Source organism: Colletotrichum costaricense (assembly GCF_030867565.1).
Source record: "Colletotrichum costaricense strain IMI 309622 chromosome Unknown Scaffold_29.1, whole genome shotgun sequence".
NCBI lineage: Eukaryota > Fungi > Ascomycota > Sordariomycetes > Glomerellales > Glomerellaceae > Colletotrichum > Colletotrichum costaricense.
This window is the reverse complement of record NW_026848258.1, coordinates 4,025-272,550: the sequence shown is the minus strand read 5'-3', so window position 1 is coordinate 272,550 and position 268,526 is coordinate 4,025. Positions and strand designations below refer to the sequence as shown.

At 51.5% G+C, this 268,526-nt stretch overlaps 89 protein-coding genes across 89 annotated transcripts in view; 41 read left to right on the top strand and 48 right to left on the bottom strand.

Annotated features, from left to right (window-relative positions):
* The window catches only part of CCOS01_16363 (acetyltransferase), a gene marked incomplete at both ends in the record, with an annotated part of 632 nt that extends 609 nt beyond the window's left edge, over positions 1-23 (bottom strand). The window contains one exon of the mRNA XM_060464499.1: positions 1-23. This exon is cut by the window's left edge and continues 394 nt beyond it. Within this exon, the coding sequence (XP_060304995.1) occupies positions 1-23 (23 nt within the window).
* Positions 24-911: 888 nt separating this feature from the next.
* On the top strand, positions 912-1,181 carry CCOS01_16362 (uncharacterized protein; the record flags this gene model as incomplete). Its single annotated transcript, XM_060464498.1, has 1 exon — positions 912-1,181. The coding sequence occupies one exon, from the start codon at positions 912-914 to the stop codon at positions 1,179-1,181; it is 270 nt and encodes an 89-aa protein (XP_060304994.1).
* A 909-nt stretch (positions 1,182-2,090) lies between these two features.
* On the top strand, positions 2,091-5,242 carry CCOS01_16361 (uncharacterized protein; the record flags this gene model as incomplete). The annotated part of the gene is made up of 10 exons (XM_060464497.1): positions 2,091-2,307; positions 2,379-2,552; positions 2,614-2,624; positions 2,703-2,973; positions 3,022-3,045; positions 3,098-3,217; positions 3,267-3,366; positions 3,424-3,705; positions 3,761-3,863; positions 3,929-5,242. 10 exons carry the CDS (start codon positions 2,091-2,093, stop codon positions 5,240-5,242), a joined length of 2,616 nt encoding a protein of 871 aa, XP_060304993.1.
* Positions 5,243-6,150: 908 nt separating this feature from the next.
* On the bottom strand, positions 6,151-8,556 carry CCOS01_16360 (thioredoxin; the record flags this gene model as incomplete). The annotated part of the gene is made up of 3 exons (XM_060464496.1): positions 6,151-6,498; positions 6,555-8,304; positions 8,363-8,556. The coding sequence occupies 3 exons, from the start codon at positions 8,554-8,556 to the stop codon at positions 6,151-6,153; spliced, it is 2,292 nt and encodes a 763-aa protein (XP_060304992.1).
* Positions 8,557-9,161: 605 nt separating this feature from the next.
* CCOS01_16359 (uncharacterized protein) lies at positions 9,162-9,317 on the bottom strand (the record flags this gene model as incomplete). Its single annotated transcript, XM_060464495.1, has 1 exon — positions 9,162-9,317. The coding sequence occupies one exon, from the start codon at positions 9,315-9,317 to the stop codon at positions 9,162-9,164; it is 156 nt and encodes a 51-aa protein (XP_060304991.1).
* Positions 9,318-9,679: 362 nt separating this feature from the next.
* On the bottom strand, positions 9,680-12,209 carry CCOS01_16358 (uncharacterized protein; the record flags this gene model as incomplete). Its single annotated transcript, XM_060464494.1, has 4 exons — positions 9,680-10,802; positions 10,865-10,950; positions 11,017-11,701; positions 11,761-12,209. The coding sequence occupies 4 exons, from the start codon at positions 12,207-12,209 to the stop codon at positions 9,680-9,682; spliced, it is 2,343 nt and encodes a 780-aa protein (XP_060304990.1).
* Positions 12,210-13,021: 812 nt separating this feature from the next.
* CCOS01_16357 (tyrosyl-DNA phosphodiesterase) lies at positions 13,022-14,700 on the top strand (the record flags this gene model as incomplete). Its single annotated transcript, XM_060464493.1, has 3 exons — positions 13,022-13,396; positions 13,456-14,233; positions 14,282-14,700. The coding sequence occupies 3 exons, from the start codon at positions 13,022-13,024 to the stop codon at positions 14,698-14,700; spliced, it is 1,572 nt and encodes a 523-aa protein (XP_060304989.1).
* A 175-nt stretch (positions 14,701-14,875) lies between these two features.
* On the bottom strand, positions 14,876-15,361 carry CCOS01_16356 (acyl CoA binding protein; the record flags this gene model as incomplete). The annotated part of the gene is made up of 3 exons (XM_060464492.1): positions 14,876-15,025; positions 15,120-15,187; positions 15,265-15,361. 3 exons carry the CDS (start codon positions 15,359-15,361, stop codon positions 14,876-14,878), a joined length of 315 nt encoding a protein of 104 aa, XP_060304988.1.
* A 1,850-nt stretch (positions 15,362-17,211) lies between these two features.
* On the top strand, positions 17,212-18,718 carry CCOS01_16355 (uncharacterized protein; the record flags this gene model as incomplete). Its single annotated transcript, XM_060464491.1, has 3 exons — positions 17,212-17,328; positions 17,627-18,403; positions 18,497-18,718. The coding sequence occupies 3 exons, from the start codon at positions 17,212-17,214 to the stop codon at positions 18,716-18,718; spliced, it is 1,116 nt and encodes a 371-aa protein (XP_060304987.1).
* A 657-nt stretch (positions 18,719-19,375) lies between these two features.
* CCOS01_16354 (uncharacterized protein) lies at positions 19,376-20,714 on the bottom strand (the record flags this gene model as incomplete). The annotated part of the gene is made up of 3 exons (XM_060464490.1): positions 19,376-20,100; positions 20,165-20,399; positions 20,475-20,714. 3 exons carry the CDS (start codon positions 20,712-20,714, stop codon positions 19,376-19,378), a joined length of 1,200 nt encoding a protein of 399 aa, XP_060304986.1.
* A 1,087-nt stretch (positions 20,715-21,801) lies between these two features.
* Positions 21,802-26,018, bottom strand: CCOS01_16353 (uncharacterized protein; the record flags this gene model as incomplete). Its single annotated transcript, XM_060464489.1, has 3 exons — positions 21,802-24,717; positions 24,841-25,688; positions 25,739-26,018. The coding sequence occupies 3 exons, from the start codon at positions 26,016-26,018 to the stop codon at positions 21,802-21,804; spliced, it is 4,044 nt and encodes a 1,347-aa protein (XP_060304985.1).
* Positions 26,019-27,044: 1,026 nt separating this feature from the next.
* CCOS01_16352 (dual specificity phosphatase) lies at positions 27,045-28,019 on the bottom strand (the record flags this gene model as incomplete). The annotated part of the gene is made up of 1 exon (XM_060464488.1): positions 27,045-28,019. The coding sequence occupies one exon, from the start codon at positions 28,017-28,019 to the stop codon at positions 27,045-27,047; it is 975 nt and encodes a 324-aa protein (XP_060304984.1).
* Positions 28,020-29,437: 1,418 nt separating this feature from the next.
* CCOS01_16351 (peptidase family M28) lies at positions 29,438-30,761 on the bottom strand (the record flags this gene model as incomplete). The annotated part of the gene is made up of 3 exons (XM_060464487.1): positions 29,438-29,710; positions 29,768-30,511; positions 30,573-30,761. 3 exons carry the CDS (start codon positions 30,759-30,761, stop codon positions 29,438-29,440), a joined length of 1,206 nt encoding a protein of 401 aa, XP_060304983.1.
* A 1,577-nt stretch (positions 30,762-32,338) lies between these two features.
* CCOS01_16350 (uncharacterized protein) lies at positions 32,339-33,157 on the top strand (the record flags this gene model as incomplete). Its single annotated transcript, XM_060464486.1, has 1 exon — positions 32,339-33,157. The coding sequence occupies one exon, from the start codon at positions 32,339-32,341 to the stop codon at positions 33,155-33,157; it is 819 nt and encodes a 272-aa protein (XP_060304982.1).
* Positions 33,158-33,605: 448 nt separating this feature from the next.
* On the bottom strand, positions 33,606-35,474 carry CCOS01_16349 (AFG1-like ATPase; the record flags this gene model as incomplete). Its single annotated transcript, XM_060464485.1, has 3 exons — positions 33,606-34,491; positions 34,560-34,997; positions 35,071-35,474. The coding sequence occupies 3 exons, from the start codon at positions 35,472-35,474 to the stop codon at positions 33,606-33,608; spliced, it is 1,728 nt and encodes a 575-aa protein (XP_060304981.1).
* Positions 35,475-37,788: 2,314 nt separating this feature from the next.
* CCOS01_16348 (uncharacterized protein) lies at positions 37,789-38,352 on the top strand (the record flags this gene model as incomplete). The annotated part of the gene is made up of 1 exon (XM_060464484.1): positions 37,789-38,352. One exon carries the CDS (start codon positions 37,789-37,791, stop codon positions 38,350-38,352), a length of 564 nt encoding a protein of 187 aa, XP_060304980.1.
* A 5,112-nt stretch (positions 38,353-43,464) lies between these two features.
* On the top strand, positions 43,465-43,920 carry CCOS01_16347 (uncharacterized protein; the record flags this gene model as incomplete). Its single annotated transcript, XM_060464483.1, has 1 exon — positions 43,465-43,920. The coding sequence occupies one exon, from the start codon at positions 43,465-43,467 to the stop codon at positions 43,918-43,920; it is 456 nt and encodes a 151-aa protein (XP_060304979.1).
* Positions 43,921-44,250: 330 nt separating this feature from the next.
* On the top strand, positions 44,251-45,311 carry CCOS01_16346 (uncharacterized protein; the record flags this gene model as incomplete). The annotated part of the gene is made up of 2 exons (XM_060464482.1): positions 44,251-44,259; positions 44,358-45,311. The coding sequence occupies 2 exons, from the start codon at positions 44,251-44,253 to the stop codon at positions 45,309-45,311; spliced, it is 963 nt and encodes a 320-aa protein (XP_060304978.1).
* Positions 45,312-46,049: 738 nt separating this feature from the next.
* CCOS01_16345 (uncharacterized protein) lies at positions 46,050-47,882 on the top strand (the record flags this gene model as incomplete). Its single annotated transcript, XM_060464481.1, has 1 exon — positions 46,050-47,882. The coding sequence occupies one exon, from the start codon at positions 46,050-46,052 to the stop codon at positions 47,880-47,882; it is 1,833 nt and encodes a 610-aa protein (XP_060304977.1).
* A 406-nt stretch (positions 47,883-48,288) lies between these two features.
* On the bottom strand, positions 48,289-49,721 carry CCOS01_16344 (calcineurin-like phosphoesterase; the record flags this gene model as incomplete). Its single annotated transcript, XM_060464480.1, has 4 exons — positions 48,289-49,301; positions 49,369-49,459; positions 49,518-49,641; positions 49,705-49,721. The coding sequence occupies 4 exons, from the start codon at positions 49,719-49,721 to the stop codon at positions 48,289-48,291; spliced, it is 1,245 nt and encodes a 414-aa protein (XP_060304976.1).
* A 787-nt stretch (positions 49,722-50,508) lies between these two features.
* On the top strand, positions 50,509-50,880 carry CCOS01_16343 (uncharacterized protein; the record flags this gene model as incomplete). Its single annotated transcript, XM_060464479.1, has 1 exon — positions 50,509-50,880. The coding sequence occupies one exon, from the start codon at positions 50,509-50,511 to the stop codon at positions 50,878-50,880; it is 372 nt and encodes a 123-aa protein (XP_060304975.1).
* A 1,844-nt stretch (positions 50,881-52,724) lies between these two features.
* Positions 52,725-54,318, top strand: CCOS01_16342 (uncharacterized protein; the record flags this gene model as incomplete). Its single annotated transcript, XM_060464478.1, has 2 exons — positions 52,725-52,853; positions 53,713-54,318. 2 exons carry the CDS (start codon positions 52,725-52,727, stop codon positions 54,316-54,318), a joined length of 735 nt encoding a protein of 244 aa, XP_060304974.1.
* A 1,707-nt stretch (positions 54,319-56,025) lies between these two features.
* CCOS01_16341 (uncharacterized protein) lies at positions 56,026-56,466 on the top strand (the record flags this gene model as incomplete). The annotated part of the gene is made up of 1 exon (XM_060464477.1): positions 56,026-56,466. One exon carries the CDS (start codon positions 56,026-56,028, stop codon positions 56,464-56,466), a length of 441 nt encoding a protein of 146 aa, XP_060304973.1.
* An 848-nt stretch (positions 56,467-57,314) lies between these two features.
* On the top strand, positions 57,315-57,836 carry CCOS01_16340 (uncharacterized protein; the record flags this gene model as incomplete). Its single annotated transcript, XM_060464476.1, has 1 exon — positions 57,315-57,836. One exon carries the CDS (start codon positions 57,315-57,317, stop codon positions 57,834-57,836), a length of 522 nt encoding a protein of 173 aa, XP_060304972.1.
* Positions 57,837-60,426: 2,590 nt separating this feature from the next.
* CCOS01_16339 (uncharacterized protein) lies at positions 60,427-60,618 on the top strand (the record flags this gene model as incomplete). Its single annotated transcript, XM_060464475.1, has 1 exon — positions 60,427-60,618. The coding sequence occupies one exon, from the start codon at positions 60,427-60,429 to the stop codon at positions 60,616-60,618; it is 192 nt and encodes a 63-aa protein (XP_060304971.1).
* A 466-nt stretch (positions 60,619-61,084) lies between these two features.
* CCOS01_16337 (uncharacterized protein) lies at positions 61,085-62,102 on the bottom strand (the record flags this gene model as incomplete). The annotated part of the gene is made up of 2 exons (XM_060464473.1): positions 61,085-61,658; positions 61,951-62,102. 2 exons carry the CDS (start codon positions 62,100-62,102, stop codon positions 61,085-61,087), a joined length of 726 nt encoding a protein of 241 aa, XP_060304969.1.
* Positions 61,539-62,072, top strand: CCOS01_16338 (uncharacterized protein; the record flags this gene model as incomplete). The annotated part of the gene is made up of 2 exons (XM_060464474.1): positions 61,539-61,634; positions 61,887-62,072. The coding sequence occupies 2 exons, from the start codon at positions 61,539-61,541 to the stop codon at positions 62,070-62,072; spliced, it is 282 nt and encodes a 93-aa protein (XP_060304970.1).
* Positions 62,103-62,875: 773 nt separating the features above from the next.
* Positions 62,876-63,058, bottom strand: CCOS01_16336 (uncharacterized protein; the record flags this gene model as incomplete). The annotated part of the gene is made up of 1 exon (XM_060464472.1): positions 62,876-63,058. One exon carries the CDS (start codon positions 63,056-63,058, stop codon positions 62,876-62,878), a length of 183 nt encoding a protein of 60 aa, XP_060304968.1.
* Positions 63,059-64,892: 1,834 nt separating this feature from the next.
* Positions 64,893-65,267, bottom strand: CCOS01_16335 (uncharacterized protein; the record flags this gene model as incomplete). The annotated part of the gene is made up of 1 exon (XM_060464471.1): positions 64,893-65,267. One exon carries the CDS (start codon positions 65,265-65,267, stop codon positions 64,893-64,895), a length of 375 nt encoding a protein of 124 aa, XP_060304967.1.
* A 1,015-nt stretch (positions 65,268-66,282) lies between these two features.
* Positions 66,283-66,552, bottom strand: CCOS01_16334 (uncharacterized protein; the record flags this gene model as incomplete). The annotated part of the gene is made up of 1 exon (XM_060464470.1): positions 66,283-66,552. The coding sequence occupies one exon, from the start codon at positions 66,550-66,552 to the stop codon at positions 66,283-66,285; it is 270 nt and encodes an 89-aa protein (XP_060304966.1).
* A 908-nt stretch (positions 66,553-67,460) lies between these two features.
* Positions 67,461-68,579, top strand: CCOS01_16333 (uncharacterized protein; the record flags this gene model as incomplete). The annotated part of the gene is made up of 2 exons (XM_060464469.1): positions 67,461-67,653; positions 67,813-68,579. 2 exons carry the CDS (start codon positions 67,461-67,463, stop codon positions 68,577-68,579), a joined length of 960 nt encoding a protein of 319 aa, XP_060304965.1.
* Positions 68,580-69,099: 520 nt separating this feature from the next.
* On the bottom strand, positions 69,100-70,114 carry CCOS01_16332 (pyridoxamine 5'-phosphate oxidase; the record flags this gene model as incomplete). The annotated part of the gene is made up of 2 exons (XM_060464468.1): positions 69,100-69,818; positions 70,033-70,114. The coding sequence occupies 2 exons, from the start codon at positions 70,112-70,114 to the stop codon at positions 69,100-69,102; spliced, it is 801 nt and encodes a 266-aa protein (XP_060304964.1).
* Positions 70,115-71,225: 1,111 nt separating this feature from the next.
* CCOS01_16331 (carbamoyl-phosphate synthase) lies at positions 71,226-78,032 on the bottom strand (the record flags this gene model as incomplete). Its single annotated transcript, XM_060464467.1, has 3 exons — positions 71,226-71,282; positions 71,334-77,362; positions 77,417-78,032. 3 exons carry the CDS (start codon positions 78,030-78,032, stop codon positions 71,226-71,228), a joined length of 6,702 nt encoding a protein of 2,233 aa, XP_060304963.1.
* Positions 78,033-82,849: 4,817 nt separating this feature from the next.
* On the top strand, positions 82,850-83,407 carry CCOS01_16330 (uncharacterized protein; the record flags this gene model as incomplete). The annotated part of the gene is made up of 1 exon (XM_060464466.1): positions 82,850-83,407. The coding sequence occupies one exon, from the start codon at positions 82,850-82,852 to the stop codon at positions 83,405-83,407; it is 558 nt and encodes a 185-aa protein (XP_060304962.1).
* Positions 83,408-83,667: 260 nt separating this feature from the next.
* Positions 83,668-87,359, top strand: CCOS01_16329 (integral membrane channel protein; the record flags this gene model as incomplete). Its single annotated transcript, XM_060464465.1, has 4 exons — positions 83,668-83,962; positions 84,037-85,384; positions 85,432-85,500; positions 85,553-87,359. 4 exons carry the CDS (start codon positions 83,668-83,670, stop codon positions 87,357-87,359), a joined length of 3,519 nt encoding a protein of 1,172 aa, XP_060304961.1.
* A 661-nt stretch (positions 87,360-88,020) lies between these two features.
* Positions 88,021-88,345, bottom strand: CCOS01_16328 (uncharacterized protein; the record flags this gene model as incomplete). The annotated part of the gene is made up of 2 exons (XM_060464464.1): positions 88,021-88,174; positions 88,299-88,345. The coding sequence occupies 2 exons, from the start codon at positions 88,343-88,345 to the stop codon at positions 88,021-88,023; spliced, it is 201 nt and encodes a 66-aa protein (XP_060304960.1).
* Positions 88,346-90,642: 2,297 nt separating this feature from the next.
* On the bottom strand, positions 90,643-92,661 carry CCOS01_16327 (uncharacterized protein; the record flags this gene model as incomplete). Its single annotated transcript, XM_060464463.1, has 5 exons — positions 90,643-90,971; positions 91,089-91,321; positions 91,382-91,921; positions 92,039-92,465; positions 92,523-92,661. 5 exons carry the CDS (start codon positions 92,659-92,661, stop codon positions 90,643-90,645), a joined length of 1,668 nt encoding a protein of 555 aa, XP_060304959.1.
* Positions 92,662-94,845: 2,184 nt separating this feature from the next.
* CCOS01_16326 (uncharacterized protein) lies at positions 94,846-97,785 on the top strand (the record flags this gene model as incomplete). Its single annotated transcript, XM_060464462.1, has 2 exons — positions 94,846-96,075; positions 96,130-97,785. The coding sequence occupies 2 exons, from the start codon at positions 94,846-94,848 to the stop codon at positions 97,783-97,785; spliced, it is 2,886 nt and encodes a 961-aa protein (XP_060304958.1).
* A 433-nt stretch (positions 97,786-98,218) lies between these two features.
* On the bottom strand, positions 98,219-99,316 carry CCOS01_16325 (TAP42-like family protein; the record flags this gene model as incomplete). The annotated part of the gene is made up of 1 exon (XM_060464461.1): positions 98,219-99,316. One exon carries the CDS (start codon positions 99,314-99,316, stop codon positions 98,219-98,221), a length of 1,098 nt encoding a protein of 365 aa, XP_060304957.1.
* Positions 99,317-101,011: 1,695 nt separating this feature from the next.
* On the top strand, positions 101,012-105,936 carry CCOS01_16324 (RNase3 domain-containing protein; the record flags this gene model as incomplete). The annotated part of the gene is made up of 3 exons (XM_060464460.1): positions 101,012-101,665; positions 101,723-104,236; positions 104,284-105,936. 3 exons carry the CDS (start codon positions 101,012-101,014, stop codon positions 105,934-105,936), a joined length of 4,821 nt encoding a protein of 1,606 aa, XP_060304956.1.
* A 1,100-nt stretch (positions 105,937-107,036) lies between these two features.
* CCOS01_16323 (methylenetetrahydrofolate reductase) lies at positions 107,037-108,951 on the bottom strand (the record flags this gene model as incomplete). The annotated part of the gene is made up of 2 exons (XM_060464459.1): positions 107,037-107,197; positions 107,253-108,951. The coding sequence occupies 2 exons, from the start codon at positions 108,949-108,951 to the stop codon at positions 107,037-107,039; spliced, it is 1,860 nt and encodes a 619-aa protein (XP_060304955.1).
* A 3,557-nt stretch (positions 108,952-112,508) lies between these two features.
* Positions 112,509-113,755, bottom strand: CCOS01_16322 (uncharacterized protein; the record flags this gene model as incomplete). Its single annotated transcript, XM_060464458.1, has 2 exons — positions 112,509-113,467; positions 113,605-113,755. The coding sequence occupies 2 exons, from the start codon at positions 113,753-113,755 to the stop codon at positions 112,509-112,511; spliced, it is 1,110 nt and encodes a 369-aa protein (XP_060304954.1).
* An 846-nt stretch (positions 113,756-114,601) lies between these two features.
* Positions 114,602-118,579, bottom strand: CCOS01_16321 (uncharacterized protein; the record flags this gene model as incomplete). The annotated part of the gene is made up of 4 exons (XM_060464457.1): positions 114,602-115,364; positions 115,428-116,607; positions 116,672-117,436; positions 117,493-118,579. 4 exons carry the CDS (start codon positions 118,577-118,579, stop codon positions 114,602-114,604), a joined length of 3,795 nt encoding a protein of 1,264 aa, XP_060304953.1.
* Positions 118,580-119,035: 456 nt separating this feature from the next.
* On the bottom strand, positions 119,036-119,314 carry CCOS01_16320 (uncharacterized protein; the record flags this gene model as incomplete). The annotated part of the gene is made up of 1 exon (XM_060464456.1): positions 119,036-119,314. The coding sequence occupies one exon, from the start codon at positions 119,312-119,314 to the stop codon at positions 119,036-119,038; it is 279 nt and encodes a 92-aa protein (XP_060304952.1).
* Positions 119,315-120,996: 1,682 nt separating this feature from the next.
* CCOS01_16319 (uncharacterized protein) lies at positions 120,997-122,209 on the bottom strand (the record flags this gene model as incomplete). The annotated part of the gene is made up of 2 exons (XM_060464455.1): positions 120,997-121,654; positions 121,719-122,209. The coding sequence occupies 2 exons, from the start codon at positions 122,207-122,209 to the stop codon at positions 120,997-120,999; spliced, it is 1,149 nt and encodes a 382-aa protein (XP_060304951.1).
* Positions 122,210-124,068: 1,859 nt separating this feature from the next.
* Positions 124,069-124,977, bottom strand: CCOS01_16318 (uncharacterized protein; the record flags this gene model as incomplete). Its single annotated transcript, XM_060464454.1, has 2 exons — positions 124,069-124,346; positions 124,410-124,977. The coding sequence occupies 2 exons, from the start codon at positions 124,975-124,977 to the stop codon at positions 124,069-124,071; spliced, it is 846 nt and encodes a 281-aa protein (XP_060304950.1).
* Positions 124,978-126,657: 1,680 nt separating this feature from the next.
* CCOS01_16317 (uncharacterized protein) lies at positions 126,658-126,963 on the bottom strand (the record flags this gene model as incomplete). Its single annotated transcript, XM_060464453.1, has 1 exon — positions 126,658-126,963. The coding sequence occupies one exon, from the start codon at positions 126,961-126,963 to the stop codon at positions 126,658-126,660; it is 306 nt and encodes a 101-aa protein (XP_060304949.1).
* A 1,611-nt stretch (positions 126,964-128,574) lies between these two features.
* Positions 128,575-129,863, top strand: CCOS01_16316 (uncharacterized protein; the record flags this gene model as incomplete). Its single annotated transcript, XM_060464452.1, has 3 exons — positions 128,575-129,113; positions 129,168-129,409; positions 129,550-129,863. The coding sequence occupies 3 exons, from the start codon at positions 128,575-128,577 to the stop codon at positions 129,861-129,863; spliced, it is 1,095 nt and encodes a 364-aa protein (XP_060304948.1).
* A 1,997-nt stretch (positions 129,864-131,860) lies between these two features.
* Positions 131,861-132,850, top strand: CCOS01_16315 (uncharacterized protein; the record flags this gene model as incomplete). The annotated part of the gene is made up of 1 exon (XM_060464451.1): positions 131,861-132,850. The coding sequence occupies one exon, from the start codon at positions 131,861-131,863 to the stop codon at positions 132,848-132,850; it is 990 nt and encodes a 329-aa protein (XP_060304947.1).
* A 756-nt stretch (positions 132,851-133,606) lies between these two features.
* Positions 133,607-135,453, top strand: CCOS01_16314 (major facilitator superfamily transporter; the record flags this gene model as incomplete). Its single annotated transcript, XM_060464450.1, has 3 exons — positions 133,607-134,009; positions 134,074-134,421; positions 134,474-135,453. 3 exons carry the CDS (start codon positions 133,607-133,609, stop codon positions 135,451-135,453), a joined length of 1,731 nt encoding a protein of 576 aa, XP_060304946.1.
* Positions 135,454-136,036: 583 nt separating this feature from the next.
* Positions 136,037-136,648, top strand: CCOS01_16313 (thioesterase superfamily protein; the record flags this gene model as incomplete). The annotated part of the gene is made up of 1 exon (XM_060464449.1): positions 136,037-136,648. The coding sequence occupies one exon, from the start codon at positions 136,037-136,039 to the stop codon at positions 136,646-136,648; it is 612 nt and encodes a 203-aa protein (XP_060304945.1).
* A 1,669-nt stretch (positions 136,649-138,317) lies between these two features.
* Positions 138,318-139,252, top strand: CCOS01_16312 (uncharacterized protein; the record flags this gene model as incomplete). Its single annotated transcript, XM_060464448.1, has 2 exons — positions 138,318-138,429; positions 138,495-139,252. The coding sequence occupies 2 exons, from the start codon at positions 138,318-138,320 to the stop codon at positions 139,250-139,252; spliced, it is 870 nt and encodes a 289-aa protein (XP_060304944.1).
* Positions 139,253-139,977: 725 nt separating this feature from the next.
* Positions 139,978-143,903, bottom strand: CCOS01_16311 (RhoGAP domain-containing protein; the record flags this gene model as incomplete). Its single annotated transcript, XM_060464447.1, has 6 exons — positions 139,978-140,121; positions 140,176-140,300; positions 140,365-142,158; positions 142,234-143,583; positions 143,722-143,752; positions 143,826-143,903. 6 exons carry the CDS (start codon positions 143,901-143,903, stop codon positions 139,978-139,980), a joined length of 3,522 nt encoding a protein of 1,173 aa, XP_060304943.1.
* Positions 143,904-148,544: 4,641 nt separating this feature from the next.
* CCOS01_16310 (uncharacterized protein) lies at positions 148,545-149,229 on the bottom strand (the record flags this gene model as incomplete). The annotated part of the gene is made up of 2 exons (XM_060464446.1): positions 148,545-148,706; positions 149,119-149,229. 2 exons carry the CDS (start codon positions 149,227-149,229, stop codon positions 148,545-148,547), a joined length of 273 nt encoding a protein of 90 aa, XP_060304942.1.
* Positions 149,230-152,549: 3,320 nt separating this feature from the next.
* CCOS01_16309 (uncharacterized protein) lies at positions 152,550-152,828 on the top strand (the record flags this gene model as incomplete). The annotated part of the gene is made up of 1 exon (XM_060464445.1): positions 152,550-152,828. One exon carries the CDS (start codon positions 152,550-152,552, stop codon positions 152,826-152,828), a length of 279 nt encoding a protein of 92 aa, XP_060304941.1.
* A 1,219-nt stretch (positions 152,829-154,047) lies between these two features.
* Positions 154,048-157,626, bottom strand: CCOS01_16308 (uncharacterized protein; the record flags this gene model as incomplete). Its single annotated transcript, XM_060464444.1, has 3 exons — positions 154,048-156,028; positions 156,083-156,985; positions 157,043-157,626. 3 exons carry the CDS (start codon positions 157,624-157,626, stop codon positions 154,048-154,050), a joined length of 3,468 nt encoding a protein of 1,155 aa, XP_060304940.1.
* Positions 157,627-158,824: 1,198 nt separating this feature from the next.
* On the top strand, positions 158,825-159,790 carry CCOS01_16307 (plant Basic Secretory protein; the record flags this gene model as incomplete). Its single annotated transcript, XM_060464443.1, has 1 exon — positions 158,825-159,790. One exon carries the CDS (start codon positions 158,825-158,827, stop codon positions 159,788-159,790), a length of 966 nt encoding a protein of 321 aa, XP_060304939.1.
* A 333-nt stretch (positions 159,791-160,123) lies between these two features.
* Positions 160,124-161,278, bottom strand: CCOS01_16306 (uncharacterized protein; the record flags this gene model as incomplete). Its single annotated transcript, XM_060464442.1, has 1 exon — positions 160,124-161,278. The coding sequence occupies one exon, from the start codon at positions 161,276-161,278 to the stop codon at positions 160,124-160,126; it is 1,155 nt and encodes a 384-aa protein (XP_060304938.1).
* Positions 161,279-162,428: 1,150 nt separating this feature from the next.
* Positions 162,429-162,941, top strand: CCOS01_16305 (uncharacterized protein; the record flags this gene model as incomplete). Its single annotated transcript, XM_060464441.1, has 1 exon — positions 162,429-162,941. The coding sequence occupies one exon, from the start codon at positions 162,429-162,431 to the stop codon at positions 162,939-162,941; it is 513 nt and encodes a 170-aa protein (XP_060304937.1).
* Positions 162,942-166,747: 3,806 nt separating this feature from the next.
* On the bottom strand, positions 166,748-167,010 carry CCOS01_16304 (uncharacterized protein; the record flags this gene model as incomplete). Its single annotated transcript, XM_060464440.1, has 2 exons — positions 166,748-166,832; positions 166,889-167,010. The coding sequence occupies 2 exons, from the start codon at positions 167,008-167,010 to the stop codon at positions 166,748-166,750; spliced, it is 207 nt and encodes a 68-aa protein (XP_060304936.1).
* A 986-nt stretch (positions 167,011-167,996) lies between these two features.
* CCOS01_16303 (FtsJ-like methyltransferase) lies at positions 167,997-169,400 on the bottom strand (the record flags this gene model as incomplete). The annotated part of the gene is made up of 4 exons (XM_060464439.1): positions 167,997-168,281; positions 168,340-168,468; positions 168,538-168,879; positions 169,176-169,400. 4 exons carry the CDS (start codon positions 169,398-169,400, stop codon positions 167,997-167,999), a joined length of 981 nt encoding a protein of 326 aa, XP_060304935.1.
* A 602-nt stretch (positions 169,401-170,002) lies between these two features.
* CCOS01_16302 (uncharacterized protein) lies at positions 170,003-171,937 on the bottom strand (the record flags this gene model as incomplete). Its single annotated transcript, XM_060464438.1, has 3 exons — positions 170,003-171,502; positions 171,563-171,847; positions 171,902-171,937. The coding sequence occupies 3 exons, from the start codon at positions 171,935-171,937 to the stop codon at positions 170,003-170,005; spliced, it is 1,821 nt and encodes a 606-aa protein (XP_060304934.1).
* A 773-nt stretch (positions 171,938-172,710) lies between these two features.
* Positions 172,711-173,879, top strand: CCOS01_16301 (OST3/OST6 family protein; the record flags this gene model as incomplete). Its single annotated transcript, XM_060464437.1, has 4 exons — positions 172,711-173,061; positions 173,129-173,229; positions 173,289-173,644; positions 173,695-173,879. The coding sequence occupies 4 exons, from the start codon at positions 172,711-172,713 to the stop codon at positions 173,877-173,879; spliced, it is 993 nt and encodes a 330-aa protein (XP_060304933.1).
* Positions 173,880-175,859: 1,980 nt separating this feature from the next.
* CCOS01_16300 (exoglucanase-6A) lies at positions 175,860-177,283 on the top strand (the record flags this gene model as incomplete). The annotated part of the gene is made up of 4 exons (XM_060464436.1): positions 175,860-176,128; positions 176,191-176,575; positions 176,666-176,778; positions 176,863-177,283. 4 exons carry the CDS (start codon positions 175,860-175,862, stop codon positions 177,281-177,283), a joined length of 1,188 nt encoding a protein of 395 aa, XP_060304932.1.
* Positions 177,284-178,008: 725 nt separating this feature from the next.
* Positions 178,009-179,565, bottom strand: CCOS01_16299 (guanine nucleotide-binding protein subunit beta-like protein; the record flags this gene model as incomplete). Its single annotated transcript, XM_060464435.1, has 5 exons — positions 178,009-178,434; positions 178,657-178,974; positions 179,077-179,203; positions 179,393-179,430; positions 179,524-179,565. The coding sequence occupies 5 exons, from the start codon at positions 179,563-179,565 to the stop codon at positions 178,009-178,011; spliced, it is 951 nt and encodes a 316-aa protein (XP_060304931.1).
* A 1,038-nt stretch (positions 179,566-180,603) lies between these two features.
* On the bottom strand, positions 180,604-181,601 carry CCOS01_16298 (uncharacterized protein; the record flags this gene model as incomplete). The annotated part of the gene is made up of 2 exons (XM_060464434.1): positions 180,604-181,253; positions 181,313-181,601. 2 exons carry the CDS (start codon positions 181,599-181,601, stop codon positions 180,604-180,606), a joined length of 939 nt encoding a protein of 312 aa, XP_060304930.1.
* Positions 181,602-182,797: 1,196 nt separating this feature from the next.
* On the top strand, positions 182,798-184,117 carry CCOS01_16297 (serine/threonine protein kinase; the record flags this gene model as incomplete). The annotated part of the gene is made up of 1 exon (XM_060464433.1): positions 182,798-184,117. The coding sequence occupies one exon, from the start codon at positions 182,798-182,800 to the stop codon at positions 184,115-184,117; it is 1,320 nt and encodes a 439-aa protein (XP_060304929.1).
* Positions 184,118-185,081: 964 nt separating this feature from the next.
* Positions 185,082-186,050, bottom strand: CCOS01_16296 (necrosis inducing protein; the record flags this gene model as incomplete). Its single annotated transcript, XM_060464432.1, has 2 exons — positions 185,082-185,745; positions 185,800-186,050. The coding sequence occupies 2 exons, from the start codon at positions 186,048-186,050 to the stop codon at positions 185,082-185,084; spliced, it is 915 nt and encodes a 304-aa protein (XP_060304928.1).
* Positions 186,051-187,008: 958 nt separating this feature from the next.
* Positions 187,009-187,747, top strand: CCOS01_16295 (uncharacterized protein; the record flags this gene model as incomplete). The annotated part of the gene is made up of 3 exons (XM_060464431.1): positions 187,009-187,493; positions 187,547-187,608; positions 187,662-187,747. The coding sequence occupies 3 exons, from the start codon at positions 187,009-187,011 to the stop codon at positions 187,745-187,747; spliced, it is 633 nt and encodes a 210-aa protein (XP_060304927.1).
* Positions 187,748-188,829: 1,082 nt separating this feature from the next.
* On the top strand, positions 188,830-191,655 carry CCOS01_16294 (isochorismatase; the record flags this gene model as incomplete). The annotated part of the gene is made up of 1 exon (XM_060464430.1): positions 188,830-191,655. The coding sequence occupies one exon, from the start codon at positions 188,830-188,832 to the stop codon at positions 191,653-191,655; it is 2,826 nt and encodes a 941-aa protein (XP_060304926.1).
* Positions 191,656-192,227: 572 nt separating this feature from the next.
* Positions 192,228-194,076, bottom strand: CCOS01_16293 (serine hydroxymethyltransferase; the record flags this gene model as incomplete). Its single annotated transcript, XM_060464429.1, has 5 exons — positions 192,228-193,375; positions 193,437-193,574; positions 193,626-193,719; positions 193,823-193,879; positions 193,951-194,076. The coding sequence occupies 5 exons, from the start codon at positions 194,074-194,076 to the stop codon at positions 192,228-192,230; spliced, it is 1,563 nt and encodes a 520-aa protein (XP_060304925.1).
* A 1,795-nt stretch (positions 194,077-195,871) lies between these two features.
* Positions 195,872-205,863, bottom strand: CCOS01_16291 (uncharacterized protein; the record flags this gene model as incomplete). The annotated part of the gene is made up of 7 exons (XM_060464428.1): positions 195,872-196,030; positions 196,107-196,257; positions 196,393-196,689; positions 196,911-196,942; positions 197,700-198,218; positions 198,274-205,622; positions 205,728-205,863. 7 exons carry the CDS (start codon positions 205,861-205,863, stop codon positions 195,872-195,874), a joined length of 8,643 nt encoding a protein of 2,880 aa, XP_060304924.1.
* Positions 205,864-208,112: 2,249 nt separating this feature from the next.
* Positions 208,113-212,811, top strand: CCOS01_16290 (helicase associated domain-containing protein; the record flags this gene model as incomplete). Its single annotated transcript, XM_060464427.1, has 5 exons — positions 208,113-208,860; positions 208,926-209,613; positions 209,665-212,379; positions 212,428-212,503; positions 212,569-212,811. 5 exons carry the CDS (start codon positions 208,113-208,115, stop codon positions 212,809-212,811), a joined length of 4,470 nt encoding a protein of 1,489 aa, XP_060304923.1.
* A 743-nt stretch (positions 212,812-213,554) lies between these two features.
* CCOS01_16289 (RNA recognition domain-containing protein) lies at positions 213,555-216,839 on the bottom strand (the record flags this gene model as incomplete). Its single annotated transcript, XM_060464426.1, has 1 exon — positions 213,555-216,839. One exon carries the CDS (start codon positions 216,837-216,839, stop codon positions 213,555-213,557), a length of 3,285 nt encoding a protein of 1,094 aa, XP_060304922.1.
* A 6,380-nt stretch (positions 216,840-223,219) lies between these two features.
* On the bottom strand, positions 223,220-223,804 carry CCOS01_16288 (uncharacterized protein; the record flags this gene model as incomplete). The annotated part of the gene is made up of 1 exon (XM_060464425.1): positions 223,220-223,804. The coding sequence occupies one exon, from the start codon at positions 223,802-223,804 to the stop codon at positions 223,220-223,222; it is 585 nt and encodes a 194-aa protein (XP_060304921.1).
* Positions 223,805-224,191: 387 nt separating this feature from the next.
* CCOS01_16287 (uncharacterized protein) lies at positions 224,192-225,337 on the top strand (the record flags this gene model as incomplete). The annotated part of the gene is made up of 4 exons (XM_060464424.1): positions 224,192-224,281; positions 224,388-224,559; positions 224,615-224,889; positions 224,948-225,337. The coding sequence occupies 4 exons, from the start codon at positions 224,192-224,194 to the stop codon at positions 225,335-225,337; spliced, it is 927 nt and encodes a 308-aa protein (XP_060304920.1).
* A 372-nt stretch (positions 225,338-225,709) lies between these two features.
* On the bottom strand, positions 225,710-226,884 carry CCOS01_16286 (uncharacterized protein; the record flags this gene model as incomplete). The annotated part of the gene is made up of 3 exons (XM_060464423.1): positions 225,710-225,849; positions 225,917-226,738; positions 226,851-226,884. 3 exons carry the CDS (start codon positions 226,882-226,884, stop codon positions 225,710-225,712), a joined length of 996 nt encoding a protein of 331 aa, XP_060304919.1.
* Positions 226,885-227,329: 445 nt separating this feature from the next.
* CCOS01_16285 lies at positions 227,330-227,860 on the top strand (the record flags this gene model as incomplete). Its single annotated transcript, XM_060464422.1, has 4 exons — positions 227,330-227,365; positions 227,462-227,504; positions 227,679-227,709; positions 227,773-227,860. The coding sequence occupies 4 exons, from the start codon at positions 227,330-227,332 to the stop codon at positions 227,858-227,860; spliced, it is 198 nt and encodes a 65-aa protein (XP_060304918.1).
* A 650-nt stretch (positions 227,861-228,510) lies between these two features.
* On the bottom strand, positions 228,511-229,001 carry CCOS01_16284 (uncharacterized protein; the record flags this gene model as incomplete). The annotated part of the gene is made up of 2 exons (XM_060464421.1): positions 228,511-228,688; positions 228,787-229,001. The coding sequence occupies 2 exons, from the start codon at positions 228,999-229,001 to the stop codon at positions 228,511-228,513; spliced, it is 393 nt and encodes a 130-aa protein (XP_060304917.1).
* Positions 229,002-229,037: 36 nt separating this feature from the next.
* On the top strand, positions 229,038-230,132 carry CCOS01_16283 (uncharacterized protein; the record flags this gene model as incomplete). The annotated part of the gene is made up of 2 exons (XM_060464420.1): positions 229,038-229,118; positions 229,398-230,132. 2 exons carry the CDS (start codon positions 229,038-229,040, stop codon positions 230,130-230,132), a joined length of 816 nt encoding a protein of 271 aa, XP_060304916.1.
* A 1,109-nt stretch (positions 230,133-231,241) lies between these two features.
* On the bottom strand, positions 231,242-232,641 carry CCOS01_16282 (HAD-superfamily subfamily IIA hydrolase; the record flags this gene model as incomplete). Its single annotated transcript, XM_060464419.1, has 2 exons — positions 231,242-232,253; positions 232,313-232,641. The coding sequence occupies 2 exons, from the start codon at positions 232,639-232,641 to the stop codon at positions 231,242-231,244; spliced, it is 1,341 nt and encodes a 446-aa protein (XP_060304915.1).
* A 372-nt stretch (positions 232,642-233,013) lies between these two features.
* CCOS01_16281 (uncharacterized protein) lies at positions 233,014-233,214 on the top strand (the record flags this gene model as incomplete). The annotated part of the gene is made up of 1 exon (XM_060464418.1): positions 233,014-233,214. One exon carries the CDS (start codon positions 233,014-233,016, stop codon positions 233,212-233,214), a length of 201 nt encoding a protein of 66 aa, XP_060304914.1.
* A 1,371-nt stretch (positions 233,215-234,585) lies between these two features.
* On the bottom strand, positions 234,586-235,080 carry CCOS01_16280 (uncharacterized protein; the record flags this gene model as incomplete). Its single annotated transcript, XM_060464417.1, has 2 exons — positions 234,586-234,759; positions 234,826-235,080. The coding sequence occupies 2 exons, from the start codon at positions 235,078-235,080 to the stop codon at positions 234,586-234,588; spliced, it is 429 nt and encodes a 142-aa protein (XP_060304913.1).
* A 1,193-nt stretch (positions 235,081-236,273) lies between these two features.
* Positions 236,274-237,086, bottom strand: CCOS01_16279 (short-chain dehydrogenase; the record flags this gene model as incomplete). Its single annotated transcript, XM_060464416.1, has 1 exon — positions 236,274-237,086. The coding sequence occupies one exon, from the start codon at positions 237,084-237,086 to the stop codon at positions 236,274-236,276; it is 813 nt and encodes a 270-aa protein (XP_060304912.1).
* Positions 237,087-238,371: 1,285 nt separating this feature from the next.
* Positions 238,372-239,834, bottom strand: CCOS01_16278 (mandelate racemase/muconate lactonizing enzyme domain-containing protein; the record flags this gene model as incomplete). Its single annotated transcript, XM_060464415.1, has 4 exons — positions 238,372-238,413; positions 238,472-239,439; positions 239,509-239,657; positions 239,731-239,834. The coding sequence occupies 4 exons, from the start codon at positions 239,832-239,834 to the stop codon at positions 238,372-238,374; spliced, it is 1,263 nt and encodes a 420-aa protein (XP_060304911.1).
* A 458-nt stretch (positions 239,835-240,292) lies between these two features.
* On the top strand, positions 240,293-240,520 carry CCOS01_16277 (uncharacterized protein; the record flags this gene model as incomplete). The annotated part of the gene is made up of 1 exon (XM_060464414.1): positions 240,293-240,520. One exon carries the CDS (start codon positions 240,293-240,295, stop codon positions 240,518-240,520), a length of 228 nt encoding a protein of 75 aa, XP_060304910.1.
* A 2,396-nt stretch (positions 240,521-242,916) lies between these two features.
* CCOS01_16276 (fungal specific transcription factor) lies at positions 242,917-245,984 on the top strand (the record flags this gene model as incomplete). Its single annotated transcript, XM_060464413.1, has 3 exons — positions 242,917-243,140; positions 243,435-243,459; positions 243,681-245,984. The coding sequence occupies 3 exons, from the start codon at positions 242,917-242,919 to the stop codon at positions 245,982-245,984; spliced, it is 2,553 nt and encodes an 850-aa protein (XP_060304909.1).
* A 1,375-nt stretch (positions 245,985-247,359) lies between these two features.
* On the bottom strand, positions 247,360-248,063 carry CCOS01_16275 (ctr copper transporter; the record flags this gene model as incomplete). The annotated part of the gene is made up of 3 exons (XM_060464412.1): positions 247,360-247,838; positions 247,933-247,963; positions 248,019-248,063. 3 exons carry the CDS (start codon positions 248,061-248,063, stop codon positions 247,360-247,362), a joined length of 555 nt encoding a protein of 184 aa, XP_060304908.1.
* Positions 248,064-250,659: 2,596 nt separating this feature from the next.
* CCOS01_16274 (ferric reductase like transmembrane component) lies at positions 250,660-252,636 on the top strand (the record flags this gene model as incomplete). Its single annotated transcript, XM_060464411.1, has 1 exon — positions 250,660-252,636. One exon carries the CDS (start codon positions 250,660-250,662, stop codon positions 252,634-252,636), a length of 1,977 nt encoding a protein of 658 aa, XP_060304907.1.
* Positions 252,637-268,526: the final 15,890 nt, after the last annotated feature.

Sequence of the window (268,526 nt, the reverse complement as noted above, 5' to 3'; positions counted from 1 at the left end):
GGTGTCCCCGAGCTTGAGGACATCTTGAAGGCCCCCTTGCCTCGTGCGTGCGCAGGTAGCGTGCTCTTTTGCCGTCTCAATAAAGTATCGTCTGTTAGAAATACGATAGGGGCCGTAAATTGGGCCAAATGGCTCAGAAACTGCGCAGCCAAGCCAGACCAGAGCAGAACAAAGTAAGAGCTAGTAGAGATCGACAACGCAGGAACAGCGCAAATTCGGCCTCTGACCCTGTCCTGCTACTGAGGTCTAGATGGTGATTAGATGCACGCAATTGAGACCGGTCACACAGTATCTTTCAAGTCAGTTAGTTAGGGTAACTTGGTGTCTGTCTCGTGTTGGCGCAGCGAGGTCGCGTGTCTGTTGTAATACTGGATGAGGGGAAATTTGTCAAAAAAGCTCACCTCAGCTTTAAGAGACTCAGCACGAGACGTGAGCAAGCGTGAGGTGGTCAGATTGCTCAAGAGAGCTGTCCGTATGAGTCAATGAGTCAATTGATATGGACAAGGTTCGCCAAAAGTGTCAGGAAACGGGAAACAAGTAGAGAAATGGGCACTCGAGAGACGTTGAGGTTATCAGGACAACGGGGAAGAATTGGTGACAAGAGTCAACCCGTGCAGGTAGGTTCTTTTTTTTTCGATGGTTCCTGCCAAATCCAATTGGGTCCAGCCTGGGTGTCTTTAAGGTGGGATTAGCGGCTTGGTGGCCCAAGCCCAGAGGCAGAGGAAGCCGCTACGAGGGAATTCCCGGCGCAAGGGGCCGGGGCGTAGAGGAGCCGGCAGAGAAACAGCCCCCCGCATAGAGTGGAAGGACGCGATGGATTGTGACATTTCAGCCAAGTAAGCACCTGCAACAATTCACCTTGGCAGCGCCAATCTATAAAGCAGAACCGATTTCGTCGGCCCTACGGATACATGCCTGAAAGGCCGTTGGCAGCCGCAATGACTTTCAGGTTTCTGTATGTAGGATCCCTTTGCTTCCACATATGTTCGCTTACGTTAGCCGTGTCTCATTCATCAACGCTCAACATGCCTACGTATTCAACCCGCTTCTTAAGCCGGACTCGGCCCTACGATGTGGTTTGTCTCCGGAAACGCACGGCACGTGTCCGAGTCGGAGTGCTTGGCCCAGCTGCCGTTCGACCCCTGGATGATCTGTCTTGGAAGTGGAGCAAACAAGCTTAAAGCTGATGCTGAAGATAAGATGCCAATTCCATCTATATGCAGCATGTGTCGTAGTATTGTCGGGTTTACTATAGTTGTATAGCAGCAGCAGCACACATTGACTTATGTCAGGTAAGGTGAGTGCACCGATCTGCTCACTTGACCATGTTTGCTCCATGGCCCGTAATCGTTCTAGACTGCCCCTCCAACGTCAGTATTTCCATGGGATCAAACTTGCTTTCTTTGCATTGAACATTCTATTCAGCTTTCGGACGGACAAATCACAGCTGCCCACCGAAACCCTTGAACCCCCCCCCCCCCCACGACATGAGCGTTTGATAGGCTGCACAACCAACTCGCGGTACCTTGCTGTCAGGTACCTCATTGCCTTCACATAAGGTAGCTAAGATAGGTAGGGAAAAGAGACTCCCGTCCTATCTAAGATACCTATACAAGAAGGTAAGGCGTTGCAGGTCCATAGGTGCAAGCATTCAAGGCCACCCACTCACGGGAGTTCGGACACACGGACCATCCGCTGGTGTCGTCTCACCTTCAGCTGCCTTCACCGCATCTACCTGGGTCCAGAGGTCCTGAGGTGCATGGTCCCATCTGCAAAGTACCAGGGGACAATAGGTGCTACCCATGGTATCCGTAGCTATCTCAGCTTGCAGTTGGCTACCTCCCAAACTCCCCTCGCACTCACATGCACCTACCCCTCTGACGTCGCTGTCTAGACCCTGTTTCATCGCCGCCTTTACCTAACACCAACTCCGAGTTCCCCTCCTCCTCCAAAGCCTCCTTCAACGACACTCACCTATCTTAGTTTGAGACTCTTACGACTCCCACATTCTCTTTTCTCACTTTCACCATTGCGTTCACACACTCTCCTATTTCGGCCTCATTTCAGCTCAGAAGCAGCTTCCTGCCGTCATGGATCACATCTTTCGCAAGGTGGAGCGGGGCATCGACGCCCTTTTCGGGGATGAGCGACACGCCCACACTCACTCAGGCCACGAGTGCCATGAGCACCATCCCGCCGGTCACGCCGAGAACAGATTCCAATCCTTTGCGCCGCAAACTACTGGTAATGCCAAGTGGTATGTCGACGGATGTTCATACTTCTGGGCCGTTTCCGAAGCTATCGAACGTAAGCTTGCACCACGATGTTACCAATTCCCCTAAGCATCAACCATTTTTCTCTGACCATGTGAGCTGCAGAGGCCCGAGAGAGCATTTACATCTTGGATTGGTGGCTGAGCCCAGAGCTGTACCTGCGCCGCCCTCCCTCTCAGAATGAGCGCTATCGCATCGACAACCTGCTCAAGGCTGCCGCCGAGAGGGGTGTCAAGATCAACATTATCGTCTACAAGGAGGTTGAAGCCGCCTTGACCCGTGAGTGACCCCGGCCCTGAGCAGTCGTCTGAACGCCACACTAACGACCAATGTCAACTAGTCAAGTCCTCTGTAAGTCAACATCACTTATATCAATATATCAACAATGTGTGCCCATAGAACTCGAGTCATGCTGACACTCTCATCAAGCACACAAGGACCTACCTGGAAAGCCTTCATCCCAACATTGGCGTGTTTCGACACCCTGACCATGTGCCTACCGGATACGACTTCCAAGCTGAGCTCAAGCAGAACTTCGCCAACATGAACGTCAACACCTTCACTCTATCCAAGGCTTCCGGTGACGCCATCAAGGCCATCTACGGTACCGCTACCGATGGAGTCACCCTATTCTGGGCTCACCACGAGAAGCTCTGCCTGATTGACGGCAAGATTGCCTTCATGGGAGGTCTCGATATGTGTAAGTCATGATGCCAAGCACGCACGCCACTCACTAACAGTATCATAGGCTTTGGTAGATGGGATACCAACAGTAAGTCGAAAGCATCTCTCAGGTCTCCGGGAGCCGTCTCTAACAGAAACAGGCCATCCCATTGCGGACGCTCACCCCGGCAACCTGGATGCCGTCATCTTCCCCGGCCAAGACTACAACAACGCCCGTGTCTACGACTTTGCTGACGTTGACAACTGGGAGCAAAATAAGCGTAAGCACTAGAATGATATCTGCTCCTGTCTTTGCTAACATCCAACCAGTCGACCGCACCAAAAGCTCTCGTATGGGCTGGTCCGATGTCAGTCTCAGCTTGAGCGGGCCCATTGTGGCTAACCTGGCAGACCACTTCGTTGATAGATGGTCTGTATCAAACTAGTGGTCCCGACGGGTCTAGAGTTGCATATTGACAATAAGTAGGAACTTCATCTATGGCGAGAAGTATGGCAAGAAGAACCCCGGAAAGTACCAGGCTCTCGGAGGAGGTGCTGCCAACGCGGACGCTGGCAGAATCGCCGAGAACGAGACAGATAGCGGCGGTTTCTTCGGCGGAGGTGGCCATACTAGCCACCTCTTTGGCGATCTCTCTGACCGTATCAACCGAGGCATCAGTCGCATGGCAGTCAGTGACGACAACCAAGATGAAGGCCCCCGTAGAATCGACCGTGGTGACCGTGCTGCCAACATTCAGCTCACCCGAAGGTTAGTAATTATGAGCCTCATCCTATTAAATCAAGCTACTGACGGACTATCATAGCTGCACGGAGTGGTCTGCTGGTCACCCAACCGAGCACTCTATTGCGAATGCTTACATGCATGCCATCACCAATGCCCAGCACTACGTCTACATGGAGAACCAGGTACACCTCCCTCCCCCTTTTCTCCCTCACCCCCGTCCACATGTCACTCTAACATAAGAACAAAGTTTTTCATCACGGCCACCAGCAAGGAACAGCACCCCGTCACCAACAAGATTGGTCGTGCCATTGTCGACCGCATCATCCGCGCCCACCAAAATGGCGAAGACTTCAAGGTGGTCGTCGCCATGCCCGCCGTCCCCGCCTTCGCCGGCGACCTCAAGGCCGACGACGCCCTCGGCACCCGCGCCATCATGGAGTTCCAATACAACTCCATCTCCCGCGGCGGACACTCCATCATCGAGACACTCCGCTCCGAGGGCGGCATCGACGACCCGGGCCGCTACATCCGCTTCTACAACCTCCGCAACTACGACCGCATCAACATCTCCTCCACCATGGCCGACGCCGAAGGCCGCTCCGGCGTCCGCTACGAGGATGCCCGCCGCGAACACGACGACAACGTCGGCGCCGGCTACGGCGAGCAGGGTCAGGGCTACGGCACCCGCGGCGACTCCCAGTACGAGCGCTACCAGGAGGCGGCGTCCCGCGTCTCGGATCAGACCTGGGACACCGTCTCGGCGTGCTACATGGACAGCGGCCGCGACCTGCACTCGGTCCCCTGGCACGGCGAGCCTGAGGCTGAGCTCGACGCCTTCGTCAGCGAGGAGCTCTACATCCACTCCAAGCTCCTCATCGCCGACGACAACCTCGTCATCTGCGGCTCCGCCAACCTCAACGACCGCTCCCAGCTCGGAACCCACGACTCGGAGATAGCCGTCGTCATCGAGGACCCCACGCCCATCGAGTCCGAGATGGCGGGACGCCCCTACACGGCCTCCAAGTTCGCCACCTCCCTCCGCCGCCAAATCTTCCGCAAGCACCTCGGTCTCCTCCCCGACCAGCCCTGCGACCGCCCCAACGACAACTGGACCTCCATCGAGCGCGGACCCAACACCTACGACTGGGACTCCCCCGCCGACCGCCTCGTCCGCGACCCCATGTCCCGCGAGTTCTGGGACCTCTGGGAGGGCACCGCCCGCACGAACACGGAAGTCTTTACAAAGGTCTTCCACAACGTCCCCAACGACCGCGTCCGCACCTGGAAGGACTATGACGAGTTCTTCTCCAAATACTTCATCATCCCCGGCGCCAAGAAGGAGGACGACAAGCAGAAGGAGGAGGAGGCCAACCGCGGCAAGGTCGAGTACGGCCACGTCGTGCGCGAGGAGTTCCCGGGCGGCGTGCGCGAAGTCAAGGACTGGCTGAACCGCGTGCGCGGCAACATTGTCGAGATGCCGCTCGACTTCCTCGTCGACGTGGACGACATTGCCAAGGAGGGTCTGTCTCTCAACAGCTTCACTGATGAGATTTACACGTAAAAACAGATGGAGGGTGGGTTCGGTCCGAGGCTCTCCGTTCACAACCAGAAACGCCAAAGAAAAAGTAAGAGAACAAGAAACACAATATCTTGGAACGTGTTACCGAAACAAACGACACAGTGATTGTCCGTGTATGGGTGGGAAGTTCGGAATTTAGAGCTGCGGAGGAAACAAATGAATCATTTCTTCTGGGTGGGATTTCAAAGCAACCTCGTTCAGTCCAGAGTCTCGTGTGTAACAATGAAGCAAGCAGCCTATCATTCAACCGAACCTGCCTCTATGCCCACATCTCCTGATGTCTCGTCTCCTCATGATCGCAAGCCACAGTGAACCCTATCAGCTTAGAACTTGATGTCATATAAGCGACAAATTATCCAAGAAAAGTCAAAATCCCTGTACCAAAGGTATAGTACTGACCCAGGTTGAGGATTCTAGTGAGTAAATGTCAAATAAACAACGTATAATCTGTCAAAGTGGCACGTAAGGTAGACGCGAAAGGCGTTGTATTCTCCTTTCTCCTCCCCCGCCACCACCGCCAAACCTATCAAACATAAAGGAGTATTTATTATACAGACCTCTAGGCCTCATCGGCCAAATCCCGCACCAAAGAGAAAGACATGCAACGGGAAAAAGAAACACTAATAAGAAAAAAGAGTCCCCGTCAAACTCCGTGAGTATTCACCTCAATGCTTTGGGTTTTTGGTACGTCATTCTGCTTTCCTTTCGTTGAAAGCAAGAAAAAAAAAAGACAAGCACAACCCACACACTTTTGACGTTCAATGTTCCCCAAATCGTCGTAGCCTCATTCATGGCCTTTCCCATTAGTCCAACTTGCCAAGATCATGCTGTGCAGGGCACCGCTGCTGCTCCTCCAGCTTCTTCCACTCCTGTTCGAGCAAGCACAACTTCTAGTCCACCTTGCCGTTGCCGCTGGGTCCCAGGAGACCCTCCTTCATCAGCTCCTTGTTGCCCCATGATTCTTCTAGGCGGAAGTGGCCGCCACGGCCCTTGCGGGTGCGGCTGCGGAACCATGAGAAGGCTCCAAAGGCCAGGCCGAGAATGCAGCCCATGGTGAGATAGGGGTGCTCGACAAAGGTGACACGGATGTCGAAGAAGATCTTCTCGAAGCTCGAGATGGTGAGCTTGGGCTTGATCTTGGGCGGCGAAGAGACGACCTTGTTAATGGTCTCCAAGATCGACGTCCGGGACAAAAGGATGTTGTTGCCAGTAATAGTGGTATCCCAGTAGCGGCGGTTCTAAAACTCAAGTCAGTCTGGCTGTTCACGTGCATGTGTGCGTCGGTTGTGCTTACATCCTCGTCATTGATAATGACACGGTCTCCGTCCTTGGTATCAATGCCATAGGTGGTGCGAATCCATCTCTGCCAGAAGACACTATCAACCCAGGCAAAGCCAACCTGCTTGCGGTCCGACTTGTCCATGTTGATGCGGATGGCCTTGGCCGCACGCAACGCACGCCCGTCGCCGCGGTCATCGGCCTCATCGATTCTGAGTTGCTTGGCATCTCGAAGCTCTTGCCTTTCGTGCTGGAAGAGAAGGATCTGCTTATCCATCCACTCGTTGGCAGCACTCTTCAACTCGCGCTTGGCTCTAAGGAAGCCCTCCTGGTCTTCCCTGTTGACGATTCCGAGGACGACAACCTTGCCGTCCATGATCTCGCGGGCATTGGAAGCGGTCATCTCAGGAACAATCGGAAGCCATACTGATTTCATCCAGTTCAAGACTTGGTGGATATCGCGCATCTCCTTGGGTGTCAGCGGCTGATAGTATGTAGGGCGGCCCTCTCTGGAAACGAGCAAGCGAGGCCAGGTCGTGATCTTGTAACGGGCGAAAAGAACGGGATCCTTGGTCTTCACGAGCTTTGCCTTGCCAATCAGGCTGAGAGGGATGCGCTCAAGAGCCATGAAGTCCTCAGAGGTAGTGGCGTGGTCGTAGAAGTAGATGAAGATAACCTCTTCCTTCTCCTCGAGAGCTGCCAAGGACTCAGCGTCTACATCCAGTACTCCCTCGCTAATGTCGATGGCCTTGTTGGCGTAGTGAACAAAGTCGCCGAGGCCTCTGAGACCATCATACTCGACACGCTCGCCACCCTTGAAGAAGAGAATGGTGGGGTAGCCGCGGAGACGGACGTCCTTGCAGAGTCTGGTCTCCACGTCGCAGTTGACCTCTCCGATATTCAGACGACCCTTCATCTCCTTGGCCAGTTGCTGCCAGTTAGGTGCCATGGCCTGGCAGTGATGGCACCAGGGCGCGTAGAACTTGACAAACCAAGGGTCCTGGGTCATGGTAACCAAGGTCTGGAATCTTTCGGCACTCAGAGGCACAGAGGCACCTTCCTTGTTGGGTGTGACTGTAGGTTTCTTAACGACGGCCTTGGTAGGAACGGCGATAGCCTTCGAGGTGGTGCTAGGCTTTGCCTCTGCCTTGACGTCGGCCTTTGCGTCAGTCTTTGTCTCAGTCTTCGTGTCGCCCTTGGCATCGCCCTTAGTATCAGCCTTCGCATCGGTCTTGCCTGCAGGCTTGTCGTCCTCCTTCGCGGGAGGAGCCTTCGGGGGAGCCTTGGTCTCTTCCTTTGGCGGCGTCTTCTCGTCGGCCTTTGCGGGAGCCTTGCTATCAGTCTTGGCGTCCGTCTTGGCGTCGGCCTTGTCGTCCACAGGCTTCTTCGAGTCGTCAGCCTTTCCTGGAGCCTTTTCGGGGGAGGTCTTGTCGCCAGGCTCGGGATACTCGAGGCTGCGGGGCCTGGTTCCGGGCTTGGCCGCCTCGAGGTACTTCTCGATGATGGGGCTGATCTGGTCAATGTCCTTGACACCCTTGATCAACTCGGCCAGCTCGCCATTCTTGTAGAGGATAGTGCTAGGGTACGACGCGACGTTGTGGGAAGCGCAAAGATCAAAGTAGGCCACGCAGTTAATCGTGGCGAAGCGAAAATCGTAGAGCTCGGTAAAGGTCTTGTCCTCATTGGACTCGGGCTTCGAAGTGTAGTACCACTCGTAGAGGGTCTGGTATATCGGCGCATAGTCTATGCAATGCGGGCAGTAAGGGCTATTCCATCGTCAGCACGTTGCGCGAAGGGCGGGTAAGCGATAGCATGATCGGGTACCTGTAGTGCTTGATAAGCATGAACTGCGAGGCCTTAACCTCCTTGTCAAAGGTATCCGGGGTCAACTCGAGTATTGGCGGCACTTTCATGGAGTTGAAGTAGGTGTTCTCCCGTTCATCCTTGTCTGCCTCTGCTGCTTGAACCCCGGAAAGGAGGGTCGAGCCCAAGAACAGGAACAAAAGTGATAACCTCATTGCAGCGATGAGAGTGCACCGCGTGAGTGCGATGACTTTAGAGCGAAAGATAGAAAGCAAAGTCTGTCTAGCGATGCCAATAACGACTGCTGGGCAGACGCAATCAGTCCAGAGGGCGCAACAAAGCGCGGTTGTGTCGTCAATTCGCAATGGTAAGGTGCAGCGTCAGATAGGTGTGGATCGGATCGGAAGTCGCGATTGAGGTGGTTCGAGGGGTTTGCAAAGGGTTTAGATAAAACCTTTTAGATCGCCGAAGACATGGAGGGTAGAAAAGTCGAGAAAGAAGCTAATGTTCCTTTCGTCGTCTGGGTCAAAGCCCCCCGAAAATCGTCCAGCGGCGTCGAAATGAAGGAGAAAAAAGGGTGGTGGTGGCAGGTTAGATGGGTGGTTGCTTCTGGCAAAGGGGGAAGCCAAGCAAAGGGACCAGCGAAAGCGAGCGACAGGACTGGCAGGTCAGGAGAAAGACCGTGTGTCAAGATTCTGTAGCGCGGTCCAGGTTCTCTGGCTGGTTCTGGTCCTTGGTGCCAGCCGTTGCGCAGCCAGACACGGGAGATGTATGTTGCCTTATATATGAGGCAACAACCGCTGATTTGTGTGTGTTCTTGCTAAGGCCACCGTCTCCAGTCAACCTCCAGCTGTCCGTTCTTGGTGTCCCCTGGCAAAGCCTGGCGGGCGGCAAGCGGAGAGTGTGGGAGAACAGCGGGAACTTGTGGTGCCAGCTGCCCGCCTGCTCGACCTGCCCCCACTAAACATTGGTTCATTTCGCCATTCGAAAGTTGGGCAGAGTTCAATCTTGCAGCAGCAGCTAGGTAGGTGGATCTGGGTTGCGATAAGAATAGAATGCTGCTTACCTAGCCTTCTCCATTTCGGATCGCCACCTCAAAATCTCACTACGCGTGCCACGCACCACCCACTGCCATGCAACAAACTCGAGAGCTATGGAGAACTGTTCCAGTGGCACGTGCGGATCGTCATCGCATCCCACGAGGGAGAGTAAACTCAAGCTGGGGGCTTTTCAACCCCACGAAAGGACCCTGAACACCATGGCATTTATACGCTCAATTCTAGAACCAAAGGGTTACTGTATTGCATTTCCCATTCCTTGATTTGGCTGAATCGACAACTAATCCACATCGTCACTGGTGCTGCTCGAAATTTCGCTGGAGCTGACATCATCGACAATGTCCATGCATTTATGTCCCAACAAGAAGTCCTCGAGATTGCGTTCTCGAATCTCTTCTAATATGTTCTTAAAAGCCAACCACTCGTCGAATGTCGGCACCGTCTCGCCCGGCTGTCTAGAGTCTTCCTTGCTATAAAGCCTGGCGGTCATAATCTTCATCGGAGTATCGCCAGCCGCGTTTGCTTGATCAGGGTTCAATCCGCGGATACGAGCATCGCTCAAAATGTCAATGAGCTCCTGATTTGCACTCTGGGCCGCAAAGTGGAGCATCCCGGACCCCTTCTTGTCAACGGCATCGAGTCTGGCGCCGTGCTGAATCAGGAGCTCCAACAACGCTGCATTGCGCCACAGAATCGTGTCGTGGATGGGTGTTCTGCCTTCGAAGCCCCTCTGTTTGGACGGTACATTAAGGTCCATGCCGGCGTTGCAGAGCAAGTCGAGAGATCGATCCCAGTAGGCCCTCCTCGGATCCCAACGGGAGACGTTACTTGTACGGCGAGCCCTGTACGAGAGCGGGCACACCCAGTTTGTGTCGGTCTCAACCACCAAAGCACTTCCTCTCTGCAGTAGTAAGTCTACAACATCAGGGTTGTCGAACGCGAACATGATTGCGGTCTCTCCTTTGGACCCACGGTAGTTGTCGATTTTGGCATCAATGTTCGCACCAGCGTCGAGTAGTGCTTTAGTCATCCTCACCGAACCAGGAGATTCATATCGCGCTGCGTAATGCAGAGGTGTCCACCCGTTCCTGGTAGTCGTCTCGAGACTCGCACCGCGATACAGCAGCATATCGAACGAAGCGTAATCGGCCAGATAGATTGCCCAGTGCAGCGGACACCATCCGTAACTATCCAGGCTATCAATATCAGAACGAGCTAGCGTGATTGCGTCTGACAAAGATGTCGGGACGGTTCCGAGCATCGCATCGTGAATCAAGGATGATGTTTCAACCTCTTGAGAAAAGGTCAATTGCTCGAGCATCCGACCATGCTCGGGCTTGAGAGACTGTATCTGGCTTTGTTTCACCGCATAATAGAGTATGCGAGAGCGGCTGGCAGCGGTCCTAAGACGAGTCAACCTCGAACCGTCAACCAAGTATTAGGGCACCGGATCAAGCTAGCTTACCAGCGAGTAACATTTTCAGTGTGCAACGGCCATCCTTGCTCGACCAGAAATTCCGAAAGCGTCAAGTTGACGTCGCGTAGCGATATCTGAAGACGTTGCAACAAGGTTAAGGAACTAGGACGATCTACAGATATTGATACACACGGACGTACCACAAGGAGCGAGTTCCCATCCTCATCTACATCTGTAGGCAGTACAGTTGAGTTGATGATTCCTCTTTTTATCCATTCGATGTCGAAGTTATACACGATCGATATCATTTGGTCGCGTGGGATTATTCGCGGGATACGGAGGTGAATCGAAGAGCCGATTCCGGTCAGACTGTCCCGTGAAGCAGCGACAAACAGGGCACGCAAGAGGAACCACTGGGGAAAGATGTATATCATCCGTGTCGAATCCGGTGCTCCATCACACGTCTCAAGATCGCACTTTCTGGGCCCCAGCAGTGATTTTCTGTTGAATTCGAGGAATAGGGTCCCCAATATCAAGCGTAGCCATGTCGGTGTCTGTAGCCTAGAGTGTCGATGGCATTGACATTTGCAATACGATGTGCATTTTCGGTCGACTGGTTTCTGGAATGACTGAAAGGGGATACCTCCGGTCTTTATGTAGCGTAGACCGTTGCTCATCACAATCGAAGGCTGGTCTCTTCCTTGCATCGAGTCCTCTGGTTGCAAAGTCTTGGCAAGCATCTGGTTGAGAGAGACCTTGATATCGTTCAAGTCGGCTTGATTCATGATTTGCATCTGTCGATGTATCCTGCCCTCCTCTTCCAAAGTCATGAAAGAAGTCTCAATGAGCTGGCGAACTTCCAATATGGCCCTGGCGTGATGGGAGCTATTCGAGTCAGCGACTCGCTGAATCGCACTCGCCTTCAACAGTCAACGTGCGCTTACCTTTGTGAGGAGATGAGAGCGCCAAAACAAAGGATTAGAGATGTCTTGGTCTTGCTTGCCTTGCATCTCAGCTTGGCAACATTACTTCTCTCTCGGATCCACCTCGACATTGAGACTCGAAGTTGCCCGCTCATTTCATCGCCAGACTTTGTTCCCGTGAGACGATGACACAGAGCTAGCAACTCCTTTTGTATACTCTCTAGATCCTGTTTCAAAGCCAGCGTCGGGGCGACGTTCAACACCGGAAGAGCAATATCTCCCTTCCCCAATTCCTGAAGCGGGCTCTTGACCTGCTCGATAACACCCTGAAGGGCTGTCAACTCATCAACGAGCTCGCAAAAGTCCGCCGGAGCATGACGAAGAGAGAGGAGTATCTTTAATCCTTTTCCAACAGCCGCCGATGCCTGTATCAAGGCGATGATGCTTGCGGCGGTGGAAAGAGGATCCATGTTGAGTTGACCGCTAGAGGGGATGAAAGAGAAAGGCTGGATGCACCGCCAAACTTGAAGTAGGGCGTGATTGGGAAGGATGCCAAGCCTGTTCAGCCGGCCCGCATATCAGCTGAAAAGGTTCGACGAACCATCTTCTCTGAAAAAGTGAAGCCGGCCCAAATGGGATCAATACGGCGGAGGCAATGTAGGTGCTTGCAGGCAAAAGCTCAACCTATCACATCGCGGGCCAGGAAGCTTGAGGCCAGGAGAGAGGCCATGCTTGATACATTGCTGGAGCCATCATTTCAATTCAGTTGCGAATTAGCGGAAATCCATGGCATTTTTATGAGAGATGAAAAAGTAGGCTTGGAGCATACTTACAAGGCAGTAAACCGAGATACAGTAAATGCACTTCGAAAGCAATAACGTCACTACCCTGCTAGACTAGCTTCGAGTGCTGCAATAAAGACAACGGGTGGCTTTGAGAATTGCCAGAACAATGCATAGATAGGTGTTCTTAGCTAAGTACCAATATACGCAACTCAATTGTTCGACTATAAATCCAGTCCAAGAAGTTTTGGCTTATTTCATGGTTTTTTTGGGTACAGAAGTAACCGCAAGGGCTAAGCACGCCGCGGTTGTGTGCCTAAACGGATCTAAGCCGGAGCCACCTGCCTAGAACAACGATTTGGCACATCTCGCTCCTTCCATCCGTCCACCTCATAAAGTCTCAGCCACCAACCCCGTCTCAAGTAATCTCGCTCCCCTGGAACAAACTTGACCCCCCTTATACATGCCGTACATGATCACTCATTGATTTCATTTTCGCCATGGAGCGAGCATTCAAACGACAGCGACGTGCCGAAGACTTGGAGGGGCTGCCGCCGACAACTCAGTCAGACCATGTGGAATCCCTGAACCGGCCTATAAGTCCTCCCATGAAGAGAAAACAGCCGGGCATGCGTATCAAGTCGCCGTTCCAGCTGACAACCATAAGGGATCTCCCCGAGGCTGCCAACCGCGACTGCGTCGGCCTCGCTGACATCCTGGGCGATCCTATGATTGCAGAGTGTTGGGAGTTCAACTTCCTGCACGACGTTCACTTTCTCATGAGCCACTTTGACGAGGATACCAGGAACCTAGTCAAAGTTCACATCATTCACGGTTTCTGGAAGAGAGAAGATCCCAATCGCATAGCCCTTCAGGTCAGCCGATGATAACGAGTATAAGCCACTGAACAGACCTGAACGCTGACGTTGAAAAGGAAGAGGCAGGAGCGTATCCCAATGTTGAGCTACACGGGGCTTTCATGCCGGAGATGTTTGGCACTCACCACACGAAAATGATTGTGTTGGTCCGGCATGACGACTCAGCCCAAGTGATCATACATACGGCCAACATGATCGCCAAGGACTGGACGAATATGACCAATGCTGTCTGGAGATCTCCAATTCTGCCACTACTTCCCGAAAAGGTCGTTGACGAGAACGGCTCAGCGGGTAGACATTCTTTCGGAACAGGGGAAAGATTCAAATACGATCTGCTGAGCTACCTCAGAGCGTACAACACACGGAGACCAATCCTCGTAGACTTGGTCGAAAAGTTGCGCAGATATGACTTTTTAGGTGTGCGTGCAACACTCATTGCTAGCGTCCCCGGCCGACACCCCATTCACGACACTTCGCAGACAACCTGGGGATGGCCAGCCCTAAAAAGAGCACTGCGCAATGTTCCGGTCCAAGAAGGGAAGTCTGAGATTGCGGTTCAGATATCGTCTATTGCTACTTTAGGGGCCACTGACAGCTGGCTCCAAAGGTGCCTCTTCGACTCCCTAGCCGAATCCAAGAACAAATCCCTTGCGACACCCAGGCCAACGTACAAGGTCATCTTTCCTACCGCGGACGAGATTAGGCAAAGTTTGGACGGCTATGCTTCAGGAGCATCAATCCACACCAAGATTCAATCCCAGCAGCAGGCGAAGCAATTGGCTTACTTGCGGCCCATCTTCTGTCACTGGGCAAACAATTCGCCTAATGGCAAAGGTAGGGTGACGTGTCTTGACCTATCAATACACAACTAACATCCCATAGCGTTGAGCGATGATTCAGTTGTAAAAGAAGCCGGCAGACAACGGGCAGCACCTCACATCAAGACATACATTCGGTACGGCGAGAAGTCGATAGATTGGGCCCTAGTCACATCTGCCAATATTTCCAAACAAGCGTGGGGTGAAACGGCAAGTGCATCGCAGGAAGTCAGGATCGCATCGTGGGAAGTCGGAGTGCTTGTGTGGCCTTCGCTCATCGCAGACAAAGCGACCATGGTGGGGACATTCGAAACAGACTTGCCACCAAACGATGCGGGGGACGGCGAACCGGTAGTCGGCCTGCGAATTCCTTATAACCTACCTCTACAAGCATATGGAAAGGACGAGATCCCTTGGGTGGCGACGATGGCCTATGACGAACCGGACAGGCTAGGAAGAGCTTGGGGTGCTTGGGAAAACTGAGTCCACCCGTGCGCGCTTGTTCACATATGACTCTTGTTGACGTTGGTATCATTATATTGATCCTCGCTCTCCTGCTCGGCATGAACTCGAGCAAAAGGAAGCCATTGCTAATCCATATCAACCCGTTGTCGTTTCTCATGGTCGTTAGAAGCAGTGCGTTGGAGTGCGGTAACGTTTACGCGCCGACGGCCTCGGGCTCCTTGTTGGCGTCGTAGCCGTACTTCTCCTTGAGAGAGTTGACGAGGGCGACGTACTTTTCCTGGGCCTGCTCAGGGGTGAGGTTGTCGTCGACGACCTTCTGCCACGCGCTCTGCTTCGCCTTGCCCTGCAACCCACGCAAACCAAACGTCAGCTTTCCATCACGTGCCAGAATCGGTTAGGGGGAGCTCGGGTCGGCCCAGATGGTAGTGTTTGCGTACCTTGAGGTCGAACATGCCAGGCTTGGGGGCGCTGGAGATGTCCTCGCCAGTGCTGACCTTGTACAGGCCTATTTTCATCATCATGATATGTTAGCTACGAAAGAAGCCGAGGTAACAGTGGTGGGGCTCGTGGGAAGCGACGCACCGTAGAGCTCGAGAAGCTCGTCGTTGCCGGGCTTGGAGGTAAGCTTCTTGCTGTCGGAGACAGCCTGCTTGAAGGCTTCGCTCTGAGGGGCAGACATGATGTTTTGTTTTTAGGGGGGGTCTTTGGTATAAGGTTTAAAGAGGTTTGCGTGGTTTGTGTAGTAAGTGAGGATATATCCAGGGAAAAGGGATTGTTGAGCTTCTCAGTGTTGGGAGGCGGAGGAAAGGGTTGGACCTTTTGGCGGGGTTAGCAAGGAAGGTCCCACACGCCCGCTTCATCATATGCTCATATGCGCGGGGCAGCTGATGCTGTCATTGGGTCGGCCCTTGCACCTTGTACGTTGCACCTTGTGCCTCTCAGACCTATTGCACCGCCACATGCAATTCGGGTGGATTGCCACAACCTGGAGGAGCATCGGCTCAATGTCAAGCCGCCTTCTCCGTGACATCGGCCCGGGGTTCGAGTACTTGCCTGACCTAGGTAGATTACCTTGAACAAGTCATCGAAGCTACTCGGAGCATCTTTGAACCTTCGCTCTATCCCTGGTTAAACGGTCAGCCTCATCGGCTTCGACGATGGTTTCTTTGCTCTGCCCGGGTGGAAATGCTCCCCACCCAGTACAATGCTTAGCTACCTAGGCGCTAGCAGCTAGCATCTTCCCTTAACCTGCCGCCTCTGAAGTCAACATTAACCGTTCGACCGTGCTCACGGCACTCGGCAGGACTGACGAACTGTTTGCTCGTCCGCCTGGTGCAGCCATCTCTTGCATCTGGCCAAGCAGCCGCCCTGATGCAAAGCAGGACATCCGAGCGCTTGATCTCCCCAGGTTTGATATCGTACGTCTGCAACGATGCACGTCTCTCCAAGCAGAGATGATGGACCAACATCTGAAATGTTCCCAGTCACACATCCGTATTAATAGAATGCATGGCTCGTGCCTTGAGCGGAATGAGAGCAACTTGACTACATCGACCAAAGGATGGCTGACTCTCTCCGGGAGGGCGTTCGGAATCGCTGTCCCCCCCTGACTAACGAAAGTCTGCCTCCCATTGACAAAGTCACACCAAACGGGCTGATCCGAAATGGACGAATCGGGAGTGACAGCTACACTCGGGTCCGACGAGTATGCCTCGAGAAGGTGCATTGAGGCTCGCTCGAATAGCTATCGACGCGAATAAGAACATTTACCGCGAGGAAACATCGTTGGAAATGGCAAATGGTATCAACAAGCCCTACACCACCAGCAACATTCCCGAGCCTGGACCGACTATCGATGGAGCGATTCCGGTCGAAACTCAACCTTTTGTTTCCGTCTCTTCTTTTTTTGTTTGCTTGTGCAGCTACCAACTGTGCCAACGTCGTCGAATGGCAATCCGTCATATGCGTGGTCTGGGCGTGGGGAAAGCCGAGCGGACAACGGGGGATCGACAGGCCCACCCACCCCAGTGACGGACATGAACAATTCAAAGTGCTTTTTCTGTCTGACCTTACCTACCTTCCTACCAACCACATGTTGTGTTACCCAAACGGCACGGACTTTGAGACTGAAACCTGGACCAAAAGTACTAATGGCACCAATTCGCGTGCTTCGTTGGCATTAGCGCAGCTTAGTGAGGGGACGCGTATTCCGGACTTACATGAGATAGGATGGGGGGACACAGGATCTATGCCGCAAGGATGCCACCAGGCTTTGATGCATCCCGGGCTCGAGCAAGCTATGGAGGGGAATAAATAGCAGTCGTCTCGCAGCTCTGGTTGAGGGGTGTCTATTGATCTAAAGATACCCAGCAGCTCCTCGACGGGCCCATCACCAAACAGTACTTTGACAAATCGACTAATAACCTCTTTTAGCTCCATCAAGGCGACTTATTCGTCCATTATTCACCTCATCAAAATCAAGAAGCTCAGAGTCTATTTGAGGACGAGTTGGAATAAGACATAGTCAATATGGTCAAGACTGTCGTCGTTCTCGGCGCCGCGTACGGCGGCCTGGCCGTGGCTCATCGTCTGCTCAAGCACACACGCCAGACAGAGCCGGACCTCAGAGTGATCCTGGTTTCAAAGGTGAGAGAGAATTTTCTACACTATAATTGGCACACATCAAGCTACTTGAAAATTCTCGATTCTCGAAATCGGACGACCTCTACAGAAGCTAGGGGTGTCACCGAGCTCCGGAGGCCCGTGGGGGCGGCGTAAGACAGCTGCAGGCGACCCACACTTATCTCACCTCTGCCTCCATCAGCGTTCAGAGGAGACGATGCAAAAATGAGATATATGAGGACAGGAGTTGGGCAGTGCCTTGGAAAAACACGAAACGGAAGGGAAAGGAAGTCGTGCGCAAAGGCTGATAAGAAAATGGCAGACAACTCACTTCTACTGGAACATGGGCTCCGTCCGCGCCATCGTGCCGGGCATCGTCAAAGATGACGAAATCTTCCAGCCCATCGAGTCCGGCTTCACATCCTACCCCAAGGAATCCTTCGAATTCGTCCTCGGCACCGCCACGGGCCTCGATGTGGCCCGCAAATCCGCCCTCGTATCGACCGCGTCCGGCCCCAGGTCCCTGCCATATGACTACCTCGTCCTCGCCACCGGCGCCCGCGCCGCCTCCCCCGACATGCCGTGGAAATCCTCCAATTCCCACGAAGAAACCCTCCGCCTCCTCCACGCGACGGCAGAAAAGGTCAAGTCCGCAAACCACATCGTCGTAGCGGGCGCTGGTCCCACGGGCGTAGAAGTCGCCGCCGAGATCCGCTTCGAGTTCAAGGACAAAGAGGTCCACCTCTTGGCGGCCGAAGACGAGATCCTCGCGGGCGACTCCATCGCGAAACCTGTGCAGAACGAGATTACGAGGCTCGGCGTGCAGGTCCGGAAGCACGCGCGCGTCGCGAATTCGCGCCCGCTGCCGGATGGCAAGACCGAGGTCAAGCTCATGAGCGGCGAGGTCATCCGGACGGATCTGTACCTCCCCACCATGGGCCTCGTGCCGAATACGGAGTACCTTGACCCCGGGATGCTGAACGAGCGCAAGTATGTGAATGTGGACGAGTACATGCGCGTCAAGGGCGTCGAGAACGTCTGGGCGTGCGGGGATATCGTCTCGTTTCCGAGGGCGGGCTTCATGCTCACGGATAAGCAGGTTCGTCGCCCCCAACCCCCCTATTCTCTATTTCTCTCACAACCTTCCCCTCTCTCTTATTAACATGACTGACATCTCCCCAAAACGTACCAGGCCGCCGGCGTCGTAAAGAACATTGAGCTCGCGCTCAAAGGCAAAGACCAAACCGTCGTAAAAGGCATGCCCGTCGACGTCTACGTCTGCGCCACGGGTCGCAGCCGTGGCGCGGGCCGCATCGGCTGGGTCAAGGCCCCTTCTCTCATGATCTGGGCCGTCAAGAGCCGGAACCTGGGGTTGCCCATGGCCGTGCCATATGCCAACGGCGGCCAGTGGTAAGCTCGTGATGGTGAGCTAGAAACAGAAACAGAAGCAGAAGCAGAAGCACGGCTTCTCGGTGTTTGGTGTTTTGATTCATGTAATTACACTTATACGGTTCTATCCAAATAATCTGGTACAAACTCGCGGAGAAGCGGCTACTAGTCTGGTCTCAATACTCTTGCCATTACCTCAATCATTCCCAGCCCCCCTCTCCTGTACTTGAAAACTGCGCTCTGATCATTTACCATGACCGATGACTCCCGAATGTCTCTATAGGAGAAGTAGGCCGCCAAAAAATAACGAGAAAGAAATCCGTTACTTCAATCCCCGTGCATTATTTGCTAAGCTTCTATTTTCTACCTCTTGGAAGCACAATCTTCAACTACAAGCCCCGCCTACCTCCTCTGCATCTCATCAATCTAAGCAGCGGACCGGCAAACATTATAGTCTTACATGCACGTGGAATATGCATCGAGATGGAATGATCAACTCCCTGAATTGAACGTGAGAAAGGGGTACCCAAACCAGACCGGGCCCGTCATCCCTACCTCGAAAGAAGACAAACATATAAAAGATAACCCAAGCAAGCCGCCCGCCCTGCACCAGAAACAGACGCTGTCAAATTTGGATTTTCCCTCTCCCTCCCTCCTTCACTCCCCCCACCAGCTCTCATCTTCATCTACTCGACTTCTCATCCTCAATCTCCCTCCGCAGCTGGTCAAGCACACCCTGCCGCGACGCGAGATGCGTCTCGAGACCCTCAACCTGCTCCTTGACCGTCTGCAAATCATCCGCTACCCCCTTCAGCCCACCACCGCCGCCCTGGCCCTTGCCGGCACCGCTCTCGAGGTCCTTGAGCTCCTTGCGCTTGTAGTCGAGCAGCTGCTCGAGCTCGCGCTTGACGAGAGCGGGCTTGCCGTCGCGCTTACCGCCCTTCTTGCGCTCCACGTCGGCCTCGATGCGGGCCATCTTCTCGTCCAGTTCCTGCAGCTGCTTCTTGAGGCGGACCTCCTCCCAGTCGTCCGTCTTGGCCGTGGAGAAGTCGGTTCCGCTAGACTTGAAGCCGCTGCGGCCCAGGCGGGTGAGGTACTGGTCGCCAAACTTGGCCTTGCGGCCCGTCGCCGTCGAGTCGTCGGCCTTTGTCGCCCATCGGGAGGCGCCGGGGGTCTGGTTGTCTAGTTGGTAGTCGATCTGGTTGCGCTCAAATGAGGCCCGGAGGGAGGCGGGGACGGTGCGCGGAATGCGGAAGCCTTCGTGGCGGTTGTTGAGGATGTGAAGGAAGGCGAGGCAGGCATCCTTGTTGATGGATTGGCCAGCTGAGGGGTTGATGAGGTTCCAAGCGGAGCGGATGTCGGTGTCGGGAACGTCGAGGGATTCGTAGAGGTCCTCGAGAGCAGTGACTGAAACGAATGCACTGTTAGTAAAAATAACACGGCGAATAGGGGCCCGCGCAAGTGAACCTACATGCTACTTGTCCCCGTGCGTCCCGGTTCTCTTGGTATATCGACTCGTACTTGGACTTGTCCGCTGGGCTCATGTACCAGTCGAATCCATCCTTCAGCCCTGGGGAGTCTGGATCGTCGTCGACTTGCTCAAACGCCACTTGCCTTCCTGTGAGCGCGCGATTCGCCTGGACGAGATGTGCCTTGGACTCAGGGACGAGCCAATCGGGGAGTGTCGTTGGGACATCTGAGTATTCCTGCCCATCCGAATGCGATTAGCAACTCTGTGCCATTCTCTCTTCCACTGCACATCCGACTCAAGGTATACTCACGCCATTCAGGATATCAAAAATAACTCTCATGGCAACGCAAAACTCCTCAAAGTCGAGATTTCCATCATTGTCGACGTCGGCGAGATCCCACACCCTCTCGAGCTGGTTGTCCGTCAGGCCGCTATTCTTCAGCACCGGCGCGGCCTGTTCTCCCGTCAGGAACTGGCCGCCGCCCGTCCGGGTGGAGAAGATGTTCCAGTACGTCTCGATTTCTTGTGCTTCGATGCGAGGAGGCGCCATGATGTGCGGTATGTGTAGATGTGTTCGTGTACACGGAGGAGAGCGTCGGTGGACGGAGGTTGACGAAGGGGGCCGGGCGAGCTTGCTCGGGCTTCGTTCGTGTGGCGGGAACTGCGGTGCGCAGATAGATGATTTTGTCTTAGGAGACTGCTTGATGTAGCAATTCGACGGAGATTTGGAGGATCTCGTGAACCGGAGATGGTGAAGGCTTGGCCGGAGAGGTGTCGTTGTTGCTGAGTGGATCGTCGTTGGGCCGCGTGGGACGGGAGCTCGGCCAAGGATGTGGATTTGGGGTAATCGGCGGGTTGGAAGTGGGAGGCGGTGCTTCTGTAACTTGGCTGAGCGTGCGCTCGGTGAGGGAAGCTCGGTGATGCAAGGTCGACCCACAGCTCGCCGTCACCAACCCCTGTTCACTTAGCTCAGCGCTAACTTACATAATACTGGTGGCATTTCTGACGGCCCGGATCAACGACATCTCAAGAAGCAGTTATTACATCACGAACCAAAGTGGACGTCATTTTGGGCAACCTGATATTTTTCCTAACTCATAACAAATCGCACTAATGCGATGGGTATCTCAACAAAATTAAGGGGCCTTTTCCCCAAGAAAACCTTCCCGAATTCCAAATGGGTATCATCCTCCGAACCAATGTCATCTGTAAGCCATCCATAGAGGTATGTGCAAAAGAGAAAGCCATCCGAATCCTGAGTCCTCCCCAATAACGAAACCAAATTCTCCCAAGTAGGAGCGCGATATGCAACGAAGACCAAAATCCGTCTCGTTGAAAAAGTGAAAGAAGCAAGAAAAAAGACCGCCGATGTAGCAAGAAAGATCTCGCAAACCAGGAGACCCGATGGCCGTATGTCTGGCATCTTGGGTCAACTTTTCCGCTGTAATGGTGTTCTTTTTTTTTTTTTGTGCTTTTTTCTTTTATGGTGCCTTATAGTAGGCAGAGTATGTCCCGCGATGCAATTGATGTATTCTTGCCGTCGAGCCAGGCTTGCAACCTTTCGCTTCTTGACACTTTGATGTTCATCGATGCTACTAGATCGCTGTAGGAATTCTCTAGCAAGGGCATCGGCCGAATCACTTGTCTGCCTGTTCGTTTTCTTTGCGCTTCTGAGCGGCGGCGGCCTTCTCAGCTTCAATCTCTCTGCGAATGCTAGCGGTAACGCCCGGGAATGGGGTTGGCGCAGCCTTCGGCTTGTAATGAAGCGAGTAGATGCTGTTGGGCCACGAAGCCATGTTCATAGCAATGCGCTCTCGGGCAAGCTGCATGGCAACGTCAGAAGGCCACCCCTTCTCGACCATCTTCAAGGCATAGTCCGCGCCATCGGGCACCGATACCCAAAACTCCTCGTATGTCTCATACTGAGGAGGGAACAACCTACCAAGCTTGTCCTGGCGAGGACGTCCTGGGGCCTTGAGATCGACTTTGCTCGAAGAGTTGTTTGAGGCAGTAGTATGCGATGATTGCTGGAAAGACGAGCGTTTCAGAGCTGGCGCTATGGCTGGCATGGAGGGCTCTAGGATCTCGATGTCGGGTTTGGGTGTAAGTGCCGGAGGGCGAGAACAAGCTCCAGAAAGCGATGACTGACGCTCGACAGTAGCAGACGGCTGCACTGTAGAAGTTGACGACGCGGACATACGCTCTTGGCTTCCCGGCTGACGACCGTGAGTTGTGAAATCGGTCATTAGAGCAGAGAATGGGTTCGGATTCGAATAGGGACTAGGGACCGAGGATTGACGCAGCTCACTAGCTGACGACTGCATGCGTAAAGCAGAAGCCGTGGGCATACGCTCTTGAATTTCATCCTGACGACGACTATACTCTGTGGGTGCAGTTTCCATAGCAGTGTATGAGTTCGAAGGTTGATAGGCTCTAGGAGTCGACGATTGACGCGGCTCAGCAGCAGATGGACGCGTGCCAAAAGAATCAGGATGAGGTGTGCGCTCAAAGCTTGTCGGTTGACGGACACCAGCTCTAGGTTCGGGCGCCGGAAAAGTAGCGTATGAACTCAAAGGCTCATAGGCTCCAGGAAGCGAGGATTGACGCAAGTTAGTACCAGACGGTCTCATCTCAGTAATGAAAGACGCGGGCATACGCTCGTAGCTCGTCGTTGGACGAACGTCAGCTCTGAAGTCGGTATATGAGTTCGAAGGCTCATTGCTGTATCTAGAGACTGGGGTCATTCTGTCCTGGTACTGGGCAGTTCTCTGCACGTGAGGCTGATCAACGCTAGCTTGACGGCTGCTCTCGGTAGACTGGTTCGTCTTCGGTTTGTTTCGATGTCTCCGACTCGGCACGGCACCTTTGGCCGCCTGCGGGAGCATTGGCTCGGTGCTGGGAACTGGGTTGTTCGCCGGAGGTGTAGCAGCGTTCAGAACGGGAGAACTGTTCGCGGGGGTCTGCATAGTCGTCGACTGGTTTGTAGCTCGCTTCACGGTAGCTTGGCTCGCGGTAGCTTGGTTCGTGGCAGTCTGGTCCGTGGCAGCTTGGTTTGCAGCAGCTTGATTTGCAGCAGCCTGATTCGCAGCAGCAGCAGCAGCCTGCACGGCAGCGATGTTTTCAGGTCTGGGATACTTGCGGGGACGTCCTCGGCCACGCTTGACGGGTATAAGTACTCCGTCAGGACCCATCACCTGCGGTTGGGGCAGAACGGCCGCAGCCTTCTTCGCAGGGCGGGCTCTCTTGGGCTTGGGAACATAGTCACCATCGCTGTCATCAGCCGCACGTTTGCGGGATGGCTTGGTAGAGCTCTTGGTGGATGGAGCTTCGGGACTGTCCATGCGCATAGCCGGAGTTCGGGCTGTGTTGGTGTTTCTCGTGGGAGGAGCGACCGCGGGTCTCGCTGGAGTAGCAGCCATAGGTCTCGCAGATTCATCAGTCAAGTCAATGACAGTGCGTGGGCGCGAGTCTCTGGCGACAACCGCAGGGGTGTTGTGGAAAGTGATTTCTTCCTGGACTGGAGGCATGGGAGCATTCAATGCAAAGCGAGGCTCTTTCTCTGTAGATACCGCGGACACCTCAGAGCTTCCAGGGACTCTAGATACCTTCGAAGCCTCAGAGATTGTAGAGCTCTGGGGAATATTGGCGACTGCAGAAAATTCGGGGGCTTCGAAGAGCTTGGGGGCATGAGAGACCGCAGGTGCTTCAGAGACTTCAGACACTCCAGGAGCTCCAGACGTATCGGTGCTCGGCGTCGGATGCGAAGGCTCCATGTTCAAGTTGGAGTTCGGGTTGGCGCTCGGGTTGGCGTTCGCGGCGGCTTTCGAATTCGCGTTGGAGTTCGCGTTGGAGTTCGCGTTGGAGTTCGCGTTCGAGTTGGCATTCAAGTTGACGTTCGAGTCCTCCTCAGTATTGTTCTCCTGCTGGCTGGCCTCCTGAGCAACACTCTGGTGAGCAGTCGCCTGGATAGCGGGCACCTCCGGTCGAACAACTGGAAGTAACATCTCGTCGACGAACCAATCGGGGTGGTTGCTGTAGAGATGTTTCTTGTAGTCAGCTGACTGGAAATATTCGTAGGCAGGTGAGTCGGAAGGCTTCCTGTTGGGGTCCACCTCATCAATATAAGAAATGAAGGGCTGAGGCACCGCTGAGCTTGCGCTCTGTGGAGTCGACTGGTCCTCATCATGAGCCTGCAATACGGGGAGAGACGGGTTCGTAGAGATGCGAGTATGGTCCACGGGCAGCTCTGGCTCTGCGAAGAAGGGGCAGGGCATGAGATCCTCTGCCTCGGGCAGGAGTCCTTCGAAGTGGAACAAGGGGTCGGCCGGCAGATTGTTGTCTTGAGCCTCGTGGGATGCTTCGTTGATTGCTTGATCATCGGGAAGCGGGTACTCCTCATATTGATCATACTCCTGCGCCTGAGTGACTTCAAGGTTGCCATCGGCAGCAGACTGAAAGCTCTCATAGGAGACAGCGGGGCGGTTGCGATACTTGTGGACTTCGGTGGGATTGTAAAGCTCGTCCATGTCCAAGTTATCAAAAACCCATGCATACTGCTGACCGTTAGCCCAGTTCTCGTCTTAACTTCAAAGGCGAGAGCCGCCGAGGTTCACGTCAAGAACAACGGACGAATTGCAAAGGAAGACATAGAGATGAAAGAATAAGAAGGAGCTTACCTGGTTGTTCTCGCCAAAGATTGGGTTGCTCTGAGCGTACACTTGACCGGCACTGTGAGGCTCACTCACTGACTCTGGAGTAGGAGTGCCATGCTGCTCTGTGGGATTGGTCGCAGACGATGTGCTCGCCTGGCTGCCCTTCGCCAGATCCAAAGGAGGGAGGTATGCTTGAATCTGCAATACCCTGTTCACCAACTCATGGTACTTCTCGTCGTACTGATCGTGCCAAGTTTGCGATCCGTTATGACCAGGATTGTCGATGTCGTGCACATCTGGACCATTCTTGCCTTTCTCAAGGATGGCAATGCAGGAGGCCAGAATCTCCCGCTCAATTGGAATCTGGAGGAAGCCCTCTGAGATCCCGCGGCACTTCTCAAGTCCTCGGATGTGCTCGCCTAATCCTGTTTGGCACAAGTACTGGCAGGCTCTCTCGTACTCGTCGGGCTTGATGGTGTGAGTAGGAAGATCCGGCTGGTGCAGGAAATTCACGCCGTCTCTCGATGGCCCTTGGGCATGGATCAGGTCGAGGAGTTCAGAGACGCCCATCTTGTCGCAGGTCTCTGCCCACCCCTGGATCAGGCGGTGGTACTGAATGTAGGCCACAACAAAGTCAATGACATCTGGAGTGGTTAAGCCCAGAGCCCGGGTTGCCGAAGCAAAGGTCTTGGAGCCACAAAGGACCTCCAGCAAGACCCATTGAGCGCCGTGGCCGAGGTGAGCCCAGGCAATGGGCTCAACCTCCCCAGGCTCTGGGCTGCCCCAGTCCATGTTTGTCGAGAGCCCCTCGCCCTCGTCCTCACCCTTGGCCTCACGCACGCCCTCCGGCCGCTCGTCCTCCTCCTTCTCCTCTGCGGCTTATCAGTGGGATATACGATGAGTAGGAGTAAGAAGTAATTACCGTCGTCACTAAAGTGCTCGGGGGAGGGGTTCTGCTCTCGCAGCCAGGCGTCCAGCTCGCCCCGGTCTCTCGCCTCCACATACTCATCCCCCGGACCGCGCTGGTTCAGGGGGATAGTTGGGAAGGACGCCCAACGAGCCGCGCCGGGGTCAAAGACCGGGTCTGGGTGAACCCAGGCCGGCCTTTGAACCCCGAGCGCATACGGCTCCTGGTACCTACCCCTCTGAACTGCCTGAGTCGAGCGCCGCAGCGCACGCTTCCGGCCGCCCGCTTCCTCCATCTTTCGATGGGTATTAGTATGCGATATTCCCATGGGGGGTGGATTGGGAGAGCAGCGGCGACTACTTACTTCAGTGGTGATGGTGAGTGTGATGAATTTGGAATGGCGGATGAGGCAAAGTGAGAGGTAAGTGGGAAAAGTGAGGTGTGGGTTGAGAGAGTGAGAGAGTAGGGCTTGTGTGAGAGTGAAAAGAAGGATTGTTGACAGCCAAGTGAGATTGTTTGGACCAGAAATCTCGCGTTCGTGAGAGAGATGTATGAAGAAGGAGCAGTGGGGCCCGGAAGAAAAAATTGTCGAGGCGGCTGCTCCTTCCTCGTTGTCATGGAAGGGTTGCGTGTAGGGTGAAGTGAGATGAGATGAGTCCTGCGACCTGAGGTTCACCGGAGGTCGGTCTCTCCCCATGGGATAGCCTCAAGCAGGCTTGTTGACTGGCCCAGGGGGTCAATTTCTACCCCGGTGGCATGGTGTAGTTGCACTGAGGATGACTACAGCGAATTGGTCCTTTCTATATCATGATTCGCATCCTTTCGATGGGTGATCTATCTACCGAGGAAACACTGAGAATACGACAATAACAGCCCGTGGCCTATCCTAGAAGAAGAATGAGTGAATAATATCTATATGAAAGTTTCATGAGACCAATTTGACCTGCATACTTGTCTATTACGTAAATAATTCAGACCATAGTCATTATATGTGTGACCTTTTGTACTGGGCGTGTCTATCTACGCAACAAATCGTCTTAGAATGGGCACAATTTGAGATAGTGTAAATGCTGGAATCTGATAGCGGTGAAAGCAGGTCTAAACTGCCCTGAGAGAAAGTCGTTGCCGACTGAAACGGGTATACTGACTGACACCTTTGACGCCTATCCATGTTCCCAAAGCAAAGTTCTAATTCCCCATAATGAGTCTGCTCCTAATGACGGCTGAAGGCGGTCTTCCTGCTGACGCCAAAATCACTGATGCAATGCCTCCGCTACAAATCTCTTCAGCTCCAGGTCTCTGCGATCGACTAGAGGCGTCCCTACGCGACTGTATCCCGATCACGAAACGGGACAAATTTGCCCCTGTCCTGGTACCGCTCACGATCCGCGGCGAATGTCTCATATCCTCCGCCCTGCCTGTCCTCGTCGTCAAGAGTTGTTTCGATACCGCGCTTGCCGCCTCTACCGGTGTATCCTTGCGACTGGCCGGCTCGAGGAACATCTCTGGTCACATCAGAGACACTTCTTTGGGCATTGAGGATGTCTTCGTATGCTTGTAGCATCCTCTTCCCATCCTCGTCGAAGTTGGCGGAGAATCGTTGCATGGAGACAAATTGCACGGATGAGATCATATCCTTTCCGTACATGGTCATGATGTAAGCTGCAGCAACGAAAGCTGAACGGTCGTTTCCTGTTTCGCAAACAAGGAGAATCTTGCCACTCCTGAAGCTTTCATCATCGACTGCCATCCGGCCTTCCTGCGCACCCACAACTTGACTGCGATACACGTCGATCAGATGCCCATTGATTTTCCTCACCACCTCTGGGAAGCCACGGATCAATTCAGAGTTGTCCAAGACGTCTAAATATTCGACTTGTATGCCGAGCTTCTGCGCTACCTTGTCGACACTCATCAGTCGAGCTTGAGCCACCCTGGCATGTCGTGTAACAATGACCATGGTGATTCCCTCCTTGGCAAGCCAAGCTTCGTCGCGAGCAACAGATAACGGACCGAGATATAGGAAGTCCAGGAGCGTCTGTGCCTTTCGTCGAGCCTCGTAGTTCCAGCCAACTGACCTGTCTGTGGCAGTCTGTGTCTTGTCCCGAGTTATGATTCTGATATCCTCGCTCGTAAGGCGCATGGCATCGACATTGTTGAATGAGGGGGTAAAGGCGCAAGTAGCGTCGCCTTTAGCAAATGTCATGGGAATGGGTATATAGGGAGGACTGGGGGGCCTGTGGCTGTACGGAGCTGTGGCGATGGCATGCTCTTTCGGCTCCTGGGGTTCCTCCATGTTTGCTGATGCTCAATGCGGGGTTTAATGAAAAGCAGTCGGCAATGAGATGTGTTTCGTTGCGGGAGTGCAAGACGCACTGACTCGAGGCAAGCAGTGCAAGGTGCCTTTGTTCGCAGTGTTCGTATGTTGCTTATACTGTCTTGGCACACAAGCAAAGCTAGATTGCCGAAAAGTTGATCAAGCGAAGAAATGGGAATCAAAGCAACGTTCCGGGCCCAGTTATGAGTGAAATCGGAAAGGATAAGACGTTGGCTGAAGCGGTGGTGGTTTGGATGATGTTGATGTAAAGTTGAGAGGTGGAGTAGGAAAGTACAGAATCTGGGTTGCAGGCTTGCGGGAGGTGTCGAATCGGCAGACTGGGCCGGAGCGAGCTTAGACCCCCTGTGCGGCGGGCGTCTGTACATACAAACCCGCCCCACTCTGAAGCCTAGACCCATCGGAGACGTCCTGGAAGCAACCTGACCATGTGCCAATCCCAATTCCAACGTCGCTTCCCCAGAGCAGAACCTTTATGGAACGGTTACCTGCCGTCGCATGCACGTCAGTGACATTACCTCAGTATCCTCCTTACCTGCCAAGGTTCGCAAGCCTACCTTAAGGTAGGAACGAGGGCAAGACTGCAGTTGAGAGGCATCTTTGGGCGGGGCCCATGCAGCTAATTTGATTAGATAACCAGGCGACTTATGCAGGTACCTACTTAAGTTTTCTGGAGACCTTAGTCGAGCCATCTTTCCACGGAGCCTCCAAGAGATGGCAACCTGCCTCTTGGGACCGTGTCAAGTCAAGTCATTGAGAGTTTAATTCAAGCTGACTTTCTCTGTCGCCAAAGAAGACGCCAGTGGGCGACCAGGACCACTTGCTGACCGTTCGTTGAGCCAAAGCCTTCACTGGGATATCAACTGTATGACTGAATGCAAAATGTAAGCTTGCCGCACACCAAGACGCGAAGGCGATGCTGCTCTTCTTTACTAGACAATCCAGACAGCGAGTCTAATCCAATAGTGTAATGAATGAGGGTTTCAGCCTGTATCAGAAATAACTTCCGTGTAGACTTATTAGTGAAAAATGATACCAATCAAATATCGATATCTCGCCATCCGCCTATGGGTGCCTCCTTCCAGGTTCCGGATGAACATCACTGTTCTGTTGATGATGCGGCCGCCTTTTCGTAGCAAAGAATAACTACACGCGATTGCTCAACAGCTGCTCGAAGGCCCGCCATTCGGCTTTACGGAGTGCCCTCTCTGCCGTAAATGGGCCGGAAAATAAGAGCGCCAAAGGGCAATTCGATCATATAAGCAACTTCCACGGGCGAGCATGATGAGACGTAATCTTATCGCATGAAAGCATCATCTATTCAAAATACGTAGGGCATCATAACTAATATCATGCGTATGCATCATTCATCCAGCCGTTTACAACTCCTCGGAAACCTGGCCTTGCTTCTCCAGAGCGGCGAAGTCGGTGAAGCCAAGCTCGTACACGAGGCCAAGAGTCATCTTGGCGTGCTCAAGCATGTGGTCAAACGACAAGTACTTAATGTTGTCATCGGTGCTGTGAATGTGCTTGTCAGAGTCCTCGAAGGCAGACTCGATCACGAAGGCGGAGGGGTAGCCAGCCTTGCTTGCAGAGGCATGGTCGGAGCAGGCGTATCCACACTTGGTCTCGACGTAGGGAACCTTGCAGTACTGCAATTATGTGAGTACAAACTCGTGCCGGCAACTATGGGATTCATTTTGACTTACCTCGACGATGACCTTCTTGATGAAGCCGGTCAAGCCGGGATCAACAAAGTCGGTAATGACACCGACGCTCTCAGGCTTTCCAGCATCGAGCGTTCCTTGAACAAATCCAGTCATATCCTGCTGGAGCATGGCCTTGATGTCGCGTCCATCCTGCTCGTAGGACGAGAAAATGGCCTGGCTACCAAGCAGACCGCCCTCCTCGGCGCTGTACCAGTGGAACTCGATGGTGTTGTCAGCCTTGCCAGAAATGACATCCTTGGACTTAAGGAGGGTGCGGAAAGCCTCGAGAATGGTCATGGAACCACTGCCATCGTCATCGGCACCGGGCGCGGCGAGAATGGAAGGCAGCCACAGGTTGATGGAATCCTGGTGCGCACCGATGACGACGGTGCTGTTAGACTTGCCCGGGATGGTGACAATGATGGAGCTCTGTTGCCAGGTGTGGGGGAAGGCCTCGGCGTAGACGTGCTTGTCGGCACCAGCGTCCTTGATGATGGTGTTCAGCTTTGCCAGAAGCCATTCGGAAGACTGGCGGCCGTAGTCGGACTTGAAGTAGCGGGTGTGGAAGCTCGTGAACTTCTCCAGGTTGGTCTGGATCTCCTTCTTGTCAAGGTCCTTGATGAGAGGCTTAACCTTGTCCTGGAGGCGACACTTCTCGGGGAAGACGCTCTTCTTCGTCTTGGTGTGGAGGCGGTTTGCACCGAATTCCTTGTGGTCGGTGATATCGAAGAAGCGGTTTCCGTTCTGCGAGGCGTCATGTCAGCACTTCTGCAAATAAAAGGAGCGGTGATGAGGAGAATCGTACTCTGCGAAGCTCCCACTTCTCCTCCTCAGTCACCCAGCGAGTGTTGCCTGGGGCGAGTTCGATCAGGTACTTCTCGGGCTCGGAGCCGGCGGGATACAGCTGGACACGGTTGATCTCCTCCTCAGCAACAAAGCGAGCGCTGACCGAGTGGGCCAGCACGGCAAGAGGCAAAGCTTTGGCGACCTTCATCTTGAATGAATAGTATGGGTTGGTGATGATACAATCTGGGGATGATGTGGGAGGTATGTAAGGTACTCAGGTGGATGTTGTTGAAGGGGACGGGAAGATGGCTGGCGTCATGTCGGCAGCACTGATAGGTGCCTAGATAAGATAAGGTAGCTAAGCGTCAGCAGGTCTGCGACAGCTCGGCAAGCTCCCCTGTCTCGAATCCATCCTCACACATTCCCCGCGGGTTGCCTGGGTGCCTGGCACGCCACCAATGCTTGCAAGCGGGTACCTTGCCTTAGGTACGTACCTCGGATGTCCGTAAGACCGGAACAGATGAGATGCCTTACCTAATCATCCAGCTCCCATCCAGTAGGTACCTGACTGAACGGTTTCCTTCGCCTTCATCTGGCAACACACAGTTATGTAAAGTTGCCACTGCTATAACATTGTTGACGGGTTCCTTGAAAGACTCAACCTCGCTGTTTCGCAGCGTGTTTACTGCAGGCAACGTGGGTTATTACCCTTCTGTTTTAGGCGGACCCCCAAGGTATTCGGGCGACCCGATGGAAAGCTCCAAGGTAGGTAGGTACCTTAAGGCTTACCTTTATGAGCAACTTTCGGCTCAGCGAGCCAATCAATGCGGGCACCTTGTGATCATGCTTAGCCATCAGTCACCCTGAGATTCTTCATCGCCTCCCGCCAAAAAGCAAAGAGGAATACATGCAACACCAGGCATTCGCCGGTCGTCTCCGACCCGACTACTACTCTGGCCCTCGTCGGTTTATCTAGGAGAGAGCGGACGGGATCTCGAGTTCTCCAGCGGGTGTGGTCGCATGTACTTGGGTTGGCGCCTGGGGAAGCCCAATTCCGCATCGCACTGGGCTACCGGCACTTACTGCTGACGGATGCTGGAGCGTGTCGGAGCGGGTCTACGTGCCCCATAATGTCTCGGACTCGGTGTCTGGTCCGTTGAAGGATCGCGGGGCCTCTCTGTACTTAGTAGGCACTCATAGGATACCTTGACTACTTACCCAAAAGATGCTGAAAATTCTGTCGTAAGATCTCTAGACCCGTAGCCCAAAATTGATCGCTTGGTGGGTTTGTCAGCATGAAAAGACACACACGGTACCACCCGTTTCCAAGCCTGCCCGTCGTCCCGTTCGTGTGGAGCTTCGGTGCTCATCGGACACCGGTACCGACTTACCTCTTTAAGCTCGTCTGAATACCAAACATCGACAGCCGCTACCTTACAACATGGAGTGCTGTCCCGAACCCCCGACAACGTTTAATGGGCGAACAGACGCCGGGCTTGGACCTCTTCCTTTGCCATCCTCAGGCAGTAAATGATATCATGAGGGGAGCAACCGCAGGTTCCCCAAGCACATCCCCGCCGCGTGTATAAAGTGCCGGTTGCAGCCGGCGCACATTCCTAGTGAGATGACCTGCATGTGTTCCTCCTGCATTCGTCCGACCTTGTGAGCCAAGCTAGGTAGGCTCACGATATATCTCGACGACATCTCTTGAATCTAGCCATCTCACACACCAGCACCACATCCATCTAAGCTCAATCGCGCACGAAACGAGTGCTGCCTTCTAAGATGGCGGCCTCCAAATCCGAGAAGCCAAACTTCGACCTCATCAAGCGCGGCGTCAAAAAGTCCAATGTGCCAGGAACCCTCACCTTCCTCGGCCTCCGCGGTCTCGACCCCTTCTTCCAATACAAGCTCGTCGCCGGCGGCTGGGGCGCCGCCGCCCTCGCTAAGATCGGCATCAACACCATCCCCCTCAACGTAGCCGCCCTCTCCACGACAGGCGTCGCCATCCTCGACGACCTCCACCTGCCGCTCCCGCACCTCATCCTCCTCGGCATGTCCGTCGGCTCCTTCGTCAAACAAGCCTACTGGCTCGTCGGCATCTCCGCCGAGGAATTCCCGCCGTCCTCCGCTGTTGGCGTGAGCTTCTACAACACCCTCGTCAACAGCGCAAACTCCCTGCTCCTCCTCGCGGCGTCCACCTCCGTCCTGACCTCCCCACGCGACTTCCCGGGTACCTCTCTCCCCTACCAGGTCGTCCTGGGAAGCGTCCTCTACGGCGTCGGCATGTTCCTCGAGACGGCGTCCGAGTGGCAGCGCAAGCAGTTCAAGGCCCGGCCCGAGAACAAGGGCAAGGTCATGCGCGGCGGGCTCTGGAAGCTGGCGCGGCACATCAACTACGGCGGGTACGCGCTCTGGAGGGCGGGATACTGCATGGCGGCGTCAGGCTTCATCGGGGGTACGATCATGGGCGTGTGGCAGGCGGTGGACTTCCTCACGCGCGGCGTGCCGGCGTTGAATGAGTACTGCTCCAAGCGGTACGGCGAGCAATGGGTTGACTTCAAGAGGGAAGTGCCCTGGGTTCTGCTTCCCGGTATTTACTAGTTTGCCGTAGATGGTACAATCATAATACTTTTCCCACATATGCAATCGCTGGTGGCCTTCTGGGAACAAGCATGGCCAAATGATGAGAGTCTGAAATGAATCCCGATCATCGAGATGTGTTGTCTTGACTGAGCCGAAGAATCATGTCTTGAACGAGGATGGTTTATATACATAGACCTTCCGGCCAAGATATGCGAGTTTCCCGTAAATGCAGTCCTGCCGTAGCATCATAAACGAACCCAATGCTCATGAAAAGACGAAAAGGGGGCCGTTGGCGCATGCCACCACCTAGATACCCCGGACGGGTAACATATAAGAAACAAGTGAGCCCCCTTTTCCCAACAGCTACAGCCATGACGCAGCCGAAAGCTGGCAGCAACCCAGTCAAAAAGGGGACGGCCAAACGGGGTAAAATGCTTTCCCTCTGACGTTAAAACAACGCTCGCTTCTACATGCTGTCCTCCATCTGCCGACTCCGGACCTTGGCCCAGTCGTCGCGCTCCTTCTTGCCGCCCTGCTGCTCCAACCCCATACCGCGCTCAACCCACTCTTTGCTGCCCATGTGACTTAGACGCGACAGCGCGCGCGCAAACGCAAACGCCTCCTCGTCTCCCGAGAACAGGCCCGACATGCCCTTGATGGAATCAATATTATGGTCCAGGTCCTCCAGGAGATGCGTCGCCGCCGCGGTATCACCGCCGCTCTGCTGCTGTCCGGCCTCGTCCTTCTTCCCTTGCTTCTCCAACGACTCCTCCAGCTCGGCGCGGGAGACGAACAGCTCCGTCAGCGGCTTCTCCGTCGTCAGCACCAGCTTCGCGTGCGACTCGTACACGGCGTCGATGAAGGTGATGAAGCGTCGGGCGAGGTCGCGCTGGCGGTACGTCATGCCGGGGCAGTCGGTGATGACAAAGGCGTCGTAGTTGCGCACCAGCTCGAGGTAGTCCGCCGCCGACGTGGCCTTGCCGATGAGCTCGTCAAAGGTGAACCACGCGCAGCGGCCGCTCACGCGCGGCACGTGGATCTCGCGGCCCCAGACGTTCTGCACCTCCGGATGCGGCTCCGGGTTCTCCGGGTCGCCGAGGAAGCGGAACCACTTCTCGGCGTGGAAGGTCGCGTGCGCGTCGAGCGGGGTGTGGTACACGCCCGAGGGCGGTCTCGGGATCTTGCGGTAGTCTGTCGGGGAGTCCAGGTTGATGACGTGGAGCCTGCTCTTGAGCAGCTTGATCGCGGGGATGAAGGATTCTCGCTGGATGCCGTTCTTGTAGAGTTCGTCGGGGTGTCGGTTCGATGTCGTGACCAGTACGACGCCATGTGACATGAGCGCTTCTAGTAGCCTGCCCCCCCGGTGTGTCAGTTTGCGACAGTGTTCCCTCTTCTCGCGCGGTTTCCCTTTCTAGCTCACCTTCTCAGAATCATGGCGTCTGCCACGTCGGTACACTGAAACTCGTCGAAACAGAGAACGTTGCCCTGCGCCGCGATCTGCGCTGCCACAAAGGGAACGGCGTCGACGTCGTTGCCGTGCTGCATCTTCATCTTGTGTAGCCGCTTGTGGACATCCTGCATGAAGTTGTGGAAGTGGATGCGCGTCTTGGTCTTGACGGAGCTCGGCAGCGTGTCGTAAAACAGATCCATGAGCATCGTCTTGCCGCTACCGACATCGCCAAAGAGGTACAGTCCGCGGGGCAAGTTACTCGGGATCGCTCCTATCGCAGCCTCGGCAGCCTTTCCCCCGCCGAACCAGGATCCGAACATTGACTTTGCGGGCTTGATGGACTCGAGAGTCGGCTGCTTCACTTCGGGCGCATGGTAGTTGACCAGCTCGTCGTGGAGGTGCTGGAGGCTCTGGATGATACCTGTCCCTCGTCAGCATGTGATTCTCCCCCCTGCCAATGTCAGCTCCTGGGAGAGCAAACTTGCCCCTCTGATGCTCGTCGTTGCGCAAAATGCCGTTGTCGACTCGGCGGTCGTATTCTTGTATCGGGCCGTGTTCATCTTTTGCAGCTGCCTTCTCATTAGCCCCCCTTGCGCCACCAAACTGTTTTCGCGATTCTGGCTCCCTACCCCTGTTTCCCTCTGTTGCTGTCGCTACCGCCGAAGCCGTCCTCCTCTGGCCCCCATTTCTGGTTTGTTGCGTAAGGATACTCGGTAACGGACGCAACCTTCCAGCGCTTGTGTTGTGTCTATTAGCAAGGCAAGTTGTGCAAAGGGAGCGTCGGTTGACGGCCTGCTCTGTGATGCCTCGGGTTGGGGCGGCAGAGCCGTTGAGCGATGCGCCCACTCTGCGGAGGGGAAGTGAGGATGCAGCTGCACGGCGCATGGTGGCTGGTCAAGAGGGACCAAGGTGAACAAAAGTCAAATGGAGAAAAAAAAAGTCTGGGGTATTAACAAGAACAATGCATGTTGCAAGCATGCGCGCGCTGTTGAGATGATCGTTGTCGCAGTGTTTTGGGGACACAACCAAGCGGCTTCGGAGATGTCTCGTGGGATTGAAGGTGTGTGTGAAATCAACAAAAATAGACTGGTCGGCCGGTAAAAGATACCGGAGAAAATGACGCTATTGCCTGCCCGCGGGCCGGCTCTCACAACTGGCGCCCGAATTGACACTAGCACTGGAGAGACGGTGGAGAACCTATAAGAGGCCCTGATGCCTCTATCCGCCGTAAATTCGACGGTGGGGAAGCCGAAAGATGCCGAACTCCGGACCATGCCGACTTCGGTCTGACTGACTGGATGGCTGCTCACCGAAGGTGAGGTTCCTTAGGGTGACGCTCAGGCCATGATCTGACTTCCAGTTCGTCTCTTTCCTCCCGAGCTTTCATCTGAGGAGAGGATTGGCACTGGCCAAAAACGAATTGGAAGTATTGCTCAAAGTGGTAGATGTTTCTTTGGTGGTCTTCCTTTCTCATTTACCCTGAATGTTGTCTAATTGCATATGGTCTCGAAGGAATCGAGATAGGCAAAATAACCGTGTTATTCACGACAGCTCATCAAGCAGATTCCATAAAGACGCCGACGAGCGACCAGGGAACGAGTGTTCCATCTAGCCGGCCCATATCTTTCTGATTTCACTCATATGTAAAACGTTTCTTTTTGAGAAGCGAACTTTAAGTACATGCATCATATCATCCTAAGCCTTTTTGTTCAGGAAAGCGAGCTTACCTCGACCAAGGTTCGCTGGGAAAATGTTGAACAACAAGACGACGCGAATGAAGAATTGACAAAATGATGTACTGATTAGTATCCCTTGTGGCGCATCTCGCTTATGGTCAAAGGCAGGGAGAGAGGCAAGCGATCTAAGTTCTGTTCACACATACATAGTACTCCCTGTGCTACCAGTCAAGCTACCCGCCTGTACCCCATTCTTGCATCATATTGTTAGATGGTCGCGTTGAAATTCTATGTTTTTATAGATCAAAGAACTGTCATTTTGTGGATGTCGATGTAGTCCGGAATTACTAGAGATGCTTGCTTCCAGGAAATGGGAGGGGCGGGTCAGGGATCCTCGATCCGTGTCATCTACCTGCTCAAGTATGCTGGAGCAAACACTGGCAAGTCTGTTCGAGTTTCATTACGCCCAAGACCTACAACCATCCTTCTGTATATGTGGATAGAAATGTGAAGACTAAAGGTCCTCGCGGCTCGTCTCGCTACCTCAAAGAAGACAGCGGTAATTATAACCTCCGTGGCATGATCCAGCCTCATAGCCCCTAGATCCGGTACCGTTGAGCCTGGGAGCAACATGCTCTCCGACTTTTCAGAGCCACATTACCCTTTTATACATAGAATGGCCAAGACAACTCAAAATCCCCAGCAAACTTTTCCTTCATCTATTTTTACCCTAATTTGCGTAAGTCCAAGAGGTGAAGCTACACAGTTGGATGGAACACTTACAACATTACTCACATGTCACTATTCTCCCGTTCTTCAATCTTAGTTAAAATTGGGAGAAAAGCCTGTCTCTGAGCCTGCCCACGCCATAAACATAGGTTCGCGAAAAGGGGGGGCCACTGCGAGGTTTCGATCCTCCAAACATCGGCGGTCCTTCCGCGCCCCGCCAGCCAGCCAGCCAGCATACCTTTTGCAGCTCTTTGCGACATCGCGCCCGTCTGGGCAAGAGCTTCGCCGTCTTATGCATCAGACCCTCGCGAATGACGCGTCTATATGGCTTGTGGAAGCAGTGAAAGGGATGGGGGGCACCCCAAGCACCCACGCACTCAACGCACTCTCGCCGATCTTTGGTCGGCAAAGGGGCTGGCCGGATGGACAGGCCGCAGCACAACATCGCGAACGCTGTGCAACATCACTAATGCAGTAGGAAGAATGAGGCATTGAGAGGGGGGTCATTGCTCTGCTTTGTCACAAGCATACCTATGGCTTGATTCTGATCCTTCATTCTTACAATGAGCTGACTGAAGCATCCTCTCTTGTGCAGATTGCAGCTTGAGCTGATTGACAACGCCTCGTGTCTAGAACGAAGGCTGTGGTCTGGGAAGCGGTCTGCCCGCTTCGACCCTCGCTAGCCCAAAGTCTAGAAGTTGTTGGGCTTGAAAATCAGTAAATCCTGAATCCCGGGACGGGTCTCAGAGGTATGTCCGAATAGAGCAGTGATACCTAAACGCCTGTAAGTGCAAATGTCCAAAGGCGGGGGAGAGCGGCCGATGCCCATTCTAGACGGAGAGACTTTCCCAAACTTTGAGAAAAAAGCCTCGGCTATCGCACGCTATAGCATCGGATCACTCTGGCATTCACCATCGAGATCTAGATCACGATGCGAGGAGGCAAAGAGAAGAGTCCAGAGACCTGGACGTATGTTGACTGTGGCCCCGCGTCTGATCCGAGTCTTACGAATGCTTCAAGTCGACGACGGAATCCATGACCAACATCCTGCGCATTTCGTGGATGTGCAGGACGCTAACCGTACTCTTAGTCACAAGACTCCCTTTCCAAAAAGCGAGGGAGAATTCTGGGGTTCAAGTTTCCAAGGTTACCCCGGCGGCCAGGCCATGTGGTTGAACGAGCGAGCTCGTTTCTCGTCAGCCATTTGCAGGACCACACGCAAGACCACACTGGCTGCTTTACTACCACAGCGTGTACAGTACATTCCTCTCAGGTCCCAATACACTTGGGTGCGCAGACGAGGCCTACAGCCCAAAGTCCGGCGTAATGTTCAGCAGAGAGCATGTTACCTTGGATAAGGTACAGAAGCTCATGTCCACAACCATTGGTACTGATTTCAAGGGAGTCTCCGAAGAGCGAATAGGTGGCAAACAAAGGAAAGCACCAATCAGCCCTCGGAACACATCCATCGCAATGGCTGGGCTGGAACTTGATGGACCAATTTCGAGCCCTCCTAGAGCGAGGTGGCGAGGCGAAAGCAAGCCCCAGTGATTTCCTGGCACACTTCTTCGATACTGTTCGGAGGCCGGGAGCTCCGACCTCCATAGCGTTTCTCGAGTGAGGCTGTCGTGTGGGTATGTGTTGGTAACGACCGTTTCATGACTTGGTAAAATTGCCATAGCTCAAAGCAGGGCAATAATTCAAGTAGGCCCTATTGCTGGCGAGTGTTTGGATTCCTTCCAAGTTCACACCACAACAATTCATGCTGCTTGCTGTGGTCATTTGGAATTGTATCGTCAGTGACCAGGAGATTGACTGTTCATTTCTCGAGCCCTGTCCCGAAAAATGGGGGAGCGAGAGCGCTCACCGAATTGCTCCTCTCTAAGTACGCACGGATGAGGCGTGGCTCCTTGTTTTCAGTATTCTACTGGTGTTTATTATTAGCTTACCTTTTTGTTCCTCCAGTGTCGTTGTTCTACGACACAAAATATTGTGCGATGTTTCGTGGTACTGTCTTTCTTGTTTATGAGATTGTGAAGAGAGGACTTTAATGAAAGTGCGGAAATGTTCGAATAATGCCTCCTTTTCTCCTCGGGGATTTAATCATTCAAAGGAGTTGCCGGACCTCGCGGGCTCAATTAAGAAATCCAGTACCAGAAAACATGCCTTCCATCCAAGCCGTCAGCAATTCGGATGCCGGCTCTAACGTCTTGCTCGGTATAGCACGTATTGCAGTACGGAAACATGTCGCCACAGCGAACGATGGTCAGCATTCCGGAATTTGCAATTTTCTCGGCCCCGGTATCTCACGACGAGGCGTAGTGAGAAACGTGGGAACGATGAGGATTCTCGGCTGAAGGATACATTTCTTCCGTTTGTCAGCGGCTGGTTGAGGCCTCAGCGGCCCGAAGTTCGTGATGTGGGGAGATGTTCTTCCCCAGCCCGAGAATCACCTTCCTGATTGACAAGCCGGGAGATCTTGTCTATCAAACTTGCCATCATAGTCATTTGGGGTTCCGTTGTAAGGCAGAGGCGAGAGGCCTAAACGTGGAGCTCTGGGACGGTGTCCCCGCGATATTGCCCTGCAGGCACATAGCTTGAGATCAGTGTCTAGAGACGTGGAGCCAGGCGAATAAGAGCTGTCCATTTCGTCGATAACAACTCAATCAAAGCAAATTCGGATCAAGTCCAACCCCGGCATCTCTTCAGTCAAAACATAGCATTTACGCCGAGCTCGATACCGAATGGAGGTAGCATACCGAAATTGTGATATGACTGCTACAATGCCGCTCTCTGGGTTTCAGCTGACGTACGGTACCGAGTTTGCAAGCACCGGTTCGAGCAAGCAAGAATCAGGTACCTTGTGTACGAAAGCCAGGCAGATGTCAATATCCTATTACATAGGAAAAGTCGATTTTGAGAAGGTGATGGTAGAGGAACTTTGGAAGAAAGCCATCATGAGTTGGCTGACCCGTTGGTCAAAGCGACTCAAAGCCTTGAAGGAAGGAAGGAAGGAAGGAAGGGAAGAATGCGCTGTTTAGAGAGGCGACAGCCGAAAGGAGTTCTGGTGGGCAGCGGACCAACGGAGGAGCTCCGATAGCCGTCCACGGTCCCATGGCTGTTGGGCAAAACATGCGGTGAAAAGGGTCTCGGATGGCGCGTAATCGTGGCAATTGCGCTCCCCAGCAAAGACTGCTGCCGAGACGTATTCTCCCCAGATTTTCTTTTCTTGGATGATATGTCGTTGCATGCTAGGCATTTAGAACTGGTCGCAGCCGGTCTGGTCATCGTTGACACCAGGCCATGCTGTCAAGACTCAATGGCGAACTTTGATACACATACTTTCCAAGGACCAAAACCTGTTTGTGCTCGTTGTCGGCCGGCGTTAGTGAAATTGTATAAGTATGGCAGGCGCCCGTATGGAGATATCTGTTCCGATGCTGACAGGTTGCGAAGCCTTTCGAGATCGATGGGGGGGCCGGGGTGACGATCCGGAGGTGTGTTTCAACAGTCGTCTTCATCAGACTCATGGATGCGGCATCCACAATAGCGACCACGCGTTGGCGGCATGGGCGGAGAGGAACAAAGGTAGCAAGAGCAGGGCTACTGCATGAGCTTCGCAGCAACGGAACGCATCCGCGAGTCCGTCAGAATGCCAAGAGTTTGCGGGTGCACAGACACCACAGATCCAGGGCACGTCTTATCCGACGTGTGCCAGGGCCCGCTGACCGAGGGTCCAGTTCTCGGAGCGAGGTACCGGCGGGGCGGAGAGGAAGGAGGGGAAGGGCGAGACCGTAGGCGAGAGGCTAGAGCCTATGCCTACCTAGAAGTACGGAGAGCGGTACGGATAGGCAAGGACGAATGGGGGCGAAAAAATAATAAGAAGCCGCATGCTGAATTCTGTAACCGAACTTAGTCAATGTGAAAAAAAAAGGAATCTTTAGAATTCACTAGCCACAATTGCGGAGTTTCCCATATGGAGTACCTAGGTACGCCTGACGTGCCACAGGTTACGGCCGTGGACGATCCGAATGAGTGGAAGTGACGTCTCGTTACGTAGCCGATTATGTCCGTTTGTCGTCAAAAGGATGGTGAAGATGGAGAGCCCTTGCTATGTTGCCGGGTTCGGGTCAAAAGCATTCGAGGCTGCGTGGAAGAAGAAAAGAACTGGAGAGGGTCATGATGTGAGTGTTGTGATGGGCTGGTGGTGTTCTGGGAGGCCGGAAGTTGGTACGATTCTGGAAATAACGAGTGGGTCCGGACGTAGTTTCGGACACTTTACTCCTCGGTTGGACGATCCTTAGCGCCGACGTCGCCCCTCTCCTCCCCGGTCGAGGAACCTGGGAGCATCAAGCAAGCAAAGCAAAGCAAGCAGCACTGAGCAGGCAGCTGCCAGCACCCATTGTTTCCCAGGAATGTAACTCTGTGAGTGATCATAGGAAAGGTGGGGATGAGTAGGTAGGGCGTGGGGTGGAGTACAACCCGGTGACATATCCGTTTGTCGGCGAATACCAATGGGAAGGTACGCTGTACACTGCAGAGTACGTGTATGCGTAGCAAGTACGGAGTAATTAGATGCAAAACTACCTTAGTGCCTTACCTACACAGTAGAGTACGGGTAGATTGTACGGATACGGGATACTCCGCGCGGGTGCCTCCCCTTGGAGGCTTGGGTAAGGTACCTTGTCTATTGCCTTTGCAGACTGCATGGCGGAGGGTATCTTTACCTGCCATTACCTTACCTAACTTAGTGCCTAGTGCGGCGTGCCTGCCGCCTGCGGCCGGCCCTCGACATCAAGCCCGCTTGCTGTTGCTGTTGGTAAATCACATCTCGACTTTTCACAGTTGGTTCTTGGACCCCGGTACCCAGCTGAAGCTGTGGCGTGGGCGCCTCTGTCTCACCGTGTGCTCTATCCGCTTTCGTGACTAACCCGAACTCGATCGCTCCATCTAGACCTGCAGAAAGATACCACGTTGGACCGGGTGGATGGGGCAAGACTAAGGTAAGCAAGCACCTGATGGCCAAGTCTTGCCTGCCGGCTTCAAGTCCGCTGAGCAAGTTCTAACGAATCACGTCTAACACATAAAATGGACCCTGAGATACCGGAGGCCGCTCGTGGCAAGGGCTTGGCGCCTTGCCATTTCCATTTCCATTTTCATCAAATCATCCTCTCGACATTGTCCGACATGTTCAACATCCATGGTGACGGGCCTCAAACTAACCTAAACTAACACTCTACTACTTCTAATTCGACAATCTGACAGGTAGCATTTCTGCCCGCTCTAGATCCTGCTTGCCCTCGTTGGTCAAGTCGAAAACCCACCGCAGTCACAAAGGAGCTATTCTTGTCGTCATTTCCGGCCATCACCGTTGCATCGTGACACCAGTCGACAAGCCCTGAATCCTTCAGTCGATCAGGCACAGCAAATATTCATGATTACTGATGTCTAGGAGCAAAGAGGCATCTGTATCGCAATGTCATTCGTTGCCTCGTGCCCACCTATCATCCCCTCGTCCATCGCCACCAATCTGCTGACTACCTGAGATCCATAGAACAAGGACAGGCTCAGTCAACTTCTGGGTCCGCATCTCTCGTGGTGTGCGTATGCCTAACATTACAGGACAATGATACCTGCGCAAGCGTCTGCTAGATGGCTATGCTCCTCGTCCAAGAGTCGCCATCTCCTTGAGACCTCCGACATATGGCACGTTGCCCAATGGCAATTCTGTTACAAATTTCGGCTTTATCTTGTGCTCTCGAGTATCCACCCCAATGGATGTCTTGTAGCAGCAAGAGGCTATCTTCGAATGGTGCCGCCAACGGAAGGGGAAGCGTCACTTAGATCCAAGAACCGGGAAAACAGGGTGTTCAGGATATCGCGGTTGACGATCTGTGGCTTGCCGCCAATGACACGCCTGGATTCTTCCCCATTCAAGCTTATCCTCTCAGGCGGCTGTTGAGCATTCCGGATCTGTCGTTCGTTCCCCGTTGAAAGTCAGACATCCCGCCCTGTCCTCCCAGACAGTAGACTTCGCCCCCGGGCCCGGCATACCTGGGGCGAAGGACGCTCCAGCCCGACTAGGAAAAGCAAACATGACATCCAGGGCAACTGCTGCCCTCGGTCACGGCAGCCACGATCAAACCTGAACCTGTATCCGTACCGTTGCACTGGGACCAGCATCGACCAAAAGTTCCAACTCCCAACGCCGTGCCTCAAGTGACGATCCCAGTCTATCTTGGAGCCTTTTTCTTCGACGGACCGCGACAGCCGAAGAACAAGGCGCGCGTGCTTTTACGGAGTCATCGTGCACGGCTCAGGGGCAATATCACTGGCCGAGAGCACGTAGGAATCGAGTCCATATTACCAAGACCCTCTGTTCTGATGGCTTCCTAGCGTCCAAACCCCCAATTTTCCGTCGAGCCTGTCGGTCAGGGTCCACCGACAGACGCGTACTTTTGGGGTCACGGATGGTTTTTCGCATGAGGAGCTCGCTTACTCCGGCCGGCTTTATCTCTCCCTCGGTAGTATTGAGCCGCAAGAGCTCAGCTCACCTGAGGGCAAATGTCCAAGCTTCTATGGCTAATCAAACCCACAGTTGGAATGTGTTGATCGGCTTTGGTAGCTCAGAGTCTTCTTGGCCGGAACAAAACTTGAATCTAGATTCTGCATGTACGTCGATTGGCTGCGCAGATACAAGCAAGATCTCACGACAGTCAAGTAAATCGGAGTTCCCGTTTGGTCAGCTGCGTTGCCTCCTCATTATGCCTAGTGGCTTGGGGTCCGGTCTGGCCTCTTCCTGGATGATACCCCTACCACCTCAGCAGGAGACCTCGCAATCCTTGCTCTTCCCCTCTGGCGGACCAGTCTCGGCCAGGAAAAGTCATCCTCCACCCGTCTCTCAAATAATTTCAGGCCGTCTGTGATTTGCCGGCCCGTTGCGCTTTCTTTTACTGCAGCAACATGCCAGGCCTAGAAGCCCTTGGTGCGGCCTCGCCAGCTGATGTTCTTGTTCACATCCCCTCAAGTCTTTCTGATGAAACAGGCGGCAGCTAAGGCTCTAAAACCCCACAGTCTCTTGCACATGATAGATGCCCAACCTCCTAAGACGTACGGGTTACCTTCCGTTGTACGCTCCCAGAAGAGAAATCCCAATTTCTATTCCGCCATCTCCGATCATCATCATTCCCTCTGAAAGCATAGTTCCCCATATTTCGAAAGTGCGTCGTCGTTATCGTCTATCCGCACAATAGCCAATGGAAGCGGTTAGTGACCTTTTGGTTCCAAAAGAGCTCGGCGTGGAGCTCCACAGGGCAACATTCTCCCCCAGCGGATGGACAACTTACCAACCCTTTCAACATAGGAAAAGGAGAGGAACCGCATCCGGGATAACCAGCGCCGTTCGAGGGCTCGGAAGAAAGAGTACGTTCAAGAGATTGAGCAACGTCTTCGGCAATGTCAACTTCAAGGAGTCGAGGCTTCTGCTGAAGTACAGCAGGCGGCACGCCGAGTTGCAGATGAGAACCACAAGCTTCGACAACTACTTCAACATGTAGGCTATGGCGACGAAGTTGTTGATCAGTACATTCACACCGGCAAGCTCGCTTCTCCGAGTCATCGCGGCCTGCATATTGCAAACTCGAGCGGCAGCTTGGTTCCTGAGAAAGCGACAGAAACGTTGGAGGGTCTTTTGGTTCCACGGCGGCCACCATGCCTCGATATCCAGATGCCGATTCTACCAACAAGTAGAAACACAAGCCCAGACCGAACCTTGTCATACGGTCCCACGCCAGACTCGCCTGTTGAAGAGTATGGTTCTCCGTCGGAATCTGTCCATCAAATCCATGGTTCGGCGGTTGTTTCACCGACAGACTTTGGCTCCCAACAGGTCTACGCTCGCGCCGGCGACATGAAAAACCGAGATTACGCAGGCCATCACCACCGCCCACTTGAGGTCGAGTGGGCAAATACCCACCAAAATCAGTCACCCCATGGTATTTCATCAAATGTTCAGGGATTCGGGGCGAATCAGGCGCTCGATTATCATCCGCCATTCCCGGGCATCAATCCTTCAGCAGGCATGCTACCCCCAACATGCGGCGGACCGCCATCTATGCCGTACACATCGTACCCGACTTTTCATCCCCAGCCGCCAGCGTTCGTCGCAGCTGCTACTGGTCATATTGGACATGTCCCCGTCACTGAAGGGGATCCTGCTATTGAGGATCGCAAACCTCAGTATAGACACCCAGAAGACCATTCTTGGTCATCATCGGACCCCTTTACCAGATCGCAATACAATCCCCGACACAACTGAAGCGGCTTTGAGCGTTGTTGTTTGATGATCTCGACGCAGATTTAGACCTTTCTAAACAAGGCTCTCGATCCTGCAGACGAACCCGACACCGACAATGGAGAATGGTTGTTGTAAAGTCAACAATAAAGGCTGAGCCCCACTGGAAATTCAATGGAATACTCGGCCGAACAAATTGGCCGGGGCCCTATTCTTGAATGGAGATCTCGAATAGCAACTCGCAGTGCCTTGGCACTCCTGTTTTTGGAGCCGTACGTTGGCCTTGCCGTGTACACAATCAAGCACAGACGAGGTTGGTCAAAGAAAACCAGTCTTATTGTTCCCTACCCATGTCACCGAGGCTGGTGGGAAGGAATTGGAGCACAAAGGCAACGAAAGCTCGTGGCCTTTGGCAAGTGCTGAAAACGTTGCGTTCTCTATGGATACAGACCAAGAGTCTTTATCTCTGCTGCAGCGTTCTTTGTATGAAGCATGCGCATGGAGCAGCTGGAAAAAGGGCATGCCGGCGCCCTATTGAGCCAGCTGAGAAGGTCCAATGCTGTCAGAAAAGGGCTCACGGGTCACAAGATGGAGGGGTTGATAAGAGTCGTCTTAATGAATCTAATGCCCACGGTTACCATTCAATTCTCTTGTTTCCATTTCCTCACAACAAAGTCAACTCAGTGCGTCTACTTGACGGAATTTTATCCATATCCTACCCCTTTTACATCTTACCAAAATCATAGATCATTCAAAGCTTCAATGTCGGAATACTACAGCCCAGAGAGGGTGGATTTGGTAGCGATATTGGCTACATCACAGCGAATCGAGTTTGAGAGATGTCTTGCAGAAATCAAAGGACGCAATGGAGGTAACAAATCTGACACGATGGGAGTGCTCCAGCGTCTAGCCAGCGAAGCCGAAGACGCCAGCAGCATTCTGTTAAGTCTTCAGGCAGAGAATATCGGGGGCTCATATGATATGATCCATCGTATGCTAGCACAGCAGACTCTACTGATCAAGACGCAGCTTCTGGAGGTTGCGGGAGAGATGGGGAAACCGTTCCTACCGACGCCAATGTCTAATCCACGGTTGGCACAACAATCTATGATCCAGCAGCAACAGCAACAGCCACGGCAGGAGGAAGAGGCGGAACGGGAACACCGAAAACCGCGGTCCCCTTTACCAAGACCTCCTAGGCTGCCGAAAGTAAAACTACAATTCAATCAGCTTCCATTGTCTAGACGGCTTTCTGACACTACGCCGACGCTTGACGCGATGGACCGGTCTCAACCCCCTGAGAAGCAGAAGTCCCCGACCCGTGAGATCAAGGGGTTCCCTCCTCGGATCACTAGAAGGCGGCGTCGTCTTCGACAACAAGCGTCAGCAGAAAGTGGCGGAAGAAAGGACTATGGGACAACTGGGCCAAGGGGAACGTATCAAGGAGGGAGTGTCCTTCGTCATGATCAGGCTAGTGTAAGTCCTTCCCCCGAGAAAAGACTCAAGCTGTGGCCCACCGCAAGTAACAAATCCTCGCGTCCAGCGCTCGGAAAACCTCTCTCAAGAGCGAATGAAGAGCGAGACCCCTTGAGCCGCCGGAAGTCGGGGGATGTGAGCGGTGCGGTAAACCTCTGCAGACTACAGGATGAACAGGAAGAGAGAATCGATGCGGCTAACGTAGAAAAGTGGATGAATGATCTCAATTCAAGGACGGAGAGTAAGGAAGAGGGCGAAGCAAAGATGGAGATGGAGAGGGGAAATGGAAGTAAGACAGGGGACGAAGGGGAAGGGCGAGGGACTCGCGGGAGGAAGAGGTCTGCAGACAACGACTTGTCCCCATCGACTATCAAGAAACCTCGCTCCGAGCCTCAGGGCGGGAAGAACGGTGGTAGTCCAGGGCGTATAAAAAGGTTCCTAAGCTCCCACAACCCCTTTCGGAGAAGACGAACTAAGTCTCAGGAAAGCAGAGACGCCGAACCGACCGCCGTTGTACCGAGCATGCCAGACTCGCCGAAGCCAGTGGGGTGCTGCATCTTCGCGGAAGCTCTCAACCCAAGATACTTATTTGGCACCGGAAAAGAGGACCAGAGAGCCCTGCACTACCGCGACGCCATCGAGGAACTCATCCAGCTCGTCGAAGACGCGCCGCACGCAATCACGTCCAACGACCCCCTCATGCGCGAACACCACGCAAAACAATTCAAAGACATACAAACTGTCCTACGCAAGATCCCGTCCAAAGCCATATCGAAGAAGATGATTGACGAAAAGCTCCTGGCGATCCGGATGGAGGAGACGGCGATTCAAAAAGGGCAGATTCCACATCTAAGAGGGATAAAGGCGGAGGAGGCCAGGGCGGAGCGTATACAGCAGCTGACGCAGGAGAAAGAGGTCCTGCACCGTCGGTTGCGGGCCTGCAATGAGCTGAATGACAAGATTTTCGCGTTTGGGGAACAGGGGGCGGCGATCTTTGCGGATTGGATCGTGGAGATGAAGTTACGCGTCGCGGGGGAGCTCGAGTTTGCGGAGAGGGCGCTGATGATGCCGTATTTTGGCGGGGTTCAGGAAGATGGCCGGGAGTTCTATTGTGTTTGAAGAGGAGTGGAAAGTTGAGTTTGTGGCTTATAGAGGGTTGGAAAGAGGAGGAAGATGTATATACCAGTGACGATGTGCGCCGTGTCAAGTTAGCTGAGATAGATATCACAGAGGCGTTTTGGTTTGGCCTATTGAACGAATATCAAAAAACGATGCATGACTCGCGCCAACTCCTATTAACTCCAGTAATCATCCACCGACCTTTATACATACACGATCAGGGGGAAACACGTAAATTTTTGCCCAGTAACGCTGACCATTCCGTTCTCTGTCTTTTTTCGCTATTTTCATCTTTAAATGTTTTGTGCCGTTTTGAAACAATAAAAACGCTTTTGGTATCGTCATTATACCGAGAATGTCTCTCCCTCCACTGGGGGAGAGAGTCCGTGACCAAACCACCTCACCCTTACAAAAAGTAGTCCGCCACGGGCTTCTTCGCAGGCATGCCCCTAGAATCCTGCGGCGCGGCCTGGAACACGCGGTACCTCCTCGCGGGCCCGGGGAGGAGTACCTGGTCGTCGGTGCCCCGAATATTGCCGTCGCTGCGTCCCCGATCGCCGTTGCTGCGCGCAAAGACGCCCGTGCCCGAATCGTCCTCGGCTAGCTCGAGGATGGCCGCCACGTTGCCGCAGCGGTAGCAGTAGTTGGGCGCCGACCACACCGTCACGATGCTGGCGTCAAACATCTCCTTGAACCCTTCCATGACCAGCTGGTGGGCGCGCGCAATGAGCGAGAGGTCGTTCTTGTGGTTGAAGTCGCGGACGATATCGGCGCCAAAGAGGAAGCCCGCGCCGCGCGGCGACAGGCCCCAGCCGTCGATCTCGTCCGGGTCGGACCAGAGCAGATCGCACATGGCGCCCTCGTGGGGGACTTCCTGCTTTCTGTCCAACAGCCGGATCTTATCTACGCTGTCTATAAGCGGGGACAACCCGCCATGAACGCACAGAATGGCTCCGGCGGGGTTGCCTATAGAACCTGATGCGCTTCCTGATGCGCCGCTTCCTGGCGGGCCTGTCTTGTCGCCGCCGGACGAGGGGGCACCGTTGGGGCTATTCGTAGGTTGCCTTTGTGGTCGTCTCTGTCGGGGGAAGCGGCTCATTGTTGAGCCGTTTTGATCGCAGACCTCAATTTCAGTATCTTCGCTGATGGGGTCTTGTCCCGGAGTGGAGTTGAATGTGTGTGATGCGCCGAGAACGATGGCGCCGAGGGCGAGGTAGTCGAATACGTCGCAGCAGTACCGCCAGACGTTGGCGGAGCCGTATTTCCGAAGGCACTCGTCGTAGAAGCCGTAGACGGTAGTGATTTGGCGGGATTCGTGGTTGCCCCTGATAAGGGTCATGCGGTCGGGGAAGCGGACTTTGAGGCAGAGAAGAAGGAGGAAGGACTCGAGGGAGTAGAAGCCGCGGTCGACAAAGTCACCTATACGAAGGAAGCGTCAGCACATCCGATAAGTGCCGTGGGTGAGCGAGAGATCATGAGGGCATACCCATGAAGAGGTAGTTGGTATCGGGAACATCGCCGCCTACTCGGAAGAGCTCCATGAGGTCGTGAAACTGGCCGTGAATGTCGCCACATATCTAGTCCGATGTCAGCGTCTACTCGCCGGAAATTTACGGCGGGGGTTCCTCATCGTACCGTTACGGGGGCTGTAACCGTGACAACATTTCCTTCCTCAATGAGCAGCTCGCGCGCCTTGTGGCATAGCTCTCGGACTTGCGCTTCGGGTATCGGTCGACAGGCGCGCAGTTGTGCGATAGCTCTGGGTTAAGCGTCAGCGCCTTTTCAGTCATGAGAGATAGTATGCGATCGCGAGTATGCTCACTTATCGAGGTCGCTCATTGTGGAATTTGAGGAGGGGTTCCTTGGTCTGGGTCGCGGCGCCCGAGGCCGAGGACTCGCGATATCGAGGTGGAAAGGATGGCGGGTATTCGTTCTACTTTATAGCATGTCGCGTGGAGTATTCGATTCGGCGCGATCGACGGCAGCTACCTTAACGTCGTCGTAAGAATGCGGATTGAGCACTTGCGTAGGGGCGATCAGGGCTTCGAGGATGGGATGGCGTCAGTAAAGTTCAAAGAGGTGCATGGTTGCCCTTTAGCGGTCGCTGGTCGCCTGCCAACCCCCAATTCGAACTTCCAATCGCGCCGGGATCTGCAAAAAGTGGATAGATGGCCAATGCGTCGCTGTGGGTTCTCGCTGGAGTGCATCCCGGCCCGGGGAATTGTTCAGGGCTCCATCTCGGGGATTTAGTTATTGCGACGACCGAAGATTAGATCCTCAGGCTCGCGACCTGCACTTGTCGGCTGGCATGTCACGTCGCCCAGGGTGGACCCACTCCGGGCCGCCGGAGTCCAATCAGAAGGCCTGCATATCAGTTCGGGTCATTAAGCTTCACTGCAGGTTTGCGAGAAAATCATCCTTTGGCCATCGTCATTGCGAACCTCAAGCCTTCGTTAAGGGGACTACATTCGGATCCGTCACCCCGTCGCGCGAGCATGGTGCTGTCATAGGTGAGGAGCCTCAGTCAATTGGGTCATTTTGATGAATTTCAAAGTCGCTAACGTCCAATGGCACGCAGAAGTTCGAAGCCTCCTTTTTCCGAACACCAAAGAAAAAAATCGCCATCATGCCACCACACCCCCTCCACCCGAGGTCGCGCATGACCTCTTCGCTCTTTGCAACCACGGTTGTCGCAAGCTTCTTCGTAGTCGGCATGCCGCATCTGTTACCGTGTCCGGCACCGAGAGTCACATACGCCGATGGAGAGATAGTGGTGGGCGAGGACGGTCGCCGAAGGAGGCGCCGCCGTCGCGAGGCAGCCCCCGAAATCAACGACGGCGTCGTCAGCTTCAATCAAATGGGCGACGAGGAAACGATACGAGCACGAGAGGAGCGATTGAGGAGGGAGTGCCCAGTACCGAAACCTGGCGGCATTTTGGGCGAGTGGTTGGGATTCCACGGGCCGACCAAAGCAGAAGATGGCAGAGCGGGAAGGTGACGACAGCAGATGAACATATGTACAAATAACTCAAAGATACCATTTACGATCAACAATTGCGGTCCCGGCGGCATTGGATGTGCGATAACGATAGACGGGGTGACACGCAGGAGATGGTCAATGTGACGAGCATGCAATCAGTCAGCGAACAATCGCTCTGCCAAATTGAGAGGATATGGGTTAAGGACACCCGCTTACGCTAGAAAAAAAAAAGAGTTCACCCCCCCGGTGCTGAACTGGGGGCTACATCTCTTGGTGCTCACGCTGGGATTCGAACTCGGGTACTCGCTAAGCCTGTCGTCGAGTAGGCTGGTTGGCGTTTTAACTGCTGACCTTGAACGACTCCACCAACCAGCCAGTTTGACCTGACCCCCGACCTAGAGGGCGCCTGCTGGCTGGTGACAGGGACGGAATTGAGGGGGTCTATATGGGCTTGCTCTTGTGGTGTATTCAGTAGAGCTGGGATGAATATACATACACAGGATGATTCACTGAAGGTGGCTGATGCGCCGCGAAGAGTTTGGGAACAAGAGCCCGAATTAGGAAGTAAGGGTGCCCAGAATCATGAATCCTCCAGTATACCGCAGGATCTCAAGAGCCCTTGCTCAAGTGAGCAACGCAACCCAGCCTTCCCACTGATGCCGCAATTATTGCCTCAAGTGGCGTGTTCGACGATATCTCAAGCGTTTAACTGACAGTCCAGAGTTTTCGAGTCTAGGGCACAGTATTACAACATCGGCTGCCGCGCCTTTGCCGTTGGACTCAAATGGGCGACCAGTACGCCGCAATCACACTCTCGGGCTACGTCGAGACAGATGGTGGTAGAGGGCCTCCGATGCAGAGGTGCTTTGGGCCCTACCCTATAGCCAAATAACGATTCAACTTCAAGTCACGTAATCGACAAGCAACCCATCGTGCACAATACCCCATGGCCCAAGCAGTTCGCGATGTTCAGAGTCACGCACGCAATGATATACCTCTGCTACCAGTACTTGGGGGCTGTTGGTCGGGGCTTGCCAAGTCTAAATAAGCAGTCATCCTAAAAAACAAGGTTATTTTGGCATTGACTGCGCCTGAAACTTAGGTGCAGTTCGCCCTTGCAGAGTTGCATCCTCTTGATCCTTGCGAGCTTCGACCAAGAAAACGGCTGGGGACGGGCCCAGCGGGTCGTTCTTGGTGAGAACAGATGAGTGTCTTGCTCGAGATTTTTCGATCTTCACAGTCCGAACGCCGTTGGCTGGAGTCCTTAAAGTCTTCAAATTGCTATTTTCTCCAAGTCATCCTCGCTGACGACGATCAAGATCGCCGCTCGTCTTTCTCTCTCATGTTCCGTTTCCCAACGAAGTTCTCATACCCCTGAATCTGGTGTAAGAAGTGCCGTGAGCTTATTACGTATGATCTTCCGGGAAATTTACACACAGGATTCGCCTCGCCTCAACAGTGAATCCAATGCCTGCCTACGTTGCCAGGGCATAAAGTCGCAATACTGAAGGCTCTACCAAATTTTCCACGGCTTTCTGGTGTTCCGTCCATGACCGGGCGATCGTGGGGGATGAGACGTCGGAAGAGACTCAGGCAAGTGATCCGTGCTGCTAGGCCGCGCCCCTGCCTCCGGCCCGCAACCTTAACACCCGCTAACAATATCTGACGCAGGGAGCCCCTGATGGACGCCTTGGCGTAGAGGAACGCTGGCCAACTTTTTAGTCATTGTTGCTCCCGCAAACCACTCACACACATACACAACGACGCATATACCCTCACGAGGCTTCACAGCCTCTCCTCGTGGTTAAGAGTGACAAGGTTGTGTCTTCTTCAGGCTTGTGTGCGGGGCGGAGGTGTACCACATGGGCGGCTTGCGGTCTGATCTCCAAAGCGCCAAGAACGGCTCTGATCAGTCGAAACAGCCGGGAGGACGAATCACGAAGAACGCCTGGAGCCTTGGGCCCATTGAGATTTTAGCATCGTGGTTTAGAGTTGAGGTGACGGGTGCCATCTGTTTTCTACCGGGGCACGAACTGAGACCGGATTCAGCACACCCATCGTATGCCGGTCTTTCAAGGGTGGAGACCTTGCATCCTGCTTCGCACCTTGGGGAGGCAACTTGCAAGACGCCAGAAGCCTGGCAGACCGTTGGCATGTTACGCAACCCGAAAATTCCGGATGGCATCTGTCTCATGAGCCCTGGTAGATGCCATCTGATCAGCAGAGGCTCTGGGCTGGGGGGAGGGGAGCGCCAGCCCAATACTGGGCCTGGTCCACACAAAGACTTATGCTTAATGACAGTCTGGGAAGATGTGAAGTTAAATAGACTTCATTTCCCCGAACCAGAGTATGTTTTGTTCCTCATCCCTTCTCTCAGGACAGTGTCTTTTTTTCTACATCAAACTTTTCAATTCTATTCTTCAAGAGCTGTGCTCTATTTCCATTCATTCTCAGCTTCTCTGTCATTCCTTGATACCCCAATTGTAAGTTTTTCTCCCATCCAGGGCTGGCTAGAAACGCAACGCTGACTAGAATCTCCAGTTTGTACCGTTTTCTCTTCACGACAGTCATTCCACAATGAAGTCCTCCATGATCCTTCTCATTGCTACCGGCCTGGTGTCGGGTCTGAGCATCCCCAAGCAGCTGGACACCCGCCAGGCCATCGCCCAGGCCCCGGCCGCTGCTCCCGCAGCTGCTGCTCCTGTTGCTGCACCTGCTGCTGCACCTGCTGCACCTGCTGCTCCCGCCGCTGAGGCTCCCGCTGCTGCTCCCGCGGACGCCGCCGCCGAGGAGGCGAAGAAGAAGGCTGAAGAGGAAGCTGCCAAGAAGGCGGCCGAAGACGCCGCCAAGGCTGGCGAGGGCGCTGCCGCTGCTCCCCCGGCCGAGGCCGCTCCCCCGGCCGCCGCCCCTCCTGCTGAGGGTGCTGACGCCGCCGCTGAGGCTGCGAAGAAGGCACAAGAGGATGCCGCCAAGAAGGCTGCAGAGGACGCTGCGAAGAAGGCACAGGAGGACGCGGCCAAGCAGGCCGAAGACAAGCAAAAGGAGGCTGCCAAGGAGGCCGCTAAGCAGGCTGAGAAGGCTATGGGAGACTACCAGAAGGGCAACAACAACAACAACAACGACAACAAGGGCAACAACAATAACAACAATGGTAACAACCGCAACAATGGAAACAACCGCAACAACAACAACAACAACAATAACAACAACGCCCTGTTGCTCCAGAACATCCAGCTCCTCCTCGCCGCCATGAACCTCCAGAACGTCGTCAACGTCCAGGCCCTCGCCCAGCTCCAGGCGCAGCAGCAGCTCGTGATGCTCGCCCAGCTTCAGCAGCTCGCCCAGCTCAACGCCGTCGGCCTCGTCAACCAGGTCCAGGTTGTCGCTCTAATGCAGCAGGGTCTCGTCCTCGGCGGTGTCCAGCTCGGCGGCGTCCAGGTTGTCAAGATCCAGTGAATAATTTGCTGCAGAAGTTCAGGGGAGGGAGCATACAGTGTACAGGGCGATGTAACTGCAAAAATGTAATTGACACAATTTCTACGGTGCAAGGAGCAATCATTCAATCAGTGTTTAGCACTGGGGGCGCCACTGTGTTTGTTTAGATGTCTCATGCGTTGCGGAGGTGTGAGGGAACCCGCGCCGCGTGATCGGTTGGGTTTGGCATCCTTAGTGGACGGTCTCTACTGAAGGTTGAGGTGACATTGGTATGGCCGTGGTAGCACTCAATGGTCTCCTAGAAAGGGGTTGGGAATCGGTGGTCCACATTACATGGGAATGGGTAACGGTGCATTATTCAACGGCTCTACATATCAGACTAGGATTTGGCAAGTGCTTTAATGTAGTTTATGGAAAAAAGTGTCACTGATCCACATGCCAAAACCTTTGAGTTTTACGTTGAGTTTTACTTTCCTTCCGTTGATAGTTGTGTCTGTCTCAAAACTTTGCTGATGTCGCGAGGGGGTCATGTTTAGGGCGGGATATCCCTGTTCGAATGCCAAGTTTGTTGACAGCATATTGACTTAAGCTTATCCTCGATGAATTCTCCTTTGATCGATCTGATTACTTCTGACTCAGCACAATGTTTGCCATACCATGTCACCTTCATTTTCATTCCAGTCGGCTAAAGGTATTTGACGTCTAAATCCAGCTCACCTGATTAGTGAATGATTTACACTTAGGTAGGAAAGGGTTCTCATCGTGATGGTGGACGATATGACGAGCACATAAAATCCGTTCGCCTCCTCACTCAGTTTTTGCATCAAAAGTCGACAGTCATGTATGGTACCGAGATGCCCTCGTCAAACGCAAACCCAACCCTCCTCTTCCCGGAAGCGTAGAACACCCGAGTTGCGGGGAAAGGAGACGTCAAAAGAAAAGAAGGTGAAGAACCAGGGTGTGACATCTGCAGCCCTGTCGCGCGTTCCCTTGTCGTCAATGCCATGGAGGGAAGATGCCTCATCGACAGAAGCCTGAGACACTTGGAGGGGTTCGGGGTTGGTGAGCCGAGCAGGGGGGTTCCGACGACAGCAGGAAAAGGGCGGCGGTAGGGTCACTGTGTGGTGCACATTGCGCCCAGACCGCTTGTCAGTGACGCTAGAGGTTCTGACTTGCTGGAAGAGGAGAATTGCGGGGTCTGTGATAGCCAATTAACGCCTAGTAAAGACTTGCAGGGGCCGTACAGAGGTCCGAGTGATGCTGATGGACCCCACTGACACGAGTTTAAACAGCCACTAAACCTTAGTTGAGCCGCTCCGACGTCAACGGTCCTCCTCCTCCCGTCTCTCTCGATTCTCTGCGTTGAGTCCCTGCTTGGACTATGCCATTCACAACCACTCATTCCAATACCAAGAGCGAGAATGGGATGATGTCCTCACATCCCAATTCGATGATCAATGCCACCCTGATCCAACGCATCGCCGGCGAGCCGGCTCGGCAGTCTCCTAAGGCAGAGCCGAAAATCCTGACGCGAGTGGCAACGAGACCAACTTCATTCATCCCGTCTTGACTGCTGTCAGAGACCCCAGCGGGCCCAGCCTTGGGACCATCCATCGGACTTCTCATCACCCGGCCGAGCATACCAGTTGTTCCAGCTCGGTACGCAGGTCTTTTCGGATGACACACCTGTCATCGCAGCATCGTCCCAACTCGCAAGTGTCTGACTGAATGCCGCCACACCGCCGCCCCTTGCTTTTCAACTTCTTCTTCCAACTTCCCTCCGCATTGTCGTCGCACATACCCAACACCACCCTCACAAAACCTGTGATCAAACCAAGTCCTTTTCCACCGCTGCTTCTCATCATCAGACCCTACGAAACAGATTTTTGGCTCGGTTCTATGTGTAGATCTCATGAGTCTATTCCAGTTTCCGTCCCCCGTCCCCTGTCTCCCTTCTCTCACTCAAAGTCCGCGGGAAGAAAACTGGCTGGAAGGGCCATGTGCCGGCTTGGCGATGGCTGGGATGAAGAATTCCGTGTCACCATTTGCCGTCGGCCGAGTAGCCGCAGGACCCGCCAAGTAAGGTTATTTGGGCATTGCGTTACGTTGCTTGGCCCACAAGAGCCTCAATGGCCTTGTCTTGCTTCATTTCCTCACCATAAACTTTGATTACTAGGTCTCGTCACAACCGAAGGGATTGCGAGTGAATCTCTTTTAATCTGTCTATGCTTGAAAATGAATTTCCATCTCCAAAGATTACATCTGGAGATAAACGCCTCACGAGAGACGCCAAAGTGTACGTGTATAGTGATATTACTTTCCTACTGTAGTCTTCAACTCGCTTTCATTCAGCTCGCAATCATCCTAGCATAAGTCGCTAGATCGTGCCAAGGGTGGCATCGCTTCCGTCATCCGAAGAAACGTCCTCTCTTCCATGCTCTACGCGTCCCCTCACGACCCCTAGTCTCAATGTTGGGCCCCCCTCCCCCCTGTCAACCCGTTTGATCCAACATTATTCCGTACCAGCGATATCGAGACTCTGATACGCATCGGATCACTCGTTCACGACTCTTCCGAGCGCAAAGCGTACCTTAATTCGCACTTGGCAATGGCCCAAACGCCTCATGCCTTGCTGAAGAGTTCAGACGTCGACGTACAGCACTCTTGGCTCCGAGTATCTTGGCTTCTGCTCTCGTCGACATATAAGCCACCCGTCCCGCCGCGAACATCACATATTTTTCCTTCTTCTCCATCCACACGCATTCAAGTCTCTTCATCCAGTCCGATCTCACTCATTCCCTTCATTCATTCTCTTCAGAGGTGGGTCTCATCTCAAGGCCAGATGAACAGAATACCATACTAACCAACAACCAGCTGTGCTCTTTGTTCTCTTCACTCCTTTCAGGTCGTTTACAAACAAAACCAAAACCACTCTTTACAGGAACAATCAAGAGCTGTGCTCTCTTCAAACATAATACATTTTTAATCAAACCCCCCCAATCCACCAATCAGCCAAAATGCGCTTCTCAACCATCATCCTCTCCACCCTTACCGCCTTCGCCGCCGCGGCACCCGTCGCCGACACCCTGGAACCCCGCCAGGGCAACGGCAACAACAATAACAACAACAAGAACAACATCGACCTCGCAAACCTCAACAACCTCCAAGGCTTCCGCAACCTCGACCTAAACTACCTCCTCGCCCTCAACAACCTCAACCTCCAGGGGCTCGGCCAGCTGGGCCAGGTCAACAACCTCAACCTCGCCGCCTTCCAGAACCTGTTCGCCGCCCAAAACTTTGACCTCAACGCCCTGCTGCAGCTGCAGCAGCTGTCCACCGTGCTGGCGATCCAGCAGCAGGGCGTGTTTGGCAACGTCAACCTGGCGCAGCTGAATCTAGGTGGCCTCAACTTGGGGCTCATCGGCGGGGTCGGGCAGGTGAACTTGGGACAGTTTATTGACCAAGGGTTGGTTGGGCAGATTAACCAGGTCGTTCAGCAGTCTTCTGGTACGTTTTTGACTTCGCATATGGACTATTGAAATCTTGAGTGCTAACCAGGGGTTCTTCTTTCGCAGTCGTCGTCGTTGCAAAATAAGCACTCTACGTCTGTCCTCCAGGAATAGGCGATGCAATGCATTTATGAACTGGGCTACGGATTGCCACATTTGGGACACGGTGTTTCAACCTGCTTTTCTCTTCTCTCTTAATGACTGGCGCATGAACTTTCCTTGATTCTACAAACTGAAGGGGGACTAGTCGATACAGGTACTAGAATCAAGATGACAAGATGGCATGTATGGATATAGGTACCGTGAAAAATTACGAATCTTCATCCAGAACATTTCTCTGTGTACCACTCTCAAGTGAGGCTACGGGCCGAGTGACAAACGCATACAAAAGTTTGATGAAGCTTCTCTGATCAACCCCCCTTTAGGCCTCTCGACTCGAGTCTAAAGTCAACATTTCCAGAAAGAGATACTCAGACGGGGTGCAGGTAAGACTCGGGTTTGTATTCGGCATTCGAGCTACTGACAGGCCTCATCACAGTCGCCAGTACATGCAGTACTTTGATATTCAAGAAAAGTTGACAGGCGTCAAGCGCAAGAGTGCTCGCGAGTGCTCACGAGTGGGCTTCTGATACACACTAGGTATACCAGAATCCTCGCAAAGATCCAGCAGGTGCTTTTACATTTCCAGCCTAGAATCTCTGGTGTCTCTCATCTGTTTTCTCAATCATCGAGACCGGCGATCAATAAAGCCATGAAAGACCTCTGCCTAGTCCTACATTTTATATTCCATATGGACGGTACGTTTCATGCCCCCCCCCCCCTCCCACCCTTCATTACTAGCTCTCCCATCACAGGCACAGATCTGCCCCGAACCTCGGACCAAACAGTACCTCTTGCTTCCCTTCCTTTATGGTATTCTTTGTCGTTGACTGACTGCACCCACCCCCCAAATGAGTCCCTTCACTCATATCTAGCATCGAATGTTCTGTCTAACCGTCTCAGTCGCAATAATAAACGCATACAGCATTCAATGGCGCGGACCCAATAAGAGATCAAGTCAAGATCATTCAAGGGGCTTAGCGAGTCCGATACCCCCGATTCAAGCCTGATACAGAATCCCACGAGAAATAGAATTTGGCAGCCCCCCCATCCGTTGCTCGTACTACACCATCAGGACTAACTCAAAGCAGGCCAACATTGTTCGTTAGCCCAACCATAGCTGCATCACAGGATTTTTTGTTAATACCAAACACCCCCTCTCGCCGACAAGTATCTCGCAGTCGCTGTACTTCGCTGTACCGACGCTCAACAAGGGTACTGCCCGCTCACTCCGTCAACGCCGGCTCTACAATCAACAATAGATAAGCTATTCCAGACGCAAAGGGTATATGATGACTCTTCATTTCAACAAGCGATTGCTCACTGACCAATACCGCACGAGAATGGGACACCGTAAACATCCAGCCTGCTTACGAGGTCCATGTCCCAGGTTGGAACATATCCCAAGGACGAGAGGACGTAAATCATACAGCAATGCCAAAGTCCAAGTTGCTCATATCGACCCTGACCTGTTGCTTACGAGACTTCATTCTTTTCAGTACCGCCGGTAAGATATCAGCACCCAGGCAAGCACAAACAGTATTCGTTGGGAAGTCCTATTCTGCCGCCGACACAGTATCATCCAACTCATCTTCGTAATTGCCTAGCGCTCAGCTTGTACACGACATCACATGTCGTAAAGAACGATATTGAAAGCTACACGTATTATCTCCTCTCTATGAGATCACTCACTGTTTGCGTAGCACGTGTGCCGCGGTCAACCTCTTGTGAACACCATCACAGCATCAGCCCCCCACTTCCCACTTCATCCCACGGGCACAGTTCCATCGCGTTGGCCCAAGATAGCAATTCATGCACTCAGAAAACGAGCAAACCACCCTCCAGGAGAAGTATATCCCGTCACGTAAAGGACCTGCCTGATGGTGGTTATGTTACTTTGTCATATTTCACGTATACGTTCATCCCCGGAAGAGCACGTGGTCACTTCCGTACACGTATACAAACACAAACCTTTACGGATACCCTATTGTCAAATCTCCATGCACATGATCTGATTCCGTACCACACTCCCACAAAGCACGCACATACATATCCCCGACAAATGGAGATACAAACACGTCCCCCATCCCCAGAATTTCGCAAGTCTGACCACTGACATCTCCCCTCCCCTCCACCAAGTGGAAACCTGCACGAGGGACTCAGGTAGAGACAGCGACCCGGAACTGGCCGACCTGCGTATGTGGAGAGGTACTCCGTCCGGAGTACACAGGAACCAAAGAAAAAAAGGAAAGAAAAAAAAAACGCTCACCCAAACACGGGAAATCTTGGCGGGGAGCCCGAAGATCAATCCCCCACCCGCCCCTCCATTGACAATTCCCTTGCGACTGTCGATCTTTCGGGTATAAAAAAGACATTTATGTGGAAACATACGAATTTTCTCAGGGAGAGGAGAAGAACGTGGGGAATAAAACAACCAAAAAAACCCGTTACCCGCGTGCCCTGCTTAGGAGAACCGGACCGAAGGGAGTGTTGCAAGACAAGGCGGGTATCATCTGTAGGGATGTTCCCAAGGCTCGGCGTTCCTGGAGACGGTTGCCTCCCCCTCCCACCCGCCGGAATACGAAATGCATTGGCATCTTGGCAAGCCTTGTTGCGGAGACGAGCATACGAAATCCGACAGCGAGAGGAAAGAAAAAGAAAGCAATTTGGCCCAGAAGAGCTCAGGAGGGGGACCTTGTCTCGAAACTGCTGATGCGATGTCGCCATTTGTGGCAGGTCTGCCAAGTCAGGGGAAGAGGTGACCCAGGAATCATTCCTGTTGGGCCAGAAACGAAATTTCGTGGGCGCATTTGTGAGGCTGACATCTTTGCAACGGGATGGCGCAGCGCAGGTCTGAGATCCCCTGAGTGAGATTTGCTGGAATTGCAATTGTTAGGTCAGGCTGTCAGCTTTGGGAGCTGAAAAGAAAAAAAGCCTCGTCAGGTCAGACTTGCAGTAAGCAAATGCACTCGCTACATGTGCAGCTTGTCGAAGCCTACCAAGGAGCTCACACGACAAACGTGTGTTATCCAACCTCCCAGGCAGGGCCTTGTTTCCAATTTTTTCTACTTGTTCTGCAAATTTTCGGCTTGGGCGTTATGATAAAGCCAACTGAAGTATGCTGCCGCACGCACGCGGGGGACACGTAGAGCCCGTGACTCGGCCCCGGGCCGGAATCCTCAGTTCGTGCCCGACCGGCCGGGGTGGACTGAGGCGGACGTGATTGGACTACCTCTCACAGTCACAGCCCGCACGAACGGGACTGCAGGCAAGAGGCGGGGGAAAGCTCTAAATATTTCGGGACAAGCACGCGTTGCATGGGGCCGAGGGAAACCATAACTTGCAGGTGAATATCGGGGTGCATGCATGACAGACTTTAGATGCGGATCTTTGGCGAGCCGATCAGCTTCGTAGGTGCAGACAACTGATCTCGTACATCGCGGTGCCCGCGGAAGTGTTGCGTCCCTCACGGGTAGAGATTTCTTCGCTGGCTGCTCCAGGGTTTGACGACGAGCGGACGAAGGAAGACTTGGCAGACCTCGTTGAGGTTTGGTTGCGCGCTCGGACGACGTCCCGTGGGACGGACGTTTGGCAGGCCATTTGGCATTGCCAGCGAGTCCGTCAGACGCTCTGATGGATATGGCCGCGCCTAATGACCCGCTAAGAGCTCCCTCGTGGCTGCGTGGCATCCCGCTTGCGCCGCTTGCGGCGACAAAGCTTCTGTCGGGCGTCTGTTGACCGAAGCCATTACGCCTGTGTTAAGCCACTGGCTCAGGTAAGAGTGCTGCGATGGAGGCACGAAGGTTGGGTCAAGGTCATATGCGGCGGTTCAGGGCACCTCCCGCGAATCCAGACTCAACCGCTACAATTCCACCCATCCAAACGTCATGTTAGTCGTGGGTTGTAAAGCCAAGTATGGGAGAAACTTGGTCAATTGAGGCAAGGTTCACAGGAACCGCTGATTCTGCTAGTACCCCATAGACGGCATACGCCGGCGAGATTAAGATCGACCCGGAGTTATGGGAGGTAGGAGTGCACGACTACGGCATCGCCTTTTTTCGACCCTTGGAAGATCTGGACCCTGGATACTTGATAACCCACCCGGAAACGAGCAGACGTCTGGTCGAGACTCTGAACTGCGAAGCGTTCGCGGCCAACGTCGCTTAATGCCAAGCTCCATGTGCCGATTCGCATCATAGTGGCGGATATTTTCAAACAAAGAGAACGGAGCTCCAAGGTACTCCGTGCCGCAAAGCTTTGGCCCTCGTAGACGCAACCGAGCCATAGGCAAGCAGATGGGCGATTTTGGACCCTGAGCGATGGATGAGTGACGTGGGGAGGCAGGGAATCAATTGCCTCGCAGTGCAGGAGCTTCGGGATGAACAGAGCTTCCCATTCTGACACACGACAATCCGCAATACGGCCGTGGCTGACGGCCACGTCCACTGCTATGGCGACACGAATGCACTGACGGTAGGAATTCTTGCGCTCGCAGGAGCAAGGCAGCAGAATTATGTTGTGGGGAAAGCTGTCTCTGGAGGAAGGCTGTGCGTTTGCTCGTCCATAGTCTGACCGTCCGAGCTCGAGGTGTTGGGAGTCTTGGGGTGGGAAATAGGGGATGATCTGACGTATGGTGCATTGTCGATGGGCCGAACAGGGAGCGGGTTTATGCAGTGACGCGGAGAGTGTTATGCAAACTACCAGCGGTTGGTCTCTGATCTCTGGCGCTAGCAGAGGTTTCCAAGGCAAGGCTGGGGCCCCAAACGATGGTGGTCGGGATATGCTCTATGTCAGTGGTTCTCCTAGAGTCTTGGTTGCTCAGTGGTGCTGTAGGGGCACATGCATGTCAAGTTCAGGTGCTCTTGTGTAGGTAATCCATCGTCCCATCAGTTGCGCGCGTGAGATGGATGGGACGGTGTGGTTTGTGTCTGCATGGTGGTTGCATTCTCGTGAAGCCGGTTGCAGCCAAGTCAGGTACGGATGCATGAGGTGTGGGATGAGGTTTTTAAGTTTGGTTGGCTGGAAGGATCATCGAGATATCCGCAGCCCGAGGCCAAAGTCGACCACGATGCGATGCAGATGCAGATGCAGAGCTGCAGCACCGGCCGTACTCGAACGAGCTTGATCTGTTGCAACAATCGAGCACTCGCCATTTGCCAATCCCTTCCGTTCGTGTCGGGCTTGCCTAGACCACGATGCAGTGGGGATTGGCCATGATCGTGGAAGCAGGTCTCGACTGTTGATGTCAAATAAGAGAACAAAGAGGGAGAGGCATAGAGTATCGATATCGACCGAATGACAGGAACAAGAAGCCGCAACGGGAATAGTCGAGGTTCAGTATTGGTAGCGCAATGCGGTTCAAGACCCGACGACTGTTGCAATCGCGCTTCGTAGCGTCTACCTCGTTGGACCAAAGGACCGAAGTCTTTACCCCAGAGTGCCGGCCTCCAGGTGGGGGTGGAAAGTTGGAAGAGAACAAAGAGACGGGCGAGGCGGCCTTGTCAGTCGTTGCTCACTGGAATGCTGAACTGTCGCTTGTCTTCCATCGGGCCCAAGCATGTTTCCTCAAGGAGGGAAAAAATCTGCCATTTGGCGCGGCCGTGGCTGTGGCTGGATTAGCACGTCACTATACGTAGACGCTACGCTGAGACCAAGGGTCCCAGCGTGCCGAACACGGCGTGCTGCAAACCCACGGAGCAGACTTCGAGGGTTCACGACCGTCGACACTGCTGTGATGTTGGTCACGATCCACGTCAAGATGGAGGTTGGCGGCTTCGTGGCAAGGTGGTTGAGGTGAGACCGTGAGAAGTTCGTGAGCAGTCTGGGCGAATGGACAGACGGGTGGCTTCCACCACGGGAGATCAGTTAGACTGGACCTTGGGCTTGTGGAGATGACAAGATGTACTTTGGAGGTACCTCGGGGAGTTCCTTCACGATATGAAAGGTCGTGGTTGTTGATGAGCGTATCCGTACTGTTTCTTTGCAAGGAGTCTTGGAATCGGACAAGCAAATGAACGAGTCGATGCGTTGTTTGGATGCCTCTCCTTTACCCTTGACTCTTGACTGTCGCCTTAAGAGACTCTGGTTGAGTTGGGACTGACCGCCTGCGGTGAAGAGTTGCCGCCTTTTCCATGCAGAGGTTTCGAACCCACACAACGGATAGTCGCATCAGATGTTGTCTTGTTGGAAAATGGAGAAGCTGAGGAGAAGAGATCCATCTGGCAAAGTGACAGGTCACAAAAGGCGTCCCCGAAGTGCGACGCACCTCACCTCTCACCTCCAAGTACCTTTGGATGTACCTCCCTTCACCACCTCACCTCACCTCACCTTGCCTCACCATGGGCAGCGCAGGTACGCTGAGGTAGGTATTGCATCCAAGGTGCTTAGCTAAGGCAGCTTCGGTTGATCCTCGCACTCACTCAGTGAGACACTGATACTGACTGTGAGCCCCTCAGTGAGGGGACCCAAACAGTAGTGTACGTACCCAGCCTCGCTCCGTCACCAGCTCAGCCCAGCTTCCAGCGGGTCCTTCGGGCCTGCAATCCCCACTACAACCCACTGGACGAACACCCTTTGACACCCAAATTAGCACTCGCTGAGGGTTGTCGTCACGGTGAACCGGGCAAGCCAGAACAACATGGCCAGGCTGTCCCTGGTTGCCATCCATGAGATCCAGGAACCTGCCCCCTTCTCGAAAAACAACACACTCGCAACATGAACGCGCAACACGCACGACACACCACCACCAATGTCTAAAGGGCAACTCGTGCGAGAGATTCTCCTTGGGATCACCTTGGGAAGCCTGCCTACCTTAGGTATTCCGTGACTCCGTAGAGGAGTGCAGCAAGGTTTGCTTGGCCTTTTCGTATCCATGTGGTCCATCGGAAAATACCACCAGTCAGGATGCAATGGATGAACAATGGCACCATCTGATCGACCATCCGTGTGACGAAAAGCCCGCCGTTCCTGGATGTGCCACGGTGATGGTCAAACAGAACTGGACCGCTTGTTTGAGCCCCAGAGGCCCTTGAGCAAGCCTGTCTTGCCTGTCTTGCCCTTTTTCTTTTCCCCGATTCGATCCCTTTCTCGGATAGGCAATGAGGCACGGGGGTGTACTTTTGTGAGGGGATGCGAGACACGGGAACTGAAGAGCTGCCACACCAACTCATCGAGGCTTCCTTTGGCTTCTGACTGAATGTCGACAGCTGCAAGCTCCAGGAGAGGGATTCGGTGGATGATCTGAGACTCAGACGATGGAGGCAGGATGAACAAGGCCCGAGACGGGATGGCAGCATTGGCACTGTCATCATCAGGATGGGTTGATGAGGGGATGCCAACTGCCGTCCACCCATCCAACGTCATCCTGTACTAGCATTCTGGAAGAGAGGAAGGATAGCTGGACGTGTTATGATCTGAGGCCAGGGAATAAGCCAGCAAGCACCATCATCAACACCACTGACTGCGGCGGCATGCGGCGGCGGGCCTGCCTTTTTTGCTGCCCAGGGTGCTCACTGCACAGGACTGACGCGAGCGTTTCGTCTACAATGGGCAAAAGGGAAACAAAATTGCCAGCCATCGACGCAAGATTCCCGAAGCCGGGATGCCTGTCTCGTTCGTTGCGTCAGCCACCGTCACATATTATCTTGTGGGATGGGCAACACAAGACGACCGGAGTGGTTGGGATGTAATTTGAGGGCGAGTGACTGAAACGATTCTTATTTTTTGAATTTTAATTCTGCGTCTACGGATACTGCGTATGGATCAGGTATGTCTGGGTATCACCGCTGCTGGGTAAGGCAACCTGTGCCTGTGTAAGAGTGGGATTTGTTTGGGCCCTGTTCATCTGATTCTTATGGATAACATCAACAACAAATCCATGCCAAATGGGAATTCAGCGATGATGTGAAGTCTTTCTGCCCAAGGCTCGCATGTTTGGTTTGCCATGACCGGACGATAGTAGTCGATAAACCATGCATCTAGATGCAAGAGAACGGGCACCTATTCAGACCCATCCATCAGGTATAGAGTACCCGTACGTGTGGTGATGAGTGGCCATTTTTGCCCGCATTTTGTCACTTTGTTTTGTGCCCGCATTCCCAATTTCTCGCTTCTCTTCTTCTTTTCTCGACTCCATTCAGTGATCCTCGCCCACATTGCTGCTGCCCCCCCCCCCCTGCCGGGCCTGCCCTCGTTCTTGCAGATACGCTAAAGAGCCGAGAGGGAAAAGAGGACCATTGCCGGGGTTTCCTTCTCGTTTTCCCTTGCCAAGTTGCCGTTACACCCCTGTCTTGGTGCCCTCTTCTCGGCCCTCGTCCACGTCGTCTTCGGTTCTCACCTACGGGTTATCCGCACCGCCTATTTCGTCCACCACCACTTGCTAGCTAATACTTGCCATCGTACGGAAAGCAATGCTCCCGGGGATCGAGACTTGTAGGGGGTGTGCGAAGATTAGACTGTAGAAACAAAAGACAGCAAGAGAAGATAGACCAGAGAGAGAACGCCAAAGCCAGATGATCCCGCTCAGACAGCGCGCTAAAAGTGAAGGAGTGAAAGAAAACCAAAGTTGCCAAAGAAAAGGTACATGCGAGGTACGTCCGAAGAGTACAGGGGGGAGGCACTGGGGGGCTTTGGACACAGAGCGCAGCATTGCATCAACACGGACCATTCTGCACTACTGGCGCAGTACGGAGTACCTACGCCTCCACCCCAACCTGCCTGTAATGGCATGAGCGATGGGCGATGAGAGGTTCCCAATTGTCCTGTCCATGTCTTTCCTCTTCTTCGTCTCCAACTTGTGCTTGTTGCGGAACCCACTTGGTGCAACGCCCACCGCCGAAATACACACTCTCTCTCAACCAGATAGTACCCCGTACAGAGTGCCAGAATCCCAGAATCCCAGGCTCTAGCCCAGCCCGCCCGTCCATCTTCCCGCTCCTCGCGACTCGTTTCCCAAACCCGACTCAGCCTTACTTCGCTTTATGAACCCTGCATAACTTACCAGCAACGGCATCTGGGATCCTTTCTCTCTGTGTCTGGTCCAAGTTCGAAGCCCCTTTCTGGTGTACGGATACACCCATTGCTACTAGGTACGGAGCATGTACTCGGACCTGGCAATCCCAATCCCAATCCCAAATCCAATCCCACCACGCCCGTCCATCATCCACCTACCTCACTACATATACCGCCCCGACCTCCCACCTCATCCAAGCGTCTCTCCTTGTGCTCTCCTACTCACCTCTCCAACCCGACGTTGCGTGATCACATCATCCCCTTACGACCGAGTACGAGCTACTGCCCTAATCACACACCCGATTACAAGCTGCATACGAATATGAGCAGCACCCCCTACTGCTCAGGACCGAGGATAGGAAGAGTTGGCTTTTACGACGTTTACCACCCACGACCGACACGATCCACCAACAGATAATTTTCTACCCGTTCCGCTATTGTTACTGTTGTAAAACAGGAATCACTTCGCATACACACACATTCCAAAACCAACAACTACCACCAGGCCCATCAGTCAGAGCCGTGGGCACGAGACACAACGACAAGATGGGCAACATGGCGAGACAGGTCCAGAACACCGACTACTCGGACGACGAATACGGAGCCGAGGACGCCTACTTCACCTACCGACCCCTCTCCAACCTTCCCACCCCGCCACCTTCATCCAGGAATTCTTCCGCCCACCAGAGCCCGAAAACGGCCTTGGAAGAAGGCGACATCCTGCAAGAAAAGTTCCTTGGTACGTGCAGCCCGAATTACGTGATGGCGGATGGGGAAAGAGCTTTGGCAACCCTTACAGACTTTACCCCGTCTTGCTCCAACGCTCGTTCGTTCGATGGGCATGCTCCAAATGCAATATATTATATGCAATGTAATGCTAACCTCCGCGCGCTTACAGGCCCCGCCATCCACCTCGTCAACCTCGTTCCCACGTCAGCTTCCCTCACGACCCCGTCGGTGCCTCTGGTCCAGGCCATGCTCAGCCGGTCCGGCCTCCCGCTCGAGACCATTGCCTTGGCCGTCTGCATCCTCGACTCTCTCAACTCCAAGTTCGCCCTGAGCTGGCGCTTGCAGTGCCCCCTGCTCGTCGACGGTTCTTCCTACAACAAACGCCACACTCTTGGCCACAGCCCTCTCCTCGATCGCCGCCGCCAGCAGCAGCTGCACATCGACTCGGTCCAGCCCGAGCTCATCATCCTGTCTGCCCTCGTCATCGCCGCCAAATTCACCGACGACTGCCACGACTCGACGTCATACTACTCGTCAAATTGGGGCAAGGACACTTGGTCGTGCGAGCAGATCAACGTAACGGAACGCTGCATCTGCGAGAACCTCAACTACCGCATCAAGCCCCTGGTCGACGATGAGGATCTGCTCGCCGACACTATGGTTGACATGCAGCTGGCCGCACGGCACTACAACTCGGCCCGCCCCGTCCAACCCCACGAGATGGGACACAGCAAGAGCAAGAGCATGACGATCGGTACTGCCGTGATTGGTCTGGGCCTGCAGCTGACGCCCGTCGACACGCCCAAGTCTGAGGTCGAGTCGTTTGGTGACGAAGTGCGTGCGGCTCTTGAGAAGACGACCTTTGGCGGGGATTACATGTCCCTGACCTTTTCCGGTAACGACATGGGTCTGTCTCCAGTTGGCGAGGAGTTTTGAGGAACGAAGATGGAAAACAAAAAGGGACGACGGGACAATCAGCGAGCGAGCGTTTTTGTTTGATTGTCATGATGGTTGATTTGCATGCCCTGTGGGATTCCGAGAGGATATTCCGCACATTTGCATAAGTCTCACTGGCTTATTGTATACTGAGGGGGCGACATCATTTTTTTCAAAGCTTGAACGTTTTTAGGATACCAAAACCTCGGCCTTGACGAGGGCTTGACGGGCTACGCATTTTGTAATTTTTCTTGAGCGATCAAACTGGGCTGGCGTATATGGTGGATAAGGGGTTTCATCGGTATCGGGTTGGGGGGTTTGGGATCAGGGTCGCGACACTGGAAACCATGGTTCATCTTTTTATCATACCCTATTTGGTAATGTAGTCCAGGAAAGACAAATTTTCTCACTTTTACACATTGTTCCCTTGCTGTGATTCCTTATGATGAGTGATGGTATTTTGACTTAACAACAAAAACCAGAGTTTACATGTCTAACCTAGAAACTACACCATCACCGCCTAAGGGCTCAACCTGTTGATCGTCCACTTATCCTCCTCGCCCTCCACCTTGTCATACACAAACCGGTCATGAAGCCGACTATCCCTCCCCTGCCAAAACTCAACCCTCTCCGGTACGATCCTCAACCCGCCCCAAAACTCGGGCACCGGAATCGTCTCCTGGCCCTCGAACCGCTCCTCCACCTCCTTCACCCACCCCTCCAGCTGCGCCCTCCCATCGTCCTTCTCCCCCTCCTCGCCTCTCACCCCTTCCTGCGGCTCCAGCACCTGACTCTGCCGCGAAGCCCACGCCCCGATCCGGCTCCCGCGCACGCGGGTGTCGTAGTACACCTGGCTCTCCTCCCTCGTCAACCTCTCCGCCCTGCCCTCGACTCTGACCTGCCTCTGCAGCGCCTCCCACCAGAACGTCAGGCTCGCGTGCGGGTTGGAGGCGAGGTCGGCTGCTTTGCGGGAGGTGCCGAGGTTGGTGTAGACTACGAAGCCGCCCTTGGCGTCGAGTTCTTTGAGGTAGACCATGCGGGCGGAGACGCGGCCGGACGGCAGGGAGGCGGTGGAGAGGGTGCAGGTTTCCGGGTGGGAGACGGCGTGGGTTTGTTGGGCTGCCGTGAACCAGGTGTTGAACTGGTGGGTTGGCGAGGTTGGGTGCAGGGAGGGGAGGGAGAGGCGGCCGAGGGTGAATTGGTCTGCGCGGGTGTTTTGGGAGGAGCCGGCGGGTGCGACTGCGATGTTAGTTTTTGGTGTTCTGTGGGGGTTTGTGGTGAGGGGGTTGGTGAGGTGAGATGGGAGGGGAGCATGAGAGTGAGATGAGGGCCGTTCTTTCCCGGCGTCTTCATCATCCAGTGATCCGGTGATCCGGCCTTTTCACTCTCATTGTGCCTCTTCACCCGGGGATGCCATGCTACGCAGATCAAAAGGGCAGTGGTGAGAACTTACAGATGAGCTTCTCGCTCTCGGGAGGCGGGTGTAGAGCCATCTTGAGCGATCTCGAGAATCTGTATGCGAAGCCGGGCCTCATATGCGAGAGGTCAAATGTTCACCTTGGCTGGTGAGTAAGTGGTCTTGTTTACCAGAACTTCCTCATTACCCAACTTTCATCAGCTGATGGAGAACACGGGCAGAAGAAAGTTGATTGTTTCGTGACTCAATGAAAAGCGACTCACGAGGAAATGCTAGGATTGACGTCCAGATCAATTGCAGCTTCGAAGTTCGCGCTTAGGTACGTAAAATGTCGAGAGTAAGTTGGTGCGGTGTGTTTGATGTGTGTAGACCAGCGTGTAAAGGGTGAGGTGATTTACGCGTCTGAAAAAGCGGTTGCAGTGTCATGTCATGACTTGGTAACTTTCCCTCTCATGATGCTTGCATTTGGAGTGAGGGGCACCGCAAGCTGCAAAAAACGCCCCACATTCTCGGAGCACGTTGCTGAGGGTGGACAGCCGCAGAATGTTCCACCCGTTCTTCTCCCCTTCCCACACACCTCGACACTCAAACACGTTGACATCGGATTGTATGTAGGTAGGCGCAGCGCGCAGAACACCCACATTGCGGAGCTCAGGTGCGGAGCAGGGATCAGCCCAGCACATCAGTCCTCCGATCGGACCACTTGATGACTACACATTGAGAGACGTCACAAATAACAATAGAATACACACAACACACATACACGCAAGACACACACATAACGCAACAGACCAAACAAACGTATTTCATTCCGTACAGACGACGGGTAGGGGGTATCATATCGTAAACAAACGTCATCCAGGTACGCAAGATACGCAACGTACGCAACAAACGTAGCGAACGCAACGCACTATACGCACTACCCAAAACACCTCTAAACCCAAATAAAAACATGTAATCCCTCTTACACCACGACGTCGTGATGGCGCGAGCCAAACAACGGACGTCTTGACGGCGCGCTTTCTTATACGCCAATTTTGAGGAATAGTTGCTTCCTACTTTGTGTGTGTGTCTATACTATCATCCCGATGAAAAAGGGAAAAAAAAAAAAGTCCGAAAACCCAAAACACCAAACTGTTCTAAAAACTTTTTTGCACGTGTGCATTTTTTGTTCTCATGTCCAAGTTCCCCGTACAATTAGGAAAGAAAGCCAAAAGAAAATTTCATCTCTATGGTGCCATAACCAACGCAAGCAAAGCCATGCGGCAGTATAGACCATATCTCATCTGTGCAACTTGTCAGCATTCTGTTCAAACCTCAAGGGTCAAGGAACTTACCTGTCTGAAGTAAGCCGCACGCTGGTCAGTGTCAACCTCGGGCGCAATCTCCTCGTTTCTCGGGAGAGGGTGCAGGATGCACATGTCTCTCTTGGCCGACTTGAGGGTGCGGTTGTCGATGCGGTACGAGTTCTTGACCTTCTCGTAGTCCTCCACCGTCGGGAATCTCTCCTTCTGGACGCGAGTGCAGTAGAGCACGTCGCTCTTGGCCAGGATCTCTGGAGTAAGCTCCTCAGACTCGCAAAGGAGCTGGCCAGACTCGACCAAGAAGTTGCGCACGTCGGTAGGCAGGGCAAGTCCCTTGGGAGAGACAAGCTGAACCTGGACACCGTAGTCGCGGAGAAGGTAGATCAGGGAGTGGACAGGGCGGCCGTAGAGCAGGTCACCAACGAAGGTGATGGTGAGACCCTGGACGGTACCGAGCTCCTCACGAATGGTGAAGAGATCAAGGAAGGCCTGAGTAGGGTGCTCCTTGCTGCCGTTGCCTCCGTTGATGACGGGAACGGGAGAATATCTCTTAGCAATCTCCACGCTGTGCTCGTCAGGGTGGCGGAGCACAACGGCGTCACCGTAGCAACCGAGGGTGCGCAGAGTGTCCTGGAGAGACTCGCCCTTCTGCACCGAGGATTGAGAGGTGGCAATGGCGACGGTGCGGCCGCCAAGTCTCTGCATCGCGGCATCGAAGGAGGCAGAAGTGCGGGTCGAAGGCTCGTAGAACAAGGTGCACAGGACCCGGCCCCGCAGAACGTTCAAGACACCCTCGCGCTGGACGCCCAGGCGCATCTGCTGAGCCACAGTGAAGAGGTGGTGAAGGTCAGCACGGGTGTACTGGCTGACAGACAGGCAGCTGTGGCTCTTCCACGACGAGGGCTGCGACAGGAGGTCCTGAAGCTTGGAGCCAACGGCGGGATGGAGAGGGGCGGGAAGACCGAGGTCCTCGAAGCCGCTGTTGCTCTTGTTGGGCAGGTAGCCGTCGGTGGGACGAAGCTTGGTGGGCCTCGAGGTGTTGAACAGCGACGGGCGACGGTCACGAGGGCTGTCAGGGTTGGTCAAAGACTGCAGCTGAGGCTTGATCGCAGGGGACATGGGCAGAGCACCGTGAGTGGACATGTCCTTGCCAAGAGCAGGCAGAGCCAGCAGCTCGCCATCCAGGCAGACGGTCTGGTCCTGGAAGGTCACACGCTGGACCGAACCGCGCATGGTGCGGCCAGCGAAGGGAGACCAGCCGTTGGTGTTGTGGACAGCGTAGGGACGGTCAATCTCAACCTCGACGCTGGTTCCAACCTGTTCATGGAGCTCAAAGATCTCCTTGGGGTTGTCGTAGAGACGAGCCTTGATGTCGTCGACGGTCAGCTTGCCCTCAGTAACGGAAGTGAGGAGCAGGGGCAGAGCGTCGGCGATGCCAACGGAAGGATCGGCGGTCTTGCCCAGAGAGCTGGCAAGCTGGTAAGGCAAGCTGCCAATGGAGAAGACGTCGATGGTGCTTAGGTGAGCCCAGAGAGCGTTCTGGTCGGCCTTGGTGGGGAGCAGGGCACAGTCGGGGAAGTCATCCTGCGAGAGGTACAGGGAGAAGATGGACACGTCGCAGGTGACCTTCAAGCCCTTGGCCTTGCTAAGGGCAATGAGCTTGATATCGTCCTTGGTGGAGACCGAGGTGACGTGAATTCTCCGGTTGTGCAGGCTGGCCAGGAGCAGGATGGAAGCCAGGTCGGTGAGCTTGGCATCAGTGACAATGGGCTTGTGCGCAGGCCACTTGTCAAAGTGGGCAGTCACGGCAGCGACCTTGCTGATGTTTCCAGACAGGTGGTTGAAGGGGATGAAGAGAGATCCGACCTCACCGGTCACGTGGCTGATACGGTCAGAGTTGTCAGAGGTGGCAGTGACGGAGAAGTTGAAGTCGCAGAATCCACCCTGCTTGCTGCTCTGCTGGGCGACCTTCAGGCTGACAGCATCGGTGATTGAGCCATCGACGCCGACAGGCATGATGCGGACCATGCTGAAACCGGCGGAGAGCGAGGCCTTGGTAACAGCCTTGAGATCCTTGCTTCCGGCAGTAGCAATACCAGGTACAAAGGCAGCGACGTTGATCAAGCCAGGCAGAGAGATGGTGCGGTGGCTGGTCTGGAAGTCGCGGCTGCCGACCTCGAGTCCGAAGTGGCGGGCAATGGCCTCAACGAGAATCTTGGCGTTCTTGACGTTGGTGACCAGAGGAACCTGGTAGTCGACGGCCATACGTCTGGTCTGGTAACCCTTACTCATGTAGTTGGCGGGACGGCGGTACTTGTTGTTGGAAGGCAAGTTGATGTAGAGATCAATCATAGTCTTGGCCAAGTGCTGCGTAAGGGAGAACTCGGAACGCTGGTCCTCCTGCTCGTTGGCAAGGACTTCCAGGTACTGAACGGGAATGTTGTGCTCCTGGAGGAAGTCGGCAGTACCGGCGGTAGCGAACAGCTTGTAGCCGAGGCGGGCAAGCTTGTCGATGGCGGGCAGCATCTCCTTCTTGTCCTTGTAAGAACCGATGGACAGAAGGATGTTGGCCTTGGGGATCTTGAATCCGGTGGACATCAAAGCCTTGAGGTAGGCTTCGTACTTGTCGACACCGAAGCAAGCAACTTCACCGGTGGAAGCCATCTCGACACCCAAGACGGGGTCTGCGCCGGAAAGACGGGAGAAACTGAACTGGGGAACCTTGACACCGACGCAGTTGGGGGCGATATCGGTAGCAGGGTAGGCCTCGAATGGCTTGCCAGTGATGGCCTTGGTGGCCATCTCAATCATGTCGACACCCATGACCTTGGAAACGAAGGGGAACGATCGAGAAGCACGGACGTTGCACTCGATGACCTTGATGTCGTTGTCCTTGGCGATGAACTGAATGTTGAAAGGGCCAGTGACGTTCAGAGCAGCACCAATCTTGCGAGTTGCCTCCTCGATTCTGGCAATGGTCTCGGGCTCCAAGTCCTGAGGGGGCAGGATGAGAGTGGCGTCACCAGAGTGAACACCGGCATTCTCGACGTGCTCAGAGATGAAGTGGCCAATGACAACACCGTCCTTGGCAACAGCATCCATCTCGATTTCCTTGGCGTTCTCAATGTACTTGGTAATAACGACAGGGTGCTCGCGGGAAACCTCAGCAGCCTGGGCCAAGTAGTTCTCGAGATCCTGCTCGGAGTAGACAGTGTTCATCGCAGCACCCGAGAGGACGTAAGAAGGTCGCACCAACACGGGGTAGGAGACGGCGTTGCAGAACTTCTTGGCCTCGTCGAAGCTGGTCAACTCCTTCCAGGTGGGCTGATCAACACCAATGGTGTCCAGCATACGAGAGAACTTGTAGCGGTTCTCGGCGTTATCAATCATCTCAGGAGAGGTACCAAGAATTTTGATGCCAGCGCGGTGGAGCGGCAGAGCGATGTTGTTGGGGGTCTGTCCACCCATAGCACCGAGGACACCACCAGCGCCTTCCAGCTGGTAGATATCAAGGATGGACTCCAAGCTGATGTTCTCGAAGTAGAGCTTGTCGGCCTCGTCGTAGTCGGTACTGACAGTCTCCGGGTTGTAGTTGACCATAATAGTCTTGAAGCCATCCTGGCGCAGGGTGCGAATAGCGCGAACAGAGCACCAATCGAACTCGACGGAAGAGCCAATGCGGTAGACACCAGATCCCAAGACCATGATGCCGTGGTCATCAAAGGACACATCACTCTCGGTCGCATTGTAGGTCAGGTAGAGGTAGTTGGTGTGAGCAGGGAACTCAGCAGCAACGGTATCGATTTGCTTGACAAACGGCATGATGCTGGCCTCCTGTCTCAGAGACCGCACGGCGATCTCGTTGGAGCTCCAGAACTTGGCGAGCTGACGATCAGAGAAACCGAGTCTCTTGGCCTGAAGGAGAATTGCAGGGGACTTGGAGATGTCGCTGGTGGTGTAGTTGGTCATGTTCTTGGCGAAGTCGCTCAAGCCCTTGAGCTTGTTCAGGAACCACTTGTCGATCTTGGTAAGCTCCCAGATCTTGTCGACGGTGTAGCCAGAGTGCATAGCGTTGGCAATGGCGAACAGACGCTGGTCGGAAGGAGTCTGCAGCTCGTCATCGATAGACATCAAAGCCTCGGTCTCGTTAAAGCCCAGGTTGTGGAAATCGATGGCACGAATTGCCTTCTGGATGGCTTCCTCAAAGCTCCTGCCGATGCTCATGACTTCACCAACACTCTTCATGGAGGAACCAAGCTGAGTGGAGACGCGGGTGAACTTCTTCAAGTCCCAGCGGGGCATCTTGACAACAACATAATCCAGGGAAGGCTCGAAGCAGGCGCAGGTGGACTTGGTGACGCTGTTGGCAATGTCCTTCAGGGGAATACCAAGACCAAGCTTGGCGGCGATGAAAGCCAAGGGGTATCCGGTAGCCTTGGAAGCAAGGGCAGAGGATCTCGACAATCTGGCGTTGACTTCGATAATGCAGTACTCCCTAGAGAAGGGGTTCAGGGCATACTGAATGTTGCACTCTCCGACGACGCCCAAGTGGCGAATGACGTTGACAGCGGTAGTGCGGAGCATGTTGTAGTCCTCATCAGACAAGGTCTGGGAGGGAGCGACAACAATGGAATCACCGGTGTGAATACCAAGGGGATCGAAGTTCTCCATGTTGCACACAGTGATACAGTTATCCTGAGCATCACGAACGACCTCGTACTCGATCTCCTTCCAGCCCTTCATACTGCGCTCGATAAGCACTTGGGGACTAGCGGCGAAGGCCTTGTTGCAGAGATCCATGAGCTCGGCCTCATTGTTGGCGAAACCACTGCCGAGACCTCCAAGAGCGTAGGCGGCTCTGACAATGACGGGGAAGCCAATGTCCTTGACACAAGACATGGCCTCGTCAATGTTGCTTGCAGAAGCAGACTTGGCGCACTTCTCGCCAATGGAGTCCATGCTGCGAGCAAAGAGCTCACGATCCTCAGTGGTGATGATGGTATCAATGGGGGTACCAAGGACCTGGACACCGAGCTCCTCGAACTCGTCCTTCAACTGGATACCGACTGACAGAGCAGTCTGTCCACCAAAGGTAACGTAAATGGCATCGGGTCTCTCGTACTGGATGACCTTGCGGACGAACTCTGCGTTGACGGGAAGGAAGTACACCTTATCGGCAAGACCCTTGGAGGTCTGAATCGTCGCAATGTTGGGGTTGATGAGAACGGTGTAGATACCCTCCTCCTTGAGAGCCTTGATGGCCTGGGAGCCAGAGTAGTCGAACTCTCCGGCCTGTCCAATACTGAGACCACCACTGCCCAGAATGAGGACCTTGCGAGGGTGGACGCGGGGGTGAAGACGCTCGTTCTCCTCGATGGTGCCACCGGGGAACTTGACCGGGGCGTTGAGCGCCTTGGGGTCGGCGGCGCACTCCTCAATGGTGCTAATGAAGACATCAAAAAGGTACTCGGTATCGCGAGGACCGGGTGTGCTCTCGGGGTGGAACTGCACACTGAAGTAAGGCTTGGACAGATGGGCAATACCCTCGTTGCTGCCGTCGTTGGCATTGACGAAGAGCTCCCTCCAGTCGGCCGTCAGTGACTTTGAGTCGACAGCGAAACCGTGGTTCTGGGAGGTGATGTGGCACTTTCCGGAGATCATGCTCGTGCAGGGAATGTTGTGACCTCTGTTGCCGAACTTCATCTTCTCGGTGCTGGCACCGGAGGCACGGGCGAGCAGCTGGTGTCCCAGGCAAATACCAAAGACGGGAGTCTTGGTCTTGTCCATGGCAGCCTGGATGTTCTTGACGGTCTTTTCCAGCATGGCCGGGTCACCGGGACCATTGGAGAGGAAGAGACCATCGTACTCTTCGCCGGCCTGCTTGACCAGGTCGTGGTCCCAGGGGCAGACCAGGACTTCGACACCGCGCTTGAGGAAGCACCTCAGCTGGTTGTACTTCATACCAACGTCCAAGCACAGGACGCGGATAGGTCGGCCGGAGGGGTGCTTCTTTACGGCAACGCTCGAAGGAGGCTTGTACAACTTGGGAGCCTTGATTGATACTAGAATGCAGAGTAAGCAAAAGCCGATTCAAGAGAATTGTTGGCAGAACTCACCCTCAGCTACGAGGTTCTTCTCGTTGGGGTTTACCCAGTCAACGGCCTGGAAGTCCTCCATGGAGAAGGACGCGACACCATTGACGCGACCGTTGGCGGTGCCGTTGGTCAGGTTCTTCTTTTGCAACAACAAGCGGCCGAGGGTGCTGCCCTGTGACCTCAGGTACTTTGTGAGTTGTCTGGTGTCAACGCCGTAGATGGCGGGGACGCCCTGCTCCTTGAGCCAGGTGCCAAGTGATGACTCTGCCAAGAAGTGGGAATAGTCCTCGCCCGAGTAGGAGTGGGCGACGAGACCGGCGATGTGAATCTGGGACGACTCGAAGTGAGCGGGCAGGTCGCCCAGGAGCTCGTCAATGGTCTCCCGCGAAGGAACACCATAGTTGCCAACCAGAGGGAAGGTGATAACCAGGATCTGGCCACGGTACGAGGGGTCTGTCACCGACTCCGGATACCCCACCATTCCGGTCTGGAAAACGAGCTCTCCGGCGATGCTCTTCTGGGCACCGAAGCTGTAACCCTGGTAGACGGTGCCATCGGGCAGCTCCAGAGCCATGAGGCCCTCGTCATCGGAGCCGACAATGCGGGCCGCAGCCGGGGGGTAGACGGTGAGCGACATTTTCGGTTGTGGAAGGAGGAGTTTCTTCTGGGTGATGCGGGGCACAGAGAAAATTGACGGGTGAAGAAACTCTCGGAGGGAAGAGGGTCTAAAGCAACAACGATGTGAAAGAAAGAAGTGCTAGAGAAAGTGACAGCAGCGAGCTCGTCAAAAGAGTCTCGTAGGTTGGTTCTGGAGCTCCCCAGCGATCATCTGCCACGATAGATCTTCGGGAAGTTATGCGAGTTTCTAGACAACCATTGTCGGAGAAAGAAAAAAGGAAAAAGAGAGAAGAAGGAAGAGAAGAGCCAAACAGCAGGACCCAAAGACTTTTACCTTGCTCTGACAGTGAGAAAAAAAAATTCATCTGGTTACCCCCCTCCTCCATCCTCAGGGCCGTCCCTCGCTGGGGGAGGAATTTAAGAGTGGATTGACCAATGATACAGGCAAAATCCCTGGACGGTGGAGTCCCGGCTACGTTGACACAGATCTGCAACTGAAAAATTACGGCTTGTGCTTCACCGAAATCGCAGGCGGTCAGTTATCAAAGGTCTAGCGCTATCTACCAAGTGGGCAGAAAGTGGCAGAAAATGGCGGTAGGTTTGGGTCATTGCCGCTTCTAGCCATAGGGCGGGGAAATTAGCCCCGCGTCACCAGCACCAAAATTCACCAATGCCACCAACAGCCCGCCCGGATGGCTGAGGTTGCAGAATTTTGTCGGTCTTGTCCCTGCAGAAATTTCTTTCCTCACCTCAAATTCACCTAGCTTGAGTGGCCAGTGGTGAAGAACCTAAAGCTGTGAGAAAACGGTGGCTGGCCACGAGTGGACCGGCCGCTTGTGAATCACTTCCAAAATTGGCCGAGTCCACGATTGGAATGGACCAGGCTACTTGCAATAGTATGTCCCCCAAATAACCTTGCAAATCGATACCTTGCGATCGATGTAGTGATTTATTACGAAGGCGTACCTAGGGCCTTGGGCTTACAAGCGTTTGGTAGCCGTGGCTCTTTTGAAGCATTGATGTGTGTGCTGGCTTGTAAGCTTATTGCGTAATCACTTCCATGTTACTACGTACTAAATATGGGTGGAAAATCCGATTTTGACCTGCGCACACCGGCCAAGGTGAGAACAGCTCTCACCTGTTTTCACCTGGCCATCGCCGATGCCGGTGCTGAGTTTTTGGCGGGGCATTCCTCTCGATTTGGGGTAGGTATGGGCAGCTGGGGCAACAACCCACCCCCCCGACTGGAAAATGCTTCGGATTCATCGAGACCTCGCAATGTCTAAATACTTTGCTTACCACATAGTTTCACTCTGAGTAATCACACCTTAGTTCTTTGCTTGAAAATTGGCCATGAGAAAATCCAGATTGGCAATGGCCACTGGTAGAGTGTTACGCATATGTATCTCGCCTCAATGAGTAAATAAGCCGTCGCGACAAAAAAAAAAAAAAAAAAACCACGGTGGTGTTTAAACCCATGCTTTGCGTTTTACACGGCGCCAATTCGAGTCCAGCCCCTCATTAAATACCATTTTTGGAGCATCTTTGGAGAAACTCTCGGCACCTTGTATTAAGGAACGGACAATGCGGATGACTTGACGTACTTGCACGTGCCATACTTATGTCTTATACTGGTTGATCGGAATGTGATATTCTCACTAAGTAGTTGAAATAAACGGCAACTGAGTGTTGTAGCGTGAGTAGGCAGGTCAAGTGACGGAAGATGACATTCCATTGGACGCTTCTAATGGACCCCACGGATCTCACCCAGCACATCATCTCTGACAGGGCGGCTCCCCTGTAAGCAGGACAGCTTACTAGCTGTACGAATAAGCAGGACAACTTCCTAATACGCAGTAGCTGTAAGCAGGACAGCTTACTAGTCTCGGAAGAGCCTGGAGCATGAATGCTTGGCTAAGCCAGTTGGGATTTAAGAGGTCGAAAGGAGCCAAAAAATGGGAGCAAGAACACAGGCCGGCAAGGTGGAGGCTTGACTCGTGAGGCTTGTACAATGCGAGGGAATTTGCGAAATTTGCTGTTGCCGGGCCTGCAGATTTGCGCTGCGGTGTGGTCAATTGGTGGAACGCATAGAGTTCGCGATACTGGCCTGGGTATGGCGGCCTCTACCCTGCAATATCTATTCGAGATCTGAATCGACATAAATCGCCGATGGCCGTGTTGGTCTCAATGTAACCTGGCATGACGGGCGTCTGCTGAGATTCCGTGCATGGCTTGGACGAGTTGATGAGAAGCACACCAACCATCTCATTCTCTCCAGAAGGATTTCGGCAACCTTGTGTAAGTGCGAGCTGTGTGAAGGTATCGTTGAGTCTTGTCACACGTACTATGTTCTTGAGCCAAATGTTTTGTGCGCCTGCCTCAACTTCAACTCAAGTAGCTGTGCCTCTGATCGCTCTCGGGAACCAAAACAGTGCAAACGGGAAGCACTCCCTTCCCGTTCTTTGAAGGCGGGATTGCCACCACAAGAAGAAAAAAGGACTGGAGGAGTAGCATGGAGTAGAAACGACAATGGTGTGGAAGCAGGGGCCCGTCGAGAGCAAAATCCCGGCGGTGTCCCCCAAATGCAGCGTCGCACCCTGGGCCAGAACAGGTGCCATCTGTGCATCCGTGTGTGTGGGATGCCAATGGCGGTGACGGCCCCCGTAGGCCAATCAAGCGAGGGAATGGCTCGAGGTGTGCTGCTGATCCTGTGGGGGGCTTGAATTCTTGGAGCTGGAGGATGCAACTCAAGCTTCACTGTTGCGACTCTGGGGCTCTCGAGGTGAGGTTTGCTTCACTGGTTGCTGACCGACTCGCCCTGTTTCTCCTGCGAACTGTGCTAGTTTTCAGGCTAGCGGTGGAGAGACATGTCGCATTGGTTTTGTGACTGTCTTGAACTGAGGATGCCGAGTGAGGCGTTGTGATTCAATTTTGGAAAGCAACGGAGGAGAACCGCGAATCGACCCATGACAAGGGCCCAGCCGCCCAGGCCAGTCAGTATCCAAGCATCGTGTGTCACGCATGTCAAGTGACGATGCGCGGCCGCGGATGCAGCCTATCTGCCAGGTCGAATTTTTGAAATTGGTCCACGCATTGAATGGCAGCTTCGGCAACTCTTGGGTCTGCTTGGTACGTCTTTTTGTTCGATCCCCTTCTCATTCTCGCCCTTTGGCTGCCGAGTGTAATTACATAGCCTGCCGGTTGTTGTAGAGATGACCATAAAGGATACTGGGAGAAGAAGGAGGCTACGGATGTTGATCCGGACGACGTCGGGGAGGAAGCCGCAGATACAGTCGTGGATGCAGAGGCACGAGAGGCAGACGCAGGCACCTGTACCTGTGTGTCTGGCGGTCGATTGTCTCTTGTCTGACAGAGCGGGACGGGGACGGGTGTCTGAGTGCGTCGGGTCTTCGGAGTGTTTGGCGCTTGTGTGTCGGGGTCTCCTTCTTTTTCGTCCTAACAAAGTCATGCGGTTGCATGTCTCGCCCGATTTTCATCTGATGTCGTCGTCGTCGTCGTCTTCCGTCTTTACTTTTCTCGTGTATGTGCGTGCCTTTGCAGAAATGTGGCTTAACTGACATGTTATTAGCATGCATGTGCAGTGTATTACAGAGTATGCCGGTATGGTATGGACACGGATACTGGGGGTTTTTGATTCGGAGACTCGGCAATATGTATCCCTTTCCCCCCCTTGCCCTTTGTTGTTTTGATAGCAAAACACGCCTGGCTGCACCAAAGGCAATTAGTAGTTGGTAAGTTGATGCGACGGGAGTCTTGCAAAAGACCTGCAAAGACTCGGGCGGTCTACGTACTCGTGCTAGGGAGGTAGTTTGGCGTTAAAACGTCTAGGCTGGACGATGGATCGGCTTTCAGGGTAGCAAACGAATGTCGACACAGACATGGAGCTCCCCCGGGCCTTTTTTTGATTGTGTCATTTCGCAGAGCGGACTGGCCCCGGTGCGTACCCAGTTGCGGTGCTGCGGCGATGCGTGAATGTGGACGTGGGCATCATGAAGTTCCGGGGTGTATGTGCTAGGATGAGGGAGCACTTGCAGCCGCAGGCTCAGGAAGCTTCCATTGGATTTGGGTCCTGCCTCCAGTTTTCCCACTCCGGTCTCCAGTGCTCTTTCCAATTGACCACTGACCAGAACGCTCTTGCAAGTTGAGGTGAAGCAGGAAGCAGCAAGTCAAGCAGCAGGCAGAGGCAGGCAGAGGTGGGCGCATCTTGCCTGACGCACTTTCCATTGTGGCGCATTGGCAGCGTTGGAACCCCCCACTTTTTAGAGGCCAACTTCCCACGCCCAGGGATCTTGCGCTAGCCCATTCCTGACTCTCGAGCGGCCCAGGCGTGCCAGGCGAGAAGCTCTGGATCTTGGATGCCCCGTTTACTCACTCCATCACTGCCACTTTTGTTCACTTCCATTCGATCCTTGGAACTTGGAAGGGCAAGCCCAGCCTGCCACGATGCGAGCGAGAACCACGACATTTCGCGACGCTGCATCTCCACTCGCCCCAGTGGCGCGCCGCGTTTCCTTTCCTTGATCCTCACCTGCGCACTTTACACACGTACGGCATACTTCCATGTGTGTGCTCATGTTCGGTTGTTGGTAAGTTGGTTAGGCTGTGTGGACAAGACATCGGATGGTGGGTGGTAAACGGTCTTGAATGGCTAAAACCCAGACTCCTTATCGCAGTCTCTCCCCTGTGTCGCTATCGTCACAGGTTATGATTTCCTCGTTGCAAGAGGTCATCGATGCAGGCCATCTTGCTTCGAGGTGCTTCGCTTCTGGCCTGCATTTGCAGCTGGGGTGCATACCTACGTACATACGGAGTACCATGTACGGATACGTCCCATACCTTAGCGATTCAAAGTATACGTGCATACGGATACTTGGAAATATATACATACCTAGACAGGAGGTGAACATCATCCCATACATAGATCCATACCTTACTCGGAACGGATACCTTACGGGCATCCTGTTACTCGCCTGTTCCTTGCCTTCCCGTCCCCTACCGGCGTCGACTGCCTCATGCAGTATCACTCGCCTTTTAGCACTCTACCTGTCCGACTACGCTAAAAATCGCATCGTCCTCGTAAGAATCTCGATCCGCGCTCCACGCGCCTGTTGCTTGCCCGTGTCTCTTCCTAACACTCGCCCACGTCCCTGTTGCTCTCTTTACTTTCCAAGGATCAGTGTCTTTGCTCCTTGTCACTTGGTCTTGCTGTACATCCCTCTTCCTGGTCTAGAAGAAAGGCTCTTGGCCAGCTTCCCCACAAAACAGTGCATCGATTTCTTCGTCTCGACCACGGGGAACCCTACTGGCCTACCAACCTGCCTGTCCAGCACTTTCTTATTTACCATTGTGCTCGGCCAGTCTATTCCGACCTGACTTCAATTCCTATTTCCTACCCTCCTCGCCGTGCTTTGGCCTGGTGTTGCTCCCAACGACTTCTTTTTCTCTCGCTCTCTTACGTATCCCTCGAGGATTACCGCAAACCGACTCGAAACGAACTCCTGTGTTTACGCGAAAACGAACCCCCCACCCCTTCTCCTTCCCGCGCACTCTCGAATCGTCTCCTACCCTTCCTCTATGGCGCCGTAGGACACGATAGCATAAGGCGGCGGGCTGCATTTCATCCCCACTAGACAATGTTTTCCTCTCTGCTTCGACCCAAGCAGAACAATCGCAGCCGTCGCGTCGACCGATTTCACGATAGGCAATCCCCTTCCCCTGGCCCTGCCTATCGCCACTACGTTGGCGAACCACCACGACGCGCAACCGGAGACTTCACTGAGGCCGAAGATGACGACGAAGAGGACGAGGACGAGGACGAGGAGGACGACGGCCTAGGCCAGTCAGGGGACGACCACGACAACGTCGACGACGAAGATCGCATCCAGCGCTCCTTGCCTGTCCTTCCTCTCTTCTCAGAGACATATCTCGGTACAAGACAACCAGAGGCCCTGCATGGGCTACCCCTATAAACTCATGACCTCAAGCTGACCGCAAACCTACAGATTCCTTACCCATCTATAGCATTACCCACGCGATTCGCATCATTGTTCAGACCCGTACCGAAACGACGTTATCATGGGACCAAATACGCTCCCCCCAAGTCTCCCAGTTCCTGGTCAAGCCTATGCAACAGCAAATCAGGACTCAGCAGTTTAACCGCGCCACCCTATACTGCCTCATGGCCAACTGCCTGCAGTTCAATAAGGAGGCCCAGATGTACCCAGGGAATGCTGGAAACAGCTCTACCAGGGCTCTGGTTTGCGAATTGTTGGCTCTGAAGCTCCTGAAAGAGTACAACACCCGTGAGCTGATCGACGCTCTATCCTACGATTTTTACCCCCTTCAGGGCCTCCCTGGCGCACAGCCAGCAAATGCACCGAAATCGGACCCAAGGACCAAGGCTCGCCTTACCGCGGCCCGGACCTCGACACTCGAGGTTGCTATTCGTGCTTCTGCCAAGCACTTCCTCGCACACCCTCTGGTGGTGCAGCAGTTGGAGGCTATCTGGAACGGTGCCATCAGCTTTTACTCGTCTGCAGACAGCTTGCACAGAGAACCCCCTTCTTCGCCTGGTGGTCAGGGCAAGCCCGATTCAAGAACGCCGCTGCTTGGCGGCAACAGCCAAAAGGAGGGCCAGCAGCCATCAGTACCGGGAAGAAGGAGTGTGGTTCTCTATGATCCTCGCCAGGCGTCCCTCTTCAAGCTCTCACGACTTCGCGTACCGCGCTATAGGTTCTTTCTCTCGACGCTGTCACTTCTCGTTCTCATCGCCCTGTTTCTTGCTGTCTTGGCCCAACGTGCAGCGCGGATCAGCTCGCTGGAGCTGATATTCTGGTTTTGGAGTGCCGGTTTCATGCTGGATGAGCTTGTCGGGTTCAACGAACAGGGGTTCTCGCTTTACATCATGAGCTTTTGGAACGCTTTCGATTTGGGAATCCTCCTCTTGTTGATCGTCTACTACTTCATGCGTGTCTATGGGGTCTTCCTCGTGGACGCAAAGCACTGGAATGACTCTGCCTACGATGTTCTCGCGGCGAATGCCATCTTGTTGCTGCCCCGCATCTTCAGCGTGCTGGACCATTACCAGTACTTCTCACAGCTGCTGATTGCGTTCCGCTTGATGGCCGTTGACCTTGTGGCCGTCACTGTCTTGATTCTCATCTCGTGCAGCGGCTTCTTTGTCTTCTTCACTCTGGCCGACGGTAATAACAATGCTGCTGACATCGCCTTCCGGATCTTCCAGCTCCTCATGGGCTTTACCCCGGCTGCTTGGGAACTGTGGCCAGGGTATAACTGGCTCGAAAGGGGCCTCATGGGCTTCTTCCTGATCATGTGTCACTTCGTCATTGTGTAAGTCAAGTCTGTCTCTAGCTACGGGCTGTATCTAACAAAGCCAGCACAATTCTCATTACGGTCTTGACCAACTCATTTATGAAGATTGCCTCGAATGCTAAAGAAGAGCATCAGTGAGTAATCAGACACGCCTCATTGAAAAAAATAGCTTCTAACAAAATCCAGGTTCCTTTTTGCAATCAATACTATCTCCATGGTCAAGAACGACGCGCTCTTTTCCTACGTTGCGCCAGGAAACATCTTCGCGTGGCTGTTGATGCCTTTGCGTTACTGCATGCCACTCAAGCATTTCGTCAAACTGAACAGAACAATCATCAAGGTCACGCACTTCCCTCTTCTGTTCTTCATTTTCCTGTACGAAAAGTACTGGCTCGCCCCGTCAATGTACGAGCCGACGGATCTTGTCGAAAATCACCACCACCACGGCCGGGATCGGACAATTTCCTTTGCAGACCCGGCAAGTCGATCTGCTCTTTTCAGCCCTAACGTGCGCGTTCGCGAAGAATCCATCACTGGCTATCAGAAGGATCATGCCTTGGAGGAGGTCTTCCGACGAGGTCCTGGCCTTGCGACTCTGCGAAACCAAAGGCGGAACGAGAGAAAGAAGACCCAGCATGCGGTCCGAAACTGGATGGACCGTAATGACGAGGAAGAACCCTCCCCTCATCTCCAGCTTTCCCAGTGGCCGACCCTGGAGAACGGAAGCACAAGTGCTCGGCCAGATTGGCATAGAAGGCTCAGCCTCTCTAGAGAGCTGCGGACACAGAGATCTCGTCAGATATCAGATGTCAGATCTGCGGCTAGCGACCCTGCAGAGTTCGTCTCACAGCCTGCCATCGGCTCCTTCTTCCGGAATGTTGTCGCAGCGGCTAAAGCCAAGGAGGAGGAGAATCAACAAACGGATGCAGACGGCGACGATGAACTCGTTACGAATGATGAGGAAGAGGAGGAAGATATCGCAACGAACGCTGGCGACAGCCGTCGGGGGCCCGTCATACACCAAACGTCGATTGACGATTACTTCAATACGACGCCTAGGACGAAGGGGTTTGTACCACCCCCGGCATCTTCATCATTGGGATCAAGTGGTAGGCCCTCCGTATCGGTTACTCCTCGATCTGCGCGTCGCATGCCACACAGCCGGACAATGTCAACAAACACGATTTTGTACGCACCGCAGGAGTTGCGTCGGCCGCCTAGCTCATCCTCTCATTCTTCGCCCGAGCCACCGCCTACGCGTGCGCGTGTGCAGAATGGCCGCCCTACAGTAGTTGAACCGGCTACGGCTGGTGGCCATCGTTCCCCTCGCCGGCAAACATATGTCACCAACACGCGGCCAAGACCTATCATGCCACCAAGGGATGCAGTACAAACGGCGCCGAACCGAGCAGCTCTCACGGGTATCGATCAGCGCTTACAGCGCCCGAACCCCCTTAGAAGGTTGTCTTCGGTTGACATGAGCATTCTGTCCGAAAACATCGTTCCTGATGACCCAACGGGAGGCATGCCTTCAAGCTTCCAAACACAGATGGCCATGGCTATGATGAAGGACGCACGACTAGGCGGTGCGGGACGAGGCCAGGATGCCGGTGACAGCAACCGGATGAGCAAGCTTGTCCTGGCGCGCATGAAGACCTTGGAAGAGAGTTTCGCAGACGTCGCGAGGGAGCTGCGCGGGCTGAAGACGACGTCCAACTCGACGGCGCCTACTACTCGCCGCAACTCATCAGGCGAGGAGCTGCAAAAGGTTGCAGGGCTGACAAGCCCCGAAATCGCAAGACAGAAAGAGGGAGGCGGCGATAGACCAAAGATGGTGAGAAGAACGACGGGCAAACGCCCGGCCAGCCGTAAGAGCAATTTGGGCCCCTTGGACAAGCCAAAGGGCAAGGGTAAGGAGCCGGCACACTCATCAGGCGACGAGTCTGACAGCGAGGGTCCAGGTATGGGACCGACGAAGCGAAGCTCAATGTAAAAAGGGGAGGGGAGTCGCGGTTTGAAAATTTTGCTGGGCATTTTCCGGCGCGCTATACCAAGGTCATGGTTGGTGATTACCGGCATCCGCATCGCTGGGGCGTTTGGAACCAAGAGAGACGATTTTTGTTTTCCTCCCTCTGGAGGTTAGTTGTATATGTGCATTATTGTTTCCCCTGCCTTTCTTGTTTCTGTGTTATTTCTTGTCTTTTTTCCGAGGCATGCCGCATATACATCGTTAGCTGGCTGCGATTGCATTTGGACATGTGGATGGAGTAATGATTGTGGAATTTTTGGTCTGTTCTTTTGATAGATCTGGTTCTGGATTGGATCTGAGTGCCGCCATCCCACTACAGATCATCCAAGTCTCCTGTATTCATACTTTACATAAAAGTTCAATTTGATCATCGCCCCCCATTGATGTGCTCCTCAGATACAGCCGTTTAAGACTGAAGGTTGTTTGCAGCATGTTGTTTAGGTTGAGGTGATGAGTTGTGAGGTACGCCGTGACAAATATTCATTAAGATATGTGATTTCCCAGTTTCCCCTTATACCGAACCATTCCGTGTCTCGTAACCGTTTGGGTATATGGTTTTGGTGTTTGTGTTTTTTCTTCTTTCTTTTTTCTTTTTTTCTTTTTCAAACTCGAGGGTTTTTAGACTCTAGATCCCGCCGCCGCTCCGGTCGACGCTGACGTAGTAGGGATTGCTGGAGCACTGGTTCTGGTCGTTTGTTCTCCGGGAGAGGGCGGTGTATCTGAAGCTTACGGCGACGGCTGTGACGGCTGCGGTTACGACGATGAGGCCTCGGTGGCGGCTGTGTGTGGACAGGTTAGTTTTCTTGTGTTGGATAATTCAATGAAGATGACGCAGATACCGGCGGCTTTTTGGGAGGAGGGAGGGGAGGGAGTGTGTGAGCGAGGAAGGGGGAGAAGACGTACATTGCCGGGCGGATCTGAGGGACGGGCATTGCGGCTTTGGGTTGCATGGTGACAGGTAGGTAGGTATGTTTTGCTGGACGGTAGCTGGATGAGGATGGTTGATTTGTTCACGATGGGATTTTCACTTCTCAATGTGGTATTTCCAAAACTAGGTACATGGAGAATGAGCAGAAGATCGAGAAGGGGGTGTTCTCCAGTTAAGTAGACGGCTCGACGTCCTCGATAGCTCTTAGCCTCTTAGCTAGGTCCATCCCTAGCTTTGCCGGGGGGCGGCGGCGGCACACCAGCATACGTGGAGAGGAAGAGGGAGGGAGGGGAGGGGGGGGGGGCATCATCGGTAGACATACAAAGTGTTTTTGTTGGGGAAGGACGGGGAAGATGTCACTAGTGCCGCTTGGTGTGTGCGTTTGTGTTCAAAGGAAGCTTGGGGATCGGACGGCTGATAGGTGTTAGGTACTTATTACTAAGATGTAAGAATAGAGGACAAAGGAACTGGAACTGTAGCTCAGATCAGCAGAGTGTGAGTGTGTTTGTACCTAGACCCTGCCTGAAACTGACAGACTGACAGACCGGGGGATGGGAATCCTGAGAGGGGGGGAAATTTGACGAGAGGAACGAATGCCGTGGTATGGGTTTTGCGGTGCGGTCAAGGGAAATGGAAAGGGAACGGGAGATATTGCTGCTGCGAATAGGGAGAGACGGAAGCGAGAAGTAGAGGCAGTGTGAGTGGGTGGTGTGTTGGTCTGGAACCGGTGGCGATGGGTACCTAGTGGGCAGTGGTACGGTGTTTTGCTGATGGTGGCGTGTGAGAACTTTGGCGGGGGGGGGGAGGGAGCTGAAGGCACACGGAGACATGGAGGGGGAAGCGGGACACGCGACATGCGGGACACGCAGGTTGGCGGCGGGCGGTGCGGTATCTGATTTCTGGGGTCAGGGGATGTGATTGGGCGGTTGGGGTTTGGAGCTTGGCTGGTGTTGGGTTGGAAGCCGAGCCGAGACCTTGTCTATGGGGTAAATTGATACCTGCGCCCAGCTACCATTATCCTGGGGACAGGGTTGCGTGGGAGGCACAGGTTTGAAGAGGTAATGGCGGTCAGGGCGACCTGAGTGATCGAGGCATAGACAGAAGACTATGACGAAGCGTATCTGGGGATGTGAATAAGACTGAGGATGTAAGAAGACTGGGGATATATTGGGGACGTCGAATGGAATGCATAGTCGGACAAAAGGGAGATGCTTTTTCACTGTAGTAAGATATGTGTAATACTGCTGCTAATGTACCTAGACTGGATGACTTTCTCGAGACGGCGCCAACTGGCGGCACGTGTGTGCAGCTAGACGCAAGTTGCGCATGCATCCAATGCGTGATGCGGAAGCATGCGCTTCGCTGGTCTGGATTGTTTGATTTTAGAGTTGGGCCAAGTTTCAGCCGACGGCGGGGGCAGGGAATAGATCTTGGAAACAATGCCACACTGATAAGAACACCACTAAAATCAGGTTATTGAGTCGATGACCCTGCCGAGTGCGGGGGAGCTCTGGGGAAACACGCAGCTCTGGAGTGAGTGCTCTGAAGCTTGAAGCGTCAAGCTGTGGAAATCAGGGAGGAGGAGGGGGACAGGATGCGTCGTGGATGTAGGATGAGAATGAGCATGAACTGACGATACTAAGTTTATGTACACCGACTGCCAATCGGGAATCCCCTAAAGCCAGGGAATCATCCTGTCCATTCCAACTTTTCTTTCCTTTTCCTCTCCTCTTTCGGAAGGGAGGGTGCTCGGATGAAGATGAATCAGTGCGGAACGACCCTTCTGGCAGCGGGCAGAGCTGCCCTACCTGAGGAACCTTGCTTCTGGAACAAGCTTTTCTGCGGGAGCTTCCTGAATCCTACCTAATGATGCGGCAATTAAAAATTTCGTGGGGTGTGAGTCAGGGTTGAATAAGCTTATCAACTTATGATTCATGAGGGACCCAGGTTTCGTCAATGTTATTACATTTCGGGGAGAGTGATATGGTTCTGACACGATCCCTCGGAATGTTACCTCGGCAGCCGACTTTTGGGGCAACGGATGAGTGGGGCCGGTATTCGGGGTCCGCTCCGGGGCTCAGCCCGACCTTCAAATTCTTGACCTCACCCATAGGTACGTGCCTTTCAGAATACCGCTTGCCTGTTTTGCAAATATTTAGATCCCCAAATGTTCAAATCAGACATGGAAGCAACGTATCAGCATGAATTGGAAAAAGCTGGCTCCTGACCATCCAGTTCACGGTGAGTTCGTAGAGCTGATCTGGAGCATTATCTGGACCAGATCAGCTCGAATGAATCCCTCCGTCGCTGTGCTTCTGTCTAGAAAGGTGTCGGGGCAGTCTTCTTGGCCTTGGTGATCTGGGTCATGATCTCCTCTTCTTCTGAAGCAATTGCTTCCAGATATTCTGGCTCGTTCTGGACGAGCACATCACTCAGAAACTCTTCGATGGTTTCCGCTTCAAGGCTGATTCCTTCGGGATCTTTCCGAAACAAGTTTTCCAATTTCTTGAAGAATCCCTCGACAAAGCCTTGCATAGTCTGGCTTTGCTGCAGCCATGCCTTATTCTTGGCGCCGCTGGGAGCCTTTCCTTCGTAGAAGCCGTCTACAAGGGCCTTCCCCATCTTCTTGAACTCTTGATTCGAGTGGTCTTTGGGATTGTTTTTCATGTATTTCCAGAGTTCACGCTTCTCCGTACGACACACATCTTCAAGTTCCCTGGAGGTGTTTTGAGGTCGATTGAGACACAAAGAAATCAGTCACTCACGGAGGGCAGAAATGTCGGCCATCTCGCGCATGAGGAACTCATCGATACGAGCTGCTTCCTTTCTGTTATTCTTGACCAGATGGTCGTCAATCATTGCAAAGATCATGGCGTGATCAAAGTGTTTATAGTCGTCTGGCTTGCCCATCATTTGATGGGGACACCAATCGAGCGGGTCGTTCTCTAGAGCCTTCTTTGTGTTCGGATTCGAGTCCCACGACAAGCCGCGAGCGACCCTTTCAAGGGGTACGCCAGGTCTCTCAGGCAGGCTGTAGTGTTTCGCCTATCCTACAGACCAGGGCATGAGAGATTTGAAGCGGTGAATCCGCTCCAGGGCTTGAGTGACGAGGAGAAGCTCCAAAGCGCCCAGTGCCCGGTCGTACTTAGGAGGGATCGGCTGGCCGGGATGCGTACTGTCTGAAAATCTGTCGTGTAGGCCCCGCACATGCTTGCACTCAATCTCAATCCAGTACCACCAGTAGTATCTGGTATACTCCGTGTGGATGTATCGAGCCACCATCATTGCCGCGTCCTCGGTATCCAACACGCGAAAGAGCGTGTTGCTGAAGAGACCGTTGATGTGACGGCGAAGATATGCTGGGTCGCACTGAAGATCGATGAGATGGTCGATAGCCTCTTCCTTGCGCGTCTGGGCCATGGATACCATGCATCCCATGTTGAGCTTGGGAGGCCGAGAGAAAGCTGGGTTGGTGTAGGGAGACCAGAGCTCGGTCTCCCCCGGGTGTCGGAAACCGATCGACGTGAGGTCCCTCCACCTATCCGTCTTTGCACTGGCATCTGCAGCATTTGCACCCTCGAGAATTTCGTCCGTGATTCTGGAAAGCGCGTCCATGAGGAAGGCTTGGGCCTCAAGTAGAAGTCGTGCGCGAGGAAAGCCCAGAGTGTATCCGGAGTGCGCCCATTGGGCGTCCCAGTCGACAACATCGCCTTACCGTGGTCCGGACATGACGACGCGCTTGGCAGAGAGTTCGACGTCAAAGTATCCATAGGCCCATGATAATTCCATCTGACGACAGTCTAGCGGAGCGAAGTCCTCTGGTGGATATAGAGTCCGATAATGGAGGAGGGCGAACAGGATGGCCGGGCTCGTCTTGAGCACCTCGACATTGAGCCTTGGAACCAACAGCTGGCGTCGCCTTTGTACAGTTCGCTCACCGTACCGAAATTTTTCGTCGCTATATACGTATCTGGAGTTGATCCACTGCGATTCCTCCAGCTCAGGCACGGCCTTGTGCAGCAGCTCGCGACGTTTTTCCTGGCTTCGCTTCCGCCAACGGCTCATAAGGGGATCAGCATAGGAGCCAAGTCGATTGGTGATGTGCTTTCTGCTCTCCTGAAGTGCTTTGACGTATGTAGACGCTGTTTTGATTGCAGAGGTATCTGAGATACTGTGATGGTAGGAGTGGCTGTACGTACGCTGTTCGCTCTCAGTGTAGTACCCCGTCTGACAGTCGGGGCAGTCATGTGGCGGTGGTCGTATGGATCGTTCGAATTCTCCTAAATTGCATAGCCAGCCCTCCGGTACTTTGACGAATCTAGGGCGTGTATCCGACATATGTAAGTCAAGTGGATGCGGTATCATTCATCGATGTAGGACTTTGTAAAGTTGAAGGCAGAGGCGCGCTGAGGATCCCCAATAGTTGCGTGGCCGATAGAGCGATAGTTGTCGGGGGCGTTTGGGAGAAATTCTGGTGATTGAAATGAAGAAATTTGAGGAGTCGAAGTTGTAAACTTGAAGAAGATACTTGAATTCTTTTTGGAAGCCCGGAGTGCTGTAGTTAAGGTAGGTAGCCATCAGTCGGACGGCTTATTACCGTTGGAAGCTGAGGCATCTAGTCACCGGACAGTGAATGGGGCCATTCTTCTGGATTCTTCATCATCTTGTCTACTGTGTGAGCTGTCAGAAGGATTCTCTATTCAATGCCGTACAGATGAGGTACTTGCGAACATCCATCGGTATTAGAAGGGTTCCAGCACCATTACAAGCTCCCAACAATAGATATCAATGTATTAAGTATGGGAAACCGTTGAGGAACAGCCGTCATTACATCACATCGATACGCTTCAAACATCAGATCTTGCCCTTGTCCTTTGTTCTGACAAGCGGTCAGCTGAGGTGCTTATGATGCCATGCTGTCGTTTGCCAGACAAAATGGAGCCCACGCTCAGTATGAATATACAGTGGAGGTGGTATCTCTCCGATGCATCTTTCAGTCAGGCAGGATAGATCTTCCCAACAGAAGGGATTGGATTATGTTCTTCTTTCAAGAGTCGCTTTGTCAAGCCCGTCGGTCTGGAAGTGGAGCCAAGCAGACCGGACCTCCAGCTCTTGGTCCACACAGCGCCGGCCGGCCGGAACGGAGCTGGAAGCTGATCCCCGGGCGTGGTATTTGGAGACACCTCAGGTAAGCACAAGGTACGTCACCCGCTTCCCCCACTTTTGGCCACCCGAGCAGGCAACAGCGGCACGGAGGCTAAAGTATCGATGAGTCTTGGGAAACCTTGGTTATGTGCGGTGGTTTTTAAAGAGGTCGCCTTACTACAAAGCCACGAGGAGAAGATACTTTGTCTATTCCCCCCCCAATCTGTTGATGGTAGGCCTGCCAGTACAATAGGGTGACCCTTTCGTGGCTTTCTTCAATTACTGCCTGGTTTGGGCTGATAGGCGCCCACCAACCCTATCCCGCATCGCCTTCATTTACTTTGAAGAGGAAGGGGAACAGAAGTGTGTTTGGGGTCCGCTGTTAGCCGTCTTCTGTCGCCTAGATTGGCCTCTTTTTGCACTCACCTCTGAAAGCTCTGAAAGACTCACTGGCTGTCAATGGTTCCTCTCGGTTTTATTGTATGTGGCCACTCCGGAAGGCTGGGAGCTTTGTCCATCTTTATGTACCTTAAGTACTGGAAGTAATGCCACAGCTGTATCCCTGCCCCTCACAAGGTGTAAGCCGAGCCAGATCAAAGCACCTCAACATACCAGTCATGTCTGCACCCGCAGTAGAGTCACTCAAGTCACGAGTTGCCTACCTAATACCTGGTCATCCAGTCATCTTTCTCGTTCCCGCAGTCTACTCACCGTACCCAATGTCCGAACACTTGTACCTAGTTTGGTAGAAACCCACGTTGGTTGTCTGCATAACTCCTAGACACGGTCTCATGTCATCGGGGCACAGTGAAGGTACCTTTTCTTACCCCTCCATCCATGCTTCTCATATTCCTGTCAACCTTCACTGTCACAGCTTCATTCTTTTCCTCCTGATTACATCGCATTCTCGTTGCCCAAAAACCACCATCATACAGCATCGCAATTCATCAGGTGATTCTCGCGAGCGGCTTCTCTCCAGTCATCTCCTCTTCGACGCTCTTGGTAGGATAGCCGCGTGGCTGAGGCAGCCGGCGGTGTTTGGAACCGCGCTGAGTGGCATCTGACTCCCTGGGACCTTGCTGCCTGGACAAGGCTACGCACCCCCGCCAATCTTCATCTTTGGGTATCCAGACTGCGAACTGGCGGACTTGTTGCCTTGCGATTCTTCAACTCTTTTGACCACGCTTTTTCGCCCAGCTAGTTTCGATTGCCAGAGAAGCTACTCATACCTTTGGTTGCTACTCTAACTTCGACGTCGTCAACCTCCCGGCTGCTTTGGTGTCAATCATCATCGGTGTGAGAGCTCAGAGGACCAGATCCTCATCATCTCAACATTAACTCAGTTCCCGTTGCCTATGTCCTGATCTCTTCGCAGCAATGGCCTCGGACGAGAACAAGGCGCCACCAGCGGCTGCAGACAACGATTGGTCACCTGTAGTCATGGACTGGTGGGAGGCCCCTCAGGACGGAGATCAAGAAGAAAGCCGGGGCGGTGCTCAAGATGAGCCCGATCGCGGTGTCACGTACGTTGGGCCTCCGCTCCGAGAGCAAGCTGCTGAGGAGCCTTTGCTTGAGCGCTTGGCTACAGAGCTATTTCCTATAGCAACATTCCGTGAAGGAACATCTCCTGAAGAGACAACTGATATCCCGGATGCCTTTGCAGTCGTTGATGTCCCGTCGCAGACACTCGATACCTTCAGTAACTTTGTACGATCGCAACAGGGACCACGCGCCACTGAGAACAACATGCCGCACAGTCAGGCTCGCCGATACTCCCAGTTCCTTCTCCACGACATTCAGAATGAACTCAACGAAGGCGATACCTTGATCTTCGTGGACTTCCCTGCTCCTGCGAACCCAGCAGACAGCGTTGATTGCTTCATCTACGCATGGAACTCGGTCCGATTTCGGATGCCCTCTGAGAAGCTCCTGGCCACTGGATCCTCCAAGTTCGCGGAGATGCTGAATCCTACCTACCAATTCCGTGTCCAGCGTCGGCGCAAGATTGCCAAGAATCTTCCTCCGGGCATCAAATACGTCTTGGACCTTACCCCTCCTTCCGAGGGCGATGATCTCGTCTTTCAGATGACTGAAGCCTCGCTGACACCGGGCATCATGAATTGGTGGACAGCTTTCGACAAGCACGATGTTGACGACTACGTCGTGCGTGGCCATGACGATATCTGCTCTTGTTGGAAAGAAGCAAAGGTCGATAGCTTCAACACGATCATCGACAAGATCTCAGCGAGCGAAGCGTCCCGAGACGAGAACAAGGAACGGGACCCAGAGATGGAGTACGCCATCAGTTCGGCTATCAGAGAGAGTCTGCGCGATGTCATTCCGGAGAACGGCAAGAATAAGGAGAGGCTGTACAGTGAGGACAAGGGATTGGCTGCCAGGGTTCTGGAGAAGAAGTCTAGAGGAGACTTTTCTGCTCCCGCAGGTCCCCCCTATAGACGCATCCCGGACTACTGCCCGATCCGCCATCGCGTCAACATTCTGCGCCTCATGTGCATCATTGCAAACAAGCGAGTTTTCATCGATTCGGCCGCTCGAGTTTGGACCCTGGTGGCAGTTGCCAAGATTTTGGACTGCACCACTGTTGTGGTGAGTTTCTTCGCCACCCTAATCGACTTTGTTTGATTCTAACATGATCAATAGCGCGATCTAGTTCTTCAATGGATCACGTCTCCCAACAATACCTCCTTCATCGAAGTGTTGCCCGAAGAGAGTCTTCAACTCGGTGTCGCCCTGAAGCTGGAGGCTGTCACCCGCTCAGCGTTCCGAATCCTGGTGAATGAGCTTGCTCTGGAAGAAGCCGCCGATGTGAAGGGAACGCCCAAAGCCGCAACCCACACCGTTTTTGGACGCAAGCGTCACGATCCCGGCGACGACTTGAACAACCTCATCCAGCACGCGGCCAGAGCCATGGTCGAGCGCGTCTCGTGGCCCGTCAACCAGCTGGTCAGCGAGACCATCTTCGACGATCTGCAAATTCCGGAGTGGACGCGGTTGCAGAACCTCATCAGCATGCTCTCGAGCTGCCCAGATGACCCCGTCATGGTCAAAGCCAAGGTCTCCGCGATGACGGTATCGTTTACGCTGAAGACTCTCTGGGAAAACCACGTGGTCTACAAGTTGCTTAGAAAGCCTCTTGACGCCGATGATCTCCAAAAGATTGACGACCACCGAGCCAGCTACGTCGACATTCAGAACTTTAACCGCTTCGAAATCATCTACAACCAGTTCAACAACGTGCAGAAGGCTCTGTGCACTTTCATGTACGAGACGGTTGGAAACAAATGGGTGTCTCTGTCCGAAATATACACTTCAAGCGCCTCGGGCCAAATGAATGTGTACAAGTTGGTCACGAACTTGTGGGACCACTTAAAGGAGGTCCTCGTCGCGCACCCCGAGTTCGCCTGGGACGGCGCCTGGATGGCCGTTCTGAACCTCCCTCGCCCCCTCTCCATGAAGAACCCGTTCGACACCCGCGAGTTGGATATGATGGGGGCCTACAGATACGCGTTCGACACCCGCGAATTCCAGAAACCCCTCCAGGACTTCCTCAAACCGTTCTACCAGGAATGCGTCCGTGCCGACTTCGAGATTAGGATGAACTTGACGCCGCACTTGCTGCTGAAGCTGCACCACAACGAGTTGAAGTTCTTGCCTCTCTGGGCCGGCGGTAACGACGACGGTACCGGAGGCGTGTTTGAACACTCCCTGCCTCCTGCCGATTATGGTCCAGCCGGTCCGGGACCAGCCTATCACACTGGTATCACGATCCCCTCGGATGCCTCGAGCACCTCGGGCTCGGTGAGCAGCGTCTTGAGACAGCTTCGTCTGGAGGGGAGCGGTAGCACCGTCGGACCTGGCAGCGTGGACGTGCAAGACGGCATCTCGACCGTCTTCAACCCGAACAGGGTCATCGCCGACGACGTCTCGATCCGCACAGAGTCCTTCACGGACGGGGGCTCGGAGTACGGCAACGCCAAGTTCGCCATCCCCGCAGACGGACAGTCTGTGGCTGAGGCCATGAGCACAATGGTACTCGATGAGAGTCACGACCAGTCGGACACGGGCACCAGCATCAACTTCGATACTGACGCTGACGAGGACGATGAGGTGATGACGGAGGTTGGTCCAGAGGACAGCCGCTCTCGCGAACAGACTCCCGAGTACGTCATTGAGGGTTCCGAAGCTCGCGCGGCATTCTCCTCTCGCGAGAATCAGCCGGCCTCTGCTGCGTCGTCTTCCAAGAGCACCGCTTCTTCTTCCCTTCTTGACGACGACGATGATTTAGTTATGGTCTAGATCATTGTATCAGAAATGCGGGGTTCAACCAAATACTCATGAATAACGATATGGACTTGGAATTTGTTTGAGGCGTTTTGGCGGAGTACTAACAATTTGCATTAAGATTGCCAGGTGGCAGATTCATACTGGTGATTACACAGGGAACAAAAAGGGGTCTACGGTTGATGACACTGGCTCTCACTTATAGGGCAGCACAGATGAGACCGGATGTCTGGGCAAATGCGTTAGATGTTGATAATGCTGTATTGAATACAAGAATTCAATGAAGCCTTTTTGCCGTTCTCACCATAATGTGAACTCCCAAGGCCGTCGTCGTGTCGTGCGTGGTGGTATCCTCCTCGTTCTTTTTGGTCTATGCATCAAACCCTTCCAAATTACATACTCCCACCCGATTGCCCGAATCCCCATTCCTGATCCCACTTCTTGAGCCTCAGCCCCTGTTTAGCGTGTTTCCTGAACCCTTTGGATTCGCCTCGACAAACTCGTCCCACGCTCTCGCCTTCATCGTCTCCTCGTCCGCCTTGTCAAAGTCATCTTCGTTAGGCTCCGGGCGGTGCCAGCTCGCGTCGCCGCCGCCCTCGATGATGCCGCCCCGACGCGCCTCTTCGTCAAGGTACTCGTCGATGCTCATCGTAGGCAGATTGTGGCCGGGGCGGAAGACATCTTTGGTCATCTGCTGTCTGTTCCCGACGAGCGTGAATGGCTGCAGCGGCTTGCCCTCCGTGGACAGTATGGGGCCTCCTTGCCCAAACATGCTCTGCAGCCGGCGCGGGGGCTCGAGACGCTCGGTGTATCCCGCAGCGCCGCGGTCTTCGGTGCGGCGGCGCTCGTCCTCCTCGACGGACGTCGGCGAGGGCATCAGCGGCACCGTGGCCTGGGCCAGGACCTCGAGCTCGCGGTTGATACCCTCGAGCCCCTGGAACGCCATGTGCGCCGAGTATGCGACGTGCGCGAGGTGCAGGTCGCGGGCGACCTCGTCATCGCCGTCCTCGTTCTGGTAGCGCGGGTTCCGGCGCAGGGCCTCGAGGCGGTCCTTGAGGGCCTTTTCCGACTTGAAGTTTGCGATTTTGGCGTCGCGGCGCTTGGCGGGGTCGTTGGTGCCGAGGGTGGAGAAGGCGAGGGGCTCGTCGGTGTAGCGCTCATAGAGCATCTTGTTCGTGTCGGTCAGGAGGTCGTAGGAGTCGAGGGCGCCGAGAAAGGTCTCGTAGGACTCGCGGGCGCGCTCGAGGGTGACGCGGCGCTCGATGGGCCGGCGGGAGGGGAGCTTCTGGTGCAGCTCGGCGAGATGGTATGTGATGAGGAGGTAGGGGAGCGAGGAGGTGGAGAGGTCCTCAAGGGACTCGTTGGAGGAGAAGAGGGCGGCGCGAGAGACTAGGTCGAGGCATGTCACGTACTCTGCGATGGCGGTTTGGAGGTCATCGAGGTAGGTCGGGGAGGAGGCCTCGTAGGAGTTTTCGAGGGTGAGGCGCTTTCTCTCGGCCGACGTGAAGACGGATTTGAGTGTCTGGGGTTGATCCTCGTCTGCCATGATCGCTGTTCGGACTGTGGTTGTTGGCTGTCGGGAGGTGTCCGTCCAGAGCGTCGTTTGTTGCTTGGTAAGGTAAGTAGTGGGGATGGATGGAGGGGTAGAGGGGTTGGGGGAGAGTGTGAATTGGAAATTGCGACGAGTTGCAGGGAATACGAGAAGAAAAGGTCGAGGAGAGACTTGTGGCCCAACACAAAGGGTGATAAAATCAAGCTGCAGCGACGATCAAAGTATCATAAGCTGTGGCGTGTGAGGGGATTCATAGCTAGCTTGAAATCTACTGCAACGGTTCGCCTCTTTGCGCTTAGAAGAGGCTATCGAGAATTGGCACCAAACTTTAGGTTCCGTCGTTCCAAATCCTTAGGTAGGTTAGGTTGAGTGGCGACTTGCATTCTCGGCAAGGGTCCTTATCTTATCTAGGGGACCACCCACCACATCCCACCTCAGTGCTCGCTCATGGCGGCGGCGGGGGAGCTGAGAGATGGAAGGTGGGGTAGTAACAGGGGTCCATGTCGGCAGAGCTCTCGACCGAAGGGCAAGGTACAACAGTACTACCGTACCTACCTAATACTTACAAACATCAACCTCAGATTCCGTGAGCTCTATAAACGACAACTTTTCAAGAGAGACAGCTCACCAGATAAAGCAGCCTTCCTGTTCACACCCCCGCCTGAGTCGTCACCTAGACGCCTTTCCATGGAGAAGCAATAATTCAAAATACTCGGGCCTTGTTGAACGAATCAACCACCCAGCTCCATGGGCATTGTTTGAATCTTGGCTCATGGGAAATATAGGCGAAATCTTCACCTGATTTAGTTCGATTGCTTGCCTCATGCTGCTTGCCGCGCCATGCCGGCAGCAATCGGAGTAAATATGTATCCTAGACTGACCGGTACTCTCTTGATGTTTTCCATTTTTTCCCTCTCTAGTCTTGTTTCTAGTTTCTATTTCAAAAGTTTCGATTTTTAATACCGCTACTGCTCGTAACATCCAAGACACCAAACTTCCTTCTAAGCTGGTTCAGTTTCGTTGTGAACACCTTTGCTTCGTTGAGAGTCAAATCACCATCAGGAACAGCGCCATCCGATGCATCTGGAGCGGGTTCTTTCCCGACTTCTCTGGCACTCACACCTTCCATTCTTGAGTGGAAATACGGGAAGGTAGACGGCCAGAGTTTTCTCCCCTTCTCATATCATATCCTTCTACCATCACCTTCCCTCACTTTTCCCTCCATTACGTCCACTTCACTTCGGCCCTCCGCCCTTCGCCTCATCAGACACCACAAATAAGCCAGACGTCACCAGCTCTCAACACATAGGCTGAGGTGAAACTTGTCTCACTGAGAGGTGCCTATTTCTTTACATGCCCTTCTCCATGAGCTCTCAAGACTCTTTGGCTCACACTATTTTTCTTACCTCCTGCAGTGATCTGCTTCTCCTTCGATTTGGCGTCAAAGTTGATGATTGGCGTTGACTTTCGCGCACTTCCGCTGCCTTGAACAGAGACGGAGTTGTTTGAGAAGGAGCCATCCCCCTCTGGGTTGATCCGGTGTCGCGCTCTATTCCCATTCATCTTGCATCCACTCTCCACGAAACCTCTCTGCCTCCCGATGACCCAACGCCATCATCTGCAAGTGTGTTTCCTCGTCAACAACGATACTGAGGCACACAACTCTTCTCACAAAGTATTCGCGCAGATATGGAGACATCCAAAGGTCAAAGAATCGGGAATTGGCCTCTCATCGACGGCCTAGGGGAGCTCTACTTGACTCCCCTTCCCTTAAAGCCCTCGACGCCTGTGGAGAGAAGCCATAAGCCGCCTTCGACGACCGGACTAGGAAGAACCTGCCCGGCAATAGAGTTTTCCACCGAGCTACCCTCTCCGAGCTATTCAACCGCGACTTCCTCCAGGCATGATTCCGTTGTCAATACAGACGACGTCGAAGAGCAGGATCAGGCAGATGAGGATGAAGAAGATGACTATCGTCGCTGGAGTATCAACCCTGAGCGGCCGCGAAAGATCTCAGAGAAGAAGCGCCAGGACCACGCCAAGTTCCAGTCTTGGATCGAATCGAACCAGGCCAAGGTGCTTGAGGCAGCCTCAAAGACCAAGGCACCGACGCATGGATCTGTTGCATACTTGGTGAAGGAAAGCGAGAACCGAAGAATTATTCAGACTCCTCGCGAGTACCAGATCGAGCTCTTCGAAAGAGCGAAACAGAAAAACATCATCGCAGTCCTAGACACGGGCACCGGCAAGACCTTGATTGCCGCTCTTCTGCTTCGACACATACTTGAGAAGGAGGTCGAGGACCGCGCACACGGAAAGCCTAAACGTACGGCTTTCTTTCTGGTAAGCCCTAGTAGACTGATGACCAGCAATTGTCCTCAGACTAACGTATTCATGCAGGTTGACAAGGTGTCGCTGGTCTTTCAGCAGCACGCGGTTCTCGAGTGCAACCTGGAGCATTCTGTCGCCCGGTACTGCGGTGACATGGTTGACGAGATGTGGTCAAGCGAGTTCTGGGCTAAACAGTTTGAAGAGAACATGGTCGTGGTTTGTACTGCGGCCATTTTGCAGAAATGTTTGATGCACTCTTACATTTGCATGCACCAGATCAACCTCCTCATCTTCGACGAAGCACATCATACGAAGAAAAACCATCCCTACGCGCGCATCATCAAGGATTTCTACATCAGAGAGCCCGAAAAGGAGAAGAGACCCAAAATTCTCGGCATGACTGCGTCACCGGTTGACGCCCAGACGAACATGAAGGTTGCCACTGCTCAACTAGAGTGCCTCCTGCACAGCGAAATTGCAACCGTCTCCGAGGAATCGCTGGCTTTGAATCCCAACCAGCGGAAGATTACAGAGAGGGAAATCCACTATACGCCTCTAGTGAGATCGTTTGAATCGGAACTCGTGCAGAAGATACGGGCACTTGTTCGCAGGAACCAGCTCTTTGACAAGGAGCTCCAATGGACTACCACCGCCATGGCGGAACTCGGTCCGTGGGTAGCAAATCGCTTCTGGAAGCTTTACCTTACCGACAACACGATTGCACGACTGGCGAACAGAACAGATATCAACTACTCAGGTTTCGACGGTAATGGCAAGCATACAGCGGCAGTCCAAAAGCTTCGGGATATCATCCAAAGTCACAACTTTAAGCCACCCGCACTGTCTTTGGATGATGTGTCAAGCAAGGTCCTCCGCCTTTGGGACGAGCTGAAGGTTCGATTTTCTCAGCCAACTGATCATCGGTGCATCGTATTTGTGGAAATGAGACTCACTGCAGTGATGCTCGCCGAGTTGTTCAAGCAGGACGGCATGGACTTACCACACCTCAAGCCGGCAGCACTCGTCGGCAGTCAGGCCTCTGCAGGTCTCGGCAACATGTCTTTCAAGGAACAGCTTTTGACCATCACAAAGTTCAGGCGGGGTGAAGTCAATTGCATCTTTTCTACCCAAGTTGCTGAAGAGGGAATAGATATTCCTGCCTGCAATGTGGTTATGCGATTTGACCTTTATAAGTCCGTCATTCAGTACATTCAGTCGAAGGGACGCGCAAGAAAACAAGATTCAGAATACCTTTCCTTCGTCGAGATAGGCAATGGAAGACATACTCGAGCGGTAGCGCAAGCCACGTATGATCAAAGCGTTCTCCGCCGATTTTGCAGTGCGTTACCGGAGGACAAGAAGATCATGGGCATGGACATCAATGCCAGCGTGATGCAAGCAGAGTTGCACTACCAGACTTACACCATCAAGGAGACCGGCGCCAAGCTGACGTGGATGTCTAGCCTAGAGGTGTTGGCCAACTTCGCATCATCACTGCACCAGTCCAGCGATGAAGTCTTGATGCCAGAGTATGTGGTGACCAACCAGGGACAATCCTTCATCGCCGAGGTTCAGTTACCGGCAAAGTCCCCGATTCTTAGCATGACGGGAATGCCACACAAGAGGAAGCAGGCTGCCCGCTGTTCTGCGGCATTCGAGCTGTGCAAGGAGCTAGTCAAGAAGAAGTACATCGATCTCAACTTACAACCAATCTTCACCAAGAAGCTACCTGCGATGCGAAACGCCCGTCTAGCAATCAGTTCCAACAAAAGGGCAGAGTACAGGATGCGCACCAAGCCTGAAATATGGTCACGAGTTGGTGTTTTTGATCATCTGTACGTCACAGTACTGGCACTTGGTTCGCCAGACGCAGTTGGCAAAGAGTCGAAGCCGCTGCTTCTCCTCACCAGAGAGAAGTTGCCCGACCTTCCTCCTATACCACTGTTCTTTGGAAACGATCAGAAGTCTAGTACTTTCGTCGTGTCCCTGCCGAAGCCGATCAATATGTCTCCCGCAAATTCAGAGCTTCTGAAGAAGTTCACCCTTCGTGTTTTCAAGGACGTTTTCAGCAAGGAATACGAAGCTGCGGTCTTCGATATGCCTTACTTCCTCGCTCCGACCGCACAGAGTCATTCCGCCGACTATCAACATGCCGACGCAGCTACACTAGTTGACTGGAACCACCTTCAAGCGACCAACGACAAAGACTATCTAGACTGGGACGACAGCACCTCAGATGAGTTTTTTACTGACAAGCTCGTAATCGATCCTTACGCGGGATCTCGCAAGCTACGCTTGAGGGGAGTTCGCAAAGACCTGAAGCCAATGGATCCCGTGCCCGATGGCGTTCCTGACCCTGGCCACAGGCCGTGGCGCGACTCAGCAGTGGAGAAGAACATCAAGGAGTACAGCGTCAGTCTCTGGATGAAAAGTCGTCTTAAGCGAACATGGCGCGATACGCAGCCTGTGGTCGAGGCCGAAGTGATCTCACTGAGACGCAACTTGCTGGATGACTTCGTGGAGGCCACAAATGGAGAGTCCAAGGTCTGCTACGTGATATTGGAGCCCTTGAGGGTCTCGACTGTAAGCTCAGCTCCCTCTAACCAAACTCATAACCTAACTATCCCTAGTTACCTATGGAGACAGTCGCCATGGCATTCACATTTCCTGCCATCATTCATCGCATGGACCAGGTCTTGATTGCCCTCGACTTGTGCAAGTTGCTCAAGCTCGACATCCGGCCTGACCTGGCCCTCGAAGCCGTCACCAAAGACTCTGACAACAGTGACGAGCATGACGCAGAGAAAATCAACTTCCAAGGGGGGATGGGCAACAATTACGAGCGCCTGGAGTTCATTGGCGATACCTGCTTGAAAATGGCCACCACTATCGCCCTCTTTACCAACAATCCAGACAACAATGAGTTCCAGTATCATGTCGAGCGTATGCTGTTGATCAGCAATCGGAACCTCTTGAACAAGGCTATCGACCGGAACTTACAGGAATACGTGCGATCAAAATCCTTCAACCGCCGCAGCTGGTATCCTCAGGGTCTCCGTCTCATCCGAGGCAAGGAGGGCACTGTTGATGCCAGCCATGCCCTTGCGGACAAATCCATCGCTGATGTCTGCGAAGCCCTGATCGGCGCCGCGTATCTCACGTTCAGCGATTCGAACGACTTCGACATGGCCATCCAGGCAGTCAGCGCCATGGTGAACGATAAGAACCATCGCATGACCTCATGGGCAGACTACTACGCAGGGTATAAGCCTCCCTCTTGGCAGACAGAGCCAGCCTCCGCAATGTACCGGGATGTGGCCAGACAGGTCAAGAACAAGATGGGATACGACTTCAAGTCACCTGCGCTGCTACGAAGTGCCTTTAAGCATCCGTCGTGCCCTCATAATGTATGCTCTCTGCCCAACTACCAGCGTCTCGAGTTCCTCGGCGATGCTCTGCTCGACATGGTCTGCGTAGACTTCCTCTACCACAAGTTTCCCAGCGCGGATCCGGAGTGGCTGACCCGCCACAAGAGTACCATGGTCAGCAATCGCTTCTTGGCCTGCCTCTGCGTGAAGCTAGACCTCCATAAGCACATTTTGACGGCGCAGGCATCGTTGCTGAGCCAGACTCAAGAATTCGTTGCCGCTCTCAGAATCGCCGAAGAGAGCGCCAGAGAAGAAGCTCTAATGGAAGCAGTTCAAAACGGAGCTCCCGCCGACGGAGAACAAGGAAAAGAATCGCCGGTGACCAAAGCTACAGGGAATGCCACAACCGCCGCCCCGGTGAGCTACTGGCAACACGTAGAAGACGCGCCCAAATACCTCTCCGATATGATGGAAGCGTACATCGGCGCCGTCTTCGTGGACTCGGACTACGACTTCGGCCAGGTCCGCGCCTTTTTCGAAGCCCACGTTCGGCCCTTCTTCACCGACATGTCCCTCTACAGCGACTACGCCCTCAACCATCCCGTCACCAACGTCTCGCACATGCTTAGCAACGATTTCGGCTGCGACGGCTGGCGCCTCATGACCAACGAGGTCGTGCCGCCCGTCGAGGCCGGCGCTGGTGTCATTACCGAGACGCAGGTCCTCTGCGGTATCATGATCCACGGGCAGGTGTACTTCCACGCCACGGCTGCGAGTGGACGGTACGCCAAGGTCGCGGTCGCCAAGGTGGCTATTATGAAGTTTACGGATATGGATAGGGAGGCGTTTAGAAAGGAGTTTGGGTGTGATTGCCAGGATGCGGAGGGTGAGTGTGGCACACAGCTAGTTAGTTGATCATGGAATCGCCGCCTGAGATTGGGAGTGGCGATATGAGATGGGTTTCATGGACAAGGGATGGAAGTGATCCGGAGGGGCTCATGATGGATTGTCATCCAGGTCATCCACGTCGAGCCGCTCAACCCCGTATGGGTAATCTGCGCCGCCGATACACGATTCTCTAGGAGCTCGTTCTGCTTACGGCGCCCTCATGAGAAGATACAGGCGTTCTTCTAGCGAGGACTTCATATCGCTCCCTATAGAAGCGAAGACAGCGAGGACAGAGATAGAGCGGCATATTAACACAGAACGAAGCCTCGTTACCCCGTCACCCCTGCCTCCGTCGTGAAAAAGGTTCAACGTAGTTTCATCAGAGAAGAGCACATCACCAGGTTGGGGAGACGCCAGAAGTGTAGTTTGAGGAAACAGTCAAGCCCAAGTTGATTTGGCTCTGAAGATAGACTAGACGACGACACTAGTCCACAAAGTTCCCTCCATCCATCCTCACCAACTCATCTCTCCCCCTTTTTTTTCACGCGCCGCAGTCACCTCATGCTGCAATCGTGATCAATCCATTTTCCTCCTCCCTTCCTGCGTTTCGTCGTCATTTCCCTCATTCCATAGCATACACGGCTTGTGTTGCTGCTATCCAACGTGAAGAAAGAATTCCGAACACGCTTGTGACAAACAAAAAGAGAATTCATCTCTAAGTATAAATAAAAAACAGACCCGTGTTGAAACTCCTTGCTCTCTGGTTGTTTGTGTAGTTCTCCCGGACCATTTTCTTCTCGTTGGGGAAAAGAAACTTGTGGTCCGTTTGTATGGGGGTATCGTTGAGATATATGCATTTGCTCCGTTGCTTTCCCTTCCTGTCCGTTTCCTCTTCTCCTTGACTTTTGTTGTGTGGTGTGGTGTGATTTGTGTGTTCGGTTTTTGGTTTCTCCTCATGCATTTGCCGCTTGAATGCCATGGATAGAAACATGCCACTTGAAAAAGTTTTTTGTTGAAAAAACAAAGTTGACCCCCTTTTGCCCTGTTGAAAACGCCGCTCATGATGCATACTTAAGTAAATAGTAGTAAAGGGGGTGTGTTAAACACAAGTCAGAATGAATCGTTCGTTAGTTTGCCGCAACTGCGGCGGTAGGAGCGCTGCCGTTGGTTTGTTGTTCCTTGACGGCTCCGTTTGTCTGAGGCTCAGCCGAAATGTCGCTGTATTCCTTTACCTCAAGGCCCTCGAGCAAGTCGAAGAGAGCTGTCTTCTGGTGGAAGTCATTGTTCACTGGGTAATGTTAGCATATGTGCTCGGCACGATCAAACTGACGAGCAAGACTCACCAATGTTGATGAGGTACCATTCGTTCATGATACGCTCAACAAGGGTTCTACTGGGAGACCCAGCCTCGAAGCAGTGTGCCCAGTCGATGCCCAAGCGGAAGGCCTCGTCCTTCCAGGCCATGAAGCTGATACCCTCGACAATTGTGGGCTGGACAATCTCCTTGCCCGGGAAGACACCCCATGTAACAGCGTTGGGGCTGTCATTTGAAGCGTTGTACTTCAAGTTGCCATTCTTTGTGGTGGCGTAATAAGTCATGTCAGGGTTCTTCTCGACGCGGGCAACGATCTCATGGTACACATCGGGGTGAACGAGGAGTTCGAGGTAAGCCTTCTGGTAAACGTAGCCGTTTGCCGGTCCCCAACCATGTACTGGATGGGTCGACTTCACGCCGTCGACAGCAGGTTGCGAGTTGATGGTCAGGAGGCCACGCTTGTTCAGTCCAATGAGCTCTTCGCGAATGGGATCGGCTTCGCTAGTGAGAGGTGCCTCACTCCAAGGCAATGAGTCCAGCTCCGTCTCAAGGTATCGGACGAAGATGTTGGCAATGTCCTTCACTGACTTGGGCTCGCCCCACTTCTTTCTGTTCTGCTCGTTCGTACCGGTCAAGCCAATGCCGTAGGCATCCAGCTCACCGAAAGCGGGAGACCGAGAATCACCCCAGCGTCCGTTGGGGAACTCGTCCCAGTCCTGGGTACGAAGAACGTAAGACTTGTTACGACCCTTCCAGAAGATGGGGCGTACATCCTCCTCTCTGCGTCCGTGGGCCAGGGACTGCTTCCAGGGAAGGGCATGCTTCACAGGGCGGTCGCTCGTGGGCATCCATTCCAGCTCCTCGAGAACCATTCTGGTGGCCTGGGCCAGGTTCATGGTGTAGAAGTGCAGGTGGTGAATGCCAGCAGCAACAATCTTCCGGCACATCTCGGCGACCAGACCCTTACCGACCTCTCTAACAGCAACGTCGTCGTTCTTGATAGGCTCCAGAGCAGCCATCCACTCCTCAGGCACCTTGCAGTTCATGTGCTTTGCGCGGCGCAAGAAGCTGGAGTAAGTGGCAATTGGCATAATACCGGGAATGATGGGGACGGTAATGCCACGCTCGCGAACCTTGCCGACCCAGCGAACAAAGTTGTCACCGTCGTAGAACATCTGTGTGACAATGAAGGTGGCGCCCATATCGACCTTCTCCTTCAAGTGGTCCAGCAGCTGCTCCTCGTCCTTGTTGTCGTCGCAGCCCTCGGGGTAGCCAGCGACACCAATGTCGAAGTGGTCGTGGTAGGTGGCACGAATGTGCTTGACCAAGTCCTTTGCGTAGCGGAAGCCGTCGTCGGTGGCCTCCCACTTCTCCTGCTCTCTCGGGGGGTCGCCACGCAGGGCTAGGATGTTGGTGCAACCAGCCTTGTAGGCCTTGCGCAAAGCGTCGTTGACCTTTTCCAGGCCCATGTCGGTACAAGTCAAGTGCATGCAGGTCTCGAGACCGTAGATGGACTGCGCCTGGAGGACCATCTCGCAGGTGAGCTCGGCGATGCGGCCCCCAGCACCCCATGTAATATCGATGAACTTGGGACCGAAGTGGTACATGCGCTCCATACGATCGTAGAGGTTCTGGACACCCTGAGCCGTCTTAGGAGGGAAATACTCGAAGGAGAAGGAGGGCTCGCCCGTCCTCCGGGACTCGTCGAGCATAGCCTTGATGTGCATATTGGCGGTTGTGTAGGTGGAAGTTTTCTGAGTGGTTCAAAGGCAGAGCACAGGTGGAAGTATGGCCGCCAAAGGGCTCGCTAGAATCGCCGGGTGTTGCTAGAAGCAAACTTGTCAGACTCAATTGACTAGAGGAAGCAAATACGAAGAGCAGATTGTGGGAGCGAGAGTCCCGTATGGAAAAATGAAGCTATTTAGAAGTGGCGTGGAAGTGCCCTGGGTAAGGGAGACAAAGTGGCGGAGAAGCTAGAAGTAGCGGGGTGGAAGTGGAATGGTGGGCGGTAGGAATGGAATGGTGGAGGGGTAAAAGGCGCGTGTTTAAGGAACGCCAGGAGAAAAGTCTAGACATTCTGAAGCAAGGGAAACGAGAAGTCAATAACTCACCAAACAATCTCGTTGGCTAAAAGCGTATGGTGCGTCTCTCCTAACACACCGATCCCCGGGTCTGCGCAGTAGACAATTTCCCAGATGTCCCAAGAAAAGAAAAAAAAGGCACTTGAAGGGAATTGGACTTTTGAGGTATGAAGGGGGGAGAAGTTTGGAAATTTTGCAGCACCGGCCGAGATGTGCTACCTCAGTGCTCAAGTTCAGGAAAGTACCTAATAGACCGGGGAGAAGAAGGAGAAAGTGACGGAGGGTAAAGGTACGTAGATACGGGTGGCATCTAGTTCCAGACCCTCTTACCCTTCCCAGTGCTGGATCCCACGCTTTTGCTGCATCAGAGCTCCGAACAAGGAGGGAATCTACGCATGAGAGGGTCCAATGATTGGCGACTGCCCCTCCATTGCGAGGTACGTGGGTACCTAAGGTACATTTCACTGGACCTCTCAGAGATCCATCATCCATGGATGGTAAGGTAGGGACGGATGTCGCACCGAGCACCGCGAGTCTTCCATGACTCTTGGAGAGTAAGAGTGAGAGTAAGAGTGAGAGTGAGAGTGACTCTGAGACTTCCATTGAGCGAGTGAGTCCCCCCCACCTTACTACCCTCAGTGACCCTCCATCGATGAGGTGATCGTCCCTGCCCTGTGCAACTGCGGGGTGCGGCAGAAAAACTGTCAAGTCTCCGTAGAGGTGCTCACTCTGTAAGGTACGGAAAAAAACTTGTGTTTCTTGAACTTTCCGTCTCATTCATATGTGCTCTCATTACACAAAATAAGGTCGTTGTGTGAGTGAATACTATCTATTCCAAAGTCCCTTACGGCAAGGACTCACATTAGTGACTGTAACAGGTGTCCTGGTGGCATGTGCCCGAGGTGACGAAAGGACCGGATACTTTCTCGCCCGCCGCATCCCTTCACCGCCAGACGGGACGACCTACGTCAGGTACACTGCACCCTCACAAAGTCACTACCCTCTCCCATGCTTCCCCGACACACACACAGAAACACACATGCATACCTCTACACACCACTATACACCAACCAAGCCAGCCGCTTTCGCACCGTGGAAGTTTATTCCAACCAGGGCTTTCCCTTCCCATCCTCGGGTCCGTCGTCGGCGGTCGGCCACTTCCAGCCTCTGGCGCCTCGCGCGCTCCACACAAGAGCCCACCAGTCTCCGACTGTTCGTCCTCCAAGAGCCTCCATACTGCGTAGCTCCAAGAAGGGTCTCCATTTCTCCAGATACCGCACCCTTCTGCTACTCGATATTTTTTGTTTTAGTTTCTACCACGTATTACGTGATTGCACACAGATGGGGTTTGTCAACTAGTATGATTGGCGGATCTCTCGCTGAAACGCCTGCAACCCGTTGGCTCAAGTTTCTCTAAACCAACAAAACGGTTTCCTAAATCTCGGGAAACAGGAAACGGGAAACCGGGGAAAACGGGGAGATCAAAACACGAAGTTCCTTCGCCCAAAACTATAAACCAAGTCGCCGCAAAGGCTTGTTGGGCAGTACATCCCGGGAACCCTTTTTCGGAATGGCGATCGTTGGTCACATTCAGTTGCGGTCAGTCACTTACATGGCAGAGGCAGAAGTCCTGTAAAACGAGGGATGGGATTCTGTGTCATGCCTCTCGACCGGATAAAGTTGGTGCATCGGGAAGCTTTTGATACTACATCGGGCCATCGCAGTAAAACCCCCCGTCACACCAACGACCGATATCCCCAGATCACTGCAACCGAGTCCGACGGTGACAACGGCGCAAAGCTCCGAAGTACTTTGTAACGCACAGGACAACACAGTACGCGCGACGCTTCTCTCAGATCGGCCACTGAGAGTTCAGCAACACCATTTTGCTCTCCCTGCGGAACGTTCAAATTTCGGAGCGACTGACTTGCTCCCGCATCTTGCTTCCAAGCGAAGCCAATAAGCTCCGGCCAAGCATCTCGCCTTCCGCGACTACATGCACTAGCCCGGCCGCCCGTCTGCTCCATGTCGCGCATCTAACCTCAGTCCGGCTGCGCATGCTTCTTCTGGCCCATCCGTTCGTTCGTAGAGAGCTGCGAGCTTGATGCTGATGCCTAGCAAGTCTCAGCTCAAACCCGGCATTGACTGTGGCAACGGACTTTTCTCAAAGTGAACGGAGCTTCACTTTCTCCGACTGGGTTGTCAAGAGTTCACGGGTGAGTCCAGACTAATCCTCGGCAATCTTCAAAGTAGTGGTTATGCCAATAGTATTGGTTGGACTCTTGATTTCACACTGTTTAACTCTATCGTTTTATATTACTAGAGGATTGCCACAGTATATATAGACGCTACCCTGCCTTCGAATTCCGTACTATTTAACCTTAACCCTTTTCTTACTTATCTTTTCCTCTATTTTACCCTCTCTCTTATTAAGAAATCGCTAAAATCGTAGTTTTAATAGCTTATTAATAAGTTAATATTACTATTTAAAAATAAATAACTTATACTCGTACGTAAGTACTAAGAGTTTTATTATTATAAAAATAGTAATAAATATATTAAAATACTTAAGAAAGCTTTTTAATAAATTTTTAATACTATTTAAAATTATAATCCTCGAGCTATAAAAAAAAACTAAAATATTATATTAATATAACCTTATTTATCTTATTAATATTAATAATAATTTTTTTAATATAAAATATATTATTAATACTCTATAGCCGTATTATTATACTTTATAAATCGTACTTAACGTTAATAAGAATTTTAACGTTATTTCTTAGTTCGTTTTTTAGTTTTTTTATTAAGGCCGTTATTATAAAGTTAGTTTAGTTATTAATATTTTAATAAATATTTTAACTTAACTTAGAGGCTCTTATAGCCCTTAAAAAGAGGTTTTTAAAGGACTTATAATTAAACTTTTTATTTATTATAAATAAAATTATTATAATTAAAGTTATAACGTTACGAACCTTAATAATAAATAGTTAATAATATAATTATCTTTTTTTTATAGCGAGCTTAAAAAAGTATTTTAATTTAAGTACTAAGTAGGTACTATATTATTTTATTAAAACTATATTTTTGTACTTATAACTTAGAAAGAATTAACTTTCTTCGATAATAAGGTACTTAGGACTCTTGATTTCGCCTCTCAGTCGGTCTAAATGCACTCTATATGCCTACGACCTGCAAGACGCTTAAACGGCATCAGTCAAGTCAACCACACTGCCCGGCCGCATCTCCAATGCCTTGGCACCCCTTAATGACCGCCACCTATTGCTCTGAGCAATAACACTCCTATCAAACAAGAACCACCACCTCTCAAACAGTACCTGACCAACCTCCCAGCTCGACGCATCATACGGGTCCCCACCCCATATACGCGCCCCTTCGCTAGAATCCTCCAGGTCGTACGCAAAGTTGACCAGGCCCAGCTGGCCCCGAGCCGCAGGCGGTCTCGCCCCGTCAGGCAGACTGAACAGGTTGATGATCCGATCACGGACGTCGGGCCACGGCAAGAAATCCATGATAGGGTGGTGAGGCACCAGCACCTGCGCCGCCGTCGGCTTCCACGTTGCGGGCAGCTGCTCGACCGGTGTGCCCGCGCCCACATTGAACGGCGACGTCGCCGCCGGATCCCACATGACGGATTCGGAGCCCAGTCGCGTGGCCACTCGCAGCAGTCCGGTGAGGAGCTTCAGGTCGCTCAGGGGCAGGAGGTAGCTGTCGGAGAACTCTGACGGCGAGAGGGACGCGCCGCTGTCCATGAGGGACGCTGGGTCGATGGTCGAAGGCGGACTGGGCAGGACCGTCATCGTAGTCTCGCCGCTGTCTGAGCCGTGGTCGAACATTGGTAGGTTCGTACCGTACAGCAGCTCCGATATCGAGCTGTCGTCTGAGAGATCGGCTGGCCACGCCGTAGATGCGTCCAGATTGAATCCCACAGTAGCGCCGCCATCCGGGTCAGCGTTAAATGGAAGGCGGCGGTCTGCAGTCTGCTCAATCGGGTCGACGGCATCAGGAACGGGTGGAGCAGCAGCAGCCGCTGCCGGAGGAGGAGAGCCGCCGTGGTCGACGCATGTCTCAGACACCCGACGCTCTGGGCCATCGGCGCGCCTCTTCTCCCTGGCGAGGCGGTCTTGTTTCTTGCGTTCGCCTATCCTTTCAGAGTAAGTAATCTTGTGAGTCCCTTTTGATGCAGTCGAGATGTGACAACGATGCGCCATGCAGTAGAGTGCATCTGACCAAACGATGAGAGTTTCCGGCGAGGCGGTGAAAAGCAAGACAACGTACGGTATCTGCGCTGGGCCAAAACATTCAACACCCGCTTCCTCTCCGGTGCGTCTTCGTCGATATTTGGCACGTCCAGGGCGGGAGGTGCCTTAGGGAGTCGTTGCCGCGTTCTGGGGCGGTTGCTGTAAGTCGTGGGGACAGCCGAGCTCATTGTGTGCTGCTCCACTGCCAAGAGGTTTCCTATGACGGTGATGAGTAAATTTGTGATGCTGCGCAGTACCCCTGAGGATTGTGATTTGAATTGACTTGGCGAGTTGCAGTGAGGTGATTCGTGGAGAGAAAGTAATGATTGAACTTCAGGAGCGGATGATGAGGTGTAAGCATGTCGTTGAGTGATGAGGGATGCTGTACAGTGTCATAACATGTGTTATGTTAACTGTTTGAGCATAACGGATAAGCATTTCGGTTCCAGTGTGGCCTGTCTCTTAACAAATTCGCGTCGTTGGGTGAGACGAGTACAGTCTGAGACACAGTGTGCACTTAGTGCCGTCCATGATCTACCAACCTACACCAAGCCACTTCTGTGCTAAGGGGAGAAAAGATATATCGTACACTCTATGCCTACTCCTTCTCGAATATCGTGGGCCTGATACGCTGTACATGAATATCGAGTTACCAGCGCCTTTCCTCTCATTGCCTTCGTCTGGAGGGAGGACTGCGAAAAAGATGGGAGCAGTAGACATGAAAACAAGCTGAGAGAATGAACACTTTATGGCTGGCTGGACACGAGAGCAGAGACCCAAAGCCACATGGGAAGATCTAGTTTCATGATGTAAGATGAGATTTTATTGGGTATACAAGCTCAAGAACCAACAACCGTAACCAAACGCCCGTCATCCCGTTCCTGTGATCCCGTTCCGTTTACTTTTCTTTCATCGACCCTGCTCAACGTCGGGCCGTCTGCCTGTGATTTTTTTCAATTATAGGATAGTCCGTCTCAGAGTCATGTGTAGAGAACGTAGCAGAGAAGTTGCGCCCGCCACCTCTAGGTCTATTATCACGCAGGCCCCGCGCCGGTTCCGAAATCCATCCCCATGGCCACGTCAAGACCCTCCAAGTCAGCCGCACTCAGGTCAAAGTTCATATCCTGCAAGATATCATTCATCTCTGCGTCCGACAGCGTCAGTCCGGGGGTACCCGAGGATGCAACAGCGGGAGCGGGCGACACCGTCGGGGCAGAAGTCGCTGTCGCCGTCGACGCCGGCGTAGGCAGCGGCCTCGGCTGCGGACGGACAAGCACGGGCGCCTGCTGCTGCTGCCGGCCCGGAATCTGGCCCCTCGTCATCATCCACCCCTTGAACTTGCCCAACAACACAGGGTCGTCCGCGGCCGTCTCGGCCGAGTTGAGAATCATCCTCGCCTTGACCCGGATCGCCTCGTCGTCGGGGAACGACCCCGTCAGACTAATCTCCGACTCGACAAACTTGATCAGCCCGTCCTCGAGCTCGCGCGCGCAAAAGATGGTGGCGGGCTTCGGGTACCGCGTCTTGAAGGTCTCGAGGTACTTGTTGGTTATGGTGGAATCCGTCTGGAAGAACTTGACATTGCGGATCGGCACCTCGGTCGTCTTCTCGCTAAAGGGGGCCATGTCGCCCTTGGGGAAGGCATAGGGCGGCGCGAAGCCCGTGCCGCCTTGCTCGAGGGACCAAGCGTCGCCGGGCGGGAGGCCGGGGCCGGGCTCCGCGATGATACCAGCATCTCTCTTGAAGCGGCGCAGCCATTCTGCGTTATCGGCTGCGGTTTGGTTCCATGGGTCGTCACTGTTGGGGCTTTGGTTAGTTATACGGTACTTTGTATCTTGTGGTCTCCGGATTGAAACTTACTCATCGTATAGAATGAGGCGTGCTTGGAGTTGTAGCTCGGCATCGGACGGCGTATGTTGGTGGGGGTTATCAGCCGACATGGCCGCCACCGTGTATTTCTTCAACGTACGCGCCAAACGGCGGTAGCAATTTGCGTCGTTCAAGAAGAACGGACCCGTCTTGACGCCACGAGGCAGTGCAGCCTGATCGGGTGGCAGATAGGCCGCAGCCGTGTCGGCCGTTAAGAAGGAAGGCAGGTTTGCTTGGAAGTTGACAGGCGAAATACCGGAGCCAGAATGCTGCAGCGATTGTTGGCCCTGAGACTCTGGCGAGGTGGTCATACTCGACCCCGACGCAGAGACGGGCTGGTGGCGTTGTCTGAAGGCCGCGAGCCACTCCAAGTTGTCGGCTGCGGTCTGGTTCCAGCCGTCGTCGAATTCGTAAATAACCATCCTGGCCTCGCGCTGCAGGGCTGCGTCATCCGGTTCGATCCCCAAAGCCCTCTGCTTGTCCATGAAGTCCGCCAGGGAGTGTTCCAGCCTGCTGTAGTTGTGGATAGTCGAGTCGATTTTGGTGGTATCCGTCGATCGCTCGTTGACCACCACGATGTCCTCGGTTCGGGGAAGATGGGCTCGTTGCCGGAAATTGGCGAGCCAGTTGGTCGAGGAGAAGATACATCTTACGAGCCAACTGGCAATGTGATCCGAAGGACTGATCGAGACTTCCTCAACACGTCCAACAATCTCTGCTGCCGTTTGCTGAAGCTCATCATCCATGGCGGTGAGGCCCAGTAGCCTCTTCGCTCTAACGAACTCGTGGAGCTGATTTTCCAAAGGACAAGTCTGGAAAATGGTATCTTTGGAGGCTAGTTTCAAGGAAGACAGCCTGTTCTCAGCCGCTTGACGAATAGGACCGTATTTGGCTGATAGTTTGACTTCCTCGTCTGACATGATCAGATCACGCAGCCAGGAGAATTCGGACGAGATTTCTCGGATCGACAGTATTTCAGAGGCGAAAATGATACGACAGGCTTCCAGCTGCATCTGTCGGTCGTCTGGTAGGGTCTGGTGCTTATCGTAGTGGTTCTGCATAAAGTATGCCAGCTCGATTTTGATCAGCTCGTACGCGTTGCGAGGGGTCTCGGCTGGGGCGCCACTGGCTTTGTACGGATAGGGCGAGTTGCGCTCATTGTCAATGAGATCTGTATTACCACAAGTTAGACTTTGGGAGCTTGTCTACGGGATAGCTTAGGGGTCGGTGCATACATGGCGGGATCGAGTTCTCGACCATCTCGAGCACCGGTGCTTCAAAACCCCAGTCACCCTTCCAGTCCGCCATGGTATTTCCGTCACTACGGTAATGGTTGGCAATGTGTTCCACTCGCGAACCCCAGCTGTCCAAGACCACACCGCAGAAACCGCATCGTGACCGAATCTCTGGCGTAGCGACCTTCCAGGCCTTCATGGACCAATCGACAAACTTGCAGTCGTGGACGAGGCGCAAGTGCTGATTCAGATGATCCTTTCGGTAGAAGCATCTCTCTTGGAGCAGCCGCTCCTGGCATGCCGAATGATTGTGACTCTCAACATGGGCGTTGTCGGGATTGGCCTCCCCACAGAACACGCAGGCGAGCTGATTCGTCGCCGGGTTGACTGCTACAGGCCCATCAGGGGCACACACCCACCTCTCGAGGGAAAGATGGAGAGACTTCTCGTGCCGTTGCCAGTCGTGCTTGGTCCTGAAACTTTCGGTACAGAATGTACACTGGAAGGTTTTGGGAGGAGCGGCGAGAGCAGTCTTCTCTTCGACCTTGGTGCCGACTCGCCTCCTGCGGCGCCTACGGCCGCGGTTGAAAGACCCAAAGGACCCGAATGAGCCACGAGAGGCATGGGAGTAGGCAGACGCGAATGAGCCGCCACTGGAGTGGGACGTTCCATGGGACGTTCCGAGAGAGCTGGCGGAGGAAGCATTGCAGAGAGATTTGCCCGATCCGTCGTCGGTGAAGTTGAAGCTGTACGGGCTCGTAAGACCTGGAAGGAGGTTAGCTTCATGATGCATGTTGTTCAGTCAGATGGAAGAGTCATACCTGATGATGATGTTCTAGAACTAGACGCAACGGCCAAAGCAATGGCAGAGACAGTAGCGGGTTCGTTTTCGGGCGGGGAGTCAACCCAACGCTCCAAGGGATTCATGTTGCGCACTCTGCCGTCCGGCGCCGGAGTTCCTCGTCTCTGAGGAATGTCGATGGCACCGCTGTAGCTACGCGGGTGGGGAGAAGTAGAGCGAGGAGCTTGCGTTTTACCCCTACGACGGGCATTGGCAAGCCAGTTGGTGATCTGAGTTTTGTTGAGGCCAGTCTGGCGCTGAAGCATCTCTTTCTCTTCGTCACTCGGATAGGGGTGACGTGTGTGGGTGGAAAGCCAGTTTTTCAAGATACGGACAGACTCGCGAGAGAAACGAGCGCCAACTTTGGCCGGAGTAGCTGTTTTGGCTTGGGCAATCTCCACGGCAGGCTGCTCGGCTGAGGCGGTCATACCTCTAAGTAGATCTGGTGTCGATGTCTCGGGCAGACCAGCAGCGATAACGTTGTCCTCAAGAGTGCCACGAGGATGATCACCCATCGCCGGCCAAGCGTTCAGAGATGATAGCAGGTCCATGTGGTCATCTTCCTGAACGGCGCGCGGATGGTCACCCATGATGGGCCAGGGGTTTTGGGAAGGGATGGCATCAGATGTGTCGAGGTCGGCCAGGCCGCCAGGCAAGTGCTCGGCCAAGCTGCACTCGCTGCGAAGAGCAACACAGGAAGTACAGTATGACTTGAACTTTCCCTCCTTGATCTGTTTGCACGAATAGCCACCAAGGATGCAGTTGTTGCATGGCGTTTCGGGAGCGAACCACCAGTCCTCCTGGGCGCTGGACAGTTGCGTGTCAATCAGTTCGAGGGGGCTGCCATCAGTCAGACCAGCTCCTGGTGGTGCAAGATCCCCAGAGAAGTGCTCAAGGGCGACGAATCCGAAATCGTCATCGTCGGCATTCTCCAAAACCAGGTCCAGATTGGGGTCGGTGGGTGGCACGTCCTGAGTGGGCATGTTGAAGATGTTGCCCACCTCGGTAGCGGCAGCCTCCCAGTTGACGAATTCGTCCATGCCCGTGTCCTCGGGGATGGTTGTCATTGTACTGACTGGCCCTTAATGAAGGGCGCGGGCTGATTTGGAAAACTTCCTGAAGGGCGTGAATGGCATGGGAGAGATCTCCTGCAGATGGAATTGCAGATCGATAGGGCGTAGTGGTGCTCCAATATGTCGCGTCGATGTCGATGGTGCTTGTCAGTCGTCAAAGAGACCGGAAGGGCGTCGGTGAGCCCCGCTCCGTGTAATCTTCTTGAACGACAAGTTGACAACCAAGAACAGTCGAGATGGTGAATAGGCCCGGGCTCTTTGGAGTCTGTGACAAATCCAAAAGTCCCACGGAGGCAAATTGAAAAAAGGTATAAGAAAGAAAAGGGTACAAGTCGGGACAGACGAGTTCCAGGCGACGAAATCTTTTATTCAAAAGGACTATCCTCCTCGCTCAGTAGATCGGATCAAGCCAGATGGATTCTGGCGTTCGAGGAAGCGTCCAAGTCGGAGTCACCAATGGTTGGCTCGCCAGACCGGGATTACAATGGGTCGTGTCATCAGAAGGGCGCAAGTCGCATGTCTTTTGACAAGTTTACTATGCACACCCTTCGGACGGGGGGGAGGGATCACCCCCCACATCTCTACTGCGTACGAGTCTGCGCTTGCGCCGGCGTCTTCCTTGTGCGTCTGCGTATGGTAAAGGCTGGTTCGCGTTCTGGCGGAGGGGATGCGGAGTGTAAGCAGTAGTAGCTGAGATAGGGCGCCGTCAGTTGGCCGGCGGCTTCTCATGTCATTGTGGGATTTAAGTCAAGATAAAAAGATCCTTAACATCAGATGCTCCCAAGGATAATATCGCTTTAGACTCAAGTTGCGCAGACTCATTCATCGTCGCCAATCGACACAAGAGGAGGGTGTTGATATCGTAAGTACGAACAGAACAGATCCTTGGGAACTTTGGTACTAGGACGCATACGGATACAGCATGGCAAGGCAATTTGCAGGGTGCTTTCTAGAACCATCATGCTGTTTCTACATTTCAGAAGGCTGAGGTGGTTGCAAAGGATGCAATGGACTCGTCGCCCTCAGCCGATAAGCTGAAGATCACAGCATTGGCTCGCTCTTCTATTTGGCAACTTTGCCTGCAGTAGGTTACTCCGCAGCCTACCCATCTCATGGTATGTTCCGCTACTAGTCAATGGGTGTTGAACATGTCCGTCTGACGGTAAGGCCGTTCACACCAGAAAACGCTGAAGCTAAACACTATAGCCAACCCTACGGGGGTGCTTCTACCCAGGCTGTTCAGCCAATGTCGTCCTTCTCAACATGGTCCTGTGTAACCGGTATTAATAATTGACCCGCCTTCTGCAGCCATCCACCCAGAACACCACACTTCAAGCCACGAGCAACTGCGCCGGCCTTGGCTCTTGAAGGACACCAAGGGCGTAGAGACTCGCATTCCCGTCTTACACCCATGCACAACGATTTCTTTCAACGTCGTTATGTCGGCCGGGACCTAGATGAGCGGCTTGTGAGTCAAGGTCGAAGCAGAGTTGAGGTATATGACCATGACAGAGGTTAATCCTGTGAAATCTCTGAGCAGAGATGGGATCTACCCAGCCAGCAGTAATTAGCCGGTCAAAGGTGGAAAAGGCGACTTTCCACTATCAGGTACTTTTGGCAACCAAGACCGACACCATCAGACTTGGTATGAGAACGAGGTGCGGTCTCAAGCCGAAGCCGATTCCGCGTTTTATTCCCAGGCTTCCCGCGACTGTTTCTCCGCGGCTCTCCCATGTCCATGTGGGCATGAAAAATGCTTGATTGCAACTTGCAAGCCCGCCCGCCCGTCAGCCGCACCCCCGACGACCGCTGACCGCTCCCCCGGCCTGGGGGATGAGTCGAGAACTCGAGATACGAAACGACCACCCACCCATTCCGTCGGTCCAAGTTCTCGGCGTGCGCTAGACCCGGGTTGCTCACCCACTCCGGACTCCACTGCCGTACGAGGAGAGCCTCGGAGCCTCGAACAAAGGCGCTTGTTAGGACCCTTTGTCAATTGCGGCTGCGAAATCGGAGGACTGTATAGGGCAAAGCTTACGGCGCGATGGCCCTTCAGCCAACCGAAGATGGCTTCCATCGGTCTGTAGCGGTTTGAAGTGGATAACTCGGCCGGAAGGATTTCTAGGATTGAAAATCAAGTTTTGGCATGATCACAACTATCCCATGGGGTCCCCTTAGACTTCATCGAGAAAGAAGCGAGACCGGCTATCCCAAGAATGAATCAACCGGGCCAGGCGGAGGTATCTCCAAGTTGTTTTGGCCGTCAACATTGCAGCAGTAACTCGGATGAGCCTAGCTAACAAAACACAATACCGAGGAAAATAGTCTTATGTCGAGGCTTTGGAAAGTGCGATTCATTCGCAATCATTGGTTTCAATCTTGCTTAACGTTCATTCATGTACAGGCTAACTCTAACAGCAAATCGCGTCAACCGCTTTCTCAAAATATTCATTCCCAGAGGCCTGGTTGATGTACTTCGTGGCAAGCTCCTTCAGCAGCGTCATCTGCGTATAGTCCGCCAGACCAATCTTGTTTTCCCCGAGCGTCGGGTTGAACCTGATATATGCCGTCTTGGGGCCCTTTTGCCTGCTGTTGAGCGCCGCCATGTGCCTCGAAAAATCCTTACCCTTGGCTTCCGTATTGGTAGCGAACGCCATCACCGTCGCCGCGACCCCCGTGAGACGGAACCAAGAGTCGTTTGGCGACTCCGTCTTGTTGTAGCCCGTGCCGAGACTGATCACGCACGAGATCTTGGGCTCCTCGACCCCTTCTTGTGCTTCTCCCGGCTGAACGAGATCGTACCGCGCGTTCCACAGTTGATCGATGGGGTTGTTGTTCAAGAGTCCTCCGTCCCAGAACGTGAGAGGCTTCTCTGCGCCCGCGGGCCACTTGACTTCGGGAAAGTACGTCGGGGCGGCAGAAGTTGCCCTCGTCGCGAGACTCATTGTGATTTCGTTTCCGTGGCTCTTCATGAGGTTGTTTACTGTCGAACTGGTGTACATGTTGGTGTTCTTGTACGTCTTCATCAAAACCGTTTCGCCTCTGTTTTGGGCCGTTGTGCATACAAGCCTTGGTTCCAAACGTTAGAATCTTGACGTAGTCTGAGGTGTTATGGGAGTTTTTATTGACTTACAACTTGCCGGCTGCTGGATGTTGAAGCAGAGCCTCCCCCTTCAACCGCTTGTCGTCCTTGTCCAAGCCAAGTTCATCTACAACTCTATTGATGGCGGCGATCAAAGACGCGTCGTCAAAACGACTACTCTGCACCACGGTCTTGCTATTGTTAACCCAGGACGAGAGCGTATCTCCGAGGAATCCAATGCTCCAGCCATATATCTTGGGCTTGAAGACGTCCGTGGCAATGATGTCGTACTGCTTAATGGCCTCGGTGGCCGTCATGCGAAGTCGGAACAGCATGATGCCGATGATGCCACCTGTGCTGGTTCCGGCTGCGAGCTCAAAGTAATCCACGGGGAGAGGCTCCTTTTCCAGCTTCTTTCTCACTTGGACGCGGCGCATGAGTTCTTGTAGAATCATGAGGGAGACGACGCCGCGGACGCCACCTCCGTCGAGGGCAAGGAGGCGGGCTCCGTTAGGATGTCTTGTGGCAGGTGATCCAACCATGATGGAATTTCGATAAAGGTATTGTACAGATGCGATGAGGAGAAGAAGATTGATGCTCAAGCCGCCCGCTGGGTGAGTTCGTCGAGGGATTCGGCCGTCATTTTATGTACATTGTTGTGGCAGGCTTGTGTCGACGCAATTAGACAAGCAACGAATATGCGACTCGTTTTCTCCTCATTCACCTCGAATCTAGACCTTTCAGTGGCGGCTTCCGTTGAAGCTGATGAAGGCTTTACACGTCAATATCGACCTGAGCTGAGAGCCTGAGACCGGCCATACCGGGGGTCTGGTTCAGCTCGTCTGCGTGCGAATCGCGCTATCACCTGCCGATGGGGAAATATTTGATAGACCCTTGTCGGGTTATTCTAACATGGGCAAGTGCCACTCCCATTCCAGCAACACTTAATGTTTAGCTCCAGTGAGTGCGCTTCTCATATGCAAACTAAGTGGAATGTCTGTCCTCATTTGCCCACCAGATAGCCAGTTTCGGGGGGCTCAGCTTCTCGAAAAGGAATGGCGAGGGACAGCGTCCTACGACGCGCCTGGAATAAGAGTGACCACGCAGCAAGAAATGGCTAATTTTAAAACGAAGATGAAGTCTTTCCGTCATGACAGACAGACCTCAACGGACTCTGGCTTTCAAGGAAAATCACACGATACGGCGCATGATTTGAATACATAGTGCTCATGCTATGCCCCAAGCTGGCGCTCAACTCGAAGCAGCAATTTCAATCCAAAAAAGATACGATGTGATACGGGTTCGTGAGTACGCTGTACTCGATAATGAACATGCGACATATTTCACTTCTTACTAATGGATGTGAGAACATCTGATACACGCAACATGATATACCGGCTCCCATTCATCACTATGGACGCGCCTTAACTCGAAGCCACGGCTACAAAGTAACTGAGTCGGACGGAGTGGGTGGTAACATGTTTCCAATCACTTCCTTGAATTCATCATCAGAAGTTTCCCTGGGTCGTCCTTTATTCAGCTGCAATTTGAATTGACGATGGAATTGATATCTAATGTTGTGATTGTGACGATACTCACTGACTGTTTCTGATGGCGGCCAGTCTACCGGCTGGAAAACATAAAGAGCTCACGAGTTCGACTATAGAGTCCGCGGGAACTCTCCATACTCAACCTAACGCTGTATAAGATGCACCGATTGAAGTTTGTGAGATTGTCGTCTTATTCATCATGATGAGTTGAGCTGAAAAGCTTACGGCCGTGGCATCCTTCTCTCCATGGGCACACTTGCCTGCCTCATATGCCTCAGATGCCGCATGCCAAATAAGACATAGCCCCAAGTCTCTAGTATGAAAGTTGCTTCGTTTTCCGCGACGGCTTCTGGCTTCCCAATGGCCTCCTTCTAAAGTCGTATTTGAGAACCCTGTCTGAGCCGTACCGAAATCTCACTCCTTCCCAATCGCTCTCATTCAATCCGATGCGTCGAATGGTTGCAAATTCGGGAAACATCCTTATCACAGACTCAAGCATCACTCCCATCATCGAATCATCTGATCCAATGCACCCCAAAGACCACCCGAGGCGTGAGATATGCTGTTGCACGTAGAGCATCGTGTAAGACTTGCGTCGACACAGTGGGCTGAAGGGAAGAATTCTCTCATATGCCATTTGACTTTCCAGGCAAGTATGTTTGCCCTGCCCATATGCTTTAAATATCCTTTTGACGCCCCAAAAATTGTGTCCACATAGTACACGTAATAATCTTTTCCAGATAAGTGGTATATAGAATGAGAAACAAAACACGCCCCGCGCCACGCCATCCCAAATTACAAGTGAGGCCTGGACTTGACTCTCATTAGGTTTGATGGAGAAGCAAAAAAAATCAGCTCATGATGGCGGCATGGCACTCGGTCCCGATATTGGGCGTCTCCAAGTTCCCCTTGGTCTGGTTCCCCGGCTTGAGGTAGCAGTTGCCCGGCGCCTTGCCCTCGACGGCACCCGCCCTCGTCGTCCACAGCGGGATGAAGCTGACACCCGTGCACGACGCGTTGCCCTCGAACCCGGGCTCGTAGTTTGTGAAGGATGCGCAGGCGTCCATGCAGTTGTCAAAGTTTGCCGTGAAGAGCGACATCAACGGCGAGTTGGGTGCGTTTTTGTTGCCTTGAGGTGGCATGTCAGTAATGCGCAAAAAGTGAGATGGGATCTCTCAGGTGCACTACTTACAGTACATGGTGAACGTCTTCTTGCCGAAAAAGTCAGTCGTGTACGTCTGGCCAGTCGTCGTCTCGCTCGAGTCGGTGCAGCCGTTGGTGAGGGCGTTGAACCCCGTAGCCGTCGCTGAGGCGCTCGTCACCGTCACCGTCGTCGTCGCCGTCGTCCCGCCGCTCGTCGCTGACGCCGACATGGCCGCCAGCTCCTGGATCGCGTTGTTGGCCCGGCTCGCCTCAACGCCGGTGCCGGCCGCAAGACCGATGACGGCGGCCGCCAAGACGGCGATGATGACGGAGAGGAGGAAGACGAGGAACGTGCAGCCGCAGACGGTCTTTCTGGACTTTTGAGGGGCAGTCTCCCCGGCGGCGTGGTTCTGGTACTGGTTGCCGCCGTAGACGGACTGGTCGACGCCGGAGGCCGGGTACCCGTACGTCGAGCCCTCCTGCTTCATCGGCGTCACGGGTTCTGGCTGTGGCGAGGCCGAGTACGACTGCTGGGGTGGCGGGTGGTAGACCTCGGGGTACTGATGCTGAGGTGCCAGCTCCGGGCCTTCATCGTACTGGTGCTGTGTTGTAGCCATGATCAGTTTTTCGGTGGATCGAATAAGATCTTTGGTGAAGCTGTGAAGAAACCAAAAGAGATGGGGAAAACCGAGAGAAAGGAGAGCCAAGAGGAAGGGGAAAGCAACCAAGCGGGGAACTTACCCTGGGAGCCATTTTTAAGTACTTGACTGTACTCATAAGAGGCAGAGAGAGAGGGACAGACAGACAGGCACCAGAAAAGAGCCGGAAGGATTGGACAAGGTGCGGGACGGGAGAAGCATGAGCTGGGATCGAGAAGGAGGAGGAGCAGGAGGTAGATCAACGAAGGAGCTGGAGTGGCCACGGGTGGAAAGACATGTTAGTCTAGCGTTGCAGTAAAATCTGACCCCGGGCAATGGCCCCCCATGTTACCCATCCTTTGGGCTGATGGTTGAACTCTCTTCAACGTCTGGGCGAAGAGTTACCACAGAGTGATGAGCGTGATGGTGAGAGTGAGAGTGAGCAAGGCATGCATGGCATGGCTACCTAGCCTGCTACACTAGTAGAGGGGGCCAGCACGGGTCGCCGGATCCAATCCTTGAATCGACCACACTCTCGCGTATGTAAGAAGATAGATATTGCAGGGGTCCCGAAGAACGGGGTCGAGACCACCACCGCTGCGGGCACCGGTGGATGGCTGACGGGCCAAGGACAAGAAGAAGAACGTGAGGAAGAAGAAACTTCAGACGGGACCAACCACCATTGGTGATGGAGCTGATGGGCTGAGGCTTTGCAGGGTTCCAGTTGCCTACGTGGGCGCTAAGTTCTCTCCTTTCAAATTTGCCGTGGTTCGTAGGATTTTAAGAAACGAAGCTTGTACTCCGTAGCGTACGCAGTAACATGTAAAATAGCTCCCAGTTGGCGCTTCCTTCGCACGGGTTAGCCGCGAGGAGCACACCAAGAGTCGCACAAGGCCCAGCCACGAAAGCTTGACAGGAGCGTTTGTGCGCCGTTGCCCCTTGGGAGAGTTGGGCGCAGCAAAGACACATGTTTGTGATTTCTGGCCACAATGTATCCCGGCACCGGATACGTCTTCTGCGGGAGAGACAAGCGTTAATGATACCATGCAGGCGAGCGGATCGCCCCAGGCAGCCCTTATGCGCTTCTTTTAGTCGGGTACGCGATGGGCAGAAGATATCTATCACGCCCTCTGCCTCTCTCTCTTAAGGAGGGAAAAACTTGCCTCAAAAGGACCATTGCCTCATGGATTGGCATCAATGATTTCCCAGAACAATTGGATCCGCGGAAAGGAACCAATGGGGTAGTATAGTCAAAGTTGACAAAGCAGAGAGATTGCCAACTCAGTAATGAGCATCACGACATTGTGCTCTCTGGGTTGCTAGTGCTTACCAGCTGTGGGACACAGTTTGACAAGGGCCACCCATGGATGCTACATTGCTACCACATTCGACTTACCCAATAACAGGGTTTGTGGGAACGGCGGGCCTGCGGGCTGAATTTGTGAGGTTACAATTGATTGCCTATTGCAACGCTGAGCGTATCCATGATTCCGCACAATCTCAATTGTCGATGGCCGCCAGATCTGAGGTTTTCCTCGTCAATGGGAAAACCGAATTGCTTTTTCAAGATGGGCATCCGTATAAAGTAAGGCAAGGTGAACGCCAGCAAAGGGTCCGGGATTAGAAGGTTGAATGAAAGGGACCAGCTAGCAGACATAGTCAACCGTGCCGTTGCGGCGCCTTATTGCGCCTGGGATCGTTTTTAGCAAGAGGGCCGAAGCGGCAAGCCCTTCCCGTGGATGGAAAGGTGGCACGCCGCACGCCGCACGCCGCACCACCATCTCTATTCTCTCCTGGGCTGGACCGCTGGGCTGCCTCGTCCGCCCGTTTGCTCAGGAACTCGCGCTTCTTGAGGGCATGGGCGCTCCCGTTGCCAGGCTGGTTGGTGTGTGTGGTTACTGGTGTGTGCGTGGCCACGTTCGTTATGGAGACAGAGGGGAAGAGGAGATGAAAGGCTATCTTCATCTCTATCTCTGGGCGAAAGGGTGGAACAGTGTACTCCGTAGTTGTGGGGTTATCAACTTATCACCCACAGGCTTTCTTCCGGATGTTGAAGAACTCCGAAATCAAAAGATGGAGGTTTCTGCTCAGCGCCTGCGGCAAGATGCAGAAATTTTGAAAGGGGAAGTAGATCAACACACGATACCCTGTAGTCGCCGACGTGGACTGAAGTGGTATGGTCCATCAACGCCCGCAGGCAGTGCTTAGAAGTTCGAGTCTTGGAGATGTATAGATCGATCTTTTATCGACTCTTTTCGGTGACAGACGTTGAGACGTTGCTGATGAACCAGCAAGCATCCATATCCTCTCCAAGACCCAACTCTGAGCGGTTTGTGAGCAAGAGAAATACGACGCATGGACAACCAAATAATCCAAGAGCGGGAAAAGGCTTCTCTTCTGGGATGGCCCTGAGAGATTGGCCTGAGCTCATCCCACCCCCTGGCCGAGTCTGCGCCTCTAGCAGGATAACCCCCGGCGGTCCGACTAAGCTTCTTTCAGCCGTACGAAGCAGCCGTCCAATCGCCCCTCGGAGGAGCTGCTGGGGTTCTTAACCGCCAGGCAGACCACAATTTCGCCAACAGAACCAGAGGAGAATCACTAATCATGAGTATTTTCAACATCCGCATCGGATCGGGGGAGAAGGATCATCTTCGCCGAGAGGGAGTCTCGTCAATCTTGTTTAGTCGTTGCGAAAGAGCTTTGCTCATCGACGCTCGGCCCATGGCCCAACCCAGCCGAGAGGAACTTGCTTCCAGAGATATGATAAAAGGGTGACCTCACCTCATTTTAACGTCAGCAAGACCATGTGACGAGCCGTCCTCATTTCTCGTAATCCTGCGGCACAGCAGCAACAGCAGAGGCTATGCCACCACGGTTCGAGAGCCATTGTTCCCATTGTGGTTGGTATCTGCCGTGACCAGCTTGTTCTTTTTTGAAGGTCCAGACGGGCTCATCTTGGAAATTCCCTGAACGTCCCAGGCGAGCTTGAGCGGCACAAGCAGCCATAGATATCGCGGTAACACCTTTATCCCCTCACAACTAAGTAAGTACTTAGAATATCACTTGGTGATGACCATTTTCTCCCAGGGTCATCGAGATTATATCTGTCTGCATCCGACATTGCAAGTCGCAAGCTGGGTCGATACGGATGCTCCTGCCAGCGTATTTTGAAGCTGGTATCGTGAGATCAGCTAGAATGATCTCAACATCAATTCGCACTCCTAGGGTTTGTTCCTTCATCGCCGGACCCATGAGCATATCTCAATTAAGCTCTTGGTCCTGCACCTCTACATTGGGCCCCTGTCAGGCACAGTCTTCCCAATGGCTGGAAGAACATCCTCCTCCGCACAGAAGTCCCTTTCGCTTCGCGACCCCCGTTGGTTTAAGGCAGACTTCACTGAAGTCACAACCAACTCTTTTGCCAAGCTTCATCGAAAAGTCATTTAAAGGGGGGCCGCTTCGTCGCTCTGAGCTTGAGTTGCTATGTGAAAGACAACACCTGCAACTTACAAGTACCTCCGCCCGGCTCCCGGAAACATCATCAAACTTCACGCCCTGAGCAATCCTTCTGTTACGATGAAGACGTCGTCGCTCCTTCCCGCCGTCTCGGCGATATTGGCTCTCGTCGACGCGCAAACGACCGCGACATCGACCTCCAGCGTGCAGGCTCCTCGAGTCACATCATCCGCTAGAGCTTTCTTTATCTATGATACTCATCCGACCGGGAGTCTCGAAGCATCTGTCGTTGCGTACGAGCGCGAGACGGCAACATACCAAGTTGTGTGCCCAACGGCCGATGCAGCCTGCCAAAAGGAGGGTTACTGGCCGGCCAACGTCACCCACATTGAGGGCTCTAGCTGGGTCGGAAGTAATACGGCCACGTCCGGCATCGTGAAATATTGGGACTGCCGGCTCGGCACTGGCGGCCGTCCCGTGATTTCAGATCAGTATGGACGGTGCCACGTATCAACGTCAACCCCCTCGCTCAGGACCGGGACTATGGATGAGGAGCTCGCCGTCAACACATGCTTCGTGGAGGCGCGCTCTGTCGTTGTGGCCATTACTGCAGGATTGGAGAAGGTTGAGGCAGTCCACCGGATACTCACGGAATCCGAGTACGTTGGGGCTTGGGAAGCTTCGTCTCTAATGTCTCTGATGAGTTCTCGCAGTGCGACCGGAACGTGTTCGCCCTTCACAAGCCCTGCGCCTTACACCGGTTCTCTTGTCACGGGGAGCTCAAGTTCGTCGTTACCTGCGGAGACAGGTGCCGCAACTGGTACGGGAACGGGTGCGGGAACGGGTGCGGGAACGGGTGCGGGAACGGGCTCGACGACAGGTGCGGCAAGTGGCACGGCAACAGGCACGGCGGCGACTGGTGCGGCATCGGGTGCGGCGACTAGTGTAGCTTCGAGTATGTTGATGTTGCTTGGAGCGGCGTTTGTGGGGTGTGGTACTCTTTGGTGATCGGCACATCAAGTGATGGGATGAAAGCTACGATGGAGTAAAGTAGCATCCATGTAGCAGATCAAGACATGGCACCTTGGTGTTCAGTCATCATTGCCGCCAATAATATGGTATACCGCCGCGTGCCAAAGGCCAATCTACCCCGCGATCCTGTGACAACATCCGAGAAAGGTCGAGACTGTGCGCGCGATGCCGCAGCCGCATGTGAGCTTCGGGCCGGGAGGGATGAAATGTCAGCCGGGCTTCTTGACAGCTTTCTGTCGTCGGAAACGCGCCGCGCGAGACAGACAAGACAGTGGCATGACAAGGCAAGGCTGCGTTTGTTACCCCGCCTGTTCGAACTTTGGATACGAATGCTTCGGGACGTCCTCCTCTGGACTGTTGCCGGGCGCAGGGATTAAGCTTTCTAGTTCCCTCTGGCCAGTTTCAAGACGGCTTGAAACCCGGTGCCGTCAGTAAAGTTGTGCTGAACACGTATGCCTCCATCGCGAATCTCAAATCATGTTGCGGCTGTTGATTGGCCGCCGGTGGTTTGGGTTCGAATGCGAGTGCTTCTTGCAGCTTGTCTGTGGGCAAAGGTTGAAAGTTGGTGTCAAAAGTTATCAAGTAATTATCCTGTCTGTTTTGAGATGGATAGCAAAGCTAAGATTGATGGCTTTGTCGATGCTGGTTATAGAGTCTCGGTTTCGTAAACGCCGTATAGGAGTTGTCGTCTCAACAACTTTAGTTGGATGCCAAGGAAGGAACACAACTAATAGGACTAATAGTGCGCCCTACCTGTAGATAATCCAACTCAAACCTCGGTTGCAACTGACAAAAGCAATCAAGGTTCAGCTCGGAATTGAGGCAAGCCGCAAGTCGCAAGAACGGAACGCAGAGTGAGGTAGCATGCCGAGTGGGCCTTAATTGCTTACCTAAAGCCAGCAATTACCTGCGACTGGAGGGGGGATTCAGGGTCGGGAAACAGCTCCGGGGGTCCTAGTTTCATGCATGTCATAGCTTTCCGTAGGTATTGCTGTGAAGATCTTCCATTGTCTGTCTCTATCCGTACGGGGAATATATAAGGCAAGGTACCGGGTCTCGAGGATGGGTTGCTGGCATATACTTTGGTTTACTATCGATCGAGTTGAGATGGATTCGAACCGAGGCGGATGGTCACGAAAATAGTGACATCTGATGCACTCGAAAGCGAGGCACTAGCAGTCTGCAGTGTCCAGAAGAAGGCCTGTTCCCGTGTTCCATGGACCATGGCACTCAAGGCCGTGGCTAAGCCCCCATGATCTCCATCGGAGCACAGACAGCCCCAGAATCTTGAGCCTCCAGTGAGGGAACGGAGGCAAGGAAGGATCTTCGAAGAATCAGACACTTTGCTGTGTAAGGTGCATGGGAAAAGCCACACACAACAGCCAACCTGCGATCCCAGAACGTACATACTTACGTACCTACCTGGACATAAGGTAGGTACGGATAGTGGAAGAGCTCTCTCTCTCTCTCTCTCTCTCCCGGCCACACGTCCCGGATGGTGGCGCCTGCCAGATCCTGGGTGGCCATTTCTTATTGGCATATTTTCTTTCCCGTCCCTTCCCTCCAGCAGCGCAGCTCCCCAGTCCAGTCACCTTCAGCTTCCCTTTCTCACTTCTCGACATTCCTCTGCCTCACGCCTTGCTGTCTCTTCGCCTGGCCTGATCTTGCTCTTCTTTTCTTGCTTTTCCCGCCCCGATTTGCACTTTATCCATTGACTTGTGGCCACTCACACTTCGCCTTTCCAATTTCACCTTCCAACAGGCTACGCCGCTTTCGACCTCCCCAGTCTTTGTTTGCCCCCCCAAGGAGCAATATTTCGTTGGGCGTCAGGTGCGCCGCAGCCCAGCGTGCGATGCGACAAGCTATGTTTCCTCGACTACAGCTCGAATAATGCATTGCGTACCGTTCAACTCACCGTCGAACCGGCAATTCACAACACCTGACCCCTATCTGTCTTTCTGCCAGCTTCTCCCATCTCCAACTTTGGCTCAACCCCGTCTCGGGTCTTGTACTCCCTGACGCGCCTCTCCTCTCGATAGGACGTACGACACCCATCACCCGCTACGCCTCTTCCACCTCTCTGGCGGGTTTGGGCTGTCTTATTCGTCCAACCTGCTCACCTCAGCCAACAACACATCTCTCGCTCTCGACGCCGCTGAATGACGACAAACCCGGGCAAGCGACGACACTCGATCTCGACTTTGGCAAATAGAAGCTCTCATCCGACCCCTAGCTCGGAGCTCTCCACCGATCTGCGCTCGTTATCGTTCCCGTCTCCCCCTGAGCTACCTGCTTAGGCCCCGCCACGTACCGCTTCGTCCTATCTTCCACAACCCCTCCCCGCCCATCCCAAGCTTTATCGCGACTACCCACAATGCCTACCTACCTCTGCCACGGATTTCGTTGGGACCGTCGAAGCATCCGCGTCTTTGTCGTCGTCCAGAACATTGACGATGCTGCCCCCGAATGGATCATTGCGCCAAACTCGTCTCCTGCCATCCTCGAGTCCTTCTACTCTCTCTTCGACTTCCTTCCCGAGCCCATACCCGACGAAACCGAGGCCCAACGTGACAAGAAGAAGCGCAACAAGTCCAAAGCATCCAAAGCCGCCGCACTGCGCAACGAATACGATGTCCCAGCCTCGACCGTGCCGCCAGAGGAGGATGACGTCCTGCAGAACGACTGGAGTGCTGTCAAGCTGCTCGAGGAGTATGACCCGACTGATCTAAGCTATGTCAGCCGTCCCTACGCATATGTTGCCGACCACGTAGTACGCATTGATCTGAGCAACTCAATAACGGAGGAGATCATGCGGTACGAAGAACGACTGAGCGAGACCAAGGCGATGGCAAGCGCCCCTAGCGATGAATTCTACAAGGCGAAGAAGAGCTCGTCAGGGAAGAAGGCTGGCTGGTTCGAAAAGCTGAGAGATCAGCTTCAACGAGGAGAGGATATTCGCTGGTACATTGTGGTATGCGGCGACGAGGTGCGCGATTTCCCTGAAGACATGGGTGCGGCAAGGGCAGAAGAGGAGGAGTTGGATAGGGAGGCTGAAAACGCGACACCCCGGCCCCGCGACCGCAGTGCAGGTCCTTCAACATCGAGAGGAGGGGCATCACCCCGTGAGTACGTGTCGAGCGTACCAGCGAGTCAGTTCGCAACAGCCATGTCGCCGCAACAGCTCTCACCAAAGGAGGCGGGTCTGCCCTACGGCACACTTCCCCAGCATCCCAACATGGTTGGCAATTGGACGGAAAAGGAGACGCCAACACTACAAAGCAAACCTTCAATGGACTTTAGGCCAAAGACACCCAAGGGCGGCGGCTTCAGAAGATTATTCGGAAAGAAGGGCGATGATCCATAGAGAGGCGGCCTCGGAAGACTGTTCGGGAAGAAGGGCCATGATGACATTTATTAGAAGCTCAATGGTGAGCTTCTTTGAGGCAGCTCTCCACGACCTGAGCCTGTATTTGTACCACTGTACCGTGTGCTGTCTTAGGTACGACACGCCACGGCATCCTCCGTTTTAAGCGAACCATCCGCACGCCTGCGCGACATTTTAGTAGACACGGTTTCAAAGCGAAGGCGTTTACTTGTATAATTGACTACTTCATTGAAAACAGACAAGGAGAGGAAGAAGAGAGAGAAAGGGAGATTATTAAAGTCTTCATCTTTTATCCCTGTTTGCTCCAATATCTTGCCGCACATCGTCCCGACACCCGCAACCCGCAATCCGCTAAACCCAGCCGCAATGACACCTTGGAGGATCCGCAGCTTTCCCTTTCACTAACAGCTGGAGTAGAGCAGGGGTTAGCTTGCCAAGGTACGTCACTGGTCGTGGGACCTCTCTCGATCATCCTTCCACCGTCCACGTATTTCAGTAGCAACGCGCCCAGCTCGCTCTTTCAAGACATCAATCTTAACCTAGCTTCGTCGGCAACACCCACCTTCAATGCGGCGGAACGAAGACCTGCATTCATCGCGGACTACGGCCTGCAAGCCAAACATCTGCACAGCATCCAATTCCATGACTTAAATTGCTCCTGCCTGCAGAACAGTCCCCAGGTGACCGTGTGTCCTCGACTCTGACGGGACGCATGACGTTCCCCTCCCTGTGGTAATGGCCGAATCCTCGAGGCTTCAGACACCTAGCCGTTCAAATCGCTCTGGCGAAGCGTCACCGTCATTTACGCAGACCACGGCCGAGTTCAGTCTCGACAGCGACCTCGATTTCGACCCTGACGACGACGATGATGATGTCGAGGACTTGCATTTGCATGAGGCACAGCTTGGCGGTGGCCAGGCCTACGAGCTGAAGAGCCTAAGTGCATCACCTGCGAAGGATACTGACGACGGATGGGGTGATGAAGTGCCGTCGCTGCGGAGAAGAGCTAGCACCAGCACCGTCGCGAGCTTCCAGCTTTACACCCCTGACGAGGAGAGGTCCGTTGTTCGCAAGCACGACCGAAAGCTGGTAGTTTTTGTAGCACTGCTATTTATGCTCAGTTTCTTGGATCGATCTAGTATGGCATACCTTGAGCCGCGGCCATGTGATCTTGCAACCTACTGACAGCCCCTCCTCTCCAGATATTGGCAATGCGCGCATAGCTGGTATGGACGAGGATCTGCAGACGAATCCCCCGTGGGACGGTTGGTATGAGTGGACATTGACGGCCTTCTATATCTCGTACATCTTCTTTGAGTGGATGTCGCTGTTATGGAAGCTCATCCCTGCCCACATATACGTCTCCATGATTGTCCTCTCATGGGGACTGACTGCCTCGCTGCAGTCCGTCTCCGTCTCGTACCCTACGCTCATTTTCCTTCGGGTTTTGCTGGGTATCGGAGAGGCCGGCTTCACAGGCATACCGTTCTACCTATCCTTCTTCTTCAAACGAGAGGAACTAGCATTTCGTACCGCTATATTCATCTCTGGTCAGTATCTCGTCACTCCAGACGACCGTTCCAACCGACTGATTATGGGCAGCCGCGCCGTTGGCAACAACATTCGCATCGTCCTTGGCTTGGCTCATCACCAACTATGCAGAGGCTGGACCCATAGCCCCTTGGCGTCTCTTGTTCCTCGTCGAGGGCTTCCCATCCGTTCTCGCCGCCGTAGCCGCGTGGCACATCATTCCCGATAGCCCGGATACGGCGCGTTATCTCACTGCGCGGGAGCAAAAGGTGGCTCGCCTTCGACTTCGACGCGAGAAGCCGCGCCAGAAGAAACATGGGGGAAAGGGTCATAGCAATCTCAACCTTGGTGAAGTGTTTGCTGTCTTGTGCGATCCCATGGCGTTGCTGACCGCGGCCATGTTCTTCCTTACCAACATGGCGTACTCCTCCCTACCCGTATTCCTGCCCAAGATCCTCACCGAGATGGGCCACTCTCGCCTCGCATCGCAAGGCCTTAGTGCTCCTCCATACTTCCTGGCCTTTCTTGCCGTACTTTTCACAGCGCATCTATCTGATCGGGCGCAAACCCGGTCCATTCCCATCATACTGCATGCCCTCGCATCGGCCGGCGGATACGCCGCGCTCGCCCTAGCAAAGCCCATCGGTCTCTCGCCATTGCTGCGGTATCTCGCAGTGTACCCGGCGGCCATTGGCTTCTTCAACGTCGTAACGCTCACCGTAGCATGGAGCATCAACAACCAAGCGTCCGAGAGTAGGCAGGGTGGGGGGTTCGCCCTGATGCAGATTATTGGGCAATGCGGACCGCTTGTGGGGACGAGGTTATACCCGGATCGAGACGCACCTTTCTATGCGCCTGGGATGCAGACCTGCGCGGGTGCGATGCTCGCCGTGGCTGTCTTGGCGCTGTCTCTGAGGTTCTACCTCTCCTACTTGAACCGCAAGACAGACGTCGCTTGCGCCGTCGGTAGCGAAGCCGAAGAAGAGGAGGGCTTGGTGGGATCTGGGGGCCGTAAGAGGACGGCCAGCGAGGGGTTTCGATACATGCTGTAAAGACGAGAGGACAATATTGTAGTAAAGTGTCTATATCCACAAGCCATGCGTGTCAGTGGGTAGTTGTGAATGTAAGCAGGTAAGCGCCTTAGTTGCAGATCAAGGCATGGGATGAACCTGCCACCGCCGAACCTCCAGAAGAAACCTATAAAATTCCTTGATTGAACTTTTGTGGTGAGAACCGCCAATAGGGAACTTTCGAGTCTATTATTGCTCGTCCCATGTTTCTTGTAGTTTAAGGTAGCGGCCACCCTGACAGCCAATAAGGCTACCCGCAACTACCTTACCTTACGTGGATGTGGTGACATGCCGCGTGCCAACGCACGGGCCCGATCTGATAAAAAAAGACCTCGGCTCTTTTCCAACTCAATTGAAGCTCTCAACCTGGAATTCAAAGAACGCCCACAGCTCATCACCAACCGGGTCTCCATCAAAACCATTGGACTCCGAAGTCGCCCATCTCAATAGTACATGTCGTCAAGATTGGGTCGCTTGCCTACGCGTAACATTCGACAATATCCAAAGATTGTGAAAGGGCATCAAGCTTTAAGCTCGTAAGGACAGGGGACAGCAGACCGCAACAATGAAGTCGGCAAACCCAGACGTCCAGCATTTCCTGTCCATCCCCTGGTGCGCGGCGCACCTCAACGAACCAGACACGGTCCGCGACACAGCGCCCTCGCGGTTCCCCAAACAAAACACTGAGGACCAGCTTTTTTCAACGACCCTCAACACGACGGATACGATTGCCGCGTACCTGACCTTTTACAAGCGGCCGTCGTCGTCGTCGTCAGCATCCTCAAGTACCTTGACCTCAGACAGACCAAAGGACGACGACGCCGGCCCCACCGTCATCCGCCAGCTCAAAGCCCTCCTCACGCTCCGCAGCGGGATAAACGGGTACCCGGACGTCTCGCACGGCGGCATCGTCGCCACGATTCTGGATGAGACGATTGGGCTCGTGTTTCCTGTCAACAAGAGTAACGGGTTGATTCCCGACGCGGCGTACATGACGGCGTATTTGAACGTCACGTATGTGAAGCCCGTGAGGACGCCGCAGACGGTGCTGTGTGTTGTTGAGGTGACGAAAGTTGTCGGAAGGAAGTGGTGGATTGATGCGAGGATCGAGGATGAGGGGGGCGCGGTGCTGGCGAGGGCGGAGAGTTTGTATGTGAGGTTGGTTGAGAAGCTTTGAGAGTGGGCATAGAGGTGAAAGCGTAGATGTCTGAAGTTTGCTATGGGAGGGTTTGATTGGGTTTCGGCTCAATTGATGTGATTAGGATGGAAGGCGGCGTACATGCTATCTTGATAGAGGTGTGCAGCGATTACACATACCACGAGTGCATAGAATCTTTGCTCCGAACGAGTAGCAGAGCTTGCTAGATTAGAAGTTCAAAAAAACTCTTCACACGATTGAATACTTATTTGTTTTGTGGAAAAGAGGCAGGCTACGTACTTTGACAGACAAGGAGGGAGAATCACGTCAATGGGTTGTCCGATTTTGGCTACTTACCCGAAGTACAATATTGCCAGGTGAAGAGTCAGATTCGTATATTGACATGAGTGGTTCCAAGCACTTGTATTCTGCTCCAGCCGTCAATCGGTATGTGGATGGAGTTTCAATGAGTGTGATTGATTCGACTCTGCTATGGAACCATATCGATGCGTGCTACTGCGAGGTGAAAGTCCAAGGCTCACGAATATGTGGCTAAGTCTAGTAGTATTCATGGGGATGGAATACTGTCTTAGAGGCTGCAGGCTAGCGTCTGTATCGAGGGATTGCGAGGTATCCCATATATGCCCCCTTAATCTCATTCCTGCCACCAGCCAGTAGGCGCCCGTCTAGGTCGACGGGTCAGGTCAAACTGGCTGGGTGGTGGAGTGGTATAAGGTCAACTTTCAAATCGCCAACCAGCCTACTCGACGACAGGCTTAGCGCATACGAGTATCACTAGTTCGAGTCCCGGAATGAGCATCAAGAGATGTAGCCACACCGGCGGTGAACTCTTTTTTGAAATATTACTACTAGTACATTGATGGGCGAATGCTCCTTGCCTAGGTGTATTAACGTTATCCCGAGCTGAGCTGCGACCACATCCTTTAGTTCTCTTGGAAACGTCTACTTATGATCTGAATCCGGATTTTGAGAAACTTCCTCATCATATTTATTATTAAGCTTACATATCTCGTGTTACAGAGAAAATGGTGCTTTCTCTCTTTGATGAAGAATGATTTCGGATAGGAAATCGTTTAATGCTCCGAATGCGAGTGTCAACTTCGCAACGAGGTGCCAGATGACGGTTCCTCGAAGAGATCGTCCGCCCTGAGAGGTGAGGCTCATAAGGGGTCCTCAACGCTGCTAAAAGCTTGAAGGTAAGTCATCGCACGTGTAGAATTAGCTCTCGAGAATCTGTCATAGGCTTTCTTCTCGCAGGCGGTTTTGTTCATGCTTGCTTGCCGTTAGGTAGATCCCGGAATGTGAAGTCCGATAGCCAGGAGCCGGGGAGGGCCCACAGTCCACAACGTCCAACGCGGATCGCACTGGCCACCGGAAAAAACGCGCTAAGCTACTTTCGTCTCACTTTCTCGAACCTCTCATCGCAGGATCCACCTAAAATTTCATCCTTGCTCAATCGCTTCATCGACTTCATCAACCTTTCTCACTCTCATACAGAGATCTTACACATACATCGTCTGCAAAACGAATCGCACCCGCCCGATCCAGGCACGTTCAAAGCGTCTAGTCCATACGAAACTTCATTTATCCAGGGTGGGACACCGCGCCTCGCTCGTTTCCGACAGCTTGACCGATCCTCGCCCCATCCCAGTCTCTCTCTCACTCACCATCACCACCATCCCAAATCATGGCTCCCAAACGCGCCGCCGAGGGTACATCCTCCTCAAAAGACCACCAAGTCAAGAAGCGCAAGGGCTTCGGACCAAACACCCTCCCTGAGGGTCCATGGCGTAGAAAGGGTAATGAGCTCACACGTCCCTGAACCTCTCACATGATCATCATTCACTAACCTCCACCCTCACAGTCGAAAAGAAGAAAATCGAGCTCATCCACAAGGCCAAGATCAAAAAGGCCTACGCAAAGATCAAGGAGCGAGAACTCGCTTCTCGGGAGCCCTCCTCCTCCTCCTCAAATGCGCAGCAGCCCGCCGCCGCGCTGGCAAAGGACATCTCAAGCGAAGATGAGCTCGACTCCCTCCAGGACCCCTCCAGCAAGACGGGATCTCCCGCGCCAACTTCAGCACCAGCAGCGGCAACCGCATCATCGTCAGCAGTAGAGACAAGCACATCCTCATTCTCATCAACACCAACACCGCCAACAACAGCAACAGCAACAGCAACAACCACGCCTCACCCCTCAAAAGAAGAAGTCCACCCCTCCCGCGCAGAAATGCTCGAAAATGACGGCGAAACCCCCAACCCAAACACAATCGCCGTCAAATGCAAGCACGCGGCGGAAGAATCAGCCGATGCCGCCGCGAACGAGGACACCGCCGGCGGCGACCGCTACGAACCCCGCCAGCAGCGCAGACCCCGCAAACCAGGCTACTACGAGAAGCAGCTCGCCCACGCCGAGAAGAAAAAAGCCGAGGCCGAGGCCCGCCGCGCCGAGATCCAGCGCCGCCGCGAGGAGCGCGAGCGCAAGACGGCCGACCGCGAGCGGTACCGCCGGGCCATGGCGAAGGCGCGCAAGGGGTCCGAGAACGGCGGGCAGCGCAGGCTGGGCAGGGAGAGCGCGCTGCTGCTGGAGAAGGTGAGGCGCATGGTTGGGGACTCAAAGTAAAGGTGCAAAAACCGAGAAAAAGAAGGATGGGAAGAAGGAGCGGGTCAGACCTGATAAGTAGTCTGGCACGCCCTTATACAGAGCTTGATACCACATTGTATATATCATTATCACATTGTTAGGGCACCACGGTTTATAAAAGTTTCGGCTTGGCTTTGTTCAGATACAAAGGATGGGCTGGGCCATCCATGAGATATTTGCAGCGTCACTAAACTTGGAATTCCATCTCGCCCGCAATGACTCCATGCGCAAGTACCATGCTCTTCAGCGTCGTGCTCAGTCGTCATCCTGTCACGTATGACTCGTCCTACTTCTAACCAACTGCAGAAACCTCGCCACAAGATTGAACTGAACCGCCCTCGACACCTCATGGTTGGACGAGGTGAGATCGCGCTCTAGCAACGACAGTGAAGACGTCCCCTCAGCCCTGAATCCTAAACCTGCCTTCGAGAACCAAAGAAAACTCCATTCGTGCCCCGAAGCAAGAAGTGTGGATATCATTAAATTTCCCTGGCGTGGAGAAATACTCCCGTATTGCTGCGGTCATGACGGCGTTCGAACAGTTCGAATCCAAATGTGAGGTAGTAATAAAAGCCGTCAGGCGTGGGGAAAGGTTTCTCCGGGCCAGATTCGTTGAATAAAAGGGGATCGAGGGCGTCAAGTCGTGGGTGCGTTGATATGTACATGAATTTCCAACATCATTTTTGTCCATCCAAGCCAATCTTTCAGTCGGTAAAGATGGTGTGGCTATTCTCGACAACGAATTGCACAGCCAGGTTCTTGGCGTGCATGTCTGTCATCTCACGTTCCAGGCTCGTGTCCCGCATGATAGTGGGCGCAAACACGACCGCCAAGTTCTTGGGAGACATCTGTCATATCAATTAGCTTAATTGCAACCTTACACCACTGAAATGAAAGCTTACCAAGTTCTCAGGCTCCCGTTGAGCAACCCGCGCAAGATGAAACATCAAGAACTCAAGACAGTCGCGGTGTCGCTGTGGCATCGTGCTGAAAACCTTACGAAGATGGTCACAGCGTTCAGTCTGGTCTGTGATGGCTACCAGGCACTGTCAGCTTAGAATTCGGGCGGGAATGTGTGTATATCAACTTACCATTCGACTCCAGGACTCTGTCGTACACCTCGTACGTTAACAACGGCATTGGCAGCTTCCTGAAGTATTGCTTCAACACGCTCGTCACCGCGGTGATGTCTAGGCCAGGGTCTGAGATGTCGTAGTCCTCGCTCTTGTCGAATCCTTCTTGAATGACCTTCACCAGGGAGTTGCCGCCCGTCTTTCTGTAGATGCCTTCAATATCCATACCGCGAAGCTCAACCTCTTCGATACAACGTGTTACTACGCTTGGGATGGTGCGCCTTTCGTAGTCAGCTCTTTCAGTTAGGTCTGAGCCGAACAATGTGGTGGGCGCCTCTGCGATCGTGGGCGTCGACACGTTGGTCGTGGACATGGACTTCTGGTTATTCTTGTTCTTGAAGAAGCCAAAACCTTGTGCTTGCTGCGCATTCTTCTGCTGCGAGGCAGCTCCAAGAGCCTGGGTACTGGGTGCTTCTACTTGAGAAACAGTCATATTGTACGGCAGGCCGATGCTGTCTCCCGTCAGGCCCTGATGAGGACCGCGTTCGCGCTCCTGCTGGAAAGCCACGACGGCACGGTTGACACCCTTGGCCACGCTTCCTGCGAGGCCCTTGGATCCCTTCTTCCAGTTGAACTTCTTCACCTGGCCCTTCCTAATATCAACCACTGTCGGTCGAGCTTCAACAACTGGCTCATCCGTCTCATGAACGAGAGTCGTGGTCATGCTCGCCGAGTCGGTGAGGTTCAGATTGGATGATGAGAAGACCTTGCTCTGGCTGTAAATGCCAAGACCGTTGGGAGACTTGAGTTCGCCTCCAATTTGAGACTTGAACCGTTCTTGGATCTGGTGGGTCATTTCGTTGTTCATGTCCGCAAGCTGGGCGTTCTTGGAAGAAAGCTGCTCAAACTCCAGCAGGGCGCGGTCCCTGTCGGCCATTGCCTGGTTCTTCTCGTCGACTAGCTCGTCGCGTTCCTCGTGTAGCTGCTCGATAGCTGCGCTCATGGCCTGCTTGACCTTGTCAAGCTTCTGCACAAACTCCTTGATTGCAGAATCTTCCAGGTCGCGGGGATCGACAGGTGTCTTGGTCTCCTTTGCGCGTTCGACGTATCCGGCGAGAACTTCCAGCTGACGAATCATAATCTCAGTCTGAGTATCCAACACCGAAACTGTTTTGCGCTTTTCAATGAGCGTCTTGTTAAGACGCTTCAAGTCCTTCTCCGTAGTGAACTGTCTCTCCAACTCGGCAACACGATTCTCTGAGTTGCGCAATTGCCTCTTGAGGAAAGCCGGATCGTCGCTTGAGTGCAGGGAAATAGGGCTGCTGATCTCATGTCCGTTGGGATCCTCGGCAATCGGGGTCTTGGGCCAGCGAGGAGAAGCGGTACCGCGGGTGGTCTCACTGATGCTCCTCGTGTGACCTGTGACTCTATGAGGATGTTGAGTCTGAGAATGACCACCCTCGGTACTGTTGGTACGTCCGTGACGGACGGCATTTGATACACGACGAAGGATGGACGACGAATCTGCGTCGGTGCCAAGTATCCTCGCCATGTCCTCGTCCATACTGAAATCGCCACCTGCACTCCATCTAGGCAGCTTAGGTGATACCTTTCCTTCCTCGTTGACGTTCGCCTGATCCTTTGCGGGAGGATTGGGAGAGTTGGCAGGTTTGCCGGGCGGTTGAGGGGGTGCTCGAGGCTGCATGTAAGTATCGCTGAGCTTGTGCTCAGTCATATTCGGTCGCCCGGCTGCGAGACCTGATGAGGTTGTCTCATCATGTGTGTTGGATCGACCTAGAGGTTTGCCGTTGGCTGTGGGAGAGTAAAAAGAAGATTAGGTCGGTGCGCCTTGCATGATGGTAAAACACGGGTGCGAAATTGACTTACAGCTACGCGAGGGAAGCTCTTTACGAGCAATGGATTTGCCAGCAGTTGTGTCTGTTCGCGAGGAAGAGATGGAGTCCATCGAAGGACGCACCTCGCCCTCATCGCGCTGTCTCGAATCTTGAGACGATCGGGCCATGCGTGGAGGTGAATCGGACGAAGGCAAGTTAGGAAACGGCTCCTTGTCTTTGCGCAGAACACCTTCGCTGCTCTTGGCGCTGCCGCTCTCTGGGGTCAAGGCGGCCGAGTGAGAGGCACTTCTCGGGCTAATGAGCTTCTTGCTCTTGGGCGCATCTTGCAACTTAAACTCATCAATCGATGGCGAGAGCTTGCCGGTTGTAACCTTGTGCGATTTCTCATCATTGATGACCGATGATCGCCCGTCATGCCGAGATGACTTTGAAGTCTTGCGCAGCGGCAACTTAATGGGCCCTGACTCATAATCAGACGACGGCTGTCGACCCTTCTCCTGAAAAGCAATATGGGGTGTTGAGGACTGGGATTCGCCCTTTTGATCAGTGCTGGCTCGGGGCACGCTGAAGTAGTCCTTATCCTTCTTGGATGCGCTGGACACGTTCTCCGATGTCGATCGGGGGGTAGCATTCGATGCCGGGTTGTTATCCAGCGCCACCGGAATGAAGAAACCGTCGTCACCGCCGTTAGTATCGGCGTTGTTATTAGGAGCATACATGGTCGAGTTGCGGTTGTTGCGGTAGTTTGCAGCAGGAAGACCCAAGCCGCTTTCCCTGGCGGGCTCGGAGACACGCTCAGGAGAACGCGAAGGCCGAGTGCTATTTTTTGACGAAGAATCATTTCTGCCGTATGCCGGTCGCGGTCTTGGGGACAGCTCGGTCGGAGTCTCCTTGTCTGAATCGGGGTCGACTTTGGTATCGTGGAAGGCATTCGGAGGAATGGCATTGGGTGGCAAGGCGGGAAGTGACTTGTCGGTAATCATGGGGGAGCCGTCCTTCTCTTTCGACTTGGCCTGGGCTGCTGCTTTTGATTTTTTCCTCCGTCTTGCCATGAGCGACTCATGACAGCTCATACAGAAAATACCTTGCGAAGTTCGAGCATATCGCAGGTTCTCGATCTTCCGCTTGCAGTTGCGACACCTAAAGCACGTTGCGCAGAAGGCCTGATCCCCGGTGAGGATGGCGAGGTCCTCGATCTTGTTGTTGCAGGCACTGCAGCTATATGTACAGTTGTTGCAGATGAGCGAGCCGTCGCCGAGGAGTAGCAGGTTCGCATCGGAATCGAGAAGGGTGCCGCAAGTATTGCAGCGGAAGCAGTTGAGATGCCATCGGTTTCCAGCTGAAGGAGGAGGAGACTGGTTAGCCTGGTTGAACTTGGAGACTGCGGACGACGCCATGGCCACGGAGGACATCATGGCCACAGGGTGAAGCCAGATGATGATGCTGCTCAGAGCATATTACAGAAACAGAGAATAGGGCAAGAGAGAGTTGAGAAGAGAAGCAATTGTAGGGAACATACCAAGTTCGAACGCTTTGCCCTCTTCTAGGATCTAATCGGGTAGGGTACCGCCATCAGTACGTGCTTGCAGAATAGTCAGAAGTAATGGGGGTGGGCCATCGTACCTCGCCGCAACCTTTGCAAGGGAAGACGTCGTCATTGTCCATGGGACTCTCCAAATAATCCTCCACGACAGCAGTCATGACGGGCAGAATGTCCTTTTTTCGTAGGACGTCGTCACGACAATTATCTGGCGAGCAGGAAGACGACTTTGTCGCCGGTCATGAAAGCAAGTCGAAAGCAAAACGATCGATAGGCGAAGGGTCGTCTGTGAAAAGCTGTATCATGGACGACGAGAGATGAGGATCGGTCGGCAGGCTGTGCGGTTCGTGCCAGAAGCCCGACAGGAAGGGCGTGTACGACGGGCAAGAGAGCTTGTAGTGAATGGCGCTTCGAAAGGGGGTGTGTGCTCAGAAGCGCGATAGCAGCGAAAGCAGAACGGCGGTGCGGGAAGTGAATGTCGAGGTGGTGAGAGTAGCGAGGGGCGTGGGCGGTGTCGTGGTAGTGGTAGCGCTCGTTTGATTTCGTCTGGAGGGTTTTGGATGTAGTTCGCCAGCGAGAAGGTGAGAGGTTGTACTCGAGGGCTCGGGGCCTCTGGGGGGAGGCGTAAAAAAAAGGAAAAGGCAAAAACCCAAAAAGAAGCGAGGCGGCGCCGGTGACGAAAATCAGGGTTAGGTGAGGTGAAGCAAGGTAATGAGGTTAAGTGGCAGAGGCCGTGATCTCGCGGTGGCAGTGGAAGCGAGAGCAAAGCTGGGCGCGGGCTTGTCGAATTGGGAATTGTGGTGACAAACTAGGCCCTCGAATGGTCGGTTGGATGAAGAGGTGCGACGACGACGTGGAGGACGAGCGAGACGATGGCAAGCCCTGGGCTTGGTCCGTGGTACCGGGCTAACAGCAACGGGATGATGAGGACCGAAGCTGGCGTACCTGGGAACCTACGCAGTCAGGAAGCAAAGGGTGGGTTGACGGGTTCAGGGGGTTGTCCAGGCCCTTAGAAAGGTACAAGAGAGTTTGATGGGGGAGGAGAGCTGAAAGGCCTCTATCGCGTAATGAAGGAAGGTGCTTGTAACGCGCGGACCTTGCCTTAAGGCAGTGACGGGTCGTGTACGGAGTACAGAGTAAAGGCAATGTGGAAGGTAAGGTAGATTGCTAGCGTGTACGAGAAAAGCGAGGGGTGGAACTTGGAAAATTGTCCAAGTACCTTTATCCGTTCCTACCTTAAGGGAAGGAAAGCACCAAGTAGTACTCCGTACCCTAGGTAAATGATAGTAGGTGTGTATACCGACATACACGCTACAATCAAGTGAGGGAGAGAACGCGAGAGAGGAAAGGAAATGTCCCTTCCTCGACACACACATGCACACACACACACACACACCCACATTCACGAAGACAGAGAGCGAGGGGGGGAGGGGAAGCGCGAGGAAATGATCACTGGTGGATGGCGGTGGCGCTCGTCGTGGAATTTGGGGGGAAACTCGGGGGGGGGGGGGGGGGGGGGCAGGGGGGGGGGGGGGGGAGGGGGGGGGGAGGGGGGGGGGGGGGTGGGGGGGGGGGGGAGGGAGGGGGGGGTGGGGGGCGGGGGGCGGGGGGGGAGGGGGGGTGGGGGGGGGGGGGGGGGGGGGGGGGGGGGAACTCTGGATGGAACGGGAGACTGATAGCTTGAGGTGGAGGTGGAATCGGGGACTGGAACTGGATGAGAAACGGGGCTGGACGGACGGGAGGTGGAACAGGATGATGGGACACTCACACACAAACGTTGGCAGATGTGATGGATGGTGCGGTGCTGTGGTACGGAGGGGGTGGTGAAGTTGGGAACAGGGCGGGAGTGATCGGTACCTCGGAGCCAGGTACTTCCTGGTTCCCATCTCCTTCCATAATCCATCCACAGGTACCTACCTACCGCAGCAGGTAGCTTACCCCCTTCCCGGGCAGGCAGGGCAAGCAGCGGGGTGGGTGTCGAGAGTCCAACACTTTTTTTTTTGGTCCATACGGCAAAACATGGTTAACTTCGCTCGCCAAACTGATAGCATCATTCAGTTTAATGAAGACGCTTCTCATGAGATCGAGGTGAAATGAGAGATCCAGTCTCTGATTCTATGCCAAATCACGCAGATGGCTTTCTACATCAGCCTATGTACCATAGAGTATAATGTATGTATCATCTGATGCAGGCATCTCAGGGCAGACAATGTCCCACGTGCCTGAGCTAGGCAGGACTCGCCAGGAGGCGTCTTTTCGCAGTGTTTGGGCTTGCAGTGTGTCCGTTTTACACAGAGTCACAACACTTTGTAGCATGAAGAAACGGAAAGGAAAAAAGAAGAAGAAAACAAAAAAGACAGAGACAGAGACAGATAGAAGAGGGATTGATGCTATTTCTTATTTTTATTTTGCTGGTGTCTCTCGGGCACCTAGACTGGAAACCCCCCAATTGGCGACTCTTCACTCTTATTGTCCTACAACTCCAAGAGATGCCGGGACAGAATAAAGAATACATGGCATGACACCTATCCGCGAGCTAAGGTATGTGGGTGCGCATAATCCGTACAGAGATACGCACATACGAACACCACACAGCCGTCACAGCCCAACGTGAACGGGACGTGGACATAAGAAAAGAAGATGAGCAAAGGCCCATCCCCTTCTGTGGCACAAACAGTGGAACCCCTCATCACTCAAACCCCCCTCCACGAGTCCACAGTCCACTCCATATCATCATGTCTGCTGCTGGGGTCATCTCCCGGCGGCGGAGCGAGGGACTCAAGTCTCATGGGAATAAGTCGTGGGGTGTTCCGCCAGGAACCCACGCCTGCTGACTGGCCACTGGCCGCCAGGGGCTTCGGTACCTCCTGGTGCCATTTACCTAGGTATCTTCGTGCCACTTCAGAGTGGTAGAGTACTCGATCCAGGGGATGGGAGAAGTTGATGGTGACAAGTGTACTTATAATATCCAAGTCAACAGACAGCAGTGCAAAAAAGAAAAAAAGAAAAGAAAAAAGGGACATGCTGGGCAAGAAACTCGTACGCCAGGCTTCAGCACAAGTGACTCTCGAACTGTACCGCCAACAAATAATGCCGACCAGCGGTGCTATGTAAGCCCGATGAGCTGCTACACGTACTTGATGAAAGTCACCGTCGCTCGTTCCATGGGACCGATTTCGAGTGCCCGCATCGAAATTACAATTCGTATTGTTGACTACATCGAATTTCCAGACTGATGAGGTGAAAGGGGTGGGCCAGACGATAATAGGCAATGGACTTGGGGCGGTACGGTAGAGTACTTCCTACCGACGTCTCTGGTGACTTACACGCTCAGGCCCATTGAATAAGAACCGAAGCACAGGAGGTGACGGTGTTGTGCTAGGCGAAGCATAACAACGACCACCATTGTGCTCTGTACATTGGTGGCCCAGAAGCGGTAACAAGCTAACAACTCAAAGCTCGTCTTTTCCTAGACCACAAGCGATCACCGGGTATATGGAACTATCCAGGCAATGATTGCAAGCCTTGAGTGCAATTGCGAGTAGCCGGTACGGATACTTGCACTGTTTAACTCCATTGTTTTGCATTACTAGAGGATTACCGTAGTACATATAGACGCTACCCTACCCTCAAATTCCGTACTATTTAACTTTAACCCTTTTCTTACCTATCTTTTTTTCTATTCTACCCTCTTTCTCATTAAGGGATTACTAAAATCGTAGTTTTAATAGCTTATTAATAAGTTAATATTACTATTTAAAAATAAGTAACTTACTCTTATATATAAATACTAAGAGTTTTATTATTATAAAAATAATAATAAATATATTAAAGTACTTAAGAGAGCTTTTTAATAAATTTTTAATACTATTTAAAATAATTATTTTTAAACTATAAAAAAAACCGAAGTATTATATTAATACGGCTCTATTTATCTTATTAATATTAATAATACTTTTTTTAATATAAGATATATTAATAATATTTTATAGTTATATTATTATATTTCGTAAATCGTACTTAATATTAATAAAAATTTTAGTATTATTTACTAAGTTTTTTATTAAAGTTATTATTATAAAATTAGCTTAGTTATTAGTATTTTAATAAGTATTTTAATTTAGTATACTTAAAAGCTTTTATAGTTCTTAATTAAAGGCTTTTAAAAAACTTATAATTAAACTTTTTATTTATTACGAGCGAAGCTATTATAATTAAAACTATAGTGCTACTTATAAACCTTAATAATAAGTAATTAGTAATATAATTATTTTTTTTTATAATAAGTTTAAAAAAGTATTTTAATTTAAATACTAAGTAAGTATTATATTATTTTATTAAAACTATATTCTTATACTTATGACTTAGAAAGAATTAACTTTCTTTGATAATAAGGTACTTAGGTACGGATACTTGATATGTTGGTCGTCTTATGTAAACAAATGACTGCCGTGGCTATCCACCCCATTCGGCAAGCCGTGGGAGACACATAAGAGAGCCACCTTAAATTGAGCCCAGTTAGACGGAAATGAAAGGGTCGTTGCACTTATTACAGCAGACTTGATTGAGGGTTGATTTTCCTCCGCCTTCTTTTACTCTGGGGGCTGTCTAGTGGATATCTCAGATGGCAACCCATGCCTTACTGCGGCTCAGCACCAAGGTAGGACGACAATGTGTTGTTGTTGGTCGTCTTCGCAGTAGAGTAAGCGGCAAGAGTTGAGACGGCGTAGGCTGGGATGGGTCATGGAAAGGGCTTCTCTGCAGTGTACCGCAGAGGAGCTACAGCTCGTGGCCCAAGCCCATCATCTCGAGGAGCCTTTATTCCTCTCATTGTCTGCATCTCTCGCGCGTCGCATGCACGTAAAAGGTGCGGTGTGTTGTACCTGAACGGCATCTGACGGGATGTCCCTATGCGCCGTTAGCTGCAGGTCCAGCTGAAGCACGGCCGAGGCTTGGGACACCAGCTAGGCCCAGTCGGTGATCCGTTCGTGTTTCCTAAGCAGCTAAGTTCCTGCGGGTAAGCTCCGAGAGACTGCGAGCGAGCTATGAGCTGGCGACAAGACTCCAAGATTGGGTTTGAGCTTGATAGCAATACGTAGTAATGACTCGAAGCTGACGCGAGGGTTTGAAGTGGGCTTCTCCCCGAACCTAGTTGCCGACCTTTGGGCAGTCAAAGATCCAGTCGAAGGTGCATGAGCAGAAGAGGCAAACCAAACGTGTGGTAGAAGAACAGACAAAGCACGTTGTATCGCGGAGCACGGTGTATCAACCGTATCAAGATATCAGACGGAGAATTGAAGCGGCTTAGATACACGACGGATTGAAACCAAGTCGTTTCCCCTTGCCCGTGACTCGAGCTGTGGCTGTCACATCCACGTCGTATGTCATGTGTGCGTCGTGTGTCGTTCCAGCAAGGCGAGGCAGGTCCTGGTTTGACGTGAACCAGCGGGACGCCAGAAGCTCGAGGTATCTGTAGTTCCTAGGCATAGGAAAGTCGGTACTAAATTTAGCGAGACGTGTTGTTGACTAGGTACCACTCAGCGATCGGGATTTGCCTCTAGCAATGTAATAATATCTGTCAGCTTACACAGCACAGTACTCCGAAGAGAGGCAGAGGAACGAAGGAGCTGGTCGGCTGTTGGTCTGGCCCTTCTGATCAGCGACCAAGCTCCGACCCCCTTACAGCTCGCAGCATGTGGCTCAACAACCCTGCTGTTATGTTAGTGTAGCGCCAGGCTCGGAATCGGAGATCAGCAGAGGATGAGGAGCCGTGTTGGACCGTTGAAGTCGAGGGAAGAAGGTCGATCAATACTTGCAGCAGTGAAGAGGATGTCTGGAATGATCGGATTGGACACAGTGCCACTGTGGCACACTGTAGGGTTGAGTTGTGGTCAGTGGTCGTCAATCGAGCATCTCACGGAGACTTTGTGATGTTGGGGTACGATGCTACGGATAGTGCCATGCCAAGTATTAGATGCGCCGGAGCTTTGTGAGAGGAAATCAATCTTCAGGAAAGGAGGCCAGTTCGGGGTAGGATCAAGTCTGTAGGGACCGATCCAGTGGCAGACTGTCATGGCAGGCCCTGTGATTGCAATTGATGCTGGGAGTGAACGTGTGAGAACTGGTCAGCAGTAAGGTACGCCAACGACATTGAACCAGAAGATGCCTTCAGAGTAGGTAGGTACTATGTAAGATAAGGTAAGGTAGGTAGGCAGGTACTTTCTGAGGTACGTATGCTGGTCGTCGGGGTCGGGGAGGGGTAAACCCTTGATTCTGGGTACGTATCTCATCTAAATGAGAAGTCGAGACGGGTGAACGACTGGACGTGGAAGGCGTAAGTGGAGATTCGGTGCTACTGTTTCAACTAAACGCCTCTCCGCTGCAAACGCCACCAGGTCGATCCGGATCCTTCTCCTCTCTTCAGTCTCTCAGTCTTTCTACACAAAAAAAGAGGGACGGTTTGAAGCCATCCGCACTCTGCCGCTACTCATCCACAATCCATGCAGTCGATCCTTCGGGCACCAAGACTACATACCCTTTTCTTCTCCATTTGCAATTTGCGAACACAACGGCGCGGCAAAAGGCCGCACAATTGCCGTCAACATGGTCTCATCACATCCATTAGCAATCACGAAGTACTTGAATGCCTCAGCATCTCAAATGAGCCGTGGATCCGTCCATTATCCGTTATATTCATCAAGGAACGTTCCGCAACAACGTGATCAACCAATGATGGACCTCCGAACCAGCAGAGCACAGATTGCTTCCGGGTCGGCGGTGTCCATCAGCGGGGCGTTGGCCAACGTCGTTGTCAAACAGTCCAACACACTCGGCGTGTGTGGGTAGATGGAGCAGGTTTGCTGGCAATTTCATACTTCTTCTGATAGTCGTTGTCAGCAAGATTTGACCCTGTAGCAGTGCTCATCGCCTTCTCGCCCAAGATCTCTCGCCTGATGTTGACTTTGGCCTCGTCAGCCAACCATGATACCTCTTGCCCCTCAATGCCGGGACGACGATGTCTTTCACCCTCAGGTACGAAAACAGATTGGGCTTGGCGTCTTCCCTATTTATCCAGACTGGTTACGGAGTATCACTCACGGAATAACTCTTGGCGACAAGCCGACGATGTGCTTCACCAGCTCCCCGCCTTCGTTTCAAACACCATTTCCAATCGCGCCAAGTTGTTACCCAGTTTGCCAGCCCGCATCCTGATGTTACATGGTGTCGTCCTACGTACAGTTCTTTGATATCCCCAGAGAACCGCGATTGGGGAAGGAATCGGCTCCGTTGGGTTTCAGGCCCTCAGTTTCGGTACCACTACTACGTACAGCAATCCCGGACCTGGCTCATCCCATCCATGATGTTAGACCTGGAGGTAGCACACCGCTTTTCGCGCAGCCTGCTGTTCGAATTTTCGTCATTGTTGGGGTCTTGCAAAGTTGCAAAGCATCTCAATTACTCAAGAGGTCCAACCTTACGGATACAGCTGTTAGTCACTTTTCTTCACTCGTTTATCAAAGCCGGACTGCAGCGGCAATGAGAACCAACATTCTGGCCCTGTTCCATCGTGGACGCAAGATCGGCATTTCTGTGGGGAAGGCGATCGAGTTAGCTATTCCATACTAGGCCAATACTGAAGCCCGACGAGTTGACGACCGCGGATAGGACTGCAACTAATACACCGTGGAACCTCGTCTGAGCGAATTTTCCCCTCAGAGCCCTACCAAGACTCTCTAACCTCGACAGGGAGTCCACGTCGATGAGAGCACATATGGAAACTCTCGGCACGCTCAATCATTTTGACAGCTCAGTTGCCTTAGCCAACGACCCAACGTCAACCTCCTCGTCGCCTCGGTCTCGATCAAGTCCAACCATGCATACGGCTCTCCATGGCCGCTACTGGGGCCGCCGGCAAGCATTTTGTTCCCCGAATTTTCATGAAGAGCACCTTGCGAGTTGCAACATTAGAATATTGCAACAGTCTACAGAGACCCTTTGGCCTAGAAGGTCAAAAGGTGGAATTGCAATCCACTGATGCGCTCGCTAAAAAGAACCCATGTTCGTTCTTCAACATCTTGTCAGCGTTGGAGTTTAACAACTGGCCCCAGTGCTACGCTGTAAACATCACCCAATTTGTTGATTGCAACGCTCTCATTCAATCCTAGCCTCTGAGGAGGGCTCCTTGCAGCCCAACTTGATTCAAACGCAGCACTCAGTTCGCGGAAGCATCCACCCAGCACGTTCTCAATCGTTCGATTATACGGATACAATCGATGGCTCGCCCAGCCCCCTCGCCCAATGGTCGATAGATGCAGGCATCATGTCCCGACTACAAGCTTTCAACATGGGACCCGCCAGCCCTCCCGTCAACCGCTCAAATTCCTAGAATTTTCACCGACGCGGGCGGGATGCCGCAGGGGACCGCGTAATCCTCGGCCTCTGCAGATGCGTTGTCCCTTGCGAAACTCGAGCATTTCCGCGCTGGTCGCCCATGGACACTCCTGGCCTACTCGTCCAATTTTGGACATTCAGATTGCCGATCACCTCCCTTCTCCTTGAGGACTTTGGACGGTTTGCTCAAGGGACGGACAACCTCGCGTCGCGTAAATCCAAGCAACGGGGATAGCACATGGCGTTACGGGATGCTCAAATGAGGAAACGTGGCAATCGCCAACTCCAACCATAGGGGCGTCACTGCACGTCCACAGTGTCATCGGTGAACCGTCAGCTATAATTGACATGTTTCCCAAGTACTCGGGTTCGCCGCACACATCCAGCCGGGCCGACCAGATCTACTGCTATCCAGTATGTTAGTCCAACAGCTGCGGCTGCTTCTGCAAGTCCCAGAGAGCCGTGCCCAAGGATCAGCACGGCCGTCTCTCATGCGGCCGGCCCTCCCACCTCCAAAAATCTCAACGCCGCCGCCCGCCCGGCAGCCCGTAGGCTTATTCTCCGAAGTTGCATTTCCCACCCGGGCGGGCCCCCCTTTCACAACAGCAGTCGGAGTCGCCGCACGTCATACGATTCCCGACCTCGCCGCAGCTCCAATGCAAAGACTAAGACTGCCTTTACACAAACGTGGCTGAGCGTCAACCTTGTGATAGAAATACCTAGCGGAAGACATGAATCTTTTCTTACTACATAACGCCATCTTTTCCAAACCGAAAAAGGGGGACTTTGCCTCCTGGAACATCCCTCACAACTCAATATCCCCCACGATCCGGGGAAGCCCGCGAGCCCTCGTCTTCAGCCAACATCCATGCGCCCGCCGTCAATGCCTTTCTCTCCCATCATTCTCTCTTTGGCCAAAGAAATAAAACCCATCAAACAGAGTTTCTCTGACAGGTGTCCCCGCGTTGCCCGCGCCCCCTTGTCCAGTGGCGACATGGCCTGACAAGTGAAAGTGGTCTTAGTCAACCTGATGCAGGCATACTTTTTTCCATCTTCTCTTGTGTTCAAGCCATACCCCGTTCCGTCCCATGTTCCCCCCTTTCCCCGATGACAGTGGCCGTGGATGCCACGGAGGAAATCTCCTCCGTATCTGGGCATCCGTGTCCGCGAGCCAACCAACCTTTGCCAGGTCGGCACGTCAGCGCAGGTCATCGCAATGCTCTGCTGCACACTCAGCCCTAACCAGACCTGACCTGACCTTACCTCATCCTCCCATCTCTTTCTGTCTTGAACGCAATGATACCCTTGACCCAGCCACGTCTCCATCAAGATGCCAGCTGCGCCCCTCCCCTGCCCTGCCTCATAAGAGAATGAAGAAACCTCGCGCCGGTCTCGGGCAAACACCCCCTTGTAAACCGGCCCGAGGAACTTGGCTCCGAGACTCGGGCATCCGGGCGAGAGCAAAGTCAGCATCAAGTCTGGGCTGTGCTGCATAATACTACTCAATGTCTCCGGAAGCAAAAAATGGCCGGGCCATAAAGACAGAGAGGCCACATAGCAGGTCGAGAGAAACGAGGTTTCATCAGAATAGAATAGAAAGTATGTTGGTACAGTACACAGCTTATGCCGAGCAGCTACAAAGAAGGCATACAAGAAAGGCTTCCAAAATGTAAAATACGCAGAACCCAAAAAAAGAAGAACCTCGCTTTCGCCTATAAGCTCGGCCCTCTGTATTCTTTCCGTTGCCCAGCCCCTTTAAGCAAACAATAGAAACTCCACTTTCACTTGTTTTTTTTGAGGCCCATGAGGTATTACCCATCAAACCACCCACACATCCCGACGCCGTTTTCCAACTCCTGCAGCGATACCGTATCTCGTAGTGGTACATCGACGTTCCTCGAGGTGCACCGGTACCTAGGCTCCGACGCTGCTTTCCCGCTGATGCTTCGCGATATAGTACGTGATGAGATTCTTCGGGTCGTCCTTGGCGCCTTTGATAAGTTCCCAGAACGGCGCATCACCAATCCGCGCGTGAAGAGCAACGCAGAGTTGCACAGCGCCCATGCGAACACCGGAGTCCGTTGACTCGAGACAGCGGCCAGCGAGGCCGGCAAGCTGTGCGAGCTCATTGTCTGAGGGCGTGAAGCCAGTGCGCTTGTCGAGAAGCTCCTTGAGAACATGCAGACCTGTAGCAAGACAGCGGCTGCCCTCGATCGTAGTGTCCTGCTTGCTTTGCAGAAGCTTGGTCATGACCACAACGATCTCGGGCGGGTCTCCGAGAGCTACGAGCTCTTCTGCGAGGAGCTCAAGACCGCTGACAATGCGAGTGCGTGAGTCATATGCGCTGCGCGTTGATACGAGAGACTCGAGGCCACGTGAGACGTGTGGCTGGAAATTGTCCCGTTCCTTCTTCAGCAAAAGCTTGATGGTCGCGAGGATCTGTGCCTTGACGTCCTGAACCCTCTCCGGCGCGAGCGTCTCAAGAGGTGACTCTAGATACTCAAACAGTCCTCGAAGCAGCGCCTCGAACTTCTCATCCGTGAAAACAGCCTTGTTGTCTCTGATGATTGATTGTAGCTTCCTAAAGCCGTGGACGTCCAGAGACTTCGCCTTAACTCTCGTAACACCGCTGTCAAGCAGTCTCGACGTCTGACGGGCTTTTTCGGGAGTCTCGGGCGTACCGTTGGCCTCAAATCCATTGCTCAGCGCTGGTGCAGCAACCTCATTCACGGGCTTATCTTCCAGAACGGGGATAGTGATATCTGGGTTGGCAGTTGTACCGTCATCGACGAAGGGGTCCTCGAACACCTTCAGTCCATTCGTTGACGCCGGCTCCGGTTCTGCCTTGGCCATCTCCTCTATAACAGGAGAGGGGGCTAATCCTCCCACCGCAGCCTCGGCAGGAGCTTCCACGGCCTCCTCAAGCGGTGCCTCTTCGGTCTCAGCCGCTGGGGCCTCGGGTGAGGTCTCGGTGGGCGCTCCTACAGCAACCTCATCTTCAGGTTCTGCCAAAGATTGCTCGGCAGGCTCCGGAGTGGGCTCAGGAACGGGTTCAGAAGATGCTTCTTGTGCTAGCTCGGCCTTGGGCAAAGGAATCTCCGCCGCAACCTCCGCAGGCGCATCTGCCTCAAAGTCTGGTACTGTCGGCTCCTCTGTCGCGGCTCTTTGACGTCGATCCAAAGTTGGAGGCGACCTCAAGCTCCCGAGGCTCGGCACCACTAATGTAAGATCTTCATTGTCCCTGGACGGGCTACTCGTCGGGATTGTGGTCTGCATCCTCTTGGGCTTTGCAGGACTTGTGCGGGGCGAGTCGCGAGGAGAAGAAACAGATTTCGAAAGGGTTGACTTGGCGCCGGGTGACGCATGAGATGTCGCAGCACGAGGCCTACTTTGAGCTCTCCGTGGGGAGGCCTCGGTCTTCGGCCTCGTTGTGGTGCTCCTAGACTTGGGGTTTTCGGGACTAGATGTCTCGGCGGAGGGTCCGTCATGCGTGCGTACTGAGTAGGGTCCAGCCGTCGCGGGTCGTGCCGCCATTTCTGGCCTTCTCTTGGTCGGTCTCATGGGCCGAACGGACATGCCTCCTGAGGCTGTCGGCTTAGCGGACGGCGCTGGGCCGCTCGACGAGCTGGACGCCGCTTGTTGTGGTCGAGCGGGAGACAAATTGGCCATTGCAGAGCCTGGGCGAGGCGGCAACTTTTGTGATGCTGCCATCGTCGCCTTCTTCTGTGCCATCATAGTCTCACGCAAGGTCGGTTTCCCAGTGCCCATGGTGCTCTTTGACAGGCCCAGGCCTGGTCTGGCGCGTGTAGCCTCGACTTCCCTCTTAGGGGCGTTTGGGTTGTTGGGGTCCTTGTCGAGGAGCTTCTGCGCAGTCGGTTCCAGCGTATCCTTGAGCCTGTTTTTTTTCTGTCAGCAAGATGCGTGGCAGATCGGAGCACTCTTGACTTACATATCTGCCCTGGGAGGCCAGATTTTGGCAAACACCCAAAAGGTGGCACGCATGCGCTCCCTTACACCGGGGTTCGCGTCATTGAGCCCCTTCTTGATGCATTTCTCGACGAGGTCCAGTCCTCCGCCGTGCTCAATGTGACTCTTGTGATGTGCTTCCTTGGTAAGGATCGTCTTGAGCCAACCAGTGGCATACGTTCTGGGCTGGACATTCTTATCCTGGCAAGCACCCCAGATATGCTGCATGATGCGCGAATTGTAGGTGACTTTGCCGATGATGATGTTGACTGTGGTATCTGCCTGCTGGGAAGCAATCTTCTTCGTTGCCGCGGCGAGTTTGATGAAGGTCTGCATAAGAAGCTCCACCAAAGGATCCATGCCGGGGCCAAAGGTCATGGCGATATCTTGTACGAGATTGCAGCCTTCTTTTGAAAGACTAGTCCGTAGCGAGGTGATGGCCTTGATGATTCCATCGAGTAGTCCCTTGAGACCCAGCAGGAAGGCGTCGGGGAAGTCTTGGGGGACGTTGCCGGCAATCAACCTACGCAACTTTGTCATGCTCTCTTCGCGCTTCAGCCAATTTTGCTCCGACTCCCTGCCCTCAAAGTACATCATCATTTCCCTAAGAATGTCGTCTAATTCACGCTGGGTGTTGGCATATGACGGCTCGACCTCGCTTCGCGTTTCGGGGGCTGGTGTAACAGGGCGCTCGCTCGCAACGGAAGACACACTCGCGGCAAGCTTCGGTCGAGGGGCAGGAGCGGGAGCATCGAGGCCTGGAGTCTTTGGTCGGTCGGCTGCTGTGGGCGCAAGCTCTTTGACAATGGCTTGTTCAATGGCGGGGCGGACATTGAAGTTCTTAAGCTGTCTCTTGAGGTCAGACTTGGCCGCATTGGGAGCATTCCTGCATTATATCAATTAGCGCGAATCATGCGATCGAACCCGCGTCCAGAAAACATACCGGAACAGCTCAATGACGGTGCTCTTAGCGACGTCGCGCACCATGCCATCAGCGTCTTCGAGCAACTCCATGAGAGTCGGGACGTAGGCGCGGAACTGGGTGCCGTGCTCCTGGTGCATGTACAACAGCCAGTGCATGCTGGCCTCCTTTGCCCTCGGGTTCTTACCGACCATGGCAACATTCTTGATGGAGCGCTCGACGTCCATGGGGGCGGCTGTGTAGATGGTGGTCAGTGCCTGCGATGCGAGGCTCCTGAACTTATCCTTGGGGTCGCCGAGCTTGTCAATGACCAGGGGAAGTGTGTGTTTCGCATCCTTGGCAATGTACTTTGGCTCCTGTCTCGACAGTCTTGTCAGGAGGTGGTTGAGGGCCGTGAAGCCGGCATTGACGAGGACGGCGTGCGGCGAGGTAGAGGCGGTACGGAGGCCGTCGAAAACTTGTGGTACGAGGACATCGGGAACGTTGTGCTGCTTGATGCCGGACTTGATGCCGGTGACGTGCTGGACCTTTTGATCGACGCTGGCCTCGCTGCGGAGGATCTTCAGCAGGTCGTCGACCTGTTCTTCGGTGATTTTCTCCGCCATTCCCTGCAGAACGAGGGTTGGGCTCGGGGTGGGTTGTGCCTGGTGCGAGCAGAAGGCAGTGTCAGCAGTTGTCTGTATATATCGTGGTCAATGGTGGTGTCGTTTGTCGTCGTTGTCATCACAAAGGAAGCTTGGACGAATGAGACGGTTTGCGCGCGCGCGGGTAGGTAGCCAGTCAGGACAGACGAGCGACGGGGAGGTCGACGATGAGCGAGGGTATGAATCGTTTAGCGCACCGGGGGAGGGGAGGGGGTGTGTGATATCGTTTGAAACTGGTAGGGCAGAAGAAAAACGCTTACAACTATGTGCAAATATGCGTTGGGAAGCGAGCAGCAGCACGGAGGAATATCCCAGTGCGAAGAATGTGGCAGATTGGGGCCGGGTTGCGCAGGTGGCAGCAGTGGCAGAATGGAGATGGGCAAAATGGGGTTGTTGTTTATGGATGCGGTTGACGTTCTCGAAACCAAACAACAAAGGGGCATCGCAGGTTGTCCCGTGCACCAGCAGCGCCCAGCAAGCCCCAGCCCGGGCGACCATTGGCTGGGGGTTCCGCTCCTGCGGTGTTGCGGGACGCTAAGAAAGACTGCGCTAGGTCCTTATCCGCTTATCGTGAGAGGGCCCTGAGCAGTGAGGTGAGGGGCGGCCACGGGGCCCGGACCCTTACCCCTGCAGCCGCGGGGGAGGCACGTTCCCACCCAAGCAGCTAAGCACCTGAGGTACGTCCCCCGATCGGGAGCTACAGTTGCCTGTCATGCTGCACCTTACGGCGTATGGAACAGGGTCCTCCGTCAAGATGATGTGGACTCGTGGAATTCCTGTTTTCCTTCCCTCATCCACCTCGGACATAAAGGGAGGAGCGTTTCCTGTTTCTATGCAACCTCTCGAAAACGAGATCGTAATGTTAATTATATGAGAGACACTGGCGTGTAGTACAACCAGCATCCGCTTCCGCATGCAGCTACTTATCTTACCTCAGGCGTTGAAACTCGAGCAAAGTACGGATACCTGCGTCCCATTACAGTGATCGAAACCACCACTACCTCACGCTAGTTGGCTAAGGTAGGTACTCACGAAACCAAGGTACTCGGTAGCTCCAACAGGTACCCTACCTCACTTCAAACTATCCGGATCCGTAGGGCACATCATCTCGAGCTACTGCGTCCCTCAAAAACCCCCCTCGCGGGTCGCTCTCTCCCAGATGGTCCTCCCACCAAACACCACGCCCAACCCTGATCCCATCGCCATCTTCCTCCCAGCCATGTCATCCGCCGTCCCAGAATCAACACCAACCTCCGAGGCACCGGGCCCGGCCCCGGCGCCCCCAGCCGCCACCCCGCTCCCCGCCCACCTCAAATCATCATCAGATCAGCAACCGCTAGCCCCCGCCGCCGGCGCCGCCAGCAATCACCCCCGTCCCGTCCCGGACTTTGCCCTCCCCAAGCTCCGCCTCGAGATCCGCGACCTCAACGACCCGGCCGCAGCCCACTTCCTCTCCGCCGTGAACGCCAGCACCGCCCTCGCGACCGCCGTCCGCTCCGTCCTCACCCTCCTCTACGAGTCCCCCTCCAACCACACAACCCACGTCCCGCCAACCCGCTCCGTCACCCTCATCCTCCGCCCCATGGGCGGCGTCGCCTACACCACGGGCTCCGACCTCGACGACGACCACAAGGAGATCCACTTCTCCATGTCCTACATCGCCGGCATCCCCGCCGACCGCCGCACCGCCGAGATCATGGGCGTCCTCACCCACGAAATGGTCCACTGCTTCCAGTATAACGCCCACGGAACCTGCCCGGGCGGCCTGATCGAGGGCATCGCTGACTGGGTCCGCCTCAACGCCGACCTGAGCCCGCCTCACTGGAAGCGCGACGCCACCGGGAACTGGGACGGCGGGTACCAGCACACGGGCTACTTCCTCGACTACCTCGAGGGCCGCTTCGGCAAGGGCACCGTCAGGAGGATCAACGAGAAGCTTCGTACCCAGCGCTACAAGGAGAAGGAGTTCTGGACCGAGATCGTGGGCAGGCCCGTCGAGCAGCTGTGGAAGGATTACGGCGACAAGATGAAGGAGGAGGAGGCTGTGATTGTGAACAAGGACGATATTTCGGATGATGATGTTAGATTGGGAAGGATCCGAGCTGCCGACGAGGTTCCACAGTGAAGAGCTGTTCCACTACCATACTAGCGTAGACGAGGAGATACATTTCCTGTCATTTTTGGAGTTTGTTGAACTTTGATTGCCGTGGACGCGGCGCTATGCGATGGTCTCTCAGAAGGCAGACCAACAGGGAAGACACGGGATCACGGGGAAATGCATTTAGAAACTAAAGGTTTTATTTCAAATCATGTGCCTATCCGCCCAAAATCTATTCGTGCTCTGTTTCCCAGTCCTGTTGATCCTTTTGCGCCTTTCCCTGCTATTTCCGTCGCCGTGCTTAGCGAGCTGACTGAATCAATTGTGATATACCAAAGAAAAGTTGAAGAGAAACCGCGTTCATGCGTGGACACGGGCCTGCGCAGTTTCGCTGCGAGTCTCGCTCTCGCTGACAACGCTTCCAACCTCGGACCAGCTAGCGGGAGTCATCATACCCTCGCTCTCACTCAGCACATCGTAGTAGCGGCTATTGTCGCCGGCTCTAGACGAAGCGGCATCGTTGGCGACGTCCTCGCCGGAGCCAGCGAGGGAGGCCGAGTCGGTGGGGGTGAGTTCGCCTTCGCTAACAAGCTCGGGTTCGGACATGGGTACGGGAGGCGACATGGGAAGCGGTGAGTAAAAGTTGGAGGGGCTGGACCCTTGTGCCCAGGCTTGGATGGAGGCATAGGCTTCTTCGCGGTTCTCTTGGCCAGCAGTCATGTACTCGTCGGCACCGAGCTCGCGGTCGAGAGTCGTGGACTTTTCAGATTGGGATGAAGTTTCAGAGACGTCGACCAGAGGGGGCATTTGGGCAATGGTGGCGGCAATGTCTCGGGGGCGTTCGTCGGCGTCGCGGGTGGTGGCGCTGTAAATGTCTGACACGGCCTCGTCGTGGGCGGGGGACAGGGAGCTGGGCTCTTCCATGACTGGAAGATCTTCCTGATCGATCTGGTGTTCGTCGGCGAAAGGGTTGGCGTAAAGCGAAGCGTTGAGGCCGCGGACACCCTCGGGACGGCGTCGAATAAGCCCCTCGTCGTTGTAGGTGGTTGCGCCCGTGTTGTAAACGAAGGATCCCTTCTCGCCACTCTTGTCCTCGTGCAAAAAGTCATCGAAAGATCTGCCTCGCGCTGGGCCTGGTGGCGGCAGCTCCCGCGATCCGGATTCTTCGGCTTCGATTCTCTCCTTCTCCTTCTTGGCCAAGGCCACGGCATTCCAATACAAAATCTCCTCGCGCTGGCGGCGGCGTGTCTCGTCATCGGCGTCGACTCCGGCTTCAGCCCCTCCACGGGACTCTAGGAAACCCTGGGCGTCCTCGGGTCTGTTGAACATGGGCGGGCGGTCGTTGGGCTCGAAACCCTCGCCCAAAGAGTGTAAGGCCATGGCGATGCGTCTCCGGACATCGTTGGCATATCGCTGAAGTTCTGGTGACTCGTAGATGGCAATAGCAGCTGCAACGGCAACAGACACAGCAATAATGCCGGCTGAAGCCAGGGCACCGTTGTTAACACCAGGCATCGTCAAGCGTCGAGGCAGTCAGAGTTGTAGGGAATGAAATGGCGAGAAACGGTGAGGTAGCAGGGAGCGAAACAGGTTGGTTGCAATTTTGCAAAAAGGCAAAAAGAAACAGATGAAATAGCAACCCGAGAAACGAAACTGTCAAGCTCTAAATTGGCCACGCGCCCGAACAAGTCAGGATTGCGTGGTCCTGGATGCCATTTGCCACAGGCCTGACCACCTCAGGCAAGCAACGTGATTCGCAAGAGCGCTGACGCGGGGTAGTGTAGGAACGTGTATCCGTAGTGTAGGCTCCGAAGGAATAGCAGAACAGCAGATCGTCGGGCGGTGTTTGGGGATGCGGGCATGGGGGGGGGGATTCGGGGGAATTTCCATCCATTGAGACGGAGGGGCGGTAGGCGGCGACAAGGGGGTGGTTGTACAGATGAATGTCACTGACCTTTGGCGGCGATTGGCACAGGCATTTCGAGCAACCTCTGATCAGCAGGCCAAACGCACTTTGAAAATAAAGTATTGACCAGAGGTTGTAGATGCGAAAAGGAAGAGTGTGTGAAGGAAGTACGGTATGTAGGTGAGGGAAGTGGGAGGAATCGGAGCAAAGTCAAAGGAAGCGAAGAGAAAGGGAGATGGTGTAAGTGAGAGGGTGCGTTGCGTTGCGGCAGGCTGGCGACTTAGATACCTCTCTACGACGGTACCTTTCTTACCTTTTCTCACCTTGTCTTTTCCCTTCAACGGTGCGGGTTCTCTTGGGGGATTGCGTATTCCCTTACCGCAGCTTGAGCTCCCTCTCGCCGCATATGGACCTTGGTAGGCATGCCGCAGCCGTCAGGTACCTAGAGATAGGTCGGCAGGACGGGAGGCCTTGAAAGTACCTTGACGAGCGCTCTCGGTGGCCCCGTACTACTATTCTTCCAGACCCAGTACCTCTTCTGCCCTCACAAAGTCGGATCCAGGGCTGCCGCAAAGGGGGAAGGCCAGGAACGTCCAACCAATAGCCCGCTGCTGCTTGACCATACTTGGCGGGGGATCCCTGGACGTGACTTGCGTAGGGGGCGTCCGAATGGCTTAGCACCGATAAGATGGTGACAGTTGGATTTTTCGGTTGACTTTGGTACCTAGGCCTCGTGGTCCGCCTCGCCGCGAGACAGGCATGGACACTATCGTCCGAGTCCGCGGCGTGCGGTCAAACGTCCAACGAGTCACCCACCGCTTTGCCAGAGAGCCTAGACTTAGAAGAGGACAGAGGGGCGCCTGCGCGTGCTTGATGGTCTTGAGTTGGTTCATGTTTGGGGGCGCCGCCGCATGGCAATCCAGGCACCCACTCACGTCGCTTGACTCCCTGAAGGACCTTGTGGATTGTGGGTTGTACTTGTTGCCACCCACCGCAAGCTTCATCACCTATTTGCTGCCAGAGCCCCCAGCTGCGCCCGGCTGGAGGAAGCATGGCGCCGTTTATTGTCTCCCAGCCAAGCTGGAGGTGAAGCCTCTAGGGTGCGGCATCCTTCCGTCGGTATTGCGAGAATGCGATCCGCGGCGCGAACATCCCGCTGGTAAACGCCGAGCGATGAGCAACCAAGCCGAGATAGCACTCTCGTGGTCGAGAACGAGACGGGCATGTCCCACAAAAATCTGGCGGGGGTTGAGGGCCGAATCGCCCGCGTGACTCGCTAACGCAAGGTCGGTGTGCAAGCAACGGCTGTCACGATAACATGCTCCGGTACTTCATGCAATAATAGTTTGTTGAGCTGGTAGGGCGTTGGAGAGAAATCCTCGATCGATGTAGCCTTCGAGAGCCACTCTCCTCTTCTCCTCTTGATCAGACCGGTTCTGGCGCTTCGCAGCTCACAGATCGGACGTCATCCGCCATTGTAAGATGAATGCATCGAGTTGCACGATGAGGGTTTAAGTCATTCTTCTGATGTACGTCGGTATACGTCTGGAGGAAGGCACCTTACTCTGTAATTGTTAGTGTGCTCTTACTTGAGGCTTGGTGCTGCCGCCCACCGGCTGCGGGGCGCCACTGAATCCGGACATGGGAATCCACCTTGTAGTAGTGCAGCAGGTCGGCTCCGGGAACTGTTCGGCCCCGCTCCGGCTGCAATTCCGATTTTGGTACAACCCTGTCGGCAGAGCGGCCCAACGACCCATCCGGAGGGCCAAATCAAGAGTACGAGGTCCAAGAAAACGCTTCAGTCTTGCTTGATGCAACTTGCTCGCGGCACAGCCTAGTTCCCCTGCCGACAGTTGATCAGCGACAGTTTACCATACTTCAGTGGCCGTGATCCACCGTCCTCAATCCACCGTCCTCAATAACATGAGAAACTCGCTAAATGGTTGATTTCTATGGCTAAAAAAGACACGCATACTCGTTCGCAACATACTTCAGGCCAAGGATCATATCTCATAGCGCCCTGCTCGTGATATTGCAACACCTTATGCCTCGATGTGAATGGTTTTTATGTAGATATACTCCCAATTTGCGCGTACTAGTGTACGTACTCACTGAGATTATGTTTCATGGAGTACTGGCTGGAATCCCCAATCTGCTTGCTAGCGAATCCTGCCGAAGACTACACCTGAGCAGCCTCACCAAGCGAACGCCAAAGATCTCCATAGACGAAGACGCAAATAGTAACATTAGACTTGCCAAGCAAGCAAGTAGGTGATTCTGGCTGCAAGGATACTGAGCTTGAGGTTTTGTACATTGAAAATATAAGACGTGACACAAACAGCGTTCCAGCGTTGGCTTTCAACATGTTGGATTCCAATGTGAGGGGGGCAATCACCGACTTTCAGAAGAGGTTGTAAAAGGATGGTGATTCTGGCAACCGACATTGAAGGAGCTTATCTTATGAACTCAAGTAGCCGTGCTGAGGAAAATCTGCGCCGAAAGTAAACCGAATGCTGTTTGAGGAGTTCTTCAGTTGTATATCGTCGAACAGCACTTGTAATATTAGCGTCACTCACCGCCGAGATACACCTGGGTGTCGACAACTTCATACATACCTTATATGTACGTATGCTTGTGCTAGCTCTCTAGCACCATAATAGTTGCTAGATGGCCGTGAATGGGAACCCAGAAAGATCGGTATCACTCCCCGAGCTTAGCGTGACCTCCATGACAACCTCAGATACTCGCTCTATCTGGTCGTACCTGGTCCTGAACAGGACTTGACGCTATACCCATATGTCTGTATAGATTTCTTCTTGTGCAAACCTGGAAAGCCGATGTAGATGCACCTTTTTCCCGCCATTAATGAAGCGAGGAGGAAGAGCATGTAGTAGAGATTCACATTCAGCGCCATCCACACTACCGAAATGATCTTACTAATTCAAGTATTCTGGCAAGGCATCGCAGGGCAACTATCTAACCACCGGTGCTTATCTACGACGGACTAAAGTTCACATCTCTCTGCTGCTAACTTTGGCTGTATTCATACCTTACTTATCCATGCTTCCCTGCAGTCAACTAGCTGTACGTTATCCTTCGCTGCTCTAGACGGTATGAACCACTAGGTGAACGTCGAGCTGGGAACCATTCGGGCGTGTGGTAGTATAATAACGAACCGTGGTACTTCGGAAGACACCGCAGAAATCTAAAAACGCTTGTTTGCTTGTGAGTATTCGTGATGTTTGAGGTAAGGTATCAACGACTGACAAAACCCCATGCGGGTCCACCACATGCGATTATCGTGAACCCACCAAAACTTCAAAAACATACAACACCAGGTATTCGCTGGTCGTCACCGACCCAACTACTAATCCGGCCCTCATTGGCTTATCTATGGGAGAGCGGACGGGATCCCGAGTTTTCCAATGGGTATGGTCGTATGTGACGGTTAGAGTCGAGGGAAGCACCTATATCGCGAGATCGGGGAAGGTTGAAATGGATGTTTTTCTTGATTTACACAAAGAGATGGCCGGAAGAAGTGAGTTTTTCTCAGAATGGAACCTAGCTTATGTCCTAACTGGAACGTAGGCCTTTCGTGTAGAGTCGACAATTGCTCGATTGTCCGCTTTGTCGAAGCCGTATTATCATTCATCTTTCTACTAACGAAACATAGACCCGTAAGACTTGCATACGCGTTTGGCGGCCGAAAATATAGAATTTCAAGAATCAAACAGTTGGATCTCGTATTACATTTCAAGAGCTTTCATCATCCCAGCAAGTAATACTCGCCAGCTTGGAGGGGGGTTCGCCACAGGAGTGATATGTCACCCACTGAACCCCCTCAAAGGCCGACGGCGCCCTCAAATCGTCTCGCATGGCTAATGGGATTCGGAAAACAATCTCTCGAGTCAGAAATCCGTCTCCGTGGCATATTGTACCCGGCAACTAACTGATGGCACTGTCTAGTATCCGACCCCCTAGCTACTAAGAAGCTGACGAGCACTGGTGAGAGTAGAAGAGCTACCAAGCTTCATCTTAGACTCGTCCGCCGGACCACGGCATTATTCAGCAACCGGACGGTCCACGACGATGGAGACAACGGATTTTTAGAACACCGTCCATACTAGGCCGTAAGGACTGGCAAATCACGAATTCGCCGCTCAGACGTGGAGCTAATGTAGCCCTACACGATACAATGTACAACATGGCCGCCCACGGCTCTAGCGGGCTTGAGACTAGCGGGATCAAGAAAATGCTTGTATCATGGCCAACCGGTGGCGTGAGATGACTGTTGCTCAGGAGCAGGCGACAAACATCGACCCAAAGGAGTCTGGTGGAGCTGTGTTCTAGAGGAAGCCGTCGACACACCGTCTGGATCAGGGTCCGCCGGACGAGATCCACCGAGTCAACGTGGGATCAAATTATATGCCCTTCTCAATAATCTCATGCTGCCATGCATTGCATGTAGAACTTTCGTTATCGGATCGGGATTCGCTCTCGCTGACTTTGGTCTCCGGAAGTGCCGGATGTTAGGCTACCCGCGGGAAAGCGTCTTTTGATGGGTTTGACGGATCTGGTCAGTGACGTTGTACACAGTATGCAATTTAGAGTGAGGTATAGTGAAGAACAAGTTCATTGCCCATCTACTTCCCGAAGAAATAAGCAAAGAAGACAAAATTGTCAGCTGCGAGCTGCTCTATACGCCAATATTTTCCAAACCTCCGTGCAGACCCTGCTTCCGCCCTTCGCCTTTTCGCTCCAATGCACACCGGCGTGTTGCCATATACGTGCTTCGAGTAATTTCTCACGCACACCGGAGTTGACGGATAGCATGCCCCCGAGTATTGGTTGTGGAGTTGAATATCTTTGCCGTCGGCTCCGATCAGAGGTTGCACGTTGGTTCTCAAGGGGTTTCCTATTCCTCCATATGTCGTGCCTATGTAACGCCGTGATTGCGCCGTTTAAACAAGTGGTGGGCTTTCACCATCCTATCCCGTCACCGTTTTTGACCGCGCCGTCTTCGAGATTTTTCTTTCCCTGCCCGACATTCTTAGTCGAGAAAGTTTTAAGGCCTTCTTCTAGTGGGAGCTGCTGATGGTCGAAGCAGATGATGAGCTGGTCTGTGAGTCGGTAGAGTTTGTCCTCGTCGCCTTCGTGCGCTCGCTTGGGGACCGTATTAGTGCGAATTGTGAGAGATCGAGCACGGTTGCTTCACTCACTACGTAGAGCGGTCCTGGAGATGACACTCATACTTGGCACTGCCAGTCTTGAACTGGAAACGGATGCCCTTGTTCTCCAGTACGGTCTGGAGTTGACCATTCTGAGCGTCGGCGGAAGGCATGTTGAAGTTTGCGGAAGAGGATGCTCGAGGGTGTTAAGTTGCGGTTGTCTTTGAAATGTTACGAATGGTGTAAAACGATTGTCGGTAGACAAAGTGAGCAAGATACTGTTCGGAAAGAGACAATGGAGGCAAAATGAAAGGAGCAGCAGCTTGTTTATATATTACAGAGCAAGGGCTTTCGCAACACTAATACGGCTGCCGACTTCTCCAAAATCGTTGGCCACCCGCTTAGACTCGCAACAGACCTGCGCGGAAGAAAAGGCCCCAGCACTGGCGAACCTTGGGGTTCGCCGATTCGGGGACGAGGACTACATATTACATGGAAGTGGTCCACCCCGCAAAGATCCACTGCTAAGGCAAGGAGGGCAAGGGAAGCCGATATGAGCGATATTCGAATTTGAGTTGGAGACTGGGAATGGCCGTCAACCCCGAGTTTAATCGAGAGATGGTAGGCATTCGTTCATTTGGCCTGCATGGTACCCCATATTGCCTAGCTTACGGACCACTCGGTCACAGTGTATCCCAATGCTCATCTACATGCTCAGATACCAAGCACCAACATGGGGTCTTAGTCTTGAAAGGACCTAGACTAGATTCCGGAGTATTGTTTCTGCCCCCCATCCCATCGATTCGTAGTAGGGTTCTTGGGCACGCGACATCCTGTATCCGGTACGATGGTATTCAAGGACCCCATTAGGATCGACACTCGGTTTTACAACACCAAGAGGTATTACTCGGGCAAAGTCCTACTTCGAACCAATTGCTGACTACCATCTCTGCGCGTGATGTACAATACACCGCTGGGGCTTTCTTCCTGGGGCAGCTAGAGATGACCGACCCCTTTCTCGGTTATCCCATTCGCATTCCGTGAAAGCTCTACAATCAATTGTCTTCAGCTTGCCCTCTGTATCGTAACACGGCAGTACCCGTGACTTAAACCTTACAGCTTCTCTTGACTTTCATACTCGTACACGTCCAACAGTTGATTACAAGTCGTCACTCTCCAAGCTTACGTTTCCCTTCCTTCTGAGTGCGACAAAGTACGCCTCTTTCGAGTCCTGTGAACGAGTCAGCGTATTCCCATACACAATGTGGCTCTCTGTCCCTACACTGCGAGATGACTCTGGCTTCTCTCGAAAAACCTTTGCAAACAAGGTCTTCAGCTTCTTTTCAAACTCTCTGTCCTCGGAGCCTTGATAGAACTTGCAGACAAAATGCCCGCCGTTCTTGAGTGTGTCATTGGCGAACTGCAGTGCCGCTCCGCATAGATCCTTGGTTTCTCACCTCAGTAACTTGATAGACAGCAGCAGGGAAGAGAAAGATACGTACCATACTCCCAGCGTGGTCTCGGAATGCCATGCCGCTCGTGTTCATCATCCTATGATAGGGATTACTAAGACTGTTCACGCCGAACCCACTGGTCTGGTCCCAAGGTGCTGACATGTCACTCAACACAATCTGGTCCTTACGTCAGTCTGCAACGTCCTAAAAGATCTTGATGAAGGGGGAATAACGGGAAAGACTCACATCCACCAATCGACCTTTCTTAGCTTCCGACCCATCCTTGGCGGTACTTGAAGTTTCGGACGCTGCTCTCTCCATGTCGATGTAGCTCGGTTTTTCCTCAATGACTGTAGCCTCGCTATCCGCAGGTGATTCTTCTTCGTCGTTCTCTTGTTCTTCATCTTCTTCTGCTGGCAGTGAGTTCCGCTTGCGGTGCCTGGCTCGCTCGAGATAGTCCTTCACCATGCCCTGGACGTCGGGTGAAAGGAAGTTGCCTTGGATTGTTGAGACGCCCTTGGGTGGCTGTGCGGGTATGATGTCGATGCCCAGGATCTGGCCATTTGGCTTCGTGCGCTCGACAGCAACCTGTTTAGCGATGTTACACGTACTCTCCCCTGACGCGCGACTCTCCGTTCATCTAAGAAGTCTTCTTAAAAACCGACGTACCTGAGACCAACTTCCTGGAGCATACCCCTTCATCGCTTTCTCAGCCTCATTGCCTCAATGACTCTTGAAAGGGACATCAAGCTACTCTCGGAGACTCACCAGATCTACTACCGTCTGCCCTTTGCGAAATATCTTGTATTTGGCATCCATCTGCAATCTTCGTTACCATTTTTTGCCCTTGATTGACTTCATAACAAGATTTGATGGTTTCGTACCTCTAGGAGCTTGAATGCAGCCCGACTCTTGAGCCCCTGCACCTTGGCCTCGCGGGCGAAAAAGTCTTTACCCTGTCTCATCTTCCACCGCGAGTTGGAAGAAGATGCGCGCGTCTGCAAAGTCTCAGGAAAGCTTTTTTGACATTGCTTACATGTTGTGAATATGCTGGAAGAGGGTCGGCGCAAGGCAGCGCTCCACAGAGGGCGATATGCTGCTTCTGACATTGTGCGGATGTGTTGTGACAATGGTGGTTAGGATGAGGTTGGGCGTCGTCTTCTCAGTTCTCATATGACACGTCAAGACTGTTGATAAGAGTCGGCAGATTTGACCACGCTTGAGCGTTCAAAGCCGCTTTGTCGCCCGATGCTCATGAAATGAACGATGAGAGACGTTGAAGGGAAGCTTCTGCAATGGAGGGTGAGCTGGGAGACTTTATTGGCCCAAGCTTCTCGGATACGACTAGGGGTAAGACTCTAAGGCGACCTCAGGTTTTGACAAGGTATTGGCTTCACTTCTTTCCGCGTCCAACATCTCCTTAGGCACGACTGAAAGCCCTCGGAGCGCTTAATTACACGGATACTTGCAACAAAAATCATTGATCAGGACGCAAAATTCTGGCAAAATGGCAACCGCATGCGGTCTCTTAATTGGGGGCTTAGAAAACCCTACTTTATCTTTACATAAATCTCACCGACTAGCCAACCCTGAACGTAAAAACAACCGACCGAAAACGCCGCCAATGCATTGCCCCTTTTGACTCCTCCCGTTGAGCTGAAATTCCAAGGAAAAGCATTCTTCGCTTGAAAGCACAATTATTCAAAGCCAATCACGCCAGGAAGCTGGCACCGACTCCCCTTCTGTCCTTCTTGAGCGGCGAGAATGACTTCTTGCCAAAAGCGCCAGCGTTCCTCACCATGCTAAGATGAGTCTTGCCGAGAGCTCTGCCGGCACCCATACCAACCTTGCCAGGCCGCTTGGTAGCAGCGGGAGGCGCTTCGCCGTCGTCATCATCGAAGAGTGTTGCAGTTTCACCGCCCAACTTGCGCTTCTTCTTCTTGACTTCTTGTTCGCCCTTGCTAGCAGCGGGAACCTTTGCGGGAGCCAGATTCTCTGGCTCGTCAGAGTGAGGCTCCTCCAGCACCTGCTCAAGAGGAGCACTTGATGGAATGTGAGGTTTGTCAGCCGCAGCCGAGACCCCCTGCACAGGCATATTTGGCGATGTTTCCGTCAAGGCCTTCTTTGGTCGGCCACGGGGCTTCTTTGCTTCACCATCATTCTTGGATTTCGGCTTTGCTTTCGTTGTCTTGGTGGGGGCAGGCTTATCCGCGGATTCTTCCTGCTCTTCAACCTCCTCCAGCTGTTCTGGCGCATCTGCAATCTCGACCTCGGTCCTAGTATCGATCTCGACCTCTTGGGAATGAGACTGGTGGGACAGAGGGATATAGCTGACATCAGCTTCCTCGTCCTCTTCGGCGACGGCATCCTCGACATTGAGCGTCTTGGACTTGGCCAAGAATGGAGTAATGGAGAACAGTGACTTCTCGCCCAACATCGTCTGCTCAAGACCCTTCTTCTTAGCAGGGCGCCTGCCGCGAGTGATGTCTTCTGGCGTGCCAAGGCTCATGTCGTTCATGGTGACCTCTTCAACTCTTCGCTTCTTGCCGGCCTGCGCCTTTGCGCCTCCGGCACGCGCAGGAAGCTGTGCACTCGGTATCACTGCTGGTCGAGCTCCCAACTCCGCACGAACGGCCTTCAACTCATCCTGAGCGTTGCGCAACTTGGACTTGACCGTGTCTAGGCGCTGTTCGAGCATCTCATTTTGCGTTTGGGCCTCAGATAGAGCCATTTCATGTTCTTTTCGTAGCCTCTCCCGCTCCCGCCTCTCGACTGAAAGCACCTTCTCCATCTCTTGGATCTTCTGAGCCAACTCGCGTTCCGCCTTCTTGGTCTCTTGTCCAGCCTTTGCGGCTGAGACGGCAGCCTCAAGCTCTTCCTGCAATTGTTCCTTTTCACGCTTCTCCGTCGTCAGCTTCTTCTCGACGTCCTTGAGCCTGCGCCGCAAATCGTCTTCGGTCGATTTGTCGCCTTCCGCTTGTGCCGTCTGCTGTTCCCGTGCTCGTTTTTCGGCAGCCAATTCTACTTCAGCCATATTCAGCTGACGCTCTAACTCCAATTTCTCGGCGATGACATTTTGCTGGTGGGCGACTTGCGACCGTAGATGCTCCAGTTCAGGTTTCATGGCGTTCACCTCCCGAGAGAGGGCAAGCTTCTCTGCAAGGACTTTCGTAGAATCTTGAGACAGGCTGTTGAGGGATTCGAGTTCGGCCTGGCACATTCGAGGTTAGGATAGTTCGTCGGGTGTTTCCGAATCGGCGTTCACACCAACCTTGATGTGACCAAATTCCCTCTTCTGAGCCTTAAGCTGTGTGTCCTGATCGCGATTTGTCGCCTTTAATGATTCCAAGTCACTGCACGTTTGGTCGAACTTTTCGGACAACTGGTTGACTTGCGCTTCCCTTTCGGCAAGCTGCTCGCGTAATGTCGCGTTCTCATCGAGAAGAACTTGTTTGGTGACCTTCTGTCTTCGCGTGTCTTCCTCCTTGACGATGAGCTGTGCTTTGTGGATGTGTTGCTGGTGTTTCATCTCGAGCTCGTGAGCCGCAGCGGCCCTCTGTGTGAGAAGTTAGAGACATACCATTATTTACTGTCCGACTACTAGACTTACCTCTTCCGAGTCCATGTTCCTAGTCTTGCAAGGCATAATGGCGGTGTTGTGCAGTTGCTTCTGCGCTGGAAGCGCGTTGACGCGTTGGATTCGGAGGCCCCTAACGTGGTGTTGTGTCGCTTGAAGCTACGGCGTTATGGTTCAGAAGTCTTCTTTCACCACAATGCGCGATAGTGGAGATGCCCGCGCGTAAATCGATTGAGGTTCGCGATGTCGATGTTGAGATGGTGGTGTGTTTGGGTTGATTTTGAAATGGAGTACCAATGGGCAAGGTAAACATGGTTCCCAAAGCAGTTAGTTCATCGACGCCTCCCCCCCCCCCCCGGCTCCAGGCAGACTGTCTCCATAGTTTCTGAACTATGTACTCCGTACGCTGATGTCTCGGTAAACGGTTTGACGGTTCAGGGTGACATAACACTGGGATAGTTCAGGGTGCCTGCTTCCCCTAGGAAGAACCAAAATCCGAATCCGAGCGAGCTACCCCCGACAGCCCCGATCGTGCTTTCCTTCCACACCCCAATCGAGGTACCTTACCGTACCTTTCGTACTTAAGCCAAAACAGGAACGATACGTACACAACCTTGAGACTTGACCCACTTCTCTGTGGGTTGTCTGCCGCTGTTGAGAGCTGTCCAGTTCGAGCTGTTGAAGTTCAGTGTGTGGCATCTCGACGACACTCGCGGCGCGCACCAGTTCGTTACGCCAGCCCGACTTCAATATCACCAGCAACGGCCAATTGGCCACATCCTCAACCTTTCGATCGCCTCCCAAGCTATTGTTGCGTCTGAATCACCGACGCATCCCTAAAAATGCACTTCCTTCGCTCCCTCCTAGCGGGAACCTTTCTCGCTGCCGGCGTCTTCGCAGCCAAGAAGACCCCCGAAGAACGATTCAACGATTTCCACGCAAAGGCCCTTACCTCGTCTCCGATCAAGCTCGCCGATACCAGCTACAAGTCTTTGACTTCTGCTCCCCGCGATTACACCGTTGCAGTCCTCCTGACCGCTCTCGAGAATCGATTTGGTTGCCAATTGTGCCGCGAGTTCCAGCCGGAATGGGATCTTCTGGGCAAGACCTGGACCAAGGGCGACAAGAAGGGCGAGTCGCGCCTTCTCTTCGGTACTCTCGATTTCTCTGATGGCCGTGAGGTCTTCATGTCGGTAGGAAAACCCAGCCCGGAACCAGGTGATAATGGACTCGGCCAAGAACTAATACGATCACTACCAGCTCGGCCTCCAAACCGCCCCCGTCCTGCTCCTGTTCCAGCCCACCATCGGTCCTCACGCTGTTGCTGCTGTCGATCCTCTGCAATACGACTTTACCAGCGGGTGAGCTATCTGTCTCAAGAACGGAGTACCTCGTAGAATAAGCTAACGACTTAAAACAGACCTCAGTCTGCTGAACAGGTTCATGCCTGGCTGTCGAGACACCTTACTGACCGACCTCACCCTCCGGTGAAGCGCCCGATCAACTGGATGCGATGGATTTCTAGCATCACCATTGTCCTTGGTCTTGGCACTGTCCTCGTTACTGCCTCGCCTTACATCCTTCCCGTCATTCAGAACCGCAACTTATGGGCCGCTATTAGTCTCATTGCCATCCTGCTCTTCACCAGTGGGCACATGTTCAACCATATCCGCAAAGTTCCCTACGTTGCTGGAGATGGCCGGGGTGGTATCAGCTACTTTGCCGGTGGCTTCCAGAACCAGTTCGGTTTGGAGACCCAGATCGTAGCTGCTATCTGTTTGTTTACACCCCCCTTCACGTCAAGTCTAAAAGCTAATCAAAAGTAGACGGTGTCTTGGCTTTCTGTGCCATCTCTCTCACCGTTAAGGTGCCTCGTATTGGCGACAACAAGAGACAGCAGGTTGCTGTTCTGGCCTGGGGTGGTGTTCTGTTCATCATGTACAGCTTCCTTCTCAGCGTTTTCCGCATCAAGAACGGTGGCTACCCGTTCTCTCTGCCTCCTTTCATGTAAGGATGCTATTTGACAAGCCGGCACTATCGGAAAGAACGACCTGCGCTAGCAACTTCTCGTCTGGCTTCGAGTTGTTCGCCATCGCTGTTCGCTATGATAGCCATACCTTGGCAGTGGCCAAGAGCCCCGGTGTCACCATTGACACAAATGTAACATAGCGGAAAGAAGTCACCAGAAACTCATAGAGGGGGTGATTGGACGTGGTAAAATGACGTTCCACGAATTGAACTACAAAAGCATCGTAACGCATTTTTCCACCTCTGTTGGGATTCGTTCACTGTAGTTTCGTTGAGCAAGGCACAAGGGAATGGCTTATGCCCTATCCGCAAGTCCCCCTTTGATCGCAATGTGCTTGTGTCTCGCGGTGCTTTGACATTTATACCAGACCACGAGTCGACTCTATCTTTGCATTAAACCTAGGTGATTGGTCTATATTTATTGGGCTCCTTCTCAGTCGCCTCTAGAAACCATGTTCACACGCCCAATGCCTCTTTTATCCCTCTATCGGGATGCTGCCTCAAGATCAACTAGGTTATTGTCTCGAACTTCCAATTGAATAGTATATTGCGTGAATAATATGAAGCTCCGAACTATCAAGCAACCTCAGATTGGGTTAAACGAGGTTCACGGGACTACGACGCATGGCCTTCACTTATCCAGGTGACTCTTCGGGCAGATTGATAAGCACCGAATTCTTTATTGCTTGTCATGCTGACAGTTGTCTCCTGCCTAACGAGGTTGAGCCCGGGGCCGCATGGCAGCATTTAATATCAATGAATTGTCGCACCATTCTAACTATGGAGGCGAATAGAGGAGGTTTCATCCGGCAGCACCTGACCAATTTACAGTTGAAGTAGCCAAGCCGTGAAGCTAGGATCGGAGTTTTTAGCCGGCCAAGGAGAAATTAAGCACTCAGCACGAGGATTGTCCCCCCGCTGATCTGGGGTTGTTGCCGGCTAAAGTGATGACTACCACCCTAGCTCGTAACACTTTATTTTGTCCTCAGGAACTCTAGAGGAACGAATCACTTTAGTCAGGATTGGTCATTAGCCACCTCGTCTGCTTGGGGTAATACTGTTTTGACTGGAGGCTCTGGGGTGTCTGGAATAATTAGACTCGCCGTATGGTACTGTAATTCTTCGGGCAACATCGATTTCGAATATGCGCACTAGGTCTGCTTCAATTTTCTTTCACTTTCATATGTTTTTGCTATACAACACGTATTCAAAAACAAGGGGATGGAGATATGTGAAAACAGCCGGAAAAGGCAAGTAAACTGCAAGGTTTACTAGAGCATCAAACTCTCTGCACCTACTGCTCGCCATGGTAAAACAATTACGCCGGGAGTACTGGATATCTTACGATACCCGGTTAAGACGGCCCGTCCTCGAGGAAATCTGCCAAGTTGGATGGCACCATCACTCGTCCACGTTTGGGATAATTGTGCAGAATAGGAGATCTGCTCTCGAATGGTCGAAACGGAGGTTGGTTTGACGAGGTGACATTTTCTAATATTGCAAATACCACAATGTTCTGGGTGCTCTAACCATAATACTAGACTCGTAAGCCAATCATTCCTTGATTATTAGATGAAGTTGTCAATCTGGCGGTGATCTTTGCATCGAGAACCCTTGATCGTGAGGTGCTTTGGTGGACACCGCGTAGCATGAGTTTTGTCTGATTGCAGTCGTGACAGAGCCCATCACCTTGCCCATGAGAACCGCTCCCTTGGCTGGACATTTTTGGTTCGGAGGCTTGAGACCGAAATCAATACAGCCACCGGGCCTGGTGCCTGATTGCCGTTACTCAGAGTTTCAGGGATGAACAAAATGCAAGACTTCGGAGGTTGACCATCCTTTCAAGGTATTACCGGTGTAGATAAATAGTGTCATGGCTCCCAGTGCAATCATGGCTCTCATCAGAATCTCAGCATCGCTACTACAGAGCTCATCATCTTAAGAGAGTATTATTATCATCAAGATGAAGTTCACCGCCGCTACATTGGCGGCTTTGGCCTCAACAGCCATTGCTGCCCCTTCTCAGACGATCAAGGAGCAACCTCGGGCAGCAGCCGCTGCATGCTCTGCCAACGTCTCCCTGGATGCGAAGACCAATGTCTTTTCCAAGTACACCTTACACCCCAACAGCTTCTACCGTGCAGAGATCCAGGCTGCAGCTGCAGCCATCTCGGACAGTACGCTCAAGGCCAAGGCCCTGAAGGTTGCTGACATCGGCTCCTTCCTTTGGCTGTATGTTGGACATCTACGAACCCTTCCTTACGCAATATGATACTGATATTGCAGCAATGCAGTGACACCATTGCCAACATCCAGCGTCTCACGCCCGCCATCGCTGATGTTCCCTGCAACAACATTCTCGGTCTGGTCATCTACGATCTCCCCGGCCGTGACTGCGCTGCCAAGGCCTCCAACGGCGAGCTCAAAGTCGGCGAGCTGAGCCGCTACAAGACGGAGTACATTGACCCCATTGTCAAGATCCTGAAGGCGAACCCCAAGACCGCCTTTGCTCTCGTCATCGAGCCTGACTCTTTGCCCAACTTGGTCACCAACGCCAACCTCGCAACCTGTCAGGCCTCGGCATCGGGCTACCGCGATGGCGTTGCATACGCCATACAGGCTCTCAACCTTCCCAACGTCGTCATGTATCTCGATGCTGGCCACGGAGGTTGGCTTGGGGTAAGTTCATCATCACATCCGTCCAAGCGACATGTTCTCGCACAGTCTTGCTTTCCATATCCTGATCATGTTGTCTGACTGGATTCATAGTGGAACGACAACCTCAAGCCTGGTGCCGAAGAGCTCGCCAAGGCATACAAGGCCGGCGGCAGCCCCTCGCAGCTTCGAGGCATCGCCACCAACGTTGCCGGATGGAACTCTTGGTAAGTCTAGCTCATATGCTCAAACCTTTGAAAAGTAGGAAACAACGCAGCGAGAGCCATTTCACTGACATCGCGTACCTACAGGGACGCCGAACCCGGTGAATTCGCCAACGCCCCAGACGGCCAGTACAACAAGGCCCAGAACGAGAAGAAGTACGTCACCCTTCTCGGCGCCGCCCTTCAGACGGCCGGCATGCCCAACCACGCCATCGTCGACACGGGCCGCAACGGCGTTCAGGGCCTCCGTCTCGAGTGGGGCGACTGGTGCAACGTCAACGGCGCCGGCTTCGGCCTCCGCCCCAGCGGCAGCACCGGCCTCGAGCTCGCCGACGCCTTCGTCTGGGTCAAGCCCGGCGGCGAGTCCGACGGCACCAGCGACTCGAGCGCCACGCGCTACGACTCGTTCTGCGGCAAGTCGGATGCCTACAAGCCATCTCCCGAGGCTGGTACCTGGAACCAGGCCTACTTTGAGATGCTGCTCAAGAACGCCAAGCCTGCCTTCTAAATGGAAAAGAAAGGCTTCCGCTACTCTGGCCATGTTGACCGCAGCGAGAACCCTTCATTGTGCTGAGAAAGGGGGCCTCTGCTGAATTTTGTCTTTCACACATGGCCTAGTTAAATTCTCTTCGTATATATACAATGCCAAGTCTTCATATATCTGTATCATTCGTGTCTTATTCTAAGTGATCCAGTGAGGGGCATGGGTCTTGAAAAAGTTGCGACTAGACAACATACGAGAAAGAGACTCGGTCGTCACAACTCACAGCAAGAAGGCCACCGTGCTCATCATGAAGGTAGTTGCTTACCCTGTGTTCTGCATAACATGGGGGGATAGTCGTTGCTAAAATGCCAAGTCTACAGACGTGACGTTGAAGGACGAGTTTTCACAGTCATCACTCAAGGCAGGATTGATGCGAGTGTGAGCTGACCAAGTCAACATCACGAGTTGAATGAACGAGAAACAGGATTTTTTTGAGTTTGCCAGGATCTTTTGATTTGGGCGTTACGGGTTCATGTCCGAGTCCTTTCGTGGGCTACCTATAAGCCAGCCATGCAGTCTCATCCCCAATTTTTCACAAATCGTTTTGACCCTGCGCATCCCGAAAGACATAACGAGGAAGCCAGCCTAGGACGCCCGCCATGATCTACCAAGAGAGCCCTTTCCCCACCACACTTCGTCACCATCATCGCATAACCCAGAGAGAGAACAGAAGAGAGCTTCACGCCCGTTTATGCTCTCGACATGACACCCCAGGCACGGATGATGTTGTCAGTGTAACCGGCGAACAGGGTCTGGCCATCGGCGGACCAGGCCAAGCTCACGCACTCAGGCTCACGGCTCTTCTTGCCGACAGCAGTGAACTCGGGCTTGAGCTCATCAACCTTGCTCTTCTTCTCAAGGTCGAAGATGATGATGCTGCTGGCGGTAGCAGCGCAGAGCCAGTAGCGGTTGGGGGAGAAGACAAGGGCGTGGATCTCGTCGTTGGCGTTGAGGGAGTAGAGGTGCTTGGACTCGTTAAGGTCCCAAAGCATGGTGGTACCGTCCTTGCCACCGGAGGCGCAGAGGGATCCATCGGGGGAGATGGTGACGGTGTTGATGTAGCCGGTGTGGCCGATGTGGTCAGTCTGCAGCTTGCAGGTGCTGAGCTCCCAGACCTAGAAATTTACCCTTGTCAGCCATTCTGATCTATGTGGAATTTTCCACAAGGCAAAAAATAAAAATTGAAGGTGCGAGATCAGGGCAATGGTGAATAGTGGTCTCATGGCCTGCACGGCAGGCTCTGAAGTAGCAAATACTTTGGTTGCAAGCATCACGTCGAATCGAGTTGTTGTGGCGACTTCTCCTGGAAAACATAGAAGGAGGTATTTGAAACTAACCTTGACGAGCTTGTCCCAGCCGGAGGAGACAATGACGGGGTTCTGGGGGTTGGGGCTGAAGCGGACGCAGGAAACCCACTCGGAGTGACCCTTCTCGGAGATGGTGTACTTGCAGTCACCGAGGGTGTTCCAGAGCTTGATAGTGCGGTCGCGGGAGCCAGAAACGATTTGTCTGTTGTCGGCGGAGAAGGAGACAGACAGAACGTCGTTGGTGTGGCCGACAAAGCGGCGGGTGGTGGTGCCGGTGGCAAGCTCCCAAAGGCGGAGAGTCTTGTCCCAAGAGGCAGACAGGGCGTAGGCGCCGTCCGAGGAGATAACCTATTTTCCTTCCCATCAGCCCAGAGTTCCCAGTGATCCTAGCCCCGCCAAAGAGGGCGAAGGAGATTCTTCGTAGAAATCGGAGGGGTTCGAGAGACGTACGCAGTCGGAGACGATGTGGGAGTGGCCCTTGAGGGAGCGCTTGGGGTAACCGTACTGGGACTCGTCACGGGTGAGGTTCCAGATGATCAGAGTCTTGTCACGGGAAGCGGACAGGAGCATGTTGGGGCTGTCGAAATGTTAGCGATTGCTGTCTTTCGAGATTCTTGGCCTCCTCCCCCGCCGCCGCCACTGTGCAAAGGCTCGCATGTCGTTGCCCATTTCGAAGAATCCCATCCTTCTCAAAAATCAACGTCGGCGGCAGCGGTAGCCAGGTAGGGGTGATCGCAAATGAAGAGGATTGTAGGAATGGTCGTACTTCTCCATGGAGGTAGCCAGGCTGGTGACCCAGCCATTCTGCAAAAAGCACCGCCGTCAGCCTCAAGCACAACGCAAAAATGACCGGCGCAACGCTGCGGCGTGCGGGCAAGTGAGACGACAACAACTTACGTGGCCCTCGAGGGTACCCTTGAGAATCAACTGCTCAGCCATTGGGAAATGAGGCAATCAGGTCGATTGAGTGGTGAGGGAAAGGTAGAAAGATTGGAGTTGATTCTGAGCGTCACACCTTTGACCCTTGGGGAGCTTGAGCTGAGATTCCGGATTTTGGGTGTGGGTGAAAAAAATTAGCAAACTTCGCTTAGGGCCTGGCAGGTGGAAAGAGCGCCAGCCTTGCTCCTGCTGCGCTTGGTGTGGGTAATCGAGGTGGGGCTCGAGCCAATGGGGATCGCTCGTAGCTACACTTCTTCTGAAATGCTGACACGAGGCTGATTGGCCCCATAGTCGAACAGAAAGGGACGGTACATTAGTACCAACCTCAGAAGAATGATAGCCATGTCCAATGTTTCGGGCCCATCACAGGAAGTTCAATTCTGCATGTCACTCGCTGCAGGGGCTCGCACAATAGCAGCTGTTCACCTATCTTTGATCGCAATATGACAAGTCCATGACTGGCGAACTTCCCGCAGATGTACGCGTTTCTCATTCAGATGTGGTCTCCACGAACCCAAAGCTCACTCTCACGACTTGAATCAAATAAATGCCAACGCTCCCGACTCTCGTCCATGACCACTGTTGTATCCTCGGTTTCTCCTAGTCACATCATAACCTTTTATGCGGGGAGCTACTGCTAAGCGCTCTGGGATTACTGATAAAACTAAGGGTAATCTTGATGATTCGCTAGCTGCCTACGCAAAGTTTCTCACAGCTTTGCTTTTATCCATGCGGTCGCTGTAAAGTGCTCAACCGGATAATCGTATGATCCTCCTCCTGCGTCCCATCTTCATTCTCGGTCAAGAAATGATGTAATCTGCTGGAACTCGTCCACACGATGAAATACCCAAACGCCTTGCTGAATGCATGTCCATTTCCCAAAACAACCAATTCCTGTGTCTGCCTTGACTGGCACCCGACACACTGGCCTATGCAACCCAAGCCCATAAGTTCTGATCATTGCTCATCCTTTTTGATTATGTGGTCGTCCTTGGAAGCACTGGACTCGCGCTTCCGGCCTCTACCGAGAGAGGACGACTAGCTTTGCCCGGCGGCTCGTTTGCTTTGTCGCTGCACTTCCCTGCGCAAATGCCGGGCGTCCGAGTTGACAATCATGCTATGATCGGCAATCTCGAGTTGTTGGCCGGTGGCGCCGCCTTCCTTTTTTACGAAGCCTTCCATAGCGGCAGCCCAAAGCGAATAGCGCTCCTTGGTCATAGGATCGCGCTCCGACAGAGATCTGATTTCCTTCTGCTTTCGGACCTTTGCCGCTCTGACCAGGCCTCGAAGGGCCTCCTCTCCTTGCTTCGAGGCCTTGGCCGCCTCTTCCCTTGTCTTTTGGGGGTCACGACCGTTGTCATCTTCCTTGGGTGTGTATTTGTAGGTATGTTTGCTGGGAAAGTCGGGGAAGGACTTTGGTATGTACGACTTGGCTTCCTTCTCGGGCTTGCCGCTCAGCTCCTCGCCGAGGAGAGGTAAAGTTGTGTACGCATCCGGATCATCGACCAAAGGATTAAAATATTCCACGTCTAGCTTCGCTTTTGGTACGGGATGACGGAGGTGAGGCCTCAGCGCCTTCGTCTTCAGAGTGTAGCGTCGCATCGTGGACTCGAAGTCCGCTGGAGTCGGCTGCTCCCTTCGTGCTGCTAGAGCGACACGTTTGGCATCGGCGATCATGGAGGCCATGTCTGGACGTCGAGTCAGCGCCGAAAAGCATCAGTTTTCACACAACGTCTCGTAATCTCACAGGTCTCTACGGCCCCCAAGAAGCCCTGCATCGCTTCCGGGGTAGCGGAATCAAAGCCAACTTGCTGCAGTGCCAGTCCTATACTTCTTTCGAGGCCACTTTTTGCTTGATAATCCAAAGAAGGAATGGTGACTTTGGTCGCGCCAGGCAGGCTTGGCTCTTCATCGTCGGCGGCATGGTAACTTTTTGCTGCGTCGCTATTCGTCTTCTGTCTTTTGATGATTGGGTTCTCATCTTCACTAGACGAGCTCCGCTTGATCGGAGTCGTTGCCGCGGAAGGTGAAGACATGGCCGACGTCGAACAGAGCTCGAGGGTGATGGAGGCGTGTCACGGCGAGGTCGCAAATGTACGCGCAGATGTCAAGAACAGAAGAGTCTGGACACTTCTATAGATTGAGGTAGAGAAATGCGCGACGGTAATGTATACGGCGCGCGCTCCAAATGTTGGATCTGGGCCTTGGGCGAGGAAGACGCGATGTCGGTGGGAGGAGGTTGTTCGAGGTCCGAGATTCGAGATTGTTTGCGCCTCGGACGGAAGGTACATGAGCTAAGCTAGGTACCTAAGGTAGGTAGGTACGTTGCCCGCGAGAATGGGTACGTACCGATGAATGAGAAAAAAAAAAGGGATTTGGGATGAGGCTCTTTCTCAGTCTTTCTGGGGCTCGGCAGTTGCCCCGCGGCTTACCATCCACTGTAATCGGACTTGCATCCACCCTTCGGGACCCCTTTCAGCGCCTAGGGGCCCTAAGCCAATCATGGATGGGTGATGGATGACCTGGACATCAACACCCAAGGTGGACGTCCAACACTTTTACCAGAAAAAGGAAACGACTCGGGAAGAGATCATTTATCTCGATGACATTTATCTCTTCATCGCATTACTGACCACTCGCAAGCCTAGAGCGGTGTTTTTCCGCGTTAGATCCCAAAGTACGATCTCGTCGCAAGATGTGGCATCATCAAACCACGTACTATCCAAGGGGAGGTCTCTGAGCATTTTTGTCATTCACTTTACCTCAGGTACTCTCATTACTATTCTCAAGTCAAAAATGCACTGCCTTATGCATTTACATTTTCTCAGAGACACAGAGGATACTGTCTAGCGACAAAAAGCTCGCCCTTTGTCTTTCAGCTAGGTAATAGCAGGCACACGTGTAAAACAGGAGGACTTCGTATCTTTACTCACCTTACCCTACATAGTCTAATTAATGCAGGGAGACCCATCTCAGCCAGCCTGTGCTCACTATCTTATCTGAGTCAAGCGCCTCGATGCACCCCTTTCACGACCCAACAATAGACTTCCTCATAATTTCAATGTCCTAGTGTTCAGAAGCCTTCGTAACTTGTGTCGCTCTCTTTTGCCTTTGTCGTTGTCTTTGCTTCCTTAACCCTCTCCGAACTGGCTTAGGGATGGGATTGGGTTTCTACCTGTCACTTCGGTAACACCAAATAAAATCGCTCACCCGTCCAGTGGCTATTGCAATAATGCAGGATCTTGAAACTCTGCGCAATGGAGGCTATCGCGGCCAAGGTCTGCAAAAGCTCAAAATCACCGGCACTTTAGACCATTTCCCCTCGGAAATCCTAGATCTAGCTGAAACCCTCGACCATCTTGACCTCTCCGGGACCGGGATTTCTGTTCTCCCCGATGACTTCAGCAGGCTGCGCAAGCTCAAGGTCGCCTTCTTTTCCGACTGCCGGTTCGCCGTGTTTCCCAAACAGCTATCAGAGTGCCCCGAACTGGATATGGTGGCATTCCGCTCCAACGGCATGACGACTATCCCAGAAGGTTCCTTGCCACCCAAGCTGCGTTGGCTTATCCTCACGAACAATAGCATCGAGGCACTGCCCCGAAGCATCGGCCGCTGTTCTCGGCTCCAAAAGTGCATGCTTGCCGGCAACAATCTCACAAGCCTCCCGGATGACATGGCGGTCTGCAGTAAACTTGGCCTACTCCGCCTCTCCGCCAATAACTTCTCTGACTTGCCAAAATGGCTGTTTGAACTCCCCGAACTCGCCTTTCTGTCTGTTGCCGGCAATCCCTGTTGCTCGATCAGTCTCGAGGAGGAGCTTGCTCTGCTGCGCAAAGTGGACTGGGAGGATGTTGAAATGAGGGAGTTGCTGGGCCACGGAGCCTCTGGCGATATCTTCAAAGCGAGGTGGATGCTCGCCGACTCGGTGGTAGAAGAGGTAGCCGTGAAGCTGTTCAAGGGGGAGGTGACGAGCGATGGGACACCGCTAGATGAGATGGGCGCCTGCCTGGCAGCAGGTTCGCACGACAATCTCATCAGCACATTGGCCAGCATCAAGGGCCATCCAGAGAAGCACGGCCTCATCATGCAGCTCATTCCTCCCCATTATCAGAGTCTCGGCCTGCCGCCTTCCTTGGATACTTGCACTCGAGACCGGTATGCACCAGGCAAGAAATTGTCAGTCAAGGTTATTCTTGAGCTTTTGGGTGGCGTTGCCGCAGCTGCTCTTCACCTTCACAGCCGGAAAGTTTCTCACTGCGATCTATATGCGCATAACATTCTCTTCAACGATCACGGACACGCTTTGTTGGGCGACTTTGGCGCAGCGACGATCTACGAGCACCTCGGCAGATTCAACTTTGAGAAGCTGGAGATACTTGCATTCGCTCACCTCATTGATGACATGATTGGTGTTGCTCATGTCGAGGAGAGTGGTGAAAGAAAGCAGATTCTACAACGCTTGCGGGAGTTACACATCCGCTGCTCCAACTCAGTCGTCTCTGAGAGACCTACCTTTGCTGGCGTCGTCGATTCTCTCCAGGCATTGGCATGAACCCCAACAGCCTGAAAAGGCGATCTTAGCCTGTTGTTTCGGCCTCTGGGGTTCCATGCGGCGAGATATGCATGGCGGGTCCAAGAGAGGTTTCTAGGCAAGGACACATCAGCTGTGCAGGTGCGAACTTCACCTGAAGTTGAGTAGATGGAGTCTTCATAATGAATAGAAGCAAGAGATACGACGGGGATGAGGCATGGGGCTATAGAGTTAGACATAACCTAGACTTAGACGCATTTAGATTTCATCCAAAACAATACTTAGAGTAACCATCTTCATTCAGTTAGCTTTTCTTTGAAGAGTCGCCAGGTGGAAAGATAATGCGATTGAGGTTCATTACTTGGATAAGTTTCGGGACTTCTGCAATTGTTAGCAGACTGTTGAGCTTTTCTGTTAAGTTTGCGGTCATGACTGATGTGTAGTACAGAGACCCGGCTGGTGAAAGTAGACACCTGGAGTGCTTGTCTTCACATAGTTGAGGTGCTGTTCATTAATGGAGTAGGATTTAACACCCGTATGATAGGTTACTTCTAACGATACGAAACTTCTACCCTTCCTAGCCCGACTTTCAAGATGACGACAAGGTATGCCAGCCTCCTAAATCCTACTCCGTCACGCCCGTCTTCCGCTTCAATGTGAGCTGATCAGAGGTGCACCTGTTTTATGGCAACTACAAAAAAGGACTCTCGACGGACAATGAAGACAGATGGCATGTCTTGGGAGTTGAGATAAACCCATACACGGTATCCTCGGATGCTCTTTATCTTTCGTGAACATTAGTTGAGAGTTTGGGTAATAATAGTCAGATCAATGTGTATCAAACATGTGTTTATGAGATCAAATTGATTTATAGAAAGCGAGCACGCATGGCTACCACGACTGTACACTGCTCTAGTAAATTTTGCCTAGTCATACATGCCATCTGTGTACAATATTCGGCGCAGCAGGGAAGACAAGCAGTTCATCAGCGAAGACCGTCGTCAGTAGGTTCCGCAACCGGGGCTGTGGAAGTCGGTAGGGCCTCACCAAAGTCCGGGTCGATTTCGGACTGAGGCGGGTCGTCGGATCCGCAATCCTGGCCAGTTGGCACGTCTTTGTAAAAGACGTCGGAGTAGGCGGCATCCAGGAAGTTCTGGAAATTGTTATCGCTGAAGGGAACTTTGGTGTGCTCGTACTGCATGCCATTGAACTGCTCCTTGACGAGACCGGGGAGGCTCTGCCAGCCCACCAGAGGGGGTCTCAGAGCACCGTCCGGGCCTGAGCTGGAGGGGAAGATGGGTTGGCCAGCATCGTACGCCACGATAGGGTGAGTCCCAAGGCCGTACTCATCATCGGTGAAGAGGGTGTTGGACCTGGTGGTGTCGAAGTTGCCGGGGCTGGTAGAGTAGCTCACGCCACGACGAGAGAAAACTCTGGCATCATCCGGGCATGTGTCAAAAGCAAGCCAGACGACAACAGTCAGCCAGTGATGTCGATGCTGCTCTTCTTTCCCCTGGACCTTGGGCAAATAGTAGCTGTATAAGACCGCCCATCTATCATGGGATTTTCCGACTCGTGAGTATGTTTGACCGGATTGCTTGAAGTCGCGGCAATCACCGCCGGCGTCACCGGTAGGCTTCAAGCCTCTCCTGGTAGGCGATTGAGATCAGCGAATGCAGCTTTTGCTAGCAGTAATTACCTACCCATGATTGCCGTCGACATCGACTGCAGGGTACGGGATACAGCCGTGCCATGAATATAGGAAGGGCGCGAATTTGAGCTCAATGTCGCCGAGCAGGTCCTCGTCGGCACGCGGACGGAGCGCGATGATTTCATTGTGGTTTTTCCATTTGTCGCCGAATGCTATGTCTTTGCCGCGGGGCAGTAGACTTGAGGTGGCTAGGCCTAACAGGGGAAGGAGATGGAGGAGAGAGAGGAGAGGATGAGACAGCATTGTGATGAGACGAGCCGAGTTGATGCTTCATACAGGATTCTTGGTGAGAGAAAACTAGGATAGACGGAAGATTATAAAGAGTAAACAGCTATGGGCTTCAACTGTCAGTGTTGAAAACATTCTTACCTCCCGATCATTCCAGGGACTGACTAAGAGCAAACCGGAGTCGTGATTTTGCCCAGACGAGTTATAGCACCCGGATATTACCACCGGTGCTTTGGGAGCAGAAATTGTATATCAAGGTGAGTATGATCGTCTTGGTGTGAAGGCTAAAATAAGTGCTGTGAGTTGTTGAATCCTTTTTTGAGTGCTAGAGTGTAATTGTGGTTCCACCTTTTCCAAGATTGAAATGAATTGTCTAGTCATTTGCAGTATCCGGGCTCATGTTCGCCCAATTGATCAGGTAATGATTATATCTCACTGCCGCTGCCCGTCAATAGATCACTGACAGCCAAGCGCGCCGTGCCAACTTCGTCTTCAGCGCTCCGTCCATTATTCACGCAACTGCCGGCCTTCTATGTGACTGAGTGTATCTCTGCATCGCGCTCTAAATCATCTTAAAAAGCATGCTGTACTTGGACTAAATCGTTCTGACAGCTGTATTCAGCCTTTTTCAAATAAGCGCGCATGGGTGGCCGGGAAAGCGAGCATAGGTAAGGGTTTCCGAATTGAATGCCGGGAGCACCGGCGACTCCGGTGGACACGGAGCCGGCAGTGCGGGTCACCGACCAAGGGACACCTGATCCATGACCGGGCCCTTATATTCACTCAACTTACTTAGATATCCTACTCAGCGTGCAAAACTTAATCCAAGATTGTTCATTGAGCCAAGTGCGCTTCCCAATTTCGGGCCATCCGAGAGGAGTTCAACTATGCGAGGAGGAAGAAAATGGACTCGTATAATCGAGTTATAAAACTTAAACGCTTTGCCGGCCATTAAGGTGTGTTTCCAAGCCGAATGATTTCTCTCTCCAAAGAGCATCACATTGCAATCATGAAATTCTTCGCCCTCTTTACCTACTGCACCGCGGCGATCGCCAGCGTTGTGCCTCTGGCCACGGACCTGACCAATGTCGATGTACAAGTTCGCAACGCTGGCGAAGTATTCGAAACGGCTGATTCGGTGTCTTTGGCGAAGCTCCTCTCGCGCGACTCGGCGAGTGCCTACGAAGAGGCTAGGCGGGCCGCTGGACGTAGCCTCTCCGCCGGCACCTACTACTACTTCATGAACTGCAACGAGATGGTCGAAGGCGACTACAACCGTGCTACAACAAACAAGGGGCGCTGGATGATGGACACCTATTCTTGCTCTCATGTTGGTCTCGTCGTGGGCAAGACTTCGTGGCTGGGGCGCAAATTCAAGGCGCATTATATACACATCAGGACGTTCTCTGATGGCCTTGGCCAAACCCACCACGATTACAACCCTTATGAGCACCAGAGGTATGCATGCTCTTCGAAGGGAGCGATGTCTCATCAACGCTGACGATTCACAGACTCATTTGGGGTGGTAAAACCACGGAATCCAAGGCCAATCTTAACAGGTTGGTCGATGCTGGTGAGTTTGATTACCTGTGTAGGCTCACTGAAGATTACTGACATCCATCCCAGGTAGAAGCTGGCTCAATGGAGCGATGGTGATCACCGAGGAACACAACTGTATGGCGCATTACGAGTATCTCGCCAGTCTACTCTAAGGAGTTGTCACTTCTCCTGTCTCGTGCTATGGGGCAAAGGAGGACTGACTGGCGGTCGTGCTGGAAAAGGAGTGCGGCGTCGAACCGTGACCGACACGATTAATTAGCGTAATCAACCACCAATCCCCGTTTTCTTGTCTTTCCGTGATACAATTTGTACCTCCGTCACGACTATTGATTATTGGAGTTATCCGCCCGGCCTACAGCGTGCTCAATTTCCCTCAACGTGGCCCGCACGCCGTCCGTTCCTCTAAGCATGGCCTGGGAAAAGTTGAACCTCTCATCTTCCCCACCGGCAGGAACCCCAGCTTGCCCCGCGAAGAGCCGTTATATAGCTGGAATTTGCCATAGTATCTCTATATAGCACTCAGTCTAGCCCGAGATCGCGAGCTGAGATCCCCGAATGAAGAATTTTATACCAGGCGGAAGTCGTTCGAAAATGAGAAGACACAAAATAGCTTACTGCTGGGCTGGCGTATCACATTCGCGGCCCCGCTGTTCATAGGTCGCTACCTACCTACCTAGGTAGCTCCCCGCTGGACCCACTTCCATATCGGACGAGAGCCGATTCGAGCAGGCGCCCAACCCAATGCCCTGCGCTTCAACCCTCAGTTGCACGATTACGGTCTCGCCCAATTCAAAGACTCACTTCACCGGCTCAGACTTCATCAACCTTCGAGTGCGATGCTCGGTACGTAATAATACGCTACCGAGGACACAGCATATCTTCACGACGACTTATCAGAAAGCCCTCGGCCTCTGTCCCGCTTGCTTTCCTTACGGTATCCTCTCTTCACTCACCGTACGGTCACTCTCGGCCCCAATTCTACATACGACCAAGACAGCGAACTGATGAAGCCTGCAGCATTTTGTGTACTGGAAACAGCGGCATCTTGGCAGTACCGAGGTGATTGGTTTTCCGACATTGGATAAGCTTATGGGATAATTTACTGCACTTCAACCAACTCGATAAACCCAATTCGAGAGAAGGAAAGGCAGGGAGGTCCCGTCGCCCTGAACACCATCTGATATTCACCACCCGGTCACCATCACAAGTCTGGCCTGGTCCAACTCCCGCCAAGATGTTTCCTTTCGATGTGACCGCCATGCCCACGCTACCGACGCGCAAGGGTCTGTTGGTGATTGACTTCAACAACGATTTCATGTCTGCCGACGGCGCCCTACCAGTCACAAACGGCAACGAACTAATCACACGTACCCTAGAGCTGGTAAAGGCCTTCCGCAAAGTCGGCGATATTATCTGGGTGCGCAGCGAATTCGACAAGTATCGCCTTGCCGCGGGGGAACAGATCTGGGCTACCGACACAATCCCCAAGCCCAAGATTCTCGAGTCCCGTGCTAGAAGAAGGATTGGAGGCGCATCTAAGCAAGCGCCCGAAGAAACTTTCGATGCCGACCCGGAGGCTTTCCTCAGCCAACCTGGACCCAAAGTCGTTCGCTCTGGCACCCCTGGTGCCGATTACCCCGCCGCCGTCAAGGAAGCAATCGGCAAGAGGGATATCAACTTGTCCAAGTCACATTACTCGGTCTTTTCCTCCGGCCAGTTGATCCAGATGATGCGCGTCAAGTTCGTCCACGAGCTTTATATTTGCGGATCGCTCACCAATATCGGCGTCCACGCCTCAGCTATGGATGCCGCCACGTTCGGCTATTCCATCACCTTAGTCGAAGACTGTTGTGGTTTCCGCTCCGATGTACGTCACAACGCTTCATTAACCAAGCTTGTCGAGGTGACGGGCTGCGAGGTGATGGAGAGTGAGGCTGTCATTAAGAAACTGCAGCCCAAATCCGAGTCAAAGCCGGCGGCCCCGTCATCACCCGTCGTGCCCAAGAGGATCGCGGAAGCCAGTGGTGTTAAAACGCCGCCCTCGGCTGATTCGTACAAGACGAAACTCGAAGAGCAGTTGGCCAATCTTTCAATCAAAACTTTAAAGTCCTCAGCAAGCAAGCCTCCCATCTCACGCCCACGCCGAGACTTGTCAGGCCTGGGCTGTGCAACCGCTTCCGATGTTTTGGAGGTGGATGTGGACGCGGGTCCAGTCAGTGACTCAGACGACAAAGAGGTTCACAAACGATCAAAGAGTCCGATGGTAGGCAAGGGCAGTCTGGAAATAGAAGTAGACACAGACTCGGTACCGGAGAAAACACCTATAAAGAAGCAACAACTTCCTAAGAAAATCGCCGGCGAGAAAGCATCGTCCACGTCCGACATTGAACTCGAGCCAGACTCAGGCCCGGATTTAGAGCCAGAACCAGCCAAAAAGCCTGTTGTCATGAACGATAAAATCGAGGTCGATGACTCACCGCACGCTACCGAACCTCTATGCGAGGGTGACACCACCGTCATTCACAATATACTCCCTTCGACCATGGCCGAGTGCATCTTCGAGAAGGTGAGAGACGAGGTCTCATGGCAGAGAATGTCCCACCAGGGCGGTGAGGTCCCTCGGTTGGTCGCCGTGCAAGGCGAAGTAGCCGACGATGGAAGCATGCCAGTATATCGGCATCCCTCAGACGAATCACCTCCCCTCTTCCCCTTCACCCCTACAGTACAGAAGATCAAGGCAGAGGTCGAGAAGGAGCTCGGGCATCCGCTGAACCACGTGTTGATCCAGTTCTACCGCAGCGGCACCGACTACATTTCCGAGCACAGCGACAAGACCCTGGATATCGTCAAGGGATCGTACATTGCCAACGTCAGCTTGGGTGCGGAGCGCACGATGGTGTTCAGGACCAAGAGGCGGGACAAGGACCCGTCCGGCACCGCAACGCCGTCGGGCGAGGTCTCTCTGCAGCGGCAGGTTTGCCGTGCCAAGCTGCCGCATAACTCTCTCTGCCGCCTAGGCCTGGCGACGAACGGTCGATGGCTGCACGCCATCCGCCAGGACAAGAGGATGGATCGAGACAAGACGCCTCCCGAGTTGGCTTTTGACGGCGGACGCATCTCGCTCACCTTTAGACAAATTGGCACCTTTTTGGACCGGGATAGCGCCCTGATTTGGGGTCAGGGGGCCACCAGCAAGAACAGAGAGACGGCTCAAACGGTCATCAACGGTCAGTGCCCACAGGCCGTCGACATGGTCCACGCCTTTGGCACCGAAAACCACTCATCTGACTTCGACTGGGACAAGTTTTATGGCAAGGGTTTCGATGTTCTGCACATGAGCACTTCGCCGCGCCTCTGCGCCTCGGCTGATCCTATCACCAACATGCGTATCGCCCTAATGTTAGCCGAGTACGGCATCTCGTACGGCAAGGGAAGCATTTCGCCGTCCTTCAACTGGAAGGACAGCAATACCGGCGGCAAGGATCTAACCGCTATTTCTGCATCGCTGCCGATTCGATTCGTCGACAATGACGTAGCAAAATCCACGGTTCAGGGCGAGTTGGCCATTATGCTCTATCTGGATTCCGTATACGGCTCCGAAAAGAAGGAAGCGGCAGATAAGTCGCAAATAGATGTTGCGAAAACATTCACACGTTTCCAGGATGGCCTTGCGCTCCTCGACAAGTGGCGAGGGCTCGAGAAGGACAGCAAGTCAGGAAAGCGTGACCTCGCACCTTTGAAGAGAGAACTCGCCACCTGGGAGGGATATGCAGGTGAGGCCGACTTCATTGCGGGCTCTAGTATGTCGTTGGCCGACTTTGCAGTATGGCCGGTGTTACACGAAATCTCCAAGGACGCCAACACCGAAAGTCTGGAAGCGACCAAGAAGCTGAAGGCGTACTACGAGAGAATCAAGTCCACCGAGTCTGCCGCCAAGGTCCTTGATGCAACCCAACCTGATACCACTGGGGCTGTATCGGCGGACCCAAAGACTGAAAGTGTGATCGAGGCATCAAAGCCGAGTGAGAGTCCCTCAGGCGAGAAGTTGCAGAAAGACTGAGCTACCAAGGGCGGTTTCAGGATGCAGGGCGAGCTTCGAGGACGAAGTGTTTAGATAGCGGACATCGCATACTTGATAGCTTTGAATAGTTCCAATTACACTTTGTAGCCATGCACTGTCCTTCCTTTCTCACAGCTCTGGTCTTAATAGTTTACCTTTTCCGTGAACGGCTTGGTTATGTGAGAGACATAAGTTTACGAAATGTCACAACCATCATTGAATAAAGCACGAATTTAAGAACGGATTTTCCTGCAACTGCAATTTCTATTCCACCATCTCGTTGAGGATGGTCAAGTTTTGTCAACGCTGATTGGTCTGTGCAAGCCCCCCTAAACGATGCATATGCAGTTTGGGGGAAGTGGGTACCCTCACGGATATAGACCCGTATTTGATATGAAAATCAGTAAGGCTGGATGGAACGATGAGACCGAAATCGTTCTCGCAAAGCCTGTCCTCATCAAGAATGCCCCCATAGAACGCCGTAAAGGAAGAAGAGATCCCGTGCCCAGTGCCCATTTCACGACGAGTTTCCATGAACTATAAGCTCGTCGGAGCTGGTCTCATCGCATCGCTTAAGAAGAGTGGGCGTCCCACGGCAAAGGGTAAGTGCCCACCCAGTCGGCCACCTCGGACCTCAACTGAACAATCTCGGGATCGTTCTCACCATCACCAAGATGCTGCATGTAGTGTCTCAACAGACCAGGCTTCTTCTCTCCCTTCTCCTCGGCCGCCTTCTTGGCGCTCTTGTTGACGCGAATAGCGATGGTGACGGCGCGGTCAATAATGTCGGCCACGCGGCTGAAGTCCTCCTCAGTGAAAGCTCTCGTCGTCATGGCTGGCGTACCGATGCGCAATCCACCAGGCACAAGTGCCGACTTGTCACCTGGCACGGTGTTCTTGTTGGCAGCAACACCAACGAGCTCCAGCACACGCTCAACGCGGCTGCCATCGATGCCCTGTGGCTTGAGGTCCACAAGAATAAGGTGGTTGTCGGTGCCGCCGGAGACAATGCTGTAGCCCAAGCCTCCCTTCTCCTTGGGAGCACCCAGTCTCTGGGATAGCGCCTTCGCGTTGGCCAGAACTTGAGACTGGTAGGCCCGGAACTCAGGGGCTTGAGCCTGCTTCAAGGCAACGGCCAAGGCGGTGATAGTGTGGTTGTGAGGGCCACCCTGGTGGCCGGGGAAGACGGAGGCGTTGATGGGGCCCTCGAGGTTGTACATTTCGTCCTCCTTCTTGGCATTCTGGCGACGCACTCCCTTGCGGAAGAAAATCATGGCGCCACGAGGTCCTCTCAGACTCTTGTGACTTGTAGTGGTGACGATATCGGCATAGTCGAACGGGCTGGGCATCACCTTGGCTGCCACCAGGCCAGAGATGTGGGCCATATCGGCCACGAGGTAGGCGTTGGTCTTGTCACAGATCTCGCGGAAGCGCTGGTAGTCGATCAAACGGCTGTACGCGCTGGCTCCTGCGACAATGATCTTGGGTCGGTAGAGCATAGCAAGCTCCTCCAACTTGGCGTAGTCGATTTGTCCAGTAGCCTCGTCCAGCCTGTAGGGGACTGTTTCGAAGTACTTTGAAATGGCGGAGATCTTCTTAGTCGGTGTCTGGTAGCCGTGCGACAAGTGACCACCGTGAGGCAGGTCCAGACCCATAAGGCGATCGTGGGTGTCCATCAACGCCGAATAGACGTACAAGTTGGCCGGGGCACCGGACAGAGCTAGAAGAAGGTGTAAGTAAATGCGTAGGAAGCGGGTTCCTGTGTTGTAAGCTGAGCGCACCTTGAACATTGACACCCCATTGCTTTGAGTCGAGACCGAATGTATCAAGAGCACGCTGCTGGCAGAGACGCTCTGACTGGTCGATGAATTCGTTGCCGCCATAGTATCTTGCGCCAGGATAACCCTCGGAGTACTTGTCTTGGAAATAGTCTTAGCTTCCGTCACATCTGGAGCCAGCAATGGACATACTCTGCATCACACTGCCCAAGGCATCGAGGACGGCCTGGGAGGTGAAGTTCTCCGAGGGAATGAGGTTGATGAAGTGCTTCTGTCTGGTTTTCTCCTACGTATTTCCAACCGTGTCAGCGGATATGTCGTATGGGAGCATCCTCGGCGCACAGGTTTGTGTGCTGGGAAGCTATCGGTGGGCTTGGGCGGGCTCGTACCTTTTCGATAATGTCGTAGACGGCGGGGTCAGCCTGCTGAAGCTTGGCTGCCAGCAGCTGTTGGTTGCAGAGTCAGTTGAGTAACGTTCCCGTTTGTATGCAACCGCGATAGGGGCAGCTATGCGCACCTGTTGCTGGCCCTCCAAGCTCTTGGTCGAGATGAATCGCCTCACGCCACCTGCGCAGGGAACTGACGCCGCCTTCGGCAGGAAGCGGGAAGCACGAGCTGTGCCTCGAAATGCTGGAAGTGACATGACGCCGGTATGACGAAGGAACTGTGAAATAAGAAATCAATTGCCTGTTCCAAGAGTTGTTGTGAAGCTTGAAAAAGGTTGGAGGATGCGAAGGAGAATAAGTTGGGGGGTGAGACGAAGTTGGTGGCGGTTAAGGAAGGAAGGCGGTCGACATACTAGTGAATAAGGTAGGGACGGAGCTTACAACTACAAACCAATTGACCCAGCTACAACAATACCATGATGTAGCGGCGGCGGGCGTGCACAGGCATGAGGAGACCGCGGTACATAAGGACCTGGGGATTGGGGGGTTTCGGGGGACAACTGCCGCTGCTTCAGGCGGAATGTGACCCGAGAACCATGAAGCAAAGCAAAGCGCCCGGTGTGGTGGCCGAGCTGCTCAGTGCTTGTGTTGGTGGTTGGCGGTTGGAGCCGGGGTTCGGCTCAACTTCCGACCTCGCACTTGTCCGTCGTGCACTGCATTCCAACTTCCATCCTGCTAGCCATCCTGCGCTCCGCGCTGCGCGCTTATCAGCACTTATCGCATCGGCCCATCGTTGTGGGACAAGAAACACACCCGAGGCACTGATATCGTTCCAAGCCTTCAAGGACCTTTGGCATCCGTCCTCCGTGGAAAGTTGAGAACGTTGAGCTGAACACGCACGGACCCCTCGGTAGCGACCCGCCGCGCTTGCCCCAGCCCCACAATCTCTACCCTTTTTCAAGGCCGCGTTGTGAGTTCGAGCTTTTCCTTTCCCTTCTTCTCTTCTTTACAACTAAATTGGAGATGACGAGCACGCTTATTGTCACATCAGCTCTTCCGCTTCGGCGGGTGCATGATGAAATGTTCTGGCGTCCTCACCACCTTTTTTCAGGACAATATGAAACAATCTGATCCAATCCATGTTGTGCTTCTTTACTCATCTGTTTACCTTGTCTTTGAAAAATTTCAACCTTTTCCATCCTAACTCTTTGTCGGACGCGACGGACACGGTTTTAGAACTACATTCCATCTTTGCCGCCATCAGATAGAATCAATGTTAGGGAAAAAAACGTAACTCGGAATGCCATCGGGGATGGGGATCCTGGCGAGTGCCACGGACATTCTTCCAGACCGATGAAGCATCTGGTTTAGACTGCCTACTGTGGAGATGTCTACTGGTTGTCCGCAGCACATTTTGAAGCAATGGTAAGGACAGTCCAGTAGTCCTTTGTATGCTTTGCCGTGGCCTTGTACTCTTCTGGTTGTGGTAGCCCTAGCCACAATGGGCTGACGCCGTCTGGAGTAGTACGGATGGATATCTTTAACAGCTGCGGGGACTCAACTGTAGTCGAATCAATGAGGATGGCTTAGATGCTGAAGTTCCATACGTCTCATTTTGGTTGGAAACATCTGTGTGGCCAATTTCCGATGTCCGTCGAACCAAACATTGTTTAGCCCGACAATCCCATTGGGTTGGTGGCCCACGCTTGATGAGTGCGGACAAGCACGCGGTGTATGACGCTTAGACTTCACCGAAGAGAAAGACGAAAACTGGCCCAGCTGGTGAACGATCTTGAGAAGGGTTGAAAAAGGGTATCTATCGTCAGACATGACCAGGAAAATGTCACGAGGACTCTCATGAATGTAGAACCGTAAAAGAATTGCTGCTACTCATTTTCGTTCCCGTAATTTGCCATGTCATCGATTTCCATTTTTCAATGCTACATGCCAAAGCCCTGCTGCGACAATAGGGACAGTAGGACGTAAAAAAAGAAGACCCAACCCGATGACTCCGAATGCAGCCGCCTAAGGACCGAGATCGATCGTGATCATCTATTTGGCCTCCTCCTCGCCCTCGCCCAACAGAGCGTTTCTCTTCGCCGTCTGTCTCTCCTGCTTGCGCTCGCGGGCAGCCTTGGTCTTCGCACGCTTGGCGTCCATCTCGTCCTTGAGAGCCTTCTCGCGGGCCTTCTCGGCCTTGGCACGGTGAATCTGTGAGGTATCCGGCGTCAGCCCACCACTCATCTCCAATATTGCGATCCAAAGATATAGTTGGGGCGAGACTTACGTGCTCAACGAGAGCACGCTTGTGCTTGAAGGCGTTACCCTTGCTGGAGTGGTAAAGCTCGTGGTAAAGGTGCTTGTCGATCTTGCCGGAGGCACGGTACTTCACCAGAAGACGGCGAAGGACACGGAGGCGGCGCATCCAGAGGACCTGGCTGTGATGGGGTCAGTATGAATTTCCGCCAGATGTATCAAATCGGTCCGCGAGCCGGAAGACTTGTGGATATCATTGTCGAACGTTCAAGGGGGTTGCCCAAGTGATATCCCAAGAGTAACCTCCAATAGCGGACCGATCGATGGGAATGGTGTCGACGAACCTGGGCATACGGGCCTCAGCGGTACCCTTGCGCTTACCGAAGCCACGGTGGCGACCGATGCGGCGAGCCAAGTTCAGCTCACGGGCACGGGACCGCGAGTGCATGGTCACGGGCTTGCGGATGATGAGGCCATCGGCGACGAGCTTGCGGATGGTCTGGCGAGAGTTGGCGTTGGAGATCTCGTTGACCTCGTTGGGGTCGAGCCAGATCTTGCGCTCACCGCAGCCGATGACCGACGCGGCGAGGCGCTTCTGAGTTCGCAGATTGACCCTGTGAAGACATTGGACATCAGCAATTTGTCCTTGGTGATGGGAGAAAAAAACATCGTCGTCCCGCCGTCGAATTGATGGATGCCGTCGTCGGTTTTTGTCGCCCCCGCGTGTCCCGGGCTTCGATAGACCCTAAATAAGGCTTGCCCGGTGCAGTAGGCGACGCAAATCGATTTGGGCTCGGTGGAAGAATGGTGTAGTGCTCGTGTCGTGATAACTTACATCTTGAATGCTGTCCTAGTCGATGGTCGTACCTACCGGGGGAGTCGAGGGTGTTGAAATTTCGAGAGGGGTGACAGGAGGCCAATTTTTCTGAAAGGCGAAGTGTGAGAGCAGAGTCGGGGCTGACTCTGTGTGGGCAATGTGGGGCGATGGGTAAGCGAGCCCGGAAAAATCGAGGCCACACTTTCGCTCTTAGGTCACGTGTCGTCAACGACATAGGCCCTTTGGTGTGTCTTAAGGGGCCGGTGCACGCAAATGAGAGATACATCAGGTACTTGCACTCCATGTTCAGGGCACCTCTGGAAGATTAACATTGCCCGGCAAGGATCCCAGCATATGTACCTCAGGTACCTTGAAATCTAATGTTGTCTTCCTATCCTCGCGTGAACGCTGGTTGAGGTGGTTTGGAGAATTAAACAATGAAATGGTTCTCGCCGAATTCATTGAAAATACTAATACCTTGACCCCGAGAGTCATTCAGCGGTAGCTACTGCACGAGACACGGAATCATGTTTAGTCTCGCTCGTCACTTTTGATTTCCTGGAGATATCTCAACTTTGATGGAGCGTCATCTCCATCAGATAGTGCAACCATGGCATACCTTCGTCTTCCAGGGCCGCAACAACCGCCTTACTCATTTTAACCTCAAGCTAGAGAGCGAATCATCTTTTTACTCAACAAAGCCGCTTAGTGATCACGTAAAACAAAACTTTTAAATTTCAATGTTTGCCCCTTCCTTTTACTACAACCTTCATGCCCTATCTACTTGCCAAACACATCCTCACCAACGTCGACCTTACCCACGCTCCAGATCTCCTTCTCGTCCTCGACCTCGTCGCTAGACAGACCCAGGCCCCCTTGGCCACCCTCAGCCTCTCTCCGCTCACGTGCTTGGGTACCCAGCCGCATTGTGACGCGCTTGAAGTAATCCTGCATGCTCCTCTTGGTGTTCGGCGGCAGATTGGCACTTTCGACGTACTTGTCAAAGACCCGTGTCTCATCGTCCACCACATTGAACAAAGCCATAAATGCAGCTTCGGCGGCTAGCTTGACTGGAATAACAGGGTCCCTGACACTGGCAAAGATGGGACCTGCAAGCGCAGCAACATGCGGCCTGACCATGTCCATGTCCACGCGGCTCATTGTGCGGACAATAACCAGAGCAAGTCGGCGCGAGTCGACAGGGCCTCCCGGTTGAATCGTGTTGGCAAGTGCCTCAAAAATCTTCTTGTTCGAGTCGAAAGACTTTGTCGAATCTGAAAGGAGATATTTGCCCGTGGCAAGGATGACATTGTCGGCAATGTAAGGCTGTGATACGAGTAAGTTTTGCGTTACTTAGAGGCCATCACAACGAATTACTTACGTTCTTGTGGGACATGCCCTGGCCAAGGAGGTCGGGCAAGTCGTCCGCGAGAGGACTTTCAAGGAGACTCTTCGGAGACTCCACGAGCACTGCGTTCAGCGCCAGTGCAGAAGAGTGACTCCAGTGGCTAGTCACAACTCTGTTCTTAAGCAACCCATTGGCAGCCTCCTCGGGAACATTCTTAATCAATGCTCCAAGCAGCTTGGCGTTTGTGATTGTCATAGCATCGTCCCTCTCGTCGGTATCCATGTCAATGAGACCCAAAACGGCGGTTCTCGATGTTTCGCCCATGTTGGCGCCAGCTTTGCTAATGACTTCGTAAAGTGCGCTGAGCATAGCCGTTTTGACACCGGGGTCTGATGTCTTGGAGCCAGTGACGAGCTCGGCAATGAGCGGATCGATACGTGGCGTGTACTTGATAAGAGTACCCAACGCCTTGGCCGCGCGGGCTCTGAGGACCTCGCTCGATGTGTCTGCAAGAGACTTAGCGAAGGTGCGCTGAAGCTGAGGCAAGAATGGCTTCAGTGCCGCAGGCATCTTTTCCAAAAGGTTGTTGAGAGTCAACAAAATGGCAGACTTGACGTCTGTAGACCTTTCGGAAACAACACGAATGAGTGGACCTGTTATTTGTGTAACAAACGGCTTCAACGAAGCCTCGCTTGTCCGGTCGACGATATCGGAGATAGCCAGAGCTGCCTGTGTTCTCTGCTCCGGCGTGCCATTCATAAGACCCTGCAGGAAGATGGGCAGGATGGCGTTGATACCCTTGGGGAGCTCGAACCCGGGCAAGTTCGCGCCAGCCACACCAACCTGCTGGAGAGTTTGTCTGGTGGAAATAACCAGGCCCTCCATCTCTTCTTTCTTGAGCTTTTTGGTGAACTCGCTAAGTGCAGCCCAGGCACCCTTGACAACGCTTGCGTCTCTATCATCGAAGGAGATGAGAAGCGACCGCACAATATCTTGATTGTAGCGCGAATAATCCACTTCGCCAGCGGCAAAGAACTTGCCCAGGTGGCGGGTCGTCGCTGCACGTTTCCGGTGATCGTCGTGCTTTGTAAGCTGAAGTAGTACGTTCATCACTGTATTGAGTCCGTCATACTCGTCGATGGACAGGATCACAGTATCGAAAGATGTCTCGAGATCCTCTCGCAAAGCCTCGTCCTCGCAGGTAATGATGTTCTCCATCAATGAGTTGATGATGTTGGGCAGGCGGCGGTTCATAGCAGCACCGGCCACCCTCGACAAGGAAGCGAGAGCCTTGGCGTTGAACGCAGAGATGGGAGGGGTAATAAGCGTGGGGATAAGATTGGGAAGAATGATGTTTGAGCGAGTCGTCTCAGTAAGGAGGGTAAGCAGGGCTGACAAGGCGTTGTCGGCGTTCTCATCGGAGCGAAGGAGGTTGAGCAGGTATGGAAGCACCTGGTCCACAGCTCTCTTGCCCAGGATCTGCTGGAGAGAATCGAAGGCTTCTGCGGCAGCCTCTCTAACATCAGCATCTGAGTCAGTGAGGGCTGTTCTGACGACAGAAATGAGCGTCTTCTCGTGGTCCTCCAAGGCATCCTCTGAGGCCGAGGCAATGAGTTCCTTGAGGGCAAGGCAGATACCCTGCTTCGCGTCTGTGTCGGTGGAGGTTTGCAATCCCTCCTCAAGAGTAGGCAGCAGGGTGGAGAGGACACCATCACCGGCTTTGCGGATCAATTCGCCAAGGGCATTGCTAGCAATGACCTTATGCTCCATGTTGGAGCTTCCCAAACGCTTGATGATGAGTTGAGTAAGCGTCGGCACCAACTCCTTAAGAATGCGAGGGCTGGAAACCAAGGCCTTCCACACAGCAACGGCAGCGGAGCGGACGGCGTTGGCGGTATCGCAGCGGCAAACATAGAGAGCAGAGAGAATCTTGTTTCTCTTTTCTTCGCCGAGGACCTCGCGAAGTGATGCTCCTGCCTCTCTGGCGCTCTCCTCGTCCTCCTCTTCATCCTCGGCCTTGCCACTGATACCTGTGAGGTTGAAGAGAAGGTCACCAACAAGCTCGACTGAGCTAAGACGAATGCGGTAGCTGTCATCGGCCAAGCCGCGTTCAAGCTCTGGAAGTAGCAGATCAACAGCGCGAACAGCAAAGTTCTTGACAAGGAGACGACCTGCACGAAGAGCAGTCTCGCGGATAGACTCCACATCATCAGCAAGACCAGACAAAATGGGAGGGATGATTCTGCCCAAGTAGTTTGCAAAGCTGTTGCCAAAGCAAACAGGGAGAAAGATGAAGAGGGACATGAAGCCTTCGCGAACAGCCGGCTTGGTCGACTCGACGTTTTGCAGAATGGTCGGGAGAGTCTCTTCGAGTCTGGTGGTACCCAAACCTGCGAGGACCTCGCTGAGAGCTTGGGCGGAACCGAGACGGTCGCCAGCGCCGTTGTCTGCCTTGAGGGTTTGCATAAGGCCAGGGATGAGATCCGGCAGGGCATCTTCTCCCAGCTTCTCCACAAGTGATCCCAAAGCTCTTGATGCGGTGGCACGAGTTGTGGGGACAGGATCGACGATGGCAAGCTTGAGTCCGGCAACAAGGATTGGCAAATGCGAGACCAAGTCTTTTCTCTCAGTGAGATGCGCAAGACTGCCAATGACTTGTGCTGCTTTGCGCTTGGTGTTTGAACGGTCGCCCAAACCACGTTGCAAGATTCTTGTGACCAGCGCCAGTGACGGAGCATCCAAGTAGTGCACGAATTGGACCTTGATCAGAGAATCCAAGGCATCATCCGTGTATCTAGTGGGGTCGCTGAGCGCTTTGAGAAGGATGTCGACAAGACCCTTGATCTCAGGGTTACTGATTACCTCGCCAAATCTCTTCAAGCTCTTGTTGGCACCCGAGCGGACCTCCTTGTGACTGTCGTTGAGAACACCAGTGAGAGGGGGGATGATATCGGGCAAACTCTGCGCCAGTTGGTTGGGGTCAAGATAAGCCATGGCTCCCAGCAGGTCACAGGCTCCCTTTTTACTACGCCATTGGTCATCGTCCAAACCGTTGAGTAGGGTAGGAAGGATCTTCTTGACACCATATGAGCTCAGCTTGCCGAAACAGGCCTTTGCTGCTGCCAGACAGGAGTCTCGGACGTTGGCGTTGGCGTCACCAAAGCCAGTAAGAAGCTGAGGAACGATTTGAATGACGTAGGGTTCGAAGAGACGACCTAGGATGGTGGAAAGAAGCTCGTACGCCAGGAGGGCGGCTTCTCTCTGGTTCGGCTCCTTTTTGTTTTCCATGGCACCCCTCAGTGTCATCATAATACGCTGGTCTTTGAGTGACGAAATGCCACGACCCTGAACGAGACCGGCAAGACCATAAGCAGCACCACGCTGCTCGGCATACTTCTTTGAAGTCAATAGGGTCTCAAGGACCTGAGCGAAGTACTTGGATGACTTGTCTCCGTAAGCCCGGACTAAAGGTGGCAGGCAATCAGCAATAGCATACTGCACGGTCTCGGAAGGCGTGCTCAAGGTCGCCAGCAGTCTGTCGATGACCACAGGAAGTTTTGAATCACCTGGGTTCAAGTGACGCGCTAGCGCACCATACATGATGATGACAGCTTCGTTAACACGGTCTGACGCTTCGGTATTCTTATCCGGACCTTCGAGCGTACGCTCGAATACCTTCATCAACTTGTCAACCATTCCCTTGCCATGCAGATCAATGGCGTGGATGGCTGCATCTAGCATCTCGCCACGGACGTTCGCGTTCTGGTCACCCAAAGGCCCGTTCTCAATCAAGAATTCAAAGAAAGGATCAAGCTGCTGCTTAGCCATGTGAGGGGCCAACTCCTTGAAAGCAGATCCAATGCCGTGGCGCGATTCCCAAGGATCTGCCAGATTGGTTTTCTTAGGCATGCCATATTCATCCAACTGAGGGACACGCGGTTTGGCGAGGTCGGTGTATGAGGCTTTCAAAGACTCCAAGATAGGCTCCAGCGTCGAGTTGTGTGCCTTGCAGGCTTCAGCCAAGGCCCGGGCTGCGGCTCTACGGAGCTGACCGTCAACACTATCCAAGTAGACGAGCATCTTGGCTGGAACCTCTTCAGACAGGGCAAAGCCGCTTTCTTCCCAGATCTCACGACCAAGCTCCACATTCTCTTCGATGTCGTCGTGACATGCGATCCAAATTTCGTTGGAGAAATTGGATTCGCTCATATCAACTTCGGAGCTGATAGCCTGCAGCACAGCAGTTCTCACGCTGACTTGAGGAACGATGGATCCCTTAGCCAGGGCGGCGATTTCCTCGGATGTCATGTTAGGGGCAACGCATCGGCACATGTCAGCGAAGCAATCCTTGATGATCTTGTAATGCTGAGTATACTGCTGCATGGCCATTATCAGAGAGGATATAACCTCCAAGCGAGGCGTTGCCGGGTCTTCGCAGATATTCGTATGGAAGGAGAGAAACTCGATGGCGAGAACAAGTTGAGCATCTCGATCGTCAGCAGATGAACCGAAGCCTCCGCTTGCGAGAACGGTAAATACTAGGGGAAGGGCGTAGATGAGAGACACCGTATCGAAAGGACGTTGCTCGCCGGCAAATCGCAGTCGGTAGAGCACTCGAGTGACGAGTACGTCGACGGGCTCTTCCTTGTAGTGCTCGGGTAGGGCACTAACCTCACGAGCGCGCAAGGTGGCCACTCCGACGAAAGGTCTCATAGGACCAAGGCGGCTGGTGGTACGGTCTGAGCATGCCAGGTAAGCCAGGGGAGCAGCATCGCCTGTGAGAAGACCAGCACCAGCGTCAATGACGTCCAGAAGAGCCTTGACAGCAGGTCCAATCCAAAGAGCGGACTCGGTTGGGGGTCCGGTTGCAAGACTCTGAATAATGCCAATGCCGCGTAGGAGTCTTCCCTCGATACGACGAACCGTGTCGCGGATTCCGGCCTCCTTCTTAAGCTGAGCATTGACCTTCGCTGTTTCCTCGGCAGTAAGCTTCTTTTGTTGGCCCTTTTTCTGGGCCAATTGCGATCTCAGCTCAGCCTCCCATTTCAGAATATCGTAGTCCTTATTGTTCTTGTCGGGTACAGTTGTCTGTGCCTTCTTCGCGAGGACATCCACGAAAGCAGTTCCCTCGGGGGTTCGGAAGATAGCAGCTTCAACCGGACCAATGGTGCGCAGTTCCTCGGGTTCCAGATCTCGGCGTATAATCTCGACAATCTTGCTGGTCATGGTATCGGGAGATACAAAGGCAAGCTCTGCCGCGGCGTTGCAGGCGGCTTGCTTCACTGCCTCTGATTTCTGGTCGATAGAAGTCCTCTCTGAAATCTCCTGCAGCAGGTCGCCCTCAATTTGGCGTGCCATTTCTCCGGGATCTCTTTCAACACGCAAACAAAGTTCAATCCAGCTTGTGCGGGGAACAAGCTCCTGTCTGGCGAGTACGAGCAGTGAGCAGAGCTGTTGATCTACGGCCTCTCGCACAGAGGTCTGTGAGTCTTCTGGCAGGCCCTTTGAGTTGACACATATGGCACGAAGAACAAGATGAAGGTTCGATTTGTCGGTTTTGGACAAGATAGCCGCGCTATCCTTGTCACCACTTTCCAGAGTTTCGAGCCAGTGCCAAATGCCACTCACGATAGCCTGCGAAACAAGTGCAGGTCTGATGACATAAACCTTGGTCAGACTATCTGACGCGATCTGTCTCGTCTTGGGGGTAGCCACAGAGGCCACAATGGCGTAAATGAAGGCCTCGGCCCAGGCCACGGCAACGGGCTTCGGTGTCCTCTCGGATAAATGCTCCGCAGCGGCCGCCAAAGCTCGGGAGAACCAAGTAAGCTCGTCTTCGGCTGTGATTTTACCGTATACACGAGGATTGAGCAGGAACGAGGGCTTCGGTTCAAGAGCGAGACACTGTCCAGTAACGGAGACTTTGGCAAGTGCTGACTTGAGCGCTGATGATACATTGGGTTGCTGCGACCACAACGTAAGGGTGATAGCGATGAAGGCGCCAACCGTAAGGTTATTTTGAGCTGCAACCAGAGGGTTGGCGACAATCTCGTTGTAGGTATCGAGAAGCTTGGGCACAGTAGCTTCGGCAAACTTGACAGCGTTTGCTGAGAGAGCGCCAGAGGCCGAAGCCAGGTTGTAAATCTCACCAAGGCGCAGAAGCCAGATGCGCCGTGTGGGAAACTTCTTGTCAGAAATACCCTTCAGGCATGCGTCAATGACCGGCTTGGCCACTTCAACGTCATTTTGGACTAAGTAGCCGGCCGATCTTGCGAGGGCCGACGTCTCAACAACGAGGGCGGCTTCATTTCCTTCCTTGGCTGAGACGGCCGCCAGAGCCGTTGCAATCTTGTCGGCGGTAGTCTTGGATAGTGGAATTGCCTCTAGCATTTCGCAGTGAAGGATTCTGTGGTCTGCTGATGCCAGCTTGCCACCCTTGACCGGCCCTATAATCTCCTCTGATATCTTTTCGAGTGCCTTTTCCTCGTGGCTCCGGGCAGCAAGGGCGTTGAAAGCCTTGACTGCCCCAGTACGAGTAATAGCGTTGCTGGACTTCACATTCGAGAGGATAGGTTTCAGCAAGTTGCCGACCAAGATTTGGGAAAGGTCGTAGTCCTTGGGAAGGCAGCCGATCAAGGGGATAAGAACATCGCTCAAAACAATCTCAGGGGCCCTGAGCAAACCCTTCTCGAGAGGTGGGATGATCTCCTTGGTGAGTTCTTCAAGAGTGACGAAGTCAAGGAAGAAGTCCTGGAGGCCGGACGCTACGTGGGCCGGTAGTGCCGTGCGTGAACCAATTATTTCTCTGACGTAGAAAGCGAAATACTGGGATTTCTGGGCCTCGAGGGCTGGCTTGACGGCAGCGATTCTCGAACTGACGCCAGCGATGATGCCCAGAAGAGGTGCTTTCGCTGCGGAAGGCTGCGCGGCCTTTGCCGTCAGGAGTTGGACAGCATCTTTGAGGGCCTTCTCGGGGTTTTGGTGCTTCGAGAAGAGCTTGCGCAGTCCTCGCCGGGTGACAATGATGGCAGAATGGGCCATACCACCCTTGGCGGCGGGTTGAAGACACTTGTCCAGAGCATCAGCAACACTCAGGAGAATCTGAGAAGCGAACTTGTCCCAATCAGAGGTCTTTGCAAGGTGCTGCATGAGCAAACTGCACCATTCGACGAGAACAAAGGCATTGCTCGCGGCGATGGCAGGTTTCTGTGACTCTGCGCGCAACGCAGCGATGAAGGCACTGAGGACATCAGGCTCAAGACCCTTGTCCAAGATGGCGGAAAGACATTTCTGAACAGCGAGTCGCGAGGGTCGGTCGGTGTAAAAGGCATGAGTCCAGAATAGTAGCTGGACAAGCTTGCGGGTAGATGCCGCGTCGGTGTCTGTAGCAACAAGATAGATTCAGCATCCTGTCTTGGAGAGATGATGTGCGCGGTGGCCGTGATAGGAACGTCACGGAGGGCAAGGGCGCAAAGAAGAGTTCGTACCGGCGTTGGATATCCTTTCCTCAAGAATGCGCAAATGCGCTATTCTTGTCGAGGTTGAGGAGGAAGTCAAGGCGGATCTCGTGGCAGCGAAATCGACAGAGCCAGAGCTAGAGCCATTGGCGACGACTTCAGTCATTTTGGCGGAATTAAGGGCGGACAGAAGGCAGCATTGGGGGCAAGTCGGCCAGCTGAACGGTCGACAAGCAGGAGAAGGGTCGTCGTCGGATTTCGTATGCGGATCGGGGGAAGGACGACGTCGAGTTGAGCAGAGGAGTGAGGTGGTGATGAAGTGAAATAAGAGGCAGAAACAAACGAGAGGTTCGCCGTTGGCACAAATTGTCAGGCAGCGGAGAGAGTGGTACCTCGAAGTAGCCGTTGATGCAGTTGGGTACGGTGCAAGCGGATAGGGTCAGGTCAGGTCACCTTACAGGTACTTTAGCACTGGGCTGGGATTATTTGCAGTTGTGCCGCCCTCCTTAAACCTCAGTCCAGTGGGAATACTTTTTCTGCCGAACGCAGCTTGACGGATGAGGTACCTGAAGTTCAGGTACTTGGGTAGGGTTGTGTGGCCCGGCGACCGAATCGAATGGGGTGGAGGGGTTGATGATCCATATGAGGCAGGCGGTGACCATGGTATCAGTTATCCCACCTCAGATATGTACAAAGTACCTGCCCTTTGATACGCAGCGACTAGGTAATGTAGGTGGGAGGTTCCAGCTCGTCGTGGCGGGGCAGAGATGCTTGACCAGCGGCTACGATCACTCATGATGGCTCATCCAGACTCACCAATCGCCATGCGTTCGTTTGCTTCCATTATCAGAGATGACCTGAGGTAAGGCTATGATACAATCTCTACCTCGGTAGGCTCAGCCGTCGACGAAGATAAATTTGCCCGTCTCTACGTCCCCCCGAACCATCATACAATCACTCGTCTTGTGATGCAGACAATGCATTTCTTACTTCTCTGCCACCACAGGCATGGTTCATAGTGCTGGAGCTCTCTCAGAACCTTGACTGGTGACGCAGGGGCAGCTCCCATGAAGCCCTAGCTCAAGGCAATGCCCAGGTATCTGCTAGGGAGCCACAGAAGTTAGGGGATTGTTACTGACCGGTCTGACTCAAAGAGGAGGGAAAATATTGAATTTTCCCTTCTTTCACTCACTCCAGCCACAATGGAAAAGAGAGGAAAGTACCTTATTCTCCACAGAAAAACTGCCCAGTCTTACTCCTATGTACTGCCTGACTTATTAAGGTCGGTTGGGTCCGTAGGTTTTGCTGGATCCCCCACCATTTAGTACCTGATGGGACCTGAGCATCTTCCAGACTTTCATCGGTGGTTGTTGTTCGGTTTGGCCTTGGGCGCAAAATCATTACCTTTGCATGTCGCGACCTATCTGGATTATAAGCCACGTGCAGTGCAGCATACCAACTGAACAGTAGGTAGAGAGGAACCCGTATCAGCTCAAAAGCTACCGGAGACACCTGCTGCCTACCCATCTACTTACCAGAGTATCTCCTCACAAATACATCATCATCATCATCCATCCATCCATCCCGTCCTCTACTATTTCGTGGATCCAGCCAGACATGGTAGCGTAGGCCACGTTTTAGCAACCTCAAATCCACCTTAGCCTTGCCAATTCCCAATACCGCCGACGGCCTGTCACTCCGTCCAGAATTTGGCGCCCAGTGTGCCAGGCAGGCACCCGACACCCGACTTTGCGGCAGAGACACACTCTCTTTGGGCTCACTCACTCACAAACACCCACTCACTGAGGTGCTTTACGCGTTGCACTCACTACCTTACCTCGCCTTCGCCCCGCCTCTTGCAAGCAATTCTGCCAGGGCCATTTATCAACCCTGACAATGCTAGGAGCCCAGCCACACCGTTGACATCACTCTACCTTGCCTGCCTACTCTACCACACTCAAATCGCCTCACACACCAAGCTACCAGGTAATTATTGTCACCTTCATCCCGGAGTGTGCTTGGTTTGCGCTCACTTGCCTCACACACTCAACCATATATTCTTGCTCACTCATGATAGGACCTCAGGAGGATTCAACGCCATCTCCGGCTGCTTCACCAGTCTTTGCCTTCCTACCGCCCCCTTCCGGTCCTTGGACCCTTCATTTTCCGCCTCCGTCTCCGCCTTCGCCTCTCGGCTCGGCTCCCTCTCCAGTCCTTCCCGTTTCTTCGACTGATTCTCCAACCTGAACTCATACCCCAAACTGCTTGCTTCTCACTAAGCAGCCCTCACACTCGGATTTTTGGACGCCACCAATCTTGCTTTCGACATTTTGCAGACTCACAAAACTCGGACCGGTTGCTAGTCGCAACTGATACCTCCTTCTCCTTCTTCAGCTTCACCCTACCGACCTTATCATGGCCGGTGCAAAGAAGAAGAAGAAGCCCGCCGCCAACCCGGCCAGAGGCTTCGCCACCACCTCCGTTGCATCATCCAAGCCTCGGACCGAACCCGCTGAAGGAGCCGATGCCGCTGCTGCGGCCCGGGCTGCCACTGTCGCTCCGGATGCTAGTTCCAAATCGGATGCCCCGTCAACTGATCCTCAGTCTTCCACCAATGGTGCTGGTGACAAAGCTGCCAAGGCGGAACTGAGCCCCGAGGAGTTTGAAAAGCAACTTGACGAGTCCGAATTGCAGCTCATGGTGGAAAAGTATGCGCAAAAGACCAAGCGGGATGCTCAACGCCAGCGCACCAGGCTTGAGACTGATCGCCGCCTGCTCAGAGGCCAAGCCGACACTGTCAACTCGAGGAAGTGGTTGCCTCAGGAGTTGATGGACCAGGTCCTTGATCTGATTCAAGCCGAGAGCCGCTTTGCATCGTCAAGTGTATCTACAGAGACCTCTGCGAATGGAAAGTTGCTGCCGGAAGAGGATATGACCATCAAGCTATGGACACTTCAACAGACACTCGCTAGTGTTGGTTTTCCAGAGGAACGAGTTCAGGCTGTGATGCGGCACATTCTTGATATTGCGCCGAACATTCCATCTTTCACCAAAGATAGCCTTTGGGGTCTTGAAGAAGCCCTTGACTGGCTGGCGAGAGAGTGTCCAAGTGATGAGTTGCCTGATTACGAGGGTCGAGGGAACAAGAGCGTTAGACAGTTAGGTAAGCTACGATTTTGTGAAATTCAAAGCCCTTGCCAAAGAAGCAAAACTGACCAGACTCGTCAGATACACCGGCTGAGAGCCCCTTGCCTTCAGGAGCCACAACTCCTGTACCTGATGGACGCCAGAAGCCTGGTCAAGCATCCAAAAACGGCAACAAGAAGAAGGCCGTGGTGACTTGCGACATTGACATTGAGCCAGATGAGCTGGTTCCTGTTTATCTCGAAACAAAGATCAAATTATTTGAGCTTGAGAAAAGTCAACAAGGAAAACGAAAGCAGAACAGCAACAAATTTGAGGCAAGTGACGGGGCAGATCTGCAAGCCGAGCTCCGCGCCAAGATTGTGAGGATCGAGAAGGACGTCCTCTTCGACAAGTTTGCTGCGGAGCAAGAGTGGAAGACCAAGAAGGTGGTCTTGGAGAAAGAGTTTGCAGCCGCAAAAAAGCAACAAGCCCAGGAGGAAAAGGAGAAGGAGCCTCCAAAGGCGGTCGCCGAAGCATCTGGATCTTCTGATGGAGACATCAACGACGAGGCCGAGCGTATCGCTGCTGAGATTCTGGCACAGAACGACGACGATGACGATGGCGGTCTTGGTGATCTCTTTGCCAATCTGCCTGTCACCGAAGTGGACGCCACGGGCAAATCAAGCACGGTGCTTAACGGCACAGACGGCGTCAAGATTACCATTCGGGATTTCGGAAAATGGACCGGTGTCTCCCCTATGCGGGCTTTGGAAGAGGCCTGCAGAGCGAGGTATGGCATTTCAATCATTGATGCTTGATACTCATGCTGACTTTGTTTCAGGGACGCCTCCACGAGGATCAACTACCGTCTCATTTCAGAAGTTCCTTTTGCTAACCGTCACTCTGTCTCCATCGCCTGGGCAAAGCCTCAGGAGGTCCCATCCGCATCTCAGGACGATACAGTTGACGTCGTCAATATTCCGTCAAGCTTCAGCTTCAGCATGAAGTCCATCGCCACTCCCGACAAGAAACAGTCGGAAGCATACGTCGCAACGTGGGCCTTGTTCTACATCTTCGGCACCTCAGCAAAGGAAGAGAAGGTCGGAATGAGGTTGCCTCATGTATGGCGTGAGTTATGGGATGAGCTTGCAGAAGCCAGAAAAAGCCAGCTGGACTCAAAAGATCGAGAGGCAATTAGAGAGTTACGGGCTCTTGTGCGCCAAAGACAGGATCAGGAACTGGAGGATGGCGTCATTCTCCCCAACGCCTTCAGGGGAAGGGCCGCTGCCCGCAACCAGAACGACAACAAAGACGAGGCAGCTCAAGAGGCCGCCAAGCGTCTGTCCAATGGGCCTGAATATTATCAAAATATTTGGGCTCAGAAGATCAACACTCCTAGGTATCAGACCATGCTCCAATCCCGCATGCAGCTTCCCATGTGGAATTTCAAGCAGCAAGTCACGGATGCCGTGGACAGAGAGCAAGTCGTCATTATCTGCGGAGAGACTGGCTGTGGCAAGAGTACCCAGGTGCCGGCCTTCCTCTTGGAGCACCAGTTGGCCCAAGGTAAGCCATGCAAGATCTTTTGCACTGAGCCGCGTCGAATCTCAGCCATCTCGTTGGCTCGCAGAGTCAGTGAAGAGCTCGGTGAAGGCCGTAATGATCTAGGCACGCCCAGGTCATTGGTAGGCTACTCCATCCGTCTCGAAGCCAACACTTCTCGCGAGACCCGGCTAGTCTTTGCGACTACGGGTATCGTTATGCGAATGCTGGAAGGTTCGAATGATCTTCGGGAGGTCACTCACCTGGTCCTGGACGAGGTTCACGAGAGGTCCATTGACAGTGATTTCTTGCTCATCATCTTGAAGAAGCTAATGCTGAGACGCAAGGATCTGAAGGTGGTTCTCATGTCAGCCACAGTCGACGCCGAGCGTTTCTCCAATTACCTCGGCGGAGCGCCTGTTCTGACAGTTCCCGGACGTACATTCCCCGTTCAAGTCAAGTACCTGGAGGATGCTATTGAAACAACCGGTTACACCGTTGGCCAGAACCCTCAAGAGAAGATGGTTGATCTCGACGATGATGTTGTCGAGGCGGAAGCCGAAGGACCCAAGTCCACAGTCGGAGCTGATCTTTCAGCCTACTCCGCCAAGACCAGGAACAGCCTTGCCCAGATGGACGAATATCGAATCGACTTTGATTTGATTGTACAGCTAATTGCCAAGGTTGCCTCCGCGCCCGAGTACATCCCCTACAGCAAGGCGATCTTGGTCTTCCTTCCGGGTATCGCAGAAATCCGGACCCTGAACGACCTGCTCTCCGGTGACCCTTCGTTTGCGCGCGACTGGCTCATCTACCCGCTACACTCCACTATCGCGACCGAGGACCAAGAAGCCGCTTTCCTTGTGCCGCCTCCCGGCGTGCGCAAGATAGTGCTAGCAACCAACATTGCCGAAACCGGCATCACGATCCCTGACGTGACTTGCGTTATCGACACGGGCAAGCATCGCGAGATGAGATTTGACGAGAGAAGACAGCTCTCCCGCCTCATCGACACCTTCATCTCCCGCGCCAATGCAAAGCAGCGCCGCGGGCGAGCCGGACGTGTACAGGAGGGCCTCTGCTTCCACATGTTCACAAAGCACCGGCACGATGCCGTCATGAGCGACCAGCAAACTCCCGAGATGCTGCGTCTCTCGCTGCAAGACTTGGCGATCCGCGTCAAGATCTGCAAGATCGGCGGCATCGAGGAGACGCTGAGCGAAGCCTTGGATCCGCCTTCGGCCAAGAACATCCGCCGCGCTGTGGATGCCCTCATTGATGTCAGAGCCTTGACGCCTGCCGAGGACCTGACGCCTCTGGGTAATCAATTGGCCAGGCTGCCTCTGGATGTCTTTCTTGGCAAGCTCATCTTGATGGGTGCGATCTTCAAATGCTTGGATATGGCCATCACAGTCGCCGCAATCCTATCCTCCAAATCGCCATTCACAGCACCATTCGGTCAGCGAGCTCAGGCCGACCTTGTCCGCAAGGGCTTCCGCAGAGGCGATTCAGATCTCCTTACCGTCTATAATGCCTACCTCGCATGGAAGCGCGTATGCCAATCGAACACCGCTTCTGGTGGCAAGGACTTCCAGTTCTGTCGCAAGAACTTCCTCAGCCAGCAGACCTTGGCCAATATTGAAGACCTCAAGGGTCAGCTGCTAGTCTCGGTTGCAGACTCTGGCTTCCTCATGCTGACTGACGAGGAGAGAAGAGCGCTCAATAGAGTACGCTACGGATCCAACTCGAGAGGGGGACGACGCAACCAGAGCTTCTTTGACATTCCCCAACGCGTGAGCATCAACAGCGAAAACGATGCCATCACCACAGCAGTCATCACATGGAGCTTCTATCCCAAGCTTCTGGTGCGGGAAAGCCCGGGAGCCCGAGGTCTACGCAATATCAGTAACAACCAGTCAATCAGTCTTCACCCATCCTCTGTCAACAAGGGACACAATGAGCTCAAGTGGCTGTCTTACTACCACATCATGCAATCGAAAAGGCAAGTTTCCTTGTTACTCAGCCTACGAAGTGCATAGACAAGAAGCTAACAGGCCAACAGCGTTTATCATGCGCATGAGACGACGGTGGCTGACCCCTTTGCCATTGCTCTCCTGTGTGGTGACGTCCGAGCCGACGTGAGTATCTCCTTGTCAAGCTTGAAGCCCAATTTCAGGAACTAATCCATTTTCCCCCCACATAGATGTTCTCCGGTGTGCTCGTCCTCGACGGTAACCGCTGCCGCTTTGCCCTGCCCGACTGGAAGACGATGCTCGTTATCAAGGTCCTCCGCACCAGGCTTCGCGAGCTCCTCACTCGCTCCTTTAAGCAGCCCGGCAAACTGCCGTCGGCACAGCATGAAAGATGGTTGGCCATCTGGCAAAAGATTTTCTCGCAGGAGGCCAATAAAGAAAGGGACATGACTGCGAGTGTCAGCAAAACATAGAATGTTTGCAGCATTCGCTTGTCCTAGGACGATAACCGTCTACACGGAGGCCGTCCTTCTGGAGGGGTGAAAGGAAGCAAGCAGCCTTGTGCATGATCCTGTCAAGATGTTTCTGCCTTTGTAGGCCCAGGAGATCCTGTTGCTAGCTGATGTGTTGTATACACGAGGGCGGTACATTGTACGACGCCTATGGCCATGCATCTTTTCATCTGGGGAATCATTTGGAGAGTCAGAGCAGCCAAAGTTGGATGAGATAGCATGTCCATTGATGGATACAGTCCTTGGGGTGGCCGCGAGGCCAACATCGCTGGCACTGTTTTACCGAAAGCCATTGAGGGAAGGCAGCAAGCACACTGAAAAGAGCACCAGCTGTGCCTTGTGTATGGTGGACAATGACAGACTACATGTAATTATCAAGCCAACAACAGATGCTTGTACTTGTGTCTCGCTAGCCTCACTCCGCAAAGTACACTCTGCCTCTTGCAACCGCACATCAGTGGAAGGTTCCGAATCACAAAGGATGGCTTGTACAGCAAACAGATCAAGTTAGACGCAAGTACGGAACCTAGGCTAGCTGGGGGACAAGTCAGTCGAATAATTAGATGACAGAGCATTAGGCACTTGATATTAACCCCTTTGATGTTGAGGCATGATAAGATATGTATAAGTGTGTGTTTCTGTGTTTGCCAGGACTCCTACTCAAATGCAAGAGTCATAATACCATTTTCCCATAAACGCCGTAATTATTGACGGTCTTCCACGACCGGACCACTGCCATTTTCCCCCACACTTTCTCCGTCCTTGGGCGCATTAGTTGTAGTAGTTGTAGACATAAGCAGAGCCTTGAAGTCGGCATTGCTCTTCATCGGTTTCCGAGTCTCTGTTTCCACACCAGCGCCATTGACTTTGGATTCTGGTTGTGGATTTGCGGCAGGGCCACCCTCTCTCACGCTCAAAGCCTTGGGCATAAAACCCAATCCTCCCCTCTTGGCACCGCCCAAGACTGGCCGCTTGACAGCCGTGGAAGGAGGGATAAAGGCAGGGCCGGTCCCAGCCTTCTTTGGTGCCGCAGTCTTGTCAGTCTGCTTCTTGCCGCCAGTACCGTACACAATCTTCTCTGTCCGGAATTCTCCTTTTGCCCGTTTCAGCTCCTCAACAGATCCGGTTCGCAACTTGCGACCATCTAAAACATAGCCGTCGAGCTGGAGCATGGCGCGACCGGCACTTGGTTCGTCTTCGAACTCGATCTTGGCGCCACCATGACTAGGCTGGAGAACGAAGCTCTTGAAGCCCCCCACCTTCTCAACAATTTCCTTCACCCGCGCGTCGTTGACAGTGTCTGGGATATCTAAAAGTGCGATGGTCCGTGAGGCGATCTCGGCGCGACTTGGCCCACCTTGAAGGCCAGTCGCATCACCATTGCTGTCTCCCATCGTCGCGTCTCCGTCATCGTCTCGACTTGGCGCCGGAGATGCGCCCTCTTTCGAAACAGCCGCTGACCTCTTGTAGATGCTGGGTGTTGACACTTGTACGGCGATGACGTTGCCGCGGAAGTTGACGTTGTTCAGCCCAGAAGCAGCCTTCTCGGCCTCCTCCTTGGTTCTCATTTCAACATAGGCTGCTCCATGGCCTTTACCTGCCATGTTTTTCGGGATGCTGACGCGCTTCACAGTTCCGTATTTCTCGAAAACCTTATGGACGTCATCCTCGCTGGCCGCAGGGTCGAGATTGGTGACGTGAAGTTCTCTGCCTTCCTCGATGGCGCCATCACGCTTCTTCGCACGGGACGGATCAGAGTACATGGCCGATAATTTGAACTTTCCATCGAGAAGAGTACCATGCTTTGCAGTTGCTTTAGCAGAAGCCGAACGATCGCGAAATGTCACGTAGCTGAAGCGTCGGCGAACGTTACCCTTCAAGCTGGGCATCCTGATACTCAGTATCTCGCCGCAATCCTTGAAGAGGCTTGCGATGTAGGCCTTGTCTGCTGTGGGCGGGTAGTTGGTGACGAAGAGGGTCAGATCAGTTCCGGGTTTGACGTTGATTTGGGCCGGTCCGAAGTATTTCCCGTCTCGGAGCAGAGCCGATTGAGCCTCCTCCGGGGTCCTGAATTCTACCATGACCGTCTGGGTGTTGTCTGAAGGGTCAATGGCAGGGTCCGTAACGTCGACAATGTGGCCGTACTCTTTGAAGTATTGGCGTATTTTGGTCTTGGTTGTTTCCGCAGGAAGGTTGCTAACGAGAACTGATGTGTTCTCTCGATCCCTTTTGAGGCTCTGATTCTTCAAGGCTGTCTCGGCCTCTGTGGCCTCACTTCTGGGTCGTTTGTTGGTAGTATCATCGGCTGTATCAGTCTCCGCTTCCCGCTTCCTCTTAGAGCTGGAAGACGCGTCATCATCCACCGCTTGAACTGCATAGGCATTTTGCTGTTCTTGCTGAGCAGCATAGTACTCAGCGGCTTGAGCTGCCTCTCTCTCTCGCCGCTTGGCGACCTCCTTGCGGGATTCGTAGACCGTGTCAATAGCAATGCGAACCGTACTGGGGAGCTCGTAGTCATTGCAGTGCTGGACGTAAACGTCAATGACCCTCTCAGGCCAGTCTAAGCTCTTACGCTTGATGGCCCTTCCGAGGACAGCTGTAGCCACCGACGGCACTCTTAAGCCAATCGCCGCGGTGGACGGTGTTGGGCTGCGGTCTTTGCCGTTGGCGGCAAACACCATCATTTCCCAAAGGTAGTAGTTCAGCCAGAAGTCATAGCTATCGGCATATAGCTGCTTTTCGGCCAGCTTGTGCCACTCGCTTCTCGCTTCGTCGACGTTGCGTTTCTTCTCGGTTAGATACTGAATGTAGATGCGCTCCAGACGGAAATTAGGATCGCCTCTGTAGCTATCGCTGTAACGGTGTTTGGCCTCCTCAAGAGATTCAAGTGCAGCGCGCAAGCCCATATCAGCGACATCAACGTCCTCGTCGGTTGCATTCAGATCCATTGCCTTTCGCTTGAGGAACCCGCACCAGGCCGCGTACATGTCGATGAGCGCCGTCATGCCATTTTTATAAAGCTCAGGGTTGCTCGTCGCCTTGTGTTTGATCTGCTCGATCTCGTTGAAGGGGAGCTTGGCGTCTTCAGCGGTTAGGATGTAGCGCGACCAAATGGCCCCTGACCACGGGCAGTGGTCAACAGCCCGACGCAAAACATCAACCATACCCTGGGGCGATTGTGCATATGTCCCAGAGGTAGATAGAAAGCGGACATATTCATTCCAGGTGGTATCGTCGAAGGCAAAGGTGCCGGTCAAGGCTCTGGCGTAAAGTCCCCGGCAGAGGTCACCCGTAGCCTCTGCCTGCTTATTGCTTCTCTTGCTCTGAGCGCACTCCCACTCAAGATATTCTCTGAGGAGATTGCGGTAAGCTTCGTCCTTGCCCTCACGGGACGCTTGGCGCAGCTTAAATTCGTAGTCGTCACGATCCTCGGTCAACTTCTTGGCCTCTTGTGATTTTGGATTTGCAGTGATTCCCTGCATAGTCTCCTCCCAGGCGGCTTTGTTATAGGTCGATAAAAACTCGGAAAAGTCTTGCATGGTACTGTCGCGGGTTACATGTGGAACCTGCAGTCGATCGGTGTAGAGGAACGTGATGCGGCGGATTCCCTCGGCGGTGCGCGAGCGTGCGAGCAGCCCACTTTCCAGTGATATCCATCGGTTCCAAAGTTCGTGACTGTCGTTGATTCGGAATAGGATGGCCTCGTAGCCTTGCTGCCATAGCGAGAGGGCAGCGTTGAGAGAAAAGAGCTCGCAGCCCATGCGGCGTTCCTCGTCGGGCCATCCTGCTTCGTAAGACTGACTGTCGACATAAAGGGACCAAAAGTAATCGCAGTATGCGCGCCAGACTTTGACGCTGTTGGGTTCGGCCTCGACGGCATGTTTGAACAGCTCGATGACATGAACGCGCTTCTCTAGATCGTTGGCGTGTCGACTGTTCTCAGCGACGTAATCCAACCATTTGTCCTCCCCTACCGGCAGGGTCGCCATCTTGCAGAAATCGTGAGGTCGTCAACAGACGAATCATGGGAGGAGCAGTCGTCACAGAGTGTGGTTCAGTCGTTCGCTTGCGCCAGACTCATGCACCGAGGGTGTAAAATTGAGGATGATGCGATGCCGACGGCGGCGACGAGGGGAGGTGGGTGTGGTTTGTCAACGGGGACGTGGACGACGAGTTTTGTTGAAGAAAAGTCAAGCTTGGACGGTCGGCGCGTGTACGAGCTTCGGAAGCTGCTAGCAACGATGAGTATTCGCAATCGAAGAATTGAAGTCGCGGTAGCGGCAGCGACACAGACTGCGGCTCTAGTTCCTCGCAAAAGGAGAAATACAGTGTTGGCCAGCAGCAACGACGAGAACGGATTGAAAATTAAAACGTGGTCAACAGCAAAATGGAAACCTTTGCGCCGGTACGAGACAGGGCGGGCACGTAGGCAAGAAATGTCTATTCAGCCCGGCCGCCTTGCTCTCTCCCCTTTTTTTTTTCTTTCCGTCTTTGCTTGGTACCTACCAGGCCAGGCTGTGAGCAAAACAATACAGCAGGTACGTTAATTGGTTGGGGTACCTTGGGCGTTGTCGGCAAGTACACGGGTACCTCAGGTACCTACCGCGAAAAATGACAAGAACGAGAAGGAGCGCTAGTGGAACTTGGAGCTGCAACTGGCAGTCATAAAATCTTCTTTTGCGGTGGAAAATGCCCATTATCCTCATTTACTGAGTTGTCCTCTGGTTCATTTTCTACATTCCCATATGATACGAAGGTTATAGCATTCCAAAGTCGAGTAAGCTCAGTGTCGATACTGCCTGGTTACTCTACTGTACTGCTAAACTTGCCGATGTGTACCTTACACAAACTGGGATGATGCATTCTAGTAAGAGTCAAGCCCTAGGCTTGGTACCAATTGCCCAGCCGACTTGCTTATGCTTAAGCATACTTGAAGACATCGACTGCTGCGACGTCTCATTCATGGTTGCACGGAACCTTGGACATTGGGACTCTCCTAGGTGAAGGTACCGTGAACGCCCAGGACTCTTATGTAAGGAAACGCCATAGATCGAAGACACGGACCCAATCACGGCCAATTGAGGCAAGGTAAAGTTATCTTACTGGTTTGCATGCTTTGCGAAAGCGAGCGTCAACATTACTTGCGGGAAGCTCATAGAGGCCGGGGTATCGAGAGGTTGAGAACGAGGGAAAACCACAGCGAAACTACACGAACCGCCCAGTCCTGCCTCGTGTTCATTTTCCGCACACTCTCGCAGACTTGTCGATACATGTAGCTCGAACCAATACTTAGCTTACCTCACGCCCACGTAATAGGTCACCAGCGCGTCCCTGATCAGCTGAATTGAGATGAGAAGTGGAATGCCGGGCACATCTTGTGGGGAGGGAGAACCAGAGCCCGCCTATTCCCGGAGCAATACTACGCCGAAGCCCGGCTGTTATATTCTGATGAATGGACACGGCCGGCCGGGCAACAGTCCTTATCGCCGTACAAATAAGATGTTAAGTAAACTTTTGGTAAGAATTTTCCAAAGGGGCTGAACTTTATCTCGTTTGCCTTGCCCGGCTGTTTAGCCGTTTTTCAGATGGCTGAGGAGTAAGACACCAAGCCGTTGGCGAGGCCAGTGGGCTTGGCATTGGTGAGGTCATGCCGATGTGCCGCGAGAATGATGCGACGCCCAAGAGGCTCTTGACCTGCTGGGTTTTTCCAACTCTTGTGTTTCCTTCCATGCGTCTTGTTTCTGGCTCCGAGTACATTTCCAGGTACAGCCGATGTCTCCCCCTTTCTATGCACGTTTTGCTGGTCGAATCGGCCATCATGATCGTGAACTAAGCATCGCTATTTTCAAAGCACTTGAGCCCAGCTATTCATAGCATTCGTAGTGATCTCCAGCGCTAGTCTCCCTACCTTGCGGAATGGACTCAATAGAGTCATGAGCTTACTCAAAAAGTCGTACCAGTGCTGCTTACGGGTACTTGCCTTAGCCCTCAAGTGCCTTAGCCCGCAATTTACGCGAGTCTATCTGTAAGTCGCCTAATTCAGAAGTCTAGACTCTGATGTCTGGTCAGCCGGCTCCGATCAGTCTCGGCACCGGAATGAACTCCGAGTCCGGATCTGACACTTGAGTCTCGACAGCATACCCCGTCAACAGCTTCTAAACTTTGACTTCCCACCACTATGAAACCACGTGATATGCAATCGACGCCTGTAGATGTATTCGCTGTATGCTGGTTCAATACGACTGTCACTCGGGCGGGTGGTAAAATGACAGCTAGTCAGCATATGATTAACCCTCTTTCCAATACCGTTCCGATTTTCCTTGTTGTCAAAGTCTCGCCGAGGTACCGTTACTTTGAGGATGTTGTAGAGAATACCATCGAATAAAGAGGGAATAAGTGTAATTTGGGGCATTAAGTTGAGATATCGATAGAGGCAGAGGTAGTTATGAAACGTAGAGACATGGGATCTGTTGATGCATTCCGTCACCCAATGACCTGTCAGTCTACAACGCCGGAGCCGTGGTCCGGTTTAGCGGAGTCAGTAGTGACGAAGACGGGCACTCCGGCGCCGTCTCAGCCCAACGAGATCAGCTACACGACTATGAAGATTTCGCGAAGCTGTCTGATTTACTCATAGAGCGAATATGACAACCCAACCAGTCTACCGCCACGAACATTCTGATAAGCCCATGTTTATCTGCATCAAGTTGGCAGCTGTGCTAGGAAACAGAATATCCAACCAAGGGCATCACTGTGTCTTTCTGCCATATGACCGGGCCTCAAGTGATCCGGTGATGGAGGACTTGAATAGCAGAACCAGTCATCAGTATCTTCACACCGTTACGCAGTCGCGAAGCAACGAGAGTCGGAACGACAAGTTGGCTCAGCCATCAACATGAGACCGCAATGGAGAACCCTGAAGATTTCGGGCAGGCGGTCGTCAAGAAAGAAAGAAGAAGAAAAGAGGAAGAAAAGCTCCACTTTTGTGGTGCTTGTTACAGCGCGCCCCTTCTGATTTATGCGCAGGGGATGTCTATCCTAGGCAACGCAAGCCACATATAGCAGAACAGCCGAATTATTGCCATCGAGATGCAGCCTTGTTTGCCAGTAGCCGTGATGCCGCGAGGCGCATGAATTCGCGACAAGCGAGTCCATTTATCGACGGCAAAGCCATGTTCAGGTCAAGATGAAGGGGCAGAAAGAAGCAAGCGGAGAATGCGGCAGGCGACAGGGCAAGCTGTTCGACATTTGAATATGGTCTAGCTGTTATGGGGCTTTCGCAGTCGAATGTGTACGTTTGAAAAGAATGAGTGAACTTCTGGAGATGCCTCCATAGGTACCGGTTGTAACCATGATACGGCGGCGACAGAGAATGGCCTACGCCTTGGGCAGGCCTATTGTTCCGGCTGTGCTCCGTATCTTAGAGTTAGCAGCAAGAAAGTGAGGGTCAAGTGCAGCAACGGAAAAGCCGAGAGATTTGGCAAGCACTGTCCAGGGCTCCAGGCCGCTGAGTGTGTGGATAGAGGCTTCCCGTTCCGACTCAGGAGAGCGCTGAAACAGGGGGGCGAGGGGTCATGACAGCGGTACTTCGTTCTGTCTGCCCATTCGAATATTCTGTGCAAGGGCCAGCGGTGGAGGCCAAGTAACCGGCGGTAGACGCGCAAGTCTCCGGGACTGCGGTGCGAGGGAAGGCATACGGACGCTGAGGATAGCATGCGTTTGGTGGGAACGAACAGGATCGGAAGAATGCTGTTGGTTGAATACGAAAACACCCTCAGCTCGAGCTCACAAACTTTTCAACTTATCTCATGTTGGTACCTCACAACGTCGTTAACATTTATTCAGAGAACGTTTGTCTTTGAGCCCAGGTTACCTTGCATGGGATTGGCATTCAGCGCGTTCCTTACGACCAGTCAAGTAGGTAAGCGGCACAGGTTTGGGGTCTGGGTATAGCAACTTGCTTGAGGTTAGAAAACCATTGGTCCTGTCAGCACTGTCGGATGACAGCTTACATAAGGTACTTCCAGGACAATGGAAGAGAGGAATGGAGACCAAGGTGCCTTAAGTAAGGCCGTCCAGGTCCCCATGCCGGCGACGGGAGTGCCGCACCGGCATCCGCAGTTCATGCAGCCCGATGGAACATGGAACTCCCAGGTTCCTGCTTTCCTTTTCGGGCACCCGGTTTGTCATGCTGCAGTCTTGTTCCCTTGTTGGACGACGACGGAATCCTCGTATCATGGTGCGCAGTGCGCACAGGCTAAGCGAATAGATCGGAAAAGGAAGTCTTGTAGCATTCTGCCTTACTTACCGTGGACTTGGGTGTCGGGATGGATTTTGAACGATGCGCTCCGAGCCCGTCGCGGCCGTCTCCTTTTCCTATCTTCCGTGCCTCCCTAAGTCTATGGTGAAGCGATTGATGTGCGGTGGCTTGCGGTGGCTTGCGGCGGCAAGATACACGACCTGCCTAGCGCAGATCAGCCTCGGAACCAACGACAGGTGAAAGCGGTCGATGAGTGTAGGTACCTAGGCACGTGCTTGGCCGTTGTAGACCCCTCATCGGCCAAGAGGACAAAAAGCGCAGTTCACAGGCTGGATTCGCCCCCTTTCCACCAATCTGCCGCCAACCATCGTTTAGGTAGTCTTTAGCTGGGGCACGTCGCGCGAGGGGGCTTTGACTGTACCCCGTGTCGCAACTACAAGCAATTCCTATCCAGCCAACCAACCCCTGGCTGCGACTACGACTAGGGATCGGACGACCAGGCAAATAGCAGGTCGTTGGGGTCGGATGGGGCCAGCGTTCGCCAACAATCCGACAAGGTCCTGTTAGAGACGGGGCCGAATTCGTGCGTGGCTTATTCTTCAAGAATAGCTTCGGACGATCTGTAAGATTTAATAGGACGACGCAGGTGCAACCCCACGGCGGCACACCTATATCAGCGCTACTTTGATGTGCAAACATGAGCCAACGTTATGCGCCGCAAACTCGACCTGCCGTATTGTTCCCATCATTCTTGCTCTGTAGGCCGTCGAAAGTATTGTGACGAGGGAATTGGACATGGAAGCTTCACGTCCGGATTGTGCGAATAGCTCACCAAGAAGAGTGGATGTACGGCTGAGTCGTCTTTGCCATTTACCGGGCCTCCCCCTCCATTGAACGTCATCCCTGGACCCCCATTTCCATTTCCGCAACCCCTGTCAAAGCGGGCTCATCCTGGCATGGCAGCTCGCGGCACAGACTCAGAGTACGTGGTAGTCTCCCTCAGATCGGGCCCAGGCCCAGTTGGGGATCCTCCACCAGAATCCATGGCGAGCCGCCGATGTGACTTGCCTCGACGGGAACTTAAGGTAGCCTCGTAGGTACACCGTACTACGTACGCATAACAAGTCAAGGGTGACGAAAAGGCCAAGAGTCTCCCACTTCATTTTTGCCTGACCTCGGATGGGAATCTGGATCCCATGTGCGTCTTTTGTTGAATCATCGGATGACGCAGCTTTTGCGGTGATGCTCTAGGTATGCGCAGGTTGATCGTGTTAAAAAGCCAAAAGACGAGAAAGACAAGGACATGCAAGAGCATGATGCAGCCATACTAGACCGTCGGGGCCTCTCCTTCCTTTTCCTCGTTCCAGTCTACGTTGCCCTGAGGTGAATAAGGTAAGGTGCCAAGGGTGTCTACCTCAGGTAAGGGATTACCTGAGTTTACCTCAACCAACCTGGAAAGCGCCCGGGCCTGCTCCCTTCTCAAACCCGTCCACCCCTCGCATCAAGATACTTGCCAGTTAAGGTGCGTGTCCGTCACTTTTGTCTACCTGCTCGCTTGAGGAAGTACAAGTAAAAAGTAAGGTACCTACCTACCTTAGCTTTCCTCTGCAGAGTTTAGAGAGGACTATCCAGTATCAGCCAGCAATTGGCTCGACACGCCTGTCACCATCATTATTCATCTGCCGCAACTTACCTTGTCGACCGTGGGTATGGGTCTGCTGACTCCAGACTTTATACATTGAAGGTACGCAACACGTCGGATGCCATTAAAACCGACAGAGAAGACAAATAGTTGAACACGTCTCCGTCTATACCTCTATTTGACGCGACTGTACTAATTTAACGTGGACGCGACAAGGTCCACGGGCTGTCAACTGCCAACGTCGCACTTGCACCAGAGGGAAACCCCGGGCTGTCTTCACAGCCTCCTGCCTGTGCTCGTGCCTTTTTGGTCCCCTTCTATTTCTCTCCCCACCCCCTTTCCCCTGTTCTTGACAGAAAGAGGAAGGAATGCCCCTCGTCATGAGTGACATGGCTCTCTGTGTTGATTTCCTCGTCCGATGATGTATCTGGATTCTTTGCTCATGAACCAGGGCAGCCCCGTGCATCTCATACGGGGCCAACAGTGCCTTCCATCCCATGATCCCATCGGATCGGTTGGCCCCTGCCATGACTTCTGGCCCACGTCCTCCCGTCCTTTCTGCATGTGGGTAAGCCACCGTGGTAAGGTAAGTTGCACTGCTCTCTCTGTGGAGGCAAGGTAGTCCCTCCCTGGACTGCCAGTGTAAGTGCAAGTGCGAGGGATATGTGGGTGTGGGAGTAGGACCGTGTTCCTTCTTCAATACGGCAATATCCCTCCTCCCTCTCTAAATCTGAAATATTACCCTCACTCCCCGCTCCCTTCTCATTCCCCCGGAACCTCACCTGCGAGCTTCTTCCCTTCTTTTCTCCTCGCTCTGTACCTTGTTTCTTCTCTTCTGCCCATTCGGAATCTTCTTCAGCTTTTCTCCCCAGTTCGTCCCACGCTGGCTTTTCTCTTCCATTCCTCCCACTTCGCCTTGACCGTTTATCTTCCATTCCAGCTTTGGTCAACTTGTTTCGCTTCTCCCGCCCCCTCCCGCTGCAAGTCCATCCGACTCGACTTGACCTGACTTTCTCTCTCTCTCTCTCCCCCTCTCGCGCGACGTCGACCATCTGCCGCCAGTCTTGGCCCAGATCACTTCAGCCATCTACCTCACTCAGTCTTGGGGGTTCGCGTTCTTTTGTCAGCTTCGTCGCCTCTTTAGTCACCTTGACCGTCTGCCGAGCAGTCTCACACGTTCTCTCTGAGCCTATTTCGCGCCACGTAACGAACGTCCTATTTCCATACGAATATCTGCGCCGTGCCGGAGTACCTCACCAACCACTTGAACTCGAGACAGATCATGATGTTCTGTGCGACACTCTAAAAGATCCGGTCTTATGCGCAACAGGTGTTAGGAGGTTCCAGAGAGTGACGCGCCGAAGTTTTGTCTCCAAGACACTTTAGTTGACGTTAATAACATCAAGTATTCTGTCGCACTTACGTTCACCATTCTCATCATGAGACGTCGATTCTGGTTTCGGGCTTTCGTCATTACGGCCCTTCTTGGCAATGTCTGCGCGCAACTGGATTCATTGCCACCATGTGGTGTAAGTCTTTGTCGAAATAATCATTCAGAGACATGATTGGCTGCAATAAGACACATTTCTAGAAAGCTGAGCGAGTATCAAGGACTAACACGCTCTTGCCCTGCAGATTACCTGTGTCAACAATGTCATTGCCAAAGGATTTGGTTGCGCCTCTGGAGACAATGCCTGCCTCTGTAAACAACAAGACTTCGTGTTTGGTGTTCGCGATTGCGCCTCGCAATCATGCGCCGCAGATGTAGCACCCAAAGTCAATGAATATGTCGCGGGTCTATGTGCAAGTGAGGCAACTTCTTTCCCTGATCTAGTTGAGACGTCACTGACTTTCCATGATAGCTGCTACGCAAGCACCTCCTGCTTCGACACCGCCTGCGTCAAATCCGCCGGCTTCTACACCCGCCGTTCAGCAGACAACACCCCCGGCGGTGCTGCCGTCGACTTCTCAGCCGCCTCCGTCGCCGTCAAGCTTGAGCGAGCCGCCGAAACCCAGCGCCGCCGAGACTCCCACTTCCTCTGAAGTCGCCAAAACAACTCCATCGGAAACCTCTAGTAACCCTGTCACTGATACTGCTCAGGCCTTCCAGCCGTCGACTGCAGTTCCGACCACCCTCGTAAGCTTAATGTTTTCAGTCTCTGATGATGTCTCTAGCACTGACTAACTCATTCCAGGTCACATCTACCAGGTCATTGTCCTCAACCTCTTCGAGGTCGACGTCGACATCTACCGGAGCTCGCCCATCGCAATCCGGCTCAGCCTCGGAGACCGGAGCGGGCAATCTAGAGAGCGATGCGGCAGGCCTCTCTTCATCTGCTAAGATAGGTATCGGAGTGGGAGCAGGTGTAGGTGTCCTAGCCATCGCCTTGGCCCTGTGGCTTCTCATCAGACGACCAAAGAATCGTACAAAGTCTATGCAAATTTCGGGCCCAATGCCTGGCTCCGGAAGAGACTACACTGGAGGTTTCATTGGAATCAAAGACAAGAATCACTCGGAGCTGGAGATGAAGTCGAGAAGGTACGAAGACATGTTGCCGCGCCAGTCACCCAGGCGTTTCGAGTGAGAGGCAGTTCACCGAGGCATTCGCCATGCCTGTGTTTTCGACTGGCCCATCTCAAGCAGATGAGCAGTGCAAGCGGATGTCTTCCACTATATGAATTATGACTAAATGAATGTTAATGAGCGGTTGCGGTGGAGTGGGGTTCAAAGGCGGTTGTCGAAAAAAGGTCAGCATTATACCACGGGATATCCTATTTCTATTGCATACATACACCCAAAGGCACCGGTAAGGTAAGGGGGATACGCAGCGAAGATGGCGTAAAGGACTCTATGACAGCTTTTCATTGTACATATTCTTACAGGTTTTGAGTGTGTTACAAGATGATATCTCAAGCACTTCCGGTTATGTGTCTTCCAGTCGTGACCTTTGTTTTTTTTACCATGAGTAGTAGGGTCTCTGAGCCGTCACTGGCCGGTCAGGCAAATGCACCCAGGGCTTTCTCCTCGCCTGTTTGGCCAACTTCTCCGTGTGCTCTCGTATCCTCGTTTTTTCCTCCTTCAAGACGATTGAGATGCCTGCAAACTACTGTTAACCTCATGACGGACAAGATTGAGTGGTAGAATGGGAAAGCATCAAACATACTGGTTGAGGGCGACTGCATGATGCCGAATCTGCCTCTGCCCTTGTAATCAAGCTCCTTGGCCCTCCAAGGTCCTCGACCAACCCAGGCTTCAGCAACATAGAGTCTTGTCGGGTCTGTGATGGTCATGGTCTTGCCTTCCTTGGTCTGGATTTTGATGGGCTGCACGTTGGTGGCAACGCGACCGATGCCCATGCGGCGGGTGACAACAGCCAAATCTCTGGCCTCCTCCAGCTGGTACTTGACTTCGGCCGCCATCTTCTTCTTGGAGTACGACATCTGCAAAACGGCCTCTTCGAGGGACTTGCCCTGGATCTGGCGCGCCAGATGCACGAGCTTCTTGACGCTGGTCTCCAAAAAAGGGCTCTTGTGCGACAGCTTCTTCTCAGTCTGTGCGATACGCTCCTCACGGGTGACGTGGCCGTTCTTGCGCACCATCTGGATGACCTTCTTTCTCTCCCAGCGGAGACGACTTCGCGGATCGGGGTCGAGGCGCCACGCCATCGTCTCTGGTGTCTTCACCGACGCTTGGGCAGCTTGAGCCTTGGAGCCACCCTTTTTACTGTCCGCGACGACATCGTCGACTTCCTCCTCGAAGATTGAGCTAGACATCTTGGGCTGCTGTGACTCGGCAAAGCGTTCGCGGACCTTTGGGTCATCGAGGTTCTCGCCCATCATGTCATCGGAAGCTTGGGCTCGCCTGCCGCGACGGCTGCCAAAGATACTGCCGAGAGTCCATTTGCTTCGGACCTGAGTGGCTGGTCGAATGGGTAGGATAAAGGATCGAGGAATCGGTCGGGTGATGGCTTGAATTGTCGAAGGAGCTGGTAGTTCAGAGAAAGTTAGCTACTTAGGGAGCCCAATTCAACAGGTGACAGCGATATGACACAGTGTTGGGGGCGAGAACGAAGCCGAAATAACATCAATTGGACATACCGGCTGAGGCCAACCGCCTCGTGGGAAGACTCATGGCTGCTACTGGTGTTGTTGATTCAAGCTGATTGATCGTCAACCAGCTTCAATCCCACCCGTTACGGGGAAAAAATGCTCGGAAGATCCCATGCGCGTTGATGGTCGCCCCTGGGCCACGTCCCTGGGCCTGTTTAGCCGGTGTTCCTCCGGCCAGTCTGCTTACCTAAGTTTTTTTTTCCTGACTGAGATGCAATGGTAGATGCCAGGGCCAACCAGGGCGAAGCAGTTTCAATCACCGAAATGCTTAGCTAAGGCCCAGCAGCCGTCACAAAGCCATTACCTTGGTTGAAGAGGAATTGAATATCACGTGATATTTCCCGTCGCGCGAATTGATCAGACCATTCGAGCTACCCGCCAAATATCTCAGCATCGTCAAACAACCCTCCGATTACGAACTCTCGGCTCAATCGACTACCACAACCCTCTCCGCACTACACATCACAATGGCCGGCGCTACTGCTGTTAAGCCCATCACGGGCGTGCGTTTTCCCCCCCTTCCGACTATAGAATTTCCGCCGGAATCTCGGAGGAAGAAGACGAAGGGCAACGGACTGTGGGCTAACGACAATTGACAGATGCTGCGACGCAACCTCGTTCTCGACCTTGGTATCGCCCTCGGTAAGCCTTCTTTGTGGGCAGGGCTGGAATTTGCAGATTTGCTGCTGCTGGATTGAGGGCGACATGCGTCAATTGAGCCTCTTGGCTTCAGCATGCAGCGATTTGCTACTCCAGTGTTCAACCCTTGCTTTCCGACACAATCCGAGAATGACTCAACTAACGTTGCCTTTACAGGTCTTGGTTTCGCCATGGCCAACGTCTACTGGTACGCGATCGTCGACTGAGTTCTACAGAAGTCCCACCCCCGAAAACTAAGATTGAATCATAGGTACGGCTTCCACATGCCGCGCACGAACGCCCGCGACAGCTACTACGCCAAGCTCGAGCAGCAGAAGGCCGAGGCCCGCAAGGCATAAGCGACAATCAAACAGCCGAGACGAAGCGGGAACGGAGCGAATTGAGATGGTCTGTTAGATTGGGCGGAGGAAGCACGAGAGGGCATTTGCAGTCATAGACAAGATACGGGCTTCATCAGTTGATCATCCAACCCCGATTGTACCATACACTTCAGCAATTGAACCAAGAGCCTCTTTATGTGAATTAATTGGATGCATGCGTCGATGTTTGTCGCCCTAGTCGACGGACCATTGTCCACCAGTCCATGGCACTTGATCCATGCTGCCTCCACGTTGAAGGTCTTGCTTTGCCGAAACCTCGTGAGAACCAAGTGCGACAGACTGCGGTACGATCAAGAGAACTTGGCTTTGCTCGTCTGATTATCTCACGTATCCAGAAAATACAGGCTTTATCGCTCGAGACCTGTGTTGGTGATACACATGATCGACGTTGGAGCGTTGCTGTATGATCTACGGATATGATTACAGCCTTGGTTTCGATGCACTCGGATCGATTATCCACGACACAATCTCGCCGGGCCGTATCATCATACGATCGGCCAGGTGCGCATACTATGTGCTTCGAATGAGATGGCCAGATAAAGATACCTGGATGACGTGTAGTGTGCGTCTAGACGCCATAGATACCCCGGAAACAATGATGCCCTGGCTCATTCATCCTCCCATGCCTGAGACCATTGATGGTATGATGGCTCACTAGAATGGCCGTCTTGCGATTTGCCGTTGCCTATAGCTTGGGAGTTGTAACGGGTGGTGGTGGTGGGGTCTGACTTTGAACCCTCCCAAGCTGTGGTCTCAACCATGAACGTGCCCTTTTTGTCTTGACATCTAATGAATCACATACACAATCAGTTTACAATATTCCCGACGACGGATATTTGTGCGACACTGGCAAGGAGAAGGTATTAGAAGAAATCAAAACTCACTGTCGGAAGAGCCGGTGAATTGGCCAGCAGCGGACCGGGCTATTCCGGGACTGTGAGTTCTCGACAAAGCACCTGTACTGCGTCATCTCCTTCAACGCACACTTGGTCAGGTCGACATCGGCGCCTCCTGGCAGCTTGCGCTTCTTCCCCTTGACATCTGCCTGGACGTGCACATCCAATTTTGACGGTGGGAACGCGGCACACGGCGGCGACATTTGCTAGCGGCGACGGCGACGGCGACGGCGACGGATATGGAGATGGAAATGCCCTCGGTGGCCGCTTTAGCCGGCGCAAGGCTGCTGGGCGAGATCGAAGAGACGAACCTGGACGAGGTACGCAAGAATCACGAGTCCGTTCTGTTTGCGCAAGCTGTGGGTTTTGGGTTGGGGGGATGCTTCTTCAATTGGTTCCGGTCGATGAAAGCTGGATGAGTGATGTTTCCGTTCAACTTTTCGTCCGTGTAGCGAACGCCGAAATCCCCATGACCGTTCCTCACCACCACCACCAGCCATCTTTGACCTCATCACTTGTACTCACGCCCAGCCCCGCATCATCCAAATGACCACAATGAAGTCGCACATACGCACTAGCACTGACATGAAGCACCGCAGATACTGTATGCTCTCCGCATAGCGATTGATCCCGATGCGCCAACAAACAAATCGAAGCATCCAAAGTCATACCCCGTTCCTGGACTTGACGATCTTGTCCAACGGAATTTTCGTGCAACAAAGTCTGCTCCATTGGCTGTGACCGGCCGCCAACTCCCGCTCGTCTACGCACTCGTCTCGGCCCTTTTGTCACATCCACATAACAAGACGGTACTGATCCTCGATACGGAGCACCGTTTCGACGCAACTCGCATCCTTGGTGACCCAGATGACCTGCGCCACGCCTACGTGCATCGCCCAGCTCGCCGGAGCACCACTGTTGATAGCCGCAGCGGCGGAAGCGGGGGCGGAGGCGGTAGTAGCATCGGCGCGGAGCAAATCCGGGAGCTCGTCGCCGCTGCGGAGAATTGGATGCTCTACGGCGGACACCACAGCGGCGCCCGGGAATGGTGGGGAACCATAGTCATCGGCGCACTCGGGGCCGGCGACGTGACTGCCGCCTGGAAAGGATGGCTGCGCGTTGACCGCGAGTACGTCCCGGGATTCTCCCTCGGCTGCAGCGCGACGGAGGCTGTGAAGGACCGCCAGCAACGCCAGGAAGCCGTCGAAGCTGCGTCGTGGGCTGCCTCTTCGCAGTGGGGCAGTTTCACATTCACAGAATCTCACTCTCGCACTACGACGCCCGATGCCAGGGATCCGAGGCAGTCGAAGCGTGTCACTGGTACCGACCGATAAGAGATGCGGAGGTTGCAGAGGGACTTCCTGGAGGAACTCCTGGAGGAGCGAGGAGACGGAGACGAGCCAGCACCATGTGGAGGCGGGGATGGGGAGGAGTGTGCACATAGCAAACAAGCAGACTCACACTCCTCTCTGCGACCACCTTTTCGTACATGTACTTCTGCCATTCTTTTCTCCTCCCGAGTTCCATACTCGTGCGCCAATTCCTCCACTTCTTCCCCTCCCCTCCTCCACCAGTGATCAACAACCCGCGAATCCATTTCTGCCCGTGAGGAAACCCACGCGCGCGGTGGGTTGCCTTCTCCACAGAAGCAGGCGAGATGCGAGGGGGGAAACTGGCGACGAGTTACTCTTTGGAGACAATCTTCGTCTGGGCAACATCTGAGATGCTTTGCCAAGCAAAGACGTGTTCGGCCACTCGGCTTCTCACGGGTACCAATTCTCCAATGAACAGTAGCGCCAACGGCGGGATCAGGAAATAAACAGAGGGATGCAGCTTATATTCGACCCCGGCCGGGTCCTTAGCAGACCTGTGCGGGAGGCGGCGCGGCGCCAGGTCCGTGAATGACGGTGTTCTGCAGGCTCGGGGTCGGCTCGTGGGGAGGGGGGTTGCCAACAGCATGCTTTCATGAAGCTTGCTTCCCTTGCAGTAGTATTTCCGTTGCCCGGTTCGATGTGCATGTTCATGTCGAGGCGGTTGTGGCGGAAGAATTACTCGCAAATGCTAGAAATGGTGGACTATGATGAACTATCGCTAGCCGACGTGTGAGCTATCATTCACCGCTATAATTCTCTCAGTACATCACAAGACGGTTAATCGGAAATGATAAGAGTAATCCAAAAACATTTGGCGGCTAATGCGCCTGTAGATTTGACCGATGCGAATCTGCTGACAAGCTATTTATGACTCTAGCATCTATCTGTAGTCGTGATGTTCATTGCTGACGCCTTTGGTATCACACTTTTACTCCGTCCAAGTAAATAATCAGATTCAGAAAATGAGGGAGCTCTGAAGAGAGCTTTGGCAAAAAATAAAAAAACCGCTAATATCCCGGACATCCCTTTTTATCGCGCAAAGTTGTAAATGCTGAAAAGTCGCCGTTTCTTTAACCCAGAATTGGTTGCGAACGCTCCTCAAGGGGAGTGTAACACGCGCTACCTTTCTCCTGCATGGCGCGAAGGCAGTCTTCTTCGCCGAGGATGTCCTTGCGCAACGAGGTGACGACCCGCTTGCGGATCTCGCGCTGAATACCGTAGCGCACGGCATCCAGGACGGTGTTAACGGTAGCCTTGGGCTTGTAAGCCGGCTCCGTACCATCTTGGTAGACACCGGTCTTGACCAGGATGCTGTGCCACTCGTTGTCCGCGTGCTCGTCGTAAAGGTTTGTGCCGCGAATATCGGACTCGGGAGTATCGCCGACAAAGTAGACAGTGTCGGGAGGGGCGTCGAGGCCGTGCTGCTGGCGTCTCCATTGTTGCAAGAGCCTCGTCGCAAACTCGAACGTGCTGACCTGGGGCTTGCCGAAGGCGTGTGTGTGGAGCTTGCCCTTCTTCTTGGTAACGTCCTTGAAGGCGACCTCGAGCATGCGGCGCAGGGCACCCATGCCCAAGCGCACGTTGTCGTGGGCCGCGGACCAGACGACGTCGTTGTGGGAGAAGTAAATTGGTGGGCCCTCATCAAAGGTCTCGCTCAGAGTACCGATCTTGCCGCCCTTGGACATTGCGATATCGAGCATGATCTGGATGTCACCGGCCCAATCGCGAGAATCCGCGAAGACGAAGACGGCCTCGATGGTAACGTCAGTGAAGTCACGCTCGCGAGAGTTCTTGAGCTCGTCGGGCGTAAGCTTGCGGAATGGTGTTGTGGCCGAGTTGTGCTTGATGATATCGCCGGGCGTGATGACATCCTTGAAGCCGTAGCCTTCAGCAACTTGACGGCACTTCTCGCCTTCTCCACCGACAACCAAGACAGTCTTGAATCGGTCGGCCATTTCCCTCATGGGAGTGTGGCCACAAATGAATTGTGCGGGAGAGATTTCGATCTCCATTTGTTTTGACAAGTCGCCACATCTTTCTTCTTCGGTCTTGCCGCCTCCGTTCGTGAGGAAGATATAAGGACTAAAGACTTCCATGTCAGTTTCGGATGTAGGTCAAGCAATGAGTTGGAAGCAACTTACATCTGAATGCCGTATTCATTCTCGCCGTTGAGTACCTTCATAGCCTCAACGGCCTCGGGAATGGCACGGCCACCACGGATAAGGACACCATCAATGTCAAAGGCGAAAGCGAAGCTATCGGCCACGGGAGCATCGACTCTTATCGAAGGGGTGACGGGTGAAAGAGCGCTAGCAGGGCTTCCGACAGGAGAGTCGCCAGGGGATGATGCTTCTGAGCCGTCGAGCGAGGAATCAGGAGTGCTCAGTGCCATATTGTCCAGTTGCTTCCGGGCAGCTTGAATGCTCTCGATGAAGCTGCCGGTGGACGAAGCTCGGTGATTGGGAGCCATGGTGGGTGGTGTAGAGAGTGAAGCTCTTCAAAACTGGTTAATTGAATGTGGGTAAGAGCTGTAAGCCTGTAAATGTCCAGGCTAGAGGGGCTGACTTGGGGAGTGAAAATTGAAGCTATATCTGTCAAAGACGGAGCTTTCGACGAAGATGATAAGTTGAGATTGGGATGAAATGATAAGACAAACAGGTGTAGATAATTCAAAAGGAAATCACGGGGGGGCTGCCAGATTATATACTCCCGGTATGAGAACATCTTGACTTGATGCTGACGTCTCTGATCTCACTCTCTCTTACTCTCTCTTACTCTCTCCCTGCCCCTCGCTTTCAGAAATGCGCGCTTTCGAGGCGCCCCTGCGCTACCCTCTTCCAACATGTGGAAGTCTCCGCTAAAACCAGGCAAACGCGGGTCCTTGCTCAGTGACACCCTTGGGATGAGTTTCTTGAGTCGTGCATGGTCGTGGATACCGTGGAGGCGAAGTAGCATGAGAAGTTTTTTTGGATCCAAGACCAGGAGAGGAGCCTTGCTCCACTCTGTACACACAAGGACCTTACCTGGTGGTGAAATTTTATGATTACGACACAGAAGAGGATAAAGACACTGCCCTTTGTTGCGAGCAGCACTGCTGCAGTAGACGTACTTCCGTACAGAAGAGTACCGCCAAAGGGAAACGGACCGGGATGCGGCTACTTGCCAAGAGGGAGAAAACTCGTGTGGCACCAAAGGTTCCTCCATCTCACCGCCAGGGCAGACTTCTAGTCAGTCCAAGTAACATTTGTTCCTGGCTCCTACGGGTTTTACCAACACAGATAGATCCAAAGTACAAAGTACAGACGTAGTGCAAGTCACAAAACGGGCGAGTAACCCAGCGAGCCACCAACAAGAGAAGGGCAAAAAGCATGTTTAGGAGGCTCCATAGGCAGAAGAGGGATCCATCTTGCCAACCGTCATGGTGGAGACTTGGCTTTTCGGGTTCCTCGTTGCGGCTGCAAAAGATTCCGCCGTGTGTCGCGCAAGGCATATGGCTAGGGGCCTCGAAATGCCCCGAGCAATGATGATGATCTGGGTACCGATGCGGCAGCGATCGACCCTTACCCGAGGCGGCCTTGGCGCGACGACGAAGCACATGCGAGCCGCCGTCACGGCCAGCCGTTGGACCCTGAGGCAAAATGCAAAGGCTTATTACAGCATGCACAAAGGCTATTTGGTGTGTTCAATTTCTCTCACTTTTTCGTTCGGGCATGTACCGGTATCTATCTCTTAAGCCCAAACATGGAAGGATAAGCCAGGGGAAATCCAGGGCAACTTGGCCTTGTCACAAGGAATCTTGGTAGGTAATTCGGACCAGGACCAAGGACGTCAAAAGGGGGAAAAGGTAAATACCATGCGGCGTTTCGTATGTCGAGTATCCGTACCTTTATCTGTATAATGGCACGAAAAGGTACTCCGTAAGGTAGTCCGTGAAGCAGACCATGCCTAAGTCAGTCGGTCTCGTCGGCTTCTTGTCTTCAGCATCAGATAAAGCAGCACCGGCGCAATCTCTGCCCCTCCTTCACCCGCCTCCTTGAAGACCCCTCCATGACTCCCATTGGGCGTGTGCCTACTCCTTATCGACGACTCCTTACGATACGGCAGGCTGACACAGGGATGGTGCCCGCAGGAAGTCGTGATAGCGCCGGTGGTGGTCCACAAATGCGAGAATGCACTTGCACCATGAGGTGAGAGATGTATCAAGGAATTTTGCCCTTGTGGTGGCCCAGCGGGTTCCATAAAAGCGGGTTACGGAGACCCCGTAGTGACGTCACCGCCAGTGGGCCCCGGTGTCGCGACAGCAAGGATTGCGATGAGAACGCCCGTGGCTCGGATGGCTACATTTCATTGGTCGCCGTCGTAGGCGAGAGGCTCCGCTAGACGGCCCGAAGTGGCAGTCGTCTCTTCCGGCGGCTTAGGTAATAGTAGAGAGCCTTTCTAGTGCCCCCCTATGGCAAAGAACCGGGCATCCAGCGGCATCGGGTCCGGAAACCCCTCGGTCCCTTGGCCGTTCGACGCCGGCCCTGCATGATTGCGCTTGTCTCACCATCATTAACGAATTGGGACATTGAAAGAAAACAGAGGCAAAGTAATTGCGGAGAGGCGAAGAAGAAGGGGGAAGAGATATTCTTCTGTTGCTGACTTTTTTTTTCAGCTCCAAAGAGGCCACTTCGCCGCTCATCACTTGTGTCATCGCCCCGAAAGAGCGCTCAGATACTATTCTAGGTTGGTTCATGACTCGGCGAATGACGTCCATCTTTCCCTTCTTCATCTCAAAGTAGGAACACACTATGTACGCAGAATCCAGACTGAATACGACAGTATTCAGGGTAGTTGCGTGAACAGGGCCACAAAATATCACCAAGTCCAGAACATTGATACCCAAAGAAACCACGCATCTCCAGACCATCCACTTATGCTGTACCCGCTCACAACATGTGTATTTTGTGGCCTGTTCCTCTAAACAAGTCCGGGGGTTTCATTATTCTGTGACCGACGGTCGATCTCGACGTTTCTCGAGCGGAGAATTGGGTATAGCATGGACACGGGCAGTGTATCTAGTGAACAGACGTGAATCTTGGTGTATTCGTAGCATGAAGAGGTTTCGAGATAATGATGTAGCACAAGCGCAGTTGCTCAACAGCTCGATACCCGTCCTGCCGTATCACACGCTTCACCGAACACTCCCGAGATTTGCGGTTGTACCGGTAAACGCCCATTTCCCGTCGCGGGCCTTTGCTTCCTTTGCGGCCGGCCTCTCGTCACCGTTTTTTTTTCTTCTTTTCCTCTTTGCTGCACAACTACGCCATTATCTAGCATTGCCGAGCCGGAGGAGAACGCCCACCCACGGCCTACCAAGCGTAAACCAGGCTTCAGCCCGGCGCTATTACTGTCGCGTCCCGCTGCCGCCATACACGCTACTCGTCAGTCGCATTGTGATGCCGTCACCGTTGACCAGACTCCATGCAGACACCCCTGCCCCTGTCCGTATCCATACTGTATGTATGTAGGGATGGAGTCCGTCACTCGTTCAGCCAGTCGAGTGCACCTATCAAGGCCGTCTTATTCGTCCGTTGCCCTCGCTTGGACAGTTGGAAAACCACCGAAGACGGTGAAATTGGAAACCGGAACCACATTTCGCTCAAACAAAAAGCAGACAAACGACAAGTATGAGGGATGGGCAGAAGGGGGGCATTGGCTTGCATACGGAGGCCTGATCCTTGTCCAGTAATAAGAGGATAAGAGCGTTTGATGGAAGGGGAAAGGAAATCAATGGATTAGCGTGACTGGCCGACATGAGCACGCAAGTGGATTCAAGGAATAACGCTCACTTGCTAATAATCAATCATACATTCCTCAATCCTTGGACTTTTGTTTCATCCTGCGGTGCTTGAATGCGCCGGTTGGAAAGGTAGGCGGTCTTTGCAACTGTGTCTTTTTCTTTTCCCATCCGTGCCCTCATAAATCCCTCATCCCGTCGTACTTTTGAGTCCTCCATGGGCCGGCATTCTATCTGCTACTCGGCCAATAGGCGGGATACCCCGATACCAAAGCACTTTAAACCAAACAAAGCAAACTCGAGCTTGATAGGCTGAGAGCGCTTTATTGAAGATTAACAAAGAGGCCGCCGTCGACCAGCAACTGCGCGCCAGTCACATAACCACTCAGGTATTCGCAGGCTAGGAAGACGGCGGGCCCGGCGAGGTCGGACGGCACGCCGGTGCGGCCCAGTGGAATGCGGCCCTCCGTGTAGGCCCGCTTGGCATCGTCGGCCAGGTCCTCCTCGTTGAGCTGTGTCTTGATCGTACCGGGGAGCAGAGCATTGCAGCGAATATTGTACTTTCCCAGGGCAACGGCAGTGCTCTGCATGAGGCTGAGTACACCAGCCTTGGTTGGGGTGTAATGGGTCTGCTGGCCGCCACCGACGAGGGCGGAGATGGACGAGATGCCAATGATGCTACCACCGGCGGGCGATTGCTGGCTCATCTGGCGAGCGGCTGCCTGTACGACATAGAAGGCGCCGTCGAGGTTGGTACGGACTGTCTTGGTGAACAGGTCCGGAGTCAGCTCGAGAAACTCGGCAAATGTGCAGATGCCAGCATTGGAGACGCAGATGTCTAGACGGGCGTTGCCGGAATGCTCGACGGCACGCGCTACCAACTTTGCTGCCGTCTCGGGCTCGCGAACATCACCAATTATATCGGCCAGACGACCCGCGTTGGGGTTCTCTTGCTTTGCAGCAGCGGCGTCGGCAACGAGAGCATCAAGGTGGGGCTGGTCCTTTTCAAGACCCAAATGGTTTACGACAACGTTGGCACCCTGCTTTATGTATTCCAACGCAATAGCCTTTCCAATGCCAGTGGTGCCGCCCGTGATGATGGCAGTCTTGCCGGCAAGCAGGTTCGTCGGGGCCATGGTGCACAATGTGAAAATATAGCAAGCTTTCTTGAAAAGGAAGGCTGTCGTCGATATATAGGATGTCGAAATGAGGTCGTATGCGGGGTTGCCCTGGACGGCACGGCGTCGAATCAGATCCTGGTAATTGGATCAGCCAAAGAAAGGACCAAACGGTGAACGATTGGCGATAGATGGCAGACGATTGGCGAGTGATCGTGTTCGTCGGTAAATCCGTGGTAGGCTTCGCTCGTGCTCGTGCGCGAGGACGGGTGGTCGACAAGTCTATATTTGTAGTTGACGATACATGCCTGGAAGAATTCTGGTTGGTGCGGAGGAGGCGGAACAGAGCTGTGAGGACGGAAGGGGGGGTTATTATGCAGCGAGGGCGGCTCAAGTGAGACCCGATGACCGAGCCACGACTGCCGCCCGCTCCAGGAGGTGCCTTCCGAGTCCCACGATACCTACTTGGGGGGAGAGAGTTGGGGGATCTTAGGTAAGGAAGGCTGCTTGTACGTATTCATTTGTGACCCCGGGGCAGCTGCCGATGACACACCCCTTCCGTGACCTGCGTGAGACCGTGGCACGCGTGGGTACCCTTTTTATTCGGAATTCCCCATGACTTGCGGGCATCCCACTTTCCACCCCGCACTCTCGGTCACAATTATAGCGAGCCTCACCCCTCCAACCACCATGTTGACCATATTGCGTATCCATCCCACCTGAGATGCTTCATGCTCTTCCCAGGGACGGTGTTTCCTCTGTGGTGTTTGTGATCCCGTCACTCCGCCCTCACTGCCTCCCAACTGGTTCCTTTCTCTTAATGATACACATCGAGGATGGGAATCGTAGGCCAAGCTAAACATGGAACCCCCACTCTCCGCGTATGTGTCGCGCACGGCTCCGCGAATCTCAACTTCATCGCCACAGATCAAGTCGAAGCCTTTGGTTCTGACACATTTTACGAGTAATCCCGAGGGTTTCTCTGCCGCCGTAAGGCAATTAATGATCATACTATTGCATCCTTAGCCTTGGTTACAGAGAAAACAAATCCAGTTCGTGATGGTCAACATTCCATGTAGCTGCTGTAAACGTTGTCATAAATCTATTTTACGTGGTAGCTAAGCATACCAGCTGATTCGCCATGTACATTGCGCCAATAAGTCATGTCCAACACCGCTACATAGTTGAACCCAACCGCCCCGGTCTAAGTATTCCCAATAGCCGTGCAAGTGGCATGCTATTTTACTTCGACGATGTCACGGGCCTTTAAATCTGGCCGCAACATCATACATGAAGTTGCTATTTATTTCGCCTCCGTTTCCTCCACCGACTTGAGGGGCCTCTCCTACGCAGTTGTTAGCACATCTGATAACACAATGATTTGCGACTTCCTGTCCACTTACGGGGCTGGCATTCAACAGGGCCTTGCCCGAGATCAGTTTTGACCTGACGGCGGGGTTGAGCGTCAGACCGAAGCCGGGCTTGTCAAGATCAGCCGTCGTCAGGAAGCCCTTTGTCGGGATGGGCTCGTCGAGGAACAGGTCGCCGAAGACGGGCAGAACGCTCTTGCCGTCGGGCGAGTTGGCGAGGTACTCCTGGAAGGGCGTGTTCGGCTGCGAAATGACAAAGTGGTAGCTGTAAGGGCCACTGGCGTGAGGCACAACAGGGATGTCGTATGCTGAGGCCATGGCAGAGACCTTGAGCAGTTCCGTGAGGCCACCGAGCCACATGACATCGGGCTGGATAATATCCAGGTTGCGTCCCTCAATGAGCTTGCGGAATCCGAATCGAGAGTACTCGTGCTCGCCAGTGGTGAACTTGATGGTGGGGTGCGCGCGCTTGATTTGCTCAAAGCCGTCCGTGTCATCGGGCGACAGACACTCCTCCCACCAGTTGATGTTGAGGTCCTCGCAGGCCTTGACAATTTCGATTGTGTAAGACACATTGAGACTCATGTAGCAGTCCACCATAATGGGGAAATCGGGCCCAACGCTTTCGCGGTGCTTGCGAAGGAACTCGACGTTCTTCTTCAGGCCGGCGTGGCCATCCTCTGGGCAGTACGGAAGAGGGACCTTGCCGCCCCAGAAGCCCATCGTCTTGGCTGCCGACGGTTCGGGGCCAGTGCAGTAGAAGTCCAGGCGCTCCTTGGTGGCGCCACCAATGAGCCTGTATACAGGCTCATTTCTCACCTTGCCAAGCAAATCCCAGATGGCGAGATCGATGACGGAGATGACGGCAAGAGGAAGACCCTTTCGGCCATAGAACATGGAGCCTCTGTACATCTGCTCAAACAGCAGGTTTGTGTTTCGGGGATCAGCGCCGATGAGGAAACGCTCAAAGTGCTGGTGGACGAGCCAACACGCCGGAGGACCTGCGCGGGATTTGGTCAGCAAAGTCTTCCTCAGCCATGTGCTCTCGTATTATGGACAAGACTACGCACCTCCAAAGCCAGTAGCAATGCCGACAGTGCCGTCTGTCGCTTCGATCTCGATGAGGAATGAGCCCAGGACGTTGATGCCCCAGCTAGTTCTTGAGTTACGGTACTGCTCCCATCGCGAACAGGGAGTGGAAATGGGGCTGTCAATCAGCCTGTTTATTGCATTGTTAACTCATGTCGTTCTATGTGTGACGAGGCTCATTCAGAGCAGCGCTACAAACGTACCAGTGGCCACCCTTGACATTGTGGTAATCACCGCCGGAACCAACGCCGCCAATGACGAACGTCCGAATCTCCTTGATGGAGGGGAAAGATCTCACGGACGCCATTTTGTTGCCTCCAGAATCCGCGTCTGCCAGTGTAGTGAGCAAGGAAGGGGAGGAAAGAGGGGGCTTTTGAGAATGCGCAGGTGAGACACGGTATGATGATGGAGAGAGCAAGTGAGGGGGAACGGAGGGGGATTGGGTTTATGGGCGTCTTTTAAGAGGGACGGAAGACCACTTGTCGCCGGGATTCCAAGACATGTGAGCGCAGTGAACAAGACAGGAGCAGAGGAGCCATGGCGACCGAATCGGACGAAAGTCCACGTTAGTGGGGTCTAGACACAGCAGATTCAAAACGAGTCGGCTCGGAGCCAGACTGCTTTGTGCCATTGTGGTGGACGGTGGTGGACGGGAAGGTTTTGGAGATCGGCAGCAGATGCACCGACAGGCGGAAACAGGGGCAAGGCAGTGGGTTACGGGAAAGGACCCCTCCCCCTCATCCAGTCCCCATCTGCCGGCCTCGGATGTCGGGTGTCAGTGACATGGCTTTTCCTGAGGCTTTCAGACTTGTGAATAGTCTAAAGCGAAGTAAGAAACACTGTGAGACAAAAATATACGGGCGTTCGAAGGCCATCAAACAGTGGATGGGCACTTGGGCACGTTTATTGTGCACCAGCTACGATGATCAATGCTTCATACACATACAGCACGAAAAGGGAAAATCGTGCGTAGATTACACCTCAACTCTCTAATGGCTTCTCGCTTAGTCTCCGGCCAGAACCGATGACACGAGGGCACAGGGCCAATCGGACAATTCTGGGCGTTGGACTGGCTAGGCCAAGTGTCTACTGCAAGCATTGCTGCAGTCATTGAGTCGTCAATGAGTTGAGGGTGTGTGTGTTGGTTGTGTGAGAGGGCGCATGGTGATGGACAAGATCACCGTGGGGGCACGGGGGGAGTATCTCTCTCGTCTGGGGGTAGCGAGCAGGCCGATTCAGTCTCATAGTTGAGTGTATCCGCACAAACATAGGTACTCAGTAATTGACTTTTGAGGCGGTGGTGAAGCGCACAATCCCGGTTGCTCGGGACGGGAGAGGCCGTAGCTGAGAAGGCTTGTGGCACATTACCTTATACCATGGGCTAGCTAGCGTATGGTCCAATGGAAGGTATGTACGCAAATAATGCCACAATGGCTATCTTGACTCTTGAATGTTTACTTTTTCCCCTCTCGCCTCTATTTTGTCGGTACCTAGGTTCTACGGTGGTGAAGTTCGTGACTTGGTCAAGCTGTATCCCAGCAGTATCGAGCTGCACGCGATTCCTCTTTTCAAGTACCCACCGCTGGTTACGGGCGACTTCGGAGACGTGGGATATCTTCGCCCGAGAACTGCACCGAATTGCCCGATGTGGGTCCTACTCTTGCTGGTCCGAGGCATTGCACGCTTTCTCAACGAAATTCCTCTGCCTCATTCCATCTTGCCTTGCTCCTCTCAAAACATTTTCCTCCGAAGCACGTTACATAAGACATCTTACCTAAGGTCGGAGGTAGGCCGACAGTGAGAGCCAACATAATCAATCGAGCAGTGAGCAGAGAGAGCGTGGCACCTGGAAGATGAATGATAACTGAAGAGGCTGTTCATTGACGCAGGATAGTCAACCTGATATGACTGATACTGTATGGATGGAATCCGAGGCTGTACAGAACAAAAGACTGAGTCTTGTTTTGTGTTGATCTGTGGTAGGTATTCACATTAACATACTTAATTTCTTCTGCGGCGTGCCATGGTGACCGTCTCACATTATTCAAAGTACGTACCGATGTCTGGGACCACAGCCACCTCCACACTCTGGAGTCTGCTGTGGCTGGGTGTGGGATGCCTCATCCAATGAAAGAGGCTAATTCATCCCGCACATTCCAGTCCCGAAGGTTTCATTGGATAAAAGCGTCCCAAGGACGGGGCACCTCGTTGAGCCTCGGAAGGTGCCAATCTGTCAGCGATTTCTCCGCATTTTCGTCGCTCTCGTGCGGGCAGTGGTGCGGGCAGTGGTGCGTGCGTGCCTGCTTCCTTCTTCTTCCCCACACAATCCATTTTCGATTCGGCCGCCCCCAACCGCCGGCAACATTCGCTCTCTACCTGTCGCTTCATCCCGCGTTCTTTCTGATCTTGTCTTGCGCCTGATATTATAGTGGTCGTCAATTTGCTGAGCTGCCAAGGGCGAGCGCTCTCTCACAACGACCCTCTAGCACGGAAATCGCGTCGTCGCCTGACGTTCCTGGGCCCTTCACGTTGTCTTGACAGCTCGTTCCTAAGGTATCATTTCCGGGTGACACCGAGTACCTACGAACGTGCTTGTTGTTGTAATCTGTTCCCGCAGCCCACGCGTACAGGAACCATAACGAAAGCAGACCAAAGAGAAAAACGACTACTAGGGACCAGACTCTGTGTTCTCCATTAAGCTTCCCAGTTGCGAGGCAGTAGTATCAATTTATCTATCCAAGGTAGCCAAGAATTTATACGTCTACACGCACCTGGGGTAAGCACCGCAAGGTAAGGTACCGTACCTTCCTTTAGCCCATTGGGACAGTATGTTCAGCTCGTCAGGCCCATCCCTCTTTCCCCATCTCTTCCAGTCCAATTAAATCCCATCCCGGTCACGTATTTCTAGCTCATCCTCTCCACCTCCGCTTCCTTCCCCTCCCCCGAACTTGCTTCCCCGCCCCCTTCCTTGTCGTTCTTTGCCTCGTGCAGTCCTTCTCGGTGCCTGTCCAACAGTCTGGACTCTCACTGGAGTGTGGCACGTGTGGGACAGAAAAAAAAACACAAAAAAAAATACCCCGAGCCTCTTCTTTCCCGACCCCAGCCTCCGGTGCCCTTTTTTTTTTCTCCCACCCTCTGCTCAACATTAACCCGAGATTCCCAAGCTTCTCCCGAATCCGCGCGTTGGAATCTCGCACAAACGCCTGCGACTCCAACTCATACGCACGCCTACGCGTTCGCCTTCTATCCGTGTGTGTGTGTGTGCGCGCGCGCCCGCCCGACCCAACCATTCGGCTCTGTGCCTGCGTCACACTTGCTCTTCAGATACACATCTCTCGGCCTTGTTTTACCCTTCCGCCAGCCATTGCTCGGAGACTGCCACACCGAGGATGCAGCACAACGGTCACTCCCTCAGCAGCCGGTCACCGCCTGCAGCTAACATCAAGTCGATTCAGCACAACCGTAGCCAGAGCCATGACCAAAATCAGTCTCATAGCCAGGACCAGGACTCTGACGACGGCAACCAGCTGCAAAGCGGAGACGAAAACGATCTTGACCAAGACGATCAGGATGTCACCCGCCTTGGGAAGCGCAAGAGACCCATATCTGTCTCGTATGTCGTTCCCCGTCCTAGCTCATCCCACCTTACCTCTCACCCCATGCCATGCCGCTCACTCTCACTCAACCCTATCACGCCTCACTCATCTCAACTCATATCAAACCCGGCTGCTTGGGTGCCTTGCTCCCTCTATCCACTTACTCACCCACCTGCCTCTCTCCCTCCCCTTTGCCCAGTTTCTTGTCTTTAATTGCCCTCTTTGGGCTTTGCCCCCATGTCCCTCGAACCACCATCGCCTGAACCCGTGCCTTCCGAGCAGAACCCTGAAGCTAACAATCCAACTCCAAGATGCGAGCTATGCAAGCAGAGAAAGGTTACACGAAGTCCCTTTTCCTTTCCGTCTCTCTCTTCCTTTCTACCTGAACCTCAGTTTCCCATTATACCCTATCACTGTGTCATGCGTAACTCGTTCACAAGCCGAGAAGTCACGAACTACTCTCAGAGATATCCTCTTTGTTCTTCTCTTCTTACGCCTCAGATGACCTGCTTAGCTCTAAACCTGGAATCTGTGGCTGACTCGCCTCGACTGAGTAGGTGAAATGTGACCGAGGACAGCCCTCCTGCGGCTGGTGCAGCCGCAATGGAGCCTTGTGCGAGTACAAGGAGCGCAAGAAGCCCGGCCTCCGTGCTGGCTACGGCCGCGAGCTGGAGCAGCGACTAGACAAGCTTGAGGAGATACTCAGAACTCACTCTGAGATTCTCCAGGCGACTCTGACATCCAATCAACACCACGGCGTAGCCCCAAGCATTCGGAATAGCAATCCAAGTCTGCCGAGTGATCATGGCACACCACGAGAGACCAATGCCTTGTTTAGGCCATCTGAGTCCCATCGAACGCCGCAGGCGGAAACGGCTCTCTTCCTTCAGAAACCATCATCTTACCCCTCAACTTCACAATCTATGGAGTTCGGAATGCCGCCTCCCACCCCATCCATGCACGAGTTTCAAGGTCAAATGCCCATGACCAGCATGGCTGCACCCCCAAGCCATATCACTGCCATGTCACACCCTAGCAGTGCGGCACAGGAATATTACGGCACAAACCAAACGCAATTACATTCTCCAGATGTTGCCATGGCACAAAGTCAGGCGTCAACGGCGCCAGACCAGGAGCTGCCGCCCTACGACCTGCTTTATGCCCTCGTCGATCTTTACTTCAAGCACATCAACACCTGGTGTCCTATTCTGCATCGAAAGACGACCCTGGATTCTTTGTTTGGCCCATCCACCCTTGAAGAGACAGATCGTATTCTGCTTCATGCCATTGTTGCCACAACACTCCGATACTCTACTGACTCAAGACTGACCGAGGAAAGTCGGCAGCATTACCATTCCATATCGAAGCAGAGAGTCTTGCTCTATGGCATGGAAAATTCCTCTGTTAAGGCCCTTCAAGCCTTAGTAATTCTTGCTCTGGATCTCGTCGGTAGCAGTAATGGCCCCCCTGGTTGGAACATTATGGCCCTCATTACTAGGTCAGTTGTTCAGCTCGGGCTGGCCGTTGAGAGCACTTCCTTTTCAGTCTCGCCAAATTTTACCTCCATTTATACACTGAGGGCCATGATTTTACCAGAACCCAAGGACTTCATCGAGGAGGAATCTAGGCGGCGGCTCTTTTGGATGATTTACCTTCTCGATCGGTATGCTACTCTAGCCACTGCCTTCGAATTCGCTCTGGATGACAAGGAAGTCGACCGGACCTTACCGTGCCGAGATGATCTATGGATCAAGAATCAGAAAGTTGAAACCCGATGGTTTAGGACCCAGGACCATTCTGAGGACACGAATCCTGAATACGAGATCAACAAGCCAGAGAACCTCGGTGCTTTCTCATATTACATAGAGATCTTGGCAATACTGTCCAAGATTCACAAGTTCTTGAAACAACCCGTCGATATAAGCGCTCTCAGCGACGTGGAGCAATGGCAGATGCGATACAAGGAGCTCGACAACATGCTCACATCCTGGAAGTTCGGCCTTCCTGGGGAGTATGGCAATATGGCCAAGTTATTCCAGCCCGGTAATAAGACGCTGAACTGCGGCTGGGTGATGCTGCATGCAACATACCACACGGCTGTGATCCGACTGCATTCATCGGCGGCGTATCCGACAACTCGTTCGCCAATTTTCACCCCCTCATACAGTGCCTCGCAGCGCTGTCACGGGGCCGTCGAGAACATTGCTGCGCTGGGTGAATTCGTCGTCAATAACGGCCTTTTGGCAAAGCTAGGCCCTCCCTTCGCATTCACCTTATGGGTAGCATCGCGTCTGTTACTAGTCCATGGGTCTACCGTTGAGCACAAGCTCTCGCCTCAGATTCAATTCTTTGTCGAGACACTACGCGAAATGGGACGCTACTGGCCTGTAGCTGCGCGATACTGCGGCCTCTTGCAACGTGTTCTGGATGAACATCGCGACAGTGAGCGTCAAGGGGATGGTGTCACGCCCAGTTCAGTTAAGATACTAGCCGACATGCGTCGCACAGCGTTTGACCTCGACTTCTTGATATCCCGTCAGCCCCGTGCCAACGGTATGCCAAATCACAGCCGGCTTCCCAGCGTCACACCAGCCAGAACACCAGCACCAAATGAGCTCGAGTACCTGGACGTATTCGACTTTTTCAACGTGCCACGCCTACCCGCTGGCAACGAGATTCAGCATGGCATGAGCGGCAGTAACGGGCAGAACGGGACCACGTCGGGCATGGATGCTAGTAGTGAAAATGGCGGATCCAATGCGCCACCAGCCCCGGGCAACGAGTTCAACATTACGAATTTCATGGTTGATGCCAACAGTGATTGGCTCTTCAAGCAGGAGGGTGCCAAATTTCTTTCATGAGCGGGGTAGTAGTGCCACGACGAGGAGACATTCGTGAATAGGGTCCTGAGCATGGGTGCTACTTTACCGGGTTTATTGGGGGCATCATTTACGTAGGAGCTTAGCAAAGTCTCCCACTTTTGCATTCGACTTAGCGAACTTTACTTTTGAAATGGCATTTGGAGGCTTGTATGATCATGATGGACTTCACGGAAGGATGAGCGTGAGTGAAAAAGAAAACTAGGGCTATCATACTAGTGAGGAAGATGAGGATGAACAAGCAGTCAGTGGCTTGGGGACGATGTCTCGGAGGACAATAATGAGAAAAAGAGGATGACATGAAGCACTGCCACCTAGTCTTGAACGTTGCTCTGTGTCCATGTTTGTTTGACCCACGTCCTGCATCACAGGCCGCGTCCTGGCGGGCCATTCGGCCTCTCGCATGAGGTAGGTACCAGGCAGCGCTAGCCGCCTTGGACACACCAACCCCAGCTGAATGCTGTGCGACTTATCAGCTATTGAAGTGTGCGCTGAGAATGTCGGTAAGATAAACGCCATATGATTATAGGTAATCTACAATGATGAGGAGTATGACGATACTCTTTGGTGCGTTATCTTTAAGCATTGGTATAACCACACAGAAAATTTTATTGAAAAGACTAGTGAGAATCACGATGTAACGGAAGTACATGCGAGACATCAGCAAGCTTGATGATCTGGCTGAACCCCCTGACCACCACCGTATGTACATATTGCTGTGGGCCATATGGGCAAACTTCAAGCATAATGGAAATGGTTCCAGTGATCAAGCTCGCTGTTTCGGATCGCTAGCCTAGAGTTGACCTCGGAGGTATACATAGCCTATGGTATGACTATGCCGGTGGTGATGTAGCGGCTGCTTGGGTCTTCGATGAGGCCGTATCAAATGTGCGATAGATTGAAACCATCGTTGATCAGTGGTCAGCGATTATCACAGATACAGACTCACTGAACCACTGCTGTGGACAGGCAGCAAGGAGCATCTCAAAAAGATCTGCAAAACCATCGCATTGCTCAGCCTTATGAAGGATTAGATAAGGTTTGCTCTTGTGCCGAGATTTGTTCCGGATACGAGAGCAGTGACTAGATTCATAACTGCAGGAAGAGGCAACTTCATAATTTGCCATGATGAACCAAGAAGTAGCAGAACGAATAGAAGAGCGAACGCAAGAGACAAAGGGTATTGATTCATTATGTGCACGGTTTTGAGCACCTTGCAAATTGCTACCAGACCGAGGAATATTAAACCTCACGCGACAATAGCAGACATGTGCGCCACCAACGCCCCGTCATGAGACGCCTTTTCCAAACGCTCGTTGTAAAATCAGAATGCTAATTCAATTAGGTCACCATTCTCTCAACCGCAGCAGACACTTGGCTCCTCAATTCCAACAATGTTATTGGGAGCTGCTGGTGCCAGAGCCTCCAGAGTGACACGAATAACAAGCCAATCGCAAAGGAATTTGCCCAAGCCAGCGCCGATTATGATGGAAATGATGAGGTAGCCATTGTAGTACATGGCCAGCAACATGACGATGTATGCCAATCCAAAAGTCGCGGCGTGAATTACAGATCGGATGAGCTGCTGCAGTGGCGATGCACGGAAGACAAGCGTCTGAGGGGCAACAACAGTGGGAGGTTCGCAGCAGTCCGTCTCCTTGGGTATACGAGCTTGTAGTTCGGCGGCGCGGGCATGGAACTGGCGCTGGATGAGGGCGTCGTATTCTTTTCCGAGTCGTCGGAACACTTCGAGGAAGACGGTGAGCAGACCGACACCGATGCAGCTAGCGGCGAACATGCCGGCGTTCTTGATCTGCCATGAAGACGCGAGGAAACCTATCGCATCGGCTCGTTAGCTTGTTTTCCGAATGTGTGGGCTTACAGCACAATGCTGCACTGTACCTCGAGAAGATACTCTCATTGTACTTACATGCGTCAATGGTATACCAATTCCACAACATCTAGTCGTTATGTTAGATGAGCACATGTACTTGGAGGCCGCGGACAGTAACACACCGACATCTTGCAGTCTGTTGAGCTGGCCATCGAACTGTGGTCCATAATGGGCTGATTGGCAAGCCAGAAGCTTGTATGCGAAGGGAGAAGAGACAGGGTTGAGCGACCAAAAGCAGGGGAGCCTGGCGTTGAATGAAGCTATTCAGAGTAGCAAAGTCGATATAGGTGAGGCGTCGCAGGTACGATTGGACGGAATGGGATACGATTTGTTGAGGCGGTCGATGGAGACGTTCGTTGACGAGGGCGATTGAGCAGCGATGTGGTGCGAATGGTAGTGAGGACTGGTTCGGGTTGAGAGCGTTGGAGTGAAGTAGAGCGCTGGCAGACGTAGAGATAACTTCAGCAGGCACCCCGCAGGCCGCTCGCGCCGGAATCGCTTGATATCTATACGGGCTGGAGACCCGGAGTAGGCCTGGAGGCTGGATGGGTGTTGGGTGGATATGAGAGAGTTGAATGAACGTCCCACAGGTACAGGGTCAGCACGGGCCGAACACTCAGCGATTGCAGGATTGTAGAAGTGACAGGGACCCGGAGAAGAGGGAAATGGCACACATAACGCAAAGAGAGGGCAAAGAAGGTGTGTGGAGGGGGATGTCACTACTTATGGGTTAGCGCAGATATGGCTGGCAGATCCTGGTCAGTCAACGGCAAAGGTGGTGCTGCGCAGGTTTCAAGAGGGGTCGGCATGGGACATGAGCATGGAGGGATTGAGTAAGGACTTTAGGAGCGTCTGTTTCCGCTGCTGACGATTCAAAGGGTTCCACTCATGCTGCCTTAGTCAACCGAAAGGATGTTACGATGATGGTATGGAAAGGTTGGGCGTTGGATAGTTGGCGTGTATCCGAATTACGACAGCAGACCCTCTATCTTGCTCACGCTAATCTGGCCTCAGTGTTTGCCAAGGGAAACAGAGTAGGAATAGACACCATTAGCAACTTACCTGGTCTTACCTAAAGCTGCTGGATAGCAACAGACTGGGAATGTGTCTTTCCGGAAATGACTCGAATCTTTTTGCCACCGGATCAAGTCAGATTAAAATCCACAGGCCATTGTAATATGCGACTCGATACCATGTCTTTGACAACGATACTTGCTGAAGACAATCAACGCAACCCCTTCAAGGGAATCTTGAGTGAAATGGTTTGAGTTTTCTTTTGAGTTGCACAATAAGATATCTCGGGTGTTACCCATCATGTCCATAACGCTTTCGGCGTTCAGTTGTCAACTTGACCGTCATCGCAAAAGCCACCCGACCTGAGGGCGGGTCTCCCGTTTCCAGGTTCCGCTGAAATCATCTCGGGTGAGCGTTCAGCCTGTTGGGCCAGCCCTAGAACATACCTTATTGAGGTTTGCCCGCCCTGCTGGGAACAACGACTCGATGCCAAAAGAGGCAATGGCTTGGACAAGCTGGAGATGATCCTTCACAGCATCAAGAGATATTGGTGAGATGACTGGTGGTAGTTCGGGATGAGGGGAAACATGGCAGGAAGAACCTTGACGGTCCCGAGAGCCGCGCCGCTCCTGCAGCCCGGCCCCACACGCCACGGTGGATCTCGTAGTTAGGTTCCCACGCGAGACCCCGGCTCGGATCCACTTTCTAACAGAAACTTGCTCAAAGATGCTCAACTTGCTCACTCCTCTTCTACCACACGATCATAGTTTCCGTGTTTTACAACATCTTCGCAGCACTGTCGCTGACTTTCACCCGGCTTATGTTGCCCATTTTGTTCACAGAATACTACCTCACTGAGCATTTGATCCCTCGATTCTCCTAGTCCACATGGCCATTCTGCCACTTTCTAAAGAGTCCTTTCGCTATGGGTCTCCAGAAGTTCACAGTTCCGGCTCATTCCCCGCTAATGTGCTCCAGAAACCAAACCAAGAACCCTTGTTCCTTTTGCGAATAGCAGATCTCCAACCTGGCCAGCCCCTCCCATCGCCCTCCAGAACTGGGGAGTAATTATTGCCTTGGCCAGACTCAGCGCAGCCATTCTTGATGACACAGAAACTTGCTCAAAAAGCAACTGTATAAGCGGGTTTCAATATGGGGATTCTCTTTAAGAGTGACACCAGTGGCCCCGTTGCCCTCCTTCCGGCTCCAAACATCGCGGAGCCGCCCCAAACCCGGAAACATTACCAAGACCCCTAGATTAACTAGCCACCTTCGCAGACCCCATAACCCGCCGTAAAGACGTCCCGGAAACCTTCTCAAATCCCGCCCGGTCCCGTTTCTTCTTCTCGAATGATTATACTACCGGTACACTCCATCCTCCGTGCCACACCATCCTCCCCTTAAGAGTCTCTGCCTCGCTGGCTGCCGTTTATCTACATCTGCTCTCATCATTTACCATACAGTCCCCCGACTTCTTTTTACGTTGTCCTTCACATTATCCTCGGTCCATATCGCAAGATCTAGTATTCTTTGCTCCCGGGAAGCTCATGACCTTGATGTTGTACTGAGACCGGCACTACTTATAATTACATCCACCATCTCATCCACATGCGCACACGCATCTCTTTCAAAGTAGATTACCCCCAGAAAACCGAAGTATCAAGACGGCGCTGAGCGCTGTCGAAAGATACAACCCGACCCTCGGTCAGCTCTCACATCTGGTCTTCTCACAGCACCTCCAAGAACACCATGGATTCTCAACTCAAATCTCAAGTGGCGGCCCGCCACATCCAGAACTTGAGCGATGCCACCACGATAGAGCCTCACTGGGGCTACGTGGATCGGGCCCTTCCATGTACCAACGACGCCGGGTCCTGCGCCTATCTGGATGTTGTCTACGCCTCTCATGATTTAGGCATGCTATACGTTGGTATTTTGTGGGCGGTTATTGGCGCCATCTTATTGTTATGGGCCGTTGGTCGACGGTCATTGCCGTCTCTCTCCGAGGAGGATGTCCTTCGAGCTGCTCTCCTCGAGGATACAAGAGCAAGCAAGAGCTTTCTCAACCGCCTTCGTCAGACTGCCTCGTCCGCAATCAACCGATACCTCCTCCCCGACTGCGTCCGTCCCATCTTCGGTAGGACAACCCGCCTGCAGGTACTGGTCTTGGCCGTTTTGTCCGGTTATCTCTTGATCTTCTCCTTTGTTGGTATCATCTACAACACATGGATCACCCCCGTCAAGAAGATGCCAGGCGTCTACAATACTAGAGTCAGTCTCGGTCCCTGGTCTGATCGTATTGGAACACTTGCCTACGCCCTTACACCTTTGTCTGTCCTCTTCTCGACACGAGAGTCAATCCTCTCCCTTCTCACCGGCATCCCCTATCAGAACTTCAACTTTCTTCACCGCTGGGTTGGCTACATTATCGTTGTCCAGTCCAGTTTGCATACCATCGGCTGGCTGGTGATTGAGGTCCGTCTATATCAGCCTCAGCCCACGGTAGCCAACGAATGGATCTCCCAGCTCTACATGATATGGGGCTGCATTGCCTTGTTCTTCCTCATGGCCCTATATATCCTCAGCTTGCCCCCGGTCATTCGTCTGACCGGCTACGAATTCTTCCGCAAGTCGCACTACGTGCTTGCCATGTTATACATTGGTGCTTGCATCGGTCACTGGAAGAACCTGGAGTGTTTCATGATTCCAGCTCTTGTCATCTGGTTCATGGACCGCTTCGCTCGTGGTGTAAGAACTGCGCTGATGCATCACAACTTCATTGAGGGTAAGGGTATGGGCTTCTCTGCTGCGCAGGCGGCTATGACAGTATTTCCCGATTCAGAGAATGGCGACGTTGTCCGACTCGACTTCAGTCACCCCCATGATGCCTGGAAGATTGGTCAGCACTTCTACTTGTGCTTCAGCGAGAGTAGCATCTGGCAATCACATCCCTTCACGCCTCTCAACGCCCCTGTTACTGTGAACGGAAAAACGACACATTCCTACATTTTCCGCGCAAAGGGTGGTGAGACGAAGAAGGTTGCTCAGATTGCTGCACGCAAGCTCGCTGCCGGTCCTGTTGAGAAGACTAACGCCGGCCCAACTACTCCAGTTATCTTGACTGGACCTTACGGCGACCCAATTCTGAGAAATGTCACCTCAGACGTCAACATTCTGTGCGTTGCGGGTGGTACCGGCATCACCTACGTTCTCCCTGTTTTGATGAGTCTGAAGAAGCACTCTGGGGCATCTCGAAAGCTCGAATTGGTCTGGGTTGTGAGACATACAAACGACGTAGCTTGGGTGCAACCCGAGCTTGATGCTTTGGAAGCTGAGCAAGGCCCGAAGGTGGTGGTTCGCATCTTTGCCACACGCGACTCCGGCAATGCCTCCTCTCGCTCCGGAGATTCCGGGGACATCTCGGAGTCGGAATCTTCGTCTGATGCTGGTAATAGTTCGGGTGAGAAGCAAGTGCAGGTGTCAGCTCGGGCGATAAACCAGGTTGGCGTCAACAACACCCGCCGCCATCCCGAACTGGCGACAGTTGTCCGAGAATTTGTCGACGCCACTGTCGATGGGCGAACGGCGGTGTTTGCAAGTGGCCCTGGCGGACTGATGTCCGACATGCGACAGGCGGTGGCCCAGTGCAACTCGGTGGGCAAGGTATGGAGTGGCGAAGAGCGGTATAACGTATCACTCATCCATGACGAGCGTATGGAGCGATAATCACAATAGGGTAGCCCGACGTGGGGCCAGTGTGGTGGTCGATCTTGATTTGAAATGCATTTGAAGCCTTATGAGTTACTATATACCCTAGACGAGCTATCTCTCGTCTTTTACTCAAATAAATCAACTTCTATCGTAAACCGGCACATTCAGATATCAGTGAAATATTTAGCAAAGGGTATATGTGCCGCACGTTTGCCAGTGTGGCATCAAGCCGGTTAATAGGCATAAGACTCAATAAGCACTTATCAAATTCCGTGATCAGGACCTAGGAGGAGCTGGAAGGAGTTAAACATAGGTCTCTAGTTCCTTTCGAGCAATAACCAGGGGCAATAGACTATAGGAGCGACTCTACGAAGTACTTAATAAATACCTTAAGACGATAAATGGTTTAAAATATTCTACTAAGTATAGGATAGTATTTATTTATATTTTCTATTTTTAATAATTACTTAGGCAGTTCTTAATATTAAATATATAGTATTAGTATCCCCCCGATAGAGTAATCTACCGGGGCTATACTATATATTACGTATTAAAGAAAACTAAGTATAATACGCTCTATACTTAATTACTAATTAAAACTCCTAACTTTTTATTATTTATTTATAAAACGAGCTTTATTTATTTTAATATATATAAGACCTCTTAATACTAGCTTATATAAGTAGCTAGGTTTAATATAATCTTTTTTTTTTATATAAGTATTATTATTATCTAAGGGGGTTTATAAAAGCTATTTAAAATACTAGCTTATTATTTTAACTCTATATACCTTTAGCTTATTTATTATAATTATTATAATTTAGCTAATATTAATATACTAAATCTTAATATTTATATTAACTTAGTTATTTATAATACTTATAATATTACTTAGCTAGATTCTATATTATTAAAAAATATTTTATTATTTTTAAGCATATTTACGTTAATTATAATAATTATAATATTAAGCTAGTTAAAGAGGGTACTTAGTTTAAGAGGGGTATACTTATTAATAAGTATTTTTAACTTATTAATTATTAATTATATATTAAAAAAGTAGGTTCTTATTAAAGTAGTGTTTTAACTAGCTAACCTCTTAACTAGTTATCTAACTAGCTATTTAAATAGTAGTTTATATTTATTTTTTTATTTTTACCTTTACTAACTACTTAGGTAATTCTTAATATTAGCTATATAGTATTAATATATAATATTAATAAATCCCCCCGATAGAGCAATCCGCTAGGGCCGTACCGTATATTACGTATTAAAGAAAACTAGGTATATTGCGCTTTATACTTAATTACTAATTAAAACCGTAGTAGTAGTTAACCAACTCGATCGTTATTTTCTTTTTATTAACTCCCGACCTTCCCCCATAGTCCTTTAAGTTCTAGCCGTTTAGAGAGCGAGCTATACTTATTTTAACGTATATAAAACCTCTTAATACTAGCCCGTATAAATAACTAGATTTTATATTATATATTCTTTTTTATTAAAAGTTAGGGGGCCCCTTATATATTCTCTTATATTTATAATATAGCCCATATTAAAAAGATTTTTAGCTTTATAAAATATAATTTCTAAGTTAGTATTAATATACTAAATTTTAATATCCGTATTAGCCTAGTTATTTATAACGTTCGTACTATTACCTAGCTAAATTCCGTATTATTAAAAAATATTTTACTAATTTTTAAGTATATTTATATTAGTTATAATAGCTATAGCGTCGAGCTAGCTAAAGAGGGCGCTTAGTTTAAGAGGGGTAGATTTATTAATAAGTATTTTTAAGTTCTTATTAAAGTAGTATTTTAACTAGCTAACTTCTTAACTAGTTATTTAATTAGTTATTTAAGTAGTAGTTTATATATTAATAAGTTTATTTAGTAGATTTATTTAGTAAATTTATTTAGTTTAAATAGAGCTTTGGGCAATATTAAAAGCGATAAGGATAAAAAGAATTTTTATAAACTCTATAGATATTAGCTTATTTAGCCTTTTTTTTTAAAAAACCTTTATATTATTATCAAAGTTTAGAACCTCTATAGTTAAAGAAGGCTATTTCTAACTATTATAACTAATTATTATAACTAACTATTACGGCTAACCTCTATTATTAACCTTTCTAACTAGTACTATTACGTAAGTATATTACTTAGCTTATTATTAATAAGTAGTAGGGTAGCTTACCTATCCCGAATTATATAGCGGTTTTTATATTAAAATTACTATATTATATTAAGCGCGTACTTAGGGTATATTATATATATTATATAATTAAAAAGTATACCGTATCGTATAATTTTTTTTAAAAGCGTAATCCTATTAAGGTCGATCTTTTATACTTATAAAACTAGAAAAAAACTACTATATAATATTAATAAATACTCTTACTATTTTATTAAACTATTTTTTTTAAACTTTCTTTTTTATATTTTAAAATCTTCTTTTTTATAAAGTTTATAATTATAAATTACCCTTTGGGGTCTAGTCCGCTTTATTAAGGGCTAACTTTACCCTTATAAATAAGCTAGTTTACTAAGGTTAATATAGAGTTTTTATTATATAATAAACTTTATAACTAATAATAACCGGCCGTAGTTATTAATACTAACTAAACTTAAAATATTAATAACCTCGCTATTATAATATATTAATTACCCTCTAAATAGCTAAAAACTACCTCTTATTTTTTACTTTATTTAATAACTCTAAAATATCCTTTTTAATCCTTTTTACTTTATTCTTATACTACGTTTTTAAAATATTAATAATATTTTAAAATTAATTAAGTATTTTAAGGTTATTATATTATATAAGCTAGGTGCTAATTAGGGTAATAGCTATATTAATATATATTTTTCTAATTTTTAAGTCGATAGTATTTAATTCGTATTTTTTAAAACGATTATATTATAGTTCGGGGTTCTTTAGTATAATACTTATAAAATTAAACTTTTAGTTATTAAGGAAGTCTTAGAAGTTAATAATAACTAGGTATCTCGGTATTTTAATAGTATATATTTAAAATAAACGATTTAATAATAATAATAATAAAGTAATAGCGATAGGGTAATAGCAATAGGGTAATAGTAATAAATAGTAAGAAAAGCGTTTTTTAACTTTAATAAAAAAAACGAGGTAACGAATATATATATATATGCGAGTTAAAGTTGAAAATATTAGGGTAGATATTAAGTTAATATTATTTAATAATAATAACGAGGGTATTTTTAATATTATTATTATAAGCTACTATATTTAAAAAGGTAGTTAACTTAGCTAGGTGCGCGGGCTTATAAAGTAGTAGCGTCGGGTATTTAATATTATTATTAATAATCCGTAATTATAAACTTTATAAAAGGGAAAGTTTAAAAAAGTAGAAAATTTAAAAAAAATAGTCTAACGAGATAGTAGGAGTATTTACTAATATTATATATTATTATTATATAACCGATATTAAGAATCGCCCGAGTAGCTAGTAAAAAAAAAGAAAAAAAAAATTATAAATTAATAGTAATATTAAGTACGATATTACTATTTTATAAGCCGTTTACTTAGCTAAGTTTATAGCTCTCTAAGTAATAATAGCTTATAATAGTAGTATAGAGATATTATTATTATTATTATTAAGAATAGCTAGTACCGACTTTTATAAATACGTTTATTTTTTAACTTTATTTATATATATATATATATATTCGTTGCTTCGTTTTTTTTATTAAAATTAAAAAACGCTTTTTTTACTATTTATTACTATTATTATTATTATTAAATTATTTATTTTAAATATATACTATTAAAATACTAAGATGCGTAGTTATTATCGACCCCTAGGGCTTTTTTAATAATTAGAAGTTCGATTTTATAAGTATTATATTAAAAAACCTTAAATTATAATACGGCCGTTTTAGAAAATACGGATTAGATATTATTAATTTAAAAATTAAAAAGATATATATTAATATAGTTATTATTTTAATAACTACTTAGCTTATATAATACGAGCTCGAAATACTTATTTAACTTTAAAATATTATTAATATTTTAAAAATATAGTATAAAAGTAAGTTAGAAAAGACTAAAAGGGATATTTTAGAGTTATTAAATAAAGTAAAAAGTAGGGGGTAGTTTTTAATTATTTAGAAATAATTAATATATTATAATAGGATCGTTAGTATTTAATAATAACTATAGCCGGCTATAGTTAGTTATAAAGTTTTATTAAAGTACGTAATAAAGATATTTAATATTAACTTTAATAAACTAGCTTATTTATAAAGGCGAAGATAGCCCTTAATAAGGTAGACTAGACCCCAAAGGGATAGTATATTATATATTAATAAGTTTATTTAGTAAACTTATTTAGTAAACTTATTTAGTAAATTTATTTAGTAAATTTATTTAATAAACTTATTTAGTTTAAATACAGAGTAGCTTTAGGTAATATTAAAAGTAATAAAAATAAAAAAAATCTTTACGAGCTTTAAAAAGCAGTAAATATTAGCTTATTTAGCCCTTTTTTTAAAAACCTCTATATTGCTATTAAAATTTAGAACTTTGATTATTGAGGGCCGCTTCTAACTATTATAACTAATTATTATAGCTAATTATTACGGCCGATCTTTATTATTAACTTTTTTAACTAATACTGCTATAAAGTAACTTATTTATTTTAAATTAAATAGCGGTTTTTATATTAAAATTATTATATTACGTTAAGCGCATACTTAGAATATATTATATAGTTAAAAAGTATACTATATTATATAATTTTTTTTAAAAACTTAGTCCCGTTAAAGTCGATCTTTTGTACTTATAAAACCGGAAAAAAAATATTATATAGTATTAGTATATAGTATTAATAAACATTTTTATTATTTTAATAAATTTAATTTTTAAACTTTTTTAACTTTTTAACTTTCTTTTTTATAATATTTATAACCCCCCTAACAGAGTAATCTACTAGGGCCGTAGTATATATTATATATTAAAAAAAACCCCTTTAGGGTCCGGTCCGCTTTATTAGGGGCTATTTTTAGTTTTATAAATACGCTAGTTTATTAAAATTAATATCGAGTATTTTTATTATATATTTTAATAAAACTTTATAACTAACTATAGTTAGCCGTAGCTGTTATTAATTATTAATACTAACTAAACTTAAAATACTATTAATAACTCTATTACTATAGTATATTAATTACTTTCTAAATAGTTAAAAACTACCCCCTACTTTTTACCTTTTTTAATAGCTTTAGATTTTTTTTTTAATCTCTCTAAATTTCCTATTTTATTATAATAATACTAAAGTATTAATAATACTTAAGAGTTAATTAGGTATTTTAAAGCTATTATTATATTATATAAACTAAGTATTAATAATAGTAATATTTATAAAAATATATACGTCTTTTCGGATTTTTAAATTCGTAATAACTAGTTTATACTTTTTTAAATAATCTTTTTATAAATTAGGATCGTTAAGTATAATATTAATAAGATCGAACTATTAGCCCCTAAGGTATTTTTATAAGTTAATGAGTTAGTATTTTAGTATTCTAAATATTTTTAAAAATAAGTAAACGGTTTAGTAATAATAATAATAGTAATAAGGTAATAGTAATAGGGTAATAATAATAGGGTAATAGTAATAAACGGTAAGGGAAGTAGCGTTTTTTAATTTTAATAAAAAAACGAGGTAATAAATATATATATATATATATACGAGTAAAGTTAAAATAGGGTAAATATTAGTAAAATCGGTATTATTTTTAATAATAATAACGAGGGTATCTCCGATCTTATATTATTATAAGCTATTATTACTTAGAGGGGTAGTAAACTTAGCTAAGTACGTAGTAAGTTTATAAAGTAGTAGCGTCGAGTACTTAGTATTATTATTAATAATTTTAAATTTTATAAAAAGGAAAGTTAAAAAAGTAAAAAATTTAAAAAAAAATAGTTTATTAAAATAGTAAAAGTATATACTAATACTATATATTAATACTATATAAATAATACTAAGAATTGCCCGAGTAGCTAGTAAAAGTAGAATATAAAAATAAAAATAAATATTAAAAAAAACTAAGTATATTATACTCTATATAGTGGTTTTTTTTTAGCTTTATAAATATAAAAGATCGACTTTAACGGGATTACGCCTTTAAAAAAAAATTATATATAATAGTTTTTTTTCCGGCTTTATAAGTATAAAAGATCGACCTTAATAAGATTACGTTTTTAAAAGAAATTATATAATATAATATACTTTTTAACTATATAATACGTATAATATACCCTAAGTACGAATTTTTATAAGCTTTAGTACGAAGAGTAGTAAATATTAGCCTATTTAGCCCTTTTTTTAAAAGAGTTCTGCTAGGGGGGCTGTGTTAGTTAGCTAGGCGGGCTATGTCCTACTCTTCTTAAACTAATCTAACTAATAAGAGGCTAGGGATTATTTTAACCGATTTTTATTATTACTAATTACCTACTTCTATTTCTATTTCTATTTTTATTTCTATTTTTACTTACTTATTTTAACTTACTTATTTTAACCTCGCTATTATTATTTACGAAAAATAAAACTATTACGATTTTTTAATAAAAGAACTACTAACTAACCTAATTACCCTTATATAATTAAAAGAGTATAATTGCTTACTGTAGTTAGCTAAGAAAATTGCGATTATCTTATTAATTAGAAAAAGTAGGACATAGCCTGCCTAGCTAACTAATATAGCCCCCCTAGTAGAACTCTTCTAAAAACCTCTACGTTATTATTAAAGTTTAGAACCTCTGCGGTTAAGGGCCGCCTCTAATTATTATAGCCGACTATTATAGCTAACTATTATAGCTAACTATTATAGCTAACCTCTATTATTAACCTTTTTAACTAGCGCCGCTACGTAAAAAATAGATTACCTATCCTAAATTAAATAGCGGTTTTTATATTAAAATTATTATATTATATTAAGCGCATACTTAGGATATATTATACGTATTATATAATTAAAAAATATACTATATAATATAATTTTTTTTAAAAGCGTAATCCCGTTAAGGTCGATCTTTTATACTTATAAAGTTAGAAAACCCCCCGACGGAGCAATCCGCTAGGGCCGTACCGTGTATTACGTATTAAGGAAAACTAGGTATATTACGCTTTATACCTAATTACTAATTAAAATAGTTAACCGACTTAATTATTATCTTCCTTTTATTAATAGCTCCCGACTTTCCCCCGCTTCTAGCTATTTAAAAAGTAAGCTATACCTATTTTAACGTATATAAAACCTCTTAGTACTAGCCTACGTAAATAACTAGATTTTATATTATATACTCCTTTTTATTAAGGGTTAGGGGGCCCCTTATATATTCCCTTATGTCTATAATATAACCCGTATTAAAAAGATTTCTAGCTCTATAAAATATAATTTCTAAACTAACGTTAATATATTAAATCTTAACGTCCGTACTAACCTAGTTATTTATAGTATTCGTATTATTACTTAGCTAAATTTTATATTATTAAAAAATACTTTACTAATCCTCGGGCGTACTTACGTTAGTTATAATAGCTATAGCGTTAAGCTAGTTGAGGGTACCTAGCCCGAGAGGGGTAGACTTATTAACGGGCATCTTTAGCTTACTAATTACTAACTATATACTAAGAGAGTAAGTTCTTATCGAAGTAGTAGTTTATATATTAATAAGTTTATTTAGTAAATTTATTTAGTAAATTTATTTAGTTTAAATAGAGAATAGCTTTAGGTAATATTAAAAATAATAAAGATAAAAAGAATCTTTATAAGCTCTAATATAATAAATACGATAAAAATAATAAATATTAGCCTATTTAGCCCTTTTTTTAAAAACCTCTACGTTACTATTAAAGTTTAGAACCTCTATAGTTAAGGGCCGCCTCCGACTATTATAGCTAACTATTATAACTAACTATTATAACTAACCTCTATTATTAACCTTTTTAACTAGCGCCGCCGTAAGGTAGCTTACCTATTCTAAATTATATAGCAGTTTTCGTATTAAAATCACTATATTACGTTAAGCACGTACTTAGGGTATATTACGTATATTATATAGTTAAAAAGTATACCGTATTATATAATTTCCTTTAAAAGCGTAATCCCGTTAAAGTCGATCTTTTACGCTTATAAAGCCGGAAAAAAAAACCACTATATAAAGCTAGAAAAAAACTATTATATATACCCTAAGTACGCGCTTAATATAATATAATAATTTTAATATAAAAACCGTTATATAATTTAGGATAAGTAAGCTACCCTCTTTAGCTACTTATTAATAATAAGCTAAGTAATATACTTATATAATAGCACTAGTTAAAAAGGTTAATAATAAAAGTTAGTTATAATAGTTAGTTATAATAATTAAAAACGGCCTTTAACTATAGAGGTTCTAAATTTTAATAATAATATAGAGGTTTTTTTTAAAAAAAAAGGGCTAAATAGGCTAATATTTATTACTCTTTAGAGCTTATAAAAATTCTTTTTATCCTTATTACTTTTAATATTACTTAAAGCTACTTTCTATTTAAACTAAATAAATTTACTAAATAAACTTATTTATATATAAGCTACTACTTAGATAGCTAGTTAAATAACTAATTAAAAAGTTAGTTAGTTAAAATATTACTTTAATAAGAACCTAAAAATGCCTATTAATAAGTCTACCCCTCTCGGGCTAAGTACCCTCTTTAACTAGCTCGATATTATAGCTATTATAATTAATATAAGTATACTTAAGGATTAGTAAAGTACTTTTTAATAATATAAAATTTAGCTAAGTAATAATATAAACGTTATAAATAGCTAGGTTAATATAAATATTAAAATTTAGTATATTAATATAAGTTTTGCTATTAGGGCAGTATCGTTTAGCTATTAGGGTAATAATCTACTTTTATCTAGCCCGTACGGCTAACTAAAGGCTACTAATTTTTAATATACCTTCCTTAACTTACCTCCCATACTTCCCGCGCGGGCCTAAACTTAAAATACTTATATTAACTTAGTACGTACTACTACCTTAACTTTTAATTATACTTCTACCTACCTACTTCTACTTCTACTTACTTAATTACTTACTTACTTATTTTAACCTACTTTTACTCATAACGTAATTACTACTTCTATTTCTAACTTTTATTACTATATTATTATTATTATATAATTAATTAATAATAAATTTATTATAACTTTTAATATTAGTAATTAATTTAAAAAACTCTCGTAATATTACTAATATTTTCCCCCCGATGGAGTAATTCGCCGGGGCCGTATTATATATTATGTATTAAGGAAAACTGGGTATATTACGCTCTATACTTAACTACTAATTAAAACTCCCGACCTTCCCCCGCTTCTAGCTATTTAGAGAGTGAGCTATATTTATTTTAATATATATAAAACCTCTTAGTACTAGCTTATATAAATAAGTAAATCTTATATTATATACTCTTTTTTATTAAAAGTTAAGAGGCCCCTTATATATTTTTTTATATTTATAATATAGCCTATATTAAAAAGATTTTTAATTTTATAAAATATAATTTCTAAGTTAGTATCGATATATTAGATTTTAATATTTATATTAGCCCGGCTATTTATAATATTTATATTATTACTTAGCTAAATTCTATATTATTAAAAAGTACTTTACTAATCTTTAGGTATATTTATGTTAGTTATAATAACTATAGTATTAAGCTAGCCGAAGAGGGCGCCTAGCCCGAGAGGGGTAGACTTATTAATAGGCATTTTTAGCTTATTAATTATTAACTATATACTAAGAGTAGACTATTTAAATAGTAGTTTATATAGCAATAAGTTTATTTAGTAAATTTATTTAGTTTAAATAGAGAGTAGCTTTGGGCGATATTAGAAATAATAAGGATAAAAAGAATCTTTACGAGCTTTAGTACGAAGAATAGTAAATATTAGCTTATTTAGCCCTTTTTTTAGAAACTTCTACGTTATTATTAAAGTTTAAAACCTCTATAGTTAAGGGTCGCCTTTAACTATTATAGCTAACTATTATAGCTAATTATTATAACCGACCTTTATTATTAACTTTTCTAACTAGCGCCGCTATATAATAAAAAGGGTAGCTTATTTATCCTAAATTATATAGCAGTTTTCGTATTAAAATTATTATATTATGTTAAGCGCGTACTTAGGGTATATTACGCATATTATATAATTAAAAAGTATATTATATTATATAATTTCTTTTAAAAGCGTAATCCTATTAAGGTCGATCTTTTATATTTATAAAGCCGGAAAGAAACCACTATATTACTAATATTTTTTTATATATTAAAAACTTATTAAAAAACTACGCGCTTATTAATTTAATTAATAACTTTATAACTAACCTTTAGTCGTTTACTTATAACTATAGCTTCGTAATTATTTATTATAATAGATCTAATTATGTTAATAATAAGGCTACTTACTATACTCTATAATATAACTATAATATTATTTATTAAACCCGTACTATTAGCCTTTACTAATTAAAAATATAAAAAGTTAGCTACCCTTAGTAAAATATAATTACTACTCGTACTTAAAATAGAAAAAAGTAAACGTTTAGAATTAAAATAAGAGATTATAATTATAACTTATCCTTATACTTATTAGTTTACCCTACTTATTATTAGCTTTCCTCTAACTAAACCGCCCTTATTAATAGCTTATCTAAGTATAATACTATTAAACTTTACGAGATCTTTATAATAATCCATAACTATATACCTAACGTACTATTATACTTTAAATAAAAAGACGTTTATAATAAATAATAAAAGTAGTACCTTAATTACTTAGCTAATAAGACCCCTACCTAAGCAGTCTTTTATAATATTTAAACCCATAACCTCTACTACCGTATTTTATAAAATAAAAAAAACCCCGACCTACCCAAGGCTATACTATAAACTTATTTATAATATAAGTAAATATAAAAACACTTTTTATAAGTAGTTAGCTTTAATAATATATATAAAATAAATAAGTTTAAAATACCTCTTTTTTAAATTATTAATATTATAAATACTAGCTCGCTATTTAACTACGCTTTTACTATTATCTTATTAAAATACTATAAATTATATAACTTCCTTATATAATTATTTAATATTATTTCATAAGAAGTAAAAGCTAAGGTATTACGTATAGCTATTATTAATTTTAAAAATACCCTACGCTCGGCCCTACTTAAGGTCCTACTTACTATCTAATTCTAACTTTATATCTTCTATATTAATATAAATATAAACCTTAATATTAAATATAAATAGCTAAGTAATAACGCTATAAAAATTTAAAATAAGTTTAATATTAATAAGAATAAAGGATCTATTAAAACTTTTATATTAGCTTATAAAGAATAAAAAGTTATTATTACTACCTTCCTTTATAACCTATAAACTATAGTACTTAATAAGATCTTATATACTAATAAATTATTTATTACTTAATAACTTAAAGCTACTAAGTTCGAGCATATACTTACGGACTTTTATTAACTATAAGTATACGTACTTTATATAAATTTAAAAGTTATAGCTTATTAATACCGAATTACCCTTATTATAATACTATTACTTCTTAATAAAAACCTACTTAATCTCTAACCTTATTATAAGCGCTTTATAAACTAATATAAACTACTTTATAATTATAAAATCCTCGAGATTTTAAAAATATCTCGAGGTTAATTAATAAAGTATAATATTTACTTACGTTAATAGCTTAAGTAGCCCTTAGTACATCGATCTATTTTATTTATAAAATATATACTAACCTTTTTAAAATCTTAATAATACCTTAATATAAATTAAGGATCCCCGTATTATAACTAATCTATATAAATAATTACGTAACTAAAAAATTCTAAATTTAATATTTATACTTATAAGTAGTATTTTATTATTAAATAGCCTCTTATTAAGTAGCCTCTTATTAAGTAACTTACCCTTATTAAGTAAATAGCCTAAATAGCCTCGTAAAGCTATAAGCCTAGCCCCGCGGCTAGTAAGGGTAGGTATTTATTATAACCGTTTAGTATTTAAGTATAATATAGAGAATAAATTAATAACTAAGCTACTATAAAAGATTATCTAAGACTATATTATAGTTAAAAGAAATGTTTTAATATTAATAAGATATAATAGACGTTATACTAAGTAATTACTAATATTTACGGCGCTAAAGAATCTTTAACCCGGTTAATTAACTAATAAAAAGCCGTAGTTAAGGATAGTTTTAATAATTTTAAAAAAAATCGAAATTTAATAAGATCTCTTAATTATTATAATAAAAGCTAAAATAATTTTTAAATTATATTATTTTATATAAATAAATAAAAATAGCTTAAGTACTTAAGTAGAGTATAGGGTAATTATACTAATTATAGCTAATACGGGACGCGCGGGCTAATAAAAAACTCTAATAATCTAGACGCTCTAATTAGCCAAAAAAGTAAATTACTACCCTAATAGCTAAATAGTACTACCCTAATAGTAAAACTTATTAATATTAGTTTAGAAATTATATTTTATAAAGGGAATTAATATACCGGCGTTATAAATTAATATACCGGCGTTACTTTTATACTAATATCGCTATTTTACTTTTTAATTAGTTTTAAAAAAATTTATTAATATAATTAAATTTTATTAAATACTTATAAAATATCCTAAGCCTTTATTCCTTTACTCCCTTTATATTTAGGTTATATTATTAAGCCTCAAAATTTCACTTATAATATTTATTTATAATAGCTTTTATAATTAGAGTTAGAGACGTTCCCTAAGGTTAATTTTAAAATAATACCCCTATTAAAAAACTTCTTTTTTTATAAAAATAACTATTAAATAATTACGGCTTTTTATTATTATCTAATTAATTATTATTATCTCTCTTTTTAAAAAATAGCTACCTTAGTATTAACTAATTTTATAAAATTAATAATTTTAAAAAATAATATAATTTTATTATTAAGCTCTTAGTTAATATATTACAAAATACGTAACTTTTTATAAATAATTATTTTAATATAGAGCTTATATTATACCTTATTTACTATTTCCTTAAGAAAATAATAAAAACTTTATAAACTACTTTTTTATAACTTTTTTTAAAATATAACCCCTCTTTCCCTAATAAATAGTCTTAATAACCTTCTTATTTTATAATAAAGTAGTTTAGTAATACTCTTTAGCTTATTAAATAGGTTATTAAAACTAATTAATAGCTAATAATAATACTATTTTAATAATAAGAATATATCCGTTAATAATAATAAATATAAAGTCCCTAAGTTAATTTACTACCCTATTTACCCCTATAACTATCCTCTATTTAAAATAAAACGTTTTTTTAAATTATAACTTCTTATTATATTCTAAATAATTAATCCTCTTCTTTTTTTATAACCGAAATCCCGAACTTATTAATTTTTAATAATTTAAAATAAACTTATAATACCCTTTTTAACTAAGTTAATAATTTTATAAAACCTAATAAATTTAATATTATAAAATAGAATAAATATAAAGTTCGAGGCTAAATTATTTAATATACTTTTTAATATAATTAGTTTAGTAAGCTTAGACTTATATAAAGCGCTAATATTTAATAACGTAAGTTTTATAAATATAATTATAAATAATAAGTTATTACTAAAGCTTAAAAAGAAAATAAGTAGTTATTATGTTATTATTTAAACCCTTAGTATAAATAATATAATTATAGCCCTAATTTTAAAGCCTTTACGTACTTTTTATATTATAAACTTACTAAAGTAATTAAGGATATTATTAAAACTATAAGTTAACGAGTTAGGATTCGGGCTCGTAATATACGTATTATTATTTAAAAGTAGTTTTTAGAGTCCTTATTTATATAATAAAATATTTATAATACTAAGGCTTGTATAAACTAAAAAGAACTAACTAAATATTTACTAATTATAGTATTAATTAAGTTATTTAATAAGCAAGATATCCTATATATAATAAAATAAGTAAATAACAAGCTAAACCGCTTTATTAACCTTATTTAGACCTTTTTTTACTATTTTTAAATATAGAAGCGATTTTTTAAAGTAATTAGTTTTAATAATACTTATAATACTAATCGCTTTAAACTCTCTTTTTTTTTAAATTATTAAGTAAACTTATTTTAAATCTATTTATAATACTACGTTCGGCCTTATTAATAACGAAAGATTAGAGGGTTTCCGGTTTTTTTTAATAAGTATTTACTAACTTATAAATTAATACTTAGTCCGTTACCCTATTATTATTATTATAAACTACGGTAAATAAATAAAAGCTATACTAAATAAGTAGTTCTTAGACGTTTAGTAATAACTCTATATTTACTATATTAACTTTAATATTATATTTAGGGCTAAGTAAAAGTAAGTTAAAAACTATAGTTATAATAATAATATTAATAAGTCTAATAATAAGAAATATTAGTTAATAATATAAGTAATAGCTATACTAAATAATAAGAATAAGGCTTATATTAATATACTTATTAATAAGCCCCCTTTTTATATATATTATAAGGTCTTTATAATATAAAAGCTTATTATTTTTACTAAGACTAAGTATATTTTTAAAAAAGCCTAGACTAAGTTTTATAAAAAGTTTAATAACTAATACCTAATCCTCTAGTATTTTTATATAATATACTTATTTTTAAAAATATAATAAGCCCGTTACTTTATTTAAAAATACTAAAATTTTAATACTTATATTACTTTTAGTACTAAGTTAAGTAATAATAATATTAAAACTTATCTTTTAAATAGTTTTAGTTACTTATATTAGCTTATCGACGTTATATAAAATATAATTAATAATTAAGAACTACGTTTTTATTAGGTTTATATAGAGGACGAGGTATTTATAAGCTAGGAATATATAAATACTCACTTAAAGTACTTAAATAAACTTTAAATAATACTTTTTTTAAAATATTTTACTTTAATTAGGATATAAGGCCGGCTTATAAAAAAAGTAATACTATTTAATAATAAGCTATTTTTAAACCCTCTCGGATTGAGTTTTGCTATTGGGGCAGTACTATTTGGCTATTGAGGCAGTAATCTACTTTTTAGACTAATGAGGGCTCATAGTTCTAGAGCTTAGACCATAACCCTATACCTATACCCGCACCTGCCCACGGGCTACCCGGCGTTATGCCTATGCTCGTAATTACCTACGGTTATAATTACGTAAGGTAGCTGCGGGTATATATAGTTATAATTACCTACGGTCGTAATTACTTATTAAAAAAGACGATTAAATAGGCAATTAAGTAGGTAATTATGATTATAAAAAATTATAACCGTAGGTAATTATAACCGTACGTACCCGTAGCTGCCTTATATAATTGTAACCGTGGGTAATTATGCCGGGTGGCCCGTGGGTAGGTGCAGCGGGGCCGAAAAATTTAGAGTTCGGAAGGTAGGCTCTGATTGGCTTATAAAGTAGATTACTGCCCCAATAGCCAAATAGTACTGCCCCAATAGCAAAACTCCTCGGATTTTATAATTTAAACTATGCTATTTTAATTAAACTAAGTATCTTATATTACTATAAGATTTATTTTAAAATATTAAATTTAACTATTTTTAATAAATAAGAAGTATATTCTTAGTAACGTTTTTAAAAAACGTTTTTTTTAAATTTATATTATTAAATCCTTAATTTTAAAATTATTATATCTTTTTATAATAAGCTAAAAAATATAATATAGCTTATTTTATTATAACTAGCCTTATTTAAAAAAGGCTAATTAGCTAATTAAGCTTATATTATATATAATAATTAGGGT